This window comes from Acipenser ruthenus, chromosome 2 (genome assembly GCF_902713425.1).
Source record: "Acipenser ruthenus chromosome 2, fAciRut3.2 maternal haplotype, whole genome shotgun sequence".
NCBI classification, from domain to species: domain Eukaryota; kingdom Metazoa; phylum Chordata; class Actinopteri; order Acipenseriformes; family Acipenseridae; genus Acipenser; species Acipenser ruthenus.
In genome coordinates, this window is record NC_081190.1 from 38468060 (window position 1) to 38756417 (window position 288358).

Consider the following 288358-nt stretch of genomic DNA (forward strand, 5'->3'; position numbering starts at 1 on the left):
AAAAGCAAGCATCCAAGCCACACATTACACTTTTTTTTTTTTTAAGTTTCATGGAGGTTGCCTTACTCAGCGGAATGGCACGTTTGGAAAATCAATCAGAAACTTAAAATGTACACAGCTTGTAAAATTGTAATAAAAAAAGGTTAATTTTCTCAAACTACCCTTCTTCACGATCAACCCCCACCATCCTACAATGGAAAATCCGGTGCAATCACATTTAATTGATGACCACTTTAAAAAGCCTAGACCCATTCCTTTTCTGAGAAGTGATTCATGACCGGAATGACTACTAACCTAAGAAAGGGACCCCCAGCCTTGGCCATATGAGTGGGAACTGTGGTTAAACATTAAAAATCAACTGGAGACATCTGTTTTGGCCTGTTTCCGCTATGCCTTTAGGGGCACACATTTAATGTTATTAGAAGGAAAGCTGTGATTGCATCCAAAAAAAGGGGGAAGATGTTGTTCTTGGAGATGGGTCCTAAAGTCCCAGGACAAGCATCAAGTTTGTAATCATAGTGTTAGGTATATAATTAGGAATTCACCTTCCCTTCCAAGTAAAAAGACAAAGATGGCCACTAATTAGTCACTTTGATCAGATCACCTGCACTGTAATCAGAACACCTTTATACAGTATTAACAGCCATTGGGAATAGATATTGCTTACGTATTATGTTGCTAGTATCAAATAAACCATTTACCATTGGGTATCACCACAAGTCTACAAGAGGTTGCCGTAGACTTATAAATATTTTAATATATCTTAAAATTTTTGTTTGAATGTTAGTGTTTCATTTCTGTGTTAGTACAGGTACATGAATCTTGCATGTAGCATTCTTTAATAGAAATACAAACTCCCATTTGGGCCATGTACTCGATGGGGTGCTGCAGGGATACTAGCATTGATCCCATCAGGGCAGAAAGATGCTCTCTTTCTACCCTGCAGAGTGTTTTATCTACATCGATGACCAATATCAGGGCATAATTAGGAAGCTTGTCAAATTTTTAGACGACACAAAACTTATGACTAACACTTTCTCAGCCTACCAGGAAATCCGGGTTTAGATCTCAAACAGAACTAGGCAGAAACTTTTTGACAAAGTTAACCCTTGCCACTACACAGAAACCAGGAACAGAGTACACAGGTGGAAATAAAGTTGAGATAAATGTAAAATATAAGGTATACCTAGCCATGTTGTTGATGCTGAATCATGAGAATCCCTTAAGACCCAATTTGACAAACTTTTGAGATTAACCAGCTACTAAGAACAGGACGAGCACTGATGGACTAAGTGATCACCTCTGGTTCGTACATATGTTATGTTCTTTTACAACACACAGCATTAAAATAAGTTTAATGGAATTTAAAACAATAAAACATACCTATTATCCCATTGGTAGTGTGGGGTTCTTGGTTGTTATTAATGTTGATATTGAAAGTTATTCTTCTGGGTCCCTGTGACGGGGTACACCTTGCCCCTGTGTTTATTTATTTTTGTGTTGTAGTATTATGATTGAAATGTATTGTTTAGTGTTTAAAAACACAATGTTTGTTATTATTGTTTTACAGCATGGATGGGGTTAAAATCCCCCATTCAGTTAAAAGTCGTGCGCAGCGTGGCCATCTCCCAAATTAATTAAGTAATTACCAATTGGGAGATGGCCACGTATATAATAGCAAAGCAGCCACTCATAGAAGGTTGATGAGAGCGGAGAGAAAGTGACAGGAAGATAAATCTTTAAGACCAGCACGATACTTGTTTGTTTGTCTCTGTTTATTATTTGTTTTGGCCAATGTGCCTTTTGTTTTCTTCAGTGTTTGTTTTGTTTAAACTATTTGTTTGGCCATCAAGCCCTTTTTGTTTATTATTTAAAGTTTATTTCATGAATAAATATGAGCGCAGATCTTGTTCCTGTGTCTTCCTGGTCTGACGTCACCACCAACCCATCCTATCCACAGTCCCCCAGATTTAGTTAAGATTTCCATTACATGAGAGTAGATGTTAAAAATTCATGCTGATTTGAACTCGGCTTTTGCCAAGATAAGCACCTACTAAGTCATAGCTTTACAGTAAACTAATGTGATCCATCTGTGTCTCCATCCATTTGCGTTTCCTTCCATATGATGATGTAGATCTCCTTCTGCCTGGTGTTGATGGCTGAAGTGTAATACTGGCTCCTGGGATCAGATTATTTTGCCTCCCTAGCGCATCAGCACACACAACTGCTGCGATGCTGGCTCCGGGGATCAACCACAGTGCAGTCTCCCCAGCGCATTAGCATGACAACCATCTGGATTGAGCTAAGTAGGGTACATCTCTGGGGTCTTCAAGTGGGCACCTTCCATCCTCTGTGTTTTGTCAATAAGCCCACGACACCTCAAGATGGCTCAACGGTGATTCTGGCATCCCAGCATCACCCCCCTCCATCCCCCACTCAACTCAGCCCAGCTTACTTACCCGTGCATCAGCGTTTCTTTCTTTCTATTGTGCTCCCCAACCAGAATCTTTCCATCTCAACCACAGCCAGTTGCTGCTCCTCTCTGCTGCTTCAGATAAGTTCTTCACTGTGCGACTCAACTCTTGGCCACTGAATCCGACGTCTCTGAGAAACTGGGTTGTAGAGTGTGCCACAAATTGGGTAAACACGGACTCTCCATCCTCGCTGTTCCGCTTCAGCGGCTAGTTGAGCATACCGCAGTTTCTTCCTCTCATACGCCTCATCTACAGCATCCTCCCATGGCACTGTTAACTCTACCAGGTGAACAAGACGTGCTGATCCAGACCACAAGACAATATCAGGTCAAAGGCTAGTGCTGGCAATCTCAGGTGGCAAAATAAGCCATTGACCAACATCTGCCAACATTTTCCAGTCTCTAGCAGCTTCCAGTTGTCCTTGGCGAGGCTTGGTTTTAACACCTTTTCTTGGTGGTTGCTCTCCTGAACAGAGGAATATTGTCTTTTGTGTGTAATGCTTTGATGGAACTGGTGACAACTTATTGGTCATGTTATGCTTGTCTTCCAATGCTAAGGCCAAACATCGCAGCACCTGGTCATGGTGCCAAGTAAACCCTCCTTGGCTAACAGCCACCTTACATCCTGTCAAAATGTGCCTTAATGTTGCAGGTGATAAACACAAAATACATGAGTAGCAGTGTGGAGTAGTGGTTAGGGCTCTGGACTCTTGACCGGAGGGTTGTGGGTTCAATCCCAGGTGGGGGACACTGCTGCTGTACCCTTAAGCAAGGTACTTTACCTAGATTACTCCAGTAAAAACCAAACTGTATAAATGGGTAATTGTATGTAAAAATAATGTGATATCTTGTAACAATTGTAAGTCACCCTGGATAAGGGTGTATGCTAAGAAATAAATAATAAAAAAAAAATAATGAGGGATCCTCTCCTACCCAGAGGTTAAGGTTCTGTGGTGATGGGAGAACATCATATTAAAAACCATACTCTATATAAAAAAAACTGAAATATATATAGAAGTTTAAAATATTTGAATGCCTGTGGCAGGGCAGTAGGAGAGAGACCCACACATATGAGAGGGGGCAGGACAAAGCCCTGCTGTTTAAATGTTTTGTTTATTTATTCTAGAACGGGTGATTTAATTCATGGCTGTGGTGTATTGTATTATTATTTAAAACAAACATATTGCCTGGTGTGTTATTTAAACGGGGGGAGTTAGTGTGTATGATTTAAATGTATTTCATGTTTATTTACAGCACAATGTTTTGTGTTTGTTATTGTTGATTTTGATGTGGTCTGGCAGGGGTGGTTGTTAGCAATTTGTCCCTGCCAGACATCTCTGTGACAATACGTGGTCGGCAGCGGATTAATTATAAACAGAGTTGTTGTCGACCACACAAATATTAAAAACCCTGTACAGAAGGTGACCGTCTCCTGATTTAATTAATTAATTGATTCATTTGTTGCTAAATGGGAGATCGTCGCCAATATAAAAGCCTGCAGCACTCTCTGTTCGAGGTAAAGAGTTTTGGATCGAGGGAGAGGGAAGGAGAACAGAACTAAACTAAACTAAAAATAAGGATCAGTGAAGCCTACTGCCCAGCCTGACCTTACGGTTATTTTAGTGTTTTGTGTTCGTGATTTATTTTTGTTTAAACTTTTACTTTGCTCTGTGAGCATTGTTTTTGTAAAACCTTTTTATTTTATTTTTGTTTCAATAAAAATGGCGCAACAGTGTGCTTTGCACCTGAATACCTGAGTCTGTGTAGTTTCTGCTTCTGGCCTGACGTCACCACCGTCAGCCATCCTTTCACAGTGGCTAATCAGGCCCAGTCAGAATCTGATGAACAGTGCATTGAGTTTTAGACTGTGAACATAATCTTTACTTCAATTGTCAATTTAATATTGTTTATTTTACATTTCCCTTATGATGTTCTGAGTATTTACAGATACTGTTGCTGAGTTATTGTAATTTTTTTTTTAATTTTTAAATCAGCATTTACTGCCATGTCAGAGGATACCATTTTGTGGCAATTAAAGAGGGGCTGTGCTAATATTTTGGATATCACACATCATAAGAACCGTACCACTAACTAAACATGCATTACATTACAAAGGATGTTTACAATGGCTTTATTAGACTTCACAATGATATTACAGATACATTCCAATAGCACAAAATTATTTGTTAACGTGCTGTGCTAAGGTTGTGCCAATTGGCTGCCATTACTACAAATTCAATTAAAGTGTATTTGTTAACTACATAATATTATTAATATGTGCTTTGTTCAATTGTTACCCCTCCTTTCTCAGCGACATGATCATCAGAATAACTACACTGTAATATGAACTTCATTAAAGGTAAAACAAAATGTGTCTGTCAAAACATATACAGTATGATTCTAAACTCCAAATAAATTCATTTTCCAACAAAAGTAATTATTATAAGGCAATTGTTATAATTATTATAAGAAAAATAACCACAGTAACCACATCAAAGGAACAGATTACATCGTCACACCCCCTGTTCTTGTCCCAAGTCCCAGGTCTCTTGCAGACTTCAGCAGGTTTTCCTCCAGGATTTCTCTGTACTTTGCTGCATCCATTTTGCCCTCTATCTTCACAAGCTTTCCAGGCCCTGACGCAGAGAAGCATCCCCATAGCATGATGCTGCCACCACCATGCTTCACGGTAGGGATTGCGCCAGACATAGCGCTTAGCGTTGAGGCCAAAAAGCTCTATTTTGGTCTCATCAGACCATAGAATCTTCTTCCACTTGGTCGCAGAGTCTCCCACATGCCTTCTGGCAAACTCTAGCCAAGATCTGATGTGAGTTTTTTTTCAACAATGGCTTTCTTTTTGCCACTCTCCCATAAAGGCCAGTTTTGTGAAGCACCCGGGCTATTGTTGCTGTATGCACATTGTCTCCCAGCTCAGCCGTGGAAGACTGTAACTCCTTTAGAGTTGCCATAGGCCTCTTGGTGGCCTCCCTGACTAGTGCCATTCTCGCCCGGATACTCAGTTTTTGAGGACGGCCTGTCTAGACAGATTCACAGTTGTGCCATATTCTCTCCATTTCTTAATAATGGACTTTACTGTGCGCCGGGGGATATTTAATGCCTTGGAAATGTTCTTGTATCCTACCCCTGATTGGTGCTTTTGAAGAACCTTATTCCGGATTTGCTTTGAATGTTCCTTCGTCTTCATGATGTAGTTTTTGTTAGGAAATGTACTAACCAACTGTGGGACCTCCCAGAGACAGGTGTATTTAACCTGAAATCATGTGAAACACCTTAATTGCACACAGGTGGACTCCATTCTACTAATGATGTGACTTCTAAAGACAATTGGTTGCACCAGAGCTCATTTAGGTGTGTCATAGCAAAGGGGGTGAATACTTATGCAATCAATTATTTTCTGTTTTATATTTGTAATTAATTTAGAACAATGTGTAGATTGTATTTTTCACTTTGACATTATGGACTTTTTTGAGTTGATCAGTGGCAAAAACTCCTAATCCATTTTGATTCCATGTTGTAACACAATAAAATGTGGAAAAGTCCAAGGGGGGTGAATACTTTTGAGAGCCACTGTATGCAGTGCTCCCTCTTTATATCGCTTAATGATATACATCAAACCATGATAATAGTGAAAACAGCAAATTAGTGAAGGGCCTAGGACAGTAATTCCCTTGCACAGGAACATATTAATTGAAAACTTTTTTTAGATACTTGTGGTTAGCCTATTTATGTACCACAGATCAGTAACTAAAATAAAGATCAACATATAAATAACAGAGTATTAAATTGAAAGTAATTTAAGCATGACAACAAAAAAAAAACAGAAAATGTACCTCACAGCATGAAATCTAAAATAAGACATTAAATAAACTGGGAAAAATGCAGTGTCTAAAGGCAATATGGTTCAAGTACAAGGAATTATATGGGAACTACCCACATCAAAATCGCACACGGGGTATATTGTGTCATATATTAGTGCATAGCTACTCATTTTGCTATCTGGAGAATCGGGGAGGTTTGAGCAATCCTTTCATTAAAGATTAAATTACTGCACCTTATAGGAGTTTATGCACTTTGCCAACTGCTGGTTTCCTACCTTTATCATAATATTAGAAAGTCATGGACCAGAATGGCAAGCTAATTGGTCTTTTATGTAGGAGGTTGTAATGGATGAGAAGGTCTACATGAAGGAAAGTATTGCTTGTTCCTAAAAGAGGCCTATTGGAGGCCAATAGCCTGACCCCAAACAAAGCTGTCAGCATCACAAAAAGACATGGAGAGTGAAGTGTTTTCATTGGAAACAAACACCCCCTGCACCCTTCAACCAGGATTTAGTCGTCTTTCCTCTTTCTCACTAAAGATAATCTACATAATTCAGATAATCTACACAATTCAGAGATCTCATATTGAACTAAATCATCCCTTCACAATCTGCTCATGTCTGCTCAAGATTAGATGGCTGCTGGCCTCTCTCCATCTACTCACTCCTCCTGCACAGTGGCAGAATAACAATGTCACCATGGATATTGTATTGATTTTTTACAAATTATGTGTAGGACTCACAGGTAAAGCAAAGGTTGTGAACAGCTCATTGGGAGAAAGATCCTGTGTGTGATTCTTTTTTTAATACTGTAATTGTATCCAGTTGGGGTTATTTTGGTGTGAACTCTCTTTAGTGGACTCTCTTTCAGTATACCGATTGAAAACAAATATAATAGGCAGATATTACTCCCAGTAGGATTATTACTGGCACTAAGGCAGGTGATTCCACTGCTGTCTGTAGCTGCACAAAAAAATATCTTAATATAACCACCCATTCCACTTTCTCTAAACTTAGTCAATAAAATATTTCTCTTTCTTCAGCCGTAATGTTAAACTACTGGCAGCAGTCTTTTGGGGTTCTTACTTTCATTAGAATTTATATTGGTAATAGGAAACCCCAAAAAGACTTCTGCCAATTCCAACCACTCTGAATATAATAATGTTTTTGTGTGCAATACAATAATTTGTGTGTAATGTAACAGATGTCACAGCATGACTTCGTGCTAGACAGAACTTTAGATTAGTGAATAGCACCTTGCTAGTAAGTATGCGAACACTATACAAAATAATTCATAATACATTCATATATGTTGCGTTGTCTATTTGTGTTGCATTGTCAGTTGAAAAAGTCAGTTGAAAATCTTCAGCTAAATTAAAGTTAGTCAGATCACAGTCACAATTTCTTGAAGTCAGTCATAAACCTAAATTCAACTGACTCCGGGGTCTACAGTATGATATGCTACTCTTCAGCAAATATTTTTCAAGAGTTTCTCTGGTATGCCTTGCCAACACCAGTGCAATACATATTATTTATACAAACACTTTAGCATTGGAGCATGCTATGAATTTGAATTTTGAAATAAATAAAGTGTTTACTTGGTGTTACTGGTGGTACTTTTCATAAGGACAGAGTAAAGTGTTTGGTTTATATATGCTATAGCAAAATGATCATTTAAACTTATTTTAAAAAAATAATTCAGGAATGACATGGGTTTGTCTACTGTGTATTGGTCCCTACTACTCTTGCAGGTCTATGTTTATCTATTTTTTTATATTAGTTTGTGCATTATTATATGAGTGTGATAGTCCTCATAGGAGAACTGTCCAATTATGTATCTGAACCTTGCAGTGTTGTATCTAACCCATCACCACCATCTCCAGTTTACCAAAAGAGCTTTTAAAAAAAACATAATACCTGAATTTTGAAAGTTTTAACTTTATTTATGGGTTTGCATAGGGATCACATCGTTAATGTTAGAGACTGAAGGAATGCCAACTAACAATGTAATTGTGGGCTTGTACATACTATGCACATTTAGTTACACCATAATAGAACCATTTGTAAACTGTGATGCCAGTAAGCTGTGTCAGAAACATTTACAGGAAAAGGGAAGGCACTGGCAACAAAACAGAACAGTATAAAATGCTTGTTAATGTGCCCATGGAAATGAGGTTAAGCCATTTCAACACAGTAGTTCTGATTTAAACAGCATTATTCCAACAGTAGATTCACATGGATTTAATACATCTGTACAGTTCAGAGTTAAAGTTAAGCGTTATTATTATTATTATTTCTCTGTGAAATATATTTTATTTAGTTTTATGTAAAAATGTTGTTACACAATGTTCAATTAATGCACTGTTTAAGGGGCACAGAAGGACCTTTTTATTTTATTGTGTTACATGTTCCCATGTGTTGCTACAACTGTTTACGTGAGGTGTGTGTATTGTTTTAATTTTTATTATTTTTTTTACATTTTGACCACTTTTTAAACTTTTAAATTGCATTACCTGCCTCAAGATGGCTTCACATGTACCTGCGTGGACCTCTCAGAACTACATTTCCCATCATCCTCCTGCTCACTGGTAAATCCATCTCAGTTACATATGTGAGCCAATAGGCTGCCAATTTAATGGAAGTGGTTTAGTCGTAATGCAAAATAGAAGGGGCATTGAAATAGTTTGTGTTTTAAAACAGTATATTGGCCACTTTGGACCAGTTTTTAACCAAATCTGAGTCCTGGAAAACAGAAAGTGCTGTTTTTTTTTTGTTTTTGTTTTGTTTTTTGGGGGGGGGGGGGGGTTACACTGGAAGGAGTTGTGGTACATCTTTAATTAATACAATTCTTTACCTCATTTTTATATGTAACTCAATGATGAATGTGAATGATGGGAATATATTTTTCTCTAATAAAGTACATTTTGTATCAACAAAGAAAGAATGTGCTCTATTTTCTTTGTCATGCCTTGGTAGTGCTTTGTACATCAATTATTTTAAGGATGTCCAAATATAACCAAGTCTAAACTGATTTTTTATTTACTACTGTAAACACTCAGACAGTCACCATATAAATGGCCTGCTGCAGTGAACAAATGTTTATTTGCAAAGAAAACAAACATTTAAAACATTAGAGAACCCGCCTCCCTTTTAAAGCAGAAACAAACAACATTTTAAACACATTCTACTTGCAAAGGTTATTAGGAATACAAACATACATATCCCTGGCTTTAATTTGCCAATTGTGCGTTTTAATTAATTGTGTATTAATAAGCTATTTGTCCTGAGTTGATGCCACTGTTGTCTTTGTGCTGTGCACACATTCTCTCCTTCTCCTTTTTATAATAAACGAAGATTAATTGATTCCGGACCCTCCAGTTAAAGGTGGTGGCAGTGTCCCGCTATCAATTGTATTAATCCAGTAGCTGGTAAATAGGTTTGTTACATTACTTTATAACTCAGAGGAAGTGCATAAGATATTCAGGTGTTCCTCAAATAATCTAATGTAGTGGTTTTTGGTTTCAAGAATATTTATATTTATAAACCTTGACTACACCATCTATAGTTTAAAGAAAAATAGAACCTCTAATATGAATTCAAAGAGGTATGGAATATAAAATAACATGTGGTTCCCTGATTCAAGTCCCTTCCAATGAAATAAGTCAGAGACAATGTTATATAGTTATGCTCGCCTGAGCAGGATAATTTATTTTAAAAGTAATAGGTTTTCAAAGAACACCCAATGGCTGAAAATGGCATACACGAATCTTGAGTCCTCTGTAGTGAAGTTGCTTTAGCACTAGAAAACAAAAGCAAGACTGAGCACAGGCAGACCAAGCACTGACACAAACTGGGGACAAAGTTTACCAGGAGAACTCCCCTCTGCTCACCCTACTCACCAAGCCCCAGACCAGACCCAGCCAGGCATTTCATCCAGTGAAATGAATAGTGCTCACAATACTAAACAGAATAGTGCCCAGTGCACTTAACCAATATATTTAGTGCAGCAGCCCAGCCTACCAAGCTCCCCCGAAGACACTAACCTCAAAACACTACTATTTTAATACACAAAAGGAGGACTCAGCATAAAATGATTGAGACCTTTATGTAATGCACGACACAGGAAAAAAACAGTGATAAAACCCAGATAAAAGCAGCAGACAAGAAAGCAGTGGTTGGCTGACGTCCTACATTGATAAAAACACAAAGTCAGCACAACCAGTAACAAAAATCAGCCATGTGGTTATAGAATCATTAAAAGAAAAGAACATTAAAAACAATTACCTCAGGGAGTTCAGAGAAATGGCCATCCTGTACATAACATTGTCTCTACGTACTTATGTACTGTACCTAGTATCAACAGAGTTGAAAGGTCACAGTTGCACATGATTTCACTGGGATCAGGAAGAACTGGCACATAGTAAAAAGAAAAAAAAAAAACAGTTAGAGACCATACAAATCAATATAAGGACAAAACTCCCCTAAAAGTTGACTATGGTGCAACATGCTATGTTTTTACTATAGATATACCAGAGTAAACCATGGTTTTTACAATGCTTTACCACACTGTGATTTTATTATGGTGTACAGTAATAAACTTTTATAATGTAATTAAAATAAGGATATTTGTGAAATTATTTGGCAAGTGACACTGATAAAGACTTGTAGATAAAAAGTTTGTCTAAGAATAGTACTAGTTTCTATTAGTAATACTAAAAAAACATTTACGGTCGCTGCTGCTTTATCAGGATGCCTCGGGAGATGTAAAAATATCCTGAATAAGAGGCTGTCCCAAATAAAGGAGAGGCATTTAAGAGGACCTTACTCACACTAAATTCATAATTTACGACATGCACAAAGAGAAGTATTTTTACTGTTTTTAATTTCTAAATGAAAAGAAAAAGAATGAAATCACATCACCTTATTTTTTTTTATTCCTAAACAAAATTAATCTTTTTTTTTATTTTTAAATGAAATGAAAAAGAATGAAATCATATCTTATCACAAGGTGAGACACCTGTGATGTTGACACACCAAATTTATTTGCCAGAGCAGCCTAAGTTCATCCTGGTTTACACAATTTACGGAAATCACAGTGTAACCATGTAATTGCTGCACTGCACTATGTGAACCTGTTTTGCTCTGAAAAGCGATCTCTGTTCATCATTTGAAAATACTTTATTCCAATTAAACAACACAAATAACACTGAGAAGAACCGTCTCCCAGAGTTCCTGTTTATCAGCAGAAATCCTGTTTATCGGTGTCCTGATTAAGAGGCTCCGACCTGCATAAAAATATTCTGAATTGAAAAGACACATTAGAATTTTTTTTTATTTACTTGCTGTGAAAAGTTGGCCAAACATTAGAACTAAGCTTGCATCATATTTTTATATGGCAGCCATATGTCATAACCCACTGCCTTATGCATGCATCTTGGCATGTTCTGTAAACATTGCAAGTGGAATGAGCGTTATTAACCTTACCTTGTAAACCTTCATCTTATCAATAAAAAATATCTTTAATTATGTCAAGATTAATTGTTTTTTTCCTGAGCATTTTATTACTGTTAAGCTATCTATATCCCATGTTCATTTAGAAAATGAATGTTCTTGTCAAAGTGTGGATCTTGAGTTCATGATATGCCTTGGCCAGACTAACCATAGATTAACCTGTCATATGGTGTTTATTATGCTTTAATTCTTCAAAAGACCTTCATAGTACAGATTACTGTTAAAGCGCTACCAGCTATTTAAATTCAGTCCTGTTGAACAGTGTACGTGTGGTGGTGCCTTGGCACTCTTCATTAGAAGTTAGAAGCTGAGTCCCACATAATCCATTCATTAACGTTGGGGCCCCTGTTTTGATAACTGTCTGGGAACTATTGAGTGTAGCATTGTTAAGTAGGATGATGCACACCCCTGTATATAAAGACATACTAAACATTAAAACTGTGGTTTATTTAACCTTATTTCACACCAAATGCCCTATTGCAGTATATAAATGTAAAAATACATGCACAAATTCTGATTGAGGAGATGCCAGCTTTGTTGGCCCAGAAGAATTTCAAAGGATATTGCATTGTATAGATCAAAAAGTAAATCGCATTTAAAAACCACTGCAGAAATATAGACTAAACACAATCTGGCAAGTATAAAGGGTCTGTTGTGGGTGTTAAAGCTGTTCGACGCCACGCATGGCCAGCAATCTGTAGCAGAAATGTTAAATCAATTTGTCAGCGTTATCCTCATGTCAACAGTTTTGTTTAAATATTTATAATAAGCCTAGTGCTCTGTGAGCTAGAGAATGGAGAATGTTAACAAGATGGATATTTTTCCAGAAACCGCATGGCATTCTATGCCCTCAAAATGTTCAATTACCTGGTCACTGAGTTTTGGCGGAAGGCCTTCTCTAGGCAGAGTCGCGGTTGTGCCATATTCTTTCCATTTTTTAATAATTGATTTAACGGTGCTCCGGGGGATGTTCAAAGTTTGGGTTATTTTTTTATAACCCAACCCTGATTGGTGCTGCTCCAGAACTTTATCCCGGACTTGTTTTGATAGCTCCTTGGTCTTCATGATGCTGTTTGTTTAGATATGCTCTCTAACAAACTCTGGGGCCTTCCAGAAAAAGGTGTATTTAATCTGAGATCATATGACACTTCAGTTGCACACAGGTGGATTCCATTCAACTAATTTTGTGACTTCTGAAGGCAATTGGTTGCACCAGAGCTTATTTAGGGGTGTCACAGCAAAGGGGGTGAATACTTATGCAATCAAGACTTTTCAGTTTTTTATTTGTAAATAATTTTGAAAAATATGAAGATTTGTTTCCCCACTTCGTCATTATGGACTATTTTGTGTAGATCAGTGTGGCGGAGTGTCCCGCCCCTATTTATTATTATTTGTATTTTTGTTTGCGGCGCGGGTAAAAGCGCCGCGTCTTTTATTATTATTTAAAAACCCCGTGAGGATGCATGCTACTGATTACTTAAATAGCTGACAGTCATGCATCCTTACCAAACGCGTGCAGACTCTGGCGGGGGATAATAAGATAATTACCAACTAGTTAATCCCTCGGCCAGAGTATATAAACCTGCAGCTCTCTGCACTTGATGTTGGGGTGTTGGAGTAGAGAGTACGGGGAGCGGAGAGAAGGATAATATTTAAAAAACAATTGCTAATACGTGCTGGATAATCCAGCACGGCACTTACTTGTTTGTTTATTTATTCGTTTGGCCCTCGTGCCCTTTTGTTTGTATTTTGTTTAAATATTTTGTTTGTTTATTATTAAATACGCTGAGTGCTTTTGCACTCAGTTTCACCCGCCCATCCACTGTTTTGGAGTCAGTTACTTCCTGGTCCGTGACGTCATCCACCACACCACTGCGAGCCAGACTGTCACATATGGTGTCCTGCGTGGGACAAAACAAACGCCTCCAATAACCGGACCAGGAAAGAAAAGCTCGTTTTTTTGTTCGTTTTTTTTTCAAAGTGTTTTTGTGTGTTTTTTGGGGAAAAAAAAAAAAAAAAAAAAAATATGGGAAGAAGCGGACGGAGGAAGCAGCAGCTACAGCAGCGTGGGGCCGGTCGCAGGTCCCACTGTAGCTCAACCATGCTGGACGTCTGCCCCACCTGCTTGAAAGGTGAGGAGTGGTGCTTCGCTGTTGGGGAGGTGGGTCACATAGCACCCGACCAACCCCCTCCATGGCAGGAGAAAGAGGAGCCAGAGCGTCCAGTGAGGGAGGACCTGCATCCTCCAAAGAGGACGAATGCACTCTCCTCTGAGGGAGTCTGGGACTGGCTGGTGGAGCCGGGGAGGGATTATGAGGAAGCCCTCCCTGCAGTGATCAACCTCCTGTGGGCAAGAGATGGGGAGCGCTGGGAGGCCTGGGAACAGCAACACCACCCAGCTTCCCTCCCAGACATCGCAGCCATGGTGTTCAACTACCTGGCTGCGGATATGGGAGAGACCCTGCTGCTGCCATCTCCAGCACAAAAGGGAGAGGAGCCATCGCTGCCGTCTCCAGCGCCAGAGGGAGAGGAGCCATCGCTGCCGTCTCCAGCGCCAGAGGGAGAGGAGCCATCGCTGCCGTCTCCAGCGCCAGAGGGAGAGGAGCCATCGCTGCCGTCTCCAGCGCCAGAGGGGGAGGAGCCATCGCTGCCGTCTCCAGCGCCAGAGGGAGAGGAGCCATCGCTACCGTCTCCAGCATCAGAGGGAGAGGAGCCATCGCTACCGTCTCCAGCATCAGAGGGAGAGGAGCCATCGCTACCGTCTCCAGCATCAGAGGGAGAGGAGCCATCGCTACCGTCTCCAGCATCAGAGGGAGAGGAGCCATCGCTACCGTCTCCACCAGCAGAGGGAGAATGCCTGCTGGTTTCGCCTCCACAGCCTGGGAGGAGCCCGAACGTCCTACGCCCGAGTGGGAGGAGCCCGAACGTCCTACGCCCGAGTGGGAGGAGCCCGAACGTCCTACGCCCGAGTGGGAGGAGCCCGAACGTCCTACGCCCGAGTGGGAGGAGCCCGAACGTCCTACGCCCGAGTGGGAGGAGCCCGAACGTCCTACGCCCGAGTGGGAGGAGCCCGAACGTCCTACGCCCAAGAGGGGGGAGTCGGTGCGTCCACAGCCCAAGAGGGAGGAGTCGGTGCGTCCACAGCCCAAGAGGGAGGAGTCGGTGCGTCCACAGCCCAAAGAGGGGGGAGTCGGTGCGTCCATAGCCCAAGAGGTGGAAGTCTGCGCTTCCACAGCCTTAGGACCCAAGCTGCAGTCCCAAGAGCCAGAAGGGGAGGAGTTACAGGCTCAACCCCCTGAATTTTTCTGGGGGGGAGAAGGGCAGGATGCTGGTGTTCCCCAGCAGCCTCTATTTATGCTGCTGAAGGGAGCACGGCACACGCCAGCCCAGCCGCCACAGCAGAGGGAGCCAGCACCGCCACAGCCTCCCTCTGAGTGGCCAGCATCCGCCCCATCGCCTCTGCCTCCACCACCACCAGGAGCAGAGCAGCAGGAGCTGCCTCTGTCTCCACCACCACCAGGAGCAGGGCAGCAGGAGCTGCTTCTGTCTCCACCATCACCAGGAGCAGAGCAGCAAGAGCTGCCTCTGCCTCCGCTACCTCCACCAGCAGAGGGTGAATGCCTGCTGGTTCCACATCCACCGTCGTGGGAGGACTGCTTGCCCCTCCCACCTCCACCAGCAGAGGGTGAATGCCTGCTGGTTCCGCCTCCACCGTCGTGGGAGGACTGCTTGCCCCTCCCACCTCCACCAGCAGAGGGTGAATGCCTGCTGGTTCTGCCTCAACCGTCGTGGGAGGACTGCTTGCCCCTCCCACTTCCACCAGCAGAGGATGAATACCTGCTGGTTCCGCCTCAGCCGCCGTGGGAGGACTGCTTGCCACTCCCAGCTCCACCAGCAGAGGGTAAATACCTGCTGGTTCCGTCTCAGCCGCTGTGGGAGGACTGCTTTCCCCTCCCACCATCGCCATTGCCTGGGGATGGCTGTTCTGCATCGCCTGGGGCTGCCTTTTGTTCTCCACAGGACACAGGGTACGAGGGAGAAGTGGAGCTCCCGCTGCCGCCTCCATGGCCAGGGGCTCCCCTCCCGAGTTCGCCTTCCGAGGGTCCGCTGCGGCTGCCGTCGCCTTCCGAGGGTCCGCTGCTGCTGCCGTCGCCTTCCGAGGGTCCGCTGCTGCTGCCGTCGCCTTCCGAGGGTCCACTGCTGCTGCCGTCGCCTTCCGAGGGTCCGCTGCTGCTGCCGTCGCCTTCCGAGGGTCCGCTGCTGCTGCCGTCGCCTTCCGAGGGTCCGCTGCTGCTGCCGTCGCCTGGGGTCGCCAGGGATCCTGCTTCGCCTGGGGTCGTCGAGGGTCCGGCTTTGCCTGGGGTCGCCAGGGATCCTGCTTCGCCTGGGGTCGCTACACGATGGCCGGAGCTCCATGAAAGGGAGCTGCCAGAAATGAAGAAAGGGGGGGAGGTCAGGAGACCAGCTCCCCCAGCCGCACTTTCGCGGCTGGAGATCATGTGGTCGGAGCCCCACGGAGGGGAACTGCCGGCCATGAAGAAGGGGGGAGAGGTCAGGAGACCAGCTCCCCCAGCCGCACTTTCGCGGCAGGATAGAGTGTGGCGGGAGCCCCGGAAGAGGGAACTGCCGGCCACGAAGAATGGGGGGGTGCCAGAGATTCCACCATGGCCACCCCCCAGAAGTAACTTGCTTCCCCCTCTTCCGGGACTTTAAGACTGAGGGGGGAGGTGGCCATTGGGGCCATGTGTGCTGCGCACAAGGGGGGGCATGTGTGGCGGAGTGTCCCGCCCCTATTTATTATTATTTGTATTTTTGTTTGCGGCGCGGGTAAAAGCGCCGCGTCTTTTATTATTATTTAAAAACCCCGTGAGGATGCATGGCTGATCAGCTACTGATTACTTAAATAGCTGACAGTCATGCATCCTTACCAAACGCGTGCAGACTCTGGCCGGGGGATAATAAGATAATTACCAACTAGTTAATCCCTCGGCCAGAGTATATAAACCTGCAGCTCTCTGCACTTGATGTTGGGGTGTTGGAGTAGAGAGTACGGGGAGCGGAGAGAAGGATAATATTTAAAAAACAATTGCTAATACGTGCTGGATAATCCAGCACGGCACTTACTTGTTTGTTTATTTATTCGTTTGCCCCTCGTGCCCTTTTGTTTGTATTTTGTTTAAATATTTTGTTTGTTTATTATTAAATACGCTGAGTGCTTTTGCACTCAGTTTCACCCGCCCATCCACTGTTTTGGAGTCAGTTACTTCCTGGTCCGTGACGTCATCCACCACACCACTGCGAGCCAGACTGTCACAATCAGTGACAAAAAATCCTAATAAAATCCATTTTAATTCCAGGTTGTAACACTACAAAATGTGGAAATGTCCAAGGGGGGTGAATACTTATGCAAGGTATATTATTATATTATGTCAGTATTCTGTGTCAGTTTTTTTTTTCTTTCAGTGACAACCCAGGGACCAATAAGGAGGTTCTCACTCCAGTGAGGAGGAACAGCAGGTTTTTAACACCACAGACATCTTTTTTAGTCACTGCACGTAAGTTGAAGATTTTTCATGACGTGTGTGTTTAACATATCAATTGCCCCTTTTTTACCATGCTTGTCAACATTACAGTGGCAACTTCAATCAGAATTGAGGTGACACAGCCAGAGTTGAGAGACAGCAGGAAGTTTTACCTTCATTATATCCATTTTTATTTAAGTGTAAAAAAGCATATTCAAACTCAGTAAAGTATAGGTAATATGGTTATATGAATAGCATGGAGGTCTATATTCATAATTTGACTTTATTTAAAAATATTGTTATGATGTTCAAAAGAAAAAACAAAAAAGAAACCCTCTTGGAGCCCTTTTCAGAAGACAAACGTGCCTCAATTAAAAATATGTATTTATTCACAGCAACGCTACATAACTGTACAGAAGGATGTTTTTTCACCTCCACTGTACAAACACTACAAATAAAAAAGTATGAGTACAGCTAGCTGTCTACATACAGCATTGAGCTGCCAGAGTTCATGCAGTGTGACAGCATGTCACTACAGCCTTTTATTACATCTTAATTATCTAGCATGTACAGATTGTTTGTGAAATTTAAAAATATTGCATTGGCTACTTTTGTAGATTTCTATACCCATTCCTCTATAAACTAAATATAAAACCACTGTAAGTAGAACAGAATACCAAAAGAGAAACAAAATTATATTGAAGGCTGAAAGGTTACAGTTCAAAAGGCTATAAAGCCAATAACACCCCTAGTTTACAGCATTTACTAACACAGTTCACTGAGTTGTATGCAGAGTTTTATCAGAAAAAATGCTCAGAAACCAAATTTTCAAATTAATTTAATTTACATAAACATAAGACTGAACCAGCTGAACAAATTACGTTTTCTAAGAAAAAAAACATATAAAAATACATACATAACTCCTTCTCATGCTGCATGGCTGGTAGCAGGTGTTCAGCAATGTGTAAACTGGAGGTGAACCTCATATATAAACACATTGATGTTAGCAGTTATGCAGGCAGCATTTGGGCTTTCTGAGTCATCTCCAGAATAGTCAAACAAAAATATAGAGATTAATTTACAGTTTAACTAATTACATCAATGTTTTAAGTTGTTTGTAAAGTGTGTCCTTTTTTTGTTTGTTTTTTACTGTCTTGTCTTCCCCCATCCGATTGTAGTATGGATAGATTTGGTGCATTCTAGCAAATTTGCATTTCAATGTCTCCATATGTCCGTGACTACAGCATGGAGTGGATGGATTTTAAAATTTAAAAGGACAGGATCTAAAATGCTTGGCTTTTGCTGATAACGGCCGCTCCACTCTGAACCTGATTGGCTGAGACGAACCGTGAGGTTTATAATACAGGATATAACTCAAGATCTTAATTCAAGATTTTACCTTGATGCCCATTGTTATTGTATAGTCACAAGACATCATTCGTTTCCCATATGAATTACAGAGGTGACCAAGTAAAAAGAACTATGGCATATCAATCAATCAATCAATCAATCAATCAATCTTTATTTTATATAGCGCCTTTCATAGTGAACCACCATCACAAAGCGCTTTACAAGATACAGTAAAAAACAATGCATAATATATTAAATACAAGGCTAGGATGAGAAAAACATTGTGGATGCATATGTCATATAGAATCATAAGAAGATACAGTGAAAAATCAGAAGTAGCAAAGACACAACAGCTAATAACATAAGGCTTAAAGAAAGTGGAAAGCAAGAAAGAACAAGTGGGTTTTTATATAAAGATACAAAACAAACACATGCACTGTAGAGCCATCTGCCTTGCAGGAGCCCTCCAGCTTTATGTCAAGCCACATCTTTTGTAGTTCCACACAGCTCACCCCTAAGCAGTTATCACTCTTTGTAGTTGAGATTATTTGAGCATTAATTCAAATACAATGCACTCCCAGGTGTACGTTTCTGTGTGAGCTATTTGGGAGTTTGTTTGTTTGCTTGTTCAGTCTTTCAAATACTTTTCAGCACAAAAATGAATAAAAGTCTTTTTCAGTCTAGTATCTGATTTGCCTTAAAAAACAGTATTCAAACCACTGTGGCAAATAGTTAAAAAGAGACCATGATCATACAACACAAGCAATAAAAGAACGAGCCAGGAAATGGGTTATTTGGCATAAACAAGGTGTTCTGTGCCGGTGGTCTTATTCTGTAGTTACACAACATTGTAAATCACAATAGATTTGAGTGTGGCATTTTAAAAACTCCCAATAACATTCCTCATAATGAGAGATAGTCTAAAGCATGGTCAGATACCAACATTCAATCCATGCCAACTTATTCAAACAGTGTTTTAACCAGGCAGAATTATCACTAGTTGTCACTTTAGTATTGTTTGTATTATGTAAGAAAATACCAACTGAAAATACCTTCCTTGAACACACTGCTAAGCTGGAACAAGGTTCTGACTTACAGGTCTTTCGCGGTCATAAAGTAAATGATTCTCTAGCAGGGCAATGAAATGCTACATTTATTTTGCAATAAAGTCTGCAAAAGGGCATGCATTAAAAGAAAGAACTGTAATGTACTTTTTATGTGAGGCTTCAGCATCCATTATATTCAGTACTTTTGGATTTATCTAGTAGGTTCACCTGTTTGACAAGGTTTTGAAAAAAAAACTTTTTAGCTAATGTTACTACACATCTTTACTATCTGCTGCCAGCCCACTATTTATTCCCCATTAGGTCCCCTGCCAATGTGGGAGGAATGATCTTGTAGCTCAAGAGCTAGTAGAAACAAAAACCAAACAAAAACCAAATCTGGCCACCCCTAGCCACCACTGATAGCCCTTATTCAAGATTAAAATCTTGGTCGTGTTGTGAAATATGTGAATAAATGTTGATTAAGGGAATATTATGAATCAGAGTGGAATGTGTCATGAAAGGATGTTTATACTATATGTGAATTAAATATTAATTCAATAGATAATAAAGTGCTTGTCCATCTACGTATAACCCTACAAATCACTTCCTGTAAAGTATTTCCAAGATGCGAGGCTCAGATTTGAAACTGAGATGCAGTTGATAAGGAACACTGTGTTGAGGCCTTCCAGCTGTATAGTGTCTCTGCTGCACCCTTGGCATATTTCACAGATCTCATTGAACACTTCAAGAGGATGCCAGGGAATGTAACTTCAGCACCCTAGTGTCACGGAAGGTAGTATTATACCCACATAAATAAAATAATCATTCTAAGACCTTCCATCATCCTAAGAGGCTACAGCTATGAGGGTTATACAAACATCTATAATTGTCAACTTGTCGTGACTAACTCAGTAATGAGAAAAATGTGATATAGATTTTAAAAAAAGATTTGCATAGCTTCTTCATTGACCCAGCCTCATAATACACATACTACTATTGAACCACTTTCAATAAGCAAAATAGTTTTTATTTTCATATAAAGAGGGTTCGGATTCCAATCTGATAAAACAGTGTTTCATGTAACTTTGAAATTCTTGCTATTATATAACAAACAAGCCCACAAGAGGACTGAAAGACATTTTTTTTTTCTCTCTCTAAATAAAAAGAGAATCATGTTTTTTGGAGGGGGGGGTTTTGGGGGGGAGGGGGTGTAGGAATCCAATCTGTTCTTTATGGTGTCAGTCAAGCTTTGTGCTTTCTGTTGACAATTCTATTAGACACTCTGCTATTAGTCCTATGATACCTGAGCCCCATTGATGTGATCTTCAAGCTTTGTTCCCAAACCTATTCTCTTTACCACATGAATCTGTAGGAGCAAGGTGGATTTGTGACGTATCAGCTATCTGCAACCTTTCAGACATGATATTAGAAACCTCTCTTACAAGCAGTGCTTGTTTTTATTTTCCTGTTTGAGTTCTTCTTAAACATAATGATCCCTAATATCCGTTTAGAAAAAAAAACAGGTGTATGTATTAGAATCAAACTACAGGAGTAATTACTGAAACAGGTAACAAAACACAAATGTGAACAATTATCTAAAAGCCACTCCATAGTATTTACAGCCTACCTGCAATATTTTATCTTCCTTTTTTCATATTTCCTAATTTAGAAAATATATTTTTCAGTTACATTTGTAAAAAAAAAAATAAACATCATAAAAAAGTGTAATATCACAATAACACATAGGGGCACATTTAACAATAAGTGCAAGGAGAAAGGGACATTTTATGAAAGGAATAAATAAATAGAGAGAAAAATAAATAAATTATAATGTTACTGAATTTCCCCCACCTTACACATTTATAAAAAATACATCAAGAAAAAAATAGACTTGACTGATCCCCTCCTAAATAAATATCCTAACATCAAAAAATAAATACATACATTTTGCTGACAAAAATAAAATATGAATATTTGTATATGAACTTATTTATTAAACAATGTATGAAATGGCCTGTTTGTTTGATGCTTTGTTTTATAAAGATACAGACTAGTCTGATTTCCAGCTGATCACTACAAAGTAAAACATGAAACATGAAAGGGACACAAAAAAGGAAAGACAGACTTCTTGTTAAATTAATTGAAAGGTGGGATCTGCCCACATGTGGTGCACATCTAAAACTGTACAACAGATAGTCTACCTGAGGTCAAAACCCTATGAAAGAGTTTTTTTTCAGTCAAAAAACAGTCAATATTTATTTTTACTCCTTCTGAAATGTATAATTCACTTTCACCTAATTTAAGGGGGGTGGGGGTGGGGGTGGGGGGGGGGTCATGAATGCAGGCACTTATTAGGATCATTATAATTCTGTGAAATAAATGTGTGTTCTTCTACATCCAGAAATGTGTGCAAATACACTTTTAGAGAAGAAGCTTTGTAAGAATCCCTATAAGTACACTTCAGAAGCTGTTTCTAGCACTGAACAAAAAGTATGCTGCTATCCATCTAACTATGACTAGCATACCACAGCAGATTACACGGAATCCAGTCCCAATGTAGCTTCCCAATTCTTGCTGGAGTTGTACCAGATTCCATCTAATGCTAGCTGTTTCTTTGGCCTTTTTCTTTTTCTCACAGAAATTCTTCTGAACTGTCAAGATGACAAATCAGCCTTTCCTGATGTCCCAAAGTGGCTGCACTGACTAGTTATCAGATAAGTGCTGGAGCTGAGTGACTGGGTTATTCTATGACAATGCTAATTAAAGCCCTGTTTTCAACACTGCTGATAGATTAACTTGACCCGTTGAGAACACAGAGGAAGTCTTACCTTTTGACAGTGTGCCCTGTTTGGTAAATAAACGTTGTTGTATTTGTTTCAAAAGTCTTTCCAAGAAGATTGCTGGGAAAGCTTTGTTTGTTGTGTAATAATATCCCCATGTTGTGTTGAGCATTGTGATCCTGATGTTTGATGAACTGTAGCCATTGTCCATGATTTTTTCTACTGATCATGCAGCAGAAAGAAAGCCTGCTTTACCTTGTGTATTTTCTTTAAATGTTAATGACATTATAAAAACACTTTAAAGAACAGGGGCCGATTGCACAAAAGTGGTTTAAAAAAGCCAGGTTTAATTTAAGTTATTTGGTTTTATATGCGAGTGGAACCAAGTGTGAGTGTGTTGTCATGGTAATCTTTATTAACGGTCAACTGAAAAAATGGAGAAGAAGGAAATAACTCCGCTACTGCCAATAAAGCCAGGGTGGTAGCCTGGCAAACTGTAGCTGACTCTGTTAATGCGTAAGTATACAGTCGCATCCAGAGTACACAAGCACAAATCCCCTGACTTTATTATTTATATTATAGATTATTTATATTTATATCCCGCTGTATTTTTGATTAATAGAAAATTAGGTATGGTCATAATATCTGGTAGCAACTTCTTCAGTGCAAGGTACACCTTCCTTATAGCTCTGCATATATTTGCCTTATTAAGATTTTCGGCATCGCTGACTGTATACAAAAATGTTCCACAGACCATAAATCTTAGACCTATGCAGAGTACCTGTACTGTATATGAGTAAGGACTACTCGGTCGGGTTGGTTGCTCAAGGGAGGGTCTTAGGAGATCTGCCAGATACAGGATACCATCCCTAGAGAAGCGGGATCGCTCGTACAGGGTGGAATATGGATTATTGATCAGATCCTGGTGATCCCTGAACACCCTCTCCCCACAAAAAGCCCTTCTTATAATTATAGCACCAACATCTACCACTCTCGGTATAAAAAGTGACACAATTCTTTTTTTTCACTTTTAAAAGTCAGGATTAATCGTTGTTAACCTGCTCTGAAGCAGGTTAGTTTAATCGCGATAAATTACAATGGATTTAAGCCTGAGTTATTATTATCTTGTTTTGTGCAATAGACTAAGCCTGACTTTCACAATTAAACCTGAAAGTTATCAGGATAACTCTTTAAACCACTTTTGTGCAATAGGCCCCAGGTTCAGTGTAGACACTTGGTTTACCTTATTTCTATAAAGCACAAACGAGCTCTATTATGGGCCTGTTAAGTAATTTTTTTAAAAACAATTCTATTAATGTAAGGACTGTATATATCCAGAATATGGGGCCAGAGTTTATTCTTTTAAGAAAAAAAATACCAGTTGACTTCACAAAACTAGCATCAAACAAATATGTAATGTTATTGGGGCTCTTTTGAGCATTCTCAAGTTGTTTGTTTCTCGGTTTTATACATTCATGTTGAATTTTCATATTTACCAAAATAGGAGTTAATGACTGCAGTAAATGCTTTGACAATATAGCTCATGGACTTTAATACACTGCATATGCTGTAGAAATACTGAGGTAGAATCAATCACACAAGCAAACAGATTTGCATGAACTATTAAAAACAATCCTGTTTGCTTCTAAAGAAGTTATAGCACCAACTACACCTGCAAGTTTATCCTGGACACAAACAGAAACACTGAGGCTTTACTCAGTGAAAACTACTAAATATAACTCCTAGGTTATAGCAATGGTCTCAGAGATAGATAGATAGATAGATAGATAGATAGATAGATAGATAGATAGATAGTTTTACAATAAATAATGAATAAATAAATAAATGCACATTTTAATTAAAAAAATCCTTTTACAATTTGACAATTCATGTTTACAGTAGGTTTCCCTTTTGTAAGGACCCTTATGTAAAGGAAGACAGAAAGTACCATGCAAACCCCTTTGTCGGCAGGCAGCACTGTGCCAGGTCAGCCAATGAAGCTGCTACAGCTAGTCAGTGTACCCCATATAGATGATGGTCATACACTGTATGAAGCGAACTCCATGAGCGATTGTGTTTTTCCTTTTACTATTTTAAAAGCTCTGTGCCTGGCCAGTATCCCATTTTGGTAATACCCTCAAGGGCTTGTATTGCGTGGCCATTTTGATTTGGTATCTTTCATTGTCAGAGCTCCAAGGATTTCAAAGTGCTTCTCAGTAATGCTATTGGTTTGTTTAAAATATCAGGCCAGTGTTTCTCATGTTGCACAGCAACCAGTTTTTATAACAGTATAAGATGTTTAGCGATTTAATAAATACAAGTATTTTTAAAAGTTCATTTTCGAAACAATTATTTAACACTGATATGCTATTATACATTATTTAAAATACTTTTCTTTGTAAAACACTATTAACAGTAGCATTTTAAAATAAAGCAGTTTTGGTGGTTATTAGTCAGGTGTTGCTTACTGTATTAGGTTACTTGTAATTGTTAAAGACACCAAATACCTGAACAGACATGAGAAAAGAATCGGGCAGAAACAGCCCTGCCTAGTGGCAGAACAAAAAAATATTGCCATTAATTTATTAACTGTCATTCTACAAGGTATTTTCTTTAATATGCATTTATGAACATATACCAACGCTTATAAAACAACACGTGTATAACTGTGATAAATAACTGTACTTATTTGTAGGCATTAAATGTGAAAATGTTAAAATGTTTATACCATTTTAAATCAACATATCTTTTTTATAATATACACTTCATTCATTTTTAATTACATCAGAAAGAAGTGGCCTACATTATGAGTCACAGTTAGTATGTACAAAAAAAGCTCTGTGAAATTTAAAGGTCAGCTGACAGTCTCAGTAATATATTTACTAATAATATGAGGATTTGAAGTATATACAACATGTTCTATTTAGACTCCGATAGAGTTATATAAGGGTTATGCCAATAAACACTAACAGAAACATTATTTATAGAGGATACGCTGAATATCTGTTTTGCAGCCTTGGCTAATACTATACCAGTATGTATTTAAAGTGATACTACCAAAAATCTTTTACTGTACAGTTTTGACAGACATATGTAAAAAAAAAAAAAAAGAAACAGCACTTCCATTAGACAGATTTTAGTTTTTATAGAAACTGCAGTTCATTAGAGTCTAATAAACTTCTTGAAAGTAAAATTTATTTAAGTTGGGAGAGATTCAAACTTAATTTCAGAGGATGTTTCCCTGGACTCTCTGGCTTCTAGTTAAACATACTAGATGTCTACTAATTAAAGCTATAAATGGTGATGAATGTTATGTGGTTGGTCCATTACTGGTGTGTTTATTTACTTAGTTTGATCGGTGCTAATGGCAACCCCACTATATCAAAGTTTATCATTCATTTGGAGATATCTACTGTGTATTTTCTGAAAAAATAATGCAGCACATTGAATTGTATCTAATAATGATTAGCTTGTTATACTCTTGGGTTACACTAAGTGCTGATGCATGTGCTGAAAGAAGTAGAGGATTCCGACCATAACATTTTAATCAACTGAAAGAGAAGAAAGAGACTGATACTATGAATGATTTATAAGAAAACAGAATCTAGTAATTTGGCACACTCTATGTGCATACTTTATTCAATAAATAAATATACAACGTACAATAATTAAGGTTTTGCATACATAAACATATACCATTCCACATTTAATTTGCAGTTCCCAACACTCTTAGGTGATATATAGGGGGGAAAAGTCAATACCTGTCATACAGTAAGAGAAATAAGTCGCCAAAGTAAGGTAAAAATGTCCATCTCCTTTTTCTCCCCACATATTTTTTTGCAGGCACTTTTATCCACACATATGTAAATTACAGTACATCCGAGTTTAATGACAATTAATGTATTTTGTCAACATGGAAATATACTCGGGAACGCACTTAATGTGTTTATATTAAATTATTTATTTCTATTTTAAAATGGAACATTTGCCTGCAAAAAAATGTATAAATATAAAACATGTCTGGTATACATGGGATCTGAACCTACAACCTTCAGTTTGCAAGTGTGTTGTGTTAACTGTCAGTGTTACACGATTAGTTGAGGCAAGCAGTATTTTGAAAGATGAAGTCAGCCAGCTGAGAATTCTTGGGACTTTGTTATATTTTTGAGATTTTTTGAGCTATCATTCATCATCATCATCATTCTCATTCTGAGATTTTGATCTTGAGCTCTGAAAATGTGGTTTCCTGCCAGAGTAACAATCATTGTGTTTGGCACAAGGAAGTATGGTTTCCTCTCTCTATACTGGTTGATGAGAGTAACGCTATTTGTGGTCCCCGCTGGACAAAAAGGAACATCATTTCTGAGAATTAGCTATGTTGAAGGATAGCCTATATATTTGGTAAAAGTAAAACATAAATAAATACATTAATATAAATATTGAAATAAATGAATACATAGACATTTATTTATTTATTTATCTTGATATGTATTTATTTATTTTCAACTATCATATAAACACTGACATTTAATACAAAAATAAATATTTCAGTTGTATATTAGTGAAGATTTTTACATAAAGGTTGTCATGCTTTCATATATTTTTACTTTCAAATTAAAAAATATATTGTAACAACCCGGACAATTGCTTTTTTGCTAGACTTGTTGTCTGTTCAGTTTGTCTCGTCTGTCTATGTTACATGTATTGTAAGGGGAAAGGGATGGGTCACGCCGTTAGTGAATGGGGAGAATGTGTGTTGTTGTTTACAGGGGTTGGATTTGAGAATTCAACACCGTCTCCCTGAGTTAGGGTTGCCACGTGTCCGGGTTTGACCAGTCAGTCCGGGAATTGGCATCTATGTCTGGGTGGCAGGAATTAACAAGCCCGGACACCCTGATGTCCAGTTTCTAAGTGAAACGCATAAGAAACACCAGCCTTCCTATAATATTTTCTTTGACATACATTAGTTGCTTAAACGGTTTACACTATCTTATTAGAAAAATGTACTGTTTAGTACTAATCTGTACAGTCTACTTTGTCCCCAGAATTTGAATAATGCTGAAGACAACGAACAATCCAAGTAAGAGGTCGCAGTCATGTGACCCCAGCAGACTACATACTGTCAGTATTTTGCAACCACAGAGCACAGAGTCTTATCTCCAGTCACAGGAATTAGAAAGATATAATTTATGATGTGCCAGATACTTGGAATTCCCCTTATGGAACAAACATATATTTTTGATATATGGTAGAAAAGTATGATCCTTATATTTTTCATATATAGAAACTGGCCCCTTAATGGATTACAGACTAATGAAAATATATGGTGCACCATATATTTTCAACATATAAAATAAATATATGGATTACAGACTAAAATATAGCTCACGTTAAGTGACTTGCTCAGGGGCACACAGTGAGTCAGTCAGTGGCAGAGATGGGATTTGAAGCAGTAACCTTCTGATTACAAGCCATGGACTTTAACCACTGGACCACACTGCCTCCTCAAGACTGATAGCCCTGTCTCATCAATTATATTTTACTCAAATTCACTGTGAAATAAAATCGAGATGTTCAAAATCTGTGCCCTGAGCCTACTATTTATATTTACCCTATCCAAACGGCACTACATTGCCTCAATATAGGTTGACCAATTTAACAATTGAACAAGCTAAGAAGAAACAATTAGGGCAACCTTGGCCAGCACCAAGCAAATAGGCACAACTTTCAACGTGGTGGGGGTCAAGGTTGCCCTAATTGTTTCTACTAACTTGGGTTGTGTTTTCCAGGCACAATAAAAGCAGATCAAACGCATGAAAAACATTGAAGGATCTGAGAAGGATTCTGAAAACAACGTTCATATTTTACAAGCAATCCTCAAAAACCTATTGAGATAAAAAGGACAAAGTTTTGTTTAACACAATGAGAGCAGTGAACCCAAATCTATCAGGAAATAAGCCTGCAAAGCAAGTAATACAGAGAGGATAGTTACAGATGGATTACAGGCAGCGAGATAAGGCCGATGTTGTGAAAAGTTGAATCTGCCACTTTTAGGACATCTAAGCAAATTACTTTACAAAAATCTAAATTCATAGTTGGATTAATCGTTCTCGTCTGCCTCAAGCATATTGTTATATATAGCTATAGTTATATAGCTAACAGGACATCATTGTTAACAAGAATGCATTTCAATGGAGTAGGGTTAGTGTAAAACAAATACAAATCCAGTGGTGTTTATCAATTCATAACCAGGGACTTCTGTCAGTTTCTTCTATATCTGTAAATCATTGTTTACTTGTGTACTCTTTTTTCTAATCAATAAGTTATTTGTACCATAATAACATGTAGTCTAGCAAATCCACACTTATTTTAAATTAGATGCTTTGTGCACTGCAAGATTTTTAAGTTTGGATTTCGAGTTTTGTACTGTCACATTTTGGATTCTGATTTAGTGTTGGATTATGAGTTATTTAATCCATACTTCATTAACTTTTAAATAAAAAGCATATCACAATCGTGGGACGTAATTTTAAACTAATAGATCTTTAAGGGCAGCTCCTTTAAAACATTATGAGTGTGAATTTCATCGATGGACTCATAGTTTAAGTATTGCTAATTATTGCTAATTACATTACAACTAAAAAATGAGCGGTTCTCTCACTCTGTGAATTTCCCAGACATGAGACAGCACTATTTAATTAAAACAGATGTAGCCCTGAGGGAATTCCTGTTACATACAGTATTTTACCACACCACATTTTCTAATTGACATTACCTGGGGTCTTAAAGGGGAAACAAACACATAACATGTTATGAAAATAAATCTTTTCCATTTTTTTTATCACATGAAAAAAAAAATCTGCAGATATGTGTGACCTGCCAGGCCAAGTTGCCTGCCAGCGATCCGCACGATGACTGCGTAGCGTGTTTGGGGCCGGAGCACGCCGCATCTGCCTTGGCGGATAAGGCATACTGCCATCTATGTGCGGGGTTCCAGACACACACCCTTCGCCAGAGAGCAAGGAGGGTGGTTGGGGGTCATTCCCCATCCTTGGGGTCGTCCCATACTATCTCGGCCCCGCCGTCGTCTGTTATTACAGCTGGTCAGAGGTCCCCAGCCAGGCGTGCTCGGGAACGTTCCCGCAGCCCCTCCTCTCGCGGGGCACATCCCCCTCGGGAGTCCAGGTCGAGATCTCGATCGCCTCGCCGTAGAAGGCACTCTCGCTCCTCTCGACGGGGCAGGCGACATCAGGACAGATTTGGAGTGGCTGAGCTCACCTCCAAAATGTCACTGTTTATGGAGGTCATGATGGGACAGCAATCCCTCCTCATAGCGAACGTGGCGCTTCGGGTTCCAGAACAAACAGCCGGGCCCATCGCTAATCAGCCGGTGGCTCCTCCACCAGTGGCTCACGGCCAACCCCAGGAAGTGTGGGACGTCGATGCGGTCTCAAGGGACGCATCCGACGTAGAGCCCTTATTGGAGGAGGAGAGCACAGAGGCCGAGGTGGCATCCCAGCACTCTGGGCAGGACGACCCTGAAGTGCTGGACACTAATGACCCTATGTGGTCAGTGGTGGAGAGGGCAACCCGTCACTTGGGCATGGACTGGCCCATGTTACAGCCAACACGACGCTCCCTATTTGAGTCGCCGTCAGCCCAGCCCCTTCAGTCCAGGATGCTACCGGCATTCCCGGATTTTATTAAGGAGGTGCAGTCCACCTGGGGGACCCCGGCCTCCGCCCCTGCAACTTCTTGCAAGGCTTCGCCTTCACCATGCAAGGGGCGAGCGAAGCTGGGTTAGCGTCCCACCGGTGGGCGCTGCGTTCGCCGCGTTGGTGAAGGCGCCAGCGTTATCGGGGCTGACTAAGGACCCTTCGTGCCCTAACAGGCAATGTAAGATTACGGAGGCCCACCTGAAAAAGGGGTATGCCGCGGCTAAAGAGGCAGTCAGGCTGTCTAATATGGCCAGCCTCCTAACGGTCTACCAGGCGGCGCTCATCCGGGATCTGCCTGAGTGCCCCTCCGTTGCCCTTAGGACCAAGCTGGGCACAATTGCTCAGCTGTTGGTGAAGCTGGCTCAATTGAATGCGCGAGCGCAGGGCAGGAGCATCGCTTCTCTTGTAGTGGCAAGAAGGCAGCTCTGGCTCTCGCAGGCGAGGGTACAGGAGCCTGATAAGGTCCCATTGCTGGATGCTCCAATATCACCGGGGCACACGTTTGGCCCAGCAGTAGAGGAGATGCTGCAACGCTCCGTCAAGGTGTGTGAGGCGTCGCAGCAGTTGGCAAAGATGTGGCCAAACAAACCTTTCCAGCCAAGGCGGCCACAGGAGTGCCAGTGGCGCAGGGCACCGCCACAGCAGCAGGTGCAACCACGGGGCAATAAAATCGCTCCTTCTGGTGCATCAGCATGCAGCCAACCCGCGTTTGCAAGACTGCACTGCGGAGGGTGGCGCCACAGAGGAGGTGGCAGACCACGTCCTCGTGGTTCTGGACAGGCCCCTCGCGATCAAGCGCAGCCGAAACAGCCCTGAAAATTCCAGGCAGCTGTCAACCCAACCCTACACTGTCCCACAGCTCCAGTTCTGGCAACATTGCACTGATGACATCTGGGTGCACAAAACTATATTCACCGGGTACACCCTTCAGTTCCGGTTAAACCCCAACCCCCCCCCCCCTTCCGGGGAGTGGTGGTAACTGCAGTGAAGGGCTCGGTTCAGTCCTCAGCTCTGAATGTGGAAATACAGGCATTGCTCAGGAAGCGTGCCATCCAACAAGTAGACCCTGCTCTGACCGACCAGGGGTTCTATTCCAAATACTTCCTGGTGCCCAAGAAGGATGCCGGGCTCTGTCCTATTTTAGATCTGCAGCTACTGAACAAATACCTGCGGGTGTTATCGTTCAGGATGCTTACGCACAGGCACATCATCCAGTCTGTCCGACAAGGCGACTGGTTCACCACCGTGGACCTGACAGATGTGTACTTTCACGTTCCCATCTGCCCGGGTCACAGTAAGTACCTGCGGTTAGCATTTCAGAGCAGGGTATATGAGTTTTGTGTCCTTCCATTCGGCCTGTCACTAGCTCCTCGAACCTTTTCGAAATGTATGGATGCTATCCTAGCCCCTTTGCAGGCCCTAGGTATCCGACTGCTGAATTATCTGGACGACTGGCTCGTCTGCGCACAGTCGAGGGAGCAGGCGGCACAGCACACAGTGATGGTTACAGATCATCTTCAGCGGCTAGGTCTGAAGGTCAATTCAGAAAAGAGCCGCCTCGTGCCAAGCCAACAGACCGAATTCTTGGGTCTACATCTGGACTCAGTGTCCATGGAAGCGACCCTGTCGACACAAAGAGTTGCCTCGATAGAGCGATGTCTCTCCATATTCAGGTTGAGAGAAACAGTCAGCATGGAGCTGTGTCAGCGCATCCTGGGGTTGATGGCTGCCGCCTCGCAAGCCCTTCCTTTGGGCTTACTACACCAGAGACCTCTGCAAGCTTGGTTCAATGCCTTCGCGCTGCATCCGCGGAGAGACAAACACAGCAGGTTGAGGGTATCCCGAACCTGCTGGGAAGCACTGCGCTGGTGGAAAGTTCAGTCGAACATCTGCCACGGCGTACGCTTGGGTCCCATCTTCCGAAGGGTGGTTATCACGACCGACGCTTCCAACCAAGGTTGGGGAGCAGTCTAGAATGGGTCAGGGACCCGTGGAGTGTGGTCAGGACCCTGGAGGTCAGCCCACATCAATGCTCTGGAACTCAGAGCGGTGGACCTCGTCCTCCGGCACTTCTTGCCAGTGCTTCTAGGCAAGCACTTGTTAGTGCGGTCAGACAACACCACAGTTGTGGCGTATATGAACCGCCAGGGCGGCCTACGGTCCCCCGGTCTTCACCGGATGGTAACACGGATGTTGCTATGGGCACAACCGCGTTTAACCTCTCTGCGTGCGGTTCACCTACCGGGCAGAGTCAATTACGCAGCGGATCTCCTATCCAGAGGAGGCCCTCATGCGGGCGAATGGCGTCTTCACCCTCAGGTGGTAGAGCGCGTTTGGGAATGGTTCAGCATAGCGCAAGTAGATCTCTTCGCTTCGCGAGAGACCACGCACTGCCCCCTATGGTTCTCGGTGAAGGACCTCGCCAGCCCCCTAGGAGTCGATGCAGTAGCTCACAAATGGCCGCCAGGGCCCCTATATGCATTCCCACCAATTCCCATGCTCCCCGCCTTCTTAGAGAAGGTCAGGGTGGAGCAAGCGACAGTGATTCTGATCGCTCCTCGGTGGCCTCGGAGGATATGGTTCCCGAGCCTGGTGCAGTTGCTGCATGTTCGCCCGAGGGAGCTTCCCCTGCGAGCGGACTTATTGTCCCAGGCCCAAGGAGGGCTTTGGCACCCAAACCCCAAGCTCATGCAGCTATGGGCTTGGCCCCTGAGTGGGAGCACCTGTCAGCCTTAGGGCTTTCAGCGGCAGTGATTTCGACCATTCAGAGCGCCAGGGCGCCCTCTACTAGGTCGCAACATACGTACAAGTGGCAGTTGTTTCAAGATTGGTGTCTGGCTGAGGGCCATGACCCAATATCCTGCCCTATGACGGTGATATTGCAGTTTCTACAGAAACTGTTAGATGAGGGGAAATCTCCCTCTACACTTAAGGTGTATTTAGCCGCCATATCGGCTTGCCATATACGCATTGACGGTTTGTCACCAGGTTGTCATTTTCTGGCATCTCAGTTCCTGAAAGGCGCAAGACGCTTGCGGCCTCCAAGGACGACCAGTTTACCGTCATGGAGCCTTGACGTGGTGTTAGAAGCCCTTACCAAGGCACCGTTCCAGCCTCTCCACAGCGTGGATATGAAGCTCGTGTCTATAAAAATCTCATTTTTGCTATCAGTGGTATCAGCCAAACGCGTGGGCGAGTTACAATGCCTATCAGTGCATTCATCATGTACTCGTTTCGCAGGAGACGGTTCTAAGGTCTCCATGTGTCCAAATCCGGCCTTTTTACCCAAGGTCATATCCCTGTTTCATTTGAACTAATCAGTCGAGTTGATGGTGTTCCATCCTCCTCCTTTTTCTTCCCCAGAGGAAGAACGGTTACACATGCTCTGCCCTGGCCTACCCGCAAGGACAGGGGAGCGCCAGACGTGGGGGCCCAATGCAACAACACTCCTGGAGGCAGTTCCACCACCACCCCAGGCAGCCGCCGCAGCAGGCTCCACCACAGCCACGTCCCTATACGTCCCGCGCACAGGAAGTATCTTTGCTTCGCCTTTCAGGGAAGCGTCTTTAAGTTTTCTGTGCTGCCATTCGGCCTCTCCTTAGCCCCTTGCATGTTCTCAAAGTATGTGGATGGCATCCTGGCTCCTTTGCGGCTGCAAGGGATCAGGGTGTTGAACTACCTAGACAACTGGTTGATCTGTTCCCAGTCGCAGGAAGGAGCAGTGGCCCACACAGTTATCATGACGGAGCATCTGTCGAGGCTGAGTCTCACCTTCAATGATGTGAAGAGCCAATTAGTACCGGTGCAAAGTATGGTTTACCTGGGACTCTGGGTGGATTCCCTTGCAATGCGAGCCTACCTGTCAGACGACAGAGTGGCTGCCATACAGAATTGTCTATCCCTATTTCAACAAGGATCGTTAGTACCGCTGGTGTTGTGCCAAAAGTTGCTGGGTCTGATGGCCGCAGCTTCATCAGCCCTCCAGCTGGGATTACTCCATATGCACCCACTTCAGGCATGGCTCAGTACATTCTGGCTACATCCCAAACACGACAAACACCGTCGGCTGACCATGTCTCACACATGTTGGGAAGTCCTGCACTGGTGGTGGCAAGCCTCTCACCTGCGCAAAGGTGTAAGGATGGGGTGATTCACAGCCGCCAGGTGGTGACGACAGACGCATCCAACTTAGGTTGGGGAGCAGTCTGGCAGGCAGAGGAGTCCATGGGTCCTGGTGTGGCCGTTGGACATCCTTGCATATAAATGCGCTGGAACTGCAAACGGTTCACCTCGCTGTCCAGCATTTTCTCCTGGCACTCCAAGAGAGACATGTCCTGGTCCAGACAGACAATATGTCAGTAGTAATGGCAAGCGCCAGGGAGGACTTCGGTCCCCGGAGTTACATCGCATAGCCTTCTGACTATTGACTTGGGCACAACAGAACATGCTATCCCTCCTGGCTGTTCACCTTCCCAGAGTAGTGGATCGGGCGGTGGACTTCCTCTTCAGGTAGTGGCGTGCATTTGGGAGCATTTTGGCAAGGCCCGAGTTGATATCTTTGCCACGGCGGAAACGACTCACTGCCCCCTACAGTTCTTCCTCCACCGCTTTGGCGGTCCACTAGGCGTCAACGCCGTAGCCCACGAGTGGCCCAGGACGCTCTTGTATGCATTCCTGTCAATATCGTTGCCCCCAGCTTTCCTAGAGAAGGTCCGGAGAGAGAAGTCAACAGTTCTCCTGATGGCCCCCCGATAGCCCCCAGATAACCAGAGAATCTGGTTTTCAACCCTCTGCCAGTTACTGCAAGGCCAGCCCTGAGAGATCCCACTATGCCTGGATCTCCTCAGTCAGGCGAGAGGCACTCTCTGGCACCCAGAACCTGGCAGACTCCAATTATGGGTCTGTCCACTTTAGGACTCTCAGACGTGGTCGTAGGTACACTGCAAAACGCTAGGGCTTCCTCCACAAGGTCGTTGTACGCCTACAAATCGAGGTATTTTCAAGATTGGTGTCTAACCCGGGGTCATGACCCCATATCTTGCCCTTTAGCAACTATTCTGCAATTCCTGCAAGAACTGCTGGAAGTGGGTAAATCCCTCTCTACGCTGAAAGTGTACCTGACTCGGTGTCCTCTAGGCGCCCATTTTCTGCCGACCCATTTTCTGAAGAGTGCTCAGCGGTTATGTCCACCTAGAAGGGACGTCCTCCCTGAGTGGAGTCTAGATCATTTACTGGAGGCTCTCACTAAGGCCCCATTTGAGCCTATACATTGCATAGAGTTGAAACACCTCTATAAAGACAGACTTTTGTTAGCCATCACCTCCACCAAGCAGGTCAGTGAGCTACAGGCTCTGTCTGTGCACAGCTCCTTGGTATCATTACGTACGAACCCCGCATTCCTCCCTAAGGTGGTTACGACTTTCCACTTAAACCAGTCAGTGGAACTAGAGGCTTTCCATTCCCCTCCATTTTCTTCGGAGGAGGATCAAAGACTAAACTCCCTCTGCTTAGTTCAGGCATTGAGATGTTATGTTGACAGGGCGAGAGCTTTGAGTCAGTCTGACCAGCTCTTCATCTGTTATGGTGTAAGGACCCTGGGTCAGGCCCTCTGAAAGCAGCAGCTGTCTCACTGAATTGTGGACACAGTTTCGACTGCATATACTAATGTCGGCCTACCCTCACCTGGGCGGGTGGCCACTGTTTAGCTTTTACCCAGGATTTGAATACATCCAGCAAGGATTCAAAAGTCAGTTTATTAAAATACACCTTGAAACATAAATATATCAAGCAAAACAGCATAAGTTTTAGCTCAGTATCACATTTGCTTAAGTTAAGAGGAGAGCCACTACTGTGCTGACGTGCCCTGCATTTTTAAAGTGTATAGTCATCTAAACTAGGGCAGTACATTTAGAATAAGTAATTAGTACATGTCTGACTCATTTTTGTAATAATATTTACAATAAGAGAAGTATTAAGTAATACATAACATGTGATAAAAATATTTTACAATTCATTATTAATTCCGTTTGAAGTAACATCAGAGAATTTCAAGACTGCTCTGTCTCTCACTGCCTTCCGCCACCTCCTCAAGACCCGTCCTGTTTAGACTGCACTTGTAGATCTCTTGATCTACCCTCCCTACTATGGACTGTATTCCCCTGACCTACGCACCTCGTTACTGGTTCCTGATCTGATGTATTATTGCGGAGAGGTCGAGTGGGGGTGTAGGGAGAGATGAGGGTCTGGAGGTAGCTGGGTGCAGCTACCTCCAGACTTGTTGTAATCCTAACTTGCACCCTGTTTCATATTGTATTCTGTTAGTATTATTGCACTTACTGTAAGCTATACAGTATTTAAATATTAATCTTGCATTGTAACCTTGTACTGCCCTGTAATACATGTAAGTCGCCTTGGATAAAGGTGTCTGCCAAATAAATAAATAAATAATATCGTTGCTGGTCTCCATTTTAAATGTTAACACAGTTTTCAGAAGTGGTTTTTAATACTAGTCTGGAATTTTAATTATAAGCTCATCACTACCAATCATTGAACAATTTAAGTTTATACATGTTTTAGGGCTAAAAATTAAAAATATCATTTAAATATATGATAGTTCAGAATATAAGTAGGTTCAACAGAATATCACATTGTGGTCCAGTTTTAGGGTTAATTAAAACATTGCCATGTTTTTTGATCAAGGTTTTTTGGGGGTTTTTTTAATCATGTGATTTTTTTCTTGCTATTGAAAGGCCAGTTTATATAAGCAAGTGAAATAACTCCAGAGGGAATACATCAGTATAATTTAACTGTAGAGAGGCCCAAATACCACCAGACCTTCAAAGGACTAATAGCTTTTTTGCACCTCATCCAAAAACATTACCAGTTATAAATAAAGGTTTTGTACATATTATCATATGATATCCTTTATTCTCACAGTATTTGACAGAAAATACTAGAAGCTGTAAAGCACTGTTTGGGTAACTGTAAAGCCTGTGTTAATATATTTGGTGTACTACTACAATTAAGGATGGCAAGCTGGGTCATCTATAATCTTAATGAAAAAAAAATTGATTAAACTAAAGGCAGGAGTAAAGAGTGTTGATCGTGTCCCTTCAATTTGTTTAGGGCATATGGCTCCCTAGAAAGAAAAAAAGAGGAATGGAAGGAATTGTATACACTCTGTTCAGTGGTTATTAATAGCCACTTAAGATTGAACTTTCTCTTTGCTTATACATTACTCCCCCAGCTCAGCGGTATAGTACTGCACACATCTAAGGGCCCCTGGTGTGTGCATGTTTAGGTCAAGTGGAGAATTCCTCTTTCAGCATTCCAAGGCAAAATATTATCGTGTTGCAAACCTTCTCTTTCTATCCTCCTCTTTCCATGGCACAGGAGTGAGCTGTTCATACCGGTCACTGTGAAACGAGGATATCATGTGCAAACTGTTCCTCTTTTCCGAGCGAGGCCCTCATCTGTGTCTCAAGCAGTCGCGGTTTCCGGCACATGTAACCCATGCAATTGCATCTGCTTTTGACAGTGCCTGTCACAGTAGCATCAGGCTTGAGAAGCTTTTCTTACTTGAACATGAAATGAATCAAAAACTATTTACTTTCTACAATGCTGCAGGAAGGTTTGATTGGACTAGGGCAGATATCGATTGTTCACCAGATTTGCCAAAAACTGGATTATTCAGCTATAATTGCAGATTTTGCTGCTGCGAAAGCATGAAAGATTAATTTCTGTCTCTTTGTGAATGTGTTTTTTTGTGCTTGCTGTAGTAAAATGCAATACCATTAATAGTCGTTGTTGCCCTGTTTGAAAATCATGGTATCGTAGCGTAGTATTACGATAGGAATAGAGGCCACGGAATCGAGCTTCGCATGGGGCCACAGCAGGACAAACTTTTTCCACTGGTCTCAGTTCAGTAATACTTGAGTATAAGCTAATCCGATACTACCTGCACTCTTTTTTGTCATGCCCATACAAAAATAACAAAAAGTTAAAAGAACAATCAACCTTCAGCCCTCCTGCACCCCTGTGTTTGGAGGGCTACATACAGCTACCTTGGGTCCTGATTCAGGCCCCGGCATGGTGCGTATATACCCTTGAAAGATCCAATGCATTTGCTTCTATGCTTTACTGTGCCTTGTTACTTTGTGTAATAGATTACTGTAAAACAAGAAAAAATTTGCAAGCAAGAAATGTTTGCTAATTTCGCATTTATTAAAAATCCACAAAATTAATGTGCTGTGAAATATATTATTCATACATGTGCAATACATAAAAAGAAAAAGAAGCACAAACATTTATTGCAGCAAAAATTGACCTTGAAGACCATTAGCGAAATTAAGTTGCCACAAAAAAATCCTGTTTTACAGTATGGGTCTCCAGTTTTGTTTAATTATTTTACTGAGAGTGGTTATAATTATCAATTTGAATTGTCTCTCAGAATCAGTGGGGGAGAAAATATTGTAGGGTAATGACATAGTTCTGCCATCAGATATGTAGGTGGAAAATTGTGCACTCAAGATAAATTGCTGCAGAATGAATTTCTTTTTACTAAGCAGCAAAGATGTTTCCCCCACCTCTAGGAGCCAGGTTGTTTTGACTGTACCACACTGAGCTAGGCATTTCATGTTTGAGCTATGACATGAAGTCCACACTACAGAGCAAAAACAGTTAGTGGTAGTCGACACTTAGGAATAAAACAAAAAACGACCTTTGACTGTTTCTATTTCCCCCCAGATACAGGATATTTAATGTACATTATTACTTTTAGGAAGCTGTGTGGTCCAGTGGTTAAAGAAAAGGGCTTGTAACCAGGAGGTCCCCGGTTCAAATCCCACCGCAGCCACTGACTCATTGTGTGACCCTGAGCAAGTCACTTAACCTCCTTGTGCTCTGTCTCGGGTGAGATGTAATTGTAAGTGACTCTAAGTCGCCTTGGATAAAGGCATCTGCTAAATAAACAAATAATAATAATAATGATACTTTAGCATTAAGACCACAGATGGAATTCAGAACAATTAACGGCAATTAACCAGATGGTAAAGCCCTCTTCTTCAGGTTCTATTATTTAAATCGTAAGATTCCCAGCACTCTGATTGGCTGAGCTAGAGGGATATAACCCTAGTATATGTTCTTTTAATGTTTGTAACCACATCACAAAAATATCACTCCACTAGCTTTATTTGAAACAAAATGCCATTTAAAGTACATTTCAATCTTTATACGAACACCTCAGAGATGTCGACCGATGCTGTAAAGTAGTGCAGAGAGGAGTACTGTCAGACTGACTGAAAAGCCTTCTACTACTAGTAGAGTGGTCAAACATATTTTTAGATTTAAACAGAAAAAATGATTTTATTAATCAGTTTTAACTTAAAGATATCTGAAATAAAAACTTTTAAAAATATGTTTATTAAACGATTAAAAAAAGCCTTTTAATGTGCAAAAATCAGCTCATTATTTAATCAGAAGTACATCTTGGATTTACTGTGCACGTTGAACTAACTTTGAGTTTCAATATTTAAAAATTAAAAATGATTTTATTAACCACCCAGCTGCTTATCCTGCAATTTCCATGTGGAGCGCAAGCAAGTCCAAATTTGTCACTCCCGTGAGAGGGGTGTTATATGGGCATCTACAGGGTGTTATATGGGCATCTACAAAGTTTAACACGTCTTTTCAACGTGGTACACTAAATAAATAAGCAGACTATATGGTACTATAGTCTGCAGTTTTGTTTTTCGATGGCAGATAGCAGCAGTCCCTAAGAAATATGCTTGACAGATCGGCCCATCCATAGATGAGCAGTAAAAAACAGACGGCCGCATTCGCCAAGTAAAAAATGGATGCTTACTACAGTGAATGAGATGAGGGTATTTATGTCTTTGTTGATGTTACAATGGGTTGTAAGGAACTGATTTATTCTGCTGATGAAGTACACTTCACAGATAATAATGCATATAACAGTGATACACACCCGTACCCGAAACTGCAAAGTAATTCTCTTTTAGGCGGTTGTCTCCTGATGATGTAAAAATACTTAATTCAATGACAGGTCCTGAAGATGACTGCAATACTACGAAATTGACATTCTTAAATTCCCCTTAACAAGCATGTTAATGCTTTATTACTGACTGGTACAATTCCAAACCAGAATGCTGTGGTACCAAGAGTTTATTTTTAATAAGAAAACTGGACGATAATTATTTTTAAATCAGTAGCAGATTCGGATTTAAAGACAGGTTTAATATCTGCTACATTTAAATAATTATCGTCCAATTTTCTTATTGCCTGTGATGTCAGAACTACTAGAAAAATGTATTCAAATACAGATGCATTTTGTCATGGCAGTCTGGTTTTAGACCCATGCATAACACAGTTACTGCCATTACCAGTTTATGAAACAATATTTTCTCTGCAATTTTTCTTACAGCTGTCTTTTTTGATAAAAAAAAAGCCATGACTATTAAACTGCAGAATATTGGCTTTGATCTTCTTGCTGTAAGTTGGTTTAAAAATTACTAACAAAATTTGACTCAAAGGGTATTTATTGATAGTACTAAATCTTACCTGGCCATAATCAAAAAGGGGGTTCCTCAAGGTTACATTCTAGGTCCATTCATTTTTTGCATCTATATAAATAACATGTGTAATGTTCTTAAATACTTCACATTTAATTTGTATGCGGATGATACAGCCCTCTAATACGATTCTGAGTTGGTCAAAAGCAGAGGAAGTCTAGTAACTTCCCAGACGTGGACTAGTTTTCATCAAGGAAAGACGGTATATTAAAAATGAAATGCAATGTCTTGGCCAGAGAAGACACTTTGTGCATGATTTGAGAACAATGAACCAGATGTAAATAACTTGTGCAAGATGGGGGAAGAATGAAGCAAATCAATTTCCAAATGGAAGAATAGCCATTTTGTCCCTTGAGTGGTATGTATTTCCATACATATCTTCAAATGTACCGTTCAAAGCATTCATTTTTTGACAATTATGTTTTGTATTTTTGCCCGTACCAAATTTTGGTATTATTATTATTTGTTTATTTAGCAGACACCTTTTTCCAAGGCGACTTACAGAGACTAGGGTGTGTGAACTATGCATCAGCTGCAGAGTCACTTACAATTACGTCTCACCCGTAAGTGACTTGTTCAGGGTCACACAATGAGTCAGTGGCTGAGGTGGGATTTGAACCAGGGACCTCCTGGTTATAAGCCCTTTTCTTTAACCACTAATTCATTTTGTAAGGCCTGGTATTGACCAATTGTTGCATTTCTACTGAACTGTAGAATCTCAGGACAAATCATACCAAGTGTGATATTATATTATGGTTTATTGTAAAGGCTGTGTGGCGGAGTGTCCCGCCCCTATTTATTATTATTTGTATTTTTGTTTGCGGCGCGGGTAAAAGCGCCGCGTCTTTTATTATTATTTAAAAACCCCGTGAGGATGCATGGCTGATCAGCTACTGATTACTTAAATAGCTGACAGTCATGCATCCTTACCAAACGCGTGCAGACTCTGGCCGGGGGATAATAAGATAATTACCAACTAGTTAATCCCTCGGCCAGAGTATATAAACCTGCAGCTCTCTGCACTTGATGTTGGGGTGTTGGAGTAGAGAGTACGGGGAGCGGAGAGAAGGAATAATATTTAAAAAACAATTGCTAATACGTGCTGGATAATCCAGCACGGCACTTACTTGTTTGTTTATTTATTCATTTGGCCCTCGTGCCCTTTTGTTTGTATTTTGTTTAAATATTTTGTTTGTTTATTATTAAATACGCTGAGTGCTTTTGCACTCAGTTTCACCCGCCCATCCACTGTTTTGGAGTCAGTTACTTCCTGGTCCGTGACGTCATCCACCACACCACTGCGAGCCAGACTGTCACATATGGTGTCCTGCGTGGGACAAAACAAACGCCTCCAATAGCCGGACCAGGAAAGAAAAGCTCGTTTTTTTTGTTCGTTTTTTTTTTCAAAGTGTTTTTGTGTGTTTTTTGGGGGGAAAAAAAAAAAAAAAAAAAAAAAATATGGGAAGAAGCGGACGGAGGAAGCAGCAGCTACAGCAGCGTGGGGCCGGTCGCAGGTCCCACTGTAGCTCAACCATGCTGGACGTCTGCCCCACCTGCTTGAAAGGTGAGGAGTGGTGCTTCGCTGTTGGGGAAGTGGGTCACATAGCACCCGACCAACCCCCTCCATGGCAGGAGAAAGAGGAGCCAGAGCGTCCAGTGAGGGAGGACCTGCATCCTCCAAAGAGGACGAATGCACTCTCCTCTGAGGGAGTCTGGGACTGGCTGGTGGAGCCGGGGAGGGATTATGAGGAAGCCCTCCCTGCAGTGATCAACCTCCTGTGGGCAAGAGATGGGGAGCGCTGGGAGGCCTGGGAACAGCAACATCACCCAGCTTCCCTCCCAGACATCGCAGCCATGGTGTTCAACTACCTGGCTGCGGATATGGGAGAGACCCTGCTGCTGCCATCTCCAGCACAAAAGGGAGAGGAGCCATCGCTACCGTCTCCACCAGCAGAGGGAGAGGAGCCATCGCTGCCGTCTCCAGCGCCAGAGGGAGAGGAGCCATCGCTGCCGTCTCCAGCGCCAGAGGGAGAGGAGCCATCGCTGCCGTCTCCAGCGCCAGAGGGAGAGGAGCCATCGCTGCCGTCTCCAGCGCCAGAGGGAGAGGAGCCATCGCTGCCGTCTCCAGCGCCAGAGGGAGAGGAGCCATCGCTGCCGTCTCCAGCGTCAGAGGGAGAGGAGCCATCGCTGCCGTCTCCAGCGTCAGAGGGAGAGGAGCCATCGCTACCGTCTCCAGCATCAGAGGGAGAGGAGCCATCGCTACCGTCTCCAGCATCAGAGGGAGAGGAGCCATCGCTACCGTCTCCAGCATCAGAGGGAGAGGAGCCATCGCTACCGTCTCCACCAGCAGAGGGAGAATGCCTGCTGGTTTCGCCTCCACAGCCTGGGGAGGAGCCCGAACGTCCTACGCCCGAGTGGGAGGAGCCCGAACGTCCTACGCCCGAGTGGGAGGAGCCCAAACGTCCTACGCCCGAGTGGGAGGAGCCCGAACGTCCTACGCCCGAGTGTGAGGAGCCCGAACGTCCTACGCCCGAGTGGGAGGAGCCCGAACGTCCTACGCCCAAGAGGGGGGAGTCGGTGCGTCCACAGCCCAAGAGGGAGGAGTCGGTGCGTCCACAGCCCAAGAGGGAGGAGTCGGCGCGTCCACAGCCCAAAGAGGGGGGAGTCGGTGCGTCCATAGCCCAAGAGGTGGAAGTCTGCGCTTCCACAGCCTTAGGACCCAAGCTGCAGTCCCAAGAGCCATAAGGGGAGGAGTTACAGGCTCAACCCCCTGAATTTTTCTGGGGGGGAGAAGGGCAGGATGCTGGTGTTCCCCAGCAGCCTCTATTTATGCTGCTGAAGGGAGCACGGCACACACCAGCCCAGCCGCCACAGCAGAGGGAGCCAGCACCGCCACAGCCTCCCTCTGAGTGGCCAGCATCCGCCCCATCGCCTCTGCCTCCACCACCACCAGGAGCAGAGCAGCAGGAGCTGCCTCTGTCTCCACCACCACCAGGAGCAGAGCAGCAGGAGCTGCTTCTGTCTCCACCATCACCAGGAGCAGAGCAGCAAGAGCTGCCTCTGCCTCCGCCACCTCCACCAGCAGAGGGTGAATGCCTGCTGGTTCCACATCCACCGTCGTGGGAGGACTGCTTGCCCCTCCCACCTCCACCAGCAGAGGGTGAATGCCTGCTGGTTCCGCCTCCACCGTCGTGGGAGGACTGCTTGCCCCTCCCACCTCCACCAGCAGAGGGTGAATGCCTGCTGGTTCTGCCTCAACCGTCGTGGGAGGACTGCTTGCCCCTCCCACCTCCACCAGCAGAGGGTGAATACCTGCTGGTTCCGCCTCAGCCGCCGTGGGAGGACTGCTTGCCACTCCCAGCTCCACCAGCAGAGGGTAAATACCTGCTGGTTCCGTCTCAGCCGCTGTGGGAGGACTGCTTTCCCCTCCCACCATCGCCCTTGCCTGGGGATGGCTGTTCTGCATCGCCTGGGGCTGCCTTTTGTTCTCCACAGGACACAGGGTACGAGGGAGAAGTGGAGCTCCCGCTGCCGCCTCCATGGCCAGGGGCTCCCCTCCCGAGTTCGCCTTCCGGGGGTCCGCTGCTGCTGCCGTCGCCTTCCGAGGGTCCGCTGCTGCTGCCGTCGCCTTCCGAGGGTCCGCTGCTGCTGCCGTCGCCTTCCGAGGGTCCGCTGCTGCTGCCGTCGCCTGGGGTCGCCAGGGATCCTGCTTCGCCTGGGGTCGTCGAGGGTCCGGCTTCGCCTAGGGTCACCGGGGATCCTGCTTCGCCTGGGGTCGTCGAGGGTCCGGCTTTGCCTGGGGTCGCCAGGGATCCTGCTTCGCCTGGGGTCGTCGAGGGTCCGGCTTCACCTGGGGTCGCCAGGGATCCTGCTTCGCCTGGGGTCGCTACACGATGGCCGGAGCTCCATGAAAGGGAGCTGCCAGAAATGAAGAAAGGGGGGGAGGTCAGGAGACCAGCTCCCCCAGCCGCACTTTCGCGGCTGGAGATCATGTGGTCGGAGCCCCACGGAGGGGAACTGCCGGCCATGAGGAAGGGGGGAGAGGTCAGGAGACCAGCTCCCCCAGCCGCACTTTCGCGGCAGGATAGAGTGTGGCGGGAGCCCCGGAAGAGGGAGCTGCCGGCCACGAAGAATGGGGGGGTGCCAGAGATTCCACCATGGCCACCCCCCAGAAGTAACTTGCTTCCCCCTCTTCCGGGACTTTAAGACTGAGGGGGGAGGTGGCCGTTGGGGCCATGTGTGCTGCGCACAAGGGGGGGCATGTGTGGCGGAGTGTCCCGCCCCTATTTATTATTATTTGTATTTTTGTTTGCGGCGCGGGTAAAAGCGCCGCGTCTTTTATTATTATTTAAAAACCCCGTGAGGATGCATGGCTGATCAGCTACTGATTACTTAAATAGCTGACAGTCATGCATCCTTACCAAACGCGTGCAGACTCTGGCCGGGGGATAATAAGATAATTACCAACTAGTTAATCCCTCGGCCAGAGTATATAAACCTGCAGCTCTCTGCACTTGATGTTGGGGTGTTGGAGTAGAGAGTACGGGGAGCGGAGAGAAGGAATAATATTTAAAAAACAATTGCTAATACGTGCTGGATAATCCAGCACGGCACTTACTTGTTTGTTTATTTATTCGTTTGGCCCTCGTGCCCTTTTGTTTGTATTTTGTTTAAATATTTTGTTTGTTTATTATTAAATACGCTGAGTGCTTTTGCACTCAGTTTCACCCGCCCATCCACTGTTTTGGAGTCAGTTACTTCCTGGTCCGTGACGTCATCCACCACACCACTGCGAGCCAGACTGTCACAGGCTGGTATTACTCTGAGGTAAATACCCTGGAAATGCTGTATCAATTCTAACATAACACTGACATGTTGCTAAAAAATTCAGAATCCACCTGTTTATGTGGTGATTTAGTCCCATGCGAATCAGGCTTATGATGCCTTACAAAATGAATTAGTATATAATAGGTTGGTTTTATATACTACTAGAACCATGCTATTTGGATCTGCACCAAAATTGAACAATGTTAAAAGTAATCTTACTCTTATATCACTAGTCTTGAAACTATAACACAATATAAATACCTTGGTTTATGGCTAAATTCAGTCAGTGCTAAATACCATTTGAACATCTGGTATGCAAATGCAGAGTTAGACTTGTTTTTTTTATACAGACACAGGCAGTGTTTTTCTTAAGAAGATCGCTTTCGATTAGTAACCCAAACGATATTACCTTTAATAGACTGCTGAGTCAGTATACATAAGTGCATCCCACACAGTTCAGACAAAGTTGTTAGAGACATGTGACTCTACCTAGGCACTAAGATCAAATGAGGTGCCTAATTCCTAAATGGAGATCTAATATGGGCCAGCATGCCTTTGTATATCAGGCATCTCATCTTTGAAACTCATCGCCTGTAAACATAAAAATGGCCTCTTCACAAATCACTCCTAAATATTTATTATAAATCTAACCAGTGTTGCAAATCCCATAAATATTGACTACGACCAGGAAATGAAATTGTTTAACCTTTTTATGCTTTCATTTGACTGGGTCTGTCCTGTTTGAATGATTTATTGATTTAATAATGTTATTTCTTGCTACCTCCTCTTGTCAGGACCCCCTTGAAGAGTAGATGTATATCTCAAGAGTTCTATCCTGGTTAAATAAATACATTTGAATCACTCAGTTTTAATGTGAAGTGTATTCTGCATATCAATTGAGCACAGCAAGTACCAATCGAGTTGCATGTCAACCCCACAGTCGTCTCTTTGCCCTTTCATTCCTTGGTCATTCCTATCCAATTAGTTTATCAGAGGGACAAGACACAATATACAAGATTATATCCACAATTCCTGCACTGTGCTGCTAATATCCCAATTCCTGCTGGATTCAATGAACTAAACTGTCTGCAGAGTATTCCAAGTTTGAAATAGCATTATTTACACTGACAATCTGTATTGATGTTTACCTATAAACCAATGTTGTAAATGATCAGTCAGACAGCAAATACCTAAACACTGTAATAAACCATAGCATCGTCCACAAATAAGTGGACCGGAATGTTTATCGATTGTAGCAGGTCGTTAAGAAAACAGAAAACAGCAAGGGGCTCAAAATTAAATCTAGGGAAACCTGTGGATAAGTATTATTTGATTATACTTAATTATACTTTAGCAAACCTTGAAATTCACTGAAAAACAGTTAACCAAAATCTCATCAAGCGAGCTTCTTAAGAAGAAAGTCATGGATGCTGCAATTAAAATATTAAGACAAATCAATATATATTAGATGGTTCCAGTTAGATAATCATTCTCAGTAGACACTATGATACAGTATTGTGCAATGATAGTGGATTATGTGTTATTGGGTAAGAATCACATAATGTGTTAAGTAAATAAAAAGGCAGGTTCTGTGACACTTCATTAAATGTTAGTTATTTGTTAACTCTGCAGTTACCAATAAAATACACCTTAGAAATTGGAATCTGTAGACTACAATTCATTTTCAGTAATAATAGTTTTATCTTTGTGGTGGCGGTAGCAAACTGTATTCATTTACACAGCAAGGAGGACATTTTTTAATGAAGCCACTAGGAGTGCCCTGGAGGTTTTTTTTTTTAGAATGTCCATTGCAGGTTAGAAAAATGATATTTCTCACAGAGACATCAACAATTTATCGGGATACAATATTAACATGCACTAGCCCTCGACGAGAATTCTGACACAAATGGTATACGTATACCTACAGTAGGGGGACCCTATGGATCCTGGTTCTCTGGGACAGTTTGGGACCGTTCTTTTTTTACAGTGCATTCTGAAACTTGTAGTGCTGCATCTGCAGAGAAAGAAAAGCTGAATTTCTCAGTGTGTGTGTGTATATATATATATATATATATATATATATATATATTATAGTTAGTTATAGTTATGTGATAATCGAAAATCTGTCATGCTTTTTATGCATTGTAAACTGCAAAATTACAAAAACAGTTTTAAAGGGTAGGAGAGAAGAAATGCTTCACAAACTTCAATCCAAGCAGTGTTCTGTTTCTTCTCAGAGTGAACCCAATGGAGCAGGGCTGCGTACACTTTAATATGCAAACACGAAACTCCACCGCACAGGGCCTGTTTATTATCCAGCTCGGATACAGAAAAAATCCAGCTACAGTTTTTTTTTTTCAACTTTTGTACAGTTGACCCCCTGCAAAGGGCATATACTGTAGGTGATGTAAAGGTCTGTTTGTCTATCCATCCACTTACATGTTTGCATCTATCTGGAGACATGCTTATTGTGATTGAACATTGCATTGCATTTCTTATTCTTTACAATTCTCTACATGATGTTCATACATGTCATGGTCGTCACGTTTTTACGGTGGAGATGTATGTTACTGACATACTTTATAAGGCATGTATGCCAATATTAGTAGTAGTGGCAAAGCAAATGAGTGTGCTGTAAACATACAGCCATGTAGTAACAGTTAATGCAGTTAAGACACCATGACTACAAATTGTATTTAAACGGTAGGAATCAGTAGTTGAAGTTATTTTTTTTTAGAAAATCATGCTAAGACTTTTCCCCAGAATACAGTACATGCAGTTAAGCTATTTCCTGACCTTATAAAAAAACATTCATCTTTTCCCTAAACTCATCAAAAAGCACTTAGCTGTCACAGAAGGAAACAGTTACAAAATCATACTTCAATTCTGTTTCCCTTTTGCATCACTGTATTCATATTAACCTCAGTTAATCTTCTGTATACTAATCCACATTGCACAAAGGGTGGGGTGCATTACATACAAGTGATTTTAAAAATAAAACAGCTCGAAGCTCTCCTTTCCTAGTGCTGTGGTTTTCAGCCTTTTTTTTTTTTTTTAAACTGTACCCCTTCTGTCTGAAGGTTTCATCTCAAGTACCCCTTTGCAATTTACACTCTACTGAATGGTACCAGAGTTGCAATAAAAGGCAGAATAATCTGATTAACAAATGTATTTATTTCCATGTGTTAAATATATCATTTATGTCACAACAGTTTTTCTTAAAACTTTTAATTACTAGTCTTTGGATATACAGAATCAAAAGACAGTGTTTGGGGATCTCTTTGATAAAACTATTAATAACTAACAACTATAATAACTAACAACTTGGTATTAAAGTCAACATAAAAATGATCCAAAGGGACTCTATAACTTTGTCGCTTTGCACTATCTGTAGTGTTTTCTTCCTTTGTTTTTCTTTTGCAAGTATCCATTTTTGACTTGAGAAACGGTACACAGGATAATCGGGATGTACTCTAAAACACTGAAAACAATTCAACCAGCCTCTTGCTGTTACTGCAGCCGCATTAGAGATTTGGTTTAGAGATAATATATAATACCATTAAAAAGATAATGATTTTCTTTTACTTTCATTGAAATGTTTGCATTACTGAGTCAACCTAAGCCCTTTTTTACTCTCCTTGCTGCACTTTTCATCATCTTCATTCCACAAAATGTAAATCAAGACATGACGGCATTATGTTATTCCATAAGTATCTGGTTTAAAAGTGGCAAACACATGTCCAGATGTCTACAATCCAATCTTACGTGTTGAGAAAATGTTTTTCAATCAAGATACATTGCAAGATATTGTTCAAAAAGGTTCTCAGGAAGGACAGTACGGGCCTCAAAGGAACAATTAGCAATCATTTCAAACCCATATAATGTTTCTTTATCAGATGCATCAGAGAAAACAGTTTTTAAAGAGATGAGCTAAATGTTATCTTTTCCAGCGATTACCCATCAGACTGAATGCTACTAATACATTTTGTTTTCTTTAAAACACTCTTCCTACGGGTCTTCAGTCTTTAACACTTACAAAATGTTTCATCAAACATGTTTCCTGTATTTTATGAGCCTGTTCTTCTCCTGCTAAACATTTGTCTCTGGCAGGGTGCCATTGCTCATCTACAGTCACGGCTCATGCTTTTTAAAAGAGGGGTACTTAATTATGAGCCTTACTAATGCTCAATGCTTTCTAGCTTTTATTGGGTCACTGTTCTTCTCTAAGCTTACACCTGCACTCAGCCACTTGGACAGTGCGTGTGATTTCAAATTGCTGCCAATTTCTACATTGTTTCATCATATAATCATCAGCTTCAGGTTTGGCACAAGACCACTTGAAGCTGAACAAAAATACCCTGAGGCCTAGCTTGACTCCTCAAAAAGGTTTATGGTCCTTGCACAATAGCACTTGTACGATTTGACAAGTTAGCTGTAGCATATAAGACGTGCCCTGCCAAGTGAGTGTTTGAACCTTGAGCTTCAAATCTGATGATGTTCAAGTGTTCTATCCATCTCATTAGGTTTATACGATTCAGTTTAAGTTTTGCTCCATGCCATACAGCATGTTCCCTTCCAGCACCGGACCTATTACTTAGTATTTGGCCGCTTGTGTAGTCCCTTTCCATTTACTAGACATCCATCTTGTGAAGTTACTTTATCGTTTGTCTCATTATGAATCATAATAGAGATGTCAATCTTTTGCAGCTCCATCTGTCATAGTGAAGAGTGAGTTTACTTAGTATACACCATATTACACAATTTTAAAAACCCAGCAAAACCAGAGTGTTTATAATGGCATAGCTGCATTATTAACAAACTAAGTAGTACAATTTTTATGCTACAAGCCAAGATATGCATGTTTAATATAGCAGTTATATTTTTCAATCTTTAGCAGTTTATTTCTTAGTCATATTCATATGGGTTGTGACCTCCTCAATATACAGTATCTTAGTAGATAGATATTATGCACTACATTTTTAAACCTCCAATTTTGACCTAATTATACTATTGGCTGTTTAAGGAGAGGCTCATTCAGATTGTATTTATCTTTCTGAATTCTTCTCCTCAAGTTTTCAGTTTGTAAACTAGCCATAGCTATTAAACACTCAATACTGCACGAAAAATGTTTCGACTGGAAGTTATTTAAAAAAAAGACATTGAAAAAGACTTCTAGTCTTGTCATTGAATTAAGTTTCTTTTAGTAATTCCAGGATTTGTGTAATCTTATGAACAGTCCCTCCTGAGTCCTGGCTGCCATGAATGAGAGTCGTCTGCTAATTCCCACAATCCTGCTGGACAATAACGTTGTAGCGTTGTGGAGTGCACAACAGCTAACATTTAGTTTATTAGATAGAACCACTTGCTTTCTGCAAGACACCTTTACAGCAAATAAAATCCTTCTAAAGAGGCTTTGGATTAGCTTTCCTCACTAGAACAATGCTGTGGTTACAAGTGTAGATGACAGGGACTGGACAATAAAGCCTCATATGCTGTACCCACCTGAAATAAAAAAAATAAAACAATATGCACCCATCCATACCAGTCTAGGCTCTTCTGGGATCACCTACAAAACATTGACTGTCAGCCATGTTCCACCCACTCGCCAGACACGTCTCCAACTAATTTCTTCTACCACCTTGTTAATACAACAAATTAGAAACATTCTTAACAATCACCATTACTGAACTTTTGGTCATTTATAAATGTTGGTGTTGGAAATCAGTATTTATTTATAGTACTGATTTACTCTAAAGCCCCAAACATAGGTATCATTAGTCTAGACTCGGTTATTTTTGGTCAACATATTTTTTTTCTTATTGAACTAATGGTTTAGAAGGATATAAGTATACAGTAAGTAAACTGTCTCAGTTTACTTTCAATTCAGTCATTTACTGCCAGACACTGGGGTTTAAACAGTCCTGTCAAGTCTCAAGTCTCAGGGTTTAATTACATGTTGCAGCTGTCTTAAACCCCATGCACTGTCTTTTGTTTTGGACGATGCCAGTGCCTTGGTTAACCCAGTAGTGCTCTCAACTGCTGGAAGGCTGCAGATACTAAAGAAAGATGTAATAATACAACAACAGTAGCACCCTTGGATTTTTTGGGGGATTACCACAGTGTAGGCACAATTGTAGGGTCCTAATTATCGTATTTGTATAAAATCGAGAGTTGATTGGATTGTAGCCAAATGCATCTGTAAGGTTTATAAGAGGCTAGGGGTGTATGATAAAAGTTTGGTGCAAAATCAATGTAATTATCCTGGTACCATGTAAAGTGTGACGAAAGGACAGACAGTCAGTGCATAAGAGACCCCATAAGGAGGGCCCTAAAAAAAAGGGGGGGGGGGGTGCATATTACTGGACAGGTTTCTCTAACATGGCTGATCCACAAAGGCCTAGATGGCTTTCAACTGTACCCACTCAAATGTTAATTAAATACCCACAAAAAATATGTTAATTATTATCTTAATTTAACATATATATATATATATATATATATATATATATATATATATATATATATATATATATATATATATATAGTAGCGATCTTGGGGGGCGGGGAATCAGGAGAGTGTAGAGGGGGTGTGTGCGTGCAAGGGGTTGCATGGTGTGTGTGCAGGGGTTGCATGGTGGGTATGCGTGCAAGGGTTGCATGGTGGGTATGTGTGCAGGGGTTGCATGTTGTGTGTGGAGGTGTGTGGAGGGGAATTGGGGTGCAGGTTTGGCGTGAAGGACATGGGGGCAGGAGTCTGAGTAAGGGGCAGAGGGAGCGAGGGGATATAAGGGGGTGCGTGGAAAAGACTGGGAGAATTGGAGGAAGAGTGACAGAGGGGTGTGTGGGGGGAGATAGAGAGAGAGAGAGAGTGGGAAAGGACAAAAGGAAACAAATAGGAGGCTGTGTGGTCCAGTGGTTAAAGAAAAGGGCTTGTAAGCAAGAGGTCCCCGGTTAAAATCCCACCTCAGCCACTGACTCATTGTGTGACCCTGAGCAAGTCACTTAACCTCCTTGTGCTCCGTCTTTCGGGTGAGATGTAATTGTAAGTGACTCTGCAGCTGATGCATAGTTCACACACCCTAGTCTCTGTAAGTCACCTTGGATGAAGGCATCTGCTAAATAAACAACTAATTAAATAGTAATTGCAACCATTTTATTTCATTTTTAACTCCCAGTTCCCTTCCCTCACTTTATGATTTTATTTGATTAATTATTGTATGGAAATAAATGGCTTGAGCCTTCATTACTCATGGTTTCAGTCTCATTTCTGTCCCATATATATATATATATATATATATATATATATATATATATATATATATATATATATGTAGCATGTGTGTAACAAGCATGCCTGAAAAGCCTTGGGTTACATCTCTTGTATACTACCCTGGGAAACACTACATTGTCAACAATATCCCCTTCAGTCACTGCGTGCATAACTGAACCACGTTAAGTCTCCTATGTATCTCGTGTATGATGCATATGTTTTTACAAAGTTTTGGCAGAGCAACTTCTCAAACGCCAAAGTAAAAAATCATGACTGATGAGAGTATAAAATGTTTGTATTGCCTGAGTGTACTGTGCAACTTGTATTTAACAAAATAGTACATATATAACATGCATACATTGTCTTGAAACTATGACTGGTCATTACTGCATAGGACCAATAAATTGCTGCAGAACCCAAATGGGATCACATCTTTCTGTCATGCTTGACTGAACGTCAGCTCAACCAGAGAAACTACCAACTAAATTGTAGTGAAAAGTTTGCTGGCTATTCTATTCTTGCCTCATCTGGGTAATTTATGTGTACTTTTTATATAACTTATACATCAGTTATGAAGAAAATAAAAAAGTAATGATGCCAAATGGCTCTATAGAGCTGAATGAGTTAAATAAAGAAACAGAAATTAAAGAATCTTGAAGAATTACCTTAGAATAAAAGTAATAATGCATACACTTAATGAACAATATCTAGGTAATGTACACCATATTTATATAATCCCTGATGCCAAATATTATTTAACAACATGATTTCACATGATGATGGTTTCCTTCCTCCTACACATTTTATTCATGTTTATTTATATTTTGGCAACAGGTTATCTAGAGCATAAAAATGAATGAGTAACACAATAGAAAATGATAGACAGCAGCAGAATTCAAAGACATGATGTGGTTTCACAATTACAAGCTGCTTAGTGGTATATATTGAATGTCTATACAAAACCGTAGTAACTAAACCGTAATCCCTTTTTCTAAGAAAGCCCTGGAATTCTCATGGGTATGTATTCATGTTTATATCCCAATGCAAATAGCATTGGTTAAAGAGTAAATAGTGGGGTTCCGGAAAATATAGTGTTACATGTCCCCACGTGCTGCTACAACTGTTTAAATAATGTATCTGCAAAATGTCTGCTCCAGTGCACTGATAGTGTAAGGAATATTGACCACATTGTCAAACAGGTAACACAGCAATAACGATCCATGATGTGGTACTATACTGAAGAGCCAGAGCACTTTTTTTTTAAATCGCTCTTCCTACTTTGATTTAGAGGACAGTGCACTAAAAAAAAGCTTTGAAACAGACTTTAAAGTTATACGTGTAAAAGGTTGTCAGGATGTTAACAATGAAAATAAAAATTACAGGCACATTATTTAAACAGTTGTATAACGCTATATTTTTCAGAACCCCATTACTTACTCTTTAAGGTAGAAGCAAGTATGAAAGAAGAAATAAGTTTAGACAAATCTTTCATTTTGGTAAAATGTGTGATGAAAAGGCATATACTGCTATTGGTCCTAAATTATCAGACTATAATAGATTCTGTTGAAGGACACAATTTGAGAATAAGATGGCATTGTATGAGGCAACAGAGTAATGTATCAATCAATTCTTGTTTAATTAAGCCTTGCGAAAGATCAATTAAAGAATGAATTGTTTCATCTCTATAGTCTAAAACACATTTATACCTCCAGAGACTCAGTCAAAAATACAGCATACCTAACACATAAAATGGCTTTGGAAACAAAATGAAAATGAAGCCTGGAATTAAAGCAACTGTCTAATCATCTGTAGCTTTTAGAAAGTGGGTGGAAAAAACGGTTGCAGGTTATTTTTCTATAATTCTAAATAGTTTAAAATGTTGTCTTCCAGCCATCAAACGTACTGTACGACTTGAACACAACAGGAAGGTCTCAATTTTCCTCGCTTTGCTGTAGGCTCTTTTTGTACTTGGAAATAGTTTCAAACCTCTCAAAATATCCTGTATAATATAATATGGTCTGAAGTCTGGTTTTTTTTGTTCTTTTTTTTTTAAATGTAGTTTGTTGCCTTTTTACTGAAGAGACATGTAATGCATGTTTAACAAGATTTTTAGTATACATGTAGAATAGCTGTGTATCTATTTCAGGTAAAGCACAGCTCTGTAATGTCTAAAACAGCACCCCCTAGTGGTGATAAAAGCGCCTCCTTGGTGTAACTAAATACATTTAGGTTGTTAAAATGGAATGGCAAAAGGTACAGTGGTTTTCTTTCAATCCATAACTTGTAAAAAAAAAAAAAAAAAAACACGCAGGCTAATATTTCCTAAAATAACACATGCTCATATCGTCAAAAGATTGTAAAATTTGGTTTGTTTTGAGGTAATGATTTTACTTGAATTGCAGGTTTTCTTTGACTTTAAATTTTGGATAAGGGAATATGAAATAAAAAAAAGGCTTGCTTGTTTTTATAAGCTGAGAAAATCTAGAGATGGTAGGATTGTTTGTGTGTGTGTGTGTAGATTATATATATATATATATATATATATATATATATATATATATATATATATATATATATATATATATATATATATATATATACTTTTTTATTGTCAGCCATTCACGTAAACCAAAATGAAATTGGAATTATCAGATTTCATACCATAAAAAAGTATTGTATTATGGTTAGGACAGATGTTTATACAGTGTAGTAATACATACTTACTTTAAGTTCATACAGTATGCTTTTAAGCAAATTCATTTTCTGTTATTTTTTAAAATGTTTATAATAAAAACTGAAAAAGAAATGTTCCCCCAAGAAACAGAGAGATAAGATAAGAATTGAAAACTGATTTACTACTGACTAAGGTGCTGGGTGGTCAAACTCATGCTTCGTTGCAAGGTAGCACCACACCTTATCTCAAACCCTTGGCTCATTACATACCCTTTATCTTTAAGTCAGGTATTTTTAGTTCAATCACTTTAGTAAATACATTCACATTAAAATATCACTCTCACTATGTCTGCTAACAAGTCAGGTAAAGTCCATTTAAAAACTAAAAGATGTCCTGTGAACACAATAATAGCTCTGGAAGATCAAACACCTGTGATAAGAAAACGGTGCAAGATGAAATGTACCTTGTACAAGAATGCTAACCATTCAAAGTTTGAAAAGTAAGAAAATTGATTTTCATAAAGAGCTTTGACTTTAGGTTCTCTATCTTCAGCAGGATACAATCATTGTCAGTTGGCACGACTCGGTTTAAATCGTATCTTTCCTGTCTTGCATTGATCAGATTTCATTCCAGTAATACCTTACTTGCATCGTTTGACAGAAATTAAGCTACACCCAGTCTGTGAATGTTCTCATTTTCTTCAGAATAGAGGATAATTACATCTTTCATTTGTAATTTGTTGGTTCCGGTCCAGTGTGTCTATTATGTTTCATGTCTTTGATCTTATTTTTCTTTTTTAGATGTTTTGAATGGTATTCTTACATTTAAAAATGTGATGGATGTTATCTGTCACTGTTGTGAAAATTGAATGGAGTTTATCACAGTTAATCTCACCACTACCAGTTATTTAGGGTCTTCTATGGATTCCATTTTCAGTGTTCTTTCTGATTTATTTTGCTTAATATCTTTCTTTCAACAGTGTACACCAATGGCCAAACGTTTTGCATCACCCTATAGAATTAACATATTTTGCTTCATAAAGTCAAATGAAACATGCTGAATAATTTTACTTTAACATATTGAATTACATACAGCTTTGTAGTTTTTCATATACTTAATGAAAAATGACATTTTGAAATCAAACATGAAATACTGCACTACTATTATGGTTTCCGGTAGACTTTTGCAATATAATTTTCTAGTTTCTTTGATTACATGTTAAATAAAATATATACATTATGTTCATTCATATATACAGTTGTAATCAAAAGTTTACATACCCCAATGGATATTTATAATTTCTAGAAATTTCTCAAAAACAAAGAATTATAGGAAAAATCTTTTGTAGCAAAAGTTTTGCTTTTGTGGATGAGGAAAAAAAATTATATCAGCATTTTTTTTTGCAAAATTCCAAAAATGCTAATTCAGAAGTATTCATACTCTGACAAGGAACATTAAATTAATAGCTAGTTGAGGCACCTTTAGCAATACTAACCTCTTTTAAACGATTACAATATTTGTCAATTAGTTTTTGGCATGATTCTTTAGTGATTTTTGACCATTCTTCAACGCAAAATTGTTCAATTTCATTAAACTTCCGAGGACTTCTCTTGTGCACAGCCTTCTTCAACTATAGGAGGCTGTGTGGTCCAGTGTTTAAAGAAACGGGCTTGTAACCAAGAGGTCCCTGGTTGAAATCCCACCTCAGCCACTAACTCATTGTGTGACCCTAAGCAAGTCACTTAACCTCCTTTTGCTCCGTCTTTCGGGTGAGACATAGTTGTAAGTGACTCTGCAGCTGATGCAAAGTTCACACACCCTAGTCTCTGTAAGTCGCCTTGGATAAAGGTGTCTGCTAAATAAACAAATAATAATAACTCATACCAAAGATTCCCAATTCGATTAAGATTAGGACTTTGACTAGGCCATTCCTGAACCTTGATTTTATTCTTCTTTAACCACTCTGAAGTAGATTTCGATGTGTGCTTTGGATTGTTGTCGTGTTGGAACATCCAGTTACGCTTTAAACCAAGTTTTGTAGCGGAGGGTTTCAGATAATTGGCCAATATTTTTTCGTATGCTATGGAATCCATTTTACCATGTACTGAGACTAAATTTCCTGTGCCATTAGAGGAAAAACAGCCCCACAGGAGGATATTACCACCTCCATGTTTGACAGTAGGTAAGGTGTTCTTTTCTTTGTATGCCTCACCAGACTTTCTCCAAACGTAACAACTATCAGCATTACCAGATAGCTTGATTTTTGTTTCATCACTCCACAAAACCTTTGACCAGAACTCATATCCATCATTCAAATGCCGTTTTGTAAACTTCAAGCGATTGTCCCTTGTGACGTTTTCCTAAGAGTGGTGTTTTCCTTGGCTTGCGACCATTGAGATCTTCACCATGCAATACTCGACCTATGGTTGAAATGGAAACCCCAGTCCCACTTGCAGCCAATTCACTTTGAATATCTTTGGCAGTCAATCTCGGATTGTTATTAACCTTCCTCACAATTCTTCTACTTGTTCTTGGTGAAAGAACCTTCTTTCTTCCAGACCGAGGGAGCGTTGTGACAGTACCATAAGTCTTAATAATAGAAACGATTGTTGAAATTGGGATACTCAAATGCTTGGAAATCTTCTTGTATCCTTCTCCAGCTTTATGACAATAAATAATTTTCTGTCTAAGGTCTTCAGATAGCTCTCTACTTTTTCCCATATTGACATATTGGTAATGACAGCAATCATCCTATGCCACCCATTTTATACTCTCAGAGTGTTCAACTACAAACCATCATTTTCTAGATTTTTCTAGAATTAGGTTCTGCATTATCATATTGAAATTTCTAGCACTTTGTAGACAATACTATAATAGCATCAAAGGATATGAATTTCTTTTTTTGTTTGTTTAATTATATCTCTATCCTACAATTCTAGGTGATGCAAAACTTTTGGCCATAGCTGTAGACCTGTCCTATAGAAAGGTCTAGAATTTGTTTTTTTTTCTGTAGAAGACAGAATCTAATTGGTTAATTGTTTGGTTTTATTTTACTGGTCTTTTCGCTTTTTTTTATTTGTTATTGTTAAGTGCTTTGAGATAGCCTTGCCATGAAAGGTTCTATATACAAATAATTTGATTGATTCTTTTTTCAGTTACATACCGTAATCATCAAAGCACTAAATGGAGAAACAGCCTCTATGTCCTGTATCTACAAACCAGTTGTAATTGGTTGGTGACAAAATGCTAGACCTGACCAGAAGCTCCAAGCAATCTATTTCTTCCTGACCAGAAAGAACAAATAGTACATGCAAAGGGTTAGACTTAATTTAGCTATTGGTAGAAGCAATATTTATTGGATATTTACAGTAGTACTAAAAAGAAACTTGGTTAGCAATGTTTATTGTGTTATATGGACTTCTTACCAATGCATTTGTCTAATATTAAACAGTAAGTACATTTCTTTCTAGTTCTATTGTGTAACCTGTCATTGGGTTTTTAGAGCTATGGTCAAATGTATTGGAGACTGAAAGAGGCAGGAGGGCTGTTAAAATGTAACAAAGATTACGCCAATGTTACATGAATGCACACATTTTTTTTTATTAAAAACCATTTATTTAAAAACTTCAAAGCTAGTTTTTTTGTTTTACAATTAATTTTTGCCATGTTTGTTTCTTTTTGTTGAACATGAAAATTGGTAGTATTATTTAATACACAGTTTGGATGTGTAACTATCTGATTATGCCAAAAAACATGCCTCCATAACAATTTTTCACTTTCAGAATTCACACAGCTGAATCAAATCTATCAACACCTCTCTCTGGATTTTTTTTTTTTTTTTTAATGTGGAAGGGTGAGTCGTTTTTAACCAAACTGATTTTCCTTGATTTCTTATTGTGTAATCCTTTAAATTTGTAATGCACATTTATCACACACTATACCATTTCCATTTTTTTGTTGAGAAGGTCCTTACCCAAGAAAAATAAGTTTTGAAATTTTCCAGCACCGGGCTATCTTAACCAAATTTCAGCATCATATTTTAGCCCAGCCAAGGTACGGAAGCTAACTAAGTTGCCTGTGCAAACTGCAATGCACAACTTAAAAGTTGTCAATTTATCACTGGGGTTGGGGATGTCTGAGAGAGAATAAATAATCTATATTTTTTTATAGATATTCTTATAGTAATTGATTAAAAGGAAATAAATAAATAAATAAATAGGCATAACAGGTAACCAGATTAGGCCAGTTAATATTATTAGGAAGAACCATTTGAAAGCCAAAGGTTACATAAGGTTCCTTTAAAGGTGGTTAAAAACAGGTCATATGTTTACCAACGAGTATATGAACATGCAGCGCTTAGAACCGATGATTGCATTAAATGACACCTAGAGTGAAACAAGGATAGACGGCATTGCTTTATTGTGGCTAAAACATGGATAAAGACCACATTTAAAAGGAACTGTACATGATAAATGAGGTAGACATTGTCCTCAGGCTTAAATATGACGCCAAATTTTGGTAAGATAGCCAGGTGAAAAATTAAATAAACCGCAACTAGATTTAAATCAAATTGACTTTTATGGCAGCCCCTAATGATCACAGGTAAAGATGATGCCCCACTGTACAAGGATGGATTACAGTAGCTCTGGTTTTCTCTGATCAGCATCCTGAGGTTAGTCATCTGTAGCTGTAATTACACTGTAGTCCCACAACTGTGATATTGGAGCAGGCTGATCTCATACACAGGAAGGTTATGTTAGCCTCCTTGTGTTAAGAATATAATAGGTCATGGAAAAGAGTAAGGAAAACAGTGTGGTCTGCTCAGTTATCCAACATCTGTGCACTGCTGCACTGGGGTAATCACTTTACATCCATCCTGCAAACACTATTATTTTCTTTAGTTTGTCAACCCCTTTGTTAATGATTCCTATTATGGTTTATTAGTATACAGGGTGGGCCATAATTATGTGCCCTAATAGGACACCAACAGACCTGTTTGCTTCTTTTCAGTTGTAAACTCATGGGGAACATTAAGGTACTGAACTGTGCTGAAGAGAAAGGGTGCATAAATATTGACCACCCTGTATAATGCATTTATGCAATTTGGATTACACAGATTACAGAAGCAGTTAGCAAAAAGCCCATATGGTAATGTTTCTGAAATCTCTTAGGAAATAGGTATTGTATTTTCTTTAAGTATTTAATGTTTTTTATTTCTATTTGTAATAAATCCAGTTTTCAAACCGTAGCAGCACCAACATCATGGGTGAAAGTGGCCAACGATCACTTTGACTGAAACTCCTGGGGTAACTGCTGCTAGTGGTAATAGTGCAGAGCGGACTATGGCGGGTCAAACTAATGTTCATGTAGTGGCCAGTTTATTGTGGGTTTTTATTTATTTTTAATTTTAGACATATGGCGTCTTATGAACGACTTCCTTTTTTTACATCTGTTTATAGGCAAAACCATAACAAAACATAGAATAATAGTGTGTTTGCAATGAGCAAAAAAAGTAGTGGCAGATATATAGTTTGCCTCCCCAGTGCCAATGGTCTCAATCAAGTTACAGTTCAACAGGAGAAAAATATGCTAAAAGGTCACAAGTCATCAAGTACATCCAAAAACATTACAGTTCCCCCACCCTCCCAGATTTGTTTGGCATTTCCACACGAATCATAGGAATTTTGCCATTTTGACGGAATTCCGTCTACAGACAGAGCACTTTCACGCATGCAACATCTCAACTAAGCAGAGCCAGGTCTGTTAACCCCAATGTCATGGATCAATTCCAGTACTGGTCAATAAAATACTGGCCTGGATAAATTCATTCCCTCCTCAGTCTCAAAATAAGACTAATTCCCCAATTAAAAGAGAAGTCAGGGGAATGAGATCACAGGAAACTATACTTACTGTATTAAGCATATCAATTAATCTATGCTGCTTAAATAATAACAGTTTTAGGACAACCAGCACAGGTCATGTTATGCTGCAGCCTCAACGTTAATGTTATGTCTGGAAGGAATCCCATCTTAAGGATAACAAAAATAGTTGCAGAACACATCCTTTCCACAATCAATACCCCACGAAATGTACAGTAGCAGAAAGAAGCAACCATTTTTAGTGGAATGAATATAACTGTTGATCTTACAAAAGTAGTAAAGTAGGAACACTGAAGTCCAAAAATGAAAATTCCAACTGACATTGCACCATTTTTCTGTCGAAGTAAAAAAGTTTTTTAAAATACTGTAACTCCATAAATCCTGCATGCGTCTCAATTTTGCAGTTTTAAAAGAAAAACATGTTACAGAAAATATGCATTTTCATTTGGTACTACACGGCTTGCCAACAAAGATTTATTTAACCTAGTGTAATACCACACATCAGGTTTTAAAATAAATACCTTTTAAATGTGTTGTATAGATCTCAAATATGCAGTTAAGTGCACACCAGGTACAATTTATGCCATTATTTTGTTAGCTACAAATCATTTTAAACACCTTTATCAATCTGGTACATAGTTTAGTAGTACAGTAGTCTCCACGTACAGGAACACCTCCTAAGAAAACACTTCGCCAAAGGGAACACCCTTGTGGTGAAATTGATTTTTCCCCATTGTAAATGCTCCAGCTAAAGGAACAGGAACTTCACTTAAAAACCCCTTCATGGCACCCACAGGGATTGTTCACAACGGATACAGTACTTTTCGTAACCAGATAACTCAAACATTAAAATGGTTTATTCAGTCTTTTAAAAAATGACTCATCACAAGTGTCTTGAGGCACACCGATTGGTTTATTCAATCTTTCAAGAATCGCGATCATATCATTGCCTCGTTTTGTATTCCGATTTCCACAAGTACACCTCATCGCTTCAAAATGGCATGTAAACAAACAGTAAAATGCACCGCTGTTTCTCTTGCTACAAAATGTTGGAAATTGTTCGAGCTCTTGAAAAAAACTTGAATCAGGCACAAGTCGCCAACCAATTTGTGTTTTCCCATTCTGTTAAATAATGTTCTGCTTGTCTTGAATATTGCTCCTGTACATCTAGAGCTGCTGCTGCATTTAACATGTGTAGGGATGCTGTGTTCATTTATTTTGATAGTTTAACATTAGTTGGTTTGTTACAGTATTATTATAGTTTATTAACATAGACTTGCCTATTGCTTTTCTCTTATTCAGCTTACTTCATATGTTGATGCTCGTGCGTCATGACAAGTAATACATATTTATTTAGTGATTCATATTGGTGTCTGGTGGTCAACTCTTGTCTAAGACAACACTTCACTTGCTTCCCAAGGGGTGCTCTCTTAGCCCGAGACTGCTGTATAACAAACCTTTGAACAGTGTTGGAGAGACCACAGCAAGTCCATTTCAACACATTCATAGTCACCAATTCACCAAAACACACTAGTTAAAACTGGGCTCATGGTATGCAAAGGTGTTCTACACTCAGTGGAAAGTTTAATACCTGGATGGGGCTGCACAAGAATAGTCATCTTGTGATAAAGCAGCGTAAAGACTTCCAATCCTCTGCTCTAAATACTAAGCAATACCAAACAGGCTTTTGGTCTCTTCATTCTGGGCCGGGTTCAAAACCAGGTTCACCAGGTGAAAGATAAAGTGGCTTTGCAAAATAAAAGGCATGACTTCTTGAAATCACCCCTACTGTATAAAAAATAAAAGGTTAAAAAAATGAAAATAGGCAAGAGTTCTTGTCAGGTCATTTATTAGGTTTGTGATGTTCCATGATACAACACAGCCTGAAGATTAATATCAGTTCAACACTCTCCACAGCATGCTGAATTCATCATTTTAATGTCTTTTTTTTCTTCCAAAATGTTTACAGAGCTGGTATTAAAAGAATTTACAATCTAAATAAAAACGGACACAGAAAATGAAGAAAAGAAAATACTAGAAAACTGACTGCAGCCAGTAAGACCTAAATACTACACCTACCCAAGTAATTCATTGTTCCTTTTAGTTATTGACCCTTCCCTTTACTGGAATTGAAGGGGCAACTTTTTTAAATACTTTGTAAACTACGCCGTCAACTGTTCCCAAACTTTTTTTGCAATGGTGCACAAAAATAGGACACCTTTTAACCAACACAGCCACTCCGTTTCTGAAAGTGAATAATAGCTCTCTGGCACCCTTGACATCCCAATAAGTAGCACTTTGTGTTCTACACAAGCAAAAATATCCTATTCTGTTTCAAGTCAAGCAAGTGTATGCACAAAATCTGTAGGAGTTAGTGCGAGTTGGTCTGGTTACCAGATTTGGAGGTAGGGAAGTTGTGATGGTAATGTTTCTAACTGTACTTGAATGTAATACATGACATCAAGTCCCATATAATCACATTAAGGTAGTTATATAAATAAAGTCAAGATGCTGTCAGTTTACAGACGACCTAGAAGTTTAACATTTAATTCCCCAAGAGGAATTCCCAAATTACAAGACTAATTGTATTTTTTATAAAGCTATTTTTATATTAAGCATGAGTTAAAAGGTATATCCGATTGTGCCAGCAATAGTGGAAACAAACAGAAGTTACAAAAGAAATAAAAGCTGTTTACAATTTAAGTGTTGAATTGGTAACATTTAATGCTTTGCAATTGAAGTGCTGAGTTACTAATATTTGATACAATGGCCATTGAGCTGTATATCTAATACTAAATAATTGTTACAATATTTATATGCTTCACCACTGGACTGGTTTCTAAGCTGCACCAGTTTAATTATTTGTTATTTATTTTTTTTAAGTTAATACTAGCTGGAAAAACACAACAGTACTGGGGTATGTGGCTACTGGTACCAGTGTATCACTTAAGCTTGTAAGAGAAGATGCAATAATTTTTTTTTAAAAAAGACAATCAGTAAATATTTCCATATGTTAGAAACTACCGAATTTTACATTCACTTTTATGGAGCCTTCTTAATTGATATATAATTGTACTGTGTAGAATTTTTTTGCTTACTGTATGCCAGTTTCACCAACTTAATTTTAAAATTCATCCTGCTGTTAAGTAAAGCAATACTGAAAACAATACAAAGGTTTCCTGACGAAACCATCCATTTGTCGGGTGCAAACTACAAAAGTATCTAAAGCTATATATACTAAAATAAAAAAAACACAGCAATCTTGAGTTTTCTTTATAATAACAATTAAGTCAGGAAAAATAGTGATTTTTTTTTTGGTAAAAAAAATAAAAATCAAATCCCCTTGTATTCTGATTACATGTAATACATTATGGTGATTTGGAAACTAAAACCTACAACATTTGAAAATAGACCAAACTCTAGAATTATTCAATATTTCCGTTGGAATCCCTTACACTACAGAAGCAAGTCATCTGTCCAGAAATCTATTTCAAAAAAATATTTTACTGGTGGATTAAATAATATAAAACGTTCTTGAATCATTTTCAACCTTAAGAAATATGGAGTTTCAGTTTGTGAAAAATCTTATATTCCAATTTAAAAAACACACTGGAAACTGCACACATTATACTAAAATTGGACAGTCCGACATTTCATTTCATCTACTACTAATAAAAGCTATTGGGAAGACACCAACATAATGTGTGGAACCATCCTTTGTGGGGACCCATCCTTTGATTACAAGATCTGTCTGTATTGTATATTTTCGGTAATTAGGAGATTTGTCTGCCGTTTGCTGCAGACTGTTTATCTGCCTCTTCACTGATACGACTCCCGGACTTTTGACTGCAGAGCATCGCAGGTCTTCTTGGCGTCACCCAGCAGCATTGCAGCATTGGGCTTGTAGAAGATAGGATTGTCCACAGCTGCATAGCCTACTCCCAGGGACCTCTTCATTATAATGATCTGTAGACAGCAAGAAACGTCAAAACCCAGAGGAAAGGTTGAATGCTCAGTGTGGTACAAGCACTTTCTTTAAATTCTTAACATTTCTGCTTTAGGACCTCCTTCAGGTATGCTTTGCAACCTGATTTATCCGACTGCTGTCTTAAAAGAAATTATGCAAGTAGCTGAGAGCCCTCATATTTTACTCACCTGTTTCGACTTCCAGACTTCCAGAACCGGCATTCCAGCAATGATGGAGTTCGGGTCCTCTTGGGCCGCTGAGTTCACAGTATCATTTGCACCAATAACCATAACCAGGTCAGTTTCTAAATGTCAAGAATAAAACATGCCACTTTTAGCAAAATATTCTACCCCTTGCTAAGAAAAAAATAAGAAATATAGTAAACCTTATGCACAATAGTACACAGCCTGGAACACAGTCTTTATGTTTAACTAGGCTCATGACGGCAGATTATACCTGGGAAGTCTTCATTGATTTCATCCATTTCCAGCACTATGTCATAAGGAACTCCAGCTTCAGCCAGCAGCACATTCAGCTGACCAGGCATTCGGCCGGCTACTGGGTGGATCCCAAACCTACAAAGATAGCGGGAGAGTTTGTACAGGTCTCCAGCCTCCTGCTTAAGTAAGTACTCAAAGGGCAAATGTGGATTAGAGTGACAGGATCTGCCCCATGCACTGAATAAGAAACAGCAGAGTTTAGAAATGGCACACGCTTTTGAAATGTTGCTTGCACTAGTCTTTTCATTTGTATACAAGAAAGATCCCAAGTTCCTTCGTCTACATGCTGTATGTGGTACTGGACAAATAACCTTTCAATTCTTTAAATCAAAATGTGAATCAGTAGCGTTTTACACTCCCCCCTCCCCCTCGCCAGATGAAACACCAACACACAACACTGGCTGTTTGTCAAACATAAGAGGAAAATTAACTACCATCTCTTGACTCTATCCTGAGTCGAGTTTGCTGTGTCAAATTAAAAAGGTACAGGGGGGACGGACGGACGGACACAAAAAAAAGTAATTTCTGAAATGCATAAAATATCATCAAATTTGGCCATTATGTGTGTCTGTACAGCATGTCAAATGAAACGGGTAATTGACTGATTTATGTAAAACATGCAGCACATGCAGATTCTATATTCAAATGCAAAACAATGTAATGCACCGCAGTAAACTGAAAACTGTCAGGTTATCATCATAACCCTGCTGCCCTGAAAGAGAAATGTAATGGGTTAATGGTTACATTTCGTACTTGAAAGAGAGCCAAGCATTACTGAAACATGATGAACCAACTCCCATTTCCTCGATGCGAGTGTGATCCAAGCCTCACGATAGTACCTTCCTAGAATGGTCTTTCACGTGGTTTAACTGTGGCAGGAACGTCTAAATACCCAAAGAGAATCTGAGTATCTGTTATGAAACTACATTAACTCTCCACAAGGCCATCTAAGGCCCCAATATCCTCTTATGTCTCCCACCACATACTTTTGGCTTGGTAAAGGGAGGAACTGCCTGTGGTTCTAGTCTTCCCTCATTCCTTGCCCAACAATGTTGTATTATTACTATCTTCAGGCTGTAGGTTATGTTAAGGCAGAGTCTGTCTCCATCCCCACCCAGTGGAATACTGGATCATTTCAAGTAATAAAAAGACACAAGGAGGTCCGTGCTGCAGTGCAGAAAGTAGACATATCCTAAGCCAGCCAATCTGTGGTTGTTGTCGGTGGGGTTAGAAAATAGAAGCATCAAGGGCAAACAAGTTAAATCATATTTTTTGAACAAATCAAGAAGTTATTAAGAATTAACCTCATTCCCCCATGCCAGCAATTTAGGAAGCTTGTGCCTCCAGATGCAGACATAGTCCTCAGAGTGTGTGCCATGACAGATTCACTGTCAGTTCACTCCACGCCCTGCTGACAGGATGCTTTCATTCACAAGCCTGTTCATTCTTACGGAAATGCATAGCTGACAATTAAAAACAGATAGACAGATAGATAGATAGACAGATAGATAGATAGATAGATAGATAGATAAAAAGGTTTTTTTTTTAAAGCCTTTGGTGGCCACAGTGCAGTCTTCTCTATGCAAATTTTCAAAACATTAAGCCAAATGTTAAAAGAAGTGGTTCAGGCTCCATTCTCTGAACAGAGGCAATGGTGTAAATATCTGTGTGGCACTTTTACAATGGGAAACATCGTCCACAAGGGAAAGAACCCAGAATTGCAAATCTAAATTTCCTTTGTCACCTGGTCCAAATATGAACCAGAGACTCCTGAGGTTAAACACCAGCAAATGTGTCCACTGAAACTATCCATTTCCCCAGAGTCAATTAAATCTATCTAATTAGTTTGGATCAAACACAGGGAGAAATGTACAATAGCTACTGGCAGTTGACTCTTATGACAGTAAAGTCTTGGACAATGGGGGACCTGCGGTTTGATCTATTGAGTGTGTTATAGTTCCATTACTGCTTAGCAGGTTGGGGAATTCAATAACAAAACCAGCAGGAAGATGCTTTTCCACACGTGCATTTCCCTTCTGTGACTCAGTTAATTGTCTGCAGATGTTGTAAGTCAGGAAAATGTCTCGCCCAGCCTTTGCTTCTGCACCGATGACAGACCTGGTGTTTTATAGCTAAAAGGGACTTTAGCTCCCCTGACATTTCAGCACTCTTGACCCTCTGACTTAACTGTGAATCACAAAAGCTGAAAAAAGGAGGAGGTGAAGAAATTAATAAATGCAAAATGCCCAATGATATCTTTCTTGGCATACGACAGCAGCAGCAAATTGAAGACTAGCTCTGTATCCAGCCTGGCCCTGACCCAGCACGGATGTGTGTAATTGTTACTACATCTGGATTGTGTGCACACAGAGTTCTGAGGAGCTCAGAAACTACTGAAGACAGGGTGCCAACAGCTGCACTCAATGAACACAACGGGATCTCCACTTTGCGATGAAAACACTACAATTACTACACATCACAGATTCCTTTCGTTGAGAGAGAAACACACACACACACACAAATGGTTTAAAGCACTTTAGTAGTAAGCCGTAAAGCAAGAAGACTTGTGACCCTACGCAGTTTACCATTCCCCATTAGGGGAAAGAATCCAATGCGAGTGGCTGCTTACCGTTATACAGGTTAATTGGAGAGAGAGAACTTCCATCTAAAGCAAGCATACATTGACAACTGGACATGGGATATGTTATTAATTAGATGGGCACGCATGTGTGTAGTTTACAGGGTACAATAGTTGGGAAAAGAAACTCATTCAATTATAATTAATTGTCAAATTCCCACCAAGTAATTTAATTCCTAGTTTCTACTGATTCAAGTTTTTAAAAACGATCTAGTCCCAGACCTTTTTATGTAGCAATTACTAATTTTGCACTGCACAAACCCATACCTAATGTTGCAATAGAAATGCTATGGTAAACATACAGAATATCGAATACTAAATTTAAGTAAATATGATGGCTCATTTAGGCCAGAGAGGGAAATAAAAATGTTACAGCAAACATATTTAAAAAGACATCTGGTACTACAGCAAGTTAAAGTAGGTTCTCAATGTGCTTGCTGTGTCTTCCAGAATGTCTGTTCCTGCTTTACTTCCTTGGTCATTTCACCCCAGCAGTGTCTTCTGAGTCAAAGCATGTTACTGTCTGATAGCATGTCAGTCAACTGGGGAAGAAACTGATTGGCTATAAAACTGCACGAGACCATATATTAGCTGTGTTTTTTTATTAATTTGTTTTGTTTTTATTGGTTTTGTTTTATTCTCAGTTCTTGTGCATTATATTTTGCTGTTTAATTTAAGCATTGTCAGTTGGTTAAGCCGGTCGTCTTTCACGGATTCACGTTGCTCTGTGAAAGGGCGTATGAAGAAACACTTTTCAGCATCCACCGAATTGGTAACAACTGACAAATATCTTTTAGCCTTTCTTGCTAAATTGGGAAACGGTTATTCTGCATTTCTCAAATTCAGTGAAAGAAATTCCACTACCATTTCTTTTTGCATATAGCAAATATCTCTCCATGATTAATTTACAGTAAGCATCAAACCATGGAATAGAATCTAATGGGAGGGTTTCTTTATGCAAACTTGTTGTGGATCAAAAATCCTTACTGCTTCAGAAACTTGAGCTGGTTGAATAAACCCTGTAGTTGTAGTAGCTTGTCAATTTTTGTCAAACTTTGTGGAAAGTTTTAACACCCTGTTTGTTAATATTGGCATCTGTGCTGTGCAACTCTTATGCCAGTGCTCAGTATATATTTAATAATTCTACAACTCTATTATATGTGTTTGAACACTAATGTTACGGCTTTCAAACCACTGTATACGGTCCACTAGTCCCTTACCATGCATTGCAATCAGGGAGTGTTGATATTGCTGCATGCGATCTCTCAAAGAAGGTAAGCTTTTTCTTAAAACGCATACATTTCTAGAATGGCCATAATTAGGGGGTATTTTCTAATTATCCAGAATGTAATGTGTTGATTCCTTAATTATTCTTTAGATCAGTTTAGCTGGAGTGGCTACACGGCCATCTGGAGGTTTAGGACTGAATTGCAGGTTAGTCCTGTCGTTTTAATTCTCCTGTGAATTTCACAGGGCCCTACACATTATATATAACCTGACAGCTGAATTAATGGTAAATTCAAGTAGTGTTAATTATTCCAGCTCTTAAGAATTACTAGACTTTCTTGCGAGTAAAATTATTTCTTTAGGTCAAAAGGAATTGAATAATGACTGCATTAGTTCCAAGCATTATATGCAAACAGCTGTATGAAATATTATGCCACACAGATGTTTTCCGTTTCTTATTGTTTTATGTATACACACAAGAAACAGAGACAGAGAGAGATAATTCAAAAGCCAGCAAACAGCTCTATATCCAAGGAGAATCAGGTTACTCATCAAATCAGTAGAAATACTTAAGAAGAAAAAAAAGTAATTTATGAACTGAAATTGGAAGCCAAAACATTGCAGCCACTCTGGTTCTTTTGCCCCTTTAAAAATAGACCCAGACACAAGAAACTGAGGATTCAAAGCGCTGTTGCGCTATTTTTAATAATCACAAAAACAAAACAAACACCTAGCTCCTTCGGAGCGCTTACTACACAGTATGCTGGTCCCTGACTAGCTTGCAGGACGGCTAAGCCATTTACCTGGCATACACCAAAAATAAACCACACAGTTTAACACAACACTTCTTCAGTTGACTGCTTGGACACAGAACACATCACCTGTCTCCTTCTACACAGCAGCCCTGTGCAGACTGACTGCACCTCCTATATACCCTGCACCTGGTCCTAATTTACAATTACTACCCAGGTGTAGGGGATAATTAACAATAAAACAATTAACAAATTAAATTAAACAAAAACAATTAAATTAAACCGATGTGCATTTGCACATGTTTTTCATGCAGGGAGGATTAACCCCTGCTGTGTTACTATATTATATATATATATATATATATATATATATATATATATATATATATATATATATATATATATATATATATATATACATACACACACACACACACACACACACACACACACACATATAGACTAGATCAGTCAAAGGGTCTTTATAGATGTAAGAGCCATTACCATCTGATCATCTGCTGCTTTGGATCATGTTTCATTTTTTGCTGTCAATACATTGCTGTTGCGCATAACAAAAAAATTGTGCTTGTTGAAAAATATATATTTCATACAACTAAGTGCTACATACCGGACTTTCTTGCCCTGTTCTTGGAGCATCTTTACCAATTCAGCGATGGGGTACTGAGCTTTTGCTGCACACAGACCATAACCTGAAACAAGGAGATTAAACATGGTAAGGTTTATACAAAAGGAGCACATCTTTTTATAAGATTCAGATTGCCAAAAAGCAAGCAGATTTAATGTACAACACTAACACATCATGACACAGATATAGCTAATTTGTCAATGTTGTCCCTAAAAACAGAGGGTTTGATGCACTCTGGTCAACCTCCCTCAACAGACAAATTACCAGACAATAAATCTACAGAAAAATAGCCTTGCCCTTATCCACTTGCAAGCAGAGTGGTGCTAGATATGGAAGGTCCTTTTTGGCAGTCAAAGTGAGATTTACTTGTAGTCTGCAGTTTTGAATCCAAGGTCTTTCTATGATAACAAAACCTCGTCACAGAAGGGAGCATTCCACGAATTAGGGGAGTTGTGTCCAGTCACAGTTTTTATCAAATAAGTAGCGACTTTCGTTGGGTAGAAAACTGATTTAATGCGATGAATTTGGAGAAGTGCTTACAATGGTGTTTCATATTAATCAAAGCAATAGTCTTGGCAAGAAAACAGGGTGTCTGAATCCTGCTTGTTCAGGCAACTTTTAGAAACAGAGAGAGGTCAGGCATAGTCAGAGAATGGCACAGTTAAATAAGGCTATTATACTTAACATGTTCATTATAGTTTAAAATTTAAATGGAACTAACTGAACTGACCACTGTATGTTTATTCAAAGGCAGTCTTTGTCAAATACTTTGTTAACACACATTTGTTTATGAAGTTGAACTGATACATTCACAACACACTGAAAAGGTAACATAATATGCGGCTAGGAGGGACATTTATTTTTTGACCCAGCTTAATATAATCAAATAGAGCTGGTGTTACATATTAAAAACAACTCTCATATATACACATATACTTGTATTATATTAGAGCAAGGATTCTGTGAACTTTGGTCCACCTCACTTTTTAGAAAAAGGAGTTGGAAAAAAAGAGCGATGAAATCCTGTTTCAATGTTTTTTGGCAAGAAGTTATATTCAATCAGTTTTGAAAAAGGAGTTGAACAGATCCTTCTGGAATGTATCATTAACTTAAAGATAAGAAATGTCAAGGCCGAGTGATGATTAGATTCACTTGGGACATGAAGTATTCAATGGAGGGAAAAATCCTATAAAAACCAAGGTAAAACCCCAGTCAAGTATCGCTCAACTTGCTAACTACAAGCTGATGTGATCCATGCTCTGAAGGTCTCTGAAAAACAGATTGCTGTTTGGTGGTATTCACAAGTGTTTGCCTTTTGAAGACAGTTCTTATTTTTCAATATATCCTACTCTACACTTCCATATACTGGAAGGTAAGCATATATTTGAATTAAATATCTCTTTTATATTGATGTATTGCTATAAGGTATAGAAATTATGTTTTAGTCTTAAGAGAGTGATATATATTGAATGTTCTAGAATTTAGCGGTGGGCGTTTTTAGCTTTTTGCATTTTATAGCCTAAGAGCTAAATATATGATAACCATATTTGTATTACTGTATTGAAGTACTAATGTTGTTAAACCTGTAAAGCACTGGATTGCCTTTAATAAACCAAAAAGAGCACTACTACTGCTCTGATTCGTTAAAACTTCAAATTAAATGAGTCTGTGTGATTTTCTTTATTATTAAAAAGTCATCTGGATACGTTGCAAGCCCAGTGCACGAACAATCCACTACAGGAGTTTTAAACATCTTAATGTCCTCCTGAACGTCTCCCGAGTTTAAGAGTGTGCTCAGAGCATATACATAAATAAAAAGAGTACGTTGCGAGAATTCTTGACAATACATACATACATACACACACACAGAAAGAGAGAGAGAGATTAGGGCTGCTCTGATTAGTTAATTAAAATCGGTCCGATTAATCTGTTAAAGAGTTGATCACAGATTTTTTTTTTTTTTTTTACAATTTAAAATCGTGCAGAATTATATTTTTGTATATAAAAATAAAAAGAGGTGGGACATAAACAGTTGAAGGTCTTTAGCAGGTTTAACCAATTGGAGAGCCAAAGATCTGCCCCTTGTTATGCAGGTATCCAATCATGAGTGTGCAGAGGTGGGACATAACTGGGAGTTTAACCAATGGGAAGACAAAGATCTGCCCTGGTTTTGCAACTGTCCAATTGGGTCCAATATGCTAGGGTAAGGGTGTAAGAATAGCTGGAATTTCGCACGATATTGCTTATTATAGACCATTATTGAGAATTACATTGAGAACTTTGAAGTAATATTTCAAATTGCTTGTTTCAAATAAAAAAATGTCTAAGACAATGGAGGCATTGTAGTCGATTTGGTTACAAATCAATTTTCAGAAGAACTATCCTCGAAAAAAATGGGAGATATACACCACAAATACCCAAACTGACACAGGAAGGGAAAGGATATACTCGCCACTTCCAAAATTCAAATTATGAATGGTATCTGTGGCTTACCGGTAGCTGTCAATTAACAAAAAAAAAAAAAGTATACTGCTGGAACTGTCTTTTGTTCAGTACAGAAAAGGCGATATGGCTACAGCAATCTAGCATGTCTAACGAAGTCAGCACAAAAACATGAGCGTTCCCAAAGTCACTAGTGAGCCACTGTAACAGTGCACTCAACTTGTGGATAAACCTGGATTGATGTTCAACTGGATGAGCAGAAGCATAGGGATACAATACATCACAACGAGCACATAAGACAATAATCGTCAGGTTCTACGCTTGATTTGGCGCTTATTTACAATATTTGCCAGCAGACCTGGAGCGTACTGGAGACCGGCTTTTATATTAGATCACTAGCTTCACATGCTTCATGCGGTCATTGAGAAGCCGCTAACACACAACCTTGTAGCAACATCATAACTCAATTTAAACAACATTCCAGCAACTTTGCTAAAAGGTTGTGTGTCAGTGCTAAGTAATAGTTTTGTTTTATAACAAAATTACATTGTATTGTACACCCTCAAGTATAAAGCAAACATATTATTACTGTCTTTTTATATGCACTGGTTAAGAAGGATACGGTATGCAAAACGTTGGAAAATGAACAAGCAGATGTACAAATTTGTATTTAAAAACTGAATTAGATCTACCACTGTTAATAATAACAAAAACAAAAGTAGTTAAATCCACTAAAAGAGTCCTGTAGATATCAGAACACAGGCGTGTAGGCTACGCTTACAGCACAATAATAATAATAATAATAATAATAATAATAATTCTAAAATGTTTTTAAATAAAGAAACAAGTATCATTACCATTAAGAATTTATTGTTTAATCTTAAACTTGTACATTGTTAATACAACAAAACACGTTAAAATACACCAAATGGTTTGTATCTGGCCTACTTTCACCATGCTTAGAATTATCAAAACTTTTGATAACGTAATAACTGCATTACACAGATATACATTACATGTAGGCCTACCTTAAGTTACGTTTTCTATTATTATTATTTATTAATCCTGAGAGTCACTTTCGTCGCTGTCGCTTATTAGCAGTTCATTACCCTCAAGCTCCTCCTCGTCTTCAATGGCAATGAATGACAGAGACCCGACGTTTAAACGCTTTTGTGAAACGGGCCCCAGGACAGCCACTGCAAAATCATTACTTTTATTCAAAATGTGCCAATTAATAAACTAATACCCATATGTAACAGGGCGAGGTGCCCTGTACATTGACTTGTTTATTTTTTTTTTAGAACGGGTTTCCCCCTCCGCCCCCGTGTTATTTTGTATTATTATTATTATTATTATTATTATTATTATTATTATTATTATTATCATCATCGTTATGATTTAGTGTTTTAATATGACGGCGAAACGCTGCAGGTTTTTCGTTTGTTTATGTATTTATTATTTAGATTTGTCGGTGAAGCGCCGTATGTTTTGTTTATAAATATGACGGCGTAGCCGAATGTTTGTTTATTTTGGTTAGTAGTGTGGATGGGAAACCCCATCGAGGGGTAATAGACTAATTACTAGGCAGTTAAACCCCTCGGCCACGGTATAAAAAGCCTGCAGCTCTCTAGCTCGTGGTGGGTGTATGAGAGGAGCAGACAGAGAGGAACGAGAGAAAAACAAAGCTAAACAGCAAAACGTATAGTAACAGTGAAGGCGATAGCCCAGCCTGACCTATTCAGTTTGTATTTTTGTGTTCGCGATTTTGTTTAGTTTGACTGTTTTGTTTTGCTCTGTGAGCAAGTGTTTTTTGTTCAAACCTTTTATTTATTTTTTTAATTTGTTAATAAAAACGGCGCCGCCGCGTCTTTCATTTACTTTAATCTGCAGTGCCTGGTGTCAGTGCTTTACCTTCCTGCTTCTGCCGTTTTACTGGGCTCCTACTGTAGACAAAAGCAATGTAAATTAGTAATAATATAATTGCAATCATTTACGGTAAGTACATTGGTTACTGTGAGTGTGACTGAGGGTTTGTGAATTAAAGGGATATGCACATGAGTATATAGTTTTGGTTTGAAGGTTAGAGGTACACATTTTTAAATGTTTGTGTGTATATGCTAGACTTCTACAATTAAAAAGTGTTCAGAAACTTGCATAGCTCTCTAGAAATCTACCAAGAGTGTTTTTTCTAGCAACAGAACAAACAGTGACAGAAACAAAAAACAAAACAAAACAACAACTACACAAGAAAACCTTTGTCCAATGGGCAAAGTATAACAGAACGATTTGTAGGACACACTTCATGAATACAGTGGGAATACCATTTCATGAATTAGTGCCCACATGAGCAAAGGATTTTGCCCACATTTACGATGGTTTCCAGAGGCAGAACATCTATGGTTACATGTATATAATTTACAAGCTGTTAACAGGTAACAGCAATTTAGTATAGTTGGCCAAAAATACAGGTTTTACTGCAGTCTTTTCTATACCTGGTCAGAGGAAAACAATATATACAATATTCAAGTGTGTTCTATTTTCTGAACCTAAACACAATTTGAGGCCGCTGAAATACCTGGAGTGATGATGATGTTGTTGGCCTCTTTGATCATCTCAACAGTTTGATCCAGATTGATCTCTGTGTGAGTTCCAGTGATTTCCATGGGCTTGCCAGTGCCAGTGGAAGAGGTACCGTAGCCACCAAGAATTACATTAGCCAGAGAGCGGTTCATAGCCTGTGGGTTAAAACAAGAGGAGAGCAGTTTAGAAAGCGTCCTGCAATCTCTCCTGAACCAGCATGCACACCAGCATGCACACCAGGAGGCATCTCAGTTGCTGGTCTCAGAGTGAACGTTGCAGCACAGGTAATTATTGATCTGTGTTGGAAGTTTAGTTACAGGATTTGCCTCTTGTGGAGGGGGGAAATGACAACTTTCCCTCCTGTCATAGCTATAGGCACATACGGAAAAATATATTTGTTTTAGATCATAATGCAGATTGAAATCATTAAAAATTAAATAGAACTAGAACAAAATATGTGTGAGAAATATGAAGTTGGTATTCCTTCCAATAAAGTAATATAATAATAATTTTTATTTTATATAGCACCTTTCATGTGCATCTCAAAGCGCTGAACAATAAAATAAACCATAAACATAACAATTTGTTCATACAATAAAAGTCATTGAAAAAAATGTGTTTTCAACTTAGATTTAAAAGTGGTTACAGAGTCACTATCCCTTCTGACCTTCAGGAGGTCGTTCCACAGCCTTGGGGCTAGACATGAAAAGGCTCTGTCCCTGAAGGATCGCCGCTTAGTTATTGGTACCTTAAGTAGACAGGAATCATAGGATTGAAGACTGCGCATTGGGGTATATGGTACCAGAAGCTCGCAGATATAGCTTGGCGCTAACCCATGCAGAGTCTTAAAAGTCAGCAATAGGATTTTAAATTTTACTCTGAACTCCACTGGGAGCCAATGCAGTGTGGCTAAGACTGGAGTAATATGATCAGTGAATTTGGTTTTAGAGACACCAGCAAGCAAAGCATTACAATAGTCTATACGAGAAAAAACAAAGTCATGAATCAGCTTTTCTGCATCTGCCTGAGTAAGACAGGAGCGAATAGGCGCAATATTACGTTGATGGTAAAAGGAAACTTTAGTAATATTACGAATATGCTCATCAAAAGCCAAGTTTTGGTCAAAAATAATGCCAAGATTCTTTAGACTAGTGCTAGACTGGGTCTCAAGTCCGTCTACAAGCAGTTTAAAATTTCCACATTTATTTCATTGATGTGAGGAGCCGACCAGCATTACCTCAGTCTTGTCCGGATTCAACTTAAAATTTAGTTGCATCCGATTCTTGATGTCACTTAGACAAAGTGTAAGAAAAGATATTGATAACTCCAAGTCTGGAGAAGTGTGCATGTGAACCTGGGTGTCGTCCGCATAACAGTGACATTTTATGCCATATTTACGAAAAATCTGTTCCAATGGAAGCATGCAACTACAGAACAAAATCGGCCCCAGAACAGATCCCTGCGGATCCTTGCAACTGTAAATTTTGATGATGAACATTGGCTAATTTTTACGTACTGCTCTCTACCAGTTAGGTAGGATTTAAACCAACTGAGCACAGAGCCCGTTACTCCTATAAACTTTTCCAGTCTACTCAAGAGAATCGCGTCATCGATGGTATCAAAAGCAGCGCTAAGGTCTAACAAGACAAGACTGGAAACAGAACCCGAGTCAGCATTCATGAGTAAATCATTGACTACCCTAATAAGAGCTGTCTCCGTGCTGTGCAAGGATCTCAAACCAGACTGGAAAACATCATATACATTGTTGTTAAGTAAAAGATTTTGTTAACAGCTTGTTCCAAAATCTTAGACAAGTAAGGTAAATTGGAAACAGGTCTGTAGTTACAGGGCAATCTAGGGTCTAAATTATACTTTTTTAAAAGGGGAGATTGCAGCACATTTAAATGCAAAAGGTACCATGCCAGAACAAAGTGATTCATTAATAATGCGAGTTACCAGAGAGCACAGAGCTGAAAAGCTTGATTTGAGAATAGGTGTCGGAATTGGGTCTAAAAGAACAGGTGGTAGATTTTGATTTTAAAACCACTATTTGAAGAGAGCTCATTTTGAGAAAGGAGTTCCACAAAATTCTAAATTCTTCATAAGGGACTCTTCGATTGGGTCACTAACCAAAAGCTGACTTCTAAGGTTTATAATCTTATTGTTAAAATACTCACTCAGTAAATGTAGAACTTAGAACATACACCAACTAAATGTAATGGCACATATTGTTAATGCATTTAATATAGATATTAAATGCCAGTTTAACACTAGAAGCCCTGCGGCAGTCATTTTGGCGGTTTTTGGTTTTAAAATGTAATTTTCTCCAGTCGTGTAACACATATGGGGCTGTGCGTTCGTGTACCTTTCTGTTTGTATGTATTAAATATTCTCAAAGCATGAAAAGCGGGAGTGCAGAAACAAAGGAGATATATTACATTATACCTAAAAGCCCCAGGACCAGTCACATTGACGGCCACACAGAAAACAATTGTATTGTGATTATACAGAAAGGTATTCTACTTTATTATTTTTATCTACCAGTCCGCAATGTGTTTAGCTGTAATTAGATTAGTCTCTACTCTCTGCCTAAGTGAATGACCGACAGTCTATTGTTTTCAATCAGCCTTTTCAAGGCCGACGCCTGCTTGCCAGCTGCGCCGCTTTGGTCAGTCAATTAGCATCGGGACTAGTGAAAATAAACACTAGAGACCATGGACTTTTACAACGCAACAAAATATGGAGTTGATGTTTTGGATCAGATGGCACGGAAGTATTCCGTGAAAGCTGGCTCCCGACAGTGGTCTGTCTGTTCAGGTGTTTTACAATGTATTGGACCCACCAGCCATCAACTCCTGGGTACTTTACAAAGAATACACAGAGAAGAATTTACCAAGGAGAGACTATATTTTACAGTTAGCAAAGCAACTTCGCAAGAAGCATTTAGAACAGAGGGAGACTGCCAAGCATGTACCCACAGCTGAAGCTGGCAACCCCGCTGAGAGCCGCAAGAGATGCCAATGCCAGGTTGGCAAGTGCGATAAAAATAAAACTTCGGACAGCTGTTCCCTGTGCAGAAAGGCGACGTGGAGAAGCGCATTATCTGTTGATTTTGAACAGCATTAGACTCAAGGTAAAGGAATACCCTTTTGTTGAAAAAAAAAAAGAAATACATTTTTTGTGCTGTGCGCTTCTGTAAAAGTTTTATATTATATCTACGTTGTTCAGTTGCTTTTGCACATCTAATAATAAACTGATTGATGTTGAAAAGTAAAAAATGTATTGCTATTGTTTCAGTTTTATAAACATGTATTTTATAAACCGATTTCTGTTCAGATGTTTATTTACATTTTCTTGTTTTGATTTGTAAAATAAATGTTTACATATATATGCTTCGGTTGTTCAGATGTTTATGTGATGTACTCAAAAAAAAAAAAAAAAACTAATTATATCCGACTGTTTCTCCTTTCATTATACTACAGTTTGAATACAGCCGTCAAAAAGACTACTGCGGGGCTTCTAGGTATGAGTATATATCTCCGGTACTTCTAGTGTTAAAAGTGATCTATACCAACACTGACAGTGCCTTCTTATGGCAGGATGTAGGTACATCTGACTAGATACGTTTAAAAGGAGCCACTTTGCCACTGTAAATGTGGTACAGAATCTTAAATCTGGATATTCATTTCCTGATAGTAAATTGAAACTGCTCGGGAACTACTGTTATTTACTTCAGAAAGCTTTAAAATGTTATAAAGTTCTTTAAAGGAATGTACATGTAACCATGTTGTTTTACTTCCTTGGTCATAAACTTCACCCAAACTTTGAGGCCACATTCTTCCAGGGCTTCTAATATGATCACCAACACTTCTGTTGCCTTTTGAGAAATCTTCATTTAAAAAGGTGCACATCTCCCCTATTCAACATTTATTTATTTATCAAAATTAAACAGGTGTGGATAATATTAGGATTCATGTATTTCCATGCCACGTACTGGATTTGTTGCGGAGCACCCCCCTGCAGGAAATGCAACCAGTTCTTTGCCTTACCACACACATGATGTAGGAGAGGATGGCTCCGGAAGACCCGATTAGGGCCCCGACGATGGTGAGCAGGTTGTTATTGAGCAGGAATCCCTCTGCACACAGAGCCCAGCCCGAGTAGCTGTTCAACACTGTGATCACCACGGGCATGTCAGCACCCCCAATTGCCGCAGTCAGAGTAACACCCTAGTTAGGAGAAGCAAAAAAAAATAAACAAATTTTTGTATTTAGTTGTATATACTGATGCACAAAAGAAACGCAACACACGGGTCTAATGGATTTAATCAAATATTTTAACACATAGATATCAAACAAAAAATCACAGAAAATGTGAACAAAAATACAGATCAAAGAATCATAAGTTTTCATTATGAAACGTGACAAACTGTCAAAACTACTATCGGGTATGACCTCCCTGAGCATTAACACAATCCTGGCAGCCTCTGGATAAACTGCTTTGGGATGTTCCGCCACTTTTCCTGTGCAGCTGCAGCCAGCTGGCGAAGGTTGGCTGGTCGCAGTTGTCTTTACGTGATTTTGCAGATGGATCAGTCGGATGCGACGGCCCTGGGCCAGTGTGCTGACCCTCTGCCTTCCTGGATGTGGCCTGTCCCTCACAGAGCTAGTTTCCTGGTTTCTCTGGACTAGTCTGCTGATTGTTGAAGCAGAACATCTCATTCTCCGGGGAACTTCTCTTACAGACAGGCCGCCTTCCATCATGCTGATAGCAGCCAGACAATTTTCATTACTCAAGCAGAGCACGGTTGTATCTTTCACTGTTCTTGCATTAATTAATTCAGATGACTATTTATACAGATTCTTAATCAACTAATTTTGGCATTTTTAACTCAACTCAAATACCAAACACAGCATTTTTATGAAATCATATGACTTGAGCTCAGTATTTTGTTATACCAAGGAACAACACTAAAACACTCAACAAATCTGCTCACTATTTAAAATGCAAATAACATTGTGTCTGTGTCCAAAGAGCTATTGAGGGCTGTTGCATTTTCATTGTGCATCAGTACATAAATCCACAATGGAGTGTCTTTATCCACCCGATTGAATTAAAAATCCTAAACATGCACCTTAATCCTTCCATCTGGAAAACTTTATATTAAATAAACAAAAACTAAAAAAAAAAACCAGCTGGGCTCTGAAGTATGCTTGCTAGCTAATCTTAAATCACTACAGATTTACAAACTCACTTTCAACTTTCTTTTGTATTTTTCTACATTAATGTAATGTAGATATTTAAACTCCACCTACAGAAAATATTTGAGTTTGAAAACTGGTGAAATACATGTTAAAATACAGTAAATTGCATCACTGAATAAATCATCTTTGTTGTCTATGTAAATTATGAAAAAGTGATCTTAGAATATAACAAATACGATGCCACAGTTTAGTAACCTATACATATCATGATTAGTATGTTAGTGTCCCTGACGCATGTTCAGGCCAGTGCTGGAATTTGGGAAGACGGTTGTCGGTCAGTATTTACCATGATGGCAGACAGTGCAGACACAGAGCCCAGGCAGGTGATACCAGTGGTGTAGCTGGGATCCATCATGTAAGGGATCATTCCACCCACACTAGCTGCCATCAGCCCAGCATTCAAGAAGTGACGCCCGGGAAGCATCAGAGGTGATGAATTCAGGACACCTTTGAGAGAACAGCAGATATCAGCAATAGAAACCTGTGTACTAACCATGGCAAGTTCTTCTTTTTTTTTTTTCTTTGACTTGAGTCTATTACATTGACGAAGGCACTAGCCACAAAAAAAAAAAAAAAAAAAGTCTGGAAAACTAAATGATCCACAGAAGAATGATAAAGCACTTGTTATACTAACAAGAGGCAAGAAAGAGTTTTTATTAAAGCCTTGCTAATTGCCCGTTGTTTGTAAAGGTTTCCATACAAGATTGTTCTACTGTTTAATGATTCATACTGTACCGCACCGAAGAGCTGTGGAAAATGACTGGAGGCTGCAGACTAATTGGGTCCTAATCTGATGTTGGGTCTAGATACAGACTAGACAGGGCTGTGCTTCCTACAGTACTATGCACTTTATATGAAGCTAAATGCAATAGTTTTGCCACAAGTTGCCTCAGTCGGCAGTAAATGTTGATTTTGACAATGTTTTGACCTGGAAATGGTTGGTTCCATGGCTCAGTCAGTGTCTAGTTCAGAATGAAATAGAGCACTGTTAGATCAATTTGGAAAAAAATAAAAAAAGGTACAGTAGGTGAAAAGTAGCCAGCTCAAATATTTGTGCAAAAGGCTGTACATGCTATGCTAAGCAATTTAGATGCTGTAATAAAAGGCAAAAGGCCAGAATAATAAGAATAAAAAGTAATATGAATATATATTTAAAATCACTAAAACTACTGTTATTTTGGTTTTCCTGGATTATTTTTCATTTGATTATTTCTTTACTAATTTAGCTTCCTAGCGTGTAATACATTCAAATTACTGATTTACTGAATCCACAGGGTGTCAATGCAATAATGACCACCATTTTGCTGCAAAGTACAATGCAAAAATGGTGTAAGGAGGTAGTAGGTATATTATTATAGATAATGTGACAACAAAGAAGAATAGTTTGAAGTGATGATTATGACAGTGTTGTGAACTTCCAAAATGTCAAGTCATATGATAAAGCGATTACATAAAATGAAGGGCTTAGAAATACCAGAATAAATATATTTTATCTAATGTATTTGTGCTGGGATTTAAAAAGAAATAGACATTAATAAAATTGCCATGCCTAAGGTTTATAGTCACATGTGTATGTCATATTTATAGGAGTCAGCTCTGCCAAATACATAACCTTACTTTGAATCCCCTCCCAAAACAAAATAAACATACCCTGGAGTTTCCCATAAGCGATGAGGGAGCCGCTGAAGGTCACTCCTCCGATGTAGGTACCCAAGTAGGCCACGATTTTGGTAAGGTTGGCAGCCGGGTCAGTGGCGAAATGTGGGTATTCCACCATGTACTCTGCCACGCAGGTCAGGACTGCAGCCAGCCCTACCAAGCTGTGGAAGGCAGCGACCAGCTGAGGCAGGTCCGAGATCTGGATTCGCTTTGCAATAGTCAATCCTAAAAGGATGTGAAGTGGGGTTAAACACACACAGTACTGAAGACAAAATTCCTTTGTGAATAAAAAAATAAAAATAAAAATAGTTTATGAGGTTCACCCCTTATGTGCTTTATATTTCAGTCCCTATTTGTTCATGAATTGTCCCCCCAGACAGGCAAGGCATACTGTAAATGGCAGAGATAATTAAACATGGAGGATATATCATTTGTGCTTAGCTATACTGCTCTAAAATGGCTTTGGGGATAAGAGACAAAATGACAGTTCAAGCTCTTACACTTACCCAAAGTGCCACCAACTGCCATGGCGCCACTCATCTGAGCCAGGAGTTCAGGAGAAGGCTTCAGAGCTCCAAGGGTGGCTGCCAGACCACCAGCAACGCCCATCATGCCCAGGGCATTGCCGAGTCGGGACGTCTTCTGGGTGGAGAGGCCAGCCAGGGCTCCTACACAGCACAAGCCAGAGCCTAGGTACATCATCTGGAGAGAGAGAGACACACAGCACTCATGGAGCTTGGTTTAATAAAGAAAAGCCTGTATTTTTATTTTGTTTTAAATTAAAGTATAACTATTGTAGGTTTAAACATTAACATTTAAAAACACTAATTTCAGCACGGCAGAACCACTACACTAACATATTCAAAAGTAAATGAAATAGAGAAAACCCAAATTTAAAATTCCCACCCCTCAACCCCCAAGTATAAAATGGCAAAGCCCCTTGGCAGGCGCTTGTCTTGTAAATTAGGATTCCAAGTAAAAGGCATCTCTTTATACCAACAGGTTGTTGCTCTCAATAAAATTGTGCTAATGCCATAACCAAGTTTAATAGCACCTAAACGTTACTGTAAAAAAACTACAACTACAAACACCACAGCAATCATGATTGCATTTTAAAAAAAAAACATCAACACGTACAGTATACAGGAGACAAGAGGTTCTTTATCACTTTGAAATTCACTAATAAAAGAATACAGAGTTATGGGGAAGGGATGGGAATTATAAACATTTAAACGTATAAACTCCAAAGAAGTGGTTAAAGTTGAATAACATGCGACACGTACAATCGCTCACGTTACAAAATTTCAAAGGCATAATGTATTATTTTTAGTAATTTATTATCACAGAGAGTCTGGCTTCACAGCAGTCGGATATGTGATGACTGAGTAAGGACGGATATTATAAAAAGGAAGTAGCTTCCTTTTTATAGGTGCAACAAAGATTGATACTGAGGCGGGTTTTATTCTCAGTCGATCTGGCGCTTCATTGGTGCACTCTGTTTTTCATGCTGTAGTAGGCGTGGTATGGTATCAACGCCACGGTGTAAAAGTTAATGACAAGCGTTTTTTTCTGAAGTTTGTTATATATTTTTAATAAAATGGCATCTCTAAACAAAGGAACAAAGGGAAGCCACGTTTGGAAGCATTTTGAGGAACCGGACAAGAAAACCGTGGTATGTAAATAATTATGCCAAACAAAATGGCCATACCACAAAAACACATTCAAAGCTTCACCAATTGAAATGAAAGCATTCAGAAATTACTGTGGATGGAGTTACTGATGGCAGTAAAAAGCAAACATCCATAATAAACAGAACGCTCCAGGTGGCGACTGACATTTATTTACCCATTACATCCCTGTGAATATTTATAACACAGTTGTAGTCAAGTTAATAGAAATTTATAAATTTCTAGAAATTTCTCAAAAACAAACAATTTTAGGAAAAATCTTTTGTAGCAAAAGTTTTTCTTTTGTGGATGAGGAAAAAAAAAAGTTACAAGAAATAGAATATAGAAAGGTCTAGAAATGGCTGGCTTATAGGAGAACATTCTTACAGAGTATAAAAGGGTTAGGCATAGGATGGTTGCTGTCATTACAAATAAGTCAATATGGGAAAAAGTAAAGAGCTATCTGAAGACCTTAAGCAGAAAATGATTTATTGTCATAAAGCTGGAGAAGGATACAAGAAGATTTCCAAGCATTTGAGTATCCCAATTTCAACTATTGGTTTCTATTATCAAGAAGTACAAGACTCATGGTACTGTCACAAGGTTCCCTCGGTCTGGAAGAAAGAAGGTTCTTTCACCAAGAACAAGTAGAAGAATAGTGAGGAAGGTTAACAACAATCTGAGATTGACTGCCAAATATATTCAAAGTGAATTGGCTGCAAGTGGGACTGGTGGAACACCAGACTGCTTCGTCCAGCTTATCGTTTTCAGCAGTCTTCATTGTTTTTCTAGGACTTCCTAACTCTAGTGTATCCCTCTTGCTCACAAACTGTAACAAATTTTCACCATCTCTCTTCAGATCGCTTACTGTAGATTTTCCAATCTTGAATTCGGTAGTAAGCTCTGTAACACTTTCACCTGACTTCAAACGTTTAACAATTTCAATTTTTTGTGAAAGATTCTGTACCGTTCTTTTTCTTTTCCCCTCCATCGCTGCAGTACACTGTACTCCAAACTACGCACAATGTAAAACACAAAAACCGGAAGCCAATAAGCACGCAGACATTTAGTTGCGTATTAAACACATGTCAAGAATAGGTTGTGTGAGGCAGGGGGGTGGAGTGCAGGGGAGGCGGTCGGTGTTTGGAAAATGGAGGTTGTACGGTAATTTTATTTTCCTTGTCTATTTCTTGTAACTAGTTTTCCTCATCCACAAAAGCAAAACTTTTGCTACAAAAGATCTTTCCTAAAATCCTTTGTTTTCAAGAAATTTCTAGAAATTATAACATTTCCATTGGGGTATGTAAACTTTTGACTACAACTGCATGTAATTTGTCAACTGAAGGGGATATTTACAAAATAAATAAATAAATCCATACATACATTTGAACCATTAATTAACAATGCATTGGAATCTGTGCATTTGATAGGTTCTGCAATACATGTAAGCTGTTTTTTTTTAAAAAAAAATATTATTGGTTTTGTTCTTTGATATAAGATAATGTGTTAAAAAAAAAAAAAAAAAAAAGTATTTTATTTTATTCACTGTGTGCCACTATAAGATCGTTACCTTTATTAAAAATGTGCACGAATGAATCTACCGGTTAATCAACTAATGCCCATAAATTAACCAATAAAAAATTTGAATCGAGGGACAGTCCTAATTTCAATATATACTTTGGTGTGTGTTTTTTGTAGCTTAACTTTGTAGTTAAGTCTTTGCAATGTTAAAACATTATTTGCTTAATGTTATGGTTTATTTGCTTAGAAAATACTACAGTGCCTTGCATAAGTATTCACCCCCCTTGGACATTTCCACATTTTGTAGTGTTACAACTTGGATTTAATTAGGATTTTTTGTCACTGATCTACACAAAAGAGTCCATAATGTCAAAGTGAGGAAAAATCTACATATTTTTCAAAATTATTTACAAATAAAAAACTGAAAAGTCTTGATTGCATAAGTATTCACCCCCTTTGCTGTGACACCCCTAAATAAGCTCTGGTGCAACCAATTGCCTTCAGAAGTCACATAATTAGTTGAATGGAGTCCACCTGTGTGCAATTAAAGTGTCACATGATCTCAGATTAAATACTGTTTGAAGGCCCCAGAGTTTGTTAGAGAGCATATCTAAACAAACAGCATCATGAAGACAAAGGAGCTATCAAAACAAGTCCAGGATAAAGTTCTGGAGAAGCAACAATCAGGGTTGGGTTATAAAAAAATATCCTAAACTTTGAACATCCCCCGGAGCACCGTTAAATCCATTATTAAAAAATGGAAAGAATATGGCACAACCGCGACTCTGCCTAGAGAAGGCCGTCCACCAAAACTCAGTAACCAGGTAAGGAGGGCATTAGTCAGAGAAGCAACCAAGAGGCCAATGGTAACTCTGAAGGAGCTGGAGAGATCCACAGCTGAGATGGGAGAAACCGTCCATGGGACAACTATAACCCGGACGCTCCACAAAGCTGGGCTTTATGGAAGAGTGGCGAGAAGAAAGCCATTGCTGAAAAAACCCATATCAACTCCCATTTGGATTTTGCCAAAAGGCATGTGGGAGACACAGCAAACATGTGGAAAAAGGTTCTCTGGTCTGATGAGACCAAAACTGAACTTTTTGGCCTTGGCGCAAAACGCTATGTGTGGCGCAAAGCCAACACTGCTCATCACCCTGAGAACACCATCCCCACGGTGAAGCATGGTGGTGGCAGCATCATGTTATGGAGATGCTTTTCATCGGCAGGGACTGGAAAACTGGTCAGGATTGAGGGCAAGATGGATGGAGCCAAATACAGGGAAATCCTAGAGGAAACCCTGTTTCAGTCTGCAAGAAACCTGGGACTGGGGCGGAGGTTCACCTTCCAGCAGGACAATGACCCTAAACACACAGCCAAAGCTACACTGGAGTGGTTTAAAAACAAGAACCTGAATGTCTTAGAATGGCCCAGTCAAAGCCCAGACCTCAATCCGATTGAGAATCTGTGGCAAGACTTGAAAATTGCTGTTCACCAATGGTCCCCATCCAACTTGACAGAGCTTGAGCAATTTTGCCAAGAAGAATGGGCAAAAATTGCAGGATCCAGATGTGCAAAGCTGGTAGAGACTTTCCAAAAAGACTCACAGCTGTAATTGCTGCCAAAGGTGCTTCTACCAAGTATTGACTCAGGGGGGTGAATACTTATGCAACCAACACATTTATTACCAATACTTATGCAAGGCACTGTAACCAGGGCTGTCAGTATACATCAGAATGCAATATAAAGAGTCTATGTGTATGTATATATGGTTTAATGCTGACACCTGCATAGCATTTAAACATTCATACAAATGTACCAAAAGCACATCCCTAGTATGGGGTGGAATTTTAAAAGGTGGTCGCATAGACCTCACTATCCTGTAACTACTACATCCCATCTTGAAGTGCTGGAGTTTTAACAAGGCAATATTTAGTAGAAACAAGGTCATTATTTATGAGAAACCAATGCTATACCATTCCCAAAGGAACACAGACTGATTATCTGTTTTTCTGTGTATTCAGAACATATTTATCTTTTTACAAATACACCATGGGAATCTTACAATATTTTTAGAGTACAAGGTATGCTGTAGATACAAGCACAATAATAAATAGGTTAAGAATCATTTGATAGTTAATGAGAATGTGTGCTGTGCAGTGAAGTATATTGTGTTTTCTGGAGAGCCCCTCACCTCCTCAATTTTGTAACCACAATTGAGTGCAGCAGCATATCCTCCCACGAAAACCCCAGCAGGCAGGAGGTAGAGGTAGTGGTGCTCAGGGGGGTCAGTGGGACGCCTGAACATATCCAACATTTTCTTGGTGACAAGAAAGCCACCTGCAGAGAAAAGATAAGAAACAAGTCAGAGGTGTTAATATTAGTACATTATCTGCATCTGCCAATTTTCTTGACAACTGCTATAAGGAACGCATTATGAATTCTATGCATTTTATGGTAATAAATGTTTGACACAAGCCAAACCCAAACCCTTTTAGAGCACACAGTCCCTCTTTTTTAAAATATACAGCACATTCTGGCAACTATTTTAATAGACTCAAGTGTGGATACATCATTCTGTACTTCTTTTGTATAATCTAACAGTAAGAACTCTTATAATTTCATTTACAAGGCTGGTGGTGACCCTTGGGACATTGAAACATGACCGATGAAGACCAAGTTTAATGAGCTGGGAGACTTATAAAAAGCTTTCACAGAACTGGGCTAGGAACATGCACACAGGCATTTCTCTGTCACAACTGCCAGGCTTCAAGCTGACTTTAAACTTCTCTAGAGTTTCTACAAGTTTATGACCAAAACAGATTAAGACTTGAACTTATGGAAGTATGTTTAGAGATTAATGTTTATGAAGGCATTATCAGGGGTAGGCAACCTTTGGCACTTCCAATCCATTTCATTGCAGGACTTTGTTCTAAATGGCACCTTAATTATTTAATTGACCTCCAACAGGGTCAATTAAATAATTTATGATGGAACTTCCAATGGAACAGATTGGAAGTGCCGAAGGTTGCCTACCCCTGCATTACATAATGTCAAGAAAGATTAAGCCAATCTTGCTGTTTTACTGTTGGCTTGCAGTTTTCAACAGCGGTACTACTTTAAGTATATTTTGTGCTGCATTCCTGTATTCACAGTGAATTTATTTCTATGGATCCATTCATTTTGTACCAGTAGTCATTCTATCAATTTTGATTAACCTTTCATTAAACTTGTAAGAGAACTCCAGCAGAAATGGCCAGATTCAAAAAGGTCTCGCCAATTGTCAATTAAAGTAATACCACACCTAAGAAAGCAATCATTATTAGTCAGTCATGTTTAGAAGCAGACAAGGGATGGAGGTAGGGAGGGAGGGAGGAGAGGAGATATTTATTTATTTTTTAGTTGGAAAGAAATATCTATAAATTTGTCAAGTGTTACTGTTTCAAAGCATAGTAACTATTTTCTCCAGTAGAGTATGTCAGTAAGACTTGAACTTGGTATTCAGGGGCCCAGTTTGGAAAGCAATAACTGACATTAAAAGAACACAACAACAACGCTCATAACTCCAGTCATCTTTACTTGACATTTTGAAATTTTAATCAAACTCCAGAGAAATGCTTCTTCACGTCTTCAATGTGTGCTGTTGGATAACCTTTCTGGACTGAGGTTAACAAGATGTACTTGTAAATATCTGTCAGATTGGCCGTTTCTTAAGCAGTCTGGGCTGTGCCTGTCAGCCATTTAGACAGACGCTGTTTAGACAGAGCCTGTCCCTGGGATTTAGCCCCGTAACAAACAAAAAATTGTTCTGACTGCCTCCAGCTTTTAGTCCTGTCAACATAATATACTAATGCCTGCACTGGGCAAAGCGTAGGGAGCTGGCGCTCCCTGTCAGATTGGAGATGGGGATGGAAAGCCTCCAATTCCACTGACTGCTTAACGTGGAAAGCCGAGATGGTTTTCAGCAAAAAAGCAGGGTTAGTACGAAGAGTGACCCTCGTTCTGGCCTCTGAAAAAAATAGACAAGCTTTCAAAACAGAGGGCCTGCATTTCACTCACTCGCTTAGCGGAGGTGATAGCAAGCAAGAAAGCTGCCTTGAAAGACAAAAATTTGAGCTCAGCTGAATGCATGGGCTAAAAATTTAAGTTTTGTCAGTGCATTGAGCACTACATTTAAATCACCACAGACGTATTGTCCGTACGGACGAGCACGTGTCTTCCCCAAACCTTCTCCAGAAATGTTTGCAAGGACAGGTACACTGCCTGCAGTTCCAAAATATTGATGTGGTTACCCTCCCATGGGGGCTGCCACACACCCTGCACGCCTCGGCCCTTCCACACTCCACCCCTGCCTGAGTTGGTTGCGTCTGTGGTGATGACCTCTCTCCTGGTGACGCTGCCCAGCGCTACGCCTAGGCATAGATGGGCCGGCTGTCTCCACCAAGACAGTGATTGGACACTCTCAATAGGTCGCAGTTCAACACCAGCTGACAAACTGTGCGGCTGAACCAAACCTGCAGGGTGCACATGCAGAAGACCCAGTGGGAGGATATTGGATGCTCAGAAGCCTCTGGAAAGCCACTACTGGTAGTGCCCTGCCAAGCTGAAACAGCTCTAGGCAGGTGGATACTCTCTTCACTCTGTCGTCTGACAGGGTGGCCAACATGAGCCTCGAGCCCAGACGCACCCCCAGATAAGTAACTATCTGGGCGGGCGCCAGCTGGCTCTTTGTATAGTTCACTTTCAGACCTAACAGAGGTAGATGGTTGATAAGATCCGTGTGTTCGTGCGCTTGTACTGGACACCCGGTGCAAATGAGCCAGTCGGCCAGATAGTTGAGGACCCTGATGCTTCCCAGTCTCAACAGGGCCAATATAGCTTCCATGTATTTTGTAAAAAAGCGTGGAGCCAGAGAGAGGCCGAACAGCAGAACGCAGAACTGGTACACTGTTCCCTGAAAAAAGAACCTCAGGTATTTCCTGTGTGCTGGTTTTATGGGGATGTGGAAATAGGCGTCATTTGAAACTGTGGCTTAGGGTGCGATTGTGTTGCAGGCTTGCATGGTGGAGGTGGGTGCTTAGGAAGGAGACGTACCAATTCCTTGGCGTGCTGATACTGCTGCAGCATCTCGTCCACCGCTGGGCCAAACGTGTGACCTGGGGTGACAGGAGTTTCCAGCAATGCGGTCTTATCGCCATCAAGCACGCGTGTTTGGGACTGCCAGAGCTGTCTGCAATCAGCCACTAATGCTGCCAGGTTTATGCCCATCGACTGTCCACTAAGCTTGTATAGCCTGAACAGGTTCCTGGAGATCAAACAAAGCTAGTCCAGCTGTTGAGACGAAGGCTTATAGGTCTCAGTGATGGACAAGAATACTATTGTAGTTTCCCAGTCTTGCGGTGAAAGCACTAGCCGCATACGCCTTTTTAAGACTTCTGTCACTCTGCATTGTTTGTTCAGGCATGCCGCGTCCTTGGATAATAAGGACAATTTAGCAGGTTGAACAAGCGCAGCAATGGGGGCCTCTACCAGTGGAAAGTGGGTAAGACTCAGCTTGTCCGCTTCAAATACCTGCAAGACTGCAGTAGCCCGCTGCATTAGAGGCATACGCTCTGCTGACAAAGAGAGCTGTGCCACTGGAATGTCCAATTCCGCATCGTCAGATAGGAACCCCACGTGATTGTCAACATCCTCGGAGGCTGCAATACAAAGCATATCACTCTCCACCTCGCCAGCCACTGTCTGCAAAGTTGCAGGTGAGGCGGATGGTGTAGCCACTGGCAGTACACTTGCAGCAGCTCAGCAGATCTTATCAATCCGTCCCCTGCTTGCCGAATGTGAGCGGAATTTCTTCCTTCTCAGCTTTGGAGGGGAACTGGAGGAAGATGATGAGGAAGGAGTGGAGGAGCATGGTTCCTCGACTGGGCTCCTTCTGCGCCTACCCTCTCTTGGTACAGAACCATGGGAGGAGGGACCAGCCTCATTGACGATGCCGAGCACTGCCCAGGCGTGAGGGAAAGGTCCATAGAATGACATGCCACTATTTTCAAGCATACGCTTAGTGAAAGAGGCACAAATATAACATGAAGCGAGATCTGCTAAAGCTCTCTGCGCATGCTCAAGACCCAGGCAAATATGCACTCGCCATGCCCGCCTTTTGCAAGCAGCTTGGCCTTGCAAGAGACACACGTATGGAATCCAGCCATAGTAATACTGCAGTGTACACAAAAGTAGTGTCAACAAACTACACAATACACTCAGTACCAACGCGTTTGCACTCTGTACCGATACTCTGCACCGACGCGGTGCACTCGGTACGACACTGTGTGCCGACGCGTGCACTTGGTACCGAAGCAGTAACCTCGATCTCATTTGTGAGATCGCGGGAAATAAATCGCTGTTACTGCTAGTGGCACTTTAGCAGGGATGCTTACCTGCCAGTCAGCCACTGGCTAAAGTTCTAATCCATACAAACACGAGACTAGAAGCAGCCTGCACCGAAACAGTAACCTCAGTCCCTTAGGATCGGGGGCGACAGGTCGCAGTTACTGTTTTGCCCGGGAAGGAACAGCTACTCGAGCCGCAGGCTTCCCACGGCGCACAAGGCCGCAGTGGGACTTAGCTAGCGCAGACTGTAAAACAAGAAAAGCTTGAAATAAACAATTTTTACTTCAGCGATTCAGTAATAATTCAGCACTTAAAAGCAAGGCTAAAATCGCTAAAAACGTATATAGAGAAAAAAAAGATAATGCATATCAGTTCTCTGAAATAATCGGCTTGGCTGAAAAAGGAAAATGGCGATGTTACCAGCGCACGTAGCTGCCGTATGTTGTGGCGGTGGAGCAACAGCAGCTGCTGCGTCTCCCTGCTCTGACTAGAGTGTTTGGTATAAAAATCTTCAGGTTCGGGTGTCTTAAAGGGGAAACACCCATTTGTATGGTTAATATTCCCTTCATCTAAAACTAAAACTGTTGCCTGGTTGGAAACAAATCTGGGAAAGGCTGGGTTGGAGGTCAGAAAGGTCAAGACATCCAGGCTGTCAAACCAATGTAGTTTTAAAAAATAAATTCATGTTATTAAATATACAAAAAAATTTAACTAAATAAAAAAAAATTAAATAATAAAAAAAAAATGTCTTTGATTTTTTTATAGGGTCACTTGATGTTTAGTTTTGATGTGCAGATTGCTCAGAATCGCTTACCGGCTATGTTGACCGAGGAGATGAAGGCTGCCAATGCAGCCAGTACCTCTGCAGTAGCAGTGGGGGCCAGGCCCCCTCCCATCAGAGACAACCCACCAACTGCTGTCAAACCTGTCCAAAAAAAGAAATAACATCGAGAAATATGATGACACAGAGCTCGTACTCTGTTAGGAGTGTAATGCGTTTCACCCAAAAAAATATATTTGACTTCACATTTAAAGTTCACCTATTATGTTAACTTAGAGTCGCTACAACATGTTATGATGTTTAAAGTAAACATGTGTCGCTTTTTTGTACAGAAAGCAAACCTTTTGCACATGTGTCACAATGAGTGGTTTCTATTTTATTGAAGTGGGCGAGTAGAGCTCTTTATGCATAGCATGCCAGTTAAACTCACTTGACATTCAGCAAATTCCAATCCATGTCAATCATTTAATACAGGCCTGGACTGTTAAAAATGCTTACGAAAAGTAAACTATTTGGGAAGCATATAATTTTTCGTATGAATTTCAATAAATAACCTTGCTTAGCTCACAAAAAATAGTTTGCTTAACCTCTCTTAAATACTGATGTTATGACAAAAATACAATGGACAGGATTGGAACAAAGTCTCATTCTTCGAGAAGCTGCATTTCTGAGATACATTAGTTTTTCTGACCACCATCAATAAAGGACTAACTGGTTTGTGGATACTCCACTGCACTATATTCCATGAACTGAGAGCAGATTGATTCTATTTTACAGGCACTTCATTCTGTTGGGTTCAGCGAACTATTGCATTGTACAGAAAAGTACCTATCTAGTGTTTGATAGCAGAGGATTATTATCAAATACATAGGCTTTCTTACACCAGCTTTGTTTTTTCAATAACCAATCATACATCCATTCATACAAACAAACAAAAATACAGTATAGAACTCTGTGTTTACACCCAGAGACAGAATCAAACCTAAGGCTGACAATGCATGGAATTTTGTCGACTGCAGTCTTGATGAGATTCTGAATAATAATGTTTAAATTAAAAGGAACACAAACTTTTCTAAGAAGGCTTACCCGAGATGGCATTGGTAACAGACATGAGTGGAGAGTGAAGGGCCGGAGTGACGCCCCAGACTGTGTGGTAGCCCACAATTCCAGCTAAACCAAAGGTTGTCACCATTTGAGTGAAGGCAGCAGTAGGAGCAGCAAGGCCCAATCCTATTAAAGTAGCAATACCTGTGACAAAACAAGTACATTATTACTATTATTATTATTCTGTCATTTAGCAGATGCTTTTATCCAAATTGACTTCGAGACTAGGGGGTGAACTATGCATCAACAACTGCTGCTGCTGCAGAGTCACTTACAATAGGACCTTGGTTTCATCCAAAGGACGGAGCACAAGGAGGTTAAGTGACCTGCTCAGGGTCACACCCAGGGAGTCAGTGACAGAGCTGGAACCTCCTGGTATCAAGCCCTTTTCTTTAACCGCTGGACCATCAAGCCTCTACATTTCTAACATTAATGTTAATGACCTTGGTTTAACAATGAATAATAATTTTTAAAACGTTAAGTGATCTGTATCCTCCTGAATTCTTGCATCCACAATTGAGTTTTATGTTCCATAGCATAGTGTAGTGCTTACTGCCAGTTTGATTTTTTTTTTTTCCCCATTGGAACTGGATTAGGAGCAGGATATTTAGGATATTAAACAAAATGAGGGCAACCCAGGCCCCCGTCCATATGCTTCACATCTACAGTAACTTTATACAAGTATTCTTCCCGAAACATTCAGCAGCCTTCAAGCCTTCTGAAGGACAAAATCTAAATTGACATAAATTTATCAAATGTGGTATTATTGTGGAACCATGTGCACAGAAAATAAAAGTGAATGACTAAGAAAAAAAAGAGAAGGACCAACTGCAATGAATCATATCCATTCATTCTGTTTTGGGTCTGATTCAATAAAACAAATGGAATTGCAAACATTAGAATTATGATTAATGCATTTCACAACAGTTTCATTCTCCCAATTTTTTTAATTATAAATATTTGCCATCAAGTGAAATTTACTACAAAAAAGGGCATTTTTTTACAAATCCATTATTATATTTTATTGAAATTGTTTCCACTATGTATCTGCAGTCTGCTGTTCTTCTCATAAGAGCGCTTGAAGCACTGAACAGGCATGCAATGGTTTACCTTTACCTCAGTCAATCTGTGCATCCCTGCTGCTTGGAATAAAATTAACAAAGACAATGAAATACTACATTTACTACAGAATATCTGTTAAGTAAATACAATACGCCCCAAGCAGACTCAGCACATACATAGCTAACTGCAAGTGGGGCCTTTTATAAGCAGGTCGAGGACTGTGGGAAAATAGTTTAGATTTTAATGTTGCCCTTTTTATGATTCCTGGTTTCCTGGCACTTCAAGGGACACTTCATTTTAAACCAATTAGGAGCCTTTAAATGCAGACATGAGGCAGAACTACTTTTTTTGTCCCTCAAAATACAGTACCTTTCTTGATGTGAAACACCCAAGAACAGAATTTCTAACAATTCATTTATTTTAAATACTGTGGCATGGAAATTCAGCAATGGCTTGTCTTTAAATTAGAATTCAATTGCTTTGATCTCCAGCCAGGACTTGCTGAGACACTCAAACTGATTTTAAACTGCGGCATTTAGGCCATCTGTTAGCAATATAAGGTGCTTGCACCTTTTTCAAACCTGACTAATCTGAACACAAGAGAGGCTGATCATTAGTGGTACTGCAGTCTATAGCACAACCACAGTAAATGAGTATTACAGCAGCTACTCGTATATCAAAGTTTTCAATTAGAAACAACATATTAAGGGACAACATTCGTAATAGTTGAATCAATGATGTGAAGGCAAAAGTCAATTTATTTTTAAAACTGAAAAGATGAAAGGATTTCCTGACTGCTAGTGAATACTTGATCAGATTTACTCCCTCCTCACCTCCAGTGTAAACGCCAGCACTTGTCAAGGTCTGTGCAAAAGGAGAAACAGCGGCCTTCTTTTCAGCCGCCAGCTCTTGAACAGACTTCTGCTTCACTGGTGCAGCCACAGGAATATTGTTTGGAGGGGGAGCCGGGAAGATGAACTTCCCATCCTATTAAAAGAAAAAAGGAGGATAAGGACATTTTACAGGAATAATATTAACATAGGAACATATTGTTCATAAATGTAAAAACTCTCAGTGATTGGTTCAACATAATCCTTCGTATCTAAAGAGTTTATATAATTGTGTTTCTAGTCTCTAAAGTGGAAATACGTTTGTTATTTACTTTTCATCTAATTTCTATTACAGAATTAGCATCCTATGACACACACCTTCCCTCTTTCCTGTTCCCCAGGTCATGAGAACCTAATCTAAGTTGGTCCTACCTGTTCAAATGATGAATATGAAAATATTTACATGCATACAGTACGTATAGGTTTTCCTAAGCAACTTAACATTTCTTTAGCATTCTACTTGCCTTCATTACCACTGTACCCCGAACAACATGGTCCATGGTACCGAAATCAAATTCATCCTTCACGTTGTAGTAGAAATGGTCCTTGTCAGGGCTGATCGCCCTCAGCAGCTTGATGATGTTGTTGGAATACAGAGCGCTGGCCTGAGAGGACATCCTACTTGGGAGGTCTGTGTAACCAATGTGAGTCACCCCCTAAGAACAAACAAATACAACTAATATAACCTTCATACATACATCGCCTCAATCTACATATTTCAACTCCAGAGGGGATAGCAAATACAACAGTAGCAGTCTGGAGGGTGCATTCTCTTTGGTACAGGCAGCTTTACCTGAGCAAGACTTCGAAACTCGTAGGTGTCATCTCTATTCTTCTTTGCTATATGAATACACTTCCAAACTCATGAGCCTGAATGGCCAAGACCTCAATCAGAAAGAGAACGCATGGTTTTGTCTTTTACCTTGTGCACAGTCAGCTCCCCAGGTACAGTGGTCTCAAAGTTCCCTCCAGCCTCAGCAGCCAAATCAACCACAACTGACCCGTCCTTCATACTCTCGATCATCTCTCTAGTGAACAGAATTGGGGCTTTCTTGCCTGCAACGGACATAACAGTGATGACTATATGGATTCATTGGTAGGAGTGGTCATAAAAATGATTCTGATCATTACGCCTTTTTAGGCAATTCAGTTTTGCAGTCAATGTTGTATCAAATAAATAATTATTACTTCAAAGTAAAAATACAGTAGAGCGTCAGAGTTCCGAACCCCTTGGGAACAGAGGTTGTTCGTAAGTCTGAAATGTCTTTAACTTTAAAAATGAGTTTTCAATGGTTTTAATAAATGTGTACACCTGCTATCTACACCCTCAAACTGAAGAATAATACGAGGATACAGCACAGTAATGCAATACTCATATTGTTATGGTTCTAAAGTCTTTAAAACAGTACTGTAAATAGAAAAAGGCTAAACTGAAGTTACCATTGAAATTGTAACCGTAGCAAAAACACAGATTTAAACGTTCAGGAAAACCTGGGTTAACGTTGTGCTTGTTTTTAAACAAAATGCATTTGTGCAGCTTGCTCAGTCACTCAACCTCCTTTGGCTTGAAAAAAACCTGTGCTTTGTTTAATACTAAAATGTTCCCAGTAAAATTGCCCATACTTACTTTGAAATCTGCCTCACCTTTCTGAATACATTGGTTGGTACAATAATTTTGCCTCCTCCATGACCAGCACACCGCTTATGTAGGAGCGCCTATCTGGCTCCATTGCATGCGTGATTCAGTGACTGCATACTTCCGGTTGAAATTGGGGGTTCGGTAGACCGGTCAGTTCGTAACTCTGGTGTTCTACTGTATTTAAATCTATCAGTGATAACTGGATTTGAAGCAGGGTCCTTTCTATACTCAGCATAGGCATCTTGTTAGTACAGTTGGAAAAGCCAGCTCCATCTGCATAGCTCACACAAGGATTTGCTGACAGGCAACTTTTTTTTACCAGCAGAGGTACATAGGAACTAGACTTTGTACTTTTGTCATTACTGCTAAAAAAAAAAAAGATCCTGAAGAACTTATGAATTTTTAGATAATGGATCCTATTCACAAAGCTTTAAACAAGTTATTTAAAAATAATGGTTTTCTACAAAGTCTGTTTTTAGAAAAAAAAAAAATATATATAAAACCAAAAAAAAAACCCCAAAAAACACACCTTTCAAAACTTTAGAATACTCATGGAGTCCCAATAATTTAATTTCTTGGATAAATAAATAAGGATAATTGACGAAGTACAAGAGCAAACATTTAAGGCTGGGGTGATGCATGGATGGTCAAGCATGTGCATATTTTTTTTGGGGGGGGTGACGACAACGCTTCCACTGCCTGCCTGAGTTTTCACTATGCACCCCATTCAAAAAACATAAGGTAATGGTATTTGGATTAATTGTATTAATTTATACCACTACACAAATAAAATGGTGGAAAAAAGACAGATCGGTTTCCAAAAGTAACCCGCTTGGCCAGAAGCATTTTAAGCATTGCAGCAACAACATTAGTCCCCGGCGAGTGGGTTTTCAGCAAGGCAGGGCAGATTGTAAACAAGCTTTGTTCCTCTTTAAAAGCAAAGAATGTGGAAGCTGTCCTGTTTAACAGAAACAAAATATTCAAAACGGACACCAAGATACACTACTGTTTTTGTAAATAATTATGTTGTTGAAAACTACCAATCCGTTACTTGGATTTACTTGTTTAATTATTCAATGGATTATTTTCATGTTTTTATCACCACTTAGCAAAAATAAGGCAAGACATTTTTACAGGGGTTATGCAGAATCTGATTTCATGTAATTGATGTAATAATAATTTAGTAGCTATTCCGTATTTTAAAAATCGGTAGTTCCTTTTGGTTTTGGTGACTTTTTTTTTTGGACATTTATGCGTCATTTTTCAAAACAGTCAATGCATCATCCCAGTCTTACAAACATTTGAAAAGCAGGAACTAAGCATACCTGGGATGAGGGCTGTGCTGATTACAATGTCCACCTCCTGACATTGTTTGGCAAACAGTTTCATCTCTGCCTCAATAAACTCCTTGGACATTACTTTAGCGTAGCCCCCTTGACCTTCCCCAGACTCCTTTATATCCACCGCCAGTGGCTCTGCACCCAGGGACTTGAACTGCTCCAAAGCATCAGCTCTGTAAAAGGCAAAAGAAATTCAAGGTGTAATGTAGATCATAAAAGAAGTCCCAATAGACTACACTGTATGATGGGTAAGATAAAATGATAACGAGGGACTATTTTGTATAAAGTCCAGACTTAAGACAACAACACCACCACCATATTTTAGGAAGTTTCACAATTCAATATACAAAGAAACCATCATCACCTAACTTAAAAATACTTTTGCTTTATTCTGCTAAAAACTTTAGTTTATAAATTGGTTCATTTATTAAGCTTTAAGATAAGGAATATTTCAGTCTTATTTGATTTAACCATCATTTATATTATCCGAGATCAGGTTCATAGAAGCTGAAGCACTGGTGTTTTTTCCTCCATAGAGATCTCTTTACAAATACTGCCGTCTGCTGGACAATGGTAAAATGAACGCTGCAGCAAGTCATTTACACAGAAGATTATGCTTTCTGGTCATCATATTCGTATTTGCCTACCTGGTATCGAATCCTCTCACAATTGCACCCATGGCTTTGGCAGCACCAGCTGAAGCCAAACCAGCAACACCACCTCCAATAATAAGAACCTGGAAACATACAGAAGGGAATACAGGCATGTAATTGGACAATGTCATCCATTTTACAGCAGGAGGCTGCACCCTGAAATTAGAAACCATCAGTGTGCAAATACATAAGTCACACATCTGAAATTCAAAGGCTGCAATAGTAATACAAGTTACAAGGGTTACTTCTCTTACTGATGGATTAATTTGTGTTTGCCTATCATGAATTAATGCCACAAACGGAATTATAGACAGGTCATTTGCGTTAAAAAGAATTGAAATGAAGCATTGTCGTACTTTGGTAATGTGAAAAGTAAGGTGTACTTACCTTAGCAGGGGGAACTTTGCCAGCTGCTGTAATCTGACCGGTGAAAAAGCGTCCAAAGTGATTAGCTGCCAAAATAACAGCTTTGTAACTGTCAAAATAAACAAAGAGCATGAATCACAAAGGAGGACTATACATTATATGTGGTACATCACAGATAATACATCTATCAGTTTCAGATAAGCTTCTGTATCTTAAATGGCATGCTGTGACAGGATGGCACATAGGAACAGCAGATTCAGGATGAGGAAATAGGGCTTAGACTGCATATGGATTTAGATATACTGCCTTAACTTCCAATTCAGCAAGAACAAAAAAGTACAGTTTCTACTATATGTAGACAACAGCTGTTACACAGAAAGACCCTACTAGTAACTGCCTTTCCCTTCTAAGGGTATCCTGGGCAAGCATTCCTTTGCCCTCCCAAGGAGTAAAACATACCCTGCAATGTTGGCCATAGAGCTGAGGGCATCATATCCCTGTGCGATGGTGACTCTGGGTACTTGATCCATTGCTAGCACATTGGTCTTGCGCTGTGAAAGTTTATCAATGAGCTCTGGGTTCTGTGCAGGGTAGATGAAGCTGACCAGGGTGGCAGACTCCTTCAGAAGGTCAACCTCATGGGCACCAAGTTCAGGGTTGAAGACAGGAGCCCTCACCTAAAAAAAGAAAGAAAGAAAACAGAAATATCACAAAAGGTTCAGCAAAATTAGAACATGCAAACGTGAACAAGGACAAACACACATTCCCGGTTTAATATCAGGGCAACACAATTTATTTATATTGCATTTCTACGAGATCCTGTATTTTATACAAGAACTGCCAGGACCACACATTTGAAATAAACCAATTCAAATTTGTAGTACCATTTCTCTATCAAAAAGCAACATTTTTTAACAACCAAATAAACCCATATAAAAGCTATATTGAACACAAGCAGACAACAGCAGAAATCATGACCTCACAAAAGTATTTTTCAAGTTCCCTTAACATCAGAGCAAAATAAGTTACCTTGACTACCAGGTCGGAAGCCAGAACATCCTTGGTCCCTTTGATGGTGGCCCCGGCTTGAATGTAATGTTCATCTGAGAATTTGGAGGATTCTCCTGCACCTGATTCCACCACCACATTGAATCCCTGCTTAATGAGAGCCTGCACCCCAACCGGGGACAGGGCCACTCGCTTCTCATTCTGAAAGATCTCCTTGGGGACCCCAACTGTTAGCTGCTTATAAGGAATGCCTGTAAGTAATTCAGAGAAATGGACAGGAAATTAGCATCAATGGGTCATTGTTTTTCACTGCTCAGGCAAATTTTAACCCAGTTTGATGCTGTTTTGCAGGCCAAGTTGTGTAAATGTGGTAAGAAAACAAATAAAGAAATAAACAAGGGGTGTAGTGATGAAATCGGTAGCATAGCAGAATCAGCACCGATATACGACAATTGCACAAATCGGCTAGCTGCCTTTTTTTGTTGTTTTAGCCTATTATGCACACCAAAATTTACTGTATGTTTTAATTTCTCACTGTATTAAAATGCACCATTTCGTTCAGCATGCGTACTATTTGGCGCAAGACTAACGAGACAGGAGATGTTGCAGTTTTTCAAAGTTCGGTAGCATTTTAAGCAGTGTGTGTATAATGTGTAATATATATATATATATATATATATATATATATATATATATATATATATATATATATATATTTTATTATTACACACACACTCATGCACAAAAGAAACGCAACACTCAGCACCAATGGATTTAATCCAATATTTTAAAACATAGATATCAAACACAGAAAATCATGGTAAGTCTGAAACGTGACACACTGTCAAAATGAAACTGAAAGTTAGTATCGGGTATGACCTCCCTGAGCATTAACACAATCCTGGCAGCGTTGACGCATAGACCTACTCAGCCTCTGGATAGACTGCTGTGGGATGTTCCGCCACTCTTCCTGTGCAGCTGCATCCAGCTGGCGAAGGTTGGCTGATCGCGGTTGTCTCCTGAGGATGGCACTGGCGGTTTGGTCCCACAGATGTTCTATTGGACTCGGGTCAGGAGAAAAAGCTGGCCACGGCAAGACCTCGACATTGTTTTCTTGAAGTTGTGCAACTGTAATCCTAGCACTGTGTGGTCTTGCATTGTCCTGCTGGAAAATCGACACTTCCGGATTGGCTTGCAGGAACGGATAAACTGTTGCCTCAAGAACTTCATCAATGTATCGCTGAGCAGTAAGGTTGCCCTCAATCTGCACCAAAGGCGTTCTTGTGTTAAAGGAGATTCCTCCCCTCATCATCATCATCATCACGCTTCCACCGCCCCACCGGTTGGCTTGAACAACGCAACAGTAAAAATAAAGCCTGGGACAGACAGGACAGGCACGGCGCGGCGCGGCACGCGAGGCATTTTGCCACCTGTATCGCTGGCATTGCTTTCATATGGTGCTGGACAGATCAGCGCGGGATGATACCGCTAGTCCCACAGTGACGCTGAGCAGTACTGCTCAAATCAAATCCAGAGCAATTTTTTCTGACTGCCGATGGATTAACCAATCACAGCCAAGTGCTGACAACACGCGCTTGCCAGGAAAAAACATGTCTGCGGAGGTGTCCAAACCCTGAAGTGTTTAATCCCTCCCATATTTCATACATAGACAGGCAAGTCAGTATTTAATACATCACCCCTGATAAGCATCCTTCCTGTAGCCAATTTGATACCTTTCTTTTTTTTTTTTTGGAATTATTTCTGTAGTTCACTACTATTTTTACTAAATAATTGGCTGTAAAAGGATACACCTGAGAGAAAAACTAAAAACTTTGAAAAACAAACCAGTGTTTTTATTTAGTAGATCATATGGGGGGCATTTCAGCTATGGCCAAATGTTTTGCGTCACGCCCTATAGAATTAATAATGTTACGTTGACATATTGAAATTACATATCGCTTTGTAGTTTTCCAAAAATTGAAAAATGTGGCATTTCCAAATCTAACATGAAATACTGTACTACTACTGCAGACTTTTGAGATACCATTTTGTAGTTTCTTAGATTGCATGATGTTAAATAAAATATCGAAGACTAGTCATTCAAATTACATGTGTATACTTCACTGTATTCAGTGTGTGCAGCAGAAGCAGTCTTTATTCAAGAGGGCCCCTGAAATAGCCGCCTGCACCTGTTAGCACCCTTCCACGTCATAGCTGGAGCAATGACTATTAATGGCATGCTTCCACGCATGCTTTGAAAAGGGGCACAGTGAGCAGGTCATTCATTTAATAGATCTGTATATATGTACACTGTACTGCATGTTTATTCATGCGGTTTAAAAGAGCAATAATCACAGTGTAATGTACATATGAACAGTACGGCCTAGTTGCTGTACAACCAGCAGCAGGAAAGTCCCGTCTCCTTGAGGTGCCCTCTGCTTTTTTTTTTTTTAGCGTATTCAGTTATATAAAGTCATAAAGGTACAGGCATGGCTTTAGTTTACACTCAACAATATACGGTACGAGGTAGAAAAGTATATTTATAGCGACCATTTGTATGTATGCCAAAACAGCAGTGAGGACGATTGTAAGATTGGATCTTGACTGGATTTATTCTAACTTTGCACAAAAAAGGAGACATTACAAAAACAAGTTAATGTAAAAAAAAAAAGAAAAAAAGATTTTGTGGTAATGTACTATGTCGAAGTATTCATCATCCTCACACGCCATTGGAAAGAAAACGTGCTTGAAATGATTTACCTGGATTAACAGTGCTCTGGCACCGGAGGGCCTGGTGAGTTCGGAATAACCGCGAAGATGGAGTCTTCACCGTCTGCACCTTCACAGACAGCCTGCTGAAGACTGGGCTCGAGCAGCTGCTGACCACCACTCGCAGGAGGCTGGCCATTATACACAGGACGGGCTACCAAGAGCTGCTGCTTCTTTATGCCTTACCGTCCTCCTCCTGCAGATGGAAATGACAGTGAGCAGGTTTCAGTACCCTTGTGATATAACCTCCAGGCTCTCAGCTGATCGCAGACACAGCAATGCAGTATGGAATGTGGAGGGTTAAACATTCTGAGCAGCTGGCTGAAAAGATTAACCACTGAAGCTACAGCAAAATCTGCTTGTGTCTAATTTCAAGATGAACTCAGAAAAGTAATGGCTTTAATGGGTCCACAGTAACAGAACAAGTGGGTTGAAAAATATATAATTTGAGGTGTAAACTGTACTTTCGTATGTTTTTTTTTTATGTCCATTGTGAGTATTTTATCAAAGTGTTTCTTAAGTTTTGCTTTATAATCTTAGATCTTTTACTTCAATAAAACATGTTCCTTTCTTTTTCTATACACTTTTCTTGATTTTCAAACATAATAACGGAAGCCTCCAACACTGGACTATCTTAACATTAACAGAATAATTAGGTCTCTTTTCCATTTGTTGCTACCGTTTCAGATTTCTGCCCATGTTTTTTTTTTTTTTTTCTGTGGAGTTGTTGCATGTACATAGCTTTAAAGCTGGGTAGGGCTGTGTCACACACATACAGTGTATCCTTGCTGTACCCTTCACACTCTACTGCTTGCATGAGTCACACTGTCCAATTTATGCAAGATAAACACTCTGCATTTAACATAGGTAGGTTATTTATTTGTCTATTTAAAGTACCCAAACCCGAACACTGCAAAAATATACCCAGAAACCTAAGCATTGTATTTAAACTAAGTTTGATTGAAGAAATGTGTTTGTGTAAATATATGTATCTGAAATCACGGTTCTTCCTATTGAAGCAAACTTTATGTATAGTGTACAGCTGGTCTAGCATGATTTATTTTCCCCTATAGACAGGATGATTAGAAAGTAAATTTATCACATCAACGCACCATATCACCGACGTGGAAAATGTACTTTCTAATCACCCTTTGTAAATAATCTCTCCATATTCAAGAGGTAAAATACTGCTAATCTCTCCAATGCACTGTCATAATGTCAATTAGGCTGCTGCGAGTATAACACGGTTATCGGAATACCATGACAACATGTTACACATGAAAGGCAAAACATGATAGAAAAAAATTAAATAATGATCTATTCTGTCATGATGCCAACCAACATACTTTGGTGCCAGATCACAATGGGTTACCTAATGTCCTAAAATGTATTAAAGACATTCTGGAGGCTCTCTTTAAAAGGTTATCACCCCTAATGCCCTCCCAAGCTCTACCACTGCTACTGTAATACAGCATGCCTATTAAGGACAAGATATATAATCAAGTCAATTGGATTGTGGTTCTCTCACGCCTCAGACATGTGCACTGTGATTGTTTCCTCCTACACCGGCCTGTAGCGTTTGGCAGTTTCCATAACAACTTCCCACACAAAGGTAGAAAGCCCGTGCACTAAATACCACGTCAGCAGACCATCTTCTCAACACAGCACATTTGTACTGCAATACAAACCCGCCCTCAGACCAGCTTAATTGGCCAACTGTAATCTGGAATCCAATTGCTATCCTCGTTCCATTTTTAGAACGATTTATTTGATTGGTAACACATTTTGTCATTCAAAAATGATATAAAATTCACTTCATTCATTATCTGAATAAAAACATTCATTGACTTACAAATTAATAACTAAGATTTTATCGTCATTTGCAATTAAATCACCTAGCAAGACGTTTCTGTCCATCTGATCTTGTAAAGAAAAAGACTCAACAAAATTTGCATTAAAACATTCATACTGCATTGAACCAATTGTAATGAAACTGGTATTCTGATTTTCAGCTTATGTGTTTAAACTTTTAAATCGGATGCAATAAGGAGTTTGGCTTAGTCATTAATAATAACACTATAATAAGCAAAAAAAAGAGTGCGCTGTGCGAGATATAGCAAAGGAAATAACCCGCCACAAAATACTACTGTAGGTATGAATTTGTGTATCGTGGTGTATTTGGAAACATACGTTTGCAGTAGTTAGTCCTTGCTACACATAAAATCAACTTACAATAAATCATGTAAAAATAATAATGATGTTTTTGCCTAACTTGGCAAACTGGCTGCGAAGACAAAAAAAAAAAACTTCAAAAACCTCCCTAAAGAGATCATTACGCCTGCAAATCGATTCACATGTTTTTGCAATATTATTTAAAACCTTTAAAATGCATCAACTCGTCTATATTTTCAATAAGTAAAAAAATAAACAATCTCACTCACTGACCTTTAGGAAGCCGGGTAGGAGAGATTCAGCGGCGAAGCTGTATGAAGTTGAACTTCAATCCAGGAACGAATTCAATTGCTGCTGGGTCATATTCATTCTTGTCACGTGATTAGGGTTTAGCACACATAGGGGACACTACAGACCACGCCAAGTGTCTATGCAGACCGCTCTTTATGCTGTAGTTGCAAAAAATAAATAAATAAATAAATAAGTATTTATACACGTATATGATTTTGTAGTTTTTTCGGTGCATGACTCCTTTGTTCATCTTAAACATTTAGCAGTATTGGTATGTCTAATGGTATGAAATGTGCAGGAAAGTATAAAAAATTGGTATCAGTTTGTCAATGGGTTGGGTTATAATATAAACAAATACAGTATATAATATGCTTATTAAGTAAATTGGTAATAACATACTGTGTGTTGAATAGTAGCAATTAAAAAGAAGTTGAATAACCATGTCAAACAACTTGCCTCTGTTGGGTATCTAAAATTCTGCTGCATGATCTCGAGCATCTACTACGGCTGCAACGAAGGGTACATTTTGACCTTCGAAGGTTCGGAACACATTACCGAAGGAAGGTTCGAACCTTCGATGGTACTAAATTTGGTGTCGTCACCATAGCTACTTGTATTGAATTAAAAATCCTATTATTTTACATGTAATCTACATACGTGGAATAAAACGTTCACGTGTAGTTTAAAAATGCACTATATAGAACAGTATGTTTTTATAATTAAAATACAAATACACATTGTTTATTTACACGTAATTGATGCTGCTTGCGTACAGTAAGCTTGCATTGCAGCAGCACGAACTGCAGCAGACTTAAGTTAAACTTAATTTAACAGTCACAGTCACATTTTACTACAATAACAATAACAATAATAATAATAATAATAATAATAATAATAATAATAATAATAATAATAATAATATGAACTTACACTTGTCAAGTGTGCCTCGATGATACATCAACAGTCGCTTGCACAGTTTGCATTCGTGTTGGTCCTCTGGGCATTTAAATCCCAAACAGCAGAGGGGTTTCGAGACATTTCTTTCAATAGAGCTTACGCTATACAAAGCTTTGCTGTCGAGATGGCGAATGAAGACATTAAAAAGGTTTGCCTCTCGAGTTGGGCGGACGGGACTCAGTTTTTGGGGGCTGATTCGTGAAAGTGATTTACAGTATAATCGCAAATCTCGAAAAACTACTCACTTCTAAATCTTTTGTAGTCATTTTTGTATTACTTTAGTATAAATACATGTTAATTTGGATTCATATGTTGTTTTTTTCTGACTTTATGTGAACGAAAAGACACAATTCGCCCGTTTTCTCATTGGAAATAGGTAAATTTCAAAATATCACTGTCCTGGTCACAAAAGCAAAGTTTGTGGGGAATAATAGCCATTTTCTATACTTTTGATGCATAAGCAATTAGGAAATAACACTTACTACCCAGGAACCAAAAAAAAAAAAAAAAAATTGTTACATGGTGTAATAATAATAATAATGTGCCTGCCCTAGTCAAAAGATCCTATAGGATTTCATTTTTTTTCCAGTACAATCCAATAGGATTTCTATAATCCTATTGGATTATTTTAGTTTCTATTGGATTTCCTATAAGGTTCCTACAGGATTTAATTTTTTTCCAGTACAATCCAATAGGATATCAATAATCCTATTTGATTCTTTTAGTTTCTATTTGATTTGTTATAGGTTACTTTAAGATCTTTATATCAATAGGATTATTTAAATGGAATTCAGTAGTAGGTGAGTAGAGTACAGTAAAGTACTCAATGTACTGCAAAGGGTTAATCAAGCTCAATACTATTGGGTTGCAATGAGACATAGCATTTGTTACTTCTATCGATTTTTCCAATATTGACAACTTTCCTTACAATATCACATGGCTTTACAGCAATTATTGTCTCTTTCAGTACAGCTAATTTGATATGAGATGCTGCTGCTCTTCCTGTGCCAGCATCACTCCAAAAAAGTGCAATCTCAGTTTCATACAACTGTACCAAGATAAAAGACAGATTTGCCTGGTAGTATGGTACATGCACTATATACTTTATCAGACCAATATTCCCATTTTTCAGTTCAACTGTATAGCTATTGTGTTTGTGTCCTTTCCTTTTATTATAGCTCTGTCAAAGAACTCTGCTCCAGCAACACTGTCATTGGCAGCTGCACTACATAATGGTAGCAAAGTTAGTTTCTGTGATGCGTTCAGAGTTCTTAGGGTGGGACTGCCAAGTAGCACAAGGTTTTTTTCCAAGACTTTTGCATTTGTAATTAAAGGATATCCATGCACCCATTCATTGACAAACCTTTCAACTACATGGGAAATGTCATTCTCCGTTTTAGATTTTGTCAAAAATTGAAGCACAGATTTCAAAGTTACAAACTGATGTGCAATCTGTGTAGGAATATAATTTGTTCCATGGAACAACTTTTTAAGTTTCTGATTGTGCCCTTCAAAAGGAAAGGCAGAAGTACACCAAAGGGGGCCGTGCACCTTAACAGCATTGCACAGATGTTTAAGATGATGTACATTGTATGACATGATTGACATGCCGTACATTACAGGAATGTCTTTCACAAATTTGCTAATTTTAGATGTTGACATTGCCAATGCTTTTGAAACACATGTGCTCTTAGTTTGTGGATGCACCCATTTGACACCTTCTGTATTTATCTGTTCAGTATCATCAACAAACTGTTTTAAAAATGTTGACATTTCAGTCTTCTCTTTTCCAAACCTTGAAACGAATAGTTGGTGGTAATTCATTAATCACACACCGAATTGGCCACAAAGAATATGCAGATGACTTAAATGCAGGTACCCCATCACAGTTCCATAGTAAGGAAATGTCACTCTCTGTGAACTGGGGGATTGATTTATAATATGCTCCATTATAAGTGTCACCCTTAGCAGCATTTCTTTCACCTCCATCAGATTTTACACATTCTTCTTTTTCTAATATATTAGCAATCTGCTCTTTGAGTGATAAACTTACAAAGAAATGACCCTCTCTCATGCTACCTTCTCTATTCCACTCCTCATTACATTCACAGCACTGAGCGCTTTCAGAAGGCACGTAAGCCTTGCACGTTTTACAATAAAAATGTATATTTAGGGCGTCTGAAGGATTTTTAAACATCTTTTTGAACATGAACAATGATTGTGGTATGAGGTTGTTGTTTGGCAGATGTAGACTAATTAATCTTAACAGGTCCTCCAATGCAGAGGCAGGTAAACTGTACCTGAGTGCATATGAAAGAATAAGCACTGCTGACTGTGCAACTGTTAATTCAGACCCAGAAAAAAGAACTTGCTTCATAAACTCAATACCTGAAGCACCTTCAAAATCATTTTCATCCCCCAAATTATCCTCAAAGTTCCAACTACTTCCTTGCTCACTGTCATTACTGCAGTTATTAAAACTCTGTCCTAAACCACTCTCTTGTCCACCAGTGTAGTATACATTGTTTAATATGTCCTCTTCATCACTGTCATGGCTGTCTTCATTGATTCTAATAAAAAGCTCATCATGATTACTTTCATTGTCACTGCAAAATCTATGTTCCTTATCATTATACTGGATTTCACCTTGGCCATTATCATCCATACTTATGTTTTCATCTGTGTCTGTACCACGATTATCGGAATTAATATTAATTTCGCAGTGATCATGATGAGACAGTTTTATCCTCCACCTACTAGTCTTTGGGAGTGAACATTCCTGAAAATCTGGATCCAGAAATCTGTGCAAAACAAACATTGATATAATATTATAATATAATCTTGCAAGAAGCAACACATGTGAACGAATAATATATATGTGGGCAGTTGACAAGCCATGTCATTTTTGGAGTCCCAATTATTTATATAAGAAAATTAGAAAACAAAAAAATATTTCAAAATGATAATGCTCATTGTGATCTAATTAAGACATGATCTACAAACACTGAAATACAGTATTTTTCTTATAATACTGGTTTAAACACGTGAAACACTGCATGAAATTTAAGGTCTGAAGGTCTGTAAACTCCAGTAAACTACATGTTTACTATAGGGCATTTTCACACTTGCCAGTTCGTCCCAGGGCTCAAAAAGATATGGCAGTTTTCTTGATTCATTTTTTATGTTACAAAGTGACCACATACCTTTTATAAGGTGCGTTTAATCTTGCATCCTTCTTCCGATTATGAATGTCCTTGTTCTCTTGCATTGCACACTCTTTCCACTGGATGGGAATACACAAGATCATAATTTAGTAAAGCAATTTTAAAATATTTTTTGACTTAAACTATGAAAATAAAAATAACTTTCTATAAATTAGTATGGTACAACTGTATTATTAAATGTGCAGGTAAACAGTACACTATTAAACAAAAACGTTTGAGCACTACAAATGCACAGAGGGCAGCAGTGTGAAGTAGTGGTTAGGGCTCTGGACTCCTGACTGGAGGGTTGTGGGCTCAATCTTGAGCAAAGTGGTATAAAAATGATTAGCACGAAATGTGAGGCGCGAGGCTGCGGTGCAAAAACACAAGACAGTAAAAATTTAGCGTCATACAAACAAAGATAGCCCTAAACAAAGTGCACAACACAGGCAAATAACAACTTTGAAAACAGAAATGGAACACTTAAGTGGGCAGGTGCTATAGTGGAGGGAGGGATTAATAAATAGCCAAAATTTAATACAAATAGTAAATCTAAATATTTTTAGACTAAACAGTTTTACACTCTCAACACAATTCTCCAGCTGTGCTTAAAATCCTATATTCAAATGTTCTGTTCGTAAAATTAAAAAACACATACCAAGGACTGTGCAAAACAAAGGCAATGGAGGAACAATCACTCCAATACCAAGGAGTGATTTTTCCTCCATTTGCTGATATGTGATCAGTGTCCGTCCACTTTAGCACCGGCTCACTTAAGTCAAGTGTTCCATTTCCTGAATTTGCTTGCATGTTGCGAACATGTTATTTGCTTGTGTTTTGCCCTTCAGGACCACTGTAGCATGCCGCCTGTATTGGTGTTGGAAGATAAGATCACCCGTCGTTTAAAGCTTCACATAATTGATAAATGCACGTATCTATAGCTGATGACGCTGAATTTACAAAGGAATCTAACACAGCATTCAGTCTCCGAAAGATAAGTACCGTCTGTACCTCGGAACTGTTTGTTTTCGGACTCCACGCCTCTAGTAGTCGCAGTCATTTTTGCTGCTGCTGTATTGCAGCAGGAAGTCTCACTCCGGAACGGTAGCGTTTGTTTAGTTTCGATTTCCAAGTAACATACAATAACAATAATAACGTACCCAGGCCAATATACGTGATAATAATTTCACCCACGTCGATTCTGTTTATTACGACGAACTGTCTGTCCGAATGCGGCTGCTGTGAAGCGCCACAAAGGCCTCTTTCACTTGCGGGAATGACGGAGAACTTCGATCGTGCTCCCGGGGCTGGACGGAACCGGGCAAAGCCTAACAGCCCCGGATTGGGAGAGCAGGCGATCGGCCGGATCCTTGTGTCTGGGGCCGGGGGAGCGAGTGGAGATGCGCAACCCAAACAGTGTTTTTTCCAACAGGAGCCACTCAGACAGCCGAGAACGTCCCCTCCTCCAGTGGTAGAAAACAATGCAAGTGCAGGTAACCAAGACATGATGCTTCTGAAGTGTTTCCCAAATGATAATATAATTAATTGCAAAGATGCTGCACATGGTGTTCAGAAAATAACGTTTGAACGTAATTTATTTTATTAAGGTACAGTGTATGTGTAGAGCGCGTAACATGTACTTAGTTTGAGTTAAGTAGATGACAGAGTAATTGTAAAATTACGGTAAATAATTTAATTGCTGACCTGCTCGAGTGGGGGTGTGCAGACCTGTGGTAATTTGTCATAACACTGAATACAATTGTAATACATTTTATTAACAACTTTTTTTTTTTTTTTTTTTTTAGCAAAAGTAGTCTTTGCCCACGAGGAAGTATTTTATATTAAATCGTGTGACAGTAGTTACAAGACCAAATCCTGAGAATATCATCCTATTATGAATTAACCCCGCCTGATGCTGAAAAAATTCAGCACCTCAATAGACCTCGCACGTTATTTGGAAAATACCTGTCGTGGTGCAAATCGATCTTCATTCAGTGGTGTCTAGGAGGAGACTGGTGATCCTATACCACCATAACACTTATTGCTGTGTGGGCCCTGCAGTGTCCAGCGCTTGCTTTTGTTTTATTAAGTGTTTGTGTGAACGTTCTGTGCATTAGAATGGGTATAGCTTTATGTAAACTATATGGTTATTAATTTATGTTGCGTGTACTGAGAGGGGACATGTACACATTGCCTTGGCCTGCAGCTGCACCTATTTAATCTCTCGTTTACCTATGTGAGGTTCCCTTGCTTTATAAAACCCGTTTTCCCGCAACTTTCATCGGCAGTGTTGACATGGAATGGGCCGTCATGTAACCCGGTGTGCAAACTAACACAGGTTGTTTTACAGTGTGGCAGCAGTTCCGTCCATTTTATTTTTGTTTCTTCAGATTGTCTACAAAATTAGGATTTAGTTTCCCTCTGATTTGAAGCAAAAGTAGGTGCTGATAAGAAGAAAATGTAAACGTGTAGTTTCCAGTGTTGGGTGGATAAGAGTGGTATTGTGCAATAAGAGGTTGGGTGTTAAGGCTATATAATATGGCTCTTTTTTTATATGTTCTCCGCAAAACCGGTGCGTAAAACTCAATCAAATATTAAACTGGGGTTGCTGCTGTTTCCTTAGAGGTCTACTATGAAAAGAACACAGGTCTGTTACAAAGGTCAAAGGCTATGCTTGTCCTGTTCTGTTTCCTTCACTTACCCCCAGTTTATTTTCCCCTAGTGTATTTGTCAGTCTTCCCTTCTGTCTAAATTGTGCCCACAGCCCTAAATTTAACACATGCCACTACTCATATTATTGTTAAGATGAGCCCTTCCTCAAGTTTTATTACAAAAAAATCTGCTTTCTCAAAGGCATCAGTTTGAATTTTTGCATCCGTTTCCTTACCAGCGTGTATGTCTGATTTTGGGGATATCTCTAAGGCGGATGTAAGAACTGTGCATACAGAAGGGTAATTCCGTATCAAATCAACAAGAAATTCTAACTTGACTATCTTATATTTTATTAAGTATTGTTTTTGATGGAAATGCAAAACGGCAGGTGGCTATCTTGAATACTTTCAGAGACATGGCCTATCGATTATAGATGCAAGGTATCCTCTGCTCAGCCATCTTCATGGATGTTTATTTTCATGTGATATTTGTATTAAAGTAGGGTGGTTGTTCATACAAAGCTACAGTAAGTTACACAAACATATACTGAGCATCAAAAGAAACGTATCACTTATATTTGAGTATCAAAAGAAACGTATCACACATTTGGATAAAATGCACTAGATGTGATCGAAAAATGACAAACTGTCTCAGTGCAGGTGCAGTGACTTTTTATTGTGCTGACCAACAATTCACATTTTACTGTCTGAAGTTATGGGGGTGACGGGGGATACTGTGTAAGTCACAGGGTAGTAGCGTGTGTGGCCACCATTGCAAGCAATACAAGCAGTACGTCTACGCATGCATTGCACCAGGTTTCGGATGCTGTCTTGTGGAATCCTGGCCCATTCCTCTTGTAGTGCCTGGATAAGCATCTGCCTGTTCAGTGGTCTCCGAGCCCTAGAAGCCACATGTCCTCCAAGTTCATCCCACAGATGTTCAATTGGGCTTAGGTCTGGGGAGTAAGGCATCCTCTCACGTTCGCATTCTGCAAAAAAGCTGTCGTGACACGAGGAATATGTGTTGTCTTGCTGGACTGTTGTCACATTAGGATGGGCTTGCAAGAAGGGCACCAGGTGAGGCCTTAGGACTTGGTCAACATATCGCTGTGCACTCATGTTGCCATCAGTCACTACCAGCGGAGTTCTGTAGCGACTCGACACTCCTGCCCAGACCATCACACTTGGACCTCCCCACCGATTGGTCTCTCGTACACAACAATTAGCGTATTGTTCACCACGTCTACACCATACTCGCTGACATCCATCAGGGCAGTCTATACAGAATCTCGATTCGTCACTGAAGAGGACCTGGCTCCACTGAAGGCGAGTCCACCTAAGGTGTTGTTGGCACCACCTCATCCTGTTGCGATGGTGCACATTGCTGAGCACCGGACCCCTGTGTGGTCGTCTGGCCTGTAGATGATGACTGTGTAACCGCCTTCTTACAGTTGAACTGCTGATGCGTGGATTGTTACGACCTGCAGTATCAGATGCTGTTCGACTAGCAGTGCGAAAACGATCACGAAGATGCTGCATAATGATCTGTCGATCTTGGCCAGTTCATGGCCTGTCATTGACAGAGTGTGTCTGGTTACACTGTCTCACCAGGTTTGAGATTGCTGTCTGTGAGCACCCAAGACGGCGAGTCACAGTACTCTGCCCTAGTCCAGCCTCCAACATGCCGATTGCACGAAGGTGCTGCTCTCTTGACAGAAGTAGCATATTGTTTTTTTTTCTGTGATTTTCTTTATTGCTTTTATTCAAGCTTGCAATTCAACAGCTGAAATCACTCCGATCAACATCCAATCAACTGTCTCACTAATTAGGTGATTAAGTGCATATGCTTCAGTCAGTCACTGAAGCGTGTCATGGTCTAGGATGAGTGATCGAGTGGTTAAAAAGAAACCAAAAAGTTTCGTCAATGTCCATAGTTTATATACTTTATTTTTTTTCCGAAAATAAATGTGATCATTTTCTTTTGATGCTCAGTATACAATTCACTGGTGACTGAAAAAGGTGACGCTTTCGAGCAATTTCTTAAAACCATGACCAGTAACAGGATGCGTAGAGGTTCATTCTTCAGTGTCGGAAAGAAATCGAAGATGAGGAAGCTGAAGATGTTTCAGCACTGCTTGCTTTGACATGGAATGGTCACGATACCTTTCCCTTGTAGTTTATAGAAGTCTTCTATTCAGTAAGTTTCTCTAGGGGGGAAATGTCACTTTTGCACAGTAGCAACTTACTGAATGGTTATGTACCTGAGACATGCTCTAAAACCATCTTCTGCATAAATGAACAATACAGGTCAGATGGTAAACAGAATCGTCAGAAGTTAAACAATATGGCTGGACGTTTTGGAAATTATAGGCGAACAAAATAACATCTTTATTTTTATATTGCGTGTTTCGTAGTGGCCCACCATCACAGAGCACTTTACAGAGGAAGGCTGTGAACTGTGCATTATATGCAGAGTCACTTACAATAGGGCACTGATTTAACATCTCATCCGCAGGATGGAGCACAAGGAGGTTAAGTGACTTGCTCATGGTCACACAGTGAGTCAGTCAGTGGCAGAGGTGGGATTTGAATCGATGACCTTCTGGCTACAAGCCCTGGACTTTAACCACTGGACCACACTGCCTCCTGAGACATGTACTGCATATAACACATGACAAAAAATATTTCTATATTTTATTATAGAAACGGCAATATATAAATGTTGAGGTTTACTGTGAAATAGTTTCTTTTCACATGCTTTTGTAATGTACAGTTTCAGACAGTAGAAGAGCAGCCAGAACCCCCCCTGGAGCACATGAGAAGCACTCAGCACACAACAATAACAGCGCACCAAGAGTCAACCCCCAAGTGGCAGACGTCCTTCTTGCAGATTCAAGACTGTCAGCAACAGCACCAGAGTTCTACCCAGCAAATTACAGCTCATACACAGTAAGTACCAAACTGCAATGTATGATCTATAACCTAACCAGCAATAAATATTTTAATAGAGGTGGAGCAGAGAGTTAAAGATAACAATTTGCTGGAGATAAGTTTCATTCTTGTGTGTTTAACCGTTTAATACTGTTCTCATTGGTATCCTGTGCTGTAGGGCAGTTTTATCCAGTGTACTTAGTTTGTTTTTCATCCTTGGCTAGAGTCACTGCAGTACGTAGATTTTCTTAGGTCATACAGTGATTATAATATATTTTGTACAATATTTTGTTTTAATGTCAAAGTCTGTTTCTCTTTATGGTAAAGTGAAAAATACCGATGTTTGCAGGCGATCGACAGGCTTATTAAATCATATGACATGTCCTAAAGTTTCAGCCTATTTATAGCTAGAATAACACTGTGTGATATTCAGACACATGTGTTATCCAGTGGCCTAAGTCCACTGCAGTTTGTGCTGCTGCAATACAAGCTTACTGAATATATCGCAAGGCGCATCAATCACGTGTAAATAAATGTATATTTTAATTAAAAAAACATGATTACTGTTCTATATATCTTATTTCTAAACTACATGTGAATGTCTTATTCCATTTAAATGGATTACCTGTAAAATAGTTTTTTCAATCAAATATAAACAAGTAGTTATGGTGACGTAACCAATAAATTATGCAAATTAGTACCATTGAAGGTTCAAACCTTTCTTCGGTAATGTGTTCCGAACCTTCGAAGGTTAAAATGTACCCTTCGTTGCAGCCCTACAATAAAGTTAGCCCTAGGATTGAACCTTGAGGGACCAGAAATAATCCAATGAGTAGTAGACCCAAATCCATTTACCTAAACAAAAAATGAAGAGAACCACAGCTGAAGTTGCATGTGAATTGTATTTCTGCCAGTAAGGAACAATCAACCAATGTAATTATTGTAAGTCTTGGACTGCCAAACCTCTCTAAAACTACTGAAATACAAACAGAAAACATAATTGTGTCAGTGGAGATATTATGTGCCATTTCTTTTCAGGATACATCTTTTGAAGATGGAAGCGATAGCTTTTCCATACAATCTGAGCCCACTCTTTCGGAATTTGTGCAAGATTTCCTAAGCCACTTGAATGATTCCCCGGGAGCTTTTGAGACTGACATTGAGCACATCACTGCGATGCTGAATGGGTGGGTCACTACAGACGAGATGCTTCACGAACTTGTAGAACTAATCTATCAACAGGTGTGTTTCTATTGAGCAGCTTTTCCCTAGTGTTTAATGACCGTATAGTAAAGGCAAGTTTTGCATGACACAGTAAATGTATATTGAGAACTGTTTCAGTACCTGATCATGACATTGACCCTTCACCCATGATCCATGGCCAAACTGAAAACATAGACCTTCAATGACAGAGCTTGGAGTTATACAGTGTTACCGTTAAGAGGTAGAGAAACGAGTTAACCAACAATGTAAGGATCCCAGTGGACTTGCCCACCAGAGCACACTGGAAACAGGAATTTGGCAACTAGACAGTGTGTGTATTTGTTTCCGGTTCACAATGGGTGTTCAGATTGGATGTGCTTGCCTGTAAGTCTTAAGATATATGATCCTTGTATGCAAAACACAAATCTGCAAAACAAGAGTGCCTGTCTGTAGTTAGATAAATGCACACCAAGATTGTATTCTTCTTTTTGAAAAATAACCTCAAACTGAAAAAGCTAATTCTGATATATCCACCCACCCTCCAAAATAATATTTGACAAACACAAACTCAAAAATATTTCTGAAGTCATAATCTAAATCGGTCATTGGTGGCATCCCATAGCTATTCATTTAAGTAGACATTCCTGGTTGATTTTTCAGTTGACATTTTTGATTGCTTTACAAAAATTAAAAATATATGTAATTGATTGGGAAGAAAGATGCAAGTTATTTTAACCATACTCTGAAGATATCCACACACTTTCACTTCTTGTTTTCTAAGGTGAAGTAACCCTTTCCTCTTTTGTCTTCAGTCCACATTGGTCCCGAACTTCTCATACACAGGAGCACGACTGTGCAATTACTTGTCTCATCACTTAACTATGAGTCCCCCAAGTGGCAATTTTAGAAAGCTGCTGCTTCTGAGGTTAGTATGTGTGTTCACATTAACTGCTGCTGTTCCCTAACGAATAGTGCTTCATGACGCCAAACGCACTCATCATAGTCACTTAAATGAGGCTAAGAACTTGCATTGTTTTAGCTTATGACCATTAATGTCTTCAAATGAGCCATTTATTGTTGCTTAGAATGTGTTAATGTTTGACATGCTGTTTATCTCCTAAGATCTAGATCCTCTATTGATGGTTGTTTGTGGAAAATGTGCTTTACATATGCCTTGAGTGGTTCAATTGTAATGGTTCTCTTTTGAAGCACAATTAGTAATTTAGTCCCTTTTTAAAACGTATGAAGTTGTAATTTTGTATAGATGTCAGACAGAGTTTGACAAGAGAGAACAGGCAGTGAAGGAGGATGAAGCCACTCGGAAACGTTTTCATTCTTTTGTGCTGTTCTTGGGGGAACTGTACCTGAACTTGGAGGTAAGAGTGTGCTCATGGTGTTTTATAGCAAATGATTGCTTGTATTTTAAACGTAACTGAGCGGGAGTTGGGGAGAGATGGGAAGAGATGGGAAGTTCTCTTTAAGGGTAATCAAAATCCAATTGCTGTGTTTTTATTTGAGTCACATGCTTATTTTGACTGATTCCAATTTTATAATAATAAAAAATAATCCCTTTGTTTTCATTTTTTGCTAAGCTGTCCCCACAGTGTCAAAGACCAAACTATTTGAGGTGGTGGCTTCATATTTTAGTGATTTAATATCATTCACTGCTGGTGTAATATGTGTGTTGCGGTCATGTGACCTTTTGAAGTTACAGCTGCATAGAGACTGTACACTCTGAGCTACTGTCTTAATGTTTGGTAAACCGATGTATTCTTTTATATTCAAACTTAAGTTCCAGAGTTACCAGAGTTAAAAATGAACACAGCTACAGTGCTTAACTTCAGGGTCAATGATACAGACCACATGCTTTGACACAGGGTTTTTATAGTTGGTACACAGCTGCATTCTATTCTTTCAGATAAAGTTCTGTTACCAGTGGTGTCCAGTGAACATTAACCATTTGGTTGCCACATTCTTTTAAACCTCTCACCATATTATTGATACAAATAACTCTTTCAGAATGCATGTATAAGCTGTATTCTATAGTTCTCAATAAATCCATTGCAGTTGGTGTCCATTGAAAACCTTTTTACTGCCACATTTTTTTTGACCTCTAGTCATCAATGATACATATCACAATCCATATTCAAACCATTCGATCTGAGATGACATACGCCTTAAATGGTGCTTTGTTTTTGTGCACAATAACTCCTTTTTAGTTTTAATAAATGCTTTTGTAAAGCTATATGAATGATTGATCATCCTTTTTTTGTTCAACAGAAAATGATATCACAAGTCTTGTTTTGTTACCTGTAGATAAAGGGGTCAAACAGGCAGATGAACAGAGCTGAAATTCTTCTGACTGGTCTTCGGGACTTAATGAATGCACTTTTCTCTAACCCTGTTGATGGTAACCTTATTTGTGCAGTGAAGCTACTAAAGGTAATAACTTCATAGCACTGGACTGAGGACATTTGTATTGCTTATCATGTTTGTATTAAATGTTAGGCAAGGATATGGGTACTTTTTATTTGACAATTAAAACATTTCAAACACTTACATTTTTACCTTTTAATTTGAGAATGGCTCATCTAGCTGATAAATATACAGTACTGTGCAAAAGTTTTAGGCAGGTGTGAAAAAATGCTGTAAAGTAAGAATGCTTTCAAAAATATACATTTTAATAGATTATATTTATCAATTAACTAAATGCAAAGTGAATGAACAGAAGAAAAATCTAAATCAAATCCATATTTGGTGTGACCACCCTTTGCCTTCAAAACAGCATCAGTTCTTCTAGGTACACTTGCACAAAGTCAGGGATTTTGTAGGCATATAGTCGGGTGTATGATTAAACAATTATACCAAACAGGTGCTAATGATCATCAATTCAATATGTAGGTTGAAACACAATCATTAACTGAAATAGAAACAGCTGTGTAGGAGGAATAAAACTGGGTGAGGAACAGCCAAACTCAGCTAACAAGATGAGGTTGCTGAAGACAGTTTACTGTCAAAAGTCATACACCATGGCAAAACTGAGCACAGCAACAAGACACAAGGTAGTTATACTGCATCAGCAAGGTCTCTCCCAGGCAGAAATTTCAAGGCAGACAGGGGTTTCCAGATGTGCTGTCCAAGCTCTTTTGAAGAAGCACAAAGAAACGGGCAACGTTGAGGACCGTAGACGCAGTGGTCGGCCAAGGAAACTTACTCCAGCAGATGAAAGACACATCATGCTTACTTCCCTTCGCAATCGGAAGATGTCCAGCAGTGCCATCAGCTCAGAATTGGCAGAAAACAGTGGGACCCTGGTACACCCATCTACTGTCCGGAGAAGTCTGGTCAGAAGTGGCCTTCATGGAAGACTTGCGGCCAAAAAGCCATACCTCCGACGTGGAAACAAGGCCAAGCGACTCAACTATGCACGAAAACACAGGAACTGGGGTGCAGAAAAATGGCAGCAGGTGCTCTGGACTGATGAGTCAAAATTTGAAATATTTGGCTGTAGCAGAAGGCAGTTTGTTCGCCGAAGGGCTGGTGAGAGCGGTACACGAATGAGTGTCTGCAGGCAACAGTGAAGCATGGTGGAGGTTCCTTGCAAACATACAGCGAAAGTCATTAAGAACTATCTTCAGTGTAAAGAAGAACAAGGAGTCCTGGAAGTGATGGTATGGCCCCCACAGAGCCCTGATCTCAACATCATCGAGTCTGTCTGGGATTACATGAAGAGAGAGAAGCAACTGAGGCTGCCTAAATCCACAGAAGAACTGTGGTTAGTTCTCCAAGATGTTTGGGCCAACCTACCTGCCGAGTTCCTTCAAAAACTGTGTGCAAGTGTACCTAGAAGAATTGATGCTGTTTTGAAGGCAAAGGGTGGTCACACCAAATATTGATTTGATGTAGATTTTTCTTCTGTTCACTCACTTTGCATTTTGTTAATTGATAAATATATAAACTATTAACATGTCTATTTTTGAAAGCATTCTTACTTTACAGCATTTTTTCACACCTGCCTAAAACTTTTGCACAGTACTGTATATGCACAGCTCCCTTAAGGGAATCAGAATCAATGTCACAGTAATGTATTGAGGACTATATGTTGGAGACCACCTTAAACTCTACATACTTTGAAAGTACCTTCGTCACTTTCAGTCTGACACCTTCCCCAATGAAAGCCTGCCGATTTCTATTCTATGCATAATAAAGGGCCTTATTTTGAAGCAGGTGCAAACGAATAAAGGTTTTCACAAATGTTACTGTTTAATTACAACGTAGTAATTTTTCCCTCCAAATAAGTTTGAATAATCCAATGTGTTTTTGGATTGCATGAGAACCTTGTTTTTTTAATGATTGTACTCTTTTGAATTCCCCTCAGTTAACTGGGTCTGTTTTGGAAGATGCATGGAAAGAAAAAGGAAAATCAGATATGGATGAGCTTATTCAGAGAATTGAAAATATCGTGCTTGATGCATCCTGCAGCAGGTAGGATACTTGCTAACAAATGGTAGGAATGCAGAGGTGGCAGAAGAGTAGCATCCCCTAAGAAGCACTTTTAAAATACTGCATCAGGCCACTAGATGGCAGTACAAAGCAATACTAAAAATCACAGAACAACACTAAAGCTAGTACAGATCATATGTTACTTTGCACCATAAAATAAAATCTAATTGGTTTGAGATGACTTTAAAGATTTGAAGGTTGTAATAGGTATTAATGATAATCATAATGTTGGTTAAAGTGTATTAAATTAGCCTGGGGATTTAGCCAGCTCAGCACTGCTGACTTTTATGCAAGCTTCTAGTCTCTTTTGCCAGTATTGTACCTCTGTTTTGTTTTAGGGATGTGAAGCAGATGTTACTGAGGCTGGTGGAGCTGAGGTCCAGTAACTGGGGGCGAGTTCAGGCAGCAGCAGCTTGTAGCGAAGCCACTCCAGAAAATGATCCCAACTATTTTATGGTAAAGCTCAACAAACTGGCAAATATATACTCCAGTTTGTTGTTGTGGATGAATATATATATATATATATATATATATATATATATATATATATATATATATATAAAATTTCTTTTTTTTCCCCCAAACAGAATGAGCCAACATTTTACACAGCAGACGGTGTACCTTTTACTGCAGCTGATCCAGGTATGTTTGAATAAAAAAAATATGTAACTCAGAAAACAACCTGTGTATCTTATCCTGTATCTTATAGCTGGGTATTTAATCCCTGTATCCCACAGGTATAATATATTAATAAGAAACAACCCTGGGATTTCATAAAACACATTTTCCCCTGATTTAGGACCTGGTGCCATATTACAAAAGCATCCAATGGGACATCTTCAGATACTTCATGTCCTAATTACAAGTTTAGGAGAGTTGATATTACAGAAAATGCTCTACTAACTTACTTACCTATCTTAATTTAAGATGGCATATTACAGAACATTCCTAACTTGGTCATTTCCTAAGTTTCTTTCCTAACATTAAGGACTTGGTGGAACCTTTCCTATCTGTTGCTTAAAATTGTTAGTTTGCAAGATCTGAACAAACCATGCAAAAAACAAAAAGAGAAAATGATGCTCATGTATTATTGTTCTGCTTTAGATTTTAAGTTTTGTATTGCACACATTTCTGGGAATTTAGGTCTTATTATATAAAGCATATTCTATAGTGAACCATATAGACTATGCTGTATATTAGTATATTTTGGGATGCGTACCTTTTAACAGTAAGCTACATCTAGATCTAGCCCCATCTCCTGTGAGAGAAGGTGATTCATCGTGTTATGTACGGGACAGCATGGAGTTGGAGTTAGACACGCTCATGTTGGTGATTATGTTGATTGATATTTTAAGGTTTAGTGAGGAATAAGATATGAAGTATCCTGTGTTGATTCTGTTGTGTTATTGTATTACAAAGCAAGACCATTGAACTATAACCAGCGGCTCATGTGTAATGTAACTCGAAAATGACTTGTTTGGACTCAATCATGTACACAATTATTACACACTTTCTTTCACACCAGAGGCACGAACATCATGGTACTGTTCTTATTTTTAGCTTTACTTTAGCCTGTGAGATATTGTTGTGTGTTGGCATTCCTAATTAATATAAAATTGTGTTTGACTGAAATTTAATAAGTTGTGTTTTTTTTTTTTTTTTTTTTTTTTTTTAATACCGTTATTTATTTATTGTTGTTAACTAGATTTTATTGTAGATTTTTCTGCGATCAAAACCTTATTCTCTTCCTGAGTAAAATTTAGAACCCTGTGTTTCTTTGCCACACTTTTTTGCCAAAACTGCTGTTTAACTTTAGGTACAGGCAAAGCCCGCCAATCGTCCCACTAAAGCGACATTTTGTATTTTTATCATGCCTACAAACTGAAAATGACTTGCACATTTTTAATAGAGGAAAATCGGTTCCCATTAAATCGTCTCACTAAAGTGGTCATCCTGTTTAGCTGGCATGTACTGTACCAAGTTAGGAAAAATCCTATCCTAGCTATGAAAGATAAGATAGGAAAGCAAGTTAGGAAATTGTTCTGTAATATGGCCCCAGGTTTTCCATACATCCAAATTCAAGTCCAGCAACACCAACATGTATAATCTTTATAGCTGAACTAAACTAGCATGCTAAGGTATGCACATTAGTGCACTGGCCTGTCCCATTTTAAGTCCTATGGATGTTTTGAACATGGTATTACATACAGGTATTACATGAGCAGTGTGATCAGTCTGCTTCCAAAGAAAAGCTTGACATCACTAATAAAATTATAATTTTCCAGACTATTCTGAAAAATACCAGGAGATGCTGGATCGTGAGGATTTATTTCCAGATTTCTATGAGGAGAATGGTACACATCCTTACAGCGGTGATGCGTAAGTCTTGCTTTGATTATAATTACAAGTGGTGTTTTTTATAAAACCTTGGCAATACTTGAAAAGTTGGTATATTATGGTTGAGTTGCATAATAAATTTGTAATCATGTCCAACTGATATGAAACTTTGTATGGACATTCCTGCACACAAGGTATTGTAGTCATGCTAGTTTGTGGAGACCAAAGTGTCGTGCATGGGCATCTGCTACAATACATTTCACCTGTTTTATACTTTTTCAGAATCACACAACACAAATATACTAATCTGTATATTTGTGTTGTGTGATTCTGAAAAAGTATAAAACACTCCTGCACACTGTATTTTGCCAAATATCACTTTTTTTTAAATTCTTTTAAAAGAAAATAGAAACTAACATTTTGGTCACAAGACCTTCGTCAGAGCACAACTTGTAGAAGCTGAAGACACATATTAGTAGAGGTCACAAATCAACAATAACTTAGCACAGTTAATTAGCACTTAACCTTCTAAGAACTAGTCATAGGCTTCCACTTATCGAAGTACAAACAGATTACATTTTTTAAGAGGATGTACACCTATTACAAATGAATCTAACTTTAATAGATTAGTAGATTCGTCATTTCCAAAAGGCAAATAGTAAAATGAAACATAATTTACAGTGCTATCCAAGCAAAGCACCTGTTGCTAACTGATCAGCAATAATAAAGGAATAATTTAATATTAAATTACAAAAGAATACCTATTTAATAAATAAGTATAAATATTTGTGAAAATTCAAAACATTACCACCATTTTTATAAAAGCTTATACAGTGCATTACAAGGTAAGTTAGTCCACTTGGTAACCCTTCAAAAATAATTGTTACATTCTTCATTAAATCTATAATTCGTTGGTTTGAAAAAGCCTTCTATATAAGACAAGTGTGTCTACAAAAATAATTTAAAAATAAAATACATTTTCATAGGATCTACTCACACTTTTCATACTTTATTTAATCAAAAAGTAGAAATATTTTTATAACATAGCTCGCAGATCAAATTCATCATTCCGACATTTGATTTTCTTATTTTAATAAATCTGTTAAATCGAACATCAGGTTTTGTAATGGTTTTCACAAAAAAAAACAAATTCTGAATCCCATACTAGCTCAAAGAGCAATTCAGCTGAAATACACAAAAATGTATGTTCTAGAACAGAGACACTGTTCAGCTTTCTCCTTTGACCGCCTATAAAGTAAACTTTGGTTTTATATAGATTGTTAGCTGCACCTAATCAACCTAAATTTTACACTGTAATAGTTGACGAAACGGAAGTATTCTTAAGATTGAAATATGCTTGTATGTCACAATAGCCTTGATGAAGGTTTATTATTTATTAAAGTGGAGATTTAAATGTCCATAATCAATTGTATTTGCACTATCATGGTCTTAATGAGTAGGCTGTAACAGCTGTTTGTTTGCTTTCAGATACTTGGATGATGATGATGATGACGATGAAATGGACCCAGAAATTGAAGAAGCCTTTGAAAAATTCTGCTTGGAATCAGAAAAGAACAGAAAACAATGAGCAAAAAGTAGACTAGCACAGAATCCTTTTATGTTTATACTGCAGGAATGTTAGCAGCTGTAAAAAAAAATAAAGTATTACATTTTAGCAAAACACAGGATATGCTTACATTTTAAGAAAGTTATCACATCTCCGCTCCTTTTCTTTCGTTTTTATATAGCAGGGATTTCTGTTAAACTACAAGGCAGCACATCTTTAAGCACGTACTTCAGCAAACTAATGGAATACAGCTTATTGAACCAAGATATTACAGGTACAAAAAAAATAATTTGAATTAAGAGAATAAAAATCTAATCCCAGAGAACAAAATGTTTGTTTTTTAAGTTAATGTGGATGTTACAGTATGTTTGGCTGCAATAAATCCTTTCTAACAAGAATTGCCTGATTTCTAGTGGAATGTTTTTATATAGTCTTTTTTTCAGGAATCGGATGTCTTGGGGGTGAAATGGGGCTCTTGTTGAGCTCCAAGTATCTAAACACGCTTAAGGAAAGGGCTTTGGGTTAAGTGTAAAACATATCTCAATGTTTGTTTATTGTGTTACTTAATAAAATATTAATTGCAATATTAAGAAAACACATGTTCTGGATAAAAATATTTGGAAAGTACTGAAACTGTACATTCATTTTTATACACTGCATTACTTGTCTCTTTTGTTAGTGTTCTGAGAAATATGATTAAATCCTTTATTTTAATGTGTTTTTTCTTTTTTGTTTTCTTTTCAAAAAATATTCTTTTCATGTAATGCTAAACATGGTCCAGAATGCACTAGGTTCAAAGCATTTCTTGTAGCAAGCTGTGGTTTCCATTACCTGATGGTGCTTAAACCACCTTAAAATACCGCAGAACATGAGGGTCGTCATTCAGAAAATTGGGGACTCTAATATGGTGGTTGTGCACATTCATCCATCTGTCTGTCAAACTCTTAACTGTCTTGATTTTGCTTTATTTGTATCCATTCGGGTACTGTGTGATGATTACGTGATTCTTTTTAAGTTTAAAAAAAAAAAAATCTTTGTTCCTTTTTTCATTTGTTGAATACACAGGGTGATTGATAAAAAATGTGCATCACAGGTACACAAAGTCAGGAACATTGCTGGATTACAGGACAAAATTGGAAAGAATGTGCTAATACCCGTTGGGTAACTGGATTCAAAATAGTACCATGTGCCAGACCAATGTCGGAGCTCAATTTAAACATGTTCTGTATGGTTTTATATATGGTGCATTGTTTATGAATCACCCTGTACAGTAATGTTGGCAACAGCTAGAACACTTACTGGGTTTGATGAGGATTTCCCATGGCTCATCCAAGCCTACATATAAATCAAGGCATGCAAATGAAGGCACTGTGATGAAGGTATAAAAGGATCCTGTTTTGTTATGCTTGGTATGCATATAATGCGAGTGTGTTGTCTAGTAAACTTGCACTGGACAGTCCCCAATGAAGAAAATCCTTATTTTGACCTAACAAGTCAGTTATGTTTGAAAACTAAGATGAGGTGAGTGTAGTCTAAAATCCTGGAATATTCCATTACCATTATTGCAACATCTCTTCCCTTTAAGTTTTAAATTTAAAATTATTCACAAAATGCATAACCTATTTTAACAAATATATAAATAAATACAGGTCTTGTTATATATATATATATATATATATATATATATATATACACACACTACCGGTCAAAAGTTTTAGAACACCCCCATTTTTCCAGTTTTTATTGAAATTTAAGCAGTTCAAGTCCAGTGAATAACCTGAAATGGTACAAAGGTAAGCGTTAAACTGCCAGAGGTTAAAAAAAAAAAGTTTAGGTTACCAAAAACTGAAAAATAATGTACATTTCAGAGTTCTACAAAAAGGCCTTTTTCAGGGAACAAGTAATGGGTTAACAACTTACAGCTGTTCTGCAGCAGTGGAAGTAAATTAAGCCTTGAAAGTTGATACTAACAATTCCTACAGGTGTCCCAACTTTTGTTGATTACTTACAAACCCTCTGTATAAAAGCAGTGTTGGAACAGACTGTGTTACTACACCCTCTTAAGCATTATTTGGACAGTATTGTACTGCAGGAAAGTATATTGCTCTCATAATGGCGAGAAAAAGGCAATTAACAAAGGAAGACAGACAGACCATTATAACCCTTAAAAGTGTAGGTCTTTCCTTTAGAGAAATTGCAAAGAAAGCCAAGGTGTCAGTGAGTACAGTTTCCTACACCATCAAAAGGCACTTGGAAACTGGAGGAAACTCTGACAGGAAGAGGTCTGGCAGACCCAAAGCCACAACAGAATCAGAAGACAAGTTTCTGAGCGTCAACAGCTTGCGTGATAGGTGGCTCACAGGACAACAGCTTCAAGCACAGCTTAACACTGGTCGAAGTAAGCAAGTCTCAGTTTCAACTGTGAAGAGAAGACTTCGAGCTGCAGGTTTGACAGGTCGAGTGGCAGTAAGAAAGCCATTGCTAAGATGGCAAAATAAGTAAAAGAGGCTTGCCTGGGCCATGAAGCAGCGCCAGTGGACTACTGAAGACTGGAAGAAGGTCTTATGGACCGATGAATCAAAATTTGAAATCTTCGGTTCATCACGCAGGGTTTTTGTACGCCGTCGAGTAGGCGAAAGGATGGTTCCTCGGTGTGTGACACCAACTGTCAAACATGGAGGAGGAAACGTGATGGTCTGGGGCTCTTTTACTGGATCCAGAGTCGGCGGCATGCACAGAGTGACTGGCACCCTGAACCAAAACTGCTACCACAGCATTTTGCAGCGCCATGCAATACCCTCTGGTATGCGCCTAGTTGGTCAGGGGTTCATCCTACAGCAAGATAATGAACCAAAACATACCTCCAGGCTATGTCAGAACTACCTTAGAAGAAAAGAACAAGACGGTAGGCTTCAAATCATGGAATGGCCAGCACAGTCTCCAGACTTAAACCCCATCGAGCTGGTTTGGGATGAACTGGACAGAAGGGTGAAAGCAAAGCAACCTACAAGTGCAACACATTTGTGGGAACTTCTGCAACAGTGTTGGGAAGAACTTTCCGACCAATATTTGATTTCCATTGTAGAAAGAATGCCACGAGTGTGTTCGGCTGTTATATCTGCAAAAGGTGGCTACTTTGATGAGTCAAAAATTTAGATTAAATTTTGTTAAACAAAACGATTCCATGATTTCTTTTTTTATCTCCAATTGTTTATTTGTTCTATGCTTTAATTTCAGAGTACATTGAGACATTAAACTGCGTAAATTTCAATAAAAACTGGAAAAATTGAGGTGTTCTAAAACTTTTGACCGGTAGTGTATATATATATATATATATATATATATATATATATATATATATATATATATATATATATATATATATATATGTAATCCTGAAACTGTTCCGTCTTGCATGTCATTGGTACAAGACAATTTTATGAATACTTTTTTTAAGAAAATAGAATAATTGTGACACCCTGGGATCCTTCAAGAAGCTGCTTGATTCTGGGGTCAATAAGCTACTAACAACCAAACGAGCAAGATTGGCTGAATGGCCTCCTCTCGTATGTAAACTTTCTTATGTTCTAAATATATGGACGATTAATAAAAATTGATCCACGTGTCCTGTCTTTTCACTAATTTATATTTTCCTAAATGGTTTGTAATTGAAACATCAAGAAAACTTTGTTGACAACAACAGCACACGCAAAACGCCCTGAAATAATTAAATACAGTAATAACTTAATCCTAAGCGTTTCGGTAACCGTAGTTACGAGCATACATAAAACTGCAAATGGTATGGGAGTTTGTTAGCTACGAGAACCTGGCTGTCCAATCAATGATCAGTTTGTTTTGACGTAACCTGCAGCGGGTAGTTTTAGAAAGCAGGAACCTTTTTTTGTACAATGAGTCAGAACAGGACAATACAGGTATTATTTCTGTTTAAGTTCATCTAATCAGAGCTTTGGTCGAAATGTTATTTGTGAACTAACTGTAATTGTGATATCTTAGTACGGTATATAGGAAGTGAATAGAATACTTTGCTATGTTTGTATTAATTACATTTTTATACAGATACTGTTAGAAATGTTGGTGTCTACTTATTTAGCTTAAGTAGTTTTAGGCAGTCGTAGTTACAGTTTTCTTCTTATAAGTAAACTGAAATGGCTGTATGTATTTTTTTTTCATGGTACAAAACTGTCTGGTGCAAACAGAAATATATACTTTTTTTGTTTGTTTTTTTACCTGCAGAACTGATCTTTACAGTGGTCTTTGCTGAAGTTGCCGAATTTGACATTAATATAATGCAATGGCAGCGGTCAGTTTAATGGTGCTCTATGAGGACGAGTCTGTGGAGGTTCGGTATTGCGATGGATCCTGTCTGCAGCTCTCGCCTTGTGGTTGTGAGTTTCTTTTAGAGAAGACGCCACATCCATCAGCACATCCTTTACAGCAGTTCGAGAGGATCCGGCAGAGGACTCAGTTTGTTCAGTAGCTATAAAGTACGTGTTAAATTTTTTGCCTGTCATTTTAAATTTCCTAAAAAAACAAAAACTTATAGGCATCGAGGGAACAGTATATGAATTCTGTCTCGCATTACTCAAACGAGATTATTACGTCAAACTTATTTTAACTGGTTTTTCATCCATATATATATTTCTACTGGTACGTTTACTTGAGAAAGGCTCGTGTTTATTTCCTGTGTAGAGAAATAATTTAATAGTACTTTTACAGAACATGAACAGGGTTATACCTGAAAATATACTACCCTACCCTCCACTGCCCGCCCACAAGAATACCTGAATTGTGTGCAGTACATTTGTGCTATTTTTAGTTAGTTAGTTAGTAGCTAAGGGATCAACAGTAAAGGTTATTTTGGTGAATCTTAAATCCTTTATTTATTTATTTATTTATTTATTTATTTATTTATATTTTGTTCACTAACAGGAACAGTTGGTCCAGGCATTGGAGTTCAGAAACAGATTTGCTACTGTGCCATACCTTCCAACTGCTCTTATACCTACAAACAGTAAAACAGTAAGTAAAACTGGTCGCAATTAACAGCAGTATACCAGTCCAAGGCCAGCAAAATGACCAGAAGTAGTTTGCTAAACTTGCATTAGAGAGCATTCGTTCTCAACATATAGCATTTTACCAAAGGCAATTGTATAACATTTTATTAAATAACCATGATGTCTAATAGCATGTATTTTGCTCTGTAAGATGATTCAATTTATATCTGGCTAAATGTAAAACCTTTTAATCATAAACCTTACCTGTATTTTGTGTTTTACAGCATCTTTTTATTGACATCTCAGAGGTTAAATGGCCCAAATCTGATGCTAACGGTGTAACGTTCACTGATAACGATGGAGTAAAGGTGACGTCTTGTGATGGAAATGCTTTTCTCTATCTGGCCCCATCGCACCAGGAGTTTTCAGTGGAGTTTCTCTGCAAGGCTAGTCAAACTCCTGCCAATAAAACAAAACCATCAGGCACACTTATCAAAGAAAACCAAGAGAATATACACAATGATGGTCCAGATTATTGTGCATCCAGCAAGGACACACATCCTCACAGTAATCCACATAATGGGAATAAGGAAATATATGAGCCTTGTACCAAGCATGAATATGTGTACACCTGGGTGGTTCAACACCAGTCCGTGTCATCCTGCCTGGCTTGCTGGAACTATCCACTGTCATTGGCATTAAAATGTAGTAAAAACAAAGAATCAGCAAAACAAGCGTCTGATGAACCTTTAAAAACAAAGAATGTAAGGGTTCCACCTCCAGGAGAAGATACGCTGCAGAATGAAGTAAGCATCCTGCCCAAAGCTCTTCCACTGAGCTGTCCCGCACCACACTCGCACAGGTTAGAACAGAATGGTTTATATAATCTGTTGTTGATAGTATACAGTATGTACACTTATAAAAGTTCACCACAGTATATTTTTGTGGTGATTTTGCAGTTTTTACCCAAATAAAAGTTTCTCATAGTTAAATAATAGCAAAGCATAGTTACGCATTGTAAAGCAGAGAGGTATGGTAAAGCATATTCATAGACTATGGTAAAATCAAGTATAACCATTATAAAGCATGTTAAATCTGCAGAAATACCATGCAAAAATACAGTGGTAAACTTTTATAAGGGAACTGCTGAAATTTATAGCCACATTAACCATTTAACACTAGGGGAAATGTGTGTTAAGCTTTAGATTTTTTTAAATAGTTTTTATTGTGTACAATTGCTCCTAGTGTATGATTATAAAATAGCAATTACCAGCTAAGTATTGTGCTGAAAGCAGCTATTGGATAAACTGATCTCGCTACCTTTATCCTTGCATAAAGTCACTGCAGAAGCAGTATGGCTACACAAGTGCAGATTTAAAAATTAAACTGTAGGACAATCTACAAATAAAGTATCAGATGATGCTATTGTATTAACGCCTGTAAATCACTTTGAAGTACAAACTGGCTGCTGACCCATTTTCTACAAACAGTATATACAGTGCTGCTAATTAACTAATTCATATTTATATATTTATTTTCCACAGATGGACTTTCAAAGACTCGGTTTCACAAGATGATCAAGAGATTGAACAATTTCTTCGTACAGAGCTTGTGAAAATAGTTTGGTGTCAAGGTATAGTTTATCGGTAAGCAGTTTATGTGGTTTCTTTTTCTGTATTTTGTAGGTTTATGTATGACAGTCATTGAAATTTGAATTAACCAGTCACTAAATGATCTGCCCATTTGTGGCTGTGTATTAAAGGTGCCTTGCTTTTCACTTAATTAGTTTAGGTAAATGTTGTTACAGGTTTTGGTGTATTGCTGTGATAAATAACCTTTTATTTTCTTCCTTCTAAATTGAAGTAAGACAATCTAGTTTGATTTCACATCAGGTTAATCCATGGTGCTATCAGTGGTGTAGAAATATACCCTGGAGATGGAACAGTCATCAGATCAGAAGGACCTGTCGCAAACTACTTCAAACATTATCTGACAAAGGGCCCTGCAGAACAGGTACAATATGTGTAAAACTCAGATGCATGTATAGGAATTTGATATTTTCTATATTTAAACCCTATTAGTGTCTGCTGATAATACACACACATTATATTTAAAGCAATTCTTTTATTCCCAACCCAGAGTGAAGAGAAGATGTATGTAATGAGCAGCCTCCCTCCTGATGTACCTGGACAGAGCTACTCGGTTCGATCTGTTGTCACTACAGCTAGCAGGTAAAAGAGATGCAGTACTGAGTGTCGTGTTGATATGCGCCTGAGACGCGCCTGAGACCACAAAGTTAATGCGTTGACAGTTCCTCTGGACATTTTGAAAATGCTGCTGCCTCGATCCCCAGGGTCCTAGTGTACCACCAGGTGAAAATCACATTCATGGACTGGATGTGCCACCACAAGTTGGGCATAATTTAAAATGTTTTGCATTTCTCTTCAAAATAAAATATATTGCAGAGTGGGCACAAACGGGCATTCGTGCACGCGTGGGGGGGGGGGGAGGCTATTTCCTGGCATACCGTGCGAATCCCTGTTTGTGCTGATCTATTTTATTTTGAAGAGAAATGCACAACATTTTAAATTATGCCCAACTTGTGGTGGCACATCCAGGCCATGAATGTGATTTCACCTATAGAATACAATCGTATTCAATGTAAGTTTCTGGTGGTACACTAGGATCCTGGGCATCGAGGCAGCAGCATTTTCAAAATGTCCACAGGAACTGTCAACGCATTAACAAAGGTAAGGCGTCTCCTAATAAACAAATAATAACAATACTACACAAAGTCTTTGCTTTTATGTTTTGTTGTTTTCCTGTTCATTTCGCAATGTGTAAATAGCTTTGCACAAAGACCGATGCAGCTTTCTGTTTTCTCCGATTCGCTCTTTGGTAGTTTGACATTTTCCATTTCGCAGTTTGTTTAAATCACTTCACACAGAGACCGACGCAGCTTTCTATTCCCCCCCCCCCCCCCCCCCCCCCCGATTCTCTCTTTGTTGGTGTGTCATTTTCCACTTCGCAATTTTTTTTTAAATCAGTTTTACACAAAGAACCATGCTGCTTTTTATTTTTCTCCAATTCGCTCTTGATTGTTTGTCATTTTCCAATTCGCAATTGGTTTAAATCGCGAAATGTTTTTTTTTTTTCCGTTTAATGTCAGAAATCGCAGATTGAGTGTAACGCACATTTATTTATTTAAATATATATATATATATATATATATATATATATATACAGCTCTGGAAAAAATTAAGAGACCACTGCAAAATTATCAGTTTCTCTGGTTTTACTATTTATAGGTATGTGTTTGGGTAAAATGAACATTTTTGTTTTATTCTATAAACTACTGACAACATTTCTCCCAAATTCCAAATAAAAATATTGTCATTTAGAGCATTTATTTGCAGAAAATGACAACTGGTCAAAATAACTAAAAAGATGCAGTGTTGTCAGACCTCGAATAATGCAAAGAAAATAAGTTCATATTCATTTTTAAACAACACAATACTAATGTTTTAACTTAGGAAGAGTTCAGAAATCAATATTTGGTGGAATAACCCTGATTTTCAAGCACAGCTTTCATGCGTCTTGGCATGCTCTCCACCAGTCTTTCACATTGATGTTGGGTGACTTTATGCCACTCCTGGCGCAAAAATTCAAGCAGCTCGGCTTTGTTTGATGGCTTGTGACCATCCATCTTCCTCTTGATCACATTCCAGAGGTTTTCAATGGGGTTCAGGTCTGGAGATTGGGCTGGCCATGACAGGGTCTTGATCTGGTGATCCTCCATCCACACCTTGATTGACCTGGCTGTGTGGCATGGGGCATTGTCCTGCTGGAAAAACCAATCCTCAGAGTTGGGGAACATTGTCAGAGCAGAAGGAAGCAAGTTTTCTTCCAGGACAACCTTGTACTTGGCTTGATTCATGCCAAAGCTGCCCGATTCCAGCCTTGCTGAAGCACCCCCAGATCATCACCGATCCTCCACCACATTTCACAGTGGGTGCGAGACACTGTGGCTTGTAGGCCTCTCCAGGTCTCCGTCTAACCATTAGACGACCAGGTGTTGGGCAAAGCTGAAAATTGGACTCATCTGGGGGTGCTTCAGCAAGGCTGGTGGAGAGCATGCCAAGACGCATGAAAGCTGTGCTTGAAAATCAGGGTTATTCCACCAAATATTGATTTCTGAACTCTTCCTAAGTTAGAACATTAGTATTGTGTTGTTTAAAAATGAATATGAACTTATTTTCTTTGCATTATTCGAGGTCTGGCAACACTGCATCTTTTTAGTTATTTTGACCAGTTGTCATTTTCTGCAAATAAATGCTCTAAATGACAATATTTTTATTTGGAATTTGGGAGAAATGTTGTCAGTAGTTTATAGAATAAAACAAAAATGTTCATTTTACCCAAACACATACCTATAAATAGTAAAACCAGAGAAACTGATAATTTTGCAGTGGCCTCTTAATTTTTTCCAGAGCTGTATATACACTTATATTTTCTAGCCGTCAAATTTTTTTGGTTAACTTGTTTTATATGATTACCCCTAAAATAAAGGACTCTTTTTATTTATTTATTTTTTAAACTAAAAGACATAACCAACTCTAAATGTAATTATACTGTACATTTTTGTGTTGGCACACACCTACTGTATTGGTTAAACACAGTATTTTTCTGTTTTAGTATTCAAAAGGATGGATCAATATAAAGCTTAGGTTATTTGATCAAATACTATCTAAATATAAAGCTTAAACTTCTCTGTTTCTTAAAAAAGTAATGCATCCTCCTGGATGGGGTTTAGTTTTGTCAAGAAATATTAGATGGCAGATGTTGGTCTATTTACAAGCTTGACACCTTGTTTAACATAAGCGTTCCACTTCAGATCCAAGTCACTGTCAGCACTTGGGCTGACCAGGTATGCATGCACATAAATTAAAATAACCCTTTTCTACAAATGCATTCATTCAAAGTAAGCAAAAGATTGATTCTTTTTTAATACAATATGTTTTCATGTTTCCCAGTGTGGTTTGTCAAATAATGAACCTTCTGGATTAATTCTAAGATGTTAGTTTCCCAATATGTACTGAACTAGATTGTCACCTACATTTCTTTTTAAGTTAATGTTTTATGTTTTTTTTGTTTGTTTGTTTTGTTTTTTTTATATATTAACAGAATCCTTCAATGCTGTCATCAAGCCAGGCTTTCGTTGAACATGTCCAACAATATCTGCTGCTGGAAAACAGTAATGTTTTTTATGTTGTTGGATCGAGAGTTTAGGAGGGAATGTTTTAATTGCTATAAATGTTGAGAAAAAAACCTATATCAACTTGATATTAAATGATTAATTAAACTAGTATCACAATTTAAAATCACTTTCAAGTTAAATTATGTAATTCAAGAGAATTACTATTTCCATTTTCTTTCCACCACCACTGTTAGAACAGCAGTTTTTATTGTTTTAAAAATAAAACAGATACTAATACTCAATTTACAATTGCCAGTTAAAATGGTGAAGTTTTAGCTGGAGAAGGGTGACCATGTGTTTTTAGTTAGTATGCCTATTTATTCCATCTGTGGTAGATCAACTCGGATGTGCCACGTATTCACATTTCAACTGGATTTTTATAAATACAATAGTTGGTCTAGTTATTTTGGTAAAATATGCAGTTGTCTCATCACTCTCTTATAAATGACTTTCTTTTCACTACTGTATTTCTATACGTTCTATTAAAATCTCATTCCCTACTTCTCTGCATCAGGGACATGTATTTTTTTTTTCCTGGTAGAGCCACCAAAACAATCTTTATTCATAGTATAGGAATTATTAAAGAGCATTGAAAAGGTACACATTTGACACATATTCTGAGATATTTTAACAGGAGTACAAAGATATGTATTAAATACAGTATGTCATTTCTGTGGGACGTCCACTTTATCATAGGATTGATTCACTTCAATCTAAAATCATTTATACATTTTAACATCTGAAATGCTATTGGAATGAATTTCCCCAACTTCTGTATTGAAATAGTGATTCAAAAAGTATTAGGTCTAATTAAGCTCAAGGCTATACCTGGAATAGATCGATCTGCTATATATCAGGAGTGGGTCATTCCACGCCAACTCAGCCAGGAAAGGGGCATTTTGTTGCCCGACTGTCTCAGATTTTGTTAGAAAAAATTAAGGTCAACCTAAAAAGTGATAAAAGTGACCCTGACCAGAAAAATCAGCCTGGGCTCAACTTAGACGCTACCATCGTGTAGCACCTCGTTCGACTCTTAATGAATAGGGCTGTCAAGAAAAAAATACCAGGAGCACCTAACTCACTTCTGGAAAGTTGCCAGACGAGGGGTAAGTGATGAGTTTTATTTGAACTTCAGCCCAACCGTTTACCCTGTAGGGGATGCGGGTCCTAAAATGTTAGTATTGCTGTAAGAATCTTAGGGACCACTCTTCAAATTTTGTGAAACACTTTTGGTTTCAAGTCCCTCACACTGGTCATTAATTGGTGTTTCTACCAAGTTTATGTGCTCCTGGTATTTTTTTTCTCAAAAGCCCTATTCATTAAGAGTCGAACGAGGTGCTACACATGATGAGCCCAGGTTGATTTTTCTGGTCAGGGTCACTTTTTTTTACTTTTTAGGTTGACCTTTGCCAGGTCACAGCTCAAAGGGGAAATTACAAAAAACAAAAATGTGTGTGTGTGTATATTTTGCATTTCTAAACTCAGCAGGCCCTGAAAACTCCCAGGTGAATTTTTTAGCACAATCTGAGACGGTTGGGCAATGGCTCTGGTTGAGTTGGTTTGGAATGACCCGAGTCTCATTTCCATTATATTATGGGGTCTGGCTATGCTTTAAGTTAATTTAAATGTGTATTTAAAGTTTGGGATAGTCCCAGGGTTTTTTCCAAGTAGTACAAACTATTGCACTTGCTTTCTTTTTTTGTTTTGTTTCAGGACAGCATCAGTTCAGTGCAAAATAACAGTCCCCCAGTTCTGTTAAAGGAAGCTAGCATTCCCAACATAGGGCATTTCACTGCCTTTTCAGATGGAAAAGTTCATGTTATCTACTGTGACGGTGTGACACTGCATATGATGTGGAATTTCAAAACACAGGTACAGTATGTCAATGCTAAGCTAACTATTTTTGCAAACTTGTTTGCTTTCTCAATTATCTAAATGTTGGTACTAAAAAACCCATCCTGAATCTTACACTCCATTGGTAAAACTATCAAGAGATTAAGTAGACAACTAAGTATTTTCACTTGGTGACCTCATCAGTATCTTTGTTTGAAATGTTGTGGGTTGGGGATATCATTTTTCATATATATATATACACTACCGGTCAAAAGTTTTAGAACACCCCCATTTTTCCAGTTTTTATTGAAATTTAAGCAGTTCAAGTCCAGTGAATAACCTGAAATGGTACAAAGGTAAGTGGTAAACTGCCAGAGGTTAAAAAAAAAAAGTTTAGGTTACTAAAAACTGAAAAATAATGTACATTTCAGAGTTATACAAAAAGGCCTTTTTCAGGGAACAAGTAATGGGTTAACAACTTACAGCTGTTCTGCAGCAGTGGAAGTAAATTAAGCCTTGAAAGTTGATGCTAACAATTCCTACAGGTGTCCCAACTTTTGTTGATTACTTACAAACCCTCTGTCTGTATAAAAGCAGTGTTGGAACAGACTGTGTGACTACACCCTCTTAAGCATTATTTGGACAGTATTGTACTGCAGGAAGTAGTATATTGCTCTCATAATGGCGAGAAAAAGGCAATTAACAAAGGAAGACAGACAGACCATTATAACCCTTAAAAGTGTAGGTCTTTCCTTTAGAGAAATTGCAAAGAAAGCCAAGGTGTCAGTGAGTACAGTTTCCTACACCACCAAAAGGCACTTGGAAACTGGAGGAAACTCTGACAGGAAGAGGTCTGGCAGACCCAAAGCCACAACAGAATCAGAAGACAAGTTTCTGAGCGTCAACAGCTTGCGTGATAGGTGGCTCACAGGACAACAGCTTCAAGCACAGCTTAACACTGGTCGAAGTAAGCAAGTCTCAGTTTCAACTGTGAAGAGAAGACTTCGAGCTGCAGGTTTGACAGGTCGAGTGGCAGTAAGAAAGCCATTGCTAAGATGGCAAAATAAGAAAAAGAGGCTTGCCTGGGCCATGAAGCACCGCCAGTGGACTACTGAAGACTGGAAGAAGGTCTTCTGGACCGATGAATCAAAATTTGAAATCTTCGGTTCATCACGCAGGGTTTTTGTACGCCGTCGAGTAGGCGAAAGGATGGTTCCTCGCTGTGTGACACTAACTGTCAAACATGGAGGAGGAAGCGTGATGGTCTGGGGCTCTTTTGCTGGATCCAGAGTCGGCGACTTGCACAGAGTGAGTGGCACCCTGAACCAAAACTGCTACCACAGCATTTTGCAGTGCCATGCAATACCCTCTGGTATACGCCTAGTTGGTCAGGGGTTCATCCTACAGCAAGATAATGACCCAAAACATACCTCCAGGCTATGTCAGAACTACCTTCGAAGAAAAGAACAAGACGGTAGGCTTCAAATCATGGAATGGCCAGCACAGTCTCCAGACCTAAACCCCATCGAGCTGGTTTGGGATGAACTGGACAGAAGGGTGAAAGCAAAGCAACCTACAAGTGCAACACATTTGTGGGAACTTCTGCAACAGTGTTGGGAAGAACTTTCCGACCAATATTTGATTTCCATTGTAGAAAGAATGCCACGAGTGTGTTCGGCTGTTATATCTGCAAAAGGTGGCTACTTTGATGAGTCAAAAATTTAGATTAAATTTTGTTAAACAAAACGATTCCATGATTTCTTTTTTTTATCTCCAATTGTTTATTTGTTCTATGCTTTAATTTCAGAGTACATTGAGACATTAAACTGCGTAAATTTCAATAAAAACTGGAAAAATGGAGGTGTTCTAAAACTTTTGACCGGTAGTGTGTGTGTATATATATATATATATATAGGGCTCTACGGTGTGCACAATTTGGTTGCATATGCGACCATGAAAGTTGTTTTTGCGACCATCAATTTTATTTTAGGCGCACATGTGCGACCAGTGCTTTCATGACCTCAAAACCAGTTTAGAAATGAATTTTATCAGCTGCAAATATAAACTCAACAACTCAACAAAATCAATGTTTTCTGGGTAAATTCTAACTCAAACAAGTGTTTTTTATCACTGTGTGTCCCAGGGATTATAGTCCATTATGTCATTATTTCTATTGCTATTCCACACACCACTGCTTTTAAGTGCATTCAACAACATGCGCTTTGATCAGTGTTCAGTACTCATGGTTTGCAAGACAGTTATAAGGGCGTTAAGAACCAAAACATTGCATATAAACAAATAGTCAAAATATAGCTTATTTTTAGCTTCTCAAAACCAACAAGACATATTTGTGTGGTAATATTTTCTGACCCATATTATTATTTTATATAGTCCATGTTCCTTAAACCTGGTTGCCTTTACCACCTTTCTTAAGCTGTTTTTGTTTGGCTGAGATGTTGTTTTTTTTTTTTTGTAAAGGGCTGCTCTGGGTCGGCTATCAGCAGTTGTTATTTTAGCCGATAATGTACACAGATATTCATGCTTGAATTTCTTCCAGTACAGAATTTAATGTTTGGTCAGACGCAATTACTAATGACACAAGAACACTGAGATACTAATTTTCCCAGTGCTGTGTAACATGCGATCATCCTGCAGTAAATAAGTCTAAAAAAAGTGGTGTTTGGATTTGTTTTTAAATATCTGAAGACAACAATGGAATAGCGAGTTGTGTGCAGAATAGACTTGATGCTACATTAAATCCAACAATGAACTGCGAGTAGAATATTATTCTGATGCTCAAAAAAAAAAAAAAAAAAAAAAAAATAGGTCCAATCCTAAATAACATTGATAGTTTAAGTTGTTATTATTATTATTATTATTATTATTATTATTGTTATTATTATTGTTATTGTTATTGTTATTATTAGTTTAGAGTACATGTTGTCTATACAGTTACCAGGCTAGCATTCACCCTAAGTAATGTTTTGTAGTTGGTTTCAGGCTGACAAAACTGTAATAAATATAGGGGTATTTATTATTCGTAAGAAAATAGTATTAACCAGGCAAATTATTGTTCAAATGCAGCATCGATGCGTGGTTAGTTACAAAACTGCCTCTGCGATGTCTCTGCTCCGTCTTTCTCTTTGGCAGCTTGGCATCACCTCAGGTCTGACTCCTCCTCCTTGAACATAAATAGTTTCGCTGAAAAGCACCTTTTTAAAACCAAGACTGCATTTTTAAGCAGTGTATGCTTAAAATACGAATTTAACAAACGTTGTTGTAGTTGACATTGCGTGTGCTCGTTTATTTTTTTTATTTTTCTACAGCACAGTAGAAGTTGTAATGCACAATGTTTGACAGCAAGTGGCTATAAAAAATGTAACATTATATATTTTTTCTACAGAAGTGTTTTTACTAGTACAAATGCAAAGTATTATTTTTTTGTGTCTGTTGTAAAACAAATGTATAAATTGTTGACAAGCACAATATAATACTACGTTATTCTTTGTATTCATTTTCTGAAGTAAGTGCAACAAGTAAACTATATCTGTTAATTGTTTAACATTTATAATTATAAAACAGTTTAAATATAGGCTATATCTTGTTCTAGAAGTTTACCTGAACTGTCTATTATTATCGGTATCGGCCAAGAAAATCTTATCGGTGCACCCCTAAAAAAAAAAAAAAAACTCCCATTCTGAGCTTCTAACTCCGGGCTCGGCCATACCTGGCCTTCAAGTAACCAAATATGGCTCTTGAGTCTCTAAGTCAGTGTTTCCCAACCAGTGTGCCGTCAGGCATGAGCAGGTGTGCCACAGAATTATTTGAAAAACTACATATGAGAAAAAAAAAAAACTTCCCATGTGTTTTGTTGGAATCGGATGTCATTCTGTACTGTTGCTCTCTGGGTGGATATGCGATGCAACATTATGCTACGCTCATGTGAACTTGCTGTTATGGGAGTCACATGGTGGTCAGTGTGTTTTTCAAATCTTAGAAAGTTACAGTGGTGAATTTTGAATTTATGACCAAAAAATTGACAAATATAGATAGAGATTTTGGCTCTGAAGCTGAAACTAAGAAACTAAGAAAGTGAAACTGGTGAACCGACACTTCTGTGAGATAGGGTTGCCAACTGTCCAATTTTTTGACCGGACATCCTGTTTTAAGGGAATTTGTACAGTGGGGTGTGTAGTGATGTCCGGTTTTCAAAATATTGAAAGTTGGCAACCCTACTGTGAGAGCTATCTGCAATATATGGATTTTCATTTACATGGGAACCATCTTGCCCTCTTCCCCAATGTCTCATGTGCGTGGAGAAACTCTCAAACAATGCCATGGTGCCAAGTAAGTTAAAACAACACTGTGACAGGGTGGCTGGGTGGTGACGTCACGGCAGAAGCAGGAACTACAAACACTGCAGTTTAAAACAAAAAGGTGGGTTCGCCGTTTTATTTAAAGGTAGCAAAAATAAATAAAATATTTAAACAAAAACACTGGCGCTCACAGAGCAAAATAAAAGAGTAAACAAAAACAAATCGAACACAAAATCAACAATAAATAATAAATAAACCATACAGGTCAGGCTGGGCAGTCGCTGTCACTGTTCCTGTATGTTATAATTTAATTTAGTTTCGTTTTCACACGATCGCTCCGCTCCGCACTCGCTCTCTTCGCTCCTACAACACCCACCATGAGTGCCGAGAGCTGCAGGCTTTTATTAAGGTGAACCATCTCCCAGTTAGCAACAAAATTAATCCCGTAATTAATTCAGGAGATGGTTCACCTTAATAAAAGCCTGCACGGTAAGTTTAAGCATTGATAACATCAGGTGATATTAATGGTGCTCCAAGAAATTAAAATCAAGCGGAAAATTTGCATTGCAGGTTGATGAATCGACAGATATCAGTGGCCATGCTCAGCTCTTGGCTAATGTAAGGTACGTCGACGGAGATAGTATCCAAGTACGATAAAATTAATGATGTTAGAGGAACGGCAAGGGTGGCAAACCGCTTAAACCGAGTTAACAATATGGTGGTGTGCCTCAAAAAAGAATTAAAGGTGTGTGCCGTGGCAGAGAAGGTTGGGAGCCACTGCTCATAGTCATTCACAAATACACACACAATGTATTTTTTTTTTTTTTAATTAAACGTGCTATTAGCGTCATCGCACATCTGACCAACTCAGGACGTGATATCTCATTTTATGTATTTATTTTTACGTCCTCCTACCCGCTGCTCTTATTGGTGCTTGTGTTCCTGGAGTCTGATTCATCGTGTTTTGATTGGTCGAGAGATCTATCAATAAGCAATATGCACACATCACAATCTAAAACCCCGCTTTTACTGAGTTTTTACTTTTTCAGTTTCAAAGTGTAGTGTAGAGTTCTTTAGTTTCATTTAAAAAATGGTAAAAAAAAAATATATATATATATATATATATATATATATATTATTCCTAAGAAAATAGTACTAACCAGGCAAATGTTTACTTATATGCAGTGAATAACTGGCTTCAACAAAAAATCTGATTTACAATGACATCTCATGACAAAATATGCAGCAAAATACCCAGAAGGGGAGGCGCAGAAAAAGGCCTGCGAGCTGCAAAAAAAAATTGAAAGCGGGGCAAAATAAACTACTGGCATAGTCGAATAAAGGTGGAAGTTTAAATTCAGCATGTTTAGCGGGCTCTTTAGAGATCGTTCGCAAAGGTAAACCTTTCACTGCAGGCAGTTTTTGCATTTGAATCCAGATTGAATCTGTTCATCAGAGACATCGAGACTGGCAGACTGACTCACTTCAAGATTCATGCATGGTAGCGGATCCTAGCAACAATCATCTAGATCTGCAGCAGCATGTGGCGTTTACATCTGATCTTTAAATGTTGTTCAAGCCTCGTTTTGTGGACTTTCGCAGACAGAGCATTTCGTCCAAGTTTACGATTTGTCCCCATGAAACTTATGTGGAAGCACTGGATTTGACGGTGATTCCGAGCATTTCAATCGAAGATTTGGAGCTGGAAGTTGCCGACTTCAAGGTGTCAGACATTTGGATTGAAAAGTTTCGCACTCTAAATTCAAATCTGGAAAGCCTTGCTAGCAACGCACAGAACAAGCAAAACTGCATAAATGTACTGATTTGAAAAAATTGGAGTGCGAAGATAAGCTCATTCTGCAAACTTGGAATGAACTTCCACTTACATACGGCACAATGATGCCCCCTCACTGAATTAAAAATATACCTATTTTTAGATTAGCGAGCTCCATTTATCAGAATGCAGCCGGTTTATGACACAGGAGCGCTGCTATTTAAGACATCCCAGATGCACTCGCACTTCCAATAAGCAGTAAAATGGCTTATACTGGGATTAATGCAAGCTCCATTTTCAACACGAATGGTTGCAGAAAAACAACTTTTGATGAGGACGACAACATGTTTTGACAAGTTTGTTTTTATATTTAAAAAAAAAAAAAAGAACAGAAAAAATCACGGTCGGGTGTCAAAACGAATCTGTCTTGGAACAAAATGCTGTTCTTGAATGGCATTTTTCAAACTTCATGTTTACTTTGATATGTTCTATATGTACTAGCATTTTATTTATTTATTTTAGCTAACGCTAATTATTTTTCTAATAAAGTTACTTGACATTAACAACACAGATTGCTATATATATATATATATATATATATATATATATATATATATATATATATATATATATATATATAATTATCCTTTTGGAGCATATAAAATGATAAACAATTTTTTAACTTAATATCTTTGTTTTTATTTATTGTACTTAATTTTTACAATGGGGTTTATAATGTAATTTGGAAATATATGTGTGTCTCCAAGTCTTGTTGGAGAGGGGATTCAGGGCTCAAAATGCGTTGAAGACAGCCCTCAGGAATAGAATGGCAAGTGACAGCCTATTCCTCTCTATAAGAGTTGAGGGAACTCACTGGAAGGAGTTTGATTATGGGAAGGCCCTGGCTTAAATCGGTTCGTATTGAAATAAGTTGTTTGTGCAATGTTAGCCTGCACAGGTTTAAATTGTAGAAGAGAGAAGAGCATAGAAAAGAATGAAGAGATGAGTAAAACAGAATAAAAAAAATGAAAAATGTATTATCACCAAGCGGTGGAGTCAACACCAACTGCACAATGTTTAAGATATACGTTTTTAGTTAACACAATTGTAACTTTTGTTTTTCTCATGTAGCCAACATTTGAAATAATGAATCTTCAATTAAACTTATCTATATCCCAGCATCAGAAAGCAGAAATCCAGTTTTCCCCTGGGGATGAGGAGGCTGCAACATTAGAGTGGTGCAAGTTGATGCTGCCAGATGGACAGTGCCAGCTGGTACGGCTTCAATCTCCTGGACTGTATGAAAGGTAAACTATTTCTTAGTAGGATTACAGTACTTTGATTGCCAGTTTTTGTTTGTTGGAGAAGTACCATAATGTAAATTTACTTCATTTAAAATGACTAGATATTAATTTTCTCCAAATGTAACATTTCTGTTTTTTTTTTTCTTGTTTTTTTTTTAAATTTAGTCGTCGCCAATTATTTTTACCCCGGTTTTCACCCCAATTTAGCATGCCCAATTATTATCTGTATCCCCGGCTCACCGCTCGCAACCCCCCCGCCGACTCAGGAAACGGAGGCTGAAACACGCGTCCTCCGAAACGTGCTCCTTCCAAGCCGTCATTTTTCGCACTGCAGATCCACAGCAATGCTACCAGACCTATAGTGCCGGAGGACAACACAGATCTGGCGGCTCCGCTGCAGAGCCACAGGCGCCCTATCGGCCACAGGGGTCGCTGATGCGCGGTGAGCCGTGGATTCCCCTGCCGACCTAAGCCCTCCCTACCCGGGCAGCGCTCAGCCAATTGTGCGCCGCCCCCTAGGAACTCTCGGTCACGGTCAGCTGTGACATAGCCTGGATTCGAACCAGCGATCTCCAGGCTATAGGGCACATCCTGCGAGGAGCGCCTTTACTGGATGCGCCACTCGGGAGCCCCCAAATGTAACATTTCTGAATCATAGTGACTACCAGCAGGGGGGTGACATGGATGTTATTAATTATTTCACGCATTTTAATTTATTATGTCTATTTTAAATCTGGTACTCTCACTACACTTTTTTTTTTTAGATATGTCAATGTAGCAGTGAACTGGTGTAAGTGGTTGAACCAGAATCCACAGAAGAGTGGTGATTTGTGCAAAGATTTTCAACCTGCCAACCCTAGCGATGATTGGTAAGAAGAAATATATATATATATATATATATATATAATTGTTTTCAATTGTGGAATCGGGAAAGTAGTCTTTCACCCTCTTAATAAAATAAATGCAAACAACCAACAGCAAAATTTCAGCAGCAGTAACGGCAAAAAGGGGTTGACCTACATAAATGCGGTTAACTTCTTTATTGAATAATTTTTGTTTTGAAGTGACAAGCTTTATTTTTTTGGTTAAACAAACTGTTATAAAATAAAATAAAAATGATATTATAATGTACTTGAAAATGCAACATGTTAAAAATCTATTGAAAACAGGGTTAATGGGGTAAAGCTAGAAGGGCTCCAGCCCTCTAAATAAACAAAAAAAAGAATGTCTAAATAGTAATGTTATCAAAATGTCAAAGTCCTGAGATGGGGGCACATTTACTCTGAATTACTCTGCTCATTAAAATACTATAAGAGGTAATCAGAAAAATATATAAAATCATGTTTAATCACTTGTAAGGATATCCCAGGATCTTCAAAGAGTTTGAGATATGTTAATTTGAAACTTGCTGTGGTTTGCACTGCTTGCCGCTGAAAAACTGTAAAAGCTTAAAGAAGATATGCAGGGGCTGGTAGTTATTCTTCTGAGTTGTGTGTTTCTTTTTTCCTTTATCTCGTAGGAAAAAATGTTAACACTTTATTTTACTGCTAATAAATAGTTTTAGAGTAGTTCTTGTACTATATAGTGACTTTAAAAATGGTTATATACTGGGGAAGGAGTTGTTCTTAACTCATCTGAAATGGCTTTCAAGTAGTATAAGCCATTTAAAGATAACCGTACATTTTAAAAGTTGTTTAAATAAATTAAGTAACCATTAACAACGAATGAAACAGTTGGATGGAAACTAGTTGTTTACGACAAAAAAAAAAAAGTGTGACGAGTAATAAATTATAAAGCCGTAATTATAGGTCTTAAAATGATTGTGTTTCTAACATGAATACATGTTAGAAATGATTACTATTTGCTTTCTTTTTACAGGTCTGTTGTAGCAGAACTCCAGAAAATCAAAAGGTTTAACTGTATCCTTTTTATTCATTTATTTATTTTCTTTCACTATTTGTTTTAACAACTGATGAAAGAAAAATAGGCAACTTCCTCTGATAGAGTGAGTTTCTGTCAGCCTCAGTCGTAACTGGGGCTGATGGAGTCTTCAGCAGTTGTCATTCTCCAAATGTAATAATATTCAGGTAGGTGACAGCAAATAATTGATTTTACACAAAAACAGTTCCTGTGTTTTCTTTAACAAAAATCCAGATGTGCTGGAAAATAGTGGAATCTTAAAGTCAACTTCTGTTGCGGAACATCAATTCTGTTGTAATTCTGATAACATTGACTCCATAGAGGATTTACATTCTCCAGAGAAGAACATTGCAGAAGCACTTGAACGAACTTCAAAAGCCATCCAAGACATTGAGCTGCTGTTGTCAACAAGGATTTCCAGGAGGCAGTAAAAAGAAGAAAAAGAAGACCAATGTGGTTTTGCATATATTTAATATTATTTTTTTTTTATAAAAGAATACGATTTGTTTTGATGTTTTAAAAATATTCTATATACTTACAAATGTCTTGTAACAGATGTATGTGTTTGTCATTCTGTATCTGTCTTTTTTCTTCACTAATTCTGATAAATAGCACGCTGTGGTGCTGTTAATCAAGGTGAGCATAATCAGTGATGGAAACCTTGATTGTTAACTGATACTAATATGTGTTGCTTATTTAAAATAAAAGTACCATTTCAATCATTTTATTTATTCATTTATTTAGTGTTTGAATAAATCCAACCGGAGCCAGGCACCTCACAGGTATATACATATAGTCGAAAGGTGTGAGTCACACAGGATGATATTCTTATTTCAGGCAGTACTTTAAATTGACTTAAATGGTTTCATTTGTTGATGGTTGTAATGCATTCTTCAGGTACAGGATGTTTCCAAAGACAGCATTTTCCTATTATGACTAACTTCGGTTAAGAAAATGTGGGCAGCAGTGTGGAGTAGTGGTTAGGGCTCTGGACTCTTGACTGGAGGGTCGTGGTTTCAAATCCCAGTTGGGGGACACTGCTGCTTGTACCCTTGAGCAAGGTACTTTACCTAGATTGCTCCAATAAAAACCCAACTGTATAAATGGGTAATTGTATGCAAAAATAATGTGATATCTTGTAACAGTTGTAAGTCACCATGGATAAGGGCGTCTGCTAAGAAATAAATAATAATAATAGTAATGAAAAAACAGATGTCAGTTAAGTGACTCTAACAGGTTTTAAACAAGGATTTAACCAATTTTGTCTGTTCTGAACCAAGCAGCAATAAAGTAAATGTTATGCATTAGTTATAGCAGTTTTAAAGGGGCAGATCTGAAGACTTCCATTTTTAAAGGGGCAGATCTGAAGAATTCCACCTTTTATGGAGTTAGATTGGAAATAATAAAAATGTTTTTGACCTCCTGGAGATTCGTTTGTTTATTTAAAAAAAAAAAAATGTGATAAAATAATGAACACTATGTAAATAATTTACACATTTAAAAAGCTACATGTAAATTGCATTATCCCTTTTTAATTAAAGGGTTTTTTTTGTATCTTAAAAACAGGTTTAAAAACCCTGTAAAAAATCAAAAGTGGTATATGTTGGCTGTATTACCAATGTGTGCTGAAAAATGTGTGCTTGTTACTAATTGTGTTATGACTAAGAAAGCTATTCACTGTATATACAATCCACTGTACCAACATTCTTCTGGTAAAACATGTTAAAACTATTATGCTTTGTAAATTCTGAATACATTCTTATCATTGCTTGTGGAGACCTTGCTTGCTATTGGAGGCAAGATTCAGTGTATTATACTATTTAGGGTAGTTTCAGGTTTCAGATTATATAAGGGTGCTAGGCTGTTTCTCATACTTTTATTACCCTCCTGGGCACTAACTGCCTTTGCTGCTAAGACCAGTAGAAGTGTGACAGATTGAGACCATCATGGATTTACATTCATTCTAAAATGACTAAAACACTTTGAAGTTAAAGGAATCTAGGAGTTTCCTGAAACTGCGAAAAATTTTAATACAAACCAGATCTGCAAGTTCTTGCAGGAAACATGGGAAGAAAGGCATTGGATATTGAGCTGTTGCTTTGGTAGGCAGAGTTACTCCCTGCAAATGTATGGACTTTTCCAGTTAAAGACTTGTGCAAATCTGAAGATGCAAAACCTTTTTATTTTATTACTTCTGTTTACCATTTGGTCCAATACTTCTGGAGCATCAAGGAGTCAAAAAAACAAATACAGGACGCCTGCTTCTAAAACACAGCATGCTGGAACAAGTGGAGCTGGAAGCAGAGATCCTTCTGTGCAGGATGGTCAGACCCTGCAAAGCAGAAACTCTAGCATGCCGATACTTGCTGTCATGACAGGTTTTGATTTTTTAGCTGACTTTGCTGGTAAACACCGCCTTTGGGTCATCACAGCTCCAACTTTTGCCGATAACTATTACAGAATGATGGAAAAACAGATAGAGGAAACACAAACCGAAGGGTTGGTCTGCAAACTTGCTGAGAGAGACACCTTCATTGTCATCCTGATTCACAATGCAATGATGGAAGGTAAACTTAGAAAAACAACCCATGGTGGGGAGGTAACAGAGGAAATTATTGATCAAGATACAGTGACTAAGTTGATGCACTATTTATCATTTGAGGATGGAAAGTTTGGCATGCTAATTTTAAAGAAAAACTTACAGGTGGGTGAGCGCTTCCCCTACCCTGTTAGAATTGAAGCAGTATTGGAAACCATAGATCAGTTACCATTAAGAAAATTAGAAAAATTAACAAGAAGAGGGGCTCTGGAGAAGTGCAACAATTCCAAACGACTAGTCAAGAGAAGACAAGGATCTGCAGTCAGAAAAGTAAAAGTTATCAATACTTCAAGACAAAGTAACCACACTTTATTAAACTTCAAACACAAGAGGCTAGACAATCAAAAAGCAGCATTAAAGAACAAAGTCCAAGACATCTTAAAAGGAAGATCTAGATTTGTTATCAAGAGTCAACCCAGGGTTGTATCAGCTCAACAAGCAGCATCTGTAAGACAGAAGTCCTTCATCAATCCTAAAACTAGGAGTCCCCTCCCCAGGACTGTGGTACTGACAAATGTAACCTCTAGTAGAAGGAAACACAAACATAATGGTGATGATGTCGTCTACAACTCAAGCAAATCTCTAGAGGCAACAAGCTTTCCTACCAGATCTCCACAACAATTGGGGAATTTATTTACGTCTAACATACATAGCACAGCTGCACCTCCAACAAAAAAGGACAGAAAACACAAAAAGGAACCTCGAAAGCTAGTTGCACAAAACACATTGCCTTCCTCAAACATTTCCACAGCAGTAAGTGACAAGGATAGCAGCAAAGATAAAGCTAATGGCAGAGAAGGTAAAAAAAATCGAAAAAAAGGTGGAAGGAAATCTCAGCGAGCTACAGTTAGCAAGACAGTGCAGGATTTTTTGGAGCATTTTCGAAACAAGAGGCGGCTTCTGGTAAGTCATCAACAGCTACATTTAAAGAATTTATTTTATTGTTGTTTTACCAACGGGTGCAGGTAACTATCAAAGTAATCATAGAAACAACCGTGTTTTGAAGATTGTTGAATCAAATCTGCCTCTTAAATAAATGTGATCTATATGGTGTAGTGTGTTAATACCTCTACCACCTTGAGAAACTTGGGTCCTAATCATGTTTGCACCACAAGTGAAATCAGTTTGATCGTCTCATCTGGCTATAGGGGAAGATCATGATGGGTATGGAGACCTTTCCCTCTAAGAGTTGCTTTTTGAAAGTAGTCTGGGTGTTTGCTCACAGAACTGTTTTATGGCTGAATAGAGGACTGGGTTTTTTATTTTTATTTTTATTTTTTTTTATTTTATTAGATGATTTGCAACCGCAAAATGCTTTATGTACATTTTTGTAAAATATGATCAATACCAATACCCTGTATCTCTGTGTGGAAATTAAGATTTGTTGTGTACCTGCATGACTGTAATTTAGTGAAAAAAAGCAATATTGTTTTAGAAAGTTACTGAGCATTGTACAGATGGTTTGTATTTACTGATTTGTTTTGTTTCACCAGATCATTAGCTCTCCCAGCAAAGAAAATCTGCTTTATGTTCAACAAAGAGATGAAAATGTGGAACACACATGTGAACTAGCATTAAGGAAGATCTCAGTTATCACTATTCTTGGCACTGAGCTAAACAGCACTTTAAAACTAGACCACTATCAACCTGGTATGTTTATACTAAAGTTGAAAGAGTTATGGCATGGAGAAGAATAAGAACAAACAGCTTTGAAGTGCAAGCTGCTGGTTGGCAAACACAGGCAGACGTACCCTTTTCATAATGTCAATGTACTTCAATGCTAATTAGTTTTATCCAAATAGTGGATCTAAATACCACTAGGTACCTTTGTAAAAACCAATATATCTCAACAATGAGTCTTTCTTAAAAATCCTGCTATCTGTTTCTTTATGGACTGTCATTGTATATCAGCTTTATAAAAAGTTATATTTAAAAATAGGGTATGCTGGGTCACCCAAGTGGTGCATCCGGTAAAGGTGTTCTGCGTGGAGTGCAGGATGCGCTCTATAGCCTGGAGGTCGCTGGTTCAGGAGTTCCCAGGGGGCAGTGCATAATTGGCCGAGCACCGCCCGGGTGGGAAGGGTCTAGGTCGGCTAGGGTGTCCTTGGCTCACCAGCGACCCCTGTAAACTGGCCGGGCGCCTGCGGGCCTGCCTGTAAGCTACCCGGAGCTGCGTGATCCTCCGACACTGTAGCTCTGAGGTGGCTGCATGGCAGGCCCGCAGAGTGAAAAGAAGCCGACGGCTGACGGCACGCGTTTTGGAGGACGCGTGTGTCCGTCTTCGTCCCTCCCGAGTCAGCGCAGGGGTGGCAGCGGTGAGCCGGGTTGAAATAAAAATAATTGGACATTTCAAATTGGGGAGAAAATAAGAAAAATAATTGGTGATTCCAAATTTAAATGAAAAAATAAATGGGGTATGCTATTGTAATTTGAGAGAAAATGTTCAAACTATGAAATAACAGCATTTTAACTTTTAGATAAGGAAGTTCCATTTGTCTCCACCTCAAACAAATTGGTTGACCCTGATCTGATTGCACAGATTCGCAAGGATTATAAAATGGTTTATAATGAATTCTTTATGGTGGTGACAGACTATGACTTGAGATTGAAGGTAAGGAAATGTATTTGTTAGTTGATTTCTTAGTTGATCCTAGAGCTTCCTCTCATTGTACAACAATTTACCAGGGCTCTGAAACACTATCCTAAAGAGGGTGGCCCTTCCAGGCAGGCTTGAGCTATGCATATTAACAGGAATATCCAGTACGGAATTTCTGTGACAGGTTAACTCTATGCTTTGCCTTTATCTTGCTTTTCTAAAAACCTGGTGTAAAAGTAATTAACAATATTGTACCTATTAGAATGCCCTTTTGTTGGATCCTTTGCAACCAATGGCACCTTTTGACAGGAAGCAATTGGCAGCGATTTTAGTAAAATAATGGTAATGGGGAATTTTCTTAGAGTAGAGGAGGGGGCGATTAAGGTTGTGTGTACTGAATATTGGGCCTGATTTATCAAGGCTACAGGTAAAATGCTATTGCTTTGAATGTGAAAGAAAATAAAACTGTTATCATAACATGGTAACAAACACCTTAGGCACGCCTTACAAGTTATTTATTTTGTAAGTTGTATTTTACAAATTGTATTTAGGTATGAAGTCCATGATAAATTAGTCCGATTATTTTTATAAATGGAAACTTTTTCATAGTTTCCATATACTATATTCAGAACTTATTGTGCTTCATTTTCAGCAATACTTTGATGTTCCTGTTGCTATGAAGTTAATGATGGATTATATTGACTCATTTCCATCAAGACTGCCAGAGATTGGAAAAGACAAAAGTGATTCTGTATCTTGCAAAGAACAAGATAGCAGAACCAATACCTACAACTTTCTATCAAGGTAAATATGTTTTCATAAAACAATCTGCGTTAAGTTATTTAAGATGAAAATGATAATTGCTAGATTCCGAGGATATGTTATTTTGTACTTTACCTCCTTGGGTTTGACACTGGTTTAGGTCAAAGGTGAAATTAGTTTGATGGCCTCATCTTAGTCCCCAGTAAAAAAGTGTGTTCAAAGATTGGATGGCTATGCTCACCCACCCACAAATACTGTAGGTGGTGCAGGTATTTATAACAATGTATTTTATTGGGCTCCCGAGTGGCGCATCCAGTAAAGGCGATCCGGGCGGAGTGCAGGATGTGCCCTATAGCCTGGAGATCGCAGGTTCGAATCCAGGCTATGTCACAGCCGACCGTGACCGGGAGTTTCTAGTGGGCGGCGCACAATAGGCTGAGCGCTGCCCGGGTAGGGAGGGCTTAGGTCGGCTGGGGAATCCACGGCTCACCGCGCATCAACGACCCCTGTGACCGATAGGGCGCCTGTGGGTCTGCAGTGGAGCTGCCAGATCTGTGTTGTCCTCCGGCACTATAGGTCTGGTGGCATTGCTGTGGATCTGCAGTACGGAAAATGACGGCCTTGGCAGGAGCACGTTTCGGAGGACGCGTGTTCCAGCCTCCGTTTCCCGAGTCGGCGGGGGGGTTGCGAGCGGTGAGCCGAGGATACAGATAATAATTGGGCATGCTAAATTGGGGTGAAAACCGGGGTAAAATAATTGGCGACGACTACATTTAAAAAAAAAAAAAAAAAAAAAAAAAAATGTATTTAATCTTAATAATGCCTATTGCAGAACTGGAGACAAAGCACTGTGTTAAACAACATATTTATCCATGGATGTTTCTAAACCAATGCAGTTATTAAAACTTTGAAGCAAGCAGTGACCCAGAATTTCACTTAATTAAAATCAAGCTCTTGGTTGAAAAAAAGTCTAATCGTACAATACCTAAGGGTTCATCAGCTTAAATCTTTTGAGCAGTTCTCATGTCTAGACTGCTCTGATGTACTTGCCCTAACAGTGTTAGCTGCAATTTATCTTCCCATTCTCGAGGGATTATGAGTATATATAAAATGATTAGAATTGTGACCCCCAGACAAATTCCAATTTTTTTAAAATCTTTTTTTTTAATTGTTAGATTTCATTCTAAAAGAAGACTTTTGATAATTTCCTCTCCCAATGAAGAAGAATATTCTTTTCAACAGCAAGTTACTGCGATGAATGGCCAGTCCTGTAACCTTGGTGAGTTTAATATTTGCACACTACCTAAAAAAATATTACTGGTAAACCAGGGCTCACTTGGAGCATTAATTTTCCCCAGTCTTGTATGACGTGTGGTTTTAAAGAGCAAGTTGGTATGTGTTGAGAAATGCAATGCAGTCTGTGTAATCTCTGTGTGTCCATTTAACATGTTGTATAAAAAAATATACTCCAGCTGCAAGCTTATGTCAGGCCATTCTCTAGAGTGCTGTAAAGAATAGTGGCTTCCATTTCCTTTATTTTTCCTGAAGCCCAAGTAACTTAACAGCAGCTATGTCTAATGACTGGATCTTCATTTCCTAATGTGTTGAAACAGCTCACTTCATTACCATATTTTTTCTAGGAATCCGGCATTTTGCTGTACTGAAATTAATTGGAGGAGGGCCCGAAGCTTCAGCGTCTCTTGATTTGTTTCCAGTAAATGGTAAGCATTGTACAATAAAATAAAAAACTATACCAAAACAATCTCCTCACTTTGCTCAGCCTAACAGTTTTCCTTATTATGGGTCTTCCCCAATTTAGGAAAGAGTCAATCGGAGCATGAAGAACTAACTACAGACGTCGTGAAGGGCCTCAGGGAACACTTCAAGATCAGTGAGGATTACTTTGCTATGTTGATGATTGGGAAGGACGGGCTGATCAAGTCGTGGTACCCAGCTCCCATGTGGTCCATGGCAATCGTCTATGACCTGGTTGATTCTATGCAGCTCAGACAGGAAGAAGAAAAGCTTCAGACTTCACTTGGAATACACTGCCCAGAAGAATAGTAATCAACCAGCAAACATATTCCTGCATGTGATGAAACTGATGGTCACAGCTCTTAGAATTGCAACAGTCATCCCTTTATAGGGTTACCAGATTTCCAGAATGAAAAATACTTTTTTTCAGTTCATTAAAGCTGTAACAACTCTGAAGCAGTTCAAATGTGTATACAATAACACAATCATAATGTAATAGTGAAACATTGGGTGTATATATATTCTTTAAATCAGTCATTAAAATGGCTGTGTTAATCAAAACACAATTGGGAGTAACTTAAAAGGCTAACTTGGCTGGTGGCACTTCCAAGATAAAATACAAATAATTTTACAAATTTGTCCAGGAAGTTAAACAGAAAATTAATTATTAAACAAGTGATCCATAATTTTTGTTATTTCATTTTTGTATAATAAATTACTGAGCTGTCAACTTCCTGAGCACACTGCTACAGTTTTGTATTTATAAAAATGTGAATACAAAATAGCAAAACCGGGACTATCTAACAATTTTATTGTTTCTGACTGGGACAAAAAAATTAAGGCTGAAAACTGGGACGTCTGGTAACCCTATCGCTTTAGTAATGTAACATCTTATATGCGAATCGTAGAGAACATTCATGTGCATTTGCTTTTCTTAATTGAAATAATTTCTTAATTACAAAACAGTCTAGACATTATGCTATATATGTATGAGGTGTTTTAATCGTATACAACCTTTCTTTTTTACAATGTTATCTTGCTTTTTGTTTATTAAGACAAATAAAGATTTTTTCAAACAAGTGTAATGGTTTAAGTAAATAATAACACACAACAGCATGCCAGGTAATGCTGAGATTTATATGAACGCCTTGGGTATGTTATAATGTATGAGACAAAATAGCCAGAGAATTCTGTACCGTGTTGCTTTGAGATATTATGGGTACCATCCGATAGAAACTAACCAGGTTTTTGGGAACATTTACTTTAACCTCCTACCATATCTCTACTGATTTCATATACTTCCCATACTGTAAAATTCAAACACTCCTCATTTTCCACCTTTCCGTTTTTCACGTGTACACACATCAATATCAGAGGTGCCTGATTACACTATGCTACCGGGGATGGATTGCTTTTGTTCAGATAAACACCAGGTTGTCTACTTCTCTCTCTGATTCAAGGCTAATGCATACAAGGGTTATGTAATGTGTATCGCTGACTCCATATGGTTCCCATGATGGTACATGCAACATTCTTTTTTTTTCTCATATTTTGAATTATACTTTACATGTAGATCATTTGTTTAGAAAAAAAGAAATACTGAGATGTTTTAACACAGTAACACTAGAACTAGTTTCAGTTTTCAGTTTAACACCTGATAAGAAGGCTTATGTCATTTGAAATTCATTTCATGATAATTACAAGGTTTTCTATACCGGTACATATAATGCATATTATGTAAAGATTTGATGTGCTGTTATTATTCTGGATCAGCTGTTCAATGTTTTTCTTTTTTTTTTTTTCTTTTTTTTTTTTTTTTGTTAGTGTAGCCTATTGATCAATTTCAGTCTTTAAAAGAACTGTATTCATTGAAAATCATCTTTCACAAATATTTAGGACGGTTAGATTAATTTTGCAAGCATCAGTGTTTTGCCTGTTTTTGAAAATTTGAATACCAACATTCGACTAAAAAAATAGGATAAATTAAACCACTCTTAATAGATTTAATTACAAAATAACTTTGCATTGGACGACCCGAGGACAGTAACGTTGTTGCCCTTGAGTCTGAATTGTGTTTATCCAGCTGTTGCTCTGGCAACAAGAGTAGCGCTTGAACGTGTACAAAACAAGAAGCAGGAGGGTGACTTCATGCTACGGAAGCAAAACAATACGAGGCAGATCGAGCTTAAAAGTTTAAGGTAGTATTTTGTTTAAATTGCTCGTTAAATACGATTTGTGTAGTATTGGAGCGCAAATGTGATTTGCCTAATGTATACGTGTCGAATCAGGAAAGGTGTTTTTGTTTTAAAATGTGTATTTTGATAGTTGTTTTGTATGCTAAATATAATTTGCATGGGCATGGCTTTCATGCTAAATACGACATTAATAGTTTAATTAAAAGGTTAGGTACAGATTTGTTGGGATACTGAAAAACAACACAATATCTCGTTTGTAGAAGTAGACTACTACAAATATCATATTAATCCAAAGACCCGTATTTGCTGGAGAGTGATACGTTCACATTTAATTTCTCACATGTATTTCTAAATAGTATTTTACAACTATTGGACTTGTTGGTATATCCTGATCTTCACGCCAGGAGGATGCAGGCAGCCCCTATTCGAATCCCAACTGGTTCTTGGGATACACCCATCTTGGAAGTGCACAGGTACATTTTTGGTTCAGTGACTACTCCGAATAAAATAGTACACTATATGTAGGCCTACATTTACAAATAGGTATGTGTTCGTTTTATTCTCTTGCAACTGTGCCTGAATTTTACAGGCAGGAAGAAAATAATAACCACAGTGGTAGTATCCTTACTGAAAGATCCAGTCAAGACAACATATCAACAAGAAGTCTTCAAGAAGCACCCCAAAGTAAGTGGGCACATGGACCCACCCCAGAGGAGAAACTATTGATAGCGCAAGCTATGGCTGAAGAGTTTATTCAAAATGAAGAGGTATTTAAACATGCTGTCTATTCAGATTTATAACTGCAGCCCCTTTTTTAAATATTACAAACACCACGCCTGCAATGCAACTCAAGAGAATGTTTTAAAGATAAAAATCACAGTGCAAAAGGCGTGTTATGCATTGTAAATCATTTAAATACATCACTAAAATTTATTAACAATACTGTCCAATTAATTAGATTATAATTTCTTACAGCTTTTTATATATTACCTGTTTCTTGTCAGGTCCCAAGAGCCATGAATGAGCTGATACGATGTGTAGCTTTGTCCAGGCTAGTTTATGGGGATGGACACTGGCGGCTTGCTGAGTCAATTGCTAATGTTGCTCATGGATACTTGAAACTTCAGGGTATTTATAGCTGAAACTTTTCATACCTTATTGTCTTAAAAGAATAGCTGGAATAGAAGCTTACTGTACTTCTGCACCCCTGTAAAAACCATGTACATCAATCAATTTTGGATGCTATTTACATTAGGTGGTATTACTTTCGCATTATTTTGAAAGACTTTCCTATAATAAGAATTCTTTATGTATAATGTTGTATCTTATAAGTATTTGTTTAATAGGACTTCCTGCCCAGGCAAAGCAGCATGCCGAGTCAGCCAGAGATATTATGCTGGGTGGAGTAGATTTCCCAGGTCCTGAAATGGAGAAGAAAGAACTGCTGAACACTCTAATAACCACATACTACAGTCTGGGGATGGCTCACCTCATCCAGAAAAAATATCCTTTTTTTGATACTGCAATCCTATGAGAATTAACCATGCTTATAATTATTTAAGTTCTTCTAGCAAGTTCTTAGAACATGAGCATTACATTACAGATTAACAAACCTTACTGTAAAAATTATAGCCATATTATATTGATAATTAAAAAAACCCAAAAGCTAAAGCATTTCTGTACTTTAGCTGTTTTATTATCAAGATCAAGATTGAACATGTGGGTGTTTGTTGGATCTATATAAACTGTGACTGTAATAACAGACAGTGGGCCACCAAGTTAACTCTAGCTAGGCTGTCTTCATTATGAACTCAGGTTTCCTCCCTTGACTGCAGCACTGTGCAGGAAGCTCATCGTAATCTACAGAAAACTGAGAAGATCATGGAGGAGTTGCAGCGACTGAACAGAACTGAGGATCAGTCACAACGAGTCTCAGAAAAAGATGTAGCAGAGGCTCTGGCCAGGTAATGTTATTCCACTCTCAATAAACCTAACCAATACCTACAGGGTGCAATGAGAGCACAAGGAGATAAGTCTTCCGAGTGGGTAAAATGAGAGACGAGTCAAGGGAGACAAGTACACTAGATGCATCCTTTTAGCTATTATGTGTTTGGGTCTTTCCTTTTTTAAGGCCCTGGATTTTAATATAAAAGTCAGTCATGTGCTGCTTCCACTCTGTCTGACTTCAACTGAATTGTCCATTTGGCTCAACGACCTACTGTGATGTTTGTTTATCCAAACTTTATTGTCATGTTATAGCAGGATAACAAGATTTTAAATCCCAATATGGCAGAATGGCAGAGATATTCCATTTATTTTGCAATTGATTAAATAGTCTAGTTATTGGTGCTTTTTGCTAATGTACTATTAAATAGACAAAATGCATTTTGCTTAATGAGCTTTACATATACAAATATTTTTGCAGATATACCTAAATGAGTAATACACATCACTAAATACAGTAGAGGGTCATTTATCCAATCTTTGATCAACCATACTGTCTAATCAACCGAATGGACCTGTAATCACGTGATGAATTATGTGTGGTGTATTACGCACACAGCTTCTGCTGCTAAAACGGCTACAAGATTTAGCTGTCAAAAAAAGGACCAGCAGACTGAGGCAAATGAAAGTTACAGAATTATTCAGACCACCAAAACCTTAGGTGGAGCATTGCATGCTTTAAATTGTTGCAGTTAAACAAATTAAAACAGTCACCTCGCTTCTTGATTTTTCTTCTATTTCATCAGTAAGGGCTGGAGATCCTGTCTATGTTATTGATCAGCTAAGATCTTTTATTTTATTCATTTCAATTGCACGTTATTACAATGCATTAACAGCAAGTTTCAAAGTATAGAAACATTGTATTGATTCCTAAAGTTCTGTAATGTGTCAAAGCTGTACTGAATTGTGTTCTTTGATGATTTTCAAAGTTTGGTATATGGTACGTTTAATTACAATATTTCATTACCTTAACTGTAGGTGTTAAAGTTGCATAAATTGCAATAATTTAATGATTTGTAAAGCTTTGTAATTTTGTATGCTTAATGTGATAGAATAAGTTACTAGCTATGTATCATCAGTAGGTACTTGTGTACTAAGTACTTGTGTATGTTAACTTTATTCTATACATTATTAAAGGTACAGTAATTGTTATTAATACCTGTTCGATTATCCATACAAATCGATTATGCAAACTAATGTTGGTCCCAATTAGTTCGGATAATTGACTCTCTACTGCACTGTAAATGTACTGAGACCAATGGATACCTTGCCCTGGATTTTCTTTGTGTGTAATTACAGAACGTGCGATTATAGCACCATTTTTTAGCCTCACTACTAATATGTTGAGCCATATTGTTTCAGCACAGTGGAAAATAGGGACCAGTGTATCTATTTGTATGATTTGTACTGCCGCTCTTTCAAAATGTATTAATGCAATAATGCTTTCCCCAGGAGAGATTTATTGACCTTTCTATTACTAAATATATAAATACAGTATGATGGAAACCATGTGTTTCTCACTTTAAGGGTAGTGCCATGTGCATGTTTTGGATATTTATTCAACATATTTGTGGATTAATGTGCAGGTTGTATATGGAAATGATCGATTGTCCTAATGTGTCAATGTTTGATTGTGTCTGTTCCTCCCAGGAACCCTACAAGGAAAGGAGAAGGAACATATCAGTGAACACATTTTAAATAATTGAATACATTGTGTTTTTGTCACTTGGGATCCTGTTACAACAAAGGCACAGTACATATTCAGTGATAAGAGGCTCAGCATCTTTTTAATGGGGGGCAGCAGTGTGGAGTAGTGGTTAGGGCCCTGGACTCTTGACCAGAGGGTTGTGGGTTCAATCCCAGTTGGGGGACACTGCTGTACCCTTGAGCAAGGTACTTTACCTAGATTGCTCCAGTAAAAACCCAACTGTATAAATGGGTATTGCTCCAGTAAAAACCCAACTGTATAAATGGGTAATTGTATATAAAATAATGTGTAAAAAATAATGTAATTGTATGTAAAAATAATGTGATATCTTGTAACAATTGTAAGTCACCCTGGATAAGGGCGTCTGCTAAGAAATAAATAATAATAATGGACTTTTTGCCCTGTAGGGTTTCCATTTTACAGAACAAACCAGCCTCTGCTGTAGTGTTTTTTGAAAAAGCTGCTTCTCATGTGATTGCCAATCAAGGGCAGGACAGCCCAGAACTAATCAAGATTTACCAGGAAATGGCAAAAGCTGAACAGATGAGAGTCCGACATGAAGAGGCCATAGAGCACCTACTTCAGGTACAGTAAGAGCACATGCTCTCCATTTGAATTGCTTATAAAAGTGTGAATAATGTATTACCCTTTCTCAATATATTATGAAAGGTTGTTTTTTTTCTCTTGATGAAACTACCTGCTCGTCACCTGCTGTTCTGTACACTTGTTGAATTGAAGTGTTCATTTTGCATTATTTGGGGTAGATGTAAGTATAGGCACAGTGCAAATACTTGCAAAGTCCTCTTGGCGCACTGAAAAAAGAAGTTTTCTGAGAAGGAGCTGAGAGTCCTTACAGCTGAGGTCACTCAGCATGAAACAGAGTTGTTTGGAAAAGCCTCCGCCAACATCAGTTATTATTATTATTATTTATTTCTTAGCAGACGCCCTTATCCAGGGCGACTTACAATTGTTACAAGATATCACATTATACATTATACATTATTTCACATTATACAGATATCACATTATTTTTACATACAATTACCCATTTATACAGTTGGGTTTTTACTGGAGCAATCTAGGTAAAGTACCTTGCTCAAGGGTACAACAGCAGTGTCCCCCACTGGGGATTGAACCCACAACCCTCCGGTCAAGAGTCCAGAGCCCTAACCACTACTCCACACTGCTGTTAGATGACAGATACTAACAGTTATGTTAGTATCCTTAGGAAATTATATGTATTGGCCTGCCCTTTTTAGCATGACATTCAGAAATTTGCCTAGCACTCTGGAAAAAGTGGATTGGACTATTCCTCCAGACAATCCAACTGTGAGGAAAAGAACCAGAGGCTAAGTAGTGCAGAGAACACAGCACTTTCACATGGGCAGGGATAGTGGTCCCTAGATTGACTCTGGGGTCTAGCTCATCTCTCAATTCAGCTATTAGGTCTAGGATGACCTGCGGAGTGAGACGATAACGCTTTAGCACCGCAGCCTCCAGCATCCCAAACAAAGTGACCCTGGGATTGAATATGCAGGGTCTTCTTTGTCTTGCCCTCCTGAAGCCAATGACAGGTCTCTGCAGGTGTGTCTACAATGGTTTGCATTGAGAGTCAACAATTGCCTGAGTCCAAGGCAAAATCCTTACATCACATTATAATGCGCCCACTTAATATCCAGATCCCACCCAATTCCATACTCTTTTCTTCATTTGAATGCATTAAACACAATTTACAGCAACATTATGGGGGGTTTGCACTTGAAAATCACTTTGTGAATAAACTTACATCTACCCATTTGTATTTTCTTATAGGCTCACTCAATGGCTGTAGCCCTTTTCAAGAAGGACAGTACTGAAGCAGCTCAAGCAGCATTAGTACTGGCAACTGGCTATGTTGCCGCTGGAAAAGAAACATACAATAGTAAGGATCTTTACTCTACATTATCTGCTTATAAATCAATATCAGATTACTGGGGAAATTCATGCTTCCAGGCTTAAGTGGTTATCAGCAAATATTATTTACAGTTTTATGTCAACATGTTTAAAAAGTGTTTCATTTTAAGGTCCTCATCCAAAATTTCGACACTTATGTACTGATTGTCTGTTTGTCTGTCTGCCAAACTCAACATGGTGAACACAGTAACTGCCTTGAATTTCACCAAATCTTCTCCAAACAGTTATCATCGACTCCCAGCTTGCCATAGGCCTTTTGGATTGTATTTCAGTAAAATCTGATCATTTTACTGTTGATTTTGTACACATTTTAAAATACTTTCAAGATTATAAGGACTGTCAGTACTCTGTGTGTGTGCACTACTTATAAATATTAATTTCACATTCTGATTTGTCCCCTAGAGGCTGCAGAACAGTATTTTAATGAAAGTATAAGTACATATCAGTCTGTACTGGGTCCAGAAAACCCACAAACTATGTATTCGGTGGATGGTTACAGTAACTGGCTGATTCAAACAGGAAGGCAGCAGGTAATCTGATTTATTTGTATTGCCTTATGATGTCTCACATTAAGAGTTAACATACATCACATACAGTTGGTGCATTTGTGAGAATCTTAGATAATAAATGTAAAATAAAACGTACTGCAAACAGCTGTGTCCATTGATCTATTGTCATTTGGTTCCAATGTTTTGATATTGCCATGCATTCATCGACAGCATACCCACAAGGCTGTGCTATGTGTCCTTTTTTACAGCAAAATCAAAGGCAAGCTGATGTAATATTTGGTAACACTATAGTTTTCACTCATCCTTTCTTTTAAATGGTGAGGCTAATCAAATCAACTCTTTTCAGAGACGAGTATATCTGTCACTGCTCTTACACTAAAATGGATAATTATTTTTCTTTTAAAGCACAAAGTGTTGGACAGGGAAATCCTTTAGAAATGTTTATAAATCCTTCCAGACTGTGAATAATGAAACTGAACATTTTAACAGCTGTGTGTATACGTATCTGGCAGTTCAGTGCCATTAAGTAAAAAAAGCAATTTTAATGCTGTAGTTTTTTTTCAACATTTATAGGAGTCTTATGAACTACTAAGAAGTACATTACAGTCCAGGAAAGAAGCTTTTGGTGACTACAGTGATTCCATGGCTGAAACCTATAGTGTCATGGGCAGCATTACACTTGCAGGAGGAGAAGTAAAAAAAGCATACAAACTCCTCAGAAAGGTAAAGCATATAGGATGGGAGGTTTCAAGAATTCGAAATCATTGTTATACTAATTTATCCAAAATGATGATTAATGTAGCAGAAGCCAATGTTTTTAATACATCATTATATGTAAAAATGTGCAGCCCAGTTTACCTGGTTGTCTTTTCACAGCATGCACTTGTGATCAGGGGCCTTGTTATTTTCATTACAGTGTCTAGAAATTCAGATGATATTGTGTGGGAGTCAGCACAGAAAAACAAGACAGACTCAACAACTGTTGGACATGCTACAGAAGTGAGTATACAACAAATGTATGTTAGTTCCAATAGAATTTCATAACAGTAACATCTGAATACTGTGAAAAGTGATCTAAATGGTGGCAGAACCCAGCTTACTAGTCATTATAATTCATTTGCGCTTCTTATATGCTTGATTTGATAAAAAGGGTTTTTTTCACAAAAAGTGTTTTATGTGCTTCAGTGGTTGAAGAAAGACTTTACAGCCTTACTCTGTTATGCATTGAATCTGAGATGGTAAACTCCTTAGACTTCTCCAGTTTAATAGAAACTTTTGCAGCAACAGAGGCACGCCGAAAATCTATTAGGCCTATGTAATTTATATGAGGAATATTGTCAAATTCTCAATTTTTATCTCCCTTAATTGAATATTACATTGCTCAACTTTGCTGATTCAATAAAATGGTTAAATTAGCTATTTCTATCTTATCTGAATAAAGTAGAAAATAAATAATAATCTTTGTCTTTTAAAGTAATTAAAATGCCATGTTTGGTCCTAAGTATTGGAAAACTGAAATGTGGTTACAATCATAAAAAAACATAATGTGCTTTGTTTATAAAATATTTACACATCTTAACAAAATCTGAGTTATAGATTCAATATGTTTGTAATAAGCTGGCTGGTTTCTTCATGAATCATCATGATAAATGCTTTCTTATTATTTTGTATATCCTGAGGTCTCCAGCTGTAAGCACAAACAACAGAGCAACAAACAATCAGAATTGAACAAGGACCCCTAAAGATCACTGGAAATGGCAGGTTTAAAAAAAACTCTTCAAATTCACCAATCCCACCTTTATAAAAAAAGAAAAACAAGAAAATGTTGTTGATTATCAAACTTAATAGCTGTCATTACTATGTATGTGGATACAAGTGCATTATGGATATGTTTAGAGAACTGTATCGATTTGAAATGACCATGGTATCGGAGAGGGGACCCAGCCTGGACATGGCCATTACTGGTCGATGAAGCGTGATGAGGCAAACTAGCCCCAACCGAATCTCCACCTGTACCCCCGTGGAGCGCACAAGACAATGCTGCAGTCTCTGTAGGTCCTCAGCCAAGGCTGGCAACATTACATCCAGCATGTGTTTTTGTGGAATTCTCACATATAAAAATAGAAGTGTGCCTAGACTCTTTCAGCATCTGTTGTTTATGACTGTGAAATGTGTTTTATATAATACTATAACCAAATTGTTTTCTGAAAAGGGCTTCAAATGGTGGCAATATTTTTTCATTAAAATTACCCCACCTGACCCCAAACAGATTAACATAGCATGTAATGTGCAGCACAGAATGTGGAAGGCTGCAGTGCCGTACATTACATACTTAAATGAATTGATTGAGACAGTGAATAGAGGAGACCAGAGCTAGTTGAGACAGGTTCTTACAAGACGATGAAGTTTCATTACATAACTCGTTTTCTACACTCACCCTGTCAAACATTCTTATTTTAAACATCTCTGAGCCAAGGGTTGAATTTAAATCTTAGGTCAAATATTGCAGAATCTACTAAGTTAACTGAGATGTGACTGATATGCCTTTTATGGGGGGATGATCATGAATGTTTAAACAGTTTTTCATTAAAAGGGTTCTGCTTCTGTTTTTCATATTGCTCAATTTACCCTGTCTTCTTGTATTTTTTATTTATTTTTTTGTTGACCCCATACTATGTTTATCACCTTATTACGTGGGGTAAATTGTGACAAAACATAATTTATTTATTTTTTATCATATTGGATCGCAGTGCCAATATCTGAAAATCAAGCTATGTATGATTCTATGAATTATACTTTTTGACTCCTGCGTTCTTTACCTATATAGTGACTCCCCGGAAGCGATCACACTGATGTGATTGGCAGCAGACAAAAGAAAGACTGACACGCTCATTGAATGCTTAGGCAGTTTATTGGTTTATTGTTTCAGAACACTGTTAAACTGTTAAAGCGGGGGTGGGGTGGGGTCACAACAGGAGAGCCTCCCCCCCCCTTCTCACGTGACCATCACCGCCCACTGTCCACCCCATATTTACACAAGCATACACCTCTAACCCCCACCCCCCCAGTCGCTCCCCACATTTATAACAGCCCCCAGCCCCCCATCATGTTTAATTTTAATTACCCATTTTCCTCAGTTAAGTGTTACCCGTGATCCTATGCCCTATGCAACTAATTTGCATAGCGCCCCCGGTCCCATACATGTCACACTGCCCCTTTCTTATATCCTTTTGATTTGTTGCCAAAAATGTAAACCCTGGATGCATTATTTCTGTGTAGGACTTGGAAGTTGCTCCAGATGTATTCTGCTGTCCAAAATGTGGTCCATAATTTTTATATTATTGCATACACAGTAAAACACGCATATAAATGATGATGGTTCTTGTATGTATTTATCTTGCTCTTAATTGTATTATCACTTGTACTGTGATCCTTGAAATGTATTTTTGTTTACGACTGTAAGTCGCCCTGGATAAGGGCGTCTGCTAAGAAATAAATAATAATAATAATAAAAAAAATTGTTCCTTGATTTCATATTGAAGTTCAGTAAAATAATTAATCTAGCATAATTCTGTTAACGGTAAAGTAGTATTTTATGTAAGGACTGGGAATCACCAACCCGCTTAAGTGTAATCTCCGTTTAAGTGTAAATATTTCAGAAAAATCGATTATTATTATTATTATTATTATTATTATTATTATTATATTTTATGTGTTGCTGGTCCCTAAATGGCAAAACATGCCGGTTTGTAGGAAATTGTCTGAATAGACTACTAATTAAAAAGTAAACACCACAATTTGTGTATGGACATGTAATTGTATCATGCTCATTGTTATTATATTACTGTATACTACAGAGAACAACGAAGCGCAACTGTTAAGATGTACAGCAAAATAATAAATCGGTGTCAACTAGTCCACATATTGTTTAGAACCGCGTAGCAACAATATCCAAGGAAGTAAGTGTTTGTGACGAATGCACTAAAGAGCCGGATACCGGAACTGAGCACATTTTTGTCCGACTCCTCACCGCCAACATGCTACGGAAGTACTCCTGTTGCGTGATGTGAGTGTTACGTCAGGAAGAGTCGACAGGGAATGGCGGTAGCGTTTAAACTCAAATTCTAACTAAGAAGTAAGGCTACAAACATGATTATTTTCAGTAAAATCGTTACATTTTAAATGCAATTATATTATCGACTCGGTTGTCAACAAATTGTATGTATGTGAAAGCGTCGGTATATTTGCTTCTGTTCTGCATTGCTTATGGTGGTTTCAAGAACAACTTAATTCTAGTGCAAATTAAGTACTCATCGTTGATTACTTAACTGAATTGTAATTAGAAACTTGGAGTAGTCGTATTTAGCTAGAAAACGCTAAAATAACATCTGCAGTAATAGGCTAAAACCAATATAAAAATGACGGTTTGGACTTATCTACATTATGTTTGCCACATTCATTGGCAACCTTATGTGTGGTTTTGGGAAGTTAAAAAAGTTTTTTTTTTAAAAAAAACCATGATGCTTGATATATCTGTGAATGTGCGTTTAGGAATTAAGTTTAACTGTGCTGTCACTTGACGTAAAAGCAAACTACCCAGTTTAACAATGTGTAATACAAGAAAGCAAGGAATTAATATAATTATTACAGTTAAAACTCTGAAACGAGATCTTTTCTTTAGACACCCTGATACCCCGACATTAATAAAGCAACTACAATGTAGTATAATGACACCCTCAGAGATACGATATGTTTACATATCCGATTAGGAACAATTAAATCGGATATGACAGGTTCTACTGTATTTAGGCTGTGTGGTCCAGTGGTTAAAGAAAAGGGCTTGTAACCAGTAGGTCCCCGGTTCAAATCCCACCTCAGCCACTGACTCATTGTGTGACACTGAGCAAGTCACTTAACCTCCTTGTGCGCCGTCTTTGGGGTGAGACGTAATTGTAAGTGACTCTGCAGCCGATGCATAGTTCACACACCCTAGTCTGTAAGTCGCCTTGGATAAAGGCGTCTGCTAAATAAACAAATAATAATAATTTAAATTCACAGCATTATATGTGATAGATGATACATTAAGAGGCACATCAACTAAAAAAAAGGTATTTTAATTTACCTAAAACGGTATTATATGACTGTTTTTTTATTTTTCAGAGTGCAATACCATTTATATGGATTGTCCTGTGCTTCAGTAAGATAAGATGCCCCTCTCTACACAGCTTGAAGCAGGAGAAGAACAATATGTGCTGATCGCCAGTCTTGACAATGCCAGAAATCTCTCCAACATCCTAAAAGCCATCCAGTTTAAAGATCATGCCACCTTTCTTGCCACATCAAATGGCATAAAGGTTACAGTTGAAGACTCAAAGTGTTTGCAAGCCAATGCATTTATACAGGTAAGTGGCATGGTTTAAACAATAAAATGTGAACAAATTACCCAAACAAGCATACCTCAAAAACAGAGTGTATCCTGCAACACTGCAGTTACAAAATATTTTAATAGATATGGTTTATTTTGTGTAACTCGGAATGCTGTCATCACACATTTGAAGACTTTACCCACATTATATCGGAATAAAGGTTTTTATCATGAGCTTTTTTGTTTTTTCAGTTGTTGAAGTATTTTATAGTACAGCCAAGCTTAGTTTAACAAAAAATGAAGGTGTATTTGGTGTTAAATCACAATTTCCAGTTATTGCACTGTTTATTTAAATAATACTGCATATAACTTTGTCTAGACATACTTTAATACACCCTATTTAGAATATCGGGTCTATATCGGTGTGTATGAATGTATCTCTCCATCTGTCTGTATAACATTGTGGGCAGTATATTTTAATGACCACTAAAACTGGGCTAAAAATAGTCCAGGAACTAAATGCTTGTCACTGACATGCTTGTTTAAAACTCATACCCTACATTTGGCATTTCTGTTCCATTCAGAATTGGTCATTATCGATGAACATTGAGGTGTTTTTGTGTGTGTGTTCAGGCAGAGATATTCCAGGAGTTCTCCATTCAGGAGGACTCTGTCATGTTCCGAGTCAACCTGGCTGTCCTCTTGGACTGTCTGACCATCTTTGGTGGAAGTGCTGTCCCAGGTGAGTTACAGTAGGTCCATTTTCAGCCTGTTAAATTAACCACTTGAGGACAACAAAAATTACTGTAGTGGTCTCGACAAAATAACGTACCCTCACAAATAATTTGTATGGATTTGCCTAAAAACGAAAACTCTCTCGTTTTTTGCACTATTAGTTAAAATACATGAGGACACTGAAAAAAAGCCTCACTAATTCCAGTGATCATACTGTGTTTTTACCATAGTTGCTCAAGATTCATTGCAGCGGTGAAATCTTAAGAATTCATCTTTATTGTTATTTTCCTTTATTTCTACAACAGGAGTGACGACTGCCCTAAAGATGTGCTACAATGGCTATGGCTATCCCCTGACGCTGTTTCTAGAGGAAGGGGGTGTTGTGACGGTGTGTAAAATCAACACTCAGGAACCAGAAGAGACACTGGATTTTGATTTCTGCAGCACAAATGTCATCAACAAAGTGATCCTTCAGTCCGACAGCCTGCGGGAGGCATTTTCAGAGTTGGACATGACCAGTGAGGTCCTGCAGATCACAATGTCCCCTGATAAACCTTATTTCAGGTATGCAGGTTTAAAAAAAATAATAGATCTCCTTTTTTCTGTATCATTATACATAGGGCTTCTGATTTTTGTTTTTACCGATAAAACACCCCCGATACAAAAAGGCTTGTTAGCAGGATTTAAAGCTTTATTACAGTTAAGATCCAGAGGATTTAAAACAGAATTGCAAATTGTGGAGAAATGTAAAAAAATGCCTACACAAAAAAAAAAAACACAGAAGAATGTGCCCGTGCCCATAAGGATTTAGTTGTGGAAGACAGCAAAGGAAAGAAGGTACAACTTAAGTGTGCAAGTACTGTCAAGTTACTACTATACATATTGACAGAAAAAAACGGCCAAGCATTTTGGAAGGTAACCGAAAACAGTAATTGCATACAGTATATAAAAAGAGAAAGCCCCCCAAAAAAAACGATTTATATAAAACTCAAATAGCTAAAAATAAGCACCGAAAAATGAAATTAATAAAAACCGAAAAACAGAAGCCCTAATTATACATTGATATATCAATGATTCAGGGAGGATAGTTACATTAATATATTTTAATAACAGTATATGGGGTTAGTGAAACGCTAAGAGGCATTATCTCTTACCATGTTTTTAATTTGTATTTTATTTGCATGGTGCAGATTATCTACATTTGGAAACTCTGGAAGTGCCCACTGTGACTATCCCAAGGACTCTGACATGATGGAGGTATTTCAGTGCACCCAGACACAGACTAACAGGTCAGTTCAGTGGCCCCACATCTTTTTACAGCCTCTCGACGTAAGTGAATGTACTAACTTCAAGTGGGCTTGTTGTACCCTTGAATAGCTTCACTCTACATCGAGGTCCATTGAATTACATACAAACATTTTACAGTTCAACTCATCAAACAGTTGGCCCAAATAACTTTGTGGTCAAATTAGTTAACACGGTGTGTCAAATACCAATTGTCGAGATAATGTGTAAAATCCCAATATACAAAATAACCCCAGGGGGCTCCCGAGTGGCGCATCCAGCAAAAGCACTCGCTAGAGTGCAGGATGCGCTCTACAGACTGTGGACGGGAGCTCCCAGGGGGCGGCGCTCAATTGGCCGAGCGTCGTCCGGGGGGAGGGAGGGTTAGGTCGGCCAGGGTGTCCTCAGCTCACCGCGCACCAGCGACCCCTGTAGTCTGGCCGGGCGCCTGCGGGCTTGCCTGTAAGCTGCCCAGAGCTGCGTTGTCCTCCGACGCTGTAGCTCTGAGGCGGCTGCACGGTGAGTCTGCAGAGTGTAAAGAAGCAGGCGGCTGACGGCACACGCTTCGGAGGACAGCGTGTGTTCATCTTCGCCCCTCCCGAGTCAGCGCAGGGGTGGTAGCGGTGAGCTGAGCCTAAAAAAAAAAAATAGGGTATTTCAAATTGGGGAGAAAATAATAAAAACTAATTGGCAACGACTAAATTAAAAAAAAAATAATAATAATAAAAAAAATAACCCCATACATTTTAGTTTTTATATGTTTAAAATGATATAAATCCATAAGTGAAACTGAAAAGGACCACTTAAAAACAACAGCGTAAATGTAAAGAAATGTATAAGAAAAGAATATGACCAAGGAAATATCAGAATTGATTAAAACTGAATTTAAGCCAATGCATTTATCAAACAGCATACATAAATGTATTGTATACCGGCAGAGGCGGATTAACTGGGGGGCGGGGGGGGGGCAATGTTCTTAATCCGCCCAGTATCGAAATGCAATTACGTTATACATTATTCAGTTTTTTTATTTTACAAAAACAAATACTGGTCAATCAAAATGTTCATTAACTTGCACAAAGTTCACAGTTTGTTTCCAGAAAGCCTCACTTTCCAGTGGTTTATTCTACAAAAGTTCCTACAAACATCATGTTATATAACTAGGGCTTCTGATTTTTGGTTTTAACCGATAAAACCCAATAATAAACCCCTGATACAAAAAAAAAAAAATGAAATTGGTTTATGGCCAATAAACACCGGAAAACACCAGAAAAACTGGAAATGGTTACTCAATTCACGTTGACCACCCCTTTCCCACTAGAAACAACCAAAACAAAAACAAGCTACCTTTCCCAGTGCAGCTCGGCAATGTCCCTCCTTCCTGACTTGCATCTATCATTGATTCGTTCTGAATACTTCAAACCCGCCCCAACTACTGAGTGACAGCACATTCCTACATTTCTATTGGAGACTCTGCTTGTGAGATTTAAAACAAATTACATTTAGGAATGGAGACTTGTTAGCAGGATTTGAAGCTGTATTACAGTTAAAATACAGAGAATTTAATTTTATACAGAATTTTATACAGTATATAAAAAGCGAAAGCCCCCCCCAAAAATAGCTCAAAATAAGCACCAAAAATGAAATTAATGAAAAACAGAAGCCCTATATATAAGCTGTTTAGACAAATGGCTAAACAGTGTGTGTGTCTAATATATATATATATATATATATATATATATATATATATACAGTATATAAATGTAGTAGAGATACGGGTGTATCAGTTATTCTGTTTAAATCTACTTTTTTTTTTAAATGTTTGTTTTTGTTTTTTTAAATCTGCTAAAGAGCAATTGCCATAGCAGAGGAACAAATCTTGTATAGACAGAACCTTTAGCTTTTACCTAGTTATTTTTCTATATATTCTAAAAAAGCCAAGAAAAAAATCATATTTGATCTTAGTTTCTTTGATTTGTCCTTTTTTGCATTATTGAACTGTTATTGTAGGTACTGTAGAGGCCAATTAAGGCCTGGACCAAATCAAAACTTTGACCCACCCACTAATCACAAATTACAAACCCAGTATTAATAGTGGGCTTCTTCTGGGAAAGAAGGAATAACCTTCTGACAAACAAAAAACATGCCATCAGGTTTGTAATTTGCAATTAGCGGGTGGGTCAGAGTTTTGATATGGTCCAGGCCTAAGCCACAGCATTATTATTTTTGGTACCAGTGTAGTATACTTCAACTCTCCTGATGTGTTGGTAACTTCTCTTCAAACAGAATGCAAGCTGATTTAGTATCAGATTCTCTAGAATCATTCAACTAGTTTTTACATTTGATTGTTTGGTTGAAGTTTAGATGGATGCTAAGGTATTGCGTTGTTTTGCTTAAAAAAAAAAAAAAAAAAGGAAAAAAAACTTTTCTAATGCTCCAAGTCTAGCCTTTTAAAACTGGATTCCTTGAAAGGTCGTTTTTATCTGCTGTTTGCTCTTGTCATTGCAGGTATAAAATGTCACTGTTGAAACCATCTACCAAAGCCCTGTCTCTTTCCTGTAAAGTCTCAATCAGGACAGACAGTCGTGGATTCCTCTCTTTGCAGTACATGGTCAGAAACGATGATGGACAGATCTGTTTTATTGAGTACTTTTGTTGCCCCGACGAGGAAGTAGGTGAACAGGAGCAATAGCCAGACCCACACACACGATGAGCACTGTTCTGCCTTTTTAATCACAATGTTCTGTATACTGGAGTTTTATCAGGCTCACTTCAAAATAGTTGTTGCAGGATTTATAAGTTTACAATCATTTATAATTAAAGCTGTTCAATTTCAAATACTAACTTTAACTAGTTGAAGTGTTCATGTAAGTACATATCCCTGTTCTGTTATCAATGTGTGTTTGATTTACTAAAAGTTATTTTTGTATGAAATTCAGGACTGTGTTCATTATTTCTCCTGAGTCCCTTAAATGCAGGAGTGATCAACTATGTCTAGTGCCTTGAGAAAATAAAGACTCAAATACTGTGACAAGACAGGCATAATACTGAGTAAAATACATCAAATGATTTAAGTCTCCTAATACTAATAACGGAAAGTAAACCATTTGCTATTTTACCCACACTCTACAGCCATTTTACCATCCAAATATACTTTCTCAGACTTTGATTTATTTCTATGCATATGTTTGGATGCATTTGCCATGAGACATCACCTGTAAGAAATGGATGTAACTTCAATGTTGATATTTAAAAAAAGTGCACAGTAAGTTCTTTTTAAGAATGTTCCATCTAGACTACTTTTTTTTTTTTCTTAACAAACAAACATTATTCATAACTATTTTTATGACATATGACGATGGCTCTGAGTATGTCTGTCCTTGATGTTGGTCACTTCTTGGCAGCGAGTGCTTGGATGTTTTCTGGACTTACAAGGTGTATTAGAGGTTATGATTTCTTGTTTATCATGCTCTTAAACAAAGCATCAGATGTGTTATATTTTATGCACATCCATTTAATGCACTTTTCTTACAAAAAGCATCCTGTTCCTTGATTAAGAACTTCCTTGGTTTATAATTAGGGCCTTGAGAAATGCAGTCCTACACTGTACCTGAAGATTTCTGTCTAGTGATATAATAGGGGCTTGAGTGTCCGTTGATAGATGGGAGAGACTGGAGGTTGTGACTGACACGCCACACAGGCAAGCAGGTTTTATCAAAACATTCAAAATAAAACACAGAACAAATACTACAAACAAAACAAAGCTGGCATACAGGTGGCCGAGCGTTACCACCACTCAAAAGAGGGTTCTGCTCCAGTAACCTTCTTCCTAACTCAAATAAACTTTCCCCTAAACTAATCCCTTTCTTACAGTTGGGGTTATCCCGGTCTACACACAGTGATAACCCATTGTTCACCCTGGTTCACACAGCAGCAATTAATTATTACTTATGTTGAGTCTAAACTGAAATTGTGTGGCTGTGGATCTAAATTACAGGTAAGCAAACAATGAGTGAAAAACCACAGGCCCCATTAATAGCTCTTTTAGGTATATTTTTAATTAGAACTTAAGAACATAAAAAAGTTTACAAATGACAGGAGGCCATTCGGCCCATCTTGCTCGTTTGGTTGTTTAGTAGCTTATTGATCCCAGAATCTCATCAAGCAGCTTCTTGAAGGATCCCAGGGTGTCAGCTTCAACAACATTACTGGGGATTTGGTTCCAGACCCACACAATTCTCTGTGTAAAAAAGTGCCTCCTATTTTTTTGTTCTGAATGCCCCTTTATTTAATCTCCATTTGTGACCCCTGGTCCTTGTTTCTTTTTTCAGGTCGAAAAAGTCCCCTGGGTCGACATTGTCAATACCTTTTAGAATTTTGAATGCTTGAATCAGATCACCGCATAGTCGTCTTTGTTCAAGACTAAATAGATTCAATTCTTTTAGCCTGTGCATACGACATGCCTTTTAAATCCGGGATAATTCTGGTCGCTCTTCTTTGCACTCTTTCTAGAGCAGCAATATCCTTTTTGTAACGAGGTGACCAGAACTGAACACAATATTCTAGATTAAGTATTACTAATGCATTTTAAAGTTTTAACATTACTTCCCTTGATTTAAATTCAACACTTTTCACAATATGTCAGAGAAGGGAAGTAATGTTAAAACTTTACAATGCATTAGTAAGACCTCATCTAGAACACTCATTTTAAAAGTTACATTTGGGAGGTAGAACTCTAAAACCAGAACTCCTGTGTATGTACCCATTGGTCAAAAGACAAGTCACTCAGTATGAACATCAGTTGCTTGTCTCGTATCTGTGGTGGCTCTGTACTATTCCTTTTAGGGATCAGGCATTTGCAGAAGTGGATACACTTTACATTTATGGAACTGCTTCCCTGTTCTAGCTGAAGCAAACTTTTACATAGTAAAGATGGACATTTTTTTTAAATGCATTTATTTTCTACACAATACTGTTTAGTGCTTTGAAGAGTGTGTCAAAGCTTCTCCGCTGTTGGCCCAGTATAATTTGTGAAGCATTCAGTCTGCCTCTTCAACAAGATTCTCAATTGCATTTTAAGATTTGTATTTTTCCTTTTTGAGGCTTTTCAATTTTGCCATTGGAATGTTTTTTTTTCCTGAACTTTCTTTGTCATTTGAGTTGAACTTTTCTTTACTGGGAAGGTGTGGCAAATCTGTATCAAAACCAGCAGCCAGCGTCTGGAGGGTGAAAAAAGTGACAATTTCCATTTAGTAAATTAACTTAAATTCTGTGATTGGTGATTTGTAGGAGGAGGTTTTGTGTGTTTTGTGGACCCTTTCCATTACACAAACATATATGTACTCGGCAATAGCATTTTATAGGTTATTATGTGGGGCCGCCAGTTTCCAAGTTTCATTGCTCCAAACAAAATTGCCCACTAACATGACTAGTGCATACTTTTACATTGACGTTTCATTTGGATTGAAGATGGAGCTCTGTTAATAGATTATCAAACCTCAATTCTTGCCAAAAGGGCTTCTGTTTAGTTTATTTTTACAAAAACTACTTTTTACCTTCCAGACAAAGTAATATGCTCATACAGGTACAAAATATAATGGTAGTACCTCAAACTTCAATTCTTAAACTACCTCTCAGTGAGGCTGACTAATACCCACACAACCTAAATAATCCATGGGATTGTCATTCACAATCACTCTTTCAAAACGTGGTGACAGTACATTAATAAATAAGTTGTGTTAATAAAATACACAGTAGTTACCTGGTTTATATTGGCTTATTAACAAATACAGTGTGTATCCTTACCCTGAAGACAAACTGCATATTAACTGAGTTGTTGGGCCCTATGTTTCCCCAATGAAAGTTCCTGGTTAATGTAAAATCATCAACATCCAGAAATGTGCTCAGAGGAATGTACATAGTTTTCTGTTGGCCACATTTATCTTTAATCTGATGAGTAAAATAAACAAAGAACATGCAAGAGAATTAAAAAGTTTTTGGTAAGGTTCTGAGAACATCGAGCAAGTCTGTACATTTACTCCCAATGATAGGGTTTTCATTTCAACAGGTTTATTTATTTATTTATTTATTTATTTATTTTACCTTGACTGCAACTTCTTGAGTTTGTGGATCAGTTATAAGAAAATTAAACGCTTCATACCACAGCGGATATGTGAAATCATGACTGATCTGTATGAGAAAGAAAAAAAAAAGTTTAATAATAAAGGTATTATTTTCTTCAGTAAATTGCTTTTGTGTTGACCAATTGACTGTTGATACTTCTTAAACTATTAATGTAGGTTCAGGTTTAGTTCAGGGGATAATTTTAAACTCCTATTGCACAGTATTTTTACCCCCCCCCCCCCCCCCCCCCCCCCCCCCCGCTGTTATTGTAAATCTGTTGTAACATACCCAATGCATCTTTTGTACAGGTTATTTGAATTTTGCCTAAAGATGGCCAAAAGTGAAATATTGTTTTTACTATGGAAGTTATTTCACCTTTTAATAGAACTACCATAGTGTATATTTGCAGAAATGAACATGTCTATTGTCATGTTATTATTTTATTATTCTCTCTAACCATACTTACCGCTGTACATATGTTCTTATGCCCAACGTTGAACTCTACATAAAGGTCTTGGTCCTTTGTGGTCTTTCTTTTCTGAGAATGCAAGGTTGAATGACAGTTTATCAGTTATGTGCCTTGCTGTTCTATATCAGCTGTGAAGTGAATGCAAATAAAAAATCGTATCCATTCCATGACCTCTCAGCATTGCAAATTCATGGTGTTTCTCTCCCAGTCATGTTCGTGTCACTTCAGTTTACAGCAAACCCAATTCCTAACCTCAAATGTACCAGGCATACACCAGCCTCCAAGAAATCAGATTTTCAAAGAATAAAATAAAAAATTGTACCCTTAATATTTCTACTTGTTATTATGAAAGAAAACATCCACAACACTTACTTGTTTTTCATTCCGAATGACTGTAAGGTATACCAATAGAAATGCAGAAGAGAGCTGTCCCTTCATTTTATTAGGAATACAATTGTTAAGACACTCCATCTAAAGTAAGGGGACATTTTCATTTGCCAGGATTATGCCACACATAAATAAATTATAGAATATGCACTGCTTCATATAAAATTGTTCTATTTATGTTAGAATGGAAATTAAGTACGCTTTAATTAGCATATTTTAAATATATTCATGAGTTATTTATTGTCTAAGAAAATTTAATGAATACCAAACATTATTTTATTCATGCAAACAGAGTAAAAAATATTCTGTTGGAAATGCATGTTATTAAATATGTCAAACAGATGGTAACAAGGTTTTATACACCATTGTTAAACAAGCAACCCGAGGATTACATTGTAATTATGCCATCCTTAAAGAACATTGGTTACCTCTCCTAAACTAAAGTGTGATTGATTGTAAGATGCTAAATGTGTTCACCTCCTCTATTTGTTTGGCCTCAGTCTTTAAATTAAACCACTGCATCATGAGATGTATGGAGCCAGTCTTTGCATGACTCAACTGGAACCACTAAGAGTTAAACAGAAGGATTTTACAAAGTCTACATTTGTAACATACAATATAAAGAACTGTCAAACTGTAATTAGTGGTAGACTTATCCACCTAGAATACTACATATTACACATCATAATAATAATAATAATAATGTATTAAAATTGAATATACTTTTAAGATAAACATTCTGTACATACAAAATTATATCTTCCCTTTTTTTCTATTAAATTAAATATTGCCTGGTAAGGTGCCAGTGGCAGCAATACAAGGTTCATCACAAAGCTTTACCTCAGTTGTGTAGTGTGTGATATGTGCAGCCTCTCTTACCCTGTCAATGCATTTTTCGCTGTAAACCTCTGAAAGCTCCACACAAAGCCTAAGAAAGTGAAATATAATTAGACTACCTGCTCTCCTTTATTAATCGTTTCTATTTATGTTTATAAGTAAAATTGAGGTTTGAACCTTGTGTTCTATCATGAGGATTGATCTTTTATAACTCAGTGCCTTACGTCTCTGTGGAGAAACAAGACACAATTGGGGCAAACCTTTATTGTGATAGGAAATAGTGGCAACATAAAGAAAAGTGGGGGCCAAGTTTTCCCTAATTGTGTCTTATTTACAGTGCCTATAGAAAGTCTACACCCCCTTTCACAATTTTCACCTTTTGTTGCCTTATAGCCTGGAATTAAAATGCATTATTTTTTTTTTCATTGATCTACACATCCTACCCCACAACTTCCAAGTGAAAAAAATATTCTAGAAATTTGTAGAAAATTAATTAAAAATAAAAACTGAAATAGCTTGGTTTGTATAACTGTCCACCCCCCTTGTAATAGCAATCCTAAATTAGCTCAGGTGTAACCAATCGCCTTCAAAATCACACACCAAGTTAAGTGGCCTCCACTGGTGTTAAATTGTAGTAATTTACATGATTTCAGGATAAATTCAGCAGTTCCTGTAGGTTTCCTCTGCTGGGTAGTGCATTTCAAAGCAAAGACTCAACCATGAGCACCAAGGAGCTTTCAAAAGAACTCTGGGACAAAGTTGTTTGAAAGGCACAGATCGGGATGAGTATTAAAAAATATCAAGGGCCTTGAATATCCCTTGGAGCACGGTCAAGACGATTATTAAGAAGTAGAAGGTGTATGGCACCACCAAGACCCTGCCTAGATCAGGCCGTCCCTCCAAACTGGATGACCGAGCAAGAAGGAGATGAAGCACTCCACAAATCTGGCCTGTATTTTACTCAAGAAAGACTACCTTGAATTCCATTTGAAGTATGCAAAAAAACACTCAAAAAATGAATGGAGCAAAGTACAGTGAAGTCCTTGAGGAAAAACTGCCCTTTGCAAGAAAGCTGAAACTGGGACGGAAGTTCACCTTTCAGCATGACAACGACCCAAAGCACACAGCCAAATCTACACTGGAGTGGCTAAGGAACAAAAAAGTAAATGTCCTTGAGTGGCCCAGTCAGATCCCCGACCTAAATCCAATCGAAAATGTGTGGCATGACTTGAAAATTGCTGTCCATCAGCGCTCCCCAAGGAACTTGACAGAGCTTTAACAGTTTTTAAAAAGAATGGTCAAATATTGCCAAATCTAGGTGTGCAAAGTTGGTAGAGACCTATCCCAACAAACTCACAGCTGTAATTGCTGCTAAAGGTGCTTCCACCAAGTATTAACTCAGGGGGGGTGGAGACTTATCCAATTATGATCTTTCAGTTTTGTATTTTTAATATATAATCTTTTTCTCAATAAAAACTTTTTTCCCTTAAACAGTGTGGAGTATGGTGTGTAGATAAGTGGAACAAATCCTCATTTAAATACATGAAACCCTGAGGCACTGACACAACAAAAATTGAAAAAAGTTCAAGGGGGTGTAGACTTTCTATAGGCACTGTATTTTCATTCAAATGCTCTATTTCATTATTAAGCTAGGGGAAAGCTCCCAGTCACTTTACTCACAGTGTGTATGGCGAACACCATATTGTGTATGTGTATATGTGTAAATAAAAGTCATTTTTATGATAACCCCAGATTATGATAGACTTAAACTGCGCTAAATAATGTCCTTTTCTAGTTTCATCATAACTGGGTAATAAAATATATAAAAAATTAAGGGTGACATACAAACAGGCACCTTCCATACACCCCCATGTTTAAATAACTCTTAAAGCTTTGTAAATAGGGCTCAGAATTTGCAATTATATGTTGTCCACATATGGGAATTAGTAAAGTGAATGTAAAAGGATGTCCACTAATGCTTTAATGCTGTTCCACAGACTGTACGAAACAAAACAGGGGTCACTTCATTTCATGGGCTGTGTTCCACAGATTTGTCCAGTAGTACCTGCCGAGAGAGTCATCCTTTTTAACATTGTCTTCATCATAAATGGCAATTTCAAGAATCTGACCATTAGCTTCATGAACTGCAGCCTAAAAAAAATCAAAAGTCCCACATTTATTAGTTGTAGTACAAGATAATACTCCAGACAGTCAGAGCTAAATGAATACCCCTGCAAACTGAGGTTCTGTCCACTTTAATGCCAATGTGGACATAAAATATGTTCTGGTCCTTTTAAACTACCTAAATGCATAATTAAGAGAGGCTATGCCAAAACTGACATCACAGCATAGGATTTGAATCAAAAGGATTGTAAAGTGTTAGGATCTTTCCGTTTTCAGCAGCAAAGTCACAATGACAACATGAGTGTATTCATTCACCTCAAAAATCTCATTCCATTGGGGATTCTGCGAGTTGAAAATGGTTGTACTCCTCCAGGTCTGTTCACCCAGGTGAATCACTGTATAAGCATCTGACTCATCACATAAGTCACTCCGCATCAACTCCTTAGCTTCTATCAAGAATATCCTTACGATGCCCTGTAGCAGAGACACTTCACATTCAAATCATATGTTTTATAATTTAAATAGTGTTATTATTATTCAATACACAAACCAATTATTTATTCTTTAATTACACGTATAAAAAACGTCACAGTCAAATTTAAGAGATATTTGAGAGCTCTGTCGAAGCCAAAGGGGTACTTTTAAAAATCAACCAGGATATGATGACTGAAACAGAAGGTGATACATAAAGTGAAGCTAAACAAAAAATACCTTAGTTATTAAACTAAATGTAATATTTCATACCCATAACAAGTTACACTTTAAATTAACCCACTGCTTCAATTGCACAAAATGGTGCCATAGAGGTGATGTTTGTTACTGCCTTGTGCTATTATTGTATCATTAAAGTTTTGTTTTACAATAATATTGATTCTAGTGGATTATTATAGTTACTGTTGTTTTGCCGCAGTCAGTACAGAACCTGACCTTGCTGAGAACTACTACGCTCTGCTCTAAGAATAAGGTTTGGGAGGTATATATATTTACAGTATGAAAAAAAACGTACACAGAAAATAAGCCATACATAACCTCTCAAACCAGTGTTCAGGGGTAAATTGGCGCTTACTTACCATTGGCATAGGGAAGAGAAGTGGAAGGATATTAAGATCAGGCACTAAAGGTACTGTATATCTTCTTGGCAGTAACAGAAGCCCATCAACTATTTCCAGAATTATATTGTCTGCAATTGTTCTGAGAAAAAAAATCATGTGTTTCAACCCTTTAAGAGAAATGTCTGCCTTTTTAGTAAGGCCCTGCATCTATATTAACATAATGGTTTATGACACAAGTCCAGGACATTAACGGCTGGTTTCACAGACCTGATTGGCACTAAACTTGAACTGCTCAATGCTAACTTCGGTAACGTAATCCAAAGCAGCTTTCACACTGGCACTCCTACCCGGGTCCGGACCCGGGTCATGGCTACCCGGGTCACAATCCCATGGAGTGTGGAACCACGTACCTGGTTCGTACATGGGTTAACCCAGGTCCCAGCAACCCACCTCAGGATGTGGGTCGACACGCTTTTGACCCAAGTTGAGTGAGACAAAAATGCTTGACAGCCGTTCATGAGCCGTTCAATAACAAACAGCCACGCCTGCGTGAAGGCATATTTTTGTTGCTTGAGACACACCATGAGCCAGATTGCAGCATGGATGAAGAAACAGTTGTTCTAATCAACATTTGGGCTGGCGGTTCAATCCAGAGAAGCTTGGATGGAAGCATCAGTAACAAGCTGCTTCCGGGTCATTGATACGCGCATTGTTTACTTGCATCTGTCACCCAGGTCAACCCTGCTTTATCAAAAGCAGTGTGAAATCACGTACCTGACCTGTATGACCTAGGTAGATCATGCCAGTGTGAAAGGGGCTCAAGATTAGAGCTCTTCAGGGTCTGTGAAACTAGCTGCAGACATATTCCAAACTAATCATAACCCAATTTAAAAATGTATCATTTATCTTACAGAATGGACAAAATAATAAATTATTGAAAGAGGAAACATGCTATTTCATGACAGAAATTGGAAAAACAACAAGCCCATCTTATTATAAACCATAAAATGTTTATTGATCATGCTAATTTGGACCACCTCATTAATTAAAAGTCCATAGAGTTGGTAGTTTACGGTTACAGTTTGACAGATGTACACTGCTGACAAATTTTACAATGCTGCAGTATTAGACCCAAGTGAATGCATTTCACTGTAGTTTAATAACTGTTCAGTGCAATGCACCATTGTACCCAAGAGATATGAAGTTACCAAGAAGACCTCCAGGAAGATGGCAAGATGACATTAGGAAACACGTTGGAACAACTTGGATGAGGAACGCATCTTGTGGAAGAATCTTGAGGAGGCCTTCAAGGCCGTAGCCAACTATGAGGTACCCGAGGCACAGGGTTCGGTTAAAATCATACCAATAATTATTTATTTAGGCTCTTTTACATGTTGCTTTGCCGCAAAATAAAAAGCATTTCATCCCTCGTTATACGTATACATTAAAAGTCCCGCTGATATCTAAAGCTTCTGTGCGCTTCAAAATCTTTTACTGTCATTGCAGACTACAGAGACACCATACGAGGGGAGGGGTGCATGGGCAAGTGCTCTGTGATTTTTCATGTACCCATATCCTGACAAGGAAAATGAAATTGACATCTAGTTAAGGCACTTTTATCAATAATAACCTCTTTTAAACAATTAGGATATTTGTGAATGAGATTTTTGATGGATTCTTTAGTGATTTTTGACCATTCTTCAATGCAAAATTGTACCAGTTCATTCAAATTCAGAGGACTTCTCTTGTGCACCACCTTCATCAACTCATACCAAAGATTCTCAATCGGATTTAGATCGGGACTTTGACTAGGCCATTCCATAACCTTGATTTTATTCTTCTTTAACCATTTTGAAGTAGATTTTGATGTGTGCTTTGGATCATTGTCATGTTGGAACATCCAGTTGTGCTTTAAACCAAGTTTTGTGGTGAAGGGTTTCAGATGATTGGTCAATATCTTTTGGTATGCTATGAAATCCATTGTACCATGTATTAGAACTAAATTTCCTGTGCCATTAGAGGAAAAACAGCCCCATAGAAGGATATTACCACCTCCAAGTAGGTATGGTGTTCTTTTCTTTGTACACCTCACCACTTTCTCCAAACGTAATGACTATCACCATTACCAAATAGCTTGATAACTCCACAAAACCTTTGATCAGAACCCATATCCATTATTCAAATGCTGTTTTGCAAACTTTAAGTGATTGTTCTTTTGACGTTTTCCTAAGATTGGCTTTTTCCTTGGTCTGCGACCATTGAGACCTTCACCATGCAATACCTGTGGTTGAAATGGAAACCCCAGTCCCACTTGCAACCAATTGACTTTGAATATCTTTGGAAGTCAATCTTGGATTGTTATTAACCTTCCTCACAATTCTTCTATTTGTTCTTGGTGAAAGAACCTTCTTTCTTCAAGACCAAGGGAGTGTTGTAACAGTACCATGAGTCTTGTACTTCTTGATAATAGAAACAATAGTTGAAATTGGGATATTCAAATGCTTGGAAATCTTCTTGTATCCTTCAGCTTTATGACAATAAATAATTTTCTACCTAAGGTCTTCAGATAGCTATTTCCTTTTTCCCATATTTACTTTTTGGAAATGACAGCAATCATCCTATGCCTAACCCTGTTATACTCTCTAAGAATGTTCACCTATATTATCATATTGAAATTTCTAGCAGCTTGTAGATAATATTATCATAGCATCAAACTGTATACTTTTGAATTTGCATTTTTTGAGTTTTGCAAAAAAATTGCTGAAATAAATAATTGTAGACATCTATTTCTTGTAAAAAATAAATTTCCTCATCCACAAAACCAAAACTTCTGCTACAAAAATTATTTGTTTTTTGATATGACTACAACTGTGTGTGTGTGTATATATATATATATATATATATATATATATATATATATATAAATAGTAAAACAAATGTAATTAAAGAGTAAAAAAAGTGAAGCAGGTATGATAACAGAAGCATCATTTATAGCATTTTCTTATCATACAAATTTAAATTAGTTGACAGTACAATGGATAATAGAGATCAGTTTGTGTGAGAGCTGTTTGCGTGTGCTTTTCATTGTGTATGAAGGACATGGGACAGTATTTCTGTATTGAGATGAGATCACATTAAAGTGCTGGGAAGCATTGTCAATTAACAACATGCAACATTCAATGACAACATATGTAACATTAAACAAAACCTAACTTTCATTAAAACCTAACATTCACACTACCATAATAGAAGAGATCCACCTATTCAAATAAATATTTACCTTAATCCTTCAATGTTTAAAAGGGTTGCCAATCCTGACCATTCAATGACGATGTGCTACAAAAACACACAAATTCAGTTAAACAGTTAAAAGCCCACCTTAATAAAATAGATTTAAACGTTTTAATGCCTTGAATTAGATATTTCTATTTTCATAAAACACAAACATGTAATCCATTATCCTTCATATTGCATTTATTACAGAAGGAGATGACGACTGACAGAAATATTAGATTTTTTTAATCATGATTTTTACACTTGACACCTACAGGCCTCTGCAAGAAGTAAAATGTCACCGCTTCTACTAAAGAACCATTGCCACTGAGAGGCTCCAGGACGATACGCAGCAACCCACTGATCTGAAAAATAAACAGGGGGGAAAAGATCATGACCATGGGTGTGCATTTGGAATTCATTGGCATTACAATATAATATATTATTTCTGCTCTGTTGTGGTATTTAATACACACATATATATATATATATATATATATATATATATATATATATATATATATATATATATATATACAGTACTGTGCAAAAGTTTTAGGCAGGTGTGAAAAAATGCTGTAAAGTAAGAATGCTTTCAAATATCAATTAACTAAATGCAAAGTGAGTGAACAGAAGAAAAATCTAAATCAAATCCATATTTGGTGTGACCACCCTTTGCCTTCAAAACAGCATCAATTCTTCTAGGTACACTTGCACAAAGTCAGGGATTTTGTAGGCATATAGTCAGGTGTATGATTAAACAATTATACCAAACAGGTGCTAATGATCAGGTTGAAACACAATCATTAACTGAAACAGAAACAGCTGTGTAGGAGGAATAAAACTGGGTGAGGAACAGCCAGACTCAGCTAACAAGGTGAGGTTGCTGAAGACAGTTTACTGTCAAAATTCATACACCATGGCAAGACTGAGCACAGCAACAAGACACAAGGTAGTTATACTGCATCAGCAAGGTCTCTCCCAGGCAGAAATTTCAAGGCAGACAGGGGTTTCCAGATGTGCTGTCCAAGCTCTTTTGAAGAAGCACAAAGAAACGGGCAACGTTGAGGACTGTAGACGCAGTGGTCGGCCAAGGAAACTTACTGCAGCAGATGAAAGACACATCATGCTTACTTCCCTTCGCAATCGGAAGATGTCCAGCAGTGCCATCAGCTCAGAATTGACAGAAAACAGTGGGACCCTGGTACACCCATCTACTGTCCGGAGAAGTCCGGTCAGAAGTGGCCTTCATGGAAGACTTGCGGCCAAAAAGCCATACCTCCGACGTGGAAACAAGTCCAAGCGACTCAACTATGCACGAAAACACAGGAACTGGGGTGCAGAAAAATGGCAGCAGGTGCTCTGGACTGATGAGTCAAAATTTGAAATATTTGGCTGTAGCAGAAGGCAGTTTGTTCGCCGAAGGGCTGGTAAGAGCGGTACACGAATGAGTGTCTGCAGGCAACAGTGAAGCATGGTGGAGGTTCCTTGCAAGTTTGGGGCTGCATTTCTGCAAATGGAGTTGGGGATTTGGTCAGAATTAATGGTCTCCTCAATGCTGAGAAGTACAGGCAGATACTTATCCATCATGCAATACCATCAGGGAGGCATCTGATTGGCCCCAAATTTATTCTGCAGCATGACAACGACCCCAAACATACAGCGAAAGTCATTAAGAACTATCTTCAGCGTAAAGAAGAACAAGGAGTTCTGGAAGTGATGGTATGGCCCCCACAGAGCCCTGATCTCAACATCATCGAGTCTGTCTGGGATTACATGAAGAGAGAGAAGCAACTGAGGCTGCCTAAATCCACAGAAGAACTGTGGTTAGTTCTCCAAGATGTTTGGGCCAACCTACCTGCCGAGTTCCTTCAAAAACTGTGTGCAAGTGTACCTAGAAGAATTGATGCTGTTTTGAAGGCAAAGGGTTGTCACACCAAATATTGATTTGATGTAGATTTTTCTTCTGTTCACTCACTTTGCATTTTGTTAATTGATAAATATAAACTATTAACATGTCTATTTTTGAAAGCATTCTTACTTTACAGCATTTTTTCACACCTGCCTAAAACTTTTGCACAGTACTGTATATATTGATAGGTAGTATCCATTATTACCCTGAAAACATCATCATTAAAATTAGCAGACCACAACATATCAGCAATGGCTATACAATGGATTTGAAACCCATACCGTATTTCATGTTGTAGCTGTGAGGGATTACAATGGATTGTGTTTTGGTTTAAACCATTGTGGTGCCATAGGTTTATCAAAATAGGATTTTAAAGACTAATATAATATATTAATATATATAACATTGACACTGCACAAGTATTTTTTCTTGCCAGGTGAGTGAAGATTAAATAAATAGATTCCTGCTGTCTTGAACTGTTTGGTTACTGACTCTTGTGCTTCACACACCTGTATACTCTGCATAAAGAGCAGCCGTGTAACTTTATTACCAAGACTAAATAAAAAAGGATAGCAACGAATGCACTTGGGTAACACACAATAGATTATTGATATAATATGTTGTTATAAGTGATGTAAAGGGGGAATATGTCATTGCTGTTCCCCAGACCTTCATGGCAACAAGACATTGACTAGATTAAGTGATTAAAAAGGATGTTAAAATGATTCAGTGGTGCATGTTATAAGTATTAACTTCATTTTGTTTCCAGATAATGTAGAAGATTGTTGGAAATGTGTTTAGCTGCTTTTCTGGAGACTGCAATAACATATCTGGGTGCCATATACTTACACAAATGTTGTTAACTCCACTCTCTTTTGAGAACTTGTTGAGTTGCACCTTGACTGTGACATTCCCATTATAACTGTAACAACAAATGAATGGTCAGATACTTCAGAAAGCCCTTTTGTCCCTCTTCAATTTGGCTCTGGACTGCTAGGACCATTTTAATGCTGCCAGATGTGATTTTTGTTTAAAAATTTTAATTATAAAAAATGTGTAACACAAATGGCAGTCCAAATGCCATCAATGCTGTGTTTACCTGAGACACAAACATTCCAGCATCAAGTTGCATTCAGTTGTCAATGTCATATTGTGGGCCTGCTTTAATTCCTTATACATTAAATAATGGTTTGTAAGCATGAAACTTTTCAAGACTGTTGTTAAAGAAACCAACAACATTCTTAATCCGGTTTATGAATAACATGTATTTACTTCATTTATTCCAAACACATTTCAAAAAAAGATTATTTAATGCAATGAAACTATGATGTTGCTACGGAATCCACACTCCAAATAGGAGACGTAGGGCTTTAGGACCTGTGGCAATGGGTTGAGAATGGTTTGTTGTACCATGGTCCCTTTTTAACGTGACACAGGTGAGGTCGGTGTCTATCGATGCCATCTTGGTAAGGTAAATTCTGGATAATTGTAGAAACAAAGAATACTCAGGGGTAAAGGTAAGGTGACCATATGGCTCCGTATTCAGCGGGACAGTTTGGGATAGTTCAGGCCATATATGGTCACCTTAGGTAAAGGGAACTAGCTTTACCCCTCACTTAAAAAAACATGATGCTCAAAGAAATTCATGTAGCTTCAGTAAAACTTACAGTACAAAATGTGGTACCGGCAACATGATAACTGCACAGTACCTGAAATCGATGTCTATTGCCACCCTTTTCTTCTGACTTGGATCAATGTGAGCTTGCACTCCACATATTTTTAGTGGCTATAGAAATATATTAAATGTCAGAGAGAACAAAAATAGGGCATTCATATTTTTGCACAGTAGTTAGATGCCCTTCACGGTGGTAACTAATATGGCTGGTAAATTTCAGGACAGAGGTAACTAAACTCATTTTAATGAGCTAACTTTCCTGTCAGACAGTAAGACAAAGACCCTTGGTGTTGCAGACCAATCAGGTTACTATCAGGTCTGGAGCTTTATAAAACAGCATTTTTAAAAGCTGTTTGCTAGGGCAGGGGGGGGGGTGTATACTAACATTTCCAGCTCTTAAAAGCCTAGGCTCTAATCTGGCTTACAGTAAGTCACTGAGTTTGGTGTTGAATTTGGCCCTCAACGAACAGCATTATTTAGCCCAACAAATTAGACTGGGTCAAAGACTGGGTTGAAATAGAGACAGAACTGTTCCATTCACAACAGGCTTGAAGCCTATTCTTCATGGTGCATGCTGGAAGCTTAACTTGCTATATTTATATATGCAAGCCACAAAACATTTAAAAGGGCAGGAATACTACAAATATACAGTTTGTATATGTGTTTAGTTATTTTGCTATTATTCAAAAGAACAATCTTATAGCTAAATAATGTGTATATTTATTCTGAACACCTCACCTCTAAACATAAGGAAACATATGGCATACATTATAAACTTCCTTACTGTACCTCTTTCCCAGGGTCGACACAGATGATTTTAAACGTCTTCATAAAAGGCATTTCTCTGACAACTGGTTCAATATATTGTTTCGACATTATTTCCAAATAACTTCCAATATAAGGCCAGAGTACCTTAATTGACTATAAAAAAAATGTAATTGTTAATTTTATTTATTTTTTAACTGTCTGCAGTCAGATATAAATTCAATAACGTTATGCTATTTAAATAGCTAGTTGTTGTACATTTTTGTAATTGTTAATTTATCTCAAATATCTCAAATAAAATTTTACCACTGTATTCTTGAAAGCAATACACACCAGAAAATACATGATGTGCTCTAACCTACACACACACACACACACGCACATATATATATATATATATATATATATATATATATATATATATATATATATATAGTATATATAGTGTAGCGTGCACAGGGGAAGGCAGCAGTAGGGCGAAGACATAAGCCCGATATATGCTCCTTGCAAAAGACCCGGCTCTTCTGTACAGCGGTATCGGCGCTATGCTTTAGTGCGAGAGGTCCCTGGTTCACACCCGCCCTCTGCCTGTGTGTTTATTGCCTCGCCCTGTGTGTTGCCCCTGCCTGCGTTAGCTGAGATCTCTACACTGGTGTTAGCAGTGGGACACACCGGTACCCCGGTACACACTCGTCGGACTGCAGCCTGGTGAATAAGTCCGGGGTGGACTTGAGGCTGGCAGGGGTGTAGCGTGCACGGGGGAAGGCAGCAGCAGGGCTGGTAGGTGACGTAATCACACACGAAGACATAAGCCCGATATACGCTCCTTGCAAAAAAGTCGTCTCTTTTGTACAGCGGTATCGGCGCTATGCTTTAGTGCGAGAGGTCCCGGGTTCACGCCCGCCCTCTGCCTGTGTGTGGATTGCCTGCCTGCGGGAACTGAGGAATGCTACAATATACTATATAATAAAAAGAAACACAGAGAAGTGTATATTTTATTTGATATAGTTGTGTGCATGTACCTTGTTGGCCTAGTTTATAATTATCCAGATTATTTACATTCGGTGCCGCTTTATCGGGACGTCTCGGGAGAAGGAAAAATATCCCGAATAAGCAGCTGTGCCAATTAAACTACCATAGTCACAATTTTTTGATTCTTAATGAAAAGAAAAAGAATGAAATCACACCACATTATGATTAAATGTTAAATACATAATTTTAAATACAAAATTAATCTCACCTGCGATGTTGACAAGGCAACTTTCTTTCTTTACAGCAGCAGCCTGAGAAACCACAGGAGAATCCTTCTTCAAGAGTTCAATGTGGTTTATGCAATTTACACAAGTCACAGTGTAATCACATACTCACTGCACTGTGCTACGCAACATGTTTTGCTCGGAAAAACGATCTCCGTTCATCATTTGAAAATACTGTATCCCAATTAAACGAAGTGAGGTCAGAATTAAATGACATAAATAGCATAGGGAAGAACCATCTCTCAGAGTTGTATCCCAGTTAAGCAGCAGTCCTGATTATCACTATCCCGATTAGATGGTGACGACTGTATTGTGTTTATTGTATGGCATTGTGATGTAAACCTGAAAATCATAATCTTACCTTGTTCAACCACTCTACATTTTCTACCTCTGGTTTTGTTTTGGGCTACAAAAAAGAGGAAGAAAAAATATTGAAGATGTTACCTTCAAAACGGATTGCTTTATAAACCATTGAATACCAGCTCTGTATTTGTTTCCTCTAAAATACATTTAAATGGTAATATACTTATTAGTTTGTTCCCATTTTATTATTATAATTTTTTTTTAATAGTAAGTACTGTCTATTTTAGCCATTTTGTATGTGCCTTTTCATGCTGTTATTGAAAAATGTGTGTATCCTGAAAATGTTTTCAACTAAACAAATTAAATAAAAACACAGTTGATTAGTCTATGAGAGGAACAAAACAAACACAAGTGTCTACCTGAATTTTAAGATTCTTTCGTATTTTGTCGTATTTTTGCTTCCTTTTCACTTTCCAGAACTGCAGCAGTACGCTTAACAGTAACAGCGACAGTAGGACCCAGAGAAAAGAGACCTCGAGTGAACCCAGCATGTGGGAAAACATCAAGACTGCTCCATACTGAAGAAACTCCAGCAAGGTGTCCTGGAACCCTGGGTGGTACTCCGCCAGCAGCAGTTCAGCTGTGTCCGTATCAGAATCTGCCTCCATAGCAGAGTCTGCCTTTTCTTTTCTTTTTTATTTATATAATTGTCATTTCTTTGTATGGCTCAGGCCGCTTAATAACCAATGTTGATATATAATGCTAATAATGGAACGATGAATAGATCTTTTTATGTTGATTTGTGACATCACCACCGCATCACTAATACATCATAATAGATTGAAATAACGTTGGGTACATGGGGTTGTGTGTAGGCTACTGGTGTTAACATGCTTAACTTTTCAATTTTTCTTTTTGAAAGGTCATTTGCAGTCTTCCCATACTTTTCCCCTGTTTATACTTTGCAGTAATCATGCTTTACAATGGTTTGCCATAGTTTTAAATTTCCTTTAACATACCTTTCCAATGCTTACATACGCCCAACCATGCTCTAACTGTTCTTTATTAGGACTAACACGCAAGAAACCAGGAGTTGCGTTTTGGGCACCTGGTAGGTTAGGGGACATGCCAATGCAGTACTGCAGTGATCTTTTCCGGGTCGGTGACTACCCCCTCCCAGCTTACTACGTGGCCCAAGAAGGTCATCCGTTGCTGTAGGAGCTGGCACTTCTCCGGATGTAGATAGTGTTGGCGAGTCAACACTATCTTGAGGCACTGAACAGCCTCACTGAAAAAGGACCTGTGAATCCCCCCCCAGCACTGCCTCCATGAGGCGTTCAAAGCTAGCGGGTTTGTTACACAGGCCAAAGGGCATGACAGTAAACTGCCCTGCCCCGTGGAGAAAGCTGTTTAGAGCTTGGACTCGTCATCCAGCTCCACCTGCCAGTGTCCTTCTGAGGCACAAGGGAGTTGAACCAGGCCAGAGCATCGTCTATACAGGAGGAGGATAGGTCTTTCTTGGTTGCGTGGTTCAGTTGTCTGTAATCCACGCAGAACCGTAGCTTCCCATCCATTTTAGGGACAAGGACCACCGGAGTGGCCCAGGGTCTAGTGGAGGGCTTAATGGCCCTGGGCTGACGCATCTTCTCCAGTAGACACTCTGCCTTATCCCGGCAGACCCAGGAGATTCGGCTGGGTGGCTGGCGGAGGGGGGCTGCAGTCACTGTGTCAATATGGTACTGGACTGTGGTGGTGCGTCCAACCTGTCCATCTTCTCCGGCAAAGACGTCCTCAAATTCTGCCACCACTACATGCAGCTGTTGTTGTTGGGCCCCATCCAGCCCAGCACAGCTGCGGAACCACAAACTGTGCAGGCAGGTTCTCCGCGACCCACACCTCATGGGTAATAGTGCGGCTTCTAAACGAGTGTGGACTCCCCCATGACGGTGCGTCGTCAGGAGGCAGGGCAGCATGTCATCGGTGAGGGAGCTCGCCAGCTGGAGGGCTTTATCGTGGAGGGCTTTATTGCTATCCGTGTGATGATCTCAAACTGTGCTTAGAAGTGTCTCAATCTGCCTTCCCGTTGTACTTCAGGGGCTTGCAAGTGACTCCCCCGGACAGGCCATCCTCGTCGGCTCCTCCTTCTGGTCGCCACGGGCTGACCAGCATCTTGGAGACCAGGCTGCGGTAGAGCTGGTGCTCCTGGCACTGCTTCCGGGGTGCTGCAGGGGACAGTACAATGTCCCCTGCAGCAGACTTCACCGAGTGATGCCCCAGCTCTTCCCTACAAGGCAGTCTCCCGCTGCTTTCCTTCTTCACAGGTTCCTTGTCTTCCTCTGTGGTCGGCCCCCCACCAGCTCACTGCAGCTGATCCTTCTCCACAACCCTCTGGAGGGCTGTTGCTAGAAACATCTTCTGTGCCTTCGCGAAGCTCCAAGCCGCAGCTATCTTCCTTCAGCTGTGTTTGTGTGCACGCTTCTCTGTTGTTGTTGTTGTTGTTGTTGCTGTTGTTTTTAAAAAAGTGGAATACTTTGGCATGGACTGACAAAGTACAGTAGGCACTGTTTTTGGAATGCTGTTTTGTAAATTGCCAAATAATGTATTACACTGCTTAGTTTTTAATACTGCACTAAGCTTTTTTTTTTTTTTTTACATATTTTTTACAAATTTCCATTGTATAGCCTAATATATTGTAGCGTGCACGGGGAAAGGCAGCAGCAGGAAGAAGACATAAGCCCGATATAGGGTCCTTGCAGAGGAGCAGGCTCTTCTGTATAGCGATATCGGCGCTATGCTTTAGTGCGAAAGGGCGCGGGTTCGCGCCTGTCCTCGCCCTGTGTGATGCGCCTGCCTGCGTTAACCGAAATCGCTACAATATTGTAGTGTTTTCGTCAGGTTTATGAAGCAGGACTCACGGAGACAGTGTGGAATTCTCGGTCTCGAATTTTTATTTGAATAAACAGAGAATTCCTGTCAGGGGCCGGAATTCACGCCACTAAAACAACAAACCCTTATTTATTCTCTATTGCTATCTCTCTCGCTTTCTCTCAAGTCGCTATCACTCTCTCTCTCTCTCACTCTCAGTCTCTCCCCCCTTTGTCACTCATGCACCACCTTATATAACCTCCCCTCCTTTCCCGCCACTGTCCGGCTCAACCAATCGACCCATGGTCTGCAGTCCCCCTTTTCCCGCTGCTAACTAACGGCGTGACCCGTTCCCCTTACAATACACATAACATAAAAGATAGACAAGACAAACGGGACAGACAACAAGTCCTGCAACAATACAATTGTCCGGATCGTTACAATATGTACAGTACTACTTTACATATGTGGTGTTTTGCATACACAGCTGTATCTAAATGTGTTCATTTATACTGACCTGACGTTAACAAAGCAAATAAAGCGTAGTATAACAACTTATTGAGATAAGATATCTTTACATATCATATGGACCGACCCCTGGAGCTAATTAAATCAGATATGGCAGGTGTAGTTCAATACCAATATTAACAGTTTTGACTTCCAATCTGCAGATGGCGCTCTCTGTTTTCGATGACTATGCTGATTTAGTTTACTTCAGCGGACCACATGATGGATAAACGAAAATTTCCTGTTCCTGTAAAATGGCGGCTTTCAAGAGAAAGCGTGGTTCAGGTTCTGGTGCTGGAAAACAGGCGAAAAAAGTTAAATTTGCTGAAAATGCCACAGGGAAGCAGACGGCGAAACCTGGGCAGGAATCAGAGAAGGAACACAACATTCCAGCTCCAGTTTCTAAGGTAAATATTGCAAATCAGATTATTTTAACACCCAGCGTGTGATTTACTACGGTACTCCGCTGAGCACGTCGATCAGCTTAGAATTCAGATCGAGATCTGTTAATACTGTTTTTTTTCTTCTTTTAAATAACTTACTATTATATAGTTTTGATACGTTTTTTTCATCAGAATTGTTTCTGTATTGACGTCAGAAACAACTCTCTTGACATACCACATATTCCTAAATCCAGTTAAAACACCGTCAGATGCATCAATACACTTATTCCTGTTGGCGCTTGGTGTAACACTAATGTATGATATGCTGATGCCATTTAGGTTAAATAACACATTTTGTTTTTGCATGCAATTCCTTCAATTGGTTTGTGTGTATAGCGGTTTACCAGTTCCCTGTACTTCTCAAGTTGTAAGGGTTGTTTCATGTAAATGACTGTAAACGTTGTATACTTTTATATAGGGGTACCGACTACACATTTTATACCTGTCTGATCAATATTTGGCCTCATCATTTGCAGGGTAAATGGAAAAACAAGGAGCGAGTGCTTGTGTTTTCATCTAGAGGCATCAACTTCAGAACAAGACACTTGATGCAGGACCTCCGGACAATGATGCCGCACACTAAAGCAGGTACACCGAATCTAATGATCTAATGTGGTGCAAAATATCTAGAGATACTTAAATGGTCACAGTTGATAGACCAGGGCTTTTCTGGGTATGCCAGTTTCAGCAAGTTAGGTTATTGTTTAGTAAGTGCTGGAAATCCAACATTACATCTTAGTTCTACTTTTACAGTTTGCGACAACAACCATTTAAAATTAAACTCAACATTGTGAATTAACTGTTTAAATTCTGTCTCCAGATACAAAAATGGACCGAAAGGATAAACTGTTTGTTGTTAATGAGGTAAGCCCATGATTCAGAAGTTAGAAATGCCTTCTTTTTAACCACTGGACCACACAGCCTCCTTTAATCTGCAACTAAATCTATTCTGACCTCATAATAAAATGTGCATTGATCATCTCCCATTTGTAGTGTTAAGTTGGTAGCAGCATGTGTAAATGACACATTCCAGAGGTCCATTGGTTAGTGTCTTTTGGGATCTGATATGACGGGTTCTACTGTAATAAAATATGATACTTGTCTTCCAGGTCTGTGAAATAAAAAACTGCAACAAATGCATCTTTTTTGAAGCTAAAAAAAAGCAGGACCTTTACATGTGGTGAGTATTCAGCTGACTGTTAGAAAATATTTGAAATTAAAATGTGTAAATACTAAATTAGGCTGTTCCTATTTTTGTTCAGTGGCAACTTTTTCTGAACTTATTTTTTACTTCAGGATTTCCAATGTTCCTCATGGACCTTCAGCCAAGTTTTTGGTACAAAACGGTGAGTATTTAAACATTTTGTGTCAGCATATGAATTGGATTTATCATGATTTCATCTGAGTTCAGTGTTACGTGTTTTAAAAACCCTCTATGTGGCTTTGATGTCGCATCTAAGTGGGGCTCAAGTATAACAACATTAGTACCGAGAATACCGTGTCCTATTTACATTTAAGGCTGTTGATTGATATGCCTTTTACATTTCATATTTTAAATTGTGTTCCAATGGTGAAGCAATACAGTATTTGAACATTGATTGTGCCAATTTAGTTTATTATAGATAAATACATTAGCTTAGATCGCATAACACCATGGTTGACCAATACTTGCTAATTCTAAGGGTTGTTTAATTAGACTAGATTGTAATACTGTTTCAATGACACTTGTGTTTGTTTTTTGTTTTTTTCCCCACACAGTTCACACCCTAGCTGAACTTAAAATGACAGGAAACTGCTTGAAAGGATCACGACCACTTCTCTCCTTTGACCCAGTAAGGGAGTTTTAGAAAATTGAAAATTCACGGGCTGTATGATTTGATGCCTCCCATGTTTCTTAAATGTTTGTTTAATTCTCTTTACAGACATTTGAAAAGGAACCTCACTATGCCCTGCTAAAGGAACTTTTCATTCAGGTGAGCAATCTATTGAATGATGGTTGCAATACAACATAGAACACTGTAAATTAGTGTTCATTTCCATACTGTAAGTAGAACTGTGTAGTTCTGCCATATTGGTCGCAATGTTCTAAGCAAGTGTATATACAAGCTTTCAAGACTGCTTAAGTTTTTTCACGTGAACGTGGACAAGAAATGTCTAATGTTGTTGAGATGTACGTCTATGTGAGATCGTTTTTAATCTGCAACTGTTAATAAAAACAAAAAAACATGCATGTTACAATGGGCTACTACTGTGATGTCATAATCCATGTTCAACCTCTTGGAGAAAATACTTAGTGCTGTGGCAGACAAGTTTGGGAGCGGGAACCCATCCCCATGGTAGAACAGTTTGCAACCTAGGTTATTAGGCATAACTGGTAAGTACACACAAAAAGCTTTAATTTTTATATTGTATTTTCATTTAAAAAAAAAAAAAAACAGAGATCAAAATAATTATATAAACTAAGTAGGTGAGTCCAATTATGGGTGGTTACCATGGAAACCGGCTTATAAATATGTAAAATGCATTTGAATTTTATACAATGCTTGTTTTTCTACATTGGAGACATTAAACTTAAAAAAAAAAAAAAAAAACACATGATGTGGTTTGTTCTACCATGGGGATGGGTATCTCTGTATCTGAAGGCCTTTAAAGATGCTGTCACTCCTAACTCCATCCTTATCTGGTGTATAGTCTTTGTGTTCTGTAGCTTCTATAAGAAAAGCTCCTGAAAGACAGTGTGCATAGTTCAGAATGGTATGAGTTACCACATGCAGGAGACTGCCCTAACATAACAAACTTCAACAGAGATTCATAGAACATTGAGGTTAAGTTGCCTCCTTTACAATGATGTCCTCTAAACAAACAAAAAAAATCACATTTTTAACTAATTTACTTCAACAAAGTAACTGAGTTGTAACAGCTCACACACACTGGTGATTGGTTTTTGTTTGTGTTTTAGACATTTTCCACTCCTCAGTACCACCCAAAGAGCCAGCCATTTGTTGACCACATTTTAACTTTCACAATCGCAGACAACAGGATTTGGTTCAGGAATTACCAGGTCAGTATTGATTTGTTTCCTTCTGCTGTGTGTGAGCACCAGTCCACACTGTCCTCCATCTACTTTTGAAATGTATTGCAATAAAAATCCTCCGCTATGATAGTTTCTGTAAATGCAAGCGTGTTATTCAGTGGGTTGCCCCTTGTGAGTCACAGTTGGCATATACATTGTGTTCACATTTTCTGATTCTCTGCTTACCTGGCATCTTAAAATGTGGAGCACTGTATGGTACCCAAATCGAGAATATGAGCATCTAAAAGCATATAAAATACTATGGAGTGATTCTTTTTTTTTTTTTAAATGTTGGAAACTTTTTAATGCAATTTGAGTATATTGTTTGCATTAAAGATAATCTGTTGCAAAAATAATTGTGTGTTGGCAGAACTTAACTTGCTTTAACTGATTTTATGATCTCTGCAGATAATCGAAGAAGATGGGTCACTTGTGGAAATAGGACCTCGTTTTGTTTTAAATCTCATCAAAATTTTCCAGGGGAGCTTTGGAGGAGCAACGTTGTATGAAAACCCACGCTACCAGTCCCCAAATATGGTGATTGTGTTTTTACAGAATAATAAATGTTTGCCATAATTAATATTTCTCATTGTAATTCATATTTTATTTGCTTGCCCAGAAGAGCCAGCTGTCAACAGTACTTGCTGACTTTTTTTGTTTCAACAGCATCGCCGAATGATTCGATTGGCCACTGCTGCAAGGCTGAAGGAGAAACAGCAGGTTAAGGAGCTTCAGAAAATGAAGAAGAGCGAACCGAAAGTAAAAGAGAAAGAAGACCCCACGCAGGACGTCTTTGTGACGCCTGCCGAAGAGAAGCCATCAGACATCCAGCTGGTAGCACCAGAGCCCAAACCTATTAAGAAGAAAAAGAATAAAGAATTCAAACGGCAAAGAAAGTTAAAACAAAAAAGGTTTTAAACTGTTCCATGTGGCACGATGGGGACCCTTGAGATTCAAAAGACAAATCTGAAACTGGAAAGACAAAGTGTGCCAATAAAACACAAAACCAGGGATATTTTTATACAGTGCATGTACTTCAGCATCATTGTACATGTTTGTTCATGTAGAATATTTCTGATAACCAATTTATCCTCTTTGCCTGATGTGGCACTAGAGACACAAAGTTGAGGGGAGGGATGACTTGGTGTGTTTTTTTGTGTGTGTTTGTATAAGACTGACTATTAAAGAAGAAATGTTTCCGAGAATTTGTTTATTAGAACATTACCTTACAATAAACAGGAAGAGTTCAAATTGATTTTAATTTAATGTGTTGTTTTTATACACATGTATGGTAGGCTACACCAGTATTGAAAAAAGATTTATGTGAACTGTCAATTAAAATAATTTTAAAAATAAGTAATTTGTTTAACCGTTTGATAAGCAACTTTAAAAACAGCCTATTCCATTTAAGAGGTTTGAAATATATGGAACACATATATCCATAAACAAATTTATAGTTTATAGACTGCCTTTAGTTGCAGAACTATCTGGTGCAAACACTATTTCTTATCCATATACTTTTGTTAGTCCTTGAGCGAAGATGCAATATCTACCCTCTGCAGAAATACAGGCTCACTTCACTATACAGTGCCGTGAAAAAGTATTTGCCACCTGTATGATTTTCTAGATTTTTGCACATTTTTCACATTGTATTTGGTTAGATTTTTTAGTGGGTTGTAGTAGTTTGGTGCTTCTTTCATTTGTTTGGTGTGCAAGATAATCAAATATGCAATCTTCAGGTGTGAAAGTTATTGCCTCCCCCTAGTTAACTCAACCCAATTAAAGAGATAATTAGGGTCAACTGTTTGAGTACTTTGGTTAACAACCAGGCCTGATTTGGGCCAGCCGTGCCCAATATAAATCTGACTTAACTTTGGCCCTTACCATCAGAGTGAAGTTGTCAGCACACAGGTTCTAGAGGCACATCATGCCACGAACAAAAGAAATTTCTGAAGACCTCCGGGAAAAAAGTTGTTGATGCCTATCGGTCTGGAAAGGGTTACAAAGCCATTTCTAAGGCTCTGGGGCTCCACCGAACCACAGTCAGTGCCATATTGTTCAAATGGAGAAAGTTTGGGACAGTAGTGAATCTTCCCCGCAGTGGCCGTCCTGCCAAAATCTCTCCCAAGAGCAAGGTGTAAAATCGTCCAGGAAGTCACAAAGAACCCTAGAACAACATCCAGGGATCTGCAGGCCTCTCTCGACTCAGCTAAGGTCAGTGTTCATGACTCCACTATCAGAAAGACACTGGGCAAAAATGGGATTCATGGCAGAGTAGCAAGGAGGAAACCATTGCTCACTAAGAAGAACATGAATGCTTGTCTCAAGTTTGCCAAAAAGCACCTGGATGGTCCTCAAGAGTTGGAACAATGTTCTATGGACAGTTGAGTCAAAAGTGGAACTTTTTGGCCAACATGGGCCCTGTTATGTCTGGCGAAAACCAAACACTGCATTCCACAGTAAGAACCTCATACCAACGGTCAAGCATGGTAGTGGTAGTGTCATGGTTTGGGGATGCTTTGCTGCATCAGGACCTGGACGCCTTGCCATCATTGAAGGAACCATGAATTCTGCTCTGTATCAGAGAATTCTACAGGAGAATGTCAGGCTATCCGTCCGTGAGCTGAAGCTGAAGCGCAGCTGGGTCATGCAGCAAGACAATGATCCAAAACACACAAGCAAGTCTACATCAGAATGGTTGAAGAACAAGAAATTTAAAGTTTTGGAATGGCCTAGTCAAAGTCCAGACCTAAACCCCATTGAGATGTTGTGGCAGGACCTGAAACGAGCAGTTCATGCTCGAAAACCCACAAATGTCACTGAGTTGAAGGAGTTCTGCATGGAGGAGTGAGAGATTAATCACTAACTACATGAAGCGTTTAGTTGCAGTTATTGCTGCTAAAGGTGGCGTAACCAGTTATTGAGTCTAAGGGGCCGATTACTTTTTCACACGGGGACATTGGGTGTTGCATAACTTTCCTTAATAAATAAATGAAATATGTATCAAATTTTTGTTTTATTTGTTCACTCAGGGACCCTTTTATCTAATATTAGTTTTTGGTTGAAGATCTTATAACATTCAGTGTCAAAAATATGCAAAAATGCAGAAAATCAGACAGGGGGCAAATACTTTTTCACGGCACTGTAACTATAACGAACCCCTGTTTTTAACAATCCCAACAGCAAGAATTTACAGGATTGACCCGGATACAACAATCTCGGTACTGACTGACTGAAAGCAAAGACCATAGTTGGAATTTTTTCTATTGGTTAATTTAGGGACTTTCTTCCTGTGCATCGGGACGCGGCACATTTGCTAGGAAATCAGTACTGTCCCGACCATATAGGGACTGTTGGCATGTATGTTGTAGTGTGAATCATGCATGATGCAGTTACTTGTCCGCCATCTTAACACAAACTGTAACCAGGCAACAGGTGTTAGAAGGAAACTGCAAACCTTGCATTGAGAAAAATGTAAAGCAACCTACGCTGCATGTGTTTTTCAAGAGAAAGGACATGTAATTACTGTATTCAGTATGTAAATGTACATTATTTACTTTTTCATATCTTTGTCAACATTTTTTTTGGGTGAACTAGTTTGTCTTGTTCGTAGCGATGTGTGCAGTAGTCAATCGCCTCTTCCGAATCAATGACAGCATACAATTTTTTGGTTTTGGTACACGTACCACATTCTGACCCTACACCGGTAACAAACTTCCATCCCCAGTTGTACTGCTTTACTAGAAGAATATATATATATATATATATATATATATATATATATATATATATATATATATTAGCGGTACTATTTTACTTGGGAGATGTCTTCTCCATTAAGAATATTTAGCCTACTTTTAAAGGAGACTGTTATCTATTCAGGGATAGCAAGATATTTAAGTAAAGGGTCTGAGTGAGGAAAAATGGGCAAAATCCCCACCTGACCTTGCTGTAAATCATTTGTTCTTGCGACAAATTTTGTGCCGATACTGAATATATTTTTAAGTATGCCACAACAGTGTTAAAATGTAATCACATTGTGCATTGCTTCGTGCTTACAGTGTGGTGCACATATTTGATCGGCAGGGGGCAATGCTGCTTTTACGGTTACGGTTACTTTTTATGATGTCACTTAAAAGCGCCGAGCCGGTTGCTGTTCAGTCACATTGCTGTTCGGTGACGGGGAGCAGTCTGGTAAATCACCAAATCTGCAAGGTGGCGAGGGAAAAACAATATTTAGGTGCTTTCATACAAGTTTAGAAGACGCTATTTAGGTGGCTGCCAATAAAAACAAATCATAATAAAACACCCAAACGTAGAAAAGGGTAATTGAAGGATACCGGTAATTTAGAAACTCACTTGGCTGTGGTGAGGAAAGAATACTATTGAACGTAAAAAACAAAAAGCAGACGAGCACAGTCATTTCTTATTTGTTTTGGTGAACTGGAGGTTTGTAACTCGCTTTCGACACGAACTGAAGCTCAGAAGAGAAGATAACTTGTCTCTGTGAACTTGGTTTGAAACGTCAAGATGAAGTGCCATTATGAGCTTCTGTGTGTCAAAAGAGACGCTACGGATGACGATTTGAAAAAGGCCTACAGAAAATTAGCACTGAAATGGCATCCAGGTATTTAATTTCACTCCTAAATGTTATGCCTTTAAAGCGGGCATTCAAGAAGTAACTAATATAAACTCCCCGCTGCTGTTGTTGTTAAAGCCATGCTCTCAGTAGTGTGTACTTGTTTTTGTTGTATTACGCTGTTCCAATACAGTAAGGTACGTTTGCTAGTGGCAGATGGAAGCCGTAGGTGAAACGTTTGAGTACTTAATTTGGTTTCACATCATTTTATGTTTCTGCTTTCAGAATTTCCAACAACAGACTCAATAATCCTTTGTTGTCATTTCAGTTAGAATTTCTAAAACTGTACGCCTAATCATAAAAAAATATAATTTTTACTTTGTGTGTTAGTAGAAAGTAATTACTCCGTAGTTTGTGTCCTAAAAGCTTAAAAGCTTAAAACCGAAGGCTGATCTTTGTAAACCCAAAACAAAGCTGCCACAGTGCTGCAAAGTAAGACAATAAACTACAGGATACATGTAACATACTTATAAGGTAGTAGGATTCAGGGAATATTTTTGTTGATTCATTAATAACAGACCTTGTTTAACCGTTAATTGAAATTTACAGGTGCTAAAAATGCTTTTCATTTTCACAGATAAGAATCTGGACAATGCAGAAGAAGCAGCAGAACAGTTCAAACTCATCCAGGCTGCATATGAAGTGCTCAGTGACCCACAAGAAAGAGCCTGGTAAGTAACAAGCAGAAAAGAAAAGCAAACGCCCCATCTCTGCTAAAAGGAACATTGTAATTGAGCTGCACCTCCAATGGATTTAATTAAACTTACTTGTTAGTGGCAAGGGTAAAGATTGGCAGGTTTATTACTGTATTTCTTTAATGAGCTGTCATGTGACTGGTCCTTCAGGTACGATAACCACCGTGAAGCACTGCTGAAGGGTGGAGTGAGTGGAGAGTATGAAGACGATAGTGTGGACCTCCTGCAGTTTTTCACTGTTACCTGTTATTCTGGGTATGGAGATGATGATGAGGTAGGTTTCAATGTCTGTATACCTAATTAGAAGAATTTAAAACACATGAAGCTGGCTTGCAGTTTTACTACAGAATGTGTGACTGAGTACTTCAAAATACATTCAGATTTTTCACTGTAGACTTAACATCGCACCCCATCTCAACTGTTAGCAAGAGCCTCTTCTGGAGTTCTAGGAGACTTTTAGATGTGTGTAAATGTTGAAGATGTTATTAAATTGAACGCCGCCAGTATGCAGTTAACATACATCCTTTTATTGATATTTATTTAAGACTGTGCCATTTGAAACCTTGTCATGTTAAACTTTTTTCCCAGGGATTTTATTCTGTGTATCGAAACCTATTTGAGACAATTGTAAAGGAGGAACAAGAAAACACTAAGGAAGAAGAGGAGGAGGAGGAGGAGTTCCCCACATTTGGAGACTCGCAAAGTGATTATGACACGGTAAAAAAAAAAAAAAAAAAACTATTACTGAAAACCTAGAATTAAAACTAAACTAATTAACTACCTAAACAAGAATGTTGAACTAAAAGACTCAGTAGTTTATGTTGGTGCATTGCAGGTCGTCCATCTCTTTTATGCCTACTGGCAGAGTTTCTGCACCAGGAAGAACTTTGCCTGGAAGGAGGAGTACGACACGAGACAGGCCTCCAACCGCTGGGAAAAGCGGGCGATGGAGAAGGAGAACAAGAAGACAAGGGAAAAGGCACGCAAGGAGAGGAACGAGCTGGTGCGGCAGCTGGTGGCATTCATCCGCAAACGGGACAAGCGTGTGCAGGCACACAAGAAGCTGGTGGAGGAGCAGAACGCAGAGAAGGCCAAGAAGGTAGAGGAGTTCCGCAGACAGCAGAAACTCAACCAGGCCAAGTGAGTCATTGCTTTTACAGAGAGGCTTGGTGGCACAATATTGAGCAGCCATTTGAGTCAATCCAGGTTTTACTATGAGCTACAGTCAGGGCTTGACATTTTTTGTTCAAACTATGCTTGTGGTAAAGTTGTAGGAATTTGAATATTATCTACAAAACTGATTCTGCGGTGTTTCAGGCTTGCTGAAAACTACAAAGAGCAGAGCTGGGCTACTATGTCGGACCTTGAGAAGGAGCTGCAGCAGATGGAGGCTCGATATGAGAAGGAGTTTGGGGACAGATCTGAGGATGAGGATGAGGGACTAGAGGTGGGAGAAGAACTTGGTGGTAAGTACACAGACACTTTCAGCACTTCATCAGGGGACGCTTTCAGCTGTATCATTAAACTCTTCTTTCTTATCACTTCAAAAAGGTTGTAATGTTATCTGTATTGAACACCCACTACATTAAACCGGGGTCTTGACTTTTTTGCACCTGTGTTTTTCCATAGCATTTACTCGTGTTCATTATTGCATTTGTTTATTAGTTGTGTAGGGTATATTTTTCCCCCAAAAAACTGCACTACATCAAAAATAGTGTGTGTGTGTGTGATACATTACTGCACTCCACGCAGAGCGCCTTTACTGGATGCGCCACTTGGGAGCCCCGTCCACAAACATTTTTAATATCACCAAGCAGACATGATAAAAGGATCTTGCGACGCATCAAAATGTGTGTGTGTGTGTGTGTGTGTATATATATATATATATATATATATATATATATATATATATATATATATATATATATATATAATATAATATATACTTTTTTTTCTTATATATACAGTGCCTTGCAAAAGTATTCAGACCCCTGACCAATTCTCTCATATTACTGAATTACAAATGGTACATTGAAATTTCGTTCTGTTTGATATTTTATTTTAAAACACTGAAACTCAAAATCAATTATTGTAAGGTGACATTGGTTTTATGTTGGGAAATATTTTTAAGAAAAATAAAAAACTGAAATATCTTGCTTGCATAAGTATTCAACCCCTGTGCTGTGGAAGCTCCCAGTTTACACCGATGAAAGAAATTGCCCTAACGAGGACGCAATTACCTTACCATTGGCCTCCACCTGTGAACCATTAAAGTTGCTGTCACATTTTCTGGATAAAAACCCCACTGTTGAAGGATCATTGGTCAGGCTGTGAATCTGAAGGAAAATGAAGACCAAAGAGCATTCTACAGAAGTTAGAGATAAAGTAATACAAATGCATAGATTAGGGAAAGGGTACAAAATAATATCCAAGTGTTTGGATATCCCAGTGAGCACAGTTAGATCAATAATCAGGAAGTGGAAGCTGCATCACACCACCCAGGCACTGCCAAGAAAAGGCCGTCCCTCAAAACTCAGCGCTCAAACAAGAAGGAGACTTGTGAGAGAAGCCACAGAGAGGCCAACAATCACTTTGAAGGAGCTACAGAGTTCAGTGGCTGGGAGTGGAGTAATGGTGCACCAGTCAACCATATCAAGAGCTCTGCATAACACTGGCCTGTATGGGAGGGTGGCAAGAAAGAAGCCGTTACTCAAAAAGTACCATCTGAAAGCACGTCTGGAGTTTGCCAGAAAGCATGAGAGTGACCCAGCTGTGATGTGGGAAAAGGTTTTGTGGTCAGATGACCAAGATAGAGCTTTTTGGCCAAAACTCAAAGCGCTATGTGTGGCGCAAACCTAACACTGCCCATGCCTCAAGACACACCATCCCTACAGTGAAGTATGGTGGTGGCAGCATCATGCTGTGGGGATGCTTCTCACCAGCAGGGACTGGGCATCTTGTTAAAATTGGAGGAAGAATGGATGGAGCAAAATACAGGGAAATACTGCAAGAGAACCTGCTTCAGTCCGCTAAAAAACTGAAGCTTGGGAGTAAATTCACCTTTCAGCAGGACAATGATCCCAAGCACAAGGCCAAAGCAACATTGGAGTGGCTCAAGAACAAAGGGGTGAATGTCCTACAGTGGCCCAGTCAAAGTCCTGATCTCAATCCCATTGAGAATCTGTGGCACTATTTGAAAATTGCGGTCCACAAGCGTCGTCCAACCAATCTGAACAACCTGGAGCAAATCTGCCAAGAAGAATGGGCCAAAATCACTCCGACACTGTGTGCAAAGCTGGTACATACTTACCCTGACTTAAAGCTGTTATTGCAGCAAAAGGTGTCTCTACCAAATATTAATGTGTGGGGGTTGAATACTTATGCAAGCAAGATATTTCAGTTTTTTATTTTTCTTAAAAATATTTCCCAACATAAAACCATGTCACCTTACAATAATTGATTTTGAGTTTCAGTGTTTTAAAATAAAATATCAAACAGAACGAAATTTCAATGTACCATTTGTAATTCAGTAATATGGGAGAATTGGTCAGGGGTCTGAATACTTTTGCAAGGCACTGTATGTTTTCTTTTTAAACAGCTGAAGGGCTTTTGCCTGAAAAATAAGATTTTTTAATCTTTTAAACTTTGTGTGCAGATTTTTCTTAAAACCTTTTCTTTCATATATATATATAAAGGGCTGTCGTTCGATTTAAAAATTTTGATTGGTTAATTTTTGGGCATTAGTTGATTAATTGGTAGATTAATCAGTAGATTCATCCCTACACATTTTTAATAAAGGTAACAATCTTATAGTGGCTGCCCTGCATAGTAATACATAAAAAAATCAATAGAATCTAAAATAACATCAGCCCAGTGGGAATTTGGTCATTTTAAAAGTGTTTTTATTTCAGTAAATGTAGGACATTTTCACAGAATAACATCAATCCATGAAAGAGTTTAATAGCAAAGTATAATGCACAAGAACTATTTTTTTTTTTTTTTGTCTTTGATGCAAACATACTGTATATAACACTTATGGCTCCTTTATAAACAACCTTTATTTTACTTATTTTTCTTTCTGGTTTTCGGCATTAAAAAAAACAAAAAAACTTTTCAGGAACATGAAACAGGTAAACATTGGTTAAAACAACTCCCCTACCCATGTTCCACAATATAAACTAGTAAAAATCGGTATACATGAACAACTTGAACAGTAATGTAATATTAACAGTACTAACGTCAATAAAACACAACGTTATAGTCGCAGCTTGTGACACTAGTAAAAGACATTTCCTCGCCTGAAACCATGCCAGGCCAAATGAAGGAATCATGAAAAATAAATGCTGCACTGCACAGTCAACTCTGTTGAAATGAACTTTGTACATCCAACCTTAACATAAAAACTCCCTTTTCATCAACAGTTTTAAAATGAATAAAGTCTGCTTTGATTGTAGTAAATGCAGACATTATTTTTCCAAGCTGGCAGCAGGCATTGATGATCGTTCTGAACGTTGTAGAAAATGTAAGAAGTGTGGGTGCGTTCACGGAGACCATTCTGTGCAGAATCTCACCAATGTAGCCAATGATCTAATAAGAATGATCTCTGTGAACACACCCATTGGCTAAATTGGTCAGATTCTGTACAGATTCTGCACAGAATGATAGTGAACGCACCCTGTGTGTGTGTAAAAACAAAAAAACAGATCCGAACTGACGCGGGAAGCCTTCTCGTGCGCATGCTTTCACAGCAGGGGATGTTGGGAAATGGAGTTCAAAATGCCCAGCCAAAAAAAAAAACGATTTTAAATTGTAAAAAAAAAATTAATCTGCTATCAACTGTTTAGTTGATTAATCTGTCCTGTTAATTGGAGCAGCCCTAATATATATGCAACAATGAATGCAGCTGTTTTGCTGCCTAATTATTTTTCTATATCTTCTTGGTTTTTAAGGTATTTTTTAAAACATTTTGGGTTGCGGGGTTGCACAATACTTGTTTTATTGTGCAATTGGGGAGACAATTAGGGCTTCAACTGAAATGGCTTACATATTGAAAAAAAAACAGATGCTGGAATATAAACATTTAATATGAACGTGATAAATAATTTAGTTCAATTGAATTGCAGAAAACGTAGCAGATGGAGCCGAGGAGCTGGTTGAATATTATGATGAACTTTACTGCCCAGCCTGTAACAAATCCTTTAAAACCGACAAAGCGTAAGTTTAAGTTTAATATGACAGCCTTTGCAATCTGCCTTAGCCTTTTTATACATGTTTTATGGCTCAGTATATTTTATACTATGTATTCATAGCATGAAAAACCATGAGAAATCCAAGAAGCACAGAGAGATGGTGGCATTACTACGGCAGCACTTGGAAGAAGAGGAGGAGGCCCTCAGTCAGAATGCTGATGAGAATGGAGAAGAGGAAGAGCAGGAGGAGGAGGAGGAAGTGGTGGGGACACCGAGACAAAAGTGCGTGACTGAAATTATAAGATCTGATTGACAGTAGATGGCCACATGATCTGATCAGTCTGTTATTAAGTGATAAAGTGACAGTCAGTGCCCGCAGATTGACAGATTCAGTTAGCCACTGATCTAACAAACTTATTTCAACAATGAGAAATGCGAAGTTTGAGACAACTGTGATCTTGACAACATTGAATGTGCCAACAAGGTCAGCTGATCAATTTAAATCATTAATAATGTTCACTTGCTATTGACCTCCTTTAAAATCATCTACAGAGAGACCAGGCACAGAACGATGCAAAATGCAACAGCTCGTTTGACCTTCAATTATTATCCCCAGCGAAGATTAAATCCTCTGCAAAGAGCATGTAGTGACACGGTCGTACTTATGTGACACGTCACACTTCACACATTTTTGCATATATCTGGAAAACATCTTATCCAATTGTCATGAAACTTGGTATTAACATTATTTAACATAAGTTATTGATTATTGCTGGGGAAGAATGGAGGAATCTGGGCATATTTATGGATCTATCCGCCTGTACATCGCACTTGCATGTTTGCATATATCTGGAGAATAGCTTATAAATTCTTATTCAATACTGTTGATTTATCTCATAGCTATAAACATTTCCATCATATCTCTAATTATGAATTGACAGCTGTGTTGGGGGATGTGTGTTACTGATGCACTTGTTATTTTTTTAAGCAGACGCAAGGTTAATTCCTCACACTACAGTGTTGGTTCATTATTTTGATCTAAATTCCACAAAAGGCTTCTTGGTACTGTAGTGTTTCTCATTGATCGTTTTTTTATTTATTTTTGGTCAGACTCTCTAAAAAGCAGAAAAAGAAAAAGAGGCAACAGAAAGCAATGCAGGTAAGTTAATTAAAATCAAACACCATTTCTTTTATAATGCACTTTTTTCATTCTCATTCAATGGCAAGTAAAATCATTCCCTGGTTCAAATATTAAGTTTTTTTGCCTACCCATCCCATCTAGAACTGTCCAGAAGGCTTAGTTGAAGAGGCAACTGTCCAGGAAACTTTTGACAGTAAGACAAACTCTGAGGACTCCAAACAAGAAGACTCTGAGGATAAAAAAGAAGTGGCAGCCCAAGAAGAAAGGTCTGACCCAGCAGAAAAGCTGGTGGATGAAAAAACATCTCAAGAAACAGATGAGGTGGTAGAGAATGAAAAGGAGGCATGCACGTCCAGAGCTACTCCGATAAGGTAGGCTTCCTGTACAGTGTAGTGTCCTTCGTATTCTCTCATATGAATAGGTAACATGTTTGTGGTGTGTTCAGATCATCCTGTTTTAACTATGTTATTATGTGGCTTAAATAAAAATGTATCTCCTTTTAGTTCTGCTACATCCAAAGGAAAGAAGGGAAAGGATTCAAAAAAGGGCAACCAGATGCGTGCAGCCAGTGATCAGCAACCAGAGGTTTGTAATATTCTCCCTGTAGTGTTTAACACTTTGAAGAGCTCAGTGCTTGCTCTTGGGTATCTTCAGTTATGCTACCAATATAAAACAGAACTGGTTAATCTCAGTAAAGACAATTATAGCACAGGCTTGTTTTAAATTGTTCAAAACAAATCTGAATCATAATATTTTACTTTTTTTTTTTTTTGTTCTTGGCCATAAAGCAGGCATGATTCCTTCGCTTCAATGTATTTTTGGTTCCAGTGACCAAAAAAAAAAAAACACTACTGATATGCATGATTCAATATTAAATCTCAGTAACCATTTACATGCATATAAAGACTGAGAATGTTTCAATACACAAAAGTCTACGTTGAGTCCAAAACAATTTGATGTTTATATAGAATGCAACAACTGGTGTAATTTGGCCCAAACAATTTAGGGCGGCTTGATGTGAAGCTTGTGTAACAATGTAATATTACTAAAATTCTGTCTTAAAGCACTGCAGATTCCCGTCATACTAAAGAAAACAATCCCGGTAGAATGTAGTAACCAGTACATTTGTATTGCTCTTTGCAGAAGGAGGCACAACTGCGCTGCGTTACCTGTCACAATGAGTTTTCAACCAGGAATAAATTGTTTGACCACCTACAGACAACGGGCCATGCAACTGCGCTACATCCACATTCATCTGTTAACAGACCTACATCTGGCAAGAGCAAAAAGGAGAAACGGAGAAACAGATAACTTGTGAAGCATGGAGTAAAAACTGAATTACGCTGTGACACTAGGTTTTAAAAAAATATTTAAAGTATCCCTGCACGGGATCCCTGCAGAAAAATAAGTACTGAAAACTATTTCCTTAGGAGAAAGCAAAGCTATAACTTAATGGCTACTTAAGGACCTTTTTTTAATTCAAACAGTTGCTGAGGAGAGCAGCTACATTTTTTTTTATTCTGCTCAAACTGAATGTTGACACTTCCTTTTCTTCTGAAGCCTACAATAAAATGATACACAGTCTTGTTTTTGCCCCAGCATTTGTGGGGATCAGGGTTGTATTAAAAAAAACTCCTTTCTATAGTACTTAATTAAAAAGTATATAATAATTACTTTGGGCTCAGAAATAAACCCTACATTAACATAAAAATTAAGTCTTATTGGTATAAAAGTTCTTAAATCATAATTATATTTCCACAGCAGCAATAAAAAGTGGCATACTGTCCAACTTTCTAAACCTCTACATTCTATGGCTCTCCCCCAGCCCGAGAAGAACACAAATGCAACAGAATGATAGAGGAATGTTACACTTATGAATGGGATGGTTTTACATTCCCTTTGCAGAACTATCATGTGCTGTTGAACACTGTTCACAATATTGAATGTAAGCTTTTTTGTGGTGACTTTATTTCCACTCTTCGCACAGTAAGTTTTACCCAGAAAATATATTTGCTTCTGTATATCCTTAAAGGAAACTCGCTAGTTGTAAGCAGCAGCATTATTTTATATTATTTTTTATATATATATATATATATATATATATATATATATATATAAACATTTCTTTTGAATGTGTGTTTTTTAATCTAAACAAATAATGCATCAAATTTGTTGTCAAATTGTCAATTATTTTGGTGTGCAAAGATAATTACCGGGTTTAAGATGTAAGTTTATTATTAAATAGATTTGATGGCATGATAATGAGTTATGATTCATGGTAGTATCAGATGTGGAGGTTCTGATTGTTTTGCACATCAAACTAATCATTATTTATAGAACATTTTGCAGTCGCTTACAAAATGCAAACTTACTTGAAGGATTTTGTTTGCTGTTGTGATTGTAAAACACTGGGGGCAGAGCGGTAATTAAGTTTTTAAAAAAGAAATATGCAACCAAACCATAAATAAACAACAAGACCTTTTAATTTAGGGATTTCAAAGTAGTCTTAATTCAAAAATTGTAGAAACGCAACAAGTTCTATTAGCACTTAACATACATGAGTTTTAAAATGCAATTCAGGTTAAGGCTTTTTATAAAAAGAAAGTTCCTGATTCTGTAAACAACACTTAGAAATTGCATCCTTGATTAAAACTATAAAATATATCAATTCTATCAGGTCTCATTGTGATATAGGATTCAGATGTGTCCTTTTAGTCTTCTGTGCTGGTTAATTAGTAATTCAAGAAGCGATGTGATGAATGTTCTTTCATTGTGCCTTAACAGCTTTTTATAATCTCCTCGCCATTTGCCTCTGTATAGCCAGGCCAAAGACTGCAAGTGCAAAATCAGCATCATCTTTAGTGATGCACATAGGAGGCTTGATCCGGGACATCTGTAAAGCAATTCAAGAAACATCCAATAAGAGAAGTATTTTGGATTTATCAATATTACAAAACAAAGCAAGAAGGGTGGCATCAGGATGATGAGAGATCAAGTGAAAACATTTTAACTGCAGTCAGTCTTAACAATAGTATCCCAGTTCTGTAATGTATTACTTGGTTAGATTAGACTAATCATATGGTGCATACATACAGTGAAATTTAACATCCAGATGTCTTCACATTTGCAGGTCTTCTATTTTTTTTTTTTGTGAAATACATTTTTTTTCTTTTACCTGTCCGTAGACTCCACCCTTTCCAATTAGCAGGCCCATGTCTTTACAATCTTCGAAGATCTCGTTCATCTCTACTCCTGGTAGTGGCTCACGGCTTACCTGGGCAGGACAGCCAGAAACAAAATTGAGTTGAGCTGGTACTGTAGTTGGTCATTAATTGATGATATTAGAGTTCTTCTCAGGTAGGGGGGACCACGGTAGGTAACACATTTAAATCATATTGATAAACTAAATTGCAATCGTCAGTCTCTTTGGAAGAGTCATGTCAGGAATGAGGTGCATTAGTGAAGCTTACAAAGAACTTGCGGCCATTATACCTGGTTTCAAAAGAGTTGGGGTTATTAGGAAGTTATGTTAAAACCTCTCCCTTTGATTCCCTTAACATAAGTTTCAACATTTTACTGATAATGCTCTTTAAACAGGTTATCCATCTCACGTTAGGACTATATGTTCCCATTTCTAACAGGTACTATAAAAAACATAATTGTGGTGCAGATATTACTATAAAAAAATAACTTGGGTGTGACGGGAGATATATGGGTGATTAATGATGGATTTGAGGTCTCCAGTTGTAAATTTATACATACCATATATATAGGTAAAAAATGCAAAAATGTGACTTTATAATTTACTTACCTTGTCCTTCACCATTTCAACCCCTATGAGAAGCCCTTTTCCACGGATGTCACCAATGATACCAAATTTATCCCGCAGTTTGGCAAGTTCAGTCAGCAGATAGGTCCCAACTTGGGTGCTATTTTGCTGCAAACCATCTTCCTCAATGGTCTAAAATAAAATAACATACATATAAATATACATTTAACCTGGTTTGTCTGTACATGGGCCTGCTAGGCTAGTTTCGCAAGCACACAAAGTTGTTTCAATGAAAGTTAAAAGTAAGGGTCTAGTGTTCAGTAATGCAGACAAGAAACATACAGTGGCACATTTCATGATTGGTACATAACAGAATGACTAACAAGAGAATTGTCACCCCCATAGTTAATACAAATGAATTTTTAACAATTATATATTAGGGATGTTTAGGATAACTATTTGATTTAGGGTATACATATGTTTTATGATTGAAAAAAAAAACAAAACGCATCTTAATTGGTGTCTTCCTTTCAGAATAATATCACAATGGTTTATAATGGCTATTCAATGAAGTAACATTATACAATTGCCTTCATAGTATTTAAAAAAAAAATACATCAAACACTGAGGATGCTATGCTACAGGCAACTGGGTTTCCTCCAAAAGTATTGAAATGTGACCCCCGGGTCAATGCATTTGCAACCTCTGAAAGAAAAAGAAGATAGAACATAAAAAAAAACTCCATTATAACATTCCAAATGTATTTTGTATTTTTAAAGGTTATACATACATTTATGGCTGTGAAAATTATTCAATTAAGTGATGTTTGAATTGTGGTTTTATCTCATGACAATTTTCGTCTTGTTAAGCAGTTACCAATACTTTTTTTTTTTTTTTTTTTTATTGTTCAAGACTTGGTTTTGTCGTGTAAACTCACCTTGTGTGGTAACTATAGCTCCCATTGGGAAACCATTTGCAATTCTCTTTGCCATGGTAACAATATCTGGAATAACATCATGGGCCGTGAAGCCCCACAAGTCACTTCCTGTACGGCCAAATCCAGTCTGAACCCGAGGACAGACACTTCTCAAATAAGGATTGCAACATCCTATAGTATAGTATAGTTTTTACTCCCAAATAACTTATTGTTATTCCCCTTGTGGTTGGATTAACACATATAATAATACATAATTGTACATTCAAAATATTTGTACATTTTACTATAAATCTAATCATAGTCGCCATATACAACAATTACCTTTAATGTTAGGGAAGGGATTTATTGATGTGCACACGTATATATACTGGTTTTATATTGGCTGCTGTGTGTGTCAAACACTATCTCTGCAGAAACAGTTTGGAGTCAATTTCCATAAATATAGCAGCTATGTGCATGTTTCAGTATTACCTGTGGCTGCTTTTATATTATAAAATGGGAGTATGATCAAATCCCAGTTGGTCTTGTTGCTTGATACTGCAATTTCATTTTTTTTTTTGTTAGTAAATGTAATCTGCAAAATATGCACACTGATAAAACCTTACTACTTCCTAGGTCATACCACTGCAGCGTATCATTTTATTAATACAGATGTCTGTAGGTGTGATTATTTCTTGTGTTCATATTTTAAGTAATTGCTCCATTCTTTTAAATAATATTTTTAATGACGATTAAACCCATTATTACATATAAATACATATTTTTACTTGCTGAACTTTGTTCAGTGGATCCCGTGTTCCATTTTGTATATTTATAAATGTATACATCTTTTAGTCTGCTTACGGAAATATCATGTGACGATACAATCATCTCACCAAGTGAAAAATGATTAGCAGTTGTCATCAGTCAACATAACTATATATTTAGGTTTGTTAAATTTTATTTTGAAATACTTAAACACACCATAACCCAACCATAAAATCACCATGGCAACCCATCTCACCTCATCAGCAATGCACACTCCTCCTCTTTCTCGGACCAGCTTATAGGCCTCCTTCAGGAACCCCTTTGGATACTGAACTACTCCTCCAATACCCTATGAGATGAAGAACACAGCTGTATACTGTTGACTGCCACAATAGTTCAGCTCCAAAAACACCCCTAAATGCAGTGTGGAATAGTGGTTAGGACTCTGGACTCTTGACCGGAGGGTTGTGGGTTCAATCCCAGGTGGGGACACTGCTGCTGTACGCTTGAGCAAGGTACTTTACCTAAATTGCTCCAGTAAAAACCCAACTGTATAAATAGGTAATTGTATGTAAAAATAATGTGATATCTTGTAATAATTGTAAGTTGCCCTGGATAAGGGCGTCTGCTAAGAAATTAATAATATATTTAGAAGCTCACTTAAGTGTACTTTCTAAATAGAAAAAAAAAACTAATACACAAGTATTGTGTTGTTTCTGAAGATGGCCGTTAGTGCCCACTTCACATACTGTAGATAAAAAAAAGAATGGTAAAATATATTTTTTTTCTACCAATTATTACATGCCTTCTCCCACAACCTCTATAATTTGTGGACTCATATTTTGCTACTTGCAGCCTTTGTACCAAATCAAAAATGAACCTGCATATATCTTCACTTAACTGGTTCAAGTTTACAATGGCAACTGCAGAACCTTGATAAAAATGTAGGTGAATAATTATTCTCCTATTCCAAACTGTTCATACCAGCTCCTTTGAGGTGAAGCTCCTACCTGTATGGGCTCAGCGAAGAACCCAGCTATCTGCTGTGACACACTGGTATCGAGAACTTCTTTGAGCTGTTGAACGTACATGTCGTTTGCTTGGCAACAATCTGTTTAGAGAGTACAAAAAATATTTGAATACTTTCTGTTTTTTACAGTTTAAGGACAGATTCCTACAATGTGACAGACACTCAGAAAGGTGAATTCAGACATTTAATACCATTAAATACAGAAGCTATTGCAATTATACACATTTGGAGTTAAAGAACTACATATTTTGAACAGTTTTTTATAGTACATTCTTTCTATGGTAGGAATATTTATTGTAGCAATAAATACCATTGCTTGACGCTGTACTATAATACAATTAACCAAAGGCAGCTTAATATAAAATAGTGGATGAGAGGGTTTTACTCCAATTATATTGCAACCGTTACATAACGTACAGGCAGTATAACCATTGTCTTTCACTATCAGAGCACAGTGACAGTTACAGTGTAATTAAAAATAGACCTTAGGCAGAACAATGAAGGTGTTTGTGATATTGAAAGTCATATCAGGTTTATGATTAAAATATTACCTTAACTTACTATGTGATTTAGAAAAAAAAGCAATACTGTGCAGTAGAAATTAGTTATTTACAGACTATAGTAAATGTTTTAGAGAGTGACAGACTTTGCACTTTTTGGTAACACATTGTATGCAATTTTTCTAAGATCTTTTGGCGAGTTTTGTTTTAGGTTTTTATAAATATCTGTGCTGGGTTGTTTGCTGCTACAGAAAAATAAAACAAGGAAGAAATGTGAATCTTTCTTAGGATTTCCCTTCACCTCGTAGGACTGATGTGCTTTTTAAAATGTACAAACCTGGGGAGCAGTTACATTCCCGAATGGTCTGAACAGGTGAATCGCGACAGCCACTTCCTCCCCAGGGACCACGGAAGACATCTGGGCACATAGTCTAGATGACCGAACAGGAGAGAAAATGAATTCTGAATAAACATGGTTATCTAGCCAGTGTAAGACGGTCGGTACAGTTGGCCATCAAACTGCATTGCCAAAAACCATCAAGATACTCGTGTAGGAGTACATCTGAACTGGGAAAGATCCTTATGACTTTCGTCTTCAAGGGTGTTTTTCCACCATTAAAAGCGTCTATTAACCTTTCATTCTGTATTTAATTTAACACCACACTCATTTACAACTGGGATCGTATGCATCAACCAATCCTAGGATTACTTATAAAAAAAATAGTGGTGGATGCAATCCAGATGGGACTCCCTGGTACTGTAACATGCTTTCAGAACCCCGCTACTTACTCTTTAAGGATGAGCTTAGAACTATACACATCATCTTAGTATTTCCATACCATAAGGGGTTTCATTATTTTTTTAGTCAGACAAATCCATGCCTAAAATGTAATACTTACAGTATGGCAACCGATTCCGGTTGCAATTGGGTATTTATAGGCAGCCATTGATGTCAGGCCCATAGCATAAGGACTGGCACCATGGTATCCACCTCTGTATGGAATAATTATAATGAAACAGTCTGAGACAGTTTATAATTTCATTACAGATATGAAACTAATAGTTAAACATGGTTTCATTGCTTTTGATTTAATTCTCTTACAATTAGTTACCAAGTTAGTCCAAATGAGATGTGAGGGTGTGATACTCTTGGAACGTCTATCATTAACTGAAATGTACAGGGATATCAGAGTACAGTACAGTGGACTCCTAAATATTAGGCTGACCACCACCTCCACTATGTATGTTTTTTCTTATGTTGGGAGGATTCAAAATTAGAGCAGTCAGTATCATGACATGGTAGATTACCATAACTTGTGCATCCACTGAAGGTACGTGTAAAAATGTAAGTGTGACATATGGACAGACATTCCTACATCTCCCTATATTCTGAACCTCTCAATAACTTAAATCAATGTCATAAATGTAAAACCTTCACCAATAAACTAAGATGGTTGATATCCAAAATACTTTGTCTGCTACCATTTCTGTTTTGTTTTACAATTAAACAGGATTACCTGAATGTAATGACATCAAAGTTCCCCGTGTATACCCTTGCCATGAGCATAGCAAGGTCATTAGCCTCCGAGCCACTGTTTGTTAGGTAAATGACCTGAGTATACAGATAAGACAGTTTATTTTAACTCAGTGCCCTATAATGAACCTTAAGAGTTCAACACCAATCACTCTGAAAACACCGGTTATTCTCTGCACCATAATGTCATTTGCAACAAAAGCGATTTCCTAGGGCTGGGACTGCAGTGTTTGGTATGAAGGTCAGATCACAAGCATTGGCAGATCTTATCTCACAATTGTGATTACTAACACGCTGTTTGTTAAGTTACAGAATCCTCTGCAGTGTTTAAAAGAAGCACACTACTTCACCATTTTTTCTTACAAAGCCGTGATTGTTTTAATATTTTTTATTCACACATCACATCAACTAGGGAATTACTTTGTTAAACTTTTACTCAGGAACGTTCGCCAGGAAAAAGACAAGCAAACGAGCATTGTTGCAGGAGGGATCGTGATCTGGTTACACAGAAATCCTTAGAAGAGATTTTTTTTTTTCACCTGGTCAGTTCTGCCGAGTAAATGTAGAGAAATTAACTGCCCAGATGATTTATATTTCAAAATATTTTTTAATAATATACCGCTGCAAGTGTTCTGTAACACTTTAAGATAATGTGTGTTAAATGGATCATTACCTCCAAAAGGCAGCAACCACTGTTCTAGAACTTGTCCCTGCAGTCTATGGTATTTACCTTCAGTGGGTCTGGGAGAAGCGATGTGAGTTTCTCTGCATACTCGTGGATTGGTGAATGCATGTAGATGTTTGTCGTGTGCCACAGTCGTCCCATCTGTTTCTGGGCTGCTGCATTCACCTTTCTGGGTAGAAAATGTCAAGCAACGATAAAGATAAAGCCCTTAGTAAATGACCTTCAATGGGAGTGTTGTGGTACTCCAATGGCAATGTCATTTTTATGTATCAAGGGGCAATAAGTGGACAAGTGCAGCTACATTACAATGACATAAACCATTTGTTGAATGTCACCACAATGGTAACATTTTCATATTTTGACTTACCAATGGTATGAACCAACAGATTCATTATGATACCATGGTGTCACATCAGGACCACGGTGCAATATTCCAAATCCATTGTGTAATCATTACAGGTAATGCTGTGGTCTGGTAATTACTCTGCAAGTTTTTCTCAGGGTAAAAATGGTTTTCTAAAGGTATCCCAATGGTAAAATGATAAAGGTAAGTTATTTAGAAAATACCAAGAACACTACTATTGCAGTCATTTCTTTTTTAAAACTGTTAGTCCGTAAAGGCTCAATCTTTGTCACTGATATTTAATTATCATAGATTTTTTAATGGTGAATACAACACTTTTTACATATGCAAACTATAATTCATATCTAATCTCACTAATGACTAATTTTAGAAAATCTGATACACACAGTTAACATGTACAAAAGATAAGTTCCTAACAGTGCATTCAGAAATATATATATAACCTTATATAACCTTTCTGAATCCACTATTATAACCTTATATAACCTTATCTTATCTTTCGTACATGTAACTTTTTAGAATTATTCTTTGGGTGGATAACCTACACTGAATTAAACCGGGGGGTGGAATATGTTGTGGCACTTATGGATGGCAGTGTCCAACACTGACAGTGGCCACACCAGAGAAGAGATCAAGGTACCTCCACTGCATGTAGCCCTGATGTACGTGCAGATGTTTCTTGTAATAGGTGTTCCTCATGGTTATGAGGTTGCAATTTCTCTTTCTGATCTCCAGCATGCGTTCCCCAGACATTGACTATGCAGCACCTTTTGTAGCATGCCAACTAAATACAATAGGTTACCTACTTTAGTACTGTAATTCCATGTTAAAAGTGTGGCACTTAACACAATATCAAATTAGCAAACAGTAATAGTCAAATGACTGTTGCTAATCTGAACCCAGTGGGACCAGACCCTGTATAATTTAGTAATTTGTTTTTAGTTCTTATGATAACCTGTGCCATGCTAAAACGCACTTGTCTAGTGTTTGTTTTATGTTTTTTTGATATTTATATTTCATTAAAAACAGAAATAACCCTTTGGAAAAATACAGGTTGTGGTAGGGGCTTTACTTGCCTATCAAAAATTAGGATATTTAAGTTTGGTTTCTGTATTAAGTCAAAGGTCTCCACTCCCTTGTCTTGATTTAATTATACCTCCATAAAATTACATTTATTATTTTTTTAATATAAAAGGTGGAGTGGATTACACACAAGCATGTTTCACTTCAAATAGATCATCCTGGTTTAAACCATGACCACATAACCTCAGCTGCTACACTGTATCTCAACTTGTATTATTTCAGTTATTCAAGAGAAAAGACGAAGTAGTAAATTGGGTAGGGGTAGGTGGTAGAATGGGTATATAAAAGGGGATATGATAATAGGCAGAGTACATCCAGTTTCTAGTGATAGGTGTTGTTTGATACATCACAGCTGATTGGAATTGTTGCGTAATTAATGTACACTGGACATCTCTCTTACAAAAACAGAGGGAACTTGATTGCTAGATGCTAGGCTGGCTGTCCGGCTACACATCTCTTTATCTGTGCCTTACCACTTAAATGAGCACAAATTAGTGATAAGATGGTTGTTGGTCAAAATGTTGAGCTGTACTTACATTACTGCCATCCCGATTAGAAACAACACACAATTGCAAAACGCAATAGAACCGTGCTATCTTTGTTCCTATAGCATAAAGAAACAAACAGAGTGGGGTCACCCAGTTGCTCGTACCAAGTTGCCAGTCTTGGCTGGGTTCACACAGAGAGTGCTTTATTTTGTGTGTTTCCACAGGGCCAAAGAGATCAATTGGTTGGGTATAGTTCTCCTCATCTCACTTCAGCTACTGTACCACAGGCTGCAAGTTCTCAGGCTGGCCCCGTCTCCACGGTTCAGTAACTTGGTATAGCTCGTTGCTTAGGTTCGCCAGCTGATTAGCTTGACATCTAATTAACTGACCTTATACTCCTCAGGTTTAAAATCACAGGGAGGCATTTCTGGAAGATCTGGTGGCAGTTTATTTACTGCAGATTTTTGCCACAAAGCACCTGTTTAAGGGAGGGATTATGTAACAATAATTAATTTTAAGCAAATGCGAAGCTAACAAGTTGGATTTGCACAGACGCATATATACATATCGATTGACTTACCGCTGGGTCGATGAAATGTAGCCTGGGAAACAACTGGACCAAGAAAGTCCTTTCCACCTGGTAACGTAATCCTTGAAAAGGCCTGAAACATTTTCTTTTCACCGAACTATTAACGGACTGTACACTTTTCTTATGGGCGCACGATGAATGTGAAAATTCGAAGAGGCAGGAGCGTGATTGACCAATACGAGAGAAGAACTTCTAACTTTCTCCATGAACTTACAGCTGGGGCTAGGGCGCTGCCTCACAGGAGAAAATATCAAATGACGCATCAATCAGTAAAAGGAGACAGCGAATTCAACGTGGTCCTGTCAGTGTGTAGCCCTGCTGAGACCAGATTTAGCTGGAGATCACTGTATATGGGGACAAATGTGTACTGGATTCCAGTTCAATGTCCAATTGGTGTAAAACAAACAAAAAAAAAAGGTGCACAGGTTCATGTCAAGTTTAAAACCACAGCAGACAAACAGCTCTGATCAGGTCACAGCTGGAAAACAGATTAAGGGAACAAACCGTTAACTTTAGAACTGCTCTTTTTGTTGCCCATTTTATATAGAAACAAACTGTTGCTGTTTCACAAACACTCGTTTCACAAAGTCCACCAGACAGCCACCAGATTAACATGATTTTTTTCTCATCACCAAACTTTGACTTTGAGCTTTTACTCGAATTATGTTATTATTATTATTTGTTGTTTTATCTAATTCAGTTATGTTTTTTATACATTCATGTTTGACTTCTTTAACAACACTCTATGAAAGTATTCAATATCACCATTTCTTTCACTAAAACAAATGTTGTTCATATTTTGGGAATAGGGCCACAGGTGATAAATTACTCAAACATCCCTCACAGGGCTGCTGTGATTCCTGCAATGCTTACTTAGCCCACAAGGTGGCTGTAGTGCAGCAAACATTCAAAGTAATGATTATTATTATTTATTTCTTAGCAGACGCCCTTATCCAGGGCGACTTACAATTGTTACAAGATATCACATTATTTTTACATACAATTACCCATTTATACAGTTGGGTTTTTACTGGAGCAATCTAGGTAAAGTACCTTGCTCAAGGGTACAGCAGCTGTGTCCCCCACTGGGGATTGAACCCACAACCCTCCGATCAAGAGTCCAGAGCCCACACTGCTACCCCTAACCACTACTCCTTAACAAGCTGCCCCTAAAACCAGGCACAGAACGATGCAAAATGCAACAGCACTAGGCCTGCAGCTTGTTTGACCTTCAATTATTATCCCCAGCGAAGATTAAATCCCCCCTACCTGGGATTGAACCCACGACTCTCCGATCAAGAGTCCAGAGCCCTAACCTCTACTCCACACTGCTGCCCATAATGTACCCAGCCACCAAAAACTACTTAATCCATGAAGCTGTGGATAACATGATTTTGAATGTGATATTGAAATAAACCATGGTTCTACCTATATTAGCAGCTGTGTCCATATTTTCCACCCCATATACACATAGTAAAATAGCCATGATAGGAAATGGTCATATGAAATACAGTGTAAGCTGGAAGTTTAATCTTCCTCCTTAGATGCTTCCTGAGAAAGGTCTCTTAAATTCTAAACCTATCAAATAGTGGTCCAGAGATAGGGTGTTCTTCAGATCTGACTAACTTAAACAGCTCTCAATTCCTCCATTTTAGTGGGTACATTCTGTTAAAGCGTATTCCAAATTATCAACATAAAATGTACATGTTTTTGGTTTTGTAGAACTTGATGCACCGCAGCACCCCTGCTTTAGAATTTAGCAGAGCAGATATGATTTTAACAATCTTAGACAACTGTCACAACAATCATTATTTGGTTAAGAAATAGTATAAAGCTATAATGTATACTAATTTTAATTTGTTAAATTGTGTCTTATAAATATTCTGTCATTTGATGACACATTTACTTAAAAAATGTACCAGTATCTTCTTTATGTTACATCAACATATAATACTGCTGAAGACATACAACCTAATATCTAGTAATTTAACACTAACTTTTTTACCCCCATTTTAAACATGATCCAATAATGCACAATATTTTAAGAGATTAAATGGCACCTTTTCATATTTCCCTTGACTGTTTTATTAGAATAGGTGAATTGCACCCTTCTCATTTCTGACATTTATTGCCAACTTCCTCCATTCACCAACAAATGTGTATTTAACCAATGCACTCATTTGAGATTTTCTAAACCATGTGTAGCTTGAGTTACTGCATGTGACCAACAATGCCGACAATAAATAGTTGCAATATATATCTTAATTGGGATTTTTTAAAATCCTGATATCTATTAAAACTGTATAATGTATTCTTTCAGATACACTTTACTCTGAAACAAAATCTTACAATAAACAATGCCAAGTGACATGTCATTTATACATTTTCATTTTACATGAAATATTTTTTCTAATCATTTTTAGAAAGCCAAAAATAAATATCCTGACAGAATCCTCATTCATTCATGCATCCATATATATATATATATATATATATGACACACACACACACACACACACTTCATGTATAGGATGATCCATTTTACAAAATGTACCAGGTACAGTATATGTATTATTATTATATATTTTTTTTAACATTGGAATTAGGTGTCGAATTCCATGCAGGGAATGACATCCGTACACTGGATAAGATGTACTGTACTGTAATTGTGTCAAACATTTCCGTGACTGGCTGATTTCTGAGAAGTACTACATAAAAATAGGAACAAATCTATTGAACAGAAAATGTTTTTAAAAGAATGGCAAAGTTTTATGTAATTGTTTTATTGTGATTAGCTTTGTTGTTACGGGTAATCTTTCCCAATTTTACTGTAAAGGACATGCAGTGTAATTTTATAGTATATGAACTATAAGAAAGTTGAATAATGGTTCATTTTCCATGGCACAATAACTGAACACAATGCTCATTTTTATAAATTACAATACAAGGTAGATTTTGTGCTGATTTGATTAGTTTTACATTTCCTTATTTATTTATTTTTGATTTTTGCAATATTTTATTGATTTTGGGTCTGTTCCTCCAATATCATTGGATACAAAATATGAGCTGTAGTATTGTGAAATTAATTACATCTACTGTACATTAAACACTCAAAAAGCTGTGATCCATGAATTACCAAACATCAATGCTAGATGAATGTCCCATCACAAACACTAGAACACATATTATACAAATAAAGCTACATTGTGCATGAAAACCATACCACATCACCAACAAAACCCAACATTATATTTCTCTCTCTCTCTACAGATATCTTTTTATATATTATAGATACATTTTTGTAAAGCGATACACTTGTTCTCATATATATACACTTCTACAACCACATGAAGACATTATACCTGCCAAGGTATTAAATGGTTCCAAGATGGTGTTGACTAGCCTCTTCATAAAAAGAACTAAAGACATATTACTTTGATCCCAGCAAAATAAAATTATGTACAGTTTACCATTTCAAAACCTGACATTGTTTGTACGAGTGGTTGGTTCCCTTTAAAAGTTTACCACAGTAAAAGCATAATGAAAACATGATAAGACTCAATGTAAAAGACCAGCGAGGTATGGAAAAGCATCTTATTAAACTATGGTAAATGCATAGTATAACCATGGGAAAAGCATGGCAAAACAGCAGTTTGTATGTTTCATGGTCCCAATATTATCATTCTTAAAAAGGCAGAATGGAAAGGGTATATAAAATTCAATAATTATTAAACCCATGTGGCATTCATGTTATTTGGTTTCTAATTCTTGTCTTCTGTTTTTGCACATCCTTGAAACTTGCAAGCTCAGCAAAGGGCTCTTTGCGTCATTGATGTGAGGGTGAAATAGTGTATATAAAACAAACTGGACAGACACCATACGGAAAATAAATCCCATCTTCCCTGCACAAGTGTTCTTTCTATAGAAACAATTTCAGAAAAATATTCAGAACAGTTGTGTGGAGTAAATGTAAATAATTTTATATACATTAAATTAACAGTTTTAAATTACAAAATAAGATTCGGAACATGTGTCAAAACATTTGGCTTTACAGCATTGCTTCTCTACTTAACTTTTTCCAATCTCTTTTTAAAAGTGCTACAGTATTTCCCTTTCTTTCAGACAAGTTCTTTTCTTGAGTTTTTCAGAACATTTCTTCAGAAGAAAGGTACTGGGTACTGGTGGAGTAACCTTAAAGTGAAAAGTTATTTAAAATGACTGCAGGACAGCAGCTGTGTCTACATAGCCAGATGCTGCCAATTGCATGCCCTCTAGTGCTGGAGAAGCAGGGAAAGTGCCCACCATTTTCCCAACCTGACATTGAAGACTGGGGGGTACTGCTTGGTTTTTCCCTTCCTGGGTGTCGCTTGAACCCTGGGCTCCTGTATCCCTTAGCAACAGCAGTACCCTGTCACTGACGACTCCACTCACTTTTGTGTATTCCTGCCCTATGAATTCTGGGGGTACACTCTTGTGTCCTTCAGTTTTTGGCTTTAGTATCAGCATGCTCTGCTGGTTAAGTTTTTGAACCTCAACGTACTCCACTGATTTGAAGGGCAGTAAAGGGGCGTGCTTCTCGTCGGCAAACCATGTCTTTTGGTCTCCTGAAACTGTAGAGGGTAACTCCCTGTATTCCTTAGATTTGCTTTGAGCAGTGCTTGTGTTTCCATGCATGTCAGCTTTGTTCCCTAAAGAGCTTGCCTCTCTGTGGATTTTAGATATGTTGTGGCAGGAAGATTGCCGAGCCAGGAGAAAAGATGAGTTGGTTGTTGGCCAAGTGTTTGTTTTTTCGCCTGTCGTCTCAAAACTGAGCAGTTTTCCATTGGTACTACTTTTCCTAGAAAGCTTGACACTTCCCTTGTTGTTGGAGTTGCCTCCAACCTGTGCAAAAGTTTTCGTGCTGGAATTAGACACCTCAAGGAGGAGAGTGTGACTGTTGCAGCTCCCTCGTCCCGAGTCATTATCTACCTCATTGCCACTGGATTTCACTCTTCCTTCCAGATCATCCTTTCCTTCATTCATCACCAGTTTCTGCTCATCACTGTCATCTACTTCTAGAAACTCAACCAGCAGGTCTTCACAGTCTGACGTTGGAGGGAAACCTTGGCAGCCTAGAGCATTTAACAGGTCTTCGGATTTTCCACTCTAAAAATAAATTCAAAAGAAACACGAATTAGCAAAACTCATACTTTACAGTTAAAAATTATACTACAAAAATCACAAAATGGTACATTTGTTTGAGAAAGTATTTCATTGACCAGTTTTAACATTTCAGCATTTGTTATCTGAAAATGTGTATTTTCTTAATTGGTAAGTACATTTTTAATCAGGTAAAACAAAATGTTAATATCTCCTGATTATACCAAGATAAACTTTACAAACCATACAAATGATTAGCAATAATGTTAGACTACCTAATGTTACTTTGAATAAATTAATTCAAGATTAGTGCTAATCCTAGTCTATGAAACCAGCTGAATATAACTCTTATTTAAATGTAGATTTTTTTTTTTTTTTTTAAAGTTTGTTTTAGAGGCAAACAAACATTAAAAGTAAAATATATTTACTGTGACATACTGTAGCATGGTTAAAACATAGTAACTCTGGTAAAGAATGATGTAAATACTCTGTGTACCATGAACCCCAATAGGGTCAAACTGAGTTAATTCAACTTATTTAATTATTTTTTTTAGTTAAAGATAAAGTACTATATTAGCAACATTTTCTCAATACATCCAAGTTTGGTAAACATTCTTTGTTTAGTGTTTTTGTATTTGTACTTATTCAATGTGAGTTTGAATGTTCAAACATGAACTTTAAAGGTTCTATTTCAAGTAACGTGTCCATCTTACTGGATCTCTAATTATCCAAGTTGTATGACCTCAAATATTACTTTGGACAAGTTCACCTAACTTAATTTTTTGATACAATGAGTTTCTTCAATTTTTAATGTCAACTCAACTTCTTGAGGTTTACAATGAGTTCAATCTCAGTCACAATGTATAAATAGCATGGGAAACTGCATGATTAATGTGCAAATATACCATGGGAGGTTTTTTATGAGGGACATAAAGGTTCCAAAGCAGGAGGAAGTTTACTTGTGACTGATCAGTAGAAAATGCCTGGTTTCTGATTTTATACATTGCACAGACTAAGCTATGGAAAAATGTAGTAAAATCTCACCAAGAAATCATATTTTAGTATACAGTTAAACACACTGGTACATAATGTAAAGTAAACACTAACCTTTAAAAGTGTCATCAAAACGAATGTTTGCATTGTCTCATGAATTAATGTTTACGTCATAAGAAGTCACTATCTTAGTATTACTGACACTATAAAGGGTTGTGTTAAATGTATGCATTGTTATTTTGTTTCATGGTGGCACATCATTTTTTTCACATCTATTCAAAATTTAAAAAGTTTAATTGAAGGACAATTCATAAACTTACTTTCAGCAGCTGGGTATCGAACCCTATAATCTTTGGCCCAGGGACTGGTGGTAATAGATAACTCTTTATACTAAAATGAAACAGAAATATTAGACATTGCATCAGCAAAAATAGTATAGGGACTGGACTGCATATATGACATCTCACCAAGAGTAATTTGTAATTAACTATCAAGTCAAACAAAAAATGCTTGTGTTGGACTTAATAGTTATTTATCCACCCCATATATTGCCTACACACTACAAGAGTATGTTTTTACATGTAGACATTGTGGAATTCCGCTGTGGATTATCTGCGTAAAGAGTTCTTCATAAAATATTAGGAAAACATAACCGTCTATGTATAACACTATTATAATGCTACTCAGATGTCCTTGAAGCCTTCGCCCTGCAGAGGATTTAAACTACAGTGCTGTCATGCATAAAGCAGAAAGATGTGTTTTAAGTTCACCAGCTGTTTCACTCTTGCCTCACAGGCTTAAACATGATGTGGCTCTGCCAGTACACCTAAAACCTGACCTGAACAGCCCCTTGCCATTCACTTCTGGGTAACATTTAAGCAAAAGGTGGCAATTGTACCATATTGTTTGGTGGTTTTGTGAGGTGGTTTAATGTTCATTGAGGGGCGAGCTGGGACTGTCCCTCGCAAACCAGATTCAAACCCAGAACCCAGAGGTTAAAGACCCAAAAGGCTAGTGAAGAATCCAGCTGCGCCAACCTGCTCCACCACCTCCACTCTACCCTCTTTATGGTATTGTATAGAAGTAGGTGGTCAAGGTCACATATTACATCATTTCTCAAAACCAGGAAGCAAAGAAATTATATTTAGCAAAACAAGAAGTATGATGTTGGGTAGCTAAATATAGAAACTTATACAAATATCAATATTAGAGCAACAGAACGCTGAACCATTCAGAATGATCACTATCATAATGGCAGGGGGTCACTTTTCTTGAAATGAAATGCTGTTCTGTGTTCTACATGCCATGAAATGGGTATATGAAACTCATGAATATCATATTACCTGTTACACTTTATAGCAACGGTCCAAGCTAGGATCAGAAAAATACACAGAGACAGGACAGCAATCAAAATCCATACCGAAGTGTCTCTTGGTCTGAAATCTGGAAAAAAAAGATAATTTATTTTAATATCTGAAGTTTTATCCACAGCATGATTTTTAGAAAATAAACAACCTTCTAGTTCAAATTATTTTAGCATGATAATAATATAGCTTTGAATTAAAGGGGGGTTATGTTCATAAAGAGTTATACTAGAGGGGCTGCTCATCTATTTTGACAATTTGAATCTGGATATTACTCAAGCTGAAAGTGTACTGATATTACAGGTATAGTGCTTTGTTTTATTAAAAAAATAAAGTACCCTGCAATAATACAAATCCAAGATATAATCATCAGTAGACCAACTTTACATACATGCTCACAGACTTGCATACAACACTTCCATCCCTGGGGATTTGCTTCCTGGTACCTTAAGCCAGCCTCACTCAGGGTGCCAGTGCTGCTGCTAATGCTAAAGCTGATGTAAAAACCTCTGTACTTGGATAGAGTATGACTATTTGGACCTACTGTGCCACTAGGTAATTTGGCATTCATCAATTCTATACATGTCAGGCTGTCCTTATCTAATCACAAGTAACAACTATGGGAGGCAGAATACATGTTTAATAAACATTTTCACCAGAACCCCCTGTCATACAAGTGAATTGTGCTGAAATATTACATTATTTTACATTTATTTATTCAAAAATAATAAATAAACACATAATAATAAGAGGTAGCCACTGGGTTTAATTACCAGGCAGTTGCATGTGAACCAATGATAAATAGATGGGTAAATTAAACATTATATAAGGGAGGTATTTTAATTACACCCAAACGCTGTCTCCATGAATGAATCATAAATAACAAACCTGTTGATGAAACTGAATTAGAGGTGCAGTAATAAGATTCATTATGAATTTAAGACAAATTATGCACAGTAAAATGCCTGCTTCAGAACTCCAATGTTACTTGATACACATTTAATTGAACCAACACAAATGTTTCATTTTATTTAGTGTATCAGCCCCCACGTTTTATAGAACTTTGAAACTTGTAAAATAATGTAATATTTCAGCACAATTCAGTTGTATGACAGGGGGTTCTGGTGGAAATGTTGATTAAACTTGTAGTCTGCCTCCCATAGTTGTTACTGGAGATTAGATAAGGACAGCCTGACGTGTATAGAATTGATGAATGCCACATTACCTAGTGGCACAGTAGGTCCAAATAGTCATACTCTATCCAAGTACAGAGGTTTTTACATCAGCTTTAACATTAGCAGCAGCACTGGCACCCTGAGTGAGGCTGGCTTAAGGTACCAGAAAGCAGCATGTTAAACTTGCTAAATCTGAATTGTTATATTTGAGAACAAAAATACATTCAAAGTGATAAGGGTACCAGTGATAATGTTAGGTAACCTAATAATGCCTGCTAAATAACACAGTGACTAGCATGAACTAAGGACCAAGCATTAACTCCACGCAAAAGCCTCTTTAGGTGGGGCTTGGTGCTTGAAAATGAGATTCGGCATTTGACGCACTTGGCACATGTAATGCACGAGGCGCCTGTGAATGGCAGAAACTAATCTATTTCATAAGCTCATCAAAATGCTAGACTACAGTATTTGATGTTGTTTGTAATTAAAATAAATATGTTGTGGACTCACAGTCAGGTATTTCTATGTAAGTAGTGGAGCTCCATTCACTCCAGAATCCGTGATCCGGTTTGCAGCGAACCTGCACCAGGTACACTTCCCCGGGATGTAAACTAAACACATTGAACTGCTTTTGCTGGCCAGCATAGTGGGACTGAAGACAAAACAATGTGAGGGTTAGTGGCATGCTGCTTACTACCGGTCACAGACAGATCTATTACTGTGCCATATTATTTGGCAGTTCTATGGCGACATTCAAACAATCTTTCCAGAAGGTGTGGTATATACATGTTTTAAAATACAAGCTTATTGATTGTTCATACACAACAAATCAGCTAGGAATCAATGTACTTGTAACATCACAAATATGACAAAATAAGTAGCTAACTCTGATTATTTTACACACAGGATATTTTAAGGATTTTGACAGCAAAACCTCCCACCTCAAGATGAAATCGGATTAGGAAGTGCATTTGAAATGTCATAATGGTTTCTGGAGGGTTCTGTTATGAAATGCTAATGAAGTGCTGGGCTGATTAATACTCCCTCCTGGGATTAACATTTCTGCTGAACAGCAGTCTGAAACCAGGGCAGGCTTCATTATTTTCACAAGACTATAAGTGTAGATCCTTGACAATAGGGCTCTGTGTGTATTTTATTGATGTAAACAGTGGATAGTGTTTCCTTTTATGAGTTTAGGAAATTGATCCCTAGGTGTCCCTTAATGCAACATTACAGTAACTGGTGTAGCATTATGAGGCTGTAACCCTATGTTTATTAGATTAAACATTTAAACATACAGGGCAAGATTCTCAAATCGATCATAAGCACCAGAAATAAATAACATAGACAAGGGCTTGTAAGTAGTTGTTTTTGTTTCTGATTTGTTTTAGAATTTTACCTTTCAGACAAGAAATGCGCTTCTGGCAATTTGGAGTTAAGGTAAACTAGTCCATTGTGTACTGTTAATAGTTGTTTACCTTTTAAAATGTATTTTACAAACCAAGTATATATTTATTATTTGTAGTCATTCTTGTATTGTACCTTCAAATTTCATTCAAATTTTGCATTCATTTTCACATAATGTATTTGATAACAGTGGTTTACAATGTATCAGTATACTTTAAACAATAAATGAAAAAAATCAATGCAAAAATAATACATTTATACCTAAATGTTGATTAAATACTATTCCCTACAGCCTTAACATCATGACATAAGAGTGAGCAGTCTGACACTGTTGTTTAACATATGCAGGTGACATTAAACTAAATAATCTTGCTTTTGACCTCCCGCTTCTTTACACACTGCGAACTCACCATGCAGCCGCCTCAGAGCTACAGCGTCGGAGGACAACGCAGCTCTGGGCAGCTTACAGGAAAGCCCGCAGGCGCCCGGCCAGCCTACAGGGGTCGCTGCTGCGCGGTGAGCCAAGGACACCCTGGCCGACCTAACCCTCCCTCCCCCCGGGTGACGCTCGGCCAATTGAGCGCCGCCCCCTGGGAGCTCCCATCCACGGTCGGCTGTGGAATAGTCTGGACTCGAACCGGCGACGTCCAGGCTATAGAGCGCATCCTGCACTCTAGCGAGTGCTTTTACTGGATGCGCCACTCGGGAGCCCCCTTGACCTCCTGTTTTTGACACAGTGGTGAGGAGATATGTACAGTGCCTTGCAAAAGTATTCAGACCCCTGACCAATTCTCTCATATTACTGAATTACAAACGGTACATTGAAATTTCATTCTGTTTGATATTTTACTTTAAAACACTGAAACTCGAAATCAATTATTGTAAGGTGACATTGGTTTTATGTTGGGAAATATTTTTAAGAAAAATAAAAAACTGAAATATCTTGCTTGCATAAGTATTCAACCCCCACACATTAATATTTGGTAGAGGCACCTTTCGCTGCAATAACAGCTTTAAGTCTTTTGGGGTATGTATGTACCAGCTTTGCACACAGTGTCGGAGTGATTTTGGCCCATTCTTCTTGGCAGATTTGCTCCAGGTTGTTCAGGTTGGTTGGACAACGCTTGTGGACCGCAATTTTCAAATAGTGCCACAGATTCTCAATGGGATTGAGATCAGGACTTTGACTGGGCCACTGTAAGACATTCACCCCTTTGTTCTTGAGCCACTCCAATGTTGCTTTGGCCTTGTGCTTGGGATCATTGTCCTGCTGAAAGGTGAATTTACTCCCAAGCTTCAGTTTTTTAGCGGACTGAAGCAGGTTCTCTTCCAGTATTTCCCTGTATTTTGCTCCATCCATTCTTCCTTCAATTTTCACAAGATGCCCAGTCCCTGCTGATGAGAAGCATCCCCACAGCATGATGCTGCCACCACCATACTTCACTGTAGGGATGGTGTGTCTTGAGGCATGGGCAGCGTTAGGTTTGTGCCACACATAGCGCTTTGAGTTTTGGCCAAAAAGCTCTATCTTGGTCTCATCTGACCACAAAACCTTTTCCCACATTGCAGCTGGGTCACTCTCATGCTTTCTGGCACTCTCGTGCTTTTAGATGGTACTTTTTGAGTAACGGCTTCTTTCTTGCCACCCTCCCATACAGGCCAGTGTTATGCAGAGCTCTTGATATGGTTGACTGGTGCACCATTACTCCACTCCCAGCCACTGAACTCTGTAGCTCCTTCAAAGTGAGTGTTGGCCTCTCTGTGGCTTCTCTCACAAGTCTCCTTGTTTGAGCGCTGAGTTTTGAGGGACGGCCTTTTCTTGGCAATGCCTGGGTGGTGTGATGCAGCTTCCACTTCCTGATTATTGATCCAACTGTGCTCACTGGGATATCCAAACACTTGGATATTATTTTGTACACTCTCCCTAATCTATGCATTTGTATTACTTTATCTCTAACTTCTGTAGAATGCTCTTCATTTTCCTTCAGATTCACAGCCTGACCAATGATCCTTCAACAGTGGGGTTTTTATCCAGAAAATGTGACAGCAACTTTAATGGTTCACAGGTGGAGGCCAATGGTAAGGTAATTGTGTCCTCGTTAGGGCAATTTCTTTCATCGGTGTAAACTGGGAGCTTCCGCAGCACAGGGATTGAATACTTATGCAAGCAAGATATTTCAGTTTTTTATTTTTCTTAAAAATATTTCCCAACATAAAACCAATGTCACCTTACAATAATTGATTTTCACAATACAGCTTCTTCGTCCCTGACACACAGATAATATATATGCATATCGCTCAAACCAGTAACTAAAACAAACAAAAGCATAGGAGCACAAACTTGGCCTTGTGAAAATGAATTCAAAATAGCAAAATAACCATCAATGCTTTAATCCAGCTATGTTTGAATTGCTCATCCCTTGTTAATGACTCTTAAAACAGGAGTGATAGCAAGATAAATCTGTATCTTCTTGAATTAGGGGCAGCCATATGGTCCCTCCCTGCTTCAGGCAACCCATGACACGGCATACCTCCCATTCGGCTCCTTTCTCTGGCTTCAGACGGATCTCATACTGAAGGGTGATCCAGCCAGACTTGGTATCGGCCTTGTGGGGGGGATCCCAATTCACCATCAGATAGGGTTTCTGGTCCTGGGTCCTCAGTTCTGCTGAGATGTTCTCAGGTTTGTGCGGCTGAACTGTAAAAACATGGAAGGACTGGTCTGGTCAGCCATTAAGGGACTGAATGACAAGTATATTCATTCACTTCACAAGAAGCTTTGTGGGGAGGCAGCCATTGTGCCTGGCTATAGCCATGACTGTCAACACAGTACTATTATACTTCACCTTTCTTGAGTGTTAAAATACTGTCATACTGTAAACCTCAGGGAAATCTGTTTAAAACTACAAATGGGATCATAGTGTTATCCAGAGATGCCTAGAGAAACTCGAGTTGAGCCACTCTCACTGTTGCAAACGTTTTCCCCACGATATAATAGTTTAGGCCCACTGCCCAGGATTTGAACTTATAAGGATAAAAGTACTGAAGCATAGTAGTTTTGTCAGCCAATGTATCACAGAGGCTTAGCTATTAAGAGACTAAAATCTACAGAACAAAAAAGAGACAAACTAAAAAAGTTGGTAGCATCATGGAAAAGTGCACATTATTATAATGTGTATACATATCGAAGCAGATTATATGTCTTTTTATTTTCTCTGTTATAATGTTCTGGATAAGTCTAAGGTTTTTAAAGAGCAACAGTGAGACACATATCACTGGAGCCAATAGTCAAAAGATGGCTTTTTAAAGAGAAATAGCCTAATTCTATGTAAGAATGCATACTTAAATAAATGTATCCAGCAAAACCACAGTCTATTGTTTACTTACCTATGTATGCTACGTCCACAAACATAGGATCTGAAGACTTGCTCCCCAATGCATTCTGTGCAACAACACTGATAGTGTATGTTATCCAAAGAGATGTGTAGGTCTTGTTGAAATAACAGGAGTTTAGCCCTGCAGTCTTGTAATCCGGGCACTCATGGACTGCATCTTCCCGGGATCTGCACAATAAAATAAAAAAAATGTACATTCAATAACAAACAGTTTGAAAAAAAAAAAAAAAAGAATAATAATAATTCTGCCCATTACCATATTTACACTATCTCATGCTTTGCTGTTTAGCATTCTGTTTTCCAGACTTTCCAGTTACTAAAAGTTTACTTCCGTGTTACAGGTAATACATCTCTTGATGAGAATGATATGCATCTCAGGTTGTATGCTGCACATAAGAAATTTTTAAGGTGTCAAGAGGTGTTCTATTATCAGGTGGCTGAGAAAATGGGGTTTAGCCAAATTAAAGTGGCAATAAAGTATGTAAAACAGTAAGACCAACAGCAAATCAACACGGGACTTGTGAAAAAATGATTTTAAAGCCCTAGATATTATACATTAGATCATGGACAGGTAACCCCTCCCTCCTCCCTTAATTTCTGTAACTATTTTATGCATTTAACGAATAGAAACCAAAGGTTCCACTGCAAGCCAAGAGAGAGATGTACTGTATCATCTCACCCCTCCATGGTGTAATACAAAGAGTAGTTAGTAGAAAGCCCTCCATCAGAACCTGGCTGCCACCAACAAGCAAAAGTTTCTTTTTCTGGTGATCTGCAACGGAGCAACACTGGCTTTCCAGGAGACGTGTGACCTGAATAAATAACAAATCATTCTTCAGCGTTATCTTATTCTTGTCAAGTCTAGTAGTTCATACAATAACAGAAATTACTCTATACCTGACCTGGACTTTTAGCAGCTTCTTAAAATAACTTAAATTTCAATAGACTCAAATGTAGATGATATTTAAGAAATACATTTTACTTACCAGTATTTTCGACAAGCCAAGTTTGAACAAATAGCAGAAACAGAACACATTTCGCTCCACAAGCCTCCTTCATCCTTTCTGCTCTTTTCAAGGACTTTTCTAAAACTGATGGCTTACTGAAAAACAATTCGGGAAAAAAAAGACATTATAATTCATTAAAATTCTGATTCTTGTTGTCCGGTGAAGGCTCTCCAGACAGTAAATGCAGCACGGCCTCAGAAGACTGCAGTGTTTGTGGTGGAAACAAGGATGTTGGGCAAATAGCCTCTTATTTATGCATAAACACAATCCAGTCCCACAAGCTTGCCGCGTGACACAAGCATTATCCATTACAAATGTTTACCTTAGTATACCATGGTAAAAACATAGCAAAGTCTTAAAGCAAAATGCACAATAGCATGGGACAAAACGTATTATGCACATTTACCATAGTCAAATTGATAATGCCAAGATATCTCAAGGTACTTTAAAAAAAATACATTCATTAGTTTAGTAATACAGCTAAGGGAGACGACATACCTACTAAAAGCCTCGCTAAAGGAAACAAGTGAGTCTTTTGTAAACCACTGGCAACCTATGAATAAAAATGACATTTGGAGTATCTGTCTTCATACCGCCCATGTGTTGCGGATTTGGCTTCCAGGTGTGTTTGCCTAAAAGGTAAAATCAGCAGAAAAAATTCAGAGACAATTTTATTACAGGTATGTAAATGCAATTAAATAACTTAATATTCCCTATAAATTACCTTCAGTGAAAATGTCAATTTATGGCTATGCCTGTAACATGACAGTTCTTAATGGCGTATCCACTGAACTAGCCCAACATTAAAAAACAGCAGTGCTAGCATGATAATGATCTTTCGGAAATACAGCAGCAGAGGTCAAAAGCAGGGCAGCTGCTATCACGGATATAAACCTGAGTTAAGTAGGTATTGACCAACGTCTGCAATTGTCTTAAGATTCTAATTACGCTTAACAGTTTTAAAAATAGCATAAATAGTGAACTGAAGAGCATCTTCTTCCACTAGCACAAGTTAATCATATATGCTAAGGACATTGGGACACCTTGTCCTTTTCAATGGGTAGTTTACTAGTTCCTGTTTTTGAAACGAGCAAGTCAAAGTGGTAATACCATACTGTACTGAACACCACTTCCAAGTTAAAAAAACAGTAACAACAATAAGAACTGTATAGTAAATATCATTAGTAATTAAAAAGTTAAAAACCACTTACATTTACCCAACCTGTATAAACCTGTATAAACCAGCATCACCCGATACAACCCAGATTTTTCAACACAAACAAATAAACAAAGGCACCTTGAAAACACAACAGCCTGTCTAAAGTTACCAGACCAGTTATCTGGAACATTTATTGTTTTCAGAAGATTATGTTTAAACCTTTGAATAGGATCCTTACAATAGGGAACAAGAAGTATGTCAGACAGACACAACGATCTTTAGAAAGTATGGGAATAACTCTCTTTAAGCCCACGGTAAAATAAAAATAAAGAATAAACTCCTTAAACGTTGCCTGCTGAAACATCTACTATCCTAAGTGTCAAAAAATTGTTAAATGTCTTTAGGTACTGTGTTTTGTTAATGCAGTCAGTTTACTGGAGGGTTAATTGATACCTGCATTTCACTGCACGTTATACATGTTTACAATGCTTTATGTTTTGCTTTGCATTAAGTGCCGATAAGTATTGACAAATGTATGCAAAGTCTTTAAAGAGGAAGTAGAAGGGTTCTGAAAAATATAGCGTTACACGTCCCCACGTGTTGCTACAACTCCCATTTTTGTTTTCATGGTTAACATCCTGACAACTTTTTACCCTTATAACTTTAACGTTTGTTTCAAAGCTCTTTTCAAAATGTCCGCTCTAGTGCACTGGGGTTTGTGATATGTCCCCTAATCACTGCAGGAAGAGCGATTTAAAAAAAAAAACTAAAACAAACAAACAAACAAAAGAAAATGCAAGGGCTCTGGCTTTTCTGTTCCATACCACATCACGGATCGTTACTGCTGTGTTACCGCACTAAAGCGGACATTTTGAAATGAGCTTTGAAACAGACATAAGTGTAAAAATTTGTCAGGATGTTAATGACAAAAATTACAGGTACTTTATTTACAGTAAACCGTTGTATCAACACCTGGGGATGTGTAACGCTATATTTTTTTACTTAATTTTACAATAAAGGGCTGCTAGTTATACGCGGAAAGAGACGTAAATTTAACTCCCATAGTGTTAAATATTTTACACTATGAAAGTGTTATTTTTTTAAAAACTTTTTCAAAAGTGTAACTTTTACACTGTGGAGTGTCCATTAAATATATACGTAGTGTACTTTATACTTCATGTAGTGAGGATTCATTTTCTGTCATCACTGAGGCTTAAAGTAATTTTGATGAGTGAGAGCAGAACCCGTAGGGCAAACCATTTTAATATCTAAGTAGATTATGTTTATTTTTAGACTGCCAATTCCAACCAAACATTTTCTAACAGTAAAACAAACATTTAACCACAACAAAAATCCATTAAGTTATCATACTGCTAATAGGTATGGGAAGGTCAACTCAGTGCTTATTCTATAATGTGAAGTTGCATTCAGTCAGGCAAGAATTAAGAATTTGACAGATCAGGGAATCGCCCTGTATTCTTGTATTCTTCAGGGTAACCCCATGATAATCAGGGATAGGTATAGCTGAAATCCACGGTGTTCCCCAGGAACTGTAAAGTCTCAATTACTAAGGTGTTTATATTGTTAGCAAACAAGAAAACATGTTTTCACCATTTAAGGGTTGTATTCATCGGCATGCTGATTGCTTCCTGGATCTCAATCCCCCAGGTATTTATGTAAATTTGTGTGAAAGTTTGTGACTTGTTTTCTTTCAAGTGGAAAATTAAATGCTCACCCTGATGTGTGTTTATTCAGTTTGTAGAAATGTCCCACTGCATTGAAACCTCTGGATTCAGAACTGTTACAGTTTTTTCTGTAATTTCTCTGTATCTTTTCTACGTATCAGATTAGTATATTCCAGTTCCAACAAGTTGCAGGTTTTCTTATGAAACTAGGTGGGGTAAACCTTGGCAAGTTTCTTGCAACATTCCACATCTACAGTAGTACATGTATTTCCTCCTAATGAACACAAAAATAGTAAGTGTAGTAAAGGTGATAAGGACATAATATTGTTAGCCAGAATGTGGTTACTTTAATACATACATTTTAGAAGGAAATCAGTGCAAAAAAGCATAGTATTTTATTGTTTAAATACAAAACTAAAAACAGCAGATAGGCCTCATCATCTGTTCAATAATCAAAACAAGATTCTAAAACAAACAAGACAAGGCTTTAATACACTTTTTATCCCCTCTCATTTTCATAAGACAAGAGTCTAATCCTTTCGTTTTCCAGACTCACACTTTACAGGCATACAAACCCACCTGACCATACATAGTTTGTTATGTGCACCACAGACAGCAAGCTAGGCTGTTATCTGTAACACAGGAAAGTATAACATTCCATGACAGTTTGTGGACTTATCCTACTTTCATGCCAACAGTCCCTACATGTCATCAGAACAGTCCAGATTTCCCGCCAAACGTCCTCACGATTTAACACCAAAACACCCACATTTGTTACTGGGAAATGTACCCCACCTTTCGTGTTGCTATTCAGGGTGCACAGACGAGTTGGCATTTACAGAACGTACCCGTCCACAGGACCACACCTCATTTTCTTACCATTCATCAGATCCAGTCATCATGAAGTACTGCAGATTGCTGACCTTTGCTGCTTTGATATGTCAGTAAACGTGAGGATGCCAATAAGAACTGAAAGACTGCAGTTGATGCAATACCGACCATTCATCTTCTCAGTGTCCTCAAGAAGCAAGTTGAAAAAGCTGGTTAATACTAAGACTCTTTGAAAACAAAGTCACTAATAATCCTTACATGGATTCACCAACAGCTTTCTGGAACCCAAAAGTTGTACCAAGATCTCCACCATCTACATGCCTGTATCCCTGCATCAATATCATCTACACGCCATTATCCCTGCATCAATATCATCTACACAGCGCTGTCCCTGCATCAATATCATCTACACAGCACTGTCCCTGCATCAATATCATCTACACGCCATTATCCCTGCATCAATATCATCTACACAGCGCTGTCCCTGCATCAATATCATCTACACAGCACTGTCCCTGCATCAATATCATCTACACGCCATTATCCCTGCATCAGTATCATCTACACAGCGCTGTCCCTGCATCAATATCATCTACACAGCACTGTCCCTGCATCAATATCATCTACACAGCGCTGTCCCTGCATTCATATCATCTACACGCCATTATCCCTGCATCAGTATCATCTACACAGCGCTGTCCCTGCATCAATATCATCTACACAGCACTGTCCCTGCATCAATATCATCTACACAGCGCTGTCCCTGCATTCATATCATCTACACAGCGCTGTCCCTGCATTCATATCATCTACACAGCGCTGTCCCTGCATTCATATCACCTACACAGCGCTGTCCCTGCATCCATATCATCTACACAGCGCTGTCCCTGCATCCATATCACCTACACAGCACTGTCCCTGCATCAATATCATCTACACAGCGCTGTCCCTGCATTCATATCATCTACACAGCGCTGTCCCTGCATTCATATCATCTACACAGCGCTGTCCCTGCATTCATATCACCTACACAGCGCTGTCCCTGCATTCATATCACCTACACAGCGCTGTCCCTGCATCCATATCATCTACACAGCGCTGTCCCTGCATCAATATCATCTACACAGCACTGTCCCTGCATCAATATCATCTACACGCCATTATCCCTGCATCAGTATCATCTACACAGCGCTGTCCCTGCATCAATATCATCTACACAGCACTGTCCCTGCATCAATATCATCTACACAGCACTGTCCCTGCATCAATATCATCTACACGCCATTATCCCTGCATCAGTATCATCTACACAGCGCTGTCCCTGCATCAATATCATCTACACAGCACTGTCCCTGCATCAATATCATCTACACAGCACTGTCCCTGCATCAATATCATCTACACGCCATTATCCCTGCATCAGTATCATCTACACAGCGCTGTCCCTGCATCAATATCATCTACACAGCGCTGTCCCTGCATCCATATCACCTACACAGCACTGTCCCTGCATCCATATCACCTACACAGGACTGTCCCTGCATTAACCCTTCTAAACAATAAAACTATTACAAGTGTATTTCTGACTTATTTAATGTGGACTTTTCAGCTGTCTTTTAGCTTTTGTGTATCATCATTCTATCTGGGTATGTTACCATTTAGCAGCAAGTTAACAAACAGTACTTTTAAGCTGTTCATTGTAAACTATATTTCTACTATTATACTAAGTTCTCTTGACAGATTGTCAACATGGGCTATGTTTCAGCAAAACCCTTCCTCAATATGCCGAACCTATTTCTCCTTCTGTTAGGCTTAAGTAAAACTTATGCAGCAAGTAACAAATACCAGACTATACACAAAGGGATGCAAAGCATTTAACCAAGTGCTAAGTTTGAACTTTTTTGTAAAAGTATAAATTCAAACTGCTAATGTTTGAGAACATGTTAGAAGTGCCTACAGTTTTGTTTTCATTTTTAGAACTTAAATGATTCGTAAATATGGCTTTGAAGCACAAGCTTTTTTTAAAAAAAATGTTGCTGAAAGAAACATTGCTGACAGATGTTGGCTGAAATTCACAAATCTTTAACTCATTAGTTCCGGTATAAAAGAAAGGGATAGATTCTAAAAGCTATTTACTTCAACCATCATTAGCACAATTTACCTCCAAGGGACACAATTATAAAACAAATAAGAAACACCTTAAGACTACTTACAAGTTCATTAGTTAAAAGTCGTAGTTGTTTATATCTGGTTTTATAACTTTCTTGGGTGTGTTTCTCCTTTTTGAAAAAAATATGCTAATGAAAATGGAGTAAATACTTTGAGAATTTAGCTCAAAGCATGTTCTTACAGTTTTGAAATTCATGGAGTAGATTGTTGTCGTCTTCTTTTAAAACAGTTTTGACAGGTGTGTCAAGTTTAAATATGTACATCAGGGGTTTTCAACCGGGGGTATTTCTAATGGTCATAGGGTTTACACAGTACGCGTCAGAAATGCAAAAATAAAAATGAACATAAAAGAAAATAATGAATTGTCTTTTTTTAATTGTATTATGTATTCTCTAAACCACTATGCTTAATTTTATTTTTGTTCAGCAGCGCATGGTTACAGTCTGACTGTAGTTTCAAAATTATCATCCACCTGCGGCTCCCGAGTGGACATCTAGTAAAGGCGCTCTGCGTGGAGTACAGGATGCGCCCTAAAGCCTGGCTATCGCAGGTTGAGCGCTGCCCGGTTAGGGAGGGTTTAGGTCGGCAGGGCATGCGCGGTTCACCACGCACCAAGCGACCCCTGTGGCTGAGATTTGTGTTGTCCTCCGCCATAGAGCTGGTGGCTTTGTTGTGCGAAAAATGACGGATTGGCAGTAACACGTTTCAGAGGAAGCGTGTTTCATCCTCCGTTTCCCGAGTCGCCGGGTGGTTGCAGCGGTGAACTGGGCTAAAAAATAATAATTGGGCATTCCAAATTGTGGAGAAAACTGAACGCATGCGTGACTTCAATGGAACGGGTTTCCACACTGATCAGGCATTGCTGCAATTTAGTAACAGTAGCGTCTCGTTGAATTGCTTCGAGATTCTACATTATCCTCTGTACCACTGAATCCAAAAATTGATATATTTCACACTATAGGCACACAAAATTATGATGAAATGGGAAGTAAATGTTAACGTGATAAACATTTACAGTGCAGATTATTATAATAATTTTGATGAACAGAAAGCTAATACGTGTTTTTGAAGAGATTCCCAAATACTGTCTTGTAATTAAAAGGAGACCGAAACAATCCCTTCACTGTGAAGCGTCATTAGCACCAGTTTTGCAACCTTAAGGTGTGTTTACTTAATTTGAGAAAAATTGACCATTTGGAGTAAAAGACTTTGGAAGTGATTTCCAAAACTTTATTCAAAAGTATAAATTACTCAATTTTACCTTTTAAAAAAAATTCCAAGATACAAAATGAAAAATAAACAACCTACTTCACTACATATATTAAATAATTCAATATGCCATTAATTTGCTTTTACATGAACAGTTTTTATAGTAAATTTTGTATTTATTTCAAAAAGGGAAGGCTGTTGTACATAATTTCTGGATGTTAGCGTGAAATTCATATTTCTCTCATTAAAAATAGACGTTACAAATGTATTTTTAAACAATTACAAAGATACTACAGTTACAACTTATATACCACTGCTAATATAAAAGTGTGTACATTATCTGCAAACTCAGCAGCAATTAAGTTATTTGATGTTAATGGACTGAGATGCAATACATGGCTCCCAAACATGGTTTCATTCCACACGGCGGCTGTTTCTGTTAATCCATTTCTTATTTTTACACCGTGGAGTGAATATTTGTTTGTCATAAAGTTGTGTGCATTATTCCTGCAGTTGTTCTAGGCTCACAAAGATTACAGGTGACTAAAAAGTAGACGTACCTCTCATTTAAAACAAAACTATCAAAAACAAACAAACTTGAACTGCAAAGCCTATTCCTAGAAACAGAGTTCTACAAGACAAACATTTCGACCAGAGGTATTTTTTCAGTGTCTGATTATATACTCCCAATTTGCTTCTAAATTGAGGGAATGAAACAATCGTGTACAGGTGTTTGAGGTCCCGATTGACAGTCCTTATTTACTTAATGAAAGTAATACTGCTACATACATGTTTCAATAGAAATAAAAACACATGCTCAGATAGGCAATGCATAACAACATGTTGTTGCGGTTTTATAACATACATCCTCCAGATAGATACTGAGGATACCAGCTTCACAAACAAACACACTTTCGCACCTACTCACCTTTTTTGCACATGGTGGGGCTTAGGTAATTCCTGAGAGGTCTTTAATCAATTTCCACCCCCAATTCTTATATTAAAAGCAAAGGTATTACTGAACTAGACATAGTCTGATCATTCCAATGGGATGAAAATGGATTTGCAGCTCTGTTCACAGTATCTCATAGTTAAAGACTGATTGATTCCTGACTCACGCTAACCAAACAGATCCTAAGCTGGGAGGAGTCAAACCATCCCCCCAGACGCTCCCACATCTTACACCGACTCCACCCCAGTATCAGTAAGTCTTCAACAGAATATTTCTATACAGTGTGTGGGTTGGTTTGAGAGTTAAGGTTACTAGTGTTCTGAGTTATTCCAAATTTTACAGAAAAATTACAGGATTTTTTTTTTTTTTCCAAGGATTTGATAAAGTGGCACACGATGGCTTGTGTGGATGACGTTAAACCCGGAAGAAATAACCAAAAACAAAAGCCAGTATGGTGCGAGACGTGAATGCGCTCGTTTCTTTATTAATCAAAAAAGGTTTACACAAAACAGGAACAAACAGAACTCCAAAACAAAACGGCACGTTGCCAAAACAGACAAACCTAAACAAGTATTGTTATTTTCTATTTTGAAGTTTACTCTCTACTTTCAATATTTTCAATTTTTGTAGTCAAATGTGATCATGTACACCTAAATGTCTGCGTTTGTCGTTACACTTTAAATTGTGAAATTCATTCCGCATTTGTAATGGCTTATTATGGGTTAGTCCTCATTACGGTCTAACTTGTTCCACTTGTTCAGGTCAGCTAAACCAATTTCCAGGATTAGCTTTTTGGTACGCTGCAATTAGGACTAATTTAGTACAGAGCTGCAGGATTTTCTAGACCGCATTTAGTCCACTTGATGCGGACTAAATCACTGCATGGTGCTCTCGACCCTAGGTGTTTATGCAAATTCCAACCCGCGACTCTCAAAAAAACAAGCCCAATCCCGCTTATTATAAGCGGTCTTGGCAACTGTGTTGGTGCATCTACTACAGCTGTGCCGGTAATTAGTAATTAATCATTCACGTGAATCCCAGCACGTTAACTAATTTGTGCAATCCCCGTGTCCACATACTAATACACACTTTATCTGCGCGTGAAGTGATTGTGCAATCCCCGTGCCTAAATACAAATAAACATTTTTACAACACTCGTGCGATGTAGCCCAATGTATACCCCGTGCACCTTTCTGCCAGATCTGTTTCCAGAACCTTGTTTCAGTTTTACTGATAGAAACATTTCATCTACGTGAGGAAGACTCCTTTTCCTGCCACATTTGTCACTTGTCCCATTCATTACATCAGAATTGTTAGACCCTCTGTACAATAAATTACTGGCTTCTGACTTCAGCATTGTATGATAGAACTGTAAAATCCTGTCCAAACTCTTATGTCCCCATCACTGCCTTTGAACCGCTGGAGAAATCTGTCAACATGACGGAGTTGGATAATGGTGTCTAACACTAATTAATGTCTTTCACATTAATTAGTTTTGTTACTATTATCAAGAAGTCTTAATTTTTGAATGTTTCTTATGTTGATGTCGGCACTGCTGAGATTTGTCAGGGCGTCTGCTAAGAAATAAATAATAATAATAATGATGTCCAGGAGCTGCTATCTCATCTTTCATCAAGATATTGGTTGCTGGGTAGTAACATGTGGGTGGCTAGTCTCTGAATATTCAGACTAGGTAACGTAATGTTACATTTAAAACTCCTGGGTAGACAGGGTGCAATTTTATTTTCTTTAAATGAAAGGTGCTATAGTATAATAAATTATGATTTTTTTAACTTTTACTGAGCAGTATTCAGTTATACAAATAACATACCTTTGTTTGAACAACAGCTATGTCATCTTTTGTATTGGTCAATTCTTCTGGATAGGCTTCAGTTTATGACTTTGAACAAGAGGTTTCTGGGTTGTCATTTGATTGTGTTGCCTGTAATTATAAATTTGATTTAATATTGATAATACATATAATAAACAATATCAAATAATGAATATGAAGGTGAGAAAATACTAACCGCTTATCTAGCTGGTTCCTTTTGGTCATAAAAGAATATGTTATCAACACTATCAGTAAAAAAAAGTACAGGTGCACAGCACCATTTAATATTCTCTATAGCTAAGAATACACCTGCTATCAATATTATCAATATTAAAAGTTTGACTACTATAAAATCTACCAACCTCTAACTCCAGCATTCTCTTTTCATAACGTCGACTGCGAGGGGTTTTACAGTCATCAATAGCTTTCATTTAGCGGTGTCTTCAGTTTGAGAGCCCTGAAGTTTGGTCTCAATGAATCATGTTGGCAATTGTACTCTATGATCGGAGGCCATTCTTCTGACCATGGAAATATTGTTGGAGTGTTAACATCATACGTCTTTAGCCCACCTTGAAAGTGTAAACAGCAAACACTTGTACTTTTCTTGTTTCATTCTGAATTAACTCATTATTCAATTGCTTATTTGTAGTACAGAAATTAAAATATTTGTAGAAGTAATATTTGTTCTACTACAAGTACCTGGGACTGCCATAAGATTTTGCTTTAATATAATTTTTGCAAAAACATGCGCACTCACTGCTCAGAAAAGAAGAAAATGAAGAAACGTACAAATCTAGTATGAAATGAGAGTCTTAAAGAGTAAGCGTGGTTCCGGATACATCCACAACCTCGATCCCAGTGTTAAAACAGTGCTTCAGTGAGTTTTGGGGAGATCTCAGGATCTAAACTAAACAAATATGCAACGTTTACCTGGTCGGAGAGGGGTTTCAGGTATCTTGGTATTATTGTTACCCCAATTATGGCAAACCTATATAGAGCAAATAAATAAATGTTCTAAAAGATGATTTGGATAGATGGAATCTTCTGCCTCTAGCTCTACTTGATAGAATAGAACTGCGTGTATGAATATCTTGCCTAGACTCTTTTCTGTTCCCTTCTCTTCCATTCCGGTCCCTCGGGCCACATTTGAAATGTTAGATAAATTAATCTCAAGATTCATATGGCAAGGCAAAAGACCCAGAATAAGATATAAACTTCTGCAAGCCTCTAAAGTCAATGGTGATTTAAATGCACCAAATCTTAAATTATATTATTGGGCAGCCCAGTTCAATCAAGATTAAAAATAGATGGCTAGCTTGTACACTCAGTCTGGTCTGAAATAAGAAAAAAAAACTAGCACCACCTCAGAATATATCCAGAGTAACAAAAATTGCAGCAAATAGACTTCTCCCCCACACATTTTTACACTAGTTATAAAAGATGGACCAGAAATGGTATAATTGCAATAAACCAACTATTCCAAGGGGAGGAAATGAAATCATTCCAACAATTACAAAAATAATTTGATTTGCCCACAAGCTATTTAATTTTATTTATTTATTTATTTATTTGGGGGGGGGGGGGGGGGTTGCAACTAAGACATTATTTGTCAACACTTCTTAACTGGCAGGTAATAAAGATGCTGCCGTCTGTTAGAGAGGTACTTAACTGATGTCATTGAGAAATACACCTGGAAGAGTAATCTTGCATCTTTACAATATTCTACAACAATCTGTAACATGTGGCTCCTATGACATTAAGGGAAAATGGAAACTAGAATGAAACAATTATTACAGATGAATCATGGGACCATACATGTATATCAATCCACAAAGTAGCAACCTCCACATTATGGAAGGAGTTTAATTGGAAAGTAATTATGAGATTTTTCAGGACACCTGCAATCCAAAAACACACCAATAGAGATACTTCTAATAAATGTTGGAGGAAGTGTGGAATGGTAGGGGATCACACACACATTTTTTGGGACTGCCCTAAAGTAACAACATTTTGGAAAGAAGTCTGGGAAGTAATGGGGGCCATCCTACAGATTGCTATCCCCTTTGGTCTACTTCATCTTGTCTTTGGAGTTGTCCCCGGGGACTTGGGGGAGAGCAGAGCAGAATGTATTTCCCAAGTTCTTGCATCTATTGTTTGAAAAACAATAACTCTATGTTGGCTAAAACCCCAACCTCCCACAATAAGTCTGATATGAAAGACTACAGGAAGTGTGCCTAATGGAAAAAATAGCAGCAAGATTAAACTTAACATATGATTTATTTGTAACAAAATGGTACCCAGTAATATCCTAGTTGCATCTTAGCTTCTGAAGCGATATGAGACCACTGGAGACATGGGACTTTTCGAATTCAGGGCACCAGAGTTAACCCCCCTTCCCCAAAAAGTTGAATTTGTAAACATGTATATATGTATTTACTTGTATGTGAAAGTTATCTGTAAAATGAATATGTACCAATGTGTTTCTGCTATCCATGTTTAAAATAATTTCTGAAAAAAATAAAGAGTGGGTTCTGGGTTCTGTTGCTCTGATATTGAGTGATTATCATTAACTGAATCTGTCTTTACCTGACTTTGGTCTTAAGCTATAGATCCATGTGCTGGCACTGAACAGCCTTCAAATATGTCACAATATGACTTTTCACCTACTCTACTTAAAGTATATACATTGACTAGACCGAGAGAGAGTAGGTGGGACTGACATGGTTGAAATGTCACAATTGCAATGGAATGAGGAAGGCTTTTAGTCCCAGCACTTAGGACTCTAACAAGCTGGTGAAGGACAATTTTAGAGATAAATGGCAACACTCGGTAATGGAGCAACCAAACCCAGAACCACTCAACAACACCATAACATAGTAATGGGAATTTAAAATAAATTCAAATTACATCTGAACCTACTTACTCTTCAAATAAACATTTACTGAACATGACAGCATGACATTAAATACTAAAGAAAGGAAAGCTACTGCTTTTTCATATCTCCTTGCAGCCAAGTATGGATTTGGATTTTTGTGGCCCAACGAGTGAGGCACTCGAGACCTCCAGTCCTCCAGGAGTTGCTATAGGCAGTGATACACAGAGTGCATCTAATAGGGATTCAGGGCAATTATGTAGAATAGAAGAAGAGACATAAATAATTCAGAGTTATTCCTGCATTAAATATGCAAAGGTGAAGAAAGACGCATTCAAACCAAGGGGGAAGGGGAAGGGGGGAAGGGGGGAAGGGGGGAAGGGGGGAAGGGGAGGAGGGGGGGTGATGCATTGAGTCAATTGCTTTTTTTGTCGTGGGGGTAAAACCTGAACAGATTTCCGATGGCAGATATAAAATAGCCAGAAAACACAAATCAAAATTGTAGTACGCGCCACTGGGTTTCTTGTATACTGTAGATTTAGTACGGGTGAATAGAAGTTCAGTGGAATATCATGGAAATTCAATCTGACTGCAGCCAATGGCTTTGCTGCCTCAGTAGCTGTTTACGTGTGACTGGTTTAGACAGGAACTGCTGTTACACAGCAGGAATGCAGTATAGCAAATAGATCCTTCATATGTACTCTCTCTGTCGGCTAAGATAAGGAGAGTGAACAATTACTGTTTTAACCTGACTAAAAAAATAGTAACCTATATGAATATACAGTAACACAACCACAAAACAATAAGTCTTAAACATGCTGTAATAACAGTACCTTTCCATAAGATTATAAATCAGTTTGATATGCTTATGTATGAGTCTCAATACTTAATGCCCCCCTCAATAGCACACAAATAATATCACATGACAAGAACAAGCAAACTCCCACATGTTATTCCAGGTCCTAAATCATTATGATCTCCACTCAAGGACTTTTTCATTTGGACTTTATGGCAGGGGATTGTTCCATGTAGGAATGCAAATCTTCCTGTTTTCAATAGTACTGTTGTAAAAGTTCAGTACTTTTAAATAACACCTTATGGGGGTGGCAGTGGTGGAATTGTGTAGTTTGTGAACTCAGCAACACCCAACCTGTCACTGAAACAAAGTGTCATATTACAAGGGAGGTCCAATTTTAAGCCATTGTTGTGGTCGATCATGGGGGCATAGCAGTATCCCTTTTAATTGACCAGGTATAGACAATGCCTAAGATTATACACCATCTAACCAATCCAATTGCTCCTTTCCAGTATGTCACATTATAAATTATAGTATGTCAACTTCTAAATCACATAAAAAATCAACCAGTCACAGTGAAGTATTTGCCAGTACATCTTATCCTGTGTACACAACTCCTGGTTGTGCACCTGGTACCATTTGTAAAATGGATCATCCTGTTAACTTCATTCTTTCTTAATTTAGATGAATACAATCGTTGTTTGTGTGATTTCATGATATGCTAATGTGTCATGTGTTGTAGACTCTCTTGTATTGTAGGAGACATCATTTCGCACAGTTTGAGTGCCCAAACTTCACAAGGTGACATTTATTATAGACACATCTTATTTAAGCAATAATTTGTTTTAAGAGGAGGTAAACTTCTAATACATTTTTTAATTTGGAATGTGTTTTTTGTCTATTCATTGAAAAAAGGTAAGATTCTGCAGAGCCACCAACAGGTTACAGTTCAACAAGTTCTCTAAATAAACTTTTTTATTTTTTTAACTTTAAAGCAGGAGAAATAATGCCAAGCAGTGGTATTTCAAAATCACAGAAGTCTGGTTTTAGTTTAGTGAAGTACGCTACAATAAATTTTGCATTGGAAACTTTTAGTTGTTTTAGCTTTCAATCATATTGAGACCTGTGCACAAGCTAACATTTAATCATCCAAGTAGCAAAGTATTGTAGGAATTTGTTTTCAACAAAGTTAGGTGCCTTTCCTCCACATCTATACATTTTTGTTTTTTTCACATTCATCCTGTTTATATGTATCAGGGTAGCTGTACATTATTACTGGACCTACTTTTACTGTGCCGAGAATCTTTTAGTTCTTCACTTGTTTTTTTAAAGTGAAGTTAAAATATTGCAAATACAGTGTTATAGGTTAACTGCATCCCGGTATCTTTGCATTGGATCACTTGGTAAGGCTGCAGCAAGACCGCTGAAATTAGCTTGAACTGAAAAAAACATGGAAGTAATTTTGTACCAGGAAGTAAAAAATAACACATTTACATAGTTCTATTAGAATCTTTGTTTAATATTCAATTATTAATATAAGAGAAAACACTGCTTTGCAATGATAAAGTATGAATTCTGGACAGGATCTTATTAACCTCTGACAGCTAGTAAGGGTTTCACTGCTTTGTATTGTCAGTTTAAGAAACAGCGCTGTCGAATCTCAATTGCCAACAAATGTGTATATAACAATAATATGTAAGGATTGTACTTACTGTTAATGTTTCCAGATCACTGAAAATGCTCTGGCATAACTATTTTAATTCCACCTCTGAGGTACCTTTAGCAGTAATAACCTCTTTTAAATGATTAGGATATTTGTCAATGAGCTTTTGGCATGATTCTTTAGTGATTTTTGACCATTCGTCAACGCAAAATTGTTCAGGTTCATTCAAATTCTGAGGATTTCTCTTCAACATACCAAAGATTCTCAATCTGATTTAGATCGGAACTTTCTCTAGGCAATTCCAGAATCTTGATTTTATTCTTCTTTAACCATTCTGAAGTACATTTTGATGTGTGCTTTGGATCGTTGTTGTGTTGGAACGTCCAGTTGCTCTTTAAACCAAGTTTTGTAGTGGTGGGTTTCAGATTGGACAATATCTTTTGGTATGCTATTGAATTCATTTTACCATCTATTGGAACTAAATTTCCTGTGCCATTAGAGGAAAAACAGCCCCATAGAAGGAAATTACAACTTCCATGCTTGACAGTAGGTATGGTGTTCTTTTCTTTGTACGCCTCACCAGACTTTCTCCAAACATAACTACTATCAGCGTGACCAAATAAAATTTTTCAATCACTCCACAAAACCTTTGACCAGAACTCGTACCCATTATTCAAATGCCATTTTGCAGATTTTAAGCGATTGTCCTTGTGACATTTTCCTAAGAGTGGCCTTTTCCTTGGCCTGCAACCATTGAGACCTTCACCATGCAATACACGACCTATGGTTGAAATGGAAACCCCAGTCCCACTTGTAGCCAATACACTTTGTGTGTGTATATCCTCATTGGTACATTAGGAGTGACACCTCGTCAAAGTTCCTGAAAAGGTTAAACAGTAATAGCTCAGACAAGGAATGTATATGCGAGTCTTCCATCTGCTATATCCCCGAGGTTCTGAAATAGGAATAAGGTGAAAGTTATTGCATGCGTATGATAATGGACCCCTTAGACATTTCAGAATTCCACTAATGGATGTTAAAAGGGATATGTGATCTATATTCAATATGCCAAGGAAAAGGCCACTCTTAGGAAGATGTCACAAAATACAGCGTATTGAATATGAAGCCATTATCTGTCAACAGTTGTAGATGCGGCGGCGGAAGATTTGCAAATTCATACGATCCCCTCACAGGGATGCTTAACTAACAGGATTGTGCAGAGGTACGGATATTCGGATGACCAGGAGAGCATTACAACATATCATTGAGTTAGTCCAGTCTGTGTTTTATGAGATGGCATCAAAATTATGAATTGCTTTTACAATTTTCCCGAATCTAAACAGAATCAATATAATCTGACTATGTGGATACATATGTTTTCTGAAGTTGATATTTGTAAGAAATCATATAAGAAGATATTTTTTTTAAGGAATCTGGATAAAAATGTGGATGCAAGGGGGGCTCCCAAGTGGCGCATCCAGTAAAGGCACTCTGTGTGGAGTGCAGGATGTGCCCAATAGTCTGGAAGACGCGAGTTAGAGTCCAGGCTATTCCTTTGCCGACCGAGGACGGGAGCTTCCAGGGGGCGGCGCTCAATTGGCCGAGCGCCGCCCGGTGGGAGGAAGGGTTAGGTCGGCCAGGGTGTCCTCGGCTCACCGCGTACCAGCGACCCCTGTGGTCTGGCTGGGTGCCTGCGGGCTTGCCTGTAAGCTGCCCAGGGCTGCGTTGTCCTCTGACGCTGTAGCTCTGGGTGGCTGCATGGTGAGTCTGCAGTGTGTAAAAAAAGTGGTCGGCTGACGGCACACGCTTCGGAGGACAGCATGTGTTCGTCTTCGCCCTCTCGAGTCAGCGCAGGGGTGGCAGCGGTGGGCTGAGCCTAAAAAAAAATTTGGATGCATGCTAATTCATATTCTATTTCCAACTCCATGCACACCCACAAGATTCTAAATGGCCAAAAATGTCATTTATGAAACCGAGGAACTACCAATAGAATTTTGCAGAACAAGCTTCAAAGCTTATGAGCATTCGAGACTTGCATTTCATTAATGTGCAGTGAAGCAATCTATGTGCAGCATCTGATCCCTAATGGGTGCCACAATTGCCCTGGAATTCCTACAGTCTGCTCCTTTGTAATATCGATGTCAATAATTAAAACACTTTTATTCTGTTTATTTATCATCACATGACAAAACTGACACTAATTGATTCAATATTGAGACTCTGGGCCGTAAATAAATATGAAAATGTATCATTTACAATGGGCCAAACTACTGCAAAAAACACAGGCATACTTTAGTGAAACCCCTTCTATATTACAGTTCCTTATTTCTAAAATCGTTCTACACAGGCTCTGTGTTATTACCAAACCATGTATGTCAAATTTTATTATTGCCTGGTTTCCTTATGGTAATGTAAGGGTCAATTGCCATGCAGGTAAAATCACATGGTCTTTATGTAAACTATATTTGACTGGACTTTTTTTTGTTTACTATACATGACATTTAATAAGACATGGTAACAGTCTCAGCTTAGAGAGGAACTGAAGTGAAAGAAAATAAACGCCTCTAGGAGCTTGGGACACTCACTGAAGGTTAACTAATGCAAGTAAAAAGGCAGAACACTTAAACATGAGCATAGGCTATTCCTCCCTTGGGTTTTGTGGCCCATTTCAGTATTTATAAAAAAAAATTCAAAAGGAATACAAATTAACATGAGAACTGGTGGAGACACATCTACTAAACAACAGGTCTTAATTTCATCAATAAATGGTGCTGTGATGATCATATTAGACCTGCTTGTTTTTTGATAGACAGAGTTTGTTTATTGATATACTGAGTTATGTGCAGCCTTCCAGGCTTGTTTGGATAGGTGGAACAGGGTAGATAAGGGAACTTATGTTCCAGAGAGAATTCATTGTTGAACTTTAATTCATACCTTAACTTTAATTTATACCACATTTCTATCTGCACCAAGAAATGGACTGTATCACTGCTGACTGTAGTTTTATCTGCAGTCTACTATCCAATCTGAAATGGTTCAAATATTTTGTCTAAGTACTGTATAATATCACATATTAAGTATATTTCCATGATTACCTGGCAGGGTTTTTTTTTGTTTGTTTTTACCCATTTATAAAGTTGGGTTTTTACTGGAGCAATCTAGGTAAAGTACCTTGCTCAAGGGTACAGCAGCAGTGTCCCCCACCTGGGACTAAACTCACGACCCTCCGGTCAAGAGTCCAGAGCCCTAACCACTACTCCACACTGCTGCCCGTTATATATTATACCTCAATAACTGTATGTTTTGGTATTTGTTCTTAACATTTTGTCACAGTTGCATTGTTTTTGTTTTTGTCTAAATATCATTTTTTACAACCCAGAATTAAACTGGCATTGATGTTGAAAGATAAATATTTACATAGGCCCCAATCTTAATCTTTTTATATAGAATTTTAGGCCTTGTGTTTGGATGATGATTGTTGGCACAACTCACTCATTTTCAGCTGTCAATTTGTTTGTCTATCTATCAACAGTACATTCTATCCCAAAGCAGTATTACGTTCTGTACTTTGTGTATCTTATATACCAAATACCTCATTTTAAATGTATTTTGATATGTTTTAGGTTTCTGCACTGCTGTTGGCTCATTAATCATTAAAAGACAAAATGTAGCCACGGAGAATGTGCCAGTTTTAATATTGTGTTCAATCATATGCATCCCACTCATTCAAGGTCGCACAAAAATTTCTACTCTTGTTTTCAATTCAATAGTCATAGCGGGGTAGCATTTTGTGAACCTAAACAACACAAATTAGTTTAGAGAACTGTGATAATTCCGATTCCACACCACATAATGTAGATGTGACTGGTGGATTGGCTGTCATAGCTCAAAAATGTAGATTATTTGTGGCTGAAGTTCTTTTTACCAATTATGTAGAACTCTGTCGTTTTTCTGAAATGGTAAATGTGATGGTTATGTAGATCAACAGTGTTTTTTAATGCTGTACTGTATATACGCATGTTGCTGTACTGCTTGGTCCTTTCCTGGAAATGAATGTGCAACACTTAAATCAATTCATTTAAGATTATATTTAAAAAGTAGCAGTGGCAACATGTTTTGATGCAGATTTCCATTACACGAGAGTAGATGTTAAAACTTCATGCTGATTTGAACTTGGCTCTCGCCAAGATAAGCACCAACTAAGACGTAGCTTTACAGTAAACTAATGTGATCCATATGTGTCTCCGTCCATTTACGTTTCCTTCCATATGATGATGTAGATATCCTTCTGTCTGGTGTTAATGGCTGAAGTGTAATGCTGGCTCCAGGGATCAGCTTATTTTGCCTCCCTGGCGCATCAGCGCACACAACGGCTGCGATGCTGGCTCCGGGGATCAACCAAAGTGCGGCCTCCCCAGCGCATCAGCATGACAACCGTCTGGATTGAGCTAAGTAGGGTACATCTCTGGGGTTTTCAAGTGGGCACCTTTCATCCTCAGTGTTTCGTCGACTAGCCCACGACACCTCAAGAGGGCTTGATGGTGATTCTGGCGTCCCAGCATCACCCCCCTCCGTCCCCCACTCAACTCAGCCCAGCTTACTTACCTGTACATCAGCGTTTCTTTCTTGAAGTGCTATATGAAGTGCTACATAGAACTCTTTAAAGTTACACCGTCATGTTTCTTTGGTTTTGTGGCCCATTTCTCATTTAGTTTAAAAAAAGGATTTGGACTAACCTATGTTTAAGTGTTCTGCCTTTTTACTTGCATTAGTTATACTTCAGTGAGCATCCTAAGCTCCTAGAGGCGTTTATTTTCTTTCACTTTAGTTACCCTCTAAGCTGAGACTGTCCATTAAGGAGCTATTTTTGGCTTTAAACTTGAAGAAAACGAACAAGTGTAAATTAGAAGCACTTTTTACAAGCTACAAACGAATGTAGCAACATATACAGATAATGACTTTAAAGTAAGACCAGCCTGCATTATTATGTATGATAGATCAGGTAAAAAAAGAATGCTAGTGGTGTTGCTTTACCCTCCTAGATTGTGCTTTGATTGTGCTTTTATAGCCCAAAGTGTACATGACTGTTACACCTGCTAAAGTTACTAAACTCAAAATAAACTTGTGACCACAGTACTGATGTTCTTTATAATGCTTTTCTGGGATATATAAAAGTAACAAATAAAAACCAGCTACTTAAATGGTTGCAGAGTGTATTGCTCTAAATACTGAATCAAGCAGCTATAAACAAACTATAGTTTTATCATTATGTTTAACATTATCAAATGCTCTGTGATGATATCATGATTCAACTGGTTTCAAGTGGAAAATTGTAATAATAAGCAATCATACCAGACAAACTTGATCTACCTGTTTGAAATGTTTTGAAAACACTGTATGACCGAGGTTGTCAGATAACAAAGCTCCAGGTGACTACATCATCTCTATTTAAATCAAAATAAAAAGAATAACATGGGTCGGAATATATTATCACACAATGATATGTCTTGAAGGAGAGACATATTATTGATTCTGGTTGGACCTCAAGCACAGTAGAAAGATAGCAATGTCGATGTAAAGGAAGGTAAGTAAGCTGGGCTTGGCTGAGTTGGGGATGGAGGGGGGTGATGCTGGGATGCCAGAATCGCTGTTGAGCCCTCTTAAGGTGTCATGGGCTAGTCAACGAAACACCAAGGATGGAATATGCCCACTTGAAGTCCCCAGAGAAGTACCCTACTCAGCTCAGTCCACATGGTTGTCATGCTGATGTGCTTGGGAGGCTGCACTGTGGTTGATCCCTGGAGCCAGCATTACACTTCAGCCATCAACACCAGGCAGAAGGATATCTACATCATCAGACTGAAGGAAACACAGATGGATCACGTTAGTTTACAGTAAAAGAAGCTGTGTCTTGGTTGGTGCTTATCTTGGTGAGAGCTGAGTCCAATATCAGCATGAAGTTTTAACACCTATTCTCATGTAATGAAAATCATTGAATGATAATATATTCTGACTAATATATTCTAAGTTCTAAGATTAAATATACTAGGGATGGGCACCAATATCGATATCAAACGATTTCCATATCGCGATTTTAAAAAAGTGTACGTACGCTGACAGAGACATACTTTTTATTGCTAATACTGCTAAAATACAAACACAGTATAATCAAGTTTATTTTATATTTATATACAACAAACCCTATACATAACAACCATGGTCTGTCTCGCAGGCAAACACCACACACTAAAGTATTATTTAACCATTGTATACGCTATTTCCGGCGAATGAGCAGTTGATTTCAAATCCTATTTACGTCTTTTCCTTTGCTGTATTGAACGGTTTAAAAAAAAAATGTTATTACTTGTTTGTTTCATTTCTGAGAGAAAAGGAGAAGCTGTAGTTCAGGCACAACTACAAAAGCATTTAAATATCAACAAGAAGGAACCCATATGGAAAAAAATATATACAAATCATACAAGCTTCTTCTATGTTATGTGTGTAAAATATATTTAACATACTGTATATGTTGTGAATTTCACATACAAGGAAAAAATCAACATATAAGGCAGACATGTTGGATATTATATGTTGACTCACATATGACTGCTTAATGTTAGTGTCTTACCTGGACATCGGATGAAGTTTGCGTGGTTGTCATATATACATACTGGTACACTGGATCCAATAAGGATTTGTATACCAAGTGTACAAATACTTATTGGAGCCACGATAAGGATAGGAATGAATACCATGGAACTTCAAAAAGCACATATAAAAACACAATGAACAAATGTAAATGTAAAGAGTATACAGTATACTTGCAGTGGTTCAGAGACTATATATTTAGCATGAGTTTATATTAACATTTGTTTAAAAATGTATCACAAACAACTGCAAACTGGTCACCTTAATCAAAGTTATGTATATTTTCAATGTATGTGCTGACTGCTGACATATAAGACAAAGTCAAAAGTCTGCTTTATAGTGAAAACAAAGCACAAGTAGAATTTTTTTTTTTAATGAAGTTTTGTTGGTCCTATCCTATTTTAAAAAAAAAAGCAACAGAAGTTGTAGATGTAATTAAAGTATTGTAATGGCGGGTCCCGAGGCGGGTTGGTGAGATGGGCGGGGCCGGCGCGCTGACTGCTTGTTAACAACCCGGAAGAGCGCACCCCGCGGGTCGGGGCGTGGTCAGTGTGCTGGAGTGAACGGGAGAACTCAGCCTGTACTTTTCCATCCAGCAAGGTTACCCGCGGTCAGGCTGGGGCCCCACCCCCTTCCATCTAGAGTGTTCTGATCCCCAGACTGAGACACCTGGGCTGGGGGATTTCCATACAGCTGTCATCCTGGAACCTTCCAGAAGGGTGAGGTGTCTGTTCTGGATTGGTTGGAACGGGCACCGCCTCCCTCCAACTCTCCTATAAAAGGAGCTGAGAGCTGGATCCCGGGGTCAGACTGAGAAAAGGAGAACAGAGGGAAGAAAGGAAGAGCTGAAGAGAGAAAGAGATGGAGAGAAAGAGCTAAAGAGATGAGAAAGCCGACTTGTAGAAGTGTGAGCTGTGGCTGACAGCAGCTTTGTTAAAGCGATTTTTTAAGGCTAAAACAAATCAAAAGTTTAGCCTTGAAACCTTGTCTTGCGTCCTTCTTGACACCACCACAGTATAAACTATTAAAAGCCTTGTTTAGGAAACTTAAATTTTATAAAAAGGAAGCATTTTAATTTTATAATTAGTCTGTAATTTGTTTAAAAACAAAACAAAAATGCTGTCATTCTAAATTACACAAATTTCCACAGCTATGTAAGTTGTGTGTGTTGCATTTGTAAATAAATGTATTCATGATAAGTAAAAGTACACTTCCTAATAAGGAAAGATGCAGTGAATATGTCAAGATTAACTGATTCTCTGGAAGTCTTATCACAATATATATATATATATATATATATATATATATATATATATATATATATATATAAGATTGGTGAAGAGTGTGCATGTTGTTGTTTTTTTAACATACTGTGGCAAAGTGGTAAAGACGTGCAGGTGAGTGCAGTGCAGAGTAATCACACAGACAACGTTGGTACAAGTGCAAGGGTGTTTATTTAATTTAATAAATGTCCAGAGCCTCAAGGCAAAACCTGTAAATAATAATAGTGGTTGGAAATGATACAGCGGCGTGTATCACTTCTTTTTTGTAATCCACGGGTTTGACCCGTAACCCCAAAGTCCCGTTCAGTCACCCACACAAAACACAAAACACAGACACAGTTTGACAGTGCGTGATTCTAGTGCTAGTGGTGAAAACAAAGACAGTTCTGGTAGTGCAAAGAGTGAATGGTGAAGTCCGGGTTTGTCGCTGGCCTGCGGCTGCAGCTCCGGATCGTGCTCAGTATCATTCAGTGGCTAAATAATACACAAGACACACAGGGTTTAGACACAGACACGAAACACTCACAGTTCTTCACAGTACGGGCTCCTTCTCGGTTAGTTAGTTTAACCATATACAAAGGAACAGATCACCGAAGCCATGCCCCCTATTTATACCCCTTCCCATGACCCCGAGGTTAACGAGCGCATCCGCTCCTCCAGTCCTCGGATGCCACGCCGCTTACCGTCCGGGTCACTGAACTCGGGTGCCGTGGATACGCCCCCTTCCGAAATGACCGACTTCCATCTACCCTACGGAATAAATTGTCGTGCCATTTCATTAAGGGTACTCTGTTCCTCGTGCACCGTGCCCTCACAGGTCGAGAGGGAGATCTAACACCAAGACTCATTCGATCTCTGTCACACATACATTTGTATAAATGTGTATTTGTGTGTGCATGTTTTTAAATAGTCAGGTGACCTAAAATGCCCATCATTGTATTGTAAAACGTTTCATTTATTTATTTATGTAGTAAACAGCTTTATTGGTCAAATTACCAAAAAGTTAAGGGGGGGGGGGGGGGGTATGCAAATTAGTTGCATAGCACATAGGATCTGTGAATCTATCTCATTGGAATATTTTCCGGCAAAATTGTTCTCATCTCTTCATGCACAGAAAATGAAAGAAAACTTACTGTTGAATTGTAGTGTGCTGCAGCTGAGCATAACAGGACACTGCAGTGATCACTCCAGTTTCCCAAATGGAAAAATGTATATAATTCATATATGTGTACTAGATTCCATATAAGTTTTTGTTGTATGGTATAACGAAACACACTAAAGAGCAGCAGTGTGGAGTAGTGGTTAGGGCTCTTGACTCTTGACCGGAGGGTTGTGGGTTCAATCCCCAGTGGGGGACACTGCTGTTGTACCCTTGAGCAAGGTACTTTACCTAGATTGCTCCAGTAAAAACCCAACTGTATAAATGGGTAATTGTATGTAAAAATGATGTGATATCTGTATAATGTGAAATAATGTACAATGTGATATCTTGTAACAATTGTAAGTCGCCCTGGATAAGGGCGTCTGCTAAGAAATAAATAATAATAATAATAATAAAGAGTTGTTGAGGATGGCCCAGTCATTAGCTCAGTGTTTTTGTATCACCTGCTAAGGAAACATATCAAACATCTGTGTGTTTTACACATCTCAAGAACCACGTACTCAATAGACATTAAACTTTCTAACAGCTTTTAAGGTGAGTTTAGTTAAAATCTGGAGGTATGTGGAGACTACTGTATTCCACAGTTTTTATGATCGAGAAAATAAATTGCTTGTCTAATTCTGATGACACAAGCAAGTTACTGGGTGCATCGTAATCTTGGAGTATCTGGAGGTGCCATGTCTGTCTGTCTTCTCCAAATGCACGGAGTGTGCCTTTTATATCGTGAATGTTTGTTTTATCACTGTAGTTTTGTCTCGGTTTCATTTTAACTCTACACAATGTGGATAATTGGTTTACAGTTGAAAGCGGTACCAGTAAGGGTATCTGTCCTAACCTGATCTTCAATGGTTTCTACAGCTTGTACCAGTTCATTTTCATCCCAGTCAATCGAAATGTGCATGTGTTGCCATTTCTCAGGGGTTAGATTTGAGTTAGATGGAAATTACTGGTTTGTGCTGTTTCGTGTTTTTTTGGCCCAGAAAAAAATACAGGTTAAAGTTATTCCATAGCGAGTTGATCTATTTTTATAAGCAGATTTTGAGAATACTAGGTCCCTCAACATGAGACATGCAAGCAGCAATCTATCTGTACTGTATTTAGTGGAGAAATACATTAATTATACAACCACCTGAAAATTAAAGGGTTTTAAAGAGGTATTTAGTTTGACTCAGTGTACCTACATACCTTGTTTTCATTGAGCTAATAATATACCGGAATACAAAATTAAAATTTGGTGAATGTCAATGTAGATGTTACTGCAGATTACAGAACACCTGTATTAAAAGGCAACCAACCTCCAACCATGACATTTTACATAGATGTTATATGCTGGTGGTATAGTTCTTCGACAAATCGATGTGTATTGATTGTACAAAAATTCGGTCAATAAACCTGGGGTTGCAGATGGTGCAGGGTCATTACTGTAGATTTTTCAAAGATAACACTATATATTTAGTATTTTTGACTTGAAATTAAGGTAAAAATATAAACAGAACAAGAACAAAAGGTTTTTCAGCACAATGATAAGGAGACCTGTCTGCATTTTCTAGTGCTAACAAGGTAAGGTAAGAAATTGATTGTTGGTGCAATCAAATAGATTGTTGGTGCAATCAATACATGTTGAAAATATATATATATATATATATATATATTTTAATATAGAGGAATAATGGTTTGATAGAGTAGAAAGGTATTCTGAATTTGAACTGCAATGTAAAGAGAATATGAAAACTGGATTATTAAATGTGTAGCCTATAACCACTCCTTTTTGATTGTGAGAGTCTTCACACAGCAAATAGCTTATGCAATCATTAATATATAAAGGTATATACCTTGTAAAGTTTGGTACATGTATGTGTGTGCACCCGCTTGTGCCTGCCAGTATGCGTGCACGTGTGTGCTTTAGTGTTTAAAGTGTGTGTGTGTGCATGCACTTGTGGGGAATGAAGCAAAGCAAGTTTGATATAAATCCCAGTAGTGGCTGGAAAAAACACACGTGACTGCTAATTAAATGAGTTAGGATTAAGAAGAGAAAGGGCATTGAAGCTAGTCATCGGACGCGGTGCAGTGCTAGTCACTGCATTTGTGCAGTATCCCAAAATTGATAACTAGCTTCTCTTCAAATACAAACACTTATAATGAACAGTCTGAAAAGTGGTGTTCCACAAATATTAATTTACAGTGCAGAACAACAGGGTGGATTTTTTGTTATTTAGCCATCAGATTGAGTGACTGACAGTTGGCTTTGCAGAACCTCACCTTTTGTGGGTAAAATGAGCAATACATGTCCTTCTGTATTTATTCTTCTGGACCAATACTAAGGACAGAGATAAAGCACAACAATATGGGGCAGATATGACTGAGCCTGCAGTCCTTGACCTGCTTTCCTGAGACGTTCTGATATTGAGGGATGGGATGTTGCCAGTGGAGGAGCTTCCATTTCAGCTGACAGGCTTGAAGGCATGGCATCCTTGCTAGCGTCAGACATCACACTGCACTTCACACAGAGCTCTCCTCTCATTCTCTATCAGTCGTTTGTGAGAATAAAATAAGTTCTGACAATTAGGGGAAAAAAGACCTGCTGGGCCATCCAGTTAATTATTCTAATCATGTAAAACAAAAGTGATTATGTTGTAACATACTGATTGATTTAAATCTGCAACTTTTTTTCCATTTTTGTTTCAAATGGGTATTTTAAGTGTGCAGACATGTTTTTTGTTTATTTTTCAGTACCAAAGCTATACTCTTATTGTCACCCCACTAGACCAAAAGTATTCTTTGCAATAAATTGTCTACCTTGTTCTGCAGTGTTCAGCTGGTTGTGTTGGATACTCAGCAGTGTTTTTCACAGTGCATTCCAAGTCAGAAAAGCCTAATTCTATTGTAGCATGAATTATAGAACCATGCAGTACATTTCAGACCCAACTGCATTTTTTTATCTAATCAAGTAGGATTTACAATACCTACTATCTAACTAGAGGACCAGTCTGTCCCTGAACACTCGTTTTAATCTTTTGTGTAGCTTTGCAGGGATTTATTCAATGACCTTCTAATCCATTTATGCTAACCACTATGACATTTAGTAACAGCATTTTATAAACATTGCATTTACATTTACCCCTGGTACAGTAACTGGAGAGTAGAATCAATGTTTTTTTAGGTATTTACTGTAGATCTTAATGAAAGCAGTGTCTGTGTTAATATTACATGGCAATGTTGTTACTGCTGTTTGCAAAGCTACTGAGAATTCTGTGTTGAACCGTTTCACCTCAGTCTGAAATCTACTTGACCTTTTCCGTCATTGCAGTTTCAAAGAATGTGCACTGCTCTACAGTGGCCTGTCATGAAACACGACCTTGTGGGGATCATACTGTTTGCCTGTGGTGGTTGTTGATCTTTAAGATGAAATATGCTTCTATTTGTCATGGTAATCAACTTGTTCACCATACTGATAGTTCTAAAACAATCTAGTCTGTGCAGTTATCTTATTATTCCTGTTATCTCTATGGAAATTGGAACAAAAAGTTCAATTTCAATTCAATTCTGTTTGTTACTAATTTGTCTTGCATACCATGTGCTTTATCACACTTCTACTACTGCATTCCTGCTTCATTTTATTTTTGGAACAGAAATAAATCCCATTTCTAAAATGACCGTTTCCTATATCATATTTGTGTACCATCCTCTAAACAGTCCCCAACTCCATTTTTTGAGTATTATTTACACAAAACTACAAATTTAAAGAAAACAATGATGTGAAACCAGATTCTACCCTGTACATTCCACACGCCTGTAGCAAAAAAAGGTCAAGGACTTGACCACAAAGGAGCTCTTTAAAACACCAAGGATCTTATACAAATTGGTGAATCCAAAACCAACAATTGGTGCAGTGATTTGTCCAAGTTACGTTTGGTTGATGTTGATAGTGAATAGAAAAATAGGAACTTTTGTATACTAAATATAGTCAAGTAAAAACATTTTGTTTAGTCTCTTTTTTCTTTTTTTTGGGAGCTTATTTATTTAAGTTATTTTAAACATGGATAGCAACAATGCATTGGTACATATTCATTTTACAGATAACTTTTCAGATACAAGTAAATGCATATATGCACATATGTTTACTCATTCAACTGGGGGGGGGGGGGGTTATTAAGTCTGGTGCCCCAAATTCGAAAAGTCCTAGATATCCAGAAAGCTTTTGACAAAGTCCTGCATAAAAGATTAATTCTCAAACTGAACGCAGTAGGGATTCAAGGAAATGCATGCACATGTATTAGGGAGTGGTTAACATGTAGAAAACAGAAAGTATTGATTAGAGGAGAAACCTCAAAATGGAGCGAGATAACCAGTGGAGTACCACAGGGATCTGCTATTCCTAATCTACATTAATGACTTAGATTCTGGGATAGTAAGCAAACTTGATAAATTTGCAGACGACACAAAAATAGGAGGAGTGGCAAACACTGTTGCAGCAGCAAAGGTCATTCAAAATGATCTAGACAGCATTCAGAACTGGGCAGACACATGGCAAATGACATTTAATAGAGAAAAGTGTAAGATACTGCATGCAGGCAATACAAATATGCATTATAAATATCATATGGGAGATACTGAAATTGAAGAATGAATCTATGCAAAAGACCTAGGAGTTTATGTTGACTCAGAAATGTCTTCATCTATACAATGTGGGGAAGCTATAAAAAAGGCCAACAAGATGCTCGGATATATAGTGAAAAGTGTTGAATTTAAATCAAGGGAAGTAATGTTAAAACTTTACAATGCATTAGTAAGACCTCATCTAGAATATTGTGTTCAGTTCTGGTCACCTCGCTACAAAAAGAAAGAGTGCAAAGAAGAGCAACCAGAATTATTCCGGGTTTAAAAGGCATGTCATATTCAGACAGGCTTAAAAAAATGGAATCTATTCAGTCTTGAACAAAGAAGACTACGCGGTGATCTGATTCAAGCATTCAAAATCCTAAAAGGTATTGACAATGTTGACCCAGGGGACTTTTTCGACCTGAAAAAAGAAACAAGGACCAGGGATCACAAATGGAGATTAGATAAAGGGGCATTCAGAACAGAAAATAGGAGGCATTTTTTTACACAGAGAATTGTGAGGGTCTAGAACCAACTCCCCTGTAATGTTGTTGAAGCTGACACCTTCAAGAAGCTGCTTGATGAGATTCTGGGATCAATAAACTACTAACAACCAAACGAGCAAGATGGGCCGAATGACCTTCTCTCATTTGTAAACTTTCTTATGTTCATGTCGCTTCAGAAGCTAAGATGCAAGTAGGATATTATTGGGTACTATTTTTGTTACAAATAAATCATATGTTAAGTTTAATCTTTCTGTTATTGTTTCCATTAGGTACATTTCCTGTAGTCTCATACAAAAGATTTATTGTTGGAGGTTGGGGTTTTAGTCAACATAGAGTTATTGTTTTTCTAGCAATAGATGCAAGAATTTTGAAAATATATTGCGCTCCGCTCTCCCCCCCAGTCCCTGTGGACAACTCGACTCCCAAGACCAGATGAAGTGGGTCAAAGGGAATAGCAATCTGTAGGATGGCCCCCATTACTTCCCAGACTTCCCTCCAAAATTTTGTTAGTTTAGGGCAGTCTTAAAAAAATGTGTGTGTGATCCCCCCACCATTCCACACTTCCTCCCAGTGTCGCACCAAGGGGGGGTGGGGGCTGAGCAGGCTATAGCCCCCTCCCTCCTCCCAAACTAACAGAACAGCTCAGCCTGCTATAATGCTCTTCTACTCAGGCAAATATTTATACAGCATCTGTGTTGTGTTGCTGCGCGCAAGACTGACAGCTGAGAGCTCTCAGTCAGAACTGTCATGCGCAGGGGGGAGTGGCCACTGGACTGTGTTCTGTGTGGCCTCCAACATTTATTAGAAGTATCTCTGTTGGTGTGTTTTTGGATTGTAGGTGTCCAGAAAAATCTCATAATTACTTTCCAATTAAACTCCTTCCATAATGTGGAGGTTGCTACTTTGTGGATTGATATACATGTATGGTCCCATGATTCATATGTAGTAATTATGTTTAATTCTAATTCCCATTTTCCCTTAATGTCATAGGAGCCACATGTTACAGATTGTTGTAGAATATTGTAAAGATGCAAGATTACTCTTCCAGGTGTATTTCTCAATGACATCAGTTAAGTACCTCTCTAACAGACGGCAGCATCTTTATTAATTGCCAGTTAAGAAGTGTTGACAAATAATGTCTTAGTTGCAACCCCCCCCCCCCCCAAATAAATAAATAAATAAAATTAAATAGCTTGTGGGCAAATCAAATTATTTTTGTAATTATTGGAATGATTTCATTTCCTCACCTTGGAATAGTTGGTTTATTTTAATTGAGACCATCTTTTATAAGTAGTGTTAAAATGTGTGGGTCAGAAGTCTTTATTTGTTGCAATTTTTGTTATCTGGATATATTCTGAGGTAGTGCTAGTTTAGTTCTTATTTCAGACCAGACTTTGAGTGTACAAGCTAGCCATCTATTTTTAATCTTGATTTCTCAAGTATTTATTTTTGTAAATGGTAAAAAATCAAGGGGAGTAGGGAAACTTGTCTCCTTGTTCTATCTGTGTCCATCCTGTATCATTATTATTCTGTAGGCATGACACCGACATTAAAATTTTCCCTTTCCGGTCCAATGTCGGACCTTGTCCGACATCATCAAAAAGACGTAAAACACAGGTCTCTAGTTGTTTTTTCTCCTGAAAAAGTGAGAAAACCATTCAATGGCCGAGTGAGACCGATAGGAGCCGAGAGAAGCCAAAAAAGGGGGCGGATTTGAGCAATACACATAGCCCTGGCACCACAGAGATAACACGGACATAAACAAACAAGATAGCTGCTTCTGCATCAAGCATTCAAAGAATATCACAGACATTTGCAGAGCTTTTTGAGATGTTATAGTAATATAATTATGACTTGGATCGCATTATTGAGGAGTTTGGTGATAAAACAAGTGATTAGGAGATGATTTATCGGTATGCACGACTATGAAGAGATATGTGAAAAATACAGCGAACAAGGGGTGGGGCGGGAGTGTCCTGTTGATATGCAGTGCCTTTTAAACCTGTTTTACTTTGAAAAAATACTTTTAAACAGCGTGTCTAAAATAAACTGCACTTGTGAAAATAAATTGGACCTGACGCGCCTGAGACGCACTGAATAAATGGACAGCAACGGGTTAAACCACCCCCGGTTACCAAATGAATTACATTCCTTCAGCAAGTCTATTGTGTACTTGACACAGACTGGTACCTTCATGCTTTTACTAAAGTTATTAAATTAGATCACTTTTTGCATTTTATATCATCTTATTTTCAGACTCTTATAGTTTCTCTGCAATTATGACTAATGGGTGTTGATAAACTTTTAGTAAAAGAGAGACCAGATCAGATGTAAATATTTTGTAAAACTCATTCTGGTAGCCATCTGTACCAGGTGTTTTCATTATGTTTAAGTGTTTTGATTACTTCCCCAATTTCCTGTTTTGTGATGAGGTTAACTATCTCCTCTGCTTTGACGCACAATAATGTAGGTAAACCTAGATTCTTTAAAAAATCAGTCATTTTTGTGACTTGGTGCATCTGATCTGGGCAGTCATATAAATCTGTATAGTAAGCTGCAAACACTTCCACAATCTTTTTGAGTGTATGAAATTTGATATTAGGAACTGTGCAAGCGGCTTGGGTTTTACAAAGCTGAAAAGCTAAAAGACGACTTGTCCTGTTACTTAATTCATAATAGTGTTGTTTAATGAACCTTTGTGACCCTCCTGCTTTATATGTCAATATACAATTAAGTTCCTGTCTAAGTTTATGAATTTGTTTTATTATAGTGTCTTTCTTTTGTTCTTGGTGTTTGTTTTTTTTCCAGGCTTTTTATTTGCTTTTCTAACTTAAGTTGTTTATCTACGCATGCTCTTTTTTTGAGCTGAAGCGATCACTATCAACTTACCTCTCAGAACTGCTTTTGCATCCTTCCACAGAGATTGGAGAGATTTCTGGCGTTGCATTAAATTCTATATACTCTTTAATAGTTTGTACAATTTTTGCTTTTACTTCTGGTTCTATCAACAATGAGACATCCAGTCTCCAATATTTTAATTCCTTGTCTGTATTCAGTCTAATTTTCATCAATAGTGGTGCGTAATCCGAAATAGTGATAGGCTGTATGTCGCAGCTCTCCACCCTATATAGCTCTTTAGTTGGTTTAAATAAATGGTCAATACGAGAGTACTGCCATGTACAGCGGAGTCTAAAGTAAAATCCTTCTTCAGAAGGATGTTTAAAGCGCCATGTATCTGTGAGGCCTACTTTAGTTCTACCACTTTTAGAAGTGTATAGCCATTTTAGAACATGACCCCAAAGAGGTTGGTGATTTATCAATGCTAGGATTTAAAACGCAATTGCACTCACCCCCATAATAATCCCCCCTCTGCCCTGAGCTTTACCAGAGAGCAGTGCTGCTATTTCTTTGAAAAACGGGTGTGTCCTCATTTGGGGCATATATATACAGTATATAAGTCCATCCATTGTTCCATTTTAGTAATACATATCTACCCCGGGTGTCCCGATATGGTGCAGTCAGAGAAAAATTCACTGATTTACTAAAATTGCCACCCCCCTTTTTTCCTGATTTACATGAGTAATACACCTGGTCCACCCATTCTCATTTTAATGTTATTGTGCTCAATATCTGAGAGGTGTGTTTCCTGTATAAATGTGATAGAACTGTGTGGTTTAAGTTGTGATGGTATTTTCTTTCTTTTTATGGGGTTATTCCCTGAATATTGTATTATACCACATTTAACATACTCATCGCAGGAAACCCAGGGTAAAAAATCCATTCCAGCCTAGAAGGGAAAGATATCCCAGACGGATCTCTCCCAGTTTAATATAGGAGAAGGAGAGGGTACTTTGACAGCTCTCTCACAGTTTAATATAGGAGTGTGACAGAAATATGAGATTTGGTTGTAAATCTCCCTCCCGACCTGTGAGGGCGCTAAGCAGCGAAAGGGGAAGTCTTTGGATGGGATGGCCTGACAGTTCTTTCTTTCCGGGCTGGGAAGTCAGTCAGTCTGGAAGAAGGCGAGACTCCGTTGCAGGAACGTATTGACCCAGAAGAGAAACGACGTAACAGCTGCAGACAGTAGAGACAGCTGCATTCGTTTATCAAGGGGTCATGTGTGACGGCATAAAAGGGGGCGGAGAATCGCAATCTGTTCCTTCGCTTTGGTTTAAATGTGAGTAAGAATCGAGAAGGACAGTGAATATAATTACGGAAACTGAAACAGTGGGTGTTGTGTTTTGTTTGTTTGTAATTGTCTTGTCTTGTCTTGTGCACTGCTAGACGACTAAACACATTTCCGGAGCTGTCGCCAAGGGCCCGCACTAAACTGGAACATCACTTCACCACTGTCACTAAAATAAACTTGTATCACCCACCACAAGCACTACTGCACACACCCAGGACTGGTGACCGTGTTAGTATATTGTGGGATGGATATTTGTGTTTATTATTTGGGACTGCATCCCTGTTGTTATTTAGTCAGTGCACTACACATTGTTGTGTATTGCCGGGGATTATTATTTGGTCACCAGACCTGGATATAAATAAAAACTGTTCAAACCGGATTTTAAATCTCTGTGTGTTTCATTACTGCACTGCATCGCCCCTTCACCTGCATCCACTCAAGCTTCTGTGTCTCCCACAATCTCGGTCAATCTTTTGTCCATCATTCAGCCCTTTATTTCTTCTATTGATGATTCTACTCGTGATAATGTAGATTATGTCTCTTGAAACGAGGTAGCATTTTCCTTCCTAAATCGTTTCAGTTCTTGAAGAAATCCGTCTCTCTCTCCCATAGTTTCTCCACTTTCTGATGGCACAGCTGACAACTTCTTAACTTTGAAATTCTTATTCTATACCTACTTGTTTAAAAACAAACATGAAACATTAGAAATTCAATTTTTTTTAATTTAGTCATTGCCAGTTATTTTTATTATTTTCTCCCAATTTGGAATGGCCAATTATTTTTAGGCTCAGCTCAATGCTACCACCCCTGCGCTGACTCGGGAGGGCGAAGACGAACACACCCTGTCCTCCGAAGCGTGTACCGTCACCCAAGAGCTACAGTGTCAGAGGACAACGCAGCTCTCGGGCAGCTTACAGGCAAGCCTGCAGGTGCCCGGCAAGACTACAGGGGTCACTGATGTGCGGTGAGCCGAGGTTACCCTGGCCGACCTAAACCCTCCCCCCCCGGGCGACGATCGGCCAATTGTGCGCCACCCCCTGGGAGCTCCCGTCCACGGTCGGCTGTGGAATAGCCTGGACTATCACGTACAGCTGTGTATGCTTTGGATGTGTTTTTCCTGATGACACCAATTGTAATACAAACTCTTGCTGGCAATAGGTGTCATCTGAGATGCAACTGACTAATAAACTCAATGGCTTATTGGTTTTAGATATGTTTGATTTTAGTTTTTTTTTAAACACAAATTTTCGTAAAATGTCTACTGCAGTGGTAATTGTATAAAGTATAAATACCAAGACCACTTTGGTTGTGAGCTGAGGTCAGAACCCCAGTTGTTTGGCTGTCATCTCATGCACTGCTCATAACCAGAAGCCTAGTCATTCTGTATTTTGCCTAGTGTAACGAATTGGCATCTCAACCCATTGAATTGAATGCAAAGGCAAAGGCTGGGCATGAAACATAAACCATATGGTTCCAATTCAACTACAGAAAGCTCATATACTTGCCTCTGTAGTCAAGAGGCAAGTATATGTATTATGCTGATGTCAGTATTTTTAACTCATCAGCTGCTGGAGGGAGTTTCATTACATTCTCCGCCAGCTTAATGAAAGCTGGTCCTGAAGCATGAACACAAGTGCACATCCACTTAGGCTCAGGGAGTTTCAATATCAAGCTCGTAACCGTGACCACTCACCGTCCACCAGGATCCGGAGTGACTTTAGAGAATCATATCTCGCAAGTCAGCATACAAGCTGTAGCTTTTAATAATGCAAAGAACACAGATATTTAATTACCTGTTTCTACCACACAGGTCAGTGGGGTCATAATTTCCATTTGCACTTTGTTCATAAGCTAATTCATTCAATATGCCATCAGGAGAAATGAGACAACTGCACTCAAAATGAGGTTGACTTCATCAATAAGAATTAGCCAACCAATCATTTATCTATTTGCCTATTAAACACACTTAGGGCTAGATTTACTAACACACAGTAGAGAGATTTGTATTTCTTCTTTGTTTAGTGATGTTGACTAAGCACTGAAAGCATTTGAAACACCCTGGTTTCTAACTTAGTTAGGTGATACTATTAACTGTAAACGATTGGACCCACTCGGGTTCGTTGCCCCTTTAAGAACTTGACCCAGGAACACAGGAATGGATTTTTCAAGCGCTGACGCGCTATTTTTTTAATAAACACAAAAATAACACAAACAAAATACAAAAGCAAAACAAACACCTAGCTCCTCTTGGAGCACTAACTCAACTTTCTGTAACACCCTGACTAACGCGGGACAGCTAAGCTGTTTACCCGCCCTTCTCAAAACACACCGGTTTGAAACCGCACTTACTTTTTCGCTCTCTTTCTTTGGCTACCTGGAGACAGCGCACCTCTCTGCCTCCTTCCACTCTGCAGCCCCGAGCAGACTGCTTGCACTCCTTTTAAACTCCTGCACCTGGGCTTAATTTCTAATAACGCCCAGGTGCGGAAGACAATTAACAATAAAACAATTAACAAAACAATAAAGCAACACAAAACGGTGCATTCTCACAAGTTTTTTCTTTGCAGGGAGGTTTTAACCCCCTCCCTGCCGTCTCTCACAACCCGCTATATTACATATCCCCCCCCTTGTCTTTCCAAGACACCGGCCATGAGACGGCCACCTCCTCCCCTAAAACCCAACCACCCACCCTCGAGTCCATAAATGTCAATTTTCGCCCTCCTCCACGGGCGAACTCGAGGGTGGATCGGTCCACGTCCTGGGTCAGCCAGGTAGGGACCGCGCACCGGCGACGAGGGACCCCACCGGTTTGTCAGGGGCGACCGGCACGACAACCGGGGCACTGGAGGCTGCAGTAGCGGGCAGAGGTCTGCAGCTGGGACCCAGTGCAGCGACGTCCGGTCAGCAAGGGGGAGCGACGTAGCGACCAGGGGGAGCGTACGCGACGTCTGGGAGCAGCACAGCGACGTCTTAATGTCCGGGAGGAGCGGAGCAGGGGACCAGGTGGAGAACTGTGCCCGATCCTGCCGACTCCTGGGCTCCAGGTCAAGTGAAGGGAGGTCCAGGCTAACCGACAGGGTGTCCAGGAGCAAGGGGTGAGGGACTGGACGCAGCGACACCGGACTGGACCGTAGGGGTGGTGGTCGGGGCTGTGGTGGAGGTACGTTTGTCACCTCCTCCCTAGGCTCCGGAAGCGGCAGCTCCTCCCCTCTGGGCTCTGGCAGCGGCAGCTCCTCCCCTCTGGGCTCTGGCAGCGGCAGCTCCTCCCCTCTGGGCTCTGGCAGCGGCAGCTCCTCCCCTCTGGGCTCTGGCAGCGGCAGCTCCTCCCCTCTGGGCTCCGGCAGCGGCGGCTCCTCCCCTCTGGGCTCCAGCAGCGGCAGCTCCTCCCCTCTGGGCTCTGGCAGCGGCAGCTCCTCCCCTCTGGGCTCTGGCAGCGGCAGCTCCTCCCCTCTGGGCTCTGGCAGCGGCGGCTCCTCCCCTCTGGGCTCTGGCAGCGGCAGCTCCTCCCCTCTGGGCTCCAGCAGCGACAGCTTCTCCCTTTCTGGCTCGGGAGACTGCGGAGCTGCGCTAGCCTGCTCCCATTTCTGGAGCAACAGCTCCAACTCTGTTGGCTCCCTTCTCTTCACTGGGGCCAACCCCATCTCTCTCTCCCATCTCTTAAGTTGCTCTCTTTGAGCGGCTGTATTGCGGTTGATCTTCTCGATCAGTTCCCATAAATCCATATTTCTGGGTCTTAGGGCCGCCCACACTTTCTGACACCAAATGTAAACGATTGGACCCACTCGGGTTCGTTGCCCCTTTAAGAACTTGACCCAGGAACACAGGAATGGATTTTTCAAGCGCTGACGCGCTATTTTTTTAATAAACACAAAAATAACACAAACAAAATACAAAAGCAAAACAAACACCTAGCTCCTCTTGGAGCACTAACTCAACTTTCTGTAACACCCTGACTAACGCGGGACAGCTAAGCTGTTTACCCGCCCTTCTCAAAACACACCGGTTTGAAACCGCACTTACTTTTTCGCTCTCTTTCTTTGGCTACCTGGAGACAGCGCACCTCTCTGCCTCCTTCCACTCTGCAGCCCCGAGCAGACTGCTTGCACTCCTTTTAAACTCCTGCACCTGGGCTTAATTTCTAATAACGCCCAGGTGCGGAAGACAATTAACAATAAAACAATTAACAAAACAATAAAGCAACACAAAACGGTGCATTCTCACAAGTTTTTTCTTTGCAGGGAGGTTTTAACCCCCTCCCTGCCGTCTCTCACAACCCGCTATATTACATAACATACACCCACCCCACTTTATATCGCCCCTTGCTATACTGCAGATTCAGATATATCACGGTCCTGGAGTTGGCTCCCCATTTTTACTGTCTAACTGCGTATGCCTTAGCTACAATATACATAGGCACTTAGAATTACTGTTCGTTTTATTTCGTACTCTATATCACAAACAACAATATACAAAACAATTACAAACAAAGCATTAATATCGTACTGTTATGATATACATACGTATTGCACAATAACACAAAGCAAATTAAATATCTACTTGCTGAAGCGGTTTTTATTTTAGCCAACGAGGAGTTCACGTGTGGCAGCAATGCACTAGCAAAAGTCACAAGGCAGTGACGTCAGCTCCCTAGCAACAAGCCTCCTATGTTGGAAATTGATTCTTTCAATGCAAATTTATTGGAGATTGAAGTTGATGAGCAGCTGTACGAATTAAAACGGTGTGCTGCCTTTTATACGGAAAATGAGAAAAAGCAGGTTGCGTAGAGGATTTATACTGGACCCTGATGCCCCCTGTAAAACGAAGGAGTGGTTGTACAGTAAGTGTTAGCCTATTTGTTTCTCTAGGGGTCTCTCGCTATATCGCGGCCTTCGACATATAGCAGATTTATATTGGACCCCAACACCCATGATATATCGAGTGGGTGGTGTATTTCCAAATACAACTTGTCCAAAGAATTAAAGGGGCACACGTTCTTAAGTCCGAGCAACACAGAGCTCTGTGATGTTACATGTAGTGTTACAATGCTGATGAAGACGACGTCCCAGAAGGTCCCAAAGGTGTTCTATAGAATTCAGGTCCAGGCTTCTTGCTGGCCAGTCCATAACATCTATAGTCCTCTGCTCAAGATAACCCATGGCAATCCTGGCAGTATGAGAACGGGCATTATCTTACATCACAACAAACTCGGGGTCAATTGCACCAGCAAATGGTCTTACTACAGGGTCCAAGACTGCATATGTACCGTAGAGCTGTAAATCTGCCCCGTGGAAGCACAATATGTTGACCTCCAAACTCAAACATGTTGATCATTAGTGGGCAGATGAAGTCTTGGTTCATCAATGAACAAAACAGGTGTCCACAATCTGAAAACTATGGAAAGGGTCTAATAGTACATTTGGAAACAGGCCACCTGGATACATTAAAGTGTTACTGGGATTTCTGCTTTGTTGTATGTATTACTGCAATATCTTTTTCAATATAATGATATTTTTACTAACACATCTCTGGTCGGTTTTGAAAATAGGTTTTGACTAGTTATTTTCGTTTAGTTATAATGGCAATAAGTAAATAAGTCAGTTATCTTGGTGGATTAGGGTGGAATAAGAATCAGTAAGTTATTCAAGTTAATCATTGTCAGAGTTTTCCTAAAACAAGTTTCAGCTTGTTATAATTAAAAGGAAAAATACAACAATGATTACAACAGGTGATCAAATTTAAACATTTAGCTGCTCTAGCGCAGCCTCAATAAATGTTCAACTGTGTGTGACTGTGACCCTTTAAAGAAAGCAAGCTTGCCTACTGATTTAAGGAAATGTGTCATGCAGTGTGTCATGCAATATCTAATGCAATGTAGTTCCTCACATGTCTCATTATGCAGCATACAGTACTTTTACTCAATTTCTTTATAAACAGTGCATGATTCTAAAAACACATAGTTTCTTTTGCTTGTCTTGGAGGTAGAGCATATAATGAGGACTTCTGTCTTCTCATTAAATCCTGCTTTTGCCTGGGGCAATCTGTTCACACCAATAGTCTAATACTACCTCCTATTGAACTCAAAAGGGGTCATGTATTACATGTTTGCAACGACATTAAGACCAGAACTCTGAGTTTACGCCAACCTTAAAATTGCCCCGTATGTATCATGACACTTTTGGCAGGTTAAGGCCGTGGTAGCACCGCCAAAATGCACTCTGCCACTCATTAGCCATGCATTTTAAGGTGTGTCAAACCTTGATTATATGCATGGGCAAACTGTAGGCAGGGGTCATTTGTAAATTAAGTCTGTGATATTAAAATGAGATTTATAAAGCGGCAGAACAGCTGTGCTGGCTCTAAAAGGGTCCACAAATTAGTTAGTTTTAAATTTGTCTTATTTGGGTACAAAGAAAGTCAGAAAGCAGCTGATAGGAAAGAGCATTCTGGCAGCAGTCATAACGTATTTCCTACAATGGAGAGCGAAGGCTCTTAACCTTCCTGAACAACGCAGGAACAGAGGGAGAGTACTGAGAAGGAGGAAGAGAATATTCTCTCTAACATTTTTGATTTCCTTGAGGATGAAATTACAGCTTGATACCTGCTATTTCATTATGTACAATTGTTTGTATTTGTCGTATAATAAACTTGGTTAATTAAGTTATCCTTTTCATTATGTATACTTGGTTTTATCAGTCGTATAATAATAATATAATATAATATAAAGTCAAGACACTTCGTCATCACAGGTTATTTCTGCCTCTCCAGATGAGCTACCTGGTCTTTAATGGGTCATTTTATTTAAAACATAGGTTAGCCCATTTTGTTAGCCCAATGGCCTACCTATTGTTCAATTAAGGTATCCCATTTGCATGGGAGGCACTATTTTTCAGATTAGTCTGTTAATCTGTGCTACCAGTAGCCCAGTTTGAGCACTGGCGCAGCACATTTAAGCATTTAAATGTGGCAGCTTACGCCGTGCCTAATTAATTTTGTGCCAGTTAACACTAGAATCATTGCGTTACCTTACTACCTAGAACAGCCAGACTCGTCAATTTGACATTAATGAAAAAGAAATACAAACTATTGGCTACAACTAAGAAATTGTATTCATAAACATCAAATATAACATTTGCATAAGTATTTAAATTAAAAATTAATCAAAAGTTGTTTTTTTTTCAAAATTAGAGCAATAATGGAGACAAAAATTAACTATAATACAATAAACATTTCAAAAGAAATGTTCTAAACAGCTGTGAACTCGTATATTTACACAAAATAGTGTGTAAACAAAATACTTTTTTTTAAAGCAAAAAACAGCTTTTTGATTAGTACAATCAACACAGAAAATACACTTCTCAACTTTGCCTGTGCATTTACCACAAACTGGTCTTTCACAACTAGTGCAGAGATCAACAGTTCTATTTCTATTACATTTAGCTACCTAGCCATTTTTTCTCTTGAGTGTGGCAGTAAGTGCAGCACTGGGTGAAGGCTGAGGGGCATTTGTTAGCTGCCTTGCCCGTCTCTCGTTGAAATGTTTCTGCCAAAGCTCCGTGGCTAGCAGCAAGATAAAGTCCCTTCTGCTCATATTGTTGCCGGTGCATTCTTTGTACAGAACAAAAGCGTTGATGGCTCCCATGTCCAAAACATTGTAATTGACAGCCAGAGGCCATCGACAAGAACCCTGTTTTGACTGAATACTTCCATGCAATCTGGTCCAGAATGTCCACTCCAAACTTCGTGGAACTTGACAGTCTCCGGTTTTCTTTTTGCAGCAGTCCCGATGGATACTGTGCTGTGCAGAGAACTGAGAATCAGCACATTTTTCCTAGGCTTGCACCTCTAAACACTCAGGGTGGCACATTTGTTCTGCCTGAGGAGTGTAGTGGAATGCAGTGGTGCTTGTAAGACTTGAGCTGATGGTGATAGCTCGCGCCTCGCCTTGTTGACAGTTCCAACCAAGGTGTTTTTTTTCCAATTCCCTGGCCAAATTGATTGACGTGAAGAAGTTGTCAGTTGTAACGTTTCTTCCTTTGCTGAGATACGGCTCCATCAGCCAAAGCACAACGTTGTCTCCCAGTCTCTGGTGAGCAAGCTGAGTTTCATCCTTTCCCAGGTATGGGAAACCATTTACCAGGTACTTGGAATCTACGTCTGCTGCCAGCCAGAATTTGATTCCAAACTTGTCAGGTTTGTTGGCCATATACTGGGTGAAGAAAACAGCTGCTCATCCATTGTGATGTTAGGTCCTTGTTTGTAGTAGGCAATGCTGTTTTTGAGGAAGCTGTTCCAAACCTCGGAAACCAGGGTAAATCTATCTGTCTCAAGCCGGGCGACTCTTGTTGCTCTCAAATCAAATCGGAGGAATCTCAAGATTTCTCTAAAGCAATTTTGTGATGTTGTCTCCCTAAAGAAGGGAATACCCCACTGTTCTGACCAGTAGCTTTCCAAGGAAATGCTTTTGCCCCTGTACACGCTGAGAATGTAGAGGATTGCAGTGAATGCTTCTAATTCCTCGAAAGACAGTGTCCAGGAATCACTATTTTGGACCTGGTGTGCATCCGCTACTGTACATTTTTTAATGTGCAGTAGCAATCAATAAATTGAATGCACTCAGTGGGTTATTGAAACCATTGCAAATGGTGTTGGACCAGATGGTTTAATCAAAATGTTTTCTGCAGCATGTCTTCCCAAAGCCATACCACTGGGATTTATAATTTCCCAAACATTACCGTCTTTCGCCATCTCCCGACTGCCGCTTTGCAAAGGCGATGCAGCTGGTGTCATTGTCCTTGGTGCTGCTGAAGCCTGCTCGCCGCAGATGTCACATGCTCGGTTGATGATTCCCTGATAGAGCCTCTGCCACCACCATGACTTGTACCACGACCTCTACCATGACCTCTCTGCCTGACCGGCCCTGTTTCTGGTAAGACTGCTATCAAATCTGTCTCGCCATCCTCACGTTCACTCTCGGAACTGCTTTCAAGAACACAGGAATGCTCACAGTCGGTATTGCTCACATCCCCAGCATAAGAGTCATCTTCGGACACTGATGCTGAACATCCTTTGAGTCATTTTGCTGTTTGTCATTATGTCCTAATAATATGCATATTGTAAGTGAATGCTACACACAGCAGAGTATAGAATACAATGATGTTGAGTCTCGCCTGTTTTTTCCCGCTCTTTAAAGGCTCGCACTCATGTTGTGATTACATGTTTTGTAATATACATCAAAATGGCGTGCCTGGCGATTCTAGGTATACATTTTTATAACATCCTTATTTTTGTGGTTCAGATGCTCATATGCCATCTCGGTATTTACTTCAAATATTTAGAAAAAGCCAAGGAAGGAAAATGGTATGGCATGCACCAACACAGAGTAATTTAAAATTTAAATCCCAAAACGTCAAATTGACACGTATGGCGGTTCTAGTGTTAATACATTCGGGATGGTAATTTGTGCCGCGGCAGAGCGCTACTTACACGCCGCCAATTTAGCTCTGCGTCGGTTGATCTGGATACATGTCCTCCAAAGAACCTTAATTGGAAAGACTGTTAAGTAAAAGCAGGATCAAGTGTAAAACTTTCATTCAACTACAGTATAGACGTACGTTTAAGAAATTACCATTTGAAGTAGAACAGGCCATGTTTTGAAGCATCTAGAGACCTCTAGAAATCTAGAAAGGCACTACTCGGACAATATTTTAACAGCTTGCACTTTCACAAACATATATATATAGATTTTGTTTACAACTCAATAGAATTAAATCTTTGAAAACTATGAGAAGATAGATAGATAGACACATAATATTTAGAGACCGAACCTTAACCAAAAAAAAATTGTAAAAGAAACTAAACTATGAATCATACTGACTTTGGGGCAGATTAAATATACAATCCTCAGCTGCGGCATACCTTGTATACAAAAGCAAACATGATTTGTGAACTGTTTGTTCTTATCTACCTCTTTAAAAAATGTAAAACAACAATAGTACCAGTAACTTCTTATTTTTTAATTAGGATTTGAGTGCAAGTTTGTGTATTTGCATTAGTTTCAGTATTACAGTTGGGTCATAAAAGTTATTTTTTGTGTTTGTTCAGTAACTTGTTCACAGTGTGTTAGAGAAGAGAGCACTATGCCTGTGTTATGATATGCTAAATAAAGTTGGTGAAATTACCGATTATCAGTCTGCATCCAGTTGTTTGATTTCTACAATTTGTCATTCAAACTGGAGACTAGTTGCTATTGCTGCTGACATCGAACACTATTCTCATTTTTTGTGCTATTTAAATATAGATTGAACATACAGGGCAGTGAGGAAGCACACTTAGTCTACATCGACACCAACATTCAGAGGGCATGTACTGTATTTTAATACTGTAATATATATGTATGTACTTTTCGGCGGCTTAATTTAGAACAAAGATTAAACAAAGTTTGAACAAAAGCATCTGAGGTCCTTTACCAAAGATTAGGGACCTCGTATTGACCAATCATGTTTTCTGATATTGTGAGGGGGAGTGAAAATATTGAGATTTCATTTAAACTTGGAAAATGGAACCAGACTTACATTAAGAAAGTTTACAAACGAGAGGAGGCCATTCGGGCCATCTTGCTCGTTTTGGTTTTTAGTATTTTATTGATCCCAGAATCTCATGAATAACAAGAAAAGATTGCTTTAAAAAAAAAAAAACACCCCTGCTGCAGTTACTATCGATGTTCATTCTAAAGAATTTTTTTCTGTTTACACCAACAGAAATAAAATGTACGTTTGACAGTAGAGCGCATATGCCACGAGGTTGACCGTAATTGACTGCTACCGTACACACAGTATTAAATAGCATTGTGTCTGATGAAACAGGGGTCAAATGGATATGCTATAGATATTTGACTAACACATGGCCACAAACAGAGAAACTGTCAATTTAATATTAGAAAAATGCTAACAATATTCTGCTGTTCATAAAAAGATATCTGACCTGTTCATTAAAAACAAAAATAGAAAAGATCAATATCTAACACACTGTGAAGAAGTTACTGAACAAACACAAAAACTAACTTTTAGGACCCAACGGTAATACTGTAACTTACGCAAATACACAAATTTGCACTCAAATCCTAATTAAAAAATAAGAAGTTACTGGTACTATTATTCTTTTAGATTTTTTAAAGAGGTAGATAAGAACAAACAGTTCACAAACCTTGTTTGATTTGTATAAAAGTGTGACAGGATAACTGATGAGGTGACGTCAGGCCAGAAGCAGGAAGAAAACAAAGGGAAAAATACTGCGATGCCCTGGTTTCCGAGGTTTGGAACAGCTTCATCAAAAACAGCATTGCCTACTACAAACAAGGACCTAACATCACAATGGATGAGCAGCTGTTTTCTTCACCCAGTATATGGCCAACAAACCTGACAAGTTTGGAATCAAATTCTGGCTGGCAGCAAAAGATATTGAGGAGGCAGGAAAAGGTGGAGAAAAGTCAGCAGGGGTTTTTGGTGAAGGACAGGATGATAGATTGATAGTAGGAGTGTTTGGCAGCGGTGAGGGCTGCCATGAAGGAGCAGAGGAGGGAGCGGTAGTGGTCTAAATCAGAAGATAGCTTGGATCTCTTTACGGTGTGAGCAGTGTAGAGGATAGCCAGGGCTGGGGAGGGGAGGAGCGAGCAGGGTGGGAGACGATAGGACAGAAGGAGTCAAGAGTTGCGGTGAGAGAAGAAGAAAGAGTCATGGTGGTGAAAGCTGGGAGATTGAGTAAAGGTGGTTGGGGAAAGGGAGCAGAGATTTCAGCAAAAGGGGTATAGAAATGGATGGTAGAAAGGGTAGCAGTGAAAAGTGGTCCAAGAAGGAGAAGGGTAGATAGTAGGGGAAGGAGGAGAGCAGTGTCTGGGGAAATCCGGTCCAGTTGGCAGCCAGCTTTGTGCGGAGAGTTGGAGAGAGAAAATATCAAGAAGAAGGAGGAAGCCAGCAGAATGAGTCGAGTTGAAAAGATGAATGTTAAAATTGCCTAACAAAATGATAGAAATAGAGGTAGATAGAAGAGAAGAAGTCGAGCTCATCAAGGAAGTGAGCAGGGGGACCAGGGGGGCGATAGAGAACAATAAGAAGCAGATGACTTGTTTCAGGCTGACTGGCAGTTCTAGTGGGTGCCAGAGAGAGCAGGAGGAAGGAGGAAGGAGTAGGGGATCGGGGCAGAGGTAAAGAGATCAGGTTGGAAGGGTTAGGGTAGTGCTGGCGAAAGATTTTACGAGTGCGAGAGGAGAGGAAGACTGGGATAGCAGAGAAAGTCATAGTAGATAGAGTGGACAAACTAGCAGCTAGGAAGCAGCAGAGGCAGGGATCAGTGTAGACAGTGCACAAAGACAGAAAAGGCAAAGAGTATAGGTAGGAAAGAGCCTGAGGTAACTAATATAGAGAGTTGATGACTGAGGACAAATCTAAGCAAGCAACTAGCCTACTAATGTTAGCCTAACAAGCAGTTTAGCGTATAAAGGGTTCTAAACAATAGGAGCAAGATCAACAATCAATACTTTGATAGCACAGAAGAATCTAAACACAGCTAGAATTAAAATAGCTTACATGTCAAACTAATTTATAGTTAATTGAATTTAGCTCACACTTGCTTAGGATTGGAATGCTTCTGTTACCTAACCTGCATTTTAAAGGTCAATAACATTTATTTTAATTGCTTGCTCTGATGAAGCCTTGCAATGAAACACCAGCATGTCAGCTTTTGCTGGTCTCTTTAATTATATATAGGTTTTCTATTAATCCCCACCCTTCATCGTTTAAAGTGCAGTTGTAGTATGTGGACATGATTTATTTTTCTGAGACTCGCTACAGTGGGGGGGGGGGGGGGGGGGGTCTTAACAAAATAAATCATGTCCACAGTCCAATCACAATTATGCATTGCTTATAAAAAGTTTTTTCCTGAATCCAAAACAAATCTGACATAATTTATGGTAATGTTACAAGTACATAAAATACTCGTTACAAATCTGAATTTAATTTGTTTTCAGTCTCAGCTCAATTAGCTGAAATCCCAGTTCAGTATTTGAATGAAACCCACCAAATGCTCCTAGGTCTTATTGACTATCATTGTCGGCATAGGCGCCTAACCCGTGGGGCAGAAGGGGCAAGTGCCACCCCCAACCCCCAAACACACTTTGAATATGGGGGGGGGGGGGTTAAACTATATATTTTGCAACCTCACTTTTTTCTTTCATTATTTATGCATTATACCTTGTTGTGTTTGGCATTGGTTTGCTTTAAAATCTTTAAAATAAAATATAAAAATGGAAAAGTATTCAGAGGACACACTAAATAAACAATCACAATAAATTCTCCCTACACGCACAAACACATTGGTTTGACCCAAGGTCTGCACCGTGGCGTTAGCTAACAGTGAGAATGTAGGTAAGTGAATGTGAACTTGGCAGGTGGTCAGGAGAGATGACTGCACGAAATATTAATACTTAAATATAAACATATATTTTATTACTCGCAAAAATATCAGAAGGAAGAGAGAGTATAACACCATTATTAAAAGAAAAAAGGTAAGGAAGAGAGAGTATCAAACCGTTAAAAATTACACCGTTTGTGGCAGGGTGACTGAGCGGTGACGTCACGGCAGAAGCAGGAAGGGAAAATAAACTGACACCAGAGAGTACTGCAGGTAAAGTAAAGAATCGGCTGGCTGCCGTTTTTATTAACAAACAAAAATAAAAATAAATAAAATATTTATAAAGCAAAATAAAAGGGGTTAACAAAAACAAATCTCGAACACAAAATAACATGATCAGGCTGGGCAATAGCCTTCACTGGTCCTTTGTCTTTTAAATAAATTTTCTCTTTTTTAATCGCCGTCTCTCTGCTCGCTCTCTCCTCTCTTACAACACCCACCCCGAGTTGGAGAGCTGCAGGCTTTTTATAACAGGTGACCATCTCCCGATTAGCAACAAATTAAATCACCTAATTAATTCCGGAGATGCCACCTTCTGCACGAGTTTACTAAAATACTAAACAAAATGGCTACGCCGTCCTAAATACATAATAATCATAAATACAAAAACAATAACAAAACCTGAGGCGCTCGCCGTCATATATATACAAAACATTACTAAATCATAATAAACACAACACAATAATCTGCACAGGGGCGGAGGGGACTCCGTTCTAAACTAACATAAACAAAACAATGTACAGGGCTGCTCGCCCTGTTACACCGTTGTTAAAAGTTTTAGAATTAAAAATGAGGGTAATGATACCGCAGGGCCATGAACAAGTTATTCCCACCAACATCTTTTATTTTTAACTTATATTAAGCAGTAGTAAATGTATAAAAAGTGGCATTTTACAATCACGCAAGCCTGATTTTACTTTAGTGAAAACATTGGCTACAATTGTTTTCTTATTAAAAACGTGTAACTTAGTTGTTCTTTGCTGATATTAATGTTCAGCTTTCATATCGAAACGTGTGCACTTACAAATAATTTAAACTCACATTAGCTTAAAAATAAGCATTTAGGTATGTTATGTCCCTGAATGAGTAAAAAATATAGAAATAAATGTTGCTTGATTAAAAGGGTGACTCAATATTTACCAATGTAGCTCATGATCGCTAGCGCAGCTACACTGTGGCCGATTGGGGCTGTTACCACATCAGGAGGAGTCATGCAATTTTATTTTTTAAATTACACTATGTAACACATTTTTTGTTCCTGGGTAGTAAGTGTTATTTCCTGATTGCTTATGCCTCAAAAGTATAGAAAATGGCTATTATTCCCCACAAACTTTGCTTTTGTGACCAGGACAGTGATATTTTGAAATTTACCTATTTCCAATGAGAAAACGGGCGAATTTGTGTCTTTTCGTTCTCACATAAAGTCAGAAAAAAACAACATATGAATCCAAATTAACATGTATTTATACTAAAGTAATACAAAAATGACTACAAAAGATTTAGAAGTGAGTAGTTTTTTTGAGATTTACGATTATATTGTAAATCACTTTCACGAATCAGCCCCCAAATGTAGTCTCCCATCATGTTCTCGTTATACTGTCCTTGGTAGCGGCGTTCAAAGTCCAGTGTATCCTGGTGGAAGCGCTCGCCTTGCTCCTCCGAGTACGCTCCCATGTTCTCCTTGAATTTATCAAGATGAGCATCAAGGATATGGACTTTGAGGGACATCCTACAGCCCATTGTGCCGTAGTTCTTCACCAGAGTCTCAACCAGCTCCATATAGTTTTCGGCCTTGTGATTGCCCAGGAAGCCCCGAACCACTGCGACAAAGCTGTTCCAAGCCGCTTTCTCCTTACTAGTGAGCTTCTTGGGGAATTCATTGCACTCCAGGATCTTCTTTATCTGTGGTCCGACGAAGACACCGGCTTTGACCTTTGCCTCAGACATCTTAGGGAAGAAGTCTTGAAGGTACTTGAAGGCTGCCGACTCCTTATCTAGAGCTCTGACAAATTGTTTCATAAGGCCCAATTTGATGTGCAGTGGTGGCATCAGCACCTTCCGGGGGTCCACCAGTGGCTCCCACTTGACGTTGTTCCTCCCCACAGAGAACTCGGTCCGCTGTGGCCAGTCCCGCCTGTGGTAGTGCGCCTTGGTGTCCCTGCTGTCCCAAAGGCAAAGATAGCAGGGAAACTTGGTAAAACCACCTTGGAGACCCATCAGGAATGCCACCATTTTGAAGTCTCCTATGACCTTGATGCCATCTCAGAAAAATGCAGATATGTATCCACTTAGGCAGCTGGAACTCAACTGAACTGGTGGGCTTAAGGCCCCTGTATTTATGCTACTATTTATATTACTGGAAAGTTCTAGAAAGTTCTAGAAGTTACTCCAAGTTTACTCAGCACTGAATCTACCTGGAATGTTCTGGAAAATAGGTAAATTTCAAAATATCACTGTCCTGGTCACAAAAGCAAAGTTTGTGGGGAATAATAGCCATTTTCTATACTTTTAAGGCATAAGCAATTAGGAAATAACACTTATTACCCAGGAACCAAAAAAAAAAAAAAATTGTTACACGGTGTTATTTATGTATTTATTTACTTTTGCCAGTGACTGCTAATCTGATTGTCTGGATGTACATTGGATATACGTTCACCGCTGATTCTACACAGTTTAAAAACAAATATTTAGACAAAATACAGTAAGGATGAGGTTAAATGTGCATGTGTAGAATTTTTTTTTTTTTAAATTTGATCTAGTGCCAAAAGATCGCCTCAGTCGAGAGAATATCATCATGGACCTATTCAGACAGCAGACCAGAAAAGCAATACGGGTGAGCGTGGCTTCCAGAGTTCCAACACCTTACTTTAAGAGAGCTCGTAACTACTGTACATCGCAAGGAAAGACAAACTGGTCCCGTTATCAGTGTTGCTTTGCCAGCAGTGCCGTTTACTAGATGCTTGATACCGTGGTCTTCTTTTTCATGTCTTGTCTTTAGGGCTACTAATTTGACAAAAAATATATATATATTTGTAATTAAAGACTATAAGTTTGCCTGTTACTGTAATACAACTAAATGTATTGTTTATTATGTGCTTTCAAAATACTTAATAAATTAAAATAACAGGGTGGGGCAAGATGCAGTTTTCTTCAATCACTACTGCCTTGTATACGCACAGGTGTCAATAGTTTAAAAATATATTTAATTCCTTTGGCAATCGTATGCATTATCGATGTTTTTAACATGGGCGTTTTGCCCCATCCAACTCATGAAACTTTGTTCTTGTAAGGTATGAATAGTTCACAAATAGTGTTTTCTATTCTAAGCATTATTTGATATTGCCACATTCGAATAAAACTGTTAAGCAATTATTATTATTATTATTATTATTATTATTATTTATTTATTTCTTAGCAGACACCCTTATCCAGGGCGACTTACAATCGTAAGCAAATACATTTCAAGTATCACAGTACAAGTAATAATACAATTAAGAGCAAGATAAATACAATGACTTTGGTTCAAGCAAGTACAAGTATGACCAAATACAATTCAATAATACAGCTGATAACAGTGCCAGTGATAGTTACATCAGGATATGATTAAATACAAAATACTACAGATTAAACACTTGACAGATTACAGTACTCTGAAGTACAGGATTAAATGCAGTAAAATAGGAGACAGATAAGAGCAAGTAAAGTGCATTTAAGGAAGGGTGATAAGTGTCCCAGGGGAAAAACAGAGGAGTTCTACAGGTGCTGTCTGAAGAGGTGAGTCTTGAGAAGGCGCTGGAAAGTGGTCAGGGACTGGGCAGTCCTGACATCTGTAGGAAGGTCATTCCACCACTGCGGAGTGAGGGTGGAGAAGGAGCGGGCTCTGGAGGCAAGCTTTATTTAAACCAGTGATTATAGTTTTCAATCTGGATGTTTTCGCAAAAAAAAAAAATTAAAGAATACACCTTGGCTAATGAATATGAATGTATATTCGTGTAAGATATGAAAACGTGTTTTAATATTAGCTATTTAATAAGCTTATATGGAGACATGCATTTTGGTTACATTTTATGAATGTTTAAACCTTACGCATTGACATACAGCTATGGCCAAAAGTTTTGCATCCCGCTATAGAATTAACACATTTTGCTTCATAACGTCGAATTAAACCTGCTGAATAATGTTACATTAACATATTGAATTACATACTGCTTTGTAGTTTTCCATATACGGACAAAAATTAAAAAATGTGACATTTCGAAATCTAACATGAAATACTGTACTACTATTATGGCTTCCAGTAGACTTTTGCGATTATCATTTTGTCCAGGTCACCCTCCATAGAAGGCCCTCGTACCAGGGGAGGAGGACGTATCCCACAACAATAAAATAGTGTATGTAAATAAATACAGACAAAATACATTTTCAAATGAATGTATGAATTGTGTTTTATTTGTTTACATCATTAATATTTAACATAACGGTATTTACAACAAAACTTTAAACAAAGAAAGGAGAGCATGAGCCTCCTCAAATCGCTGGTGTCCAGTTAAAACTGGAGGCTGAGGTAACCCACTGATTCCTGAACACCTTGTTTTGTTCTTGACCGGTTGTGCAGGATACAGCAGGCAGTGGCAATTCTGGGAACAAACTCATGTTACACTTCAGTCCGTTTCAGCAGTATCCGCCACCTACCTTTCAAGTGTCCAAAGGCCTGTTCAACCACTACCTGTACTCGCCCAAGCGTGGTGTTGAATGCTTCCTCCATTGCTGTCAGATGTCTGGACGGATAGGATTTCATAAGCCAGGGAAGTAGGGGGTACACAGCATCGCCGACTAGATATAAGGGTACACCCTGATCCCATATATGCTTTATTGCCTGAAATGAAAGAGGAATATAGATTACTATCATAAAAAGGATGTGAAATGTATGCAAAAGTCAATCTATTGTATTACTGACATCACCCAAACATCTTTAAAGTATTAATATTGAGTGCTTAATTTGAAACTACAGCATTAAACACAAACACTGTTCAGTGAGAAATATGAGGAAAATGTAAAATCTTAACACTTTCTTTCATTATACACATAACTGAATAGCCTATTTCCATTAAGAATACATGAATCCCTTAGAAATACTAACCTGCAGAAGTGCGTGTTGATGCATATACAATCCTGAAGACCGGAACACTGCAGCATCATGCGCAGATCCTGACATGCCACACGAGATGTCTCTAAACCTTGATTAAAGGAACAAGACATGTCAAAATGATTTAAATAAACAGTATTTTAACACATTATGGATTTGTGACTTTATAAGTACTTTACATGAAAATTCATAATATATTCCTTACAGAGATGTTGCCAAGACCTA

General features: G+C 38.6%; 11 protein-coding genes across 18 annotated transcripts; 7 read left to right on the forward strand and 4 right to left on the reverse strand.

Annotated features, from left to right (window-relative positions):
* Positions 1–63309: 63309 nt before the first annotated feature.
* Positions 63310–106916, reverse strand: LOC117409445 (NAD(P) transhydrogenase, mitochondrial). The gene is made up of 22 exons (XM_058995656.1): positions 106782–106916; positions 104328–104532; positions 101589–101818; positions 101019–101236; positions 100581–100668; positions 100188–100276; positions 99526–99713; positions 97484–97617; positions 97026–97217; positions 96505–96658; positions 94592–94753; positions 93539–93649; positions 88532–88677; positions 83659–83854; positions 83144–83377; positions 81780–81940; positions 80279–80458; positions 76225–76384; positions 71190–71271; positions 65901–66019; positions 65633–65748; positions 63310–65443 (listed from the first exon to the last, which is right to left on the reverse strand). Exons 2-22 carry the CDS (start codon positions 104473–104475, stop codon positions 65297–65299), a joined length of 3255 nt encoding a protein of 1084 aa, XP_058851639.1. The 5' UTR covers positions 104476–104532; positions 106782–106916; the 3' UTR covers positions 63310–65296.
* A 922-nt stretch (positions 106917–107838) lies between these two features.
* On the reverse strand, positions 107839–112986 carry LOC131699232 (uncharacterized). 2 transcript variants are annotated; one of them, XM_058995658.1, is made up of 3 exons: positions 112925–112986; positions 110960–111039; positions 107839–110557 (listed from the first exon to the last, which is right to left on the reverse strand). In XM_058995658.1, the coding sequence occupies exons 2-3, from the start codon at positions 111022–111024 to the stop codon at positions 109531–109533; spliced, it is 1092 nt and encodes a 363-aa protein (XP_058851641.1). In that variant the 5' UTR covers positions 111025–111039; positions 112925–112986; the 3' UTR covers positions 107839–109530. The 2 variants fall into 2 exon arrangements, with proteins under 2 accessions (XP_058851641.1, XP_058851640.1); XM_058995657.1 differs by lacking the exon at positions 112925–112986 and adding an exon at positions 111618–111736.
* LOC117409675 (polyadenylate-binding protein-interacting protein 1-like) lies at positions 112005–126865 on the forward strand. The gene is made up of 11 exons (XM_034015995.3): positions 112005–112452; positions 116384–116559; positions 117580–117783; positions 118557–118669; positions 119009–119120; positions 120061–120186; positions 122123–122229; positions 122586–122703; positions 122835–122889; positions 124533–124626; positions 126073–126865. The coding sequence occupies exons 1-11, from the start codon at positions 112236–112238 to the stop codon at positions 126170–126172; spliced, it is 1422 nt and encodes a 473-aa protein (XP_033871886.1). The 5' UTR covers positions 112005–112235; the 3' UTR covers positions 126173–126865.
* Positions 126866–129979: 3114 nt separating this feature from the next.
* LOC117409637 (uncharacterized protein C5orf34 homolog) lies at positions 129980–148292 on the forward strand. Its single transcript, XM_058995659.1, is given in 14 exon segments — positions 129980–130083; positions 130406–130642; positions 130644–130656; positions 131102–131191; positions 131451–132028; positions 132711–132812; positions 133059–133179; positions 133306–133397; positions 136351–136420; positions 138137–138295; positions 145526–145653; positions 146415–146519; positions 147529–147569; positions 147805–148292. Coding segments are annotated over 13 exon segments (1875 nt in total). The 5' UTR covers positions 129980–130083; positions 130406–130463; the 3' UTR covers positions 148002–148292.
* Positions 148293–149400: 1108 nt separating this feature from the next.
* Positions 149401–156355, forward strand: LOC117408344 (coiled-coil domain-containing protein 80). Its single transcript, XM_058995660.1, has 7 exons — positions 149401–151072; positions 151663–151819; positions 152647–152780; positions 153418–153569; positions 154703–154806; positions 155168–155248; positions 155347–156355. Exons 1-7 carry the CDS (start codon positions 149696–149698, stop codon positions 155589–155591), a joined length of 2250 nt encoding a protein of 749 aa, XP_058851643.1. The 5' UTR covers positions 149401–149695; the 3' UTR covers positions 155592–156355.
* A 42-nt stretch (positions 156356–156397) lies between these two features.
* On the forward strand, positions 156398–167435 carry LOC117409158 (tetratricopeptide repeat protein 23-like). Its single transcript, XM_058985416.1, has 13 exons — positions 156398–156434; positions 157366–157480; positions 157834–157950; positions 158067–158244; positions 158482–158605; positions 158824–158980; positions 159316–159441; positions 161597–161774; positions 163002–163110; positions 163545–163672; positions 164225–164374; positions 164568–164650; positions 165339–167435. The coding sequence occupies exons 1-13, from the start codon at positions 156398–156400 to the stop codon at positions 165391–165393; spliced, it is 1557 nt and encodes a 518-aa protein (XP_058841399.1). The 3' UTR covers positions 165394–167435.
* Positions 167436–167630: 195 nt separating this feature from the next.
* On the forward strand, positions 167631–173969 carry LOC117408945 (cell cycle checkpoint protein RAD1-like). Of its 3 annotated transcripts, none has more exons than XM_034014416.3 (6): positions 167631–167786; positions 168812–169053; positions 169650–169758; positions 170057–170315; positions 170942–171040; positions 173544–173969. In XM_034014416.3, the coding sequence occupies exons 2-6, from the start codon at positions 168859–168861 to the stop codon at positions 173725–173727; spliced, it is 846 nt and encodes a 281-aa protein (XP_033870307.3). In that variant the 5' UTR covers positions 167631–167786; positions 168812–168858; the 3' UTR covers positions 173728–173969. The 3 variants fall into 3 exon arrangements, with proteins under 3 accessions (XP_033870307.3, XP_058851645.1, XP_058851644.1); XM_058995661.1 differs by having other exon boundaries at positions 167650–167717; XM_058995662.1 differs by lacking the exon at positions 170942–171040.
* A 20837-nt stretch (positions 173970–194806) lies between these two features.
* Positions 194807–199455, forward strand: LOC117408855 (ribosome biogenesis protein BRX1 homolog). The gene is made up of 10 exons (XM_034014216.3): positions 194807–194990; positions 195503–195614; positions 195847–195890; positions 196136–196206; positions 196323–196372; positions 196785–196858; positions 196949–196999; positions 197986–198087; positions 198508–198636; positions 198766–199455. Exons 1-10 carry the CDS (start codon positions 194838–194840, stop codon positions 199015–199017), a joined length of 1038 nt encoding a protein of 345 aa, XP_033870107.3. The 5' UTR covers positions 194807–194837; the 3' UTR covers positions 199018–199455.
* A 2780-nt stretch (positions 199456–202235) lies between these two features.
* LOC117408889 (dnaJ homolog subfamily C member 21-like) lies at positions 202236–211410 on the forward strand. The gene is made up of 12 exons (XM_058995663.1): positions 202236–202726; positions 203316–203409; positions 203584–203707; positions 204022–204150; positions 204269–204573; positions 204751–204899; positions 208557–208647; positions 208743–208904; positions 209733–209781; positions 209905–210134; positions 210267–210348; positions 210907–211410. Exons 1-12 carry the CDS (start codon positions 202630–202632, stop codon positions 211072–211074), a joined length of 1680 nt encoding a protein of 559 aa, XP_058851646.1. The 5' UTR covers positions 202236–202629; the 3' UTR covers positions 211075–211410.
* Positions 211411–212228: 818 nt separating this feature from the next.
* LOC117420681 (alanine--glyoxylate aminotransferase 2, mitochondrial) lies at positions 212229–221815 on the reverse strand. 3 transcript variants are annotated; one of them, XM_058995664.1, is made up of 10 exons: positions 221481–221815; positions 219011–219134; positions 218264–218358; positions 217646–217739; positions 217084–217177; positions 216227–216327; positions 215473–215565; positions 213575–213724; positions 212939–213037; positions 212229–212656 (listed from the first exon to the last, which is right to left on the reverse strand). In XM_058995664.1, the coding sequence occupies exons 2-10, from the start codon at positions 219104–219106 to the stop codon at positions 212552–212554; spliced, it is 927 nt and encodes a 308-aa protein (XP_058851647.1). In that variant the 5' UTR covers positions 219107–219134; positions 221481–221815; the 3' UTR covers positions 212229–212551. The 3 variants fall into 3 exon arrangements, with proteins under 3 accessions (XP_058851647.1, XP_058851648.1, XP_058851649.1); XM_058995665.1 differs by lacking the exon at positions 221481–221815 and adding an exon at positions 219333–219351; XM_058995666.1 differs by lacking the exon at positions 219011–219134 and having other exon boundaries at positions 221481–221814.
* A 2581-nt stretch (positions 221816–224396) lies between these two features.
* LOC117408391 (prolactin receptor-like) lies at positions 224397–244193 on the reverse strand. 3 transcript variants are annotated; one of them, XM_034013343.3, is made up of 10 exons: positions 243951–244193; positions 236468–236601; positions 235949–236064; positions 235642–235774; positions 234955–235130; positions 234099–234265; positions 230671–230812; positions 228965–229064; positions 227942–228011; positions 224397–226634 (listed from the first exon to the last, which is right to left on the reverse strand). In XM_034013343.3, the coding sequence occupies exons 2-10, from the start codon at positions 236539–236541 to the stop codon at positions 225699–225701; spliced, it is 1914 nt and encodes a 637-aa protein (XP_033869234.3). In that variant the 5' UTR covers positions 236542–236601; positions 243951–244193; the 3' UTR covers positions 224397–225698. The 3 variants fall into 3 exon arrangements, with proteins under 3 accessions (XP_033869234.3, XP_058851651.1, XP_058851652.1); XM_058995668.1 differs by lacking the exon at positions 243951–244193 and adding an exon at positions 238864–239087; XM_058995669.1 differs by lacking the exon at positions 236468–236601.
* Between the last annotated feature and the right edge of the window lie 44165 nt (positions 244194–288358).

Bases quoted from the DNA above. Each gene is read 5' to 3' on its own strand.
- LOC117408945 (XM_034014416.3), top strand. From the start codon at position 168,859: ATGCCCCTCTCTACACAGCTTGAAGCAGGAGAAGAACAATATGTGCTG. The intron at 169,054-169,649 runs GTAAGTGGCATG...GTGTGTGTTCAG, and splicing joins AAGCCAATGCATTTATACAG to GCAGAGATATTCCAGGAGTT. The intron at 170,316-170,941 runs GTATGCAGGTTT...TGCATGGTGCAG, and splicing joins CCTGATAAACCTTATTTCAG to ATTATCTACATTTGGAAACT.
- LOC117408391 (XM_034013343.3), bottom strand. From the start codon at position 236,541: ATGTCATTTTTATTCATAGGTTGCCAGTGGTTTACAAAAGACTCACTT. The intron at 235,775-235,948 runs GTAAGTAAAATG...TTATTTATTCAG, and splicing joins TTGGCTTGTCGAAAATACTG to GTCACACGTCTCCTGGAAAG. The intron at 228,012-228,964 runs GTAATATGATAT...GTTTCATTTTAG, and splicing joins GTTGCTATAAAGTGTAACAG to TATAAAGAGTTATCTATTAC.
- LOC117408855 (XM_034014216.3), top strand. From the start codon at position 194,838: ATGGCGGCTTTCAAGAGAAAGCGTGGTTCAGGTTCTGGTGCTGGAAAA. The intron at 194,991-195,502 runs GTAAATATTGCA...CATCATTTGCAG, and splicing joins TTCCAGCTCCAGTTTCTAAG to GGTAAATGGAAAAACAAGGA. The intron at 198,088-198,507 runs GTCAGTATTGAT...TGATCTCTGCAG, and splicing joins TTTGGTTCAGGAATTACCAG to ATAATCGAAGAAGATGGGTC.
- LOC117409158 (XM_058985416.1), top strand. From the start codon at position 156,398: ATGCCAGGTAATGCTGAGATTTATATGAACGCCTTGG. The intron at 157,481-157,833 runs GTAGTATTTTGT...ATTTCTAAATAG, and splicing joins ATCGAGCTTAAAAGTTTAAG to TATTTTACAACTATTGGACT. The intron at 161,775-163,001 runs GTACAGTAAGAG...ATTTTCTTATAG, and splicing joins CCATAGAGCACCTACTTCAG to GCTCACTCAATGGCTGTAGC.
- LOC117420681 (XM_058995664.1), bottom strand. From the start codon at position 219,106: ATGGGACGACTGTGGCACACGACAAACATCTACATGCATTCACCAATC. The intron at 218,359-219,010 runs GTAAATACCATA...CTGTATACTCAG, and splicing joins TTCTCCCAGACCCACTGAAG to GTCATTTACCTAACAAACAG. The intron at 217,178-217,645 runs GTAAGTATTACA...TCGGTCATCTAG, and splicing joins CCGGAATCGGTTGCCATACT to ACTATGTGCCCAGATGTCTT.
- LOC117408889 (XM_058995663.1), top strand. From the start codon at position 202,630: ATGAAGTGCCATTATGAGCTTCTGTGTGTCAAAAGAGACGCTACGGAT. The intron at 203,708-204,021 runs GTAGGTTTCAAT...CTTTTTTCCCAG, and splicing joins GGTATGGAGATGATGATGAG to GGATTTTATTCTGTGTATCG. The intron at 210,349-210,906 runs GTTTGTAATATT...TGCTCTTTGCAG, and splicing joins CCAGTGATCAGCAACCAGAG to AAGGAGGCACAACTGCGCTG.
- LOC117408344 (XM_058995660.1), top strand. From the start codon at position 149,696: ATGTATGGACTTTTCCAGTTAAAGACTTGTGCAAATCTGAAGATGCAA. The intron at 151,820-152,646 runs GTATGTTTATAC...TTTAACTTTTAG, and splicing joins ACTAGACCACTATCAACCTG to ATAAGGAAGTTCCATTTGTC. The intron at 152,781-153,417 runs GTAAGGAAATGT...CTTCATTTTCAG, and splicing joins ACTATGACTTGAGATTGAAG to CAATACTTTGATGTTCCTGT.
- LOC131699232 (XM_058995658.1), bottom strand. From the start codon at position 111,024: ATGCAAGAGAACAAGGACATTCATAATCGGAAGAAGGATGCAAGATTA. The intron at 110,558-110,959 runs GTATGTGGTCAC...TGTTTTGCACAG, and splicing joins TTAAACGCACCTTATAAAAG to ATTTCTGGATCCAGATTTTC.
- LOC117409675 (XM_034015995.3), top strand. From the start codon at position 112,236: ATGACGGAGAACTTCGATCGTGCTCCCGGGGCTGGACGGAACCGGGCA. The intron at 116,560-117,579 runs GTAAGTACCAAA...ATTTCTTTTCAG, and splicing joins CAAATTACAGCTCATACACA to GATACATCTTTTGAAGATGG. The intron at 120,187-122,122 runs GTAATAACTTCA...AATTCCCCTCAG, and splicing joins GTGCAGTGAAGCTACTAAAG to TTAACTGGGTCTGTTTTGGA.
- LOC117409445 (XM_058995656.1), bottom strand. From the start codon at position 104,475: ATGGCCAGCCTCCTGCGAGTGGTGGTCAGCAGCTGCTCGAGCCCAGTC. The intron at 94,754-96,504 runs GTGAGGAGGGAG...GTTTTGTCACAG, and splicing joins TGCTGGCGTTTACACTGGAG to GTATTGCTACTTTAATAGGA. The intron at 88,678-93,538 runs GTAAGCGATTCT...TTTTCTCTGCAG, and splicing joins CTCCTCGGTCAACATAGCCG to GTGGCTTTCTTGTCACCAAG.